Genomic DNA, 232,500 nt, shown 5'->3' on the forward strand with positions numbered 1-232,500 from the left:
ACTAGATGGCACACATCGCTTACCTGCACCTCCAAACCCAAGACTGCACTTGTATGCCAGAGGAGAGGACATGTCATGTGATAAATTGGGCAAAAATCGAATTAAATTAAAAAAAAATATATATATATTTTTTTAAGTCTTTCAGGCAGATTACATGCACACATATTTTCCACAAATATATTTACATTATTGTTATTTAACCATTACATCTTCACCTCGATAGCTTTAAGATGCTATCAGCCGTAAAAGATTTCAACCTAACTTGCCACTACAACACCGATTTGTACACAAACAACATCCCACAAGAACCGTTGACAGTTCGTTTGAATTTGCCAAATAGTGTTATGCGGATGACGGTTTGAACAAGTGGCTGCACGGATGGTGCACCTACAACAAGAGTGATCTTTACTACACGGTGTCGTATGAGTCAGAGAACTTATTTGGAGATTTGGAATAACATGCAGGATGAACACAGAGTTATTTTTGTTGAAAACATGCACAAAATGAGTTCATGCACTTCACGTTTGTTTGCTGTTTAGCAGGTTTTTGTGCCATCTTCGAATGTTTATGCACCAGCCAACAATAGCAAAGACCTAAAAGACATGTTACAGACATGAGGTAAAAATCACATCGTAACTTACTAGGAAGATTGGCTTCAAGTTCGGCAACTTCTGCAGAAGAGACGACAAGTCACAATGAGTACAAACAGGATTTTGGGGGTTGACCACCGCAGCCTTTCACTACTCATGTGAATATGTTTGGATTCCAAAATGCAAACCTTTGGTAAGGAGACGGTCCCGGATGGAGACCCTGTGAGTGGCGTCGGAGACTGCGCCGGCTCGGGTCGTCTGTGCGCCGTCATTCCGCTTGAGTTTACTGGCCAGCGTAAGCATGGCTACTGCGACGCTGCTGTGCTCTGCCCCGCCCCCACGCGCTGCCTGCCCCGTGAGTGACTCAAACGCCTGTCACAGTGTGAATGACACAAAAAACATCATCGGTTTGAATCCTTTGAATCAAGGTGTCTAACCCGAGGTCACGTGTTGTGGCCCTCAGAGCAGTGTGGTGTAACCTTCTTATTATATTATTACTTTTTTTTGTGACTGTGTATGATTACTATATTGGTGACGTTAACAACAAGTTAATTGATAAAAACTGGATTTGCATTGTTGTTTATAGCGTTATAATTAATACACTTATTTTAGGGTTGCAGACAAATGTTCAAATAAACTACCCTATGTGAGGTGATTTTGAAGTTCTGATGATTATAATTTGTTTTTTCATTTTGTGTTTTTCGGCGAGGAACATTTGCCTTTACTCTTGATTTGAATGTTATATATTCGAGGCCTGGAAATGTTTTTCATACAAAACATTGACTACAATTATGACTTCACTACTGCGTCAGGATAGGAAAGTCATCTGTTTCGGTTTACGTCTGCGTCGGATGAACGAAACCCAGTCGTAAAACGAGGACCCCCTTATAGAATTTCCAGATACATTAGCTCAGTTCTGCTGTTCAATATTCTAAGTCTAAAGTCTTTCTATTGACGCCTGTATTTGAACTAGGCTTATGTTATGACATTGAATAAATAATCAATGTGTCTTACTGTTTTGCCACTACATAAAATAGAACTAATAGCTATGTCGTTACCACAACCAGCGAAGACCATTTCCTCAGCTCCTTACTGTGTCTCACTTTATAATCGTTCCCCATATAAAAGCAGCACAAATACACGTACTTTAATTTGTTCACGGCCAAGTTTTGAAGTTGTTCTCTAGCTCGTTGAGTTAGCTTGTGTGTTACCCGGACATTGTTTACCTGTAATCTGTGAGCTAGCAGTCCGTGCTACACCATAATTGGACGCCAAGGTCGCCAAAACTCCGCTCGGTGATTAATTGGGGCACTCGCGACTGTAAATGGTGATAAAAAAAATGTGTTTTTGGAAGGGTTAGGGGAGGGAATCAACTCAGTGAAGCCTCAGCTGTCAGAACTTCTCTCCGGTATCACGGGGAGCGGAAGTGTGAGGACATCCGCTCAACATGAATGTCCGTGTAGAAAAGGCAGTGGAAGTAACGTTCCTACGTGTAGATCGTAGAAGGGGTTTAGGTAGCATATTGGTATTTTTCCGATCAATAGCAGACTTTGTAGAAAGGGTTGACTATTGGATTTTACATCTGTAAATAATTTCAATCTATAGTAGACTTTGTAGAAAGGGTTGACTATCGGATTTTACATCTGTAAATAATTCCAATCTAATTTAAAGACAACTTTTGTCAGTTGGCGTCTGTGCACATTTTGACTTGGGAGTGGAACTAGCAAAAATATAGTGCATGCATGACTCATGAGTTGTTTGCTCTAGTGTATACATTTAGTTTTTGTCAAACACATTTAATCCACTACTTGTTCGCTTTAACATTCTCTACTTAGCTTGAATGAAATACTCATGTTTACATTAGCTTTCGCAAAATACACGAGCAAAATATGCAACAGGTGCATTAGTCTGCATTCGCTTTTAACTAATTTGAGGGAATAAAACTGTGAATTTGTGTGACCTTATTTTTGTTGAAGTGTGCTAAATTAGTTTTGTGAAATACTCAGATTACTCTACATCATTCACGCTAAGGCACTCTGCTTGCTTGTGTTTTTTGCCGCCATAGGAAATTGTTTGACTTTTTTCATTTTACACTTGTTTAGTAAAAAAAAAATATATATATGAAATGAAGGACCAACTGCAAGAAATGTAACTGCAGTTGCCACATTTGTACAACTCATGACATATGTTTTACTTCCTTTTAACATTGATCTAAATTTAAACACTTAGAGTTTTTTTTTTTTTCATGTGAGGTGGTGGCGAATCATGTCACTAAAAAAAAACCCCATAATGCATTCTGCCAGAGTTGTGTTGTGATTGGATGTTGCTGTTTTGAACGACTACATAGTTTTCAGCATAATTTTTTATTTCAAGTCCATCCCAACCTTACACACATTATAGAGCAGTACATAATAGCAGAAACTGCATTTAGGATAGTATTCATAAGAAATGGGGGACAGAAAATGATTTATGGGGGGGCGGGGGGAGGGGACGGGGGTTCTATTTCTGGTTGGGCATAAGATCATCAATGGACTCCTCCTTCTCTAAATTCTTCTCCATGTCCACCAGCAGCTTGACACCATCCACCACCATCTGCACAAGCTCCACCTCGGAGAATCCCAGCCTGTCCGCGTTGGAGATGTCGAACACTCCATCCACAGCGTCCGTGTCCACGCCACCTGATTGTACAAACCGCATTGAGTACTCATCAAAAGTGCAGCAATTGGACCAAAAGTTAGGTTTTGGCGGTACCAGTTCCGCGTTTTTGCAGACGCAGCCTCTTGAGAACTTCCTCGAAATCGGCGTGCTTGCCCAGGTTGGGCAGCTTTACGTGTACGCCGGCGCGCAGGCCGGTGCCCAGGTTGGAGGGGCAGGTCAGGATGTAGCCCAAGTGCTCGCTCCACATGAAGACGCGGCCTTTCTCCTTGAACCTGGCTTCGATCTGTCGCCGGCGGGGAGAACATTTCAACAATAGTTTCGCCGAGCTTTAATCCGCAAGTGGCGTAGAGATTTCTAACACTTTTCTATCAACAGGCATTCTCAATTTTTTTCGTTTTCAGTTTGGGAAGCACGAATTGCGAAAACTTTCCACACCTCTGCCAGTCCAGTGCAGAAGCGGGTGAACACTTCCTTTATGTTGCCTCCTTTCTGCATGGAAATGACGCGCAGATGGTCCTCCTCGTTCACCCACACCAGAAAGGTCTTGCTTTCGTTGTGCCTTTAGAATAAATGTGAAAAACGGTTGTAGTATTCAAAAATCTACATGATTGAAAAAAACGTTCCTCACTAGTGTTAATTTTAAACACCGTTTTTAAATTTAGTCTCAGTTTTAGTCCAGTTTCAATCAGTTCGTTTTTATCATAGTTAAATCAAACTCTTTTTTTTTATTTAGTCGTTTTTTTAATCGACTAGCATTTTAGACTTTATTTTAGTCCACTAAAACAATTTTATTCATCACGTTTTAGTCTCGTTTTAGTCAGGACAATCATGATTGTATTTTATTTATTTATTTTTTGTTAAGATTATGTTGAACATTTCAGATCTAAAACTTTCACATAGGCTCCATGCTATGAAGTTAGCAGTCGGATTAACATTATTTTTGGACAAGATTTAAAAAAAAAAAAAAAAAATTGTCTCGTTTTTTTTGTTTATGAACTAAAATGTCCATACATTTTACTCCAGTTTTTATCAACTCATTCACTCCCAGCCATTTTCACTGAAGCAATCCCCTTCGCTCCCAGTTTTACTGGATTTTGGTTGATTTTGCAAGGCCCACAGAATATTGTTCTATTGCTATAAAAACATGGAACCTACCAAATTGCAGATTAGAGTCACTTCTTTCATCAGGAAAAAACAAGTGTATTTATATCTGTTTCCGTTGTGCAGCAATTAGCATTAGAATATAGCTAAATTTCATCATTATTCTCAAATCTGTTTAAAACACTGGGGCAAAATCTGGGGTTGATCTTGTATACTCTCCTGCCACCTGCTGGCCGTTTTTGTAATAACTAACATTGCTTTAAGCTTTCTCTTCAGTTCAGATGCTGCATCAAAGACTTCTGTATGCTCCAGCATAAACAAAAAACAAATGTTTTGGGACCATGGCAATATTTCAAATAGAACGTATTTATCCGTTTTTGGGAGAAAATTAGTTAAATGAAGCACATTTTCGTCTCGTCTTCATTATTCGACGAAAAGCATGATTTGCATGCATGATTTAGTCCGTTATTGTTTTTTTATTAATGAGGGTTTCAGTCTAGTCTAGTTTTATCCAGTGAACAATGTGTTAACGAAATTATTTTTTGTTTAGTTTTCAGACGAAATGAACATGATTCCGTACCAGATGCCTCTGCCGTCGGGCCAGTCGCGGGCCATCCTGGAGGCCAGCAGCAGAGGGGACACGGGCTTGTCAAACAGGAAGTGGTCATCGATCAGCTGCTGCTGCTCCTCCTCCGACATGTTCTTCAGGGCGTAGTACTTGCCGCTCAGGTCTCCAGTCAGAGAGCCCAACGCTAAAGACGGAGAAACAAGTTTGTGGACAACTCAAAATTGTGACTTAACAAGCAGGCACACTGATAATTAGGCCAGCTTTGAACCCGATGCTGCTGTCGAGATCTGCTTGGTTACAGTCCATACATTTTACTCCAGTTTTTATCAACTCATTCACTCCCAGCCATTTTCACTGAAGCAAACCCCTTCGCTCCCAGTTTTACTGGATTTTGGTTGATTTTGCAAGGCCCACAGAATATTGTTCTATTGCTATAAAAACATGAAACCTACCAAATTGAAGATTCACTTCTTTCATCAGGAAAAAAAAGTGTATTTATATCTGTTTCCGTTGTGTAGCAATTAGCATTAGAATATAGCTAAATTTCATCATTATTCTCAAATCTGTTTAAAACACTGGGGCAAAAACATTGCCCTGGTTGATCTCATATACTCTCCTGCCACCTGCTGGCCGTTTTTGTAATAACTACATGGAACCTACCAAATTGAAGATTAGAGTCACTTCTTTCATCAGGAAAAAAAAAGTGTATTTATATCTGTTTTTTATATTACATGTTCGATCGTAAAAGTCAATGTGAGCCATCAAGACCAAACCGCGGGATCCAATTAAGAGTGTGGCACCATGCTACCTCTTACGTGTCAAGTCTTCAGACTGCTACAAGACATCTGGTTCAGTTGAAGAGGCTTTTATGCTCTAAAAATCTGTAAAAACTTTAAAAAGCGGGAAGTTTGCCCCGCCACCCCTCCCCTTGCTTAGGGCATTTACTTACCTTCAATGGACAGCTTCTCCAAAGCACGCCTCTCCCCTCTGGTGCAGTGTGGTGGCAGGCAGAAGCCGCGGATGCTGCGGCCTGTTCGGACGCGGGAGCTAAGAACGTAGTTGGCGTCCAGGTCGTCACCGCCCTAAACATTACGTAGCCTACATTAGATTCTCTGCGGTATCATTTGTTCTTTTCCTTTTTTATACACATCTCGAGACAGACAACTATTCACGCTTCCGTTCATACCATCACTGAGTGGGAACTAAAGCCACTCTGCCACAACTGGAAAACCACAAAGTCGGTTTTGCGTGCCAGAAAATGGAAAGAAAAAAATAGCGCCAAAAAACACATATCCAGATAAACGATGACCCACCACGAGGTTCCCTGGGTTGAGATCGGTCTTGTGCGTGTCTGTGGGCTTGTATCCGCCATGCCTATCCTCAATCACGAGGTCGAAAAGCTCTTTGTACACATCGTAGGACTCCTCGTCTCCAGCCACGCAGCCCACGGTCATGATGTAGGGGTGACCTGCCCACGGAACGACACGGCACCAAATATGTCTTCAAAGAACCGTGCACAGTTGTAAATTACATCCTAAAAACAGTTGGGTCAAACGTAACCCAAATTGGGTCAAGAATGGATCATCCCAACTTTAACCCAAAAAGTTGGGTCAAATTATAAGCCCGCAAAACAACCCCAATAGTGGATGTTTTGTGGGTTATTCATATGACCAAACATTCTGGGGTATTTATCCCGTAAAGTTGAATTGGGTCAAAAATGAACCAAACCAACTTTTTGAGGTATTTAGCCCATAAAGTTTGGTCAATAACCCACAAACCAACCCTTTGGGTTGGGTTATTCATTTGATCCAACTTTTTGGGTTACTTGAATAACCCAATTGAATTGGGTAAAAAATGAACCAACCAAATTAAATTGATAACCCAGAAATAAACCCAATTTTGAGGTTGTTTTGAGTCTTATTTAACCATGGATTGGTTTGTGGATTATTAATTTGACCCAACTCTTTGGGTTAGTTGAATAACCCAATTGAATTGGGTAAAGAATGAAACAACCCAACTTTTTATGTATTTAGCCCGAAATGTTGGGTCAAATTAAATTAATAACCCAGAAATCAACCCAATTTTGGGGTTGTTTTGCGGGTTATTCATTTACTTGGATTGGTTTGTGGATTATTCGTTTGATCCAACTTTTTGGGTTGGTTGAATAACCCATTTGAATTGGGTAAAATATAAAACAACTCCGCCTTTGGATGGATTTAGCACCAAATGCTGGGTCAAATTAAATTAATAACCCAAAAATTGATTGGTTTGTGGATTATTCATTTGACACAACTTTTTGGGTTAGTTAAATAACCCAAAAAAGTTGGGTGGGTCCCCTTTGTGACCCAATTTGGGTTAATTTTGACCCAACGTTTTTTAGAGTGTAGAACCGCTGTTACTGTACCGGGATTGTCCACTCCGGTCTGAATGACGCCGTCGATGGTAAAGCCACTGCGAGTGGACCTCTCCTTAAACGTGGCGTACATGTCCTGAGTCAGGAACTTGGCCATGTGGTTCTTGTGCTGACTGAGGTCTGGGAACTCGTCCGTGGCCGTCAGCCCCCTCTGTTTGCGGTTGGCCATTCCTTCAGAGCTAAAACAAGATTGTCAGCGAAACGTGACCATCAAAGATGAGATACTAATTGGGAGTTTGGCTAACCTTCCCGCGCAACAGCACTTCTTGCCATCAACTCTCGAGTCACATGAAAATGTCAATGAAGTGATCACATTCATCTTTCCCTTTCTTAAAGGGGGCAAAGCCCTCTTAACGATACGAGGGAAAAACAACATCAACATGATAACGGAGCTGAACAAAACTGGACGTAATGGTGGTTGGCAGTTTAGCCAGCAATTAAATTAAGTCAATTATAGAACCAATCTGCCTTAAGAGTTCATTTTAGTGTTACATAATAAGACATGCACGTTTTAACATCAGATATTTAATTTTCTCAACAAATCTTAACAAATGCATTTACTGAAGAATCTTGACCACTAAACACAAATGCATCCAATGAATTAGCAAAAAATTAATCAAAGCAACCACAAATCTGTATTAGAAGCAATTCCTAACAAAACCACAAATGCAAATCCACTAGAAACCCTTTTAGCAACAAATCAGATCACAAGTGGCAGGTTTTGGACAACATTCAACTCTCGATCAAGCAATACCACAAAAGGTTCTTCCTTGGACAAAAACTAAACAGTCACTACAGGGCCGCCAAACTTACTAATGGGATGTACCTAATATTAAGAATTTCTGGTTAGCTTATGATATTAAGCTTGGCTTCAAGGCCAAACTGACATTGATATTCAAGTAGTCACGCCCATAAAATGCATCAAGGCCTTTTGGAACCAATATGATGAAGTCACAAAGCATTCATGTTTTGATGATGTCATCACCTTTCCCCCACAAAATACAAAATGTCTATACAGGCCAAATTATTATTATTAGCATTTGCTTTAAAACTACTGATTTGTGCTCCAAACAACGTCGTTTTTAAATGAAAAAAAAAACATTTTGAACATATATTACTTCAAAAACATTTTGTTTTGGTTTTTCATTTACATGTTTTGAACGAGCACAACAATCTCGTATGAAGAATCACATATAAAATATATATACAAAAGTCTTAATTCTATTTCAGCAGTTCCAATAAAAAAAAAAGGAGCCTACAAACGTGGGATGTCTATAACATTATTCACACAAATCTTTTGTTGAGTTTTTCATGAGCTGTAAGCTTTTGATGCCCATGAAAGTAGTGACATTTATCTATCCATTTTCTTAACCGCTTATTTATTATAATAAGACAGCTTTCCCTTTTTTGAACTATTGGAAGATTGATCACGTAATTATGCCTATTAGGGCTTTTTATCACACTTAATACTGATTATGGTGCGTCGTCGTTGTGTACGTGCTCACCTGATTCAGCAACACTTCAGAAGATCGAACAAACTGCGAAGATGGTCGGGCAAACAAGCTTTTCGCTGGAGAACAACTCTAGTTTTATATTATTCGACCCGACTTGACGCCGTCAGATCTTCTTTTTGCGTCACAGGGACGCGCGTTGTGCGACTGACGCGACAAAGACGTTTAAAGGTGACGCGCGCAACGCGTGGAGTTTGTGCGGCGCTTTTTCTCCAAACTCGCTTGCGTGACGTTCACTTGTATTTTTTTTTTGTGTTGACTTCCTTCCTCTGCTGCGTGGCGTATAGCGCTTGTAACGCAAGCGAGCGCACACTTTTATTAATGTTTGGTTTAAAAAGAAGCATGTTCATGTCCTCTTTATGTTGTGAGTCATTTTAACCTATTCTTTAAAATTCAATAAATAATAAGTTTAAAAAAAAAAAGGATACAAATGTGGATTACTTTTCTCTTTTTATTTGACAAGTTAGATGTACAATACAATACATTAAAATATAATATATGTAAACATATAGGCTATGTAAGAAAACAATACAGTAGTTGAAATGTCTGCTGACCCTTATGCCTTATATATCATTTATTATAGTAGAATTAATCATGCCTTATTGGCCTGTCATGCTTGACTTGAACAGGAAAAATGGCTATTTCTCCAAAAACAAGAGCCATATATAGAGTTGGGCCAACTCTGTTTTCGGCAGGGTAACAAGATGGCGTCCGTATGTCATGTGACCAGCAGTTTCATTACTTGAACAGGAAAATGGCTATTTCTCCAAAAAACAAGAGCCATATGTAGAGTTCGGCCAACTCTGTTTTCAGCAGGGTAACAAGATGGCGTCCGTATGTCATGTGACCAGCAGTTTCATTACTTGAACAGGAAAATGGCTATTTCTCCAAAAACAAGAGCCATATATAGAGTTCGGCCAACTCTGTTTTCGGCAGGGTAACAATATGGCGTCCGTATGTCATGTGACCAGCAGTTTCATTACTTGAACAGGAAAATGGCTATTTCTCCAAAAACAAGAGCCATATGTAGAGTTCGGCCAACAACTGTTTTCGGCAGGGTAACAAGATGGCGTCCGTATGTCATGTGACCAGCAGTTTCATTACTTGAACAGGAAAATGGCTATTTCTCCAAAAACAAGAGCCATATATAGAGTTCGGCCAACTCTGTTTTCGGCAGGGTAACAAGATGGCGTCCGTATGTCATGTGACCAGCAGTTTCATTACTTGAACAGGAAAATGGCTATTTCTCCAAACACAAGAGCCATATATAGAGTTGGGCCAACTCTGTTTTCGGCAGGGTAACAAGACGGCGTCCGTATGTCATGTGACCAGCAGTTGCACCAATCACCCCTCTACATACGGCTCTGCCAAAGACAATATAATGTCGCCCTCTAGCGGCAGTTTGAAAACAGTGAGACATTCATTCACAGTCTTGTGCTGGAACTTGATTTTTATTCCAGAGCTCATTTCTGAATCTGATTGTTTGTCATATACAGGTGCACCTCGATGAATTGGAATATAAAAGATATTCAGGTTGATATCAGTGGTTCACTTCAAAAAGGAAAACTCGTGTCATAAAAGATTCATTAAACACATAAATATATCCAAGAATGTCAATCCCTGTTGATTTTTTTTATTATTAAAAATCATTTATGATGGTTTCTTATGCGGTATAGGAAATAAATCACTGTGCAGTGAGTAATTAGATATATCAGTTTCACTTTTTTGCATTGAACTACTCAAATAAAGGATTTTTTCCCCATGACATTCTAATTAATTGCGATAGGCTACACATAAACGGTGTTGATAACATGTTCACTCTACTATAGAACTCAAATGGGGATGTATGAATTAACAAACAATTCCTCAAATGAAAACATTTTTGTGTAGTCACAGGCAGCAGTGCACATCACATGTCACCTGGGCCATTTTTGCTAGCCATCAGGTAGAAATACTTGACACCCACGACCACTTCTGTCTCCGCAGAGGTCACCTTCATGATGGTCATCAACCTGCAATGCCGGGACAAAAACAAAAACAAAATCACCCAGTCTGACTGCCGTCATGTCTCGTCAACATCCAGTCCGACATCATGTATAAGGTCAGTGGTCAGCGTCTGTCACTTCACAGGACATTTAACCCTGTAAAGCCTGAACCATGAAATATATGAGAGACAATTCAGAATTCTTTGTAAATAGAGTATTTACTAGTCCGTTTGAAATAAATAAATAAATAAACTTCCACATATGACTTTTGTCATATTTGATACATCCGGTCACAGTGCTTTAAATTTGTACATTTATAACTGTCAAAAATATAATAATAAACAGACATATCAAACATATGAGTATTTCCAAAACTCAAAAAGAAAATTTCCTACTATTATTAAGTATAGGTGTCTCATGTCTCTCCTTTCTCAATTGCGGCGATCTTGCAAGGTCACTGGAAAAGCCATCAAATGGGTGATACTGCCCTCTAATGGATTATCTGTGCAGCGCACGTGTCAGATCATATGCGCCGAGGTTTGTCTTGCATTTAATATATGTTCATTAAAAATTGACCTTTACTTTTTGGAATTAGGTGGGAAACTTAACAAGTAAATCTTTTGTCAGCTGCCTATTTCGGAAAACGTGTCTGTGATGTCACAATTAGATTATGAGCTGGGGCAAGGTCCGCCAATTTCAACACTGAATTGAAAAAAAAAGGTATACAGGGTGGGGGGGGGGGGGGGGGGTTAGCCATCAAAATCAAGACACACGATACCTTTGACAAATGTCCTGAGAGAGCCTGGCGGCCTTCTCCGGGTCTTCCCTCAACAGAACCTGATAGCTGGAGAAAGATTCCACCAAGCCCATGTAGCTGCGCAGGGGCATCGGCATCCTCACCCACACACACTCTTGCCTGCGAGCGGCAAACAGCAAAACATAGACGATGTTTCTACGCCGCCTATTCTGCTCATGATCGCGGGGAGCCGAAGCCTATGCTAGCTTGTAGCGCACTTACCACTCTTTGTTAGCATAAGGGATGGAATTGTAGGACTCCCGGTACAACTCAATAGAATTCGGACCTAGGTGAGGACTGCGGTAAGATTGCAAAGCTGCGTACAACTGAAGACGACAAAAAAAAAAAAAAAGAACAATTAGGATTCACATAGTTAGTCTAAGGGGACTTTTTATTGGAAAATGGATGGATAGATGGATTAATTTTTTTTACTGTAATGAAAGTACCATTAATGGATAAACAATTTATATTCTGAGCTTGCCTTGTGCAAATACAGGTAGTTGGGTCTTCGGCCATCTGCGCAATCGTCAAGTGTAAAATTAAACAACCAAGGAAATCTTATGCCTCTGTCTGAAAATGTGTCTTAAGCCTTTTTCACACTGCACTTAGTAACACTGTGCGACAGGGCGCAATTGCCCGGCGCACTGCCCCGTGGAAAAGGCTTTAACTCATTCACTCCCATCCATTTTCACTGAAGCAACCCCCTTCGCTCCCGGCTGGTTTACTGGATTTTGACTGATTTCGCAAGGTCCACCGAATATTGTTTTCTACTGCTATAAAAACATGGAACCTACCAAAAGAAAGTTTAGAGTCTCTTCTTTAATCATGAAAAAAAAAAAGCGTATTTGTATCTCGTTTCTGTTGAAAACACTGACAAAAAGAGCAACATCGAACCCACTCTACCACTAGCCCACTGAGCTCCGCCTCTTGAGGGCATCTAAGATTCTCCATAAAATAAAATAAATAAATTAACACCCTCAAAAAAATCCTTTGATCACGACACCTTGGAATTGTTCTTAATTATAAAAATTGTTCCTAATGTTTCTCCTTTCCGAATCGGTGAGCACCTCTTTGCACACTTGGTTGAGTGACTGCAGGCAGCAGCCCGGGTAGTCCAGTTCCATATCGATGGTGTAGTTGAGCAGAGCCAAGCAAGCGCCAGGCTTCAGGACCCTGTGGACTTCCTGAAGAAAGCGCCGCCTGTCGAACCAGTGGAAGGCGGACATGGCTGTTATCAGGTCGACTGAGCTGTCAGCAAACGGCAGCTCCTCAGCCACGCTCTGCCTAAGGTGGAACCATACACAAAAGAGAACAGCGTTTTTAACATTCAGGATAGCGCATAGTGGTGCGAGGTCTGGAGAGCCTCATCAGGGTTGCAGGTAGAAATGGGAGGCGTAAACCAGTTCTATTGTAGAACCGGTTCCCACTAAGTTGATTCAGGTATAATTTGTTTTTCTTATCGATTGTTCTTAGAAAAAAAAAACGTAAAGTGGCTTGTTTAGGTGTTTAATGTAAAATTAGCAGTGCAAATGTTCTCGAATGTTAGTAGCCAAAAAGTCATTATTGAGAAACGTATCCAATGAAAACGATCTATACTTGGTGGATTAAAACAGATCTGATGTCCTGATTAGGGAAAGACCCATTAAGACTTTTTGCAAACCTGCAAAGTTGTTCAATAAACATATGCTTAAAGACATTTAAACAATAATAATTGTTAATAGAGGGAGTTTGCATTTTAACTCATTCACTGCCATTGACGGTTATAAACGTCAAAAAATCGTTTGAACTATTTCTGTTAGTTGAAATTTTTTTCTACTTTTGTTAACAAGAGTATGAAAACCTAGATTTTTTAAAATTTTACATTTGGAACAGATATCAAATTTATGATAAATCGTTGATTAATCGACTATTGAAGTCATGCGATTAATAACGATAAAAAAATAATAATCGGCTGACGACCCTAATTTTTAATAATCATCTCGTCAGGCGATTAAAAATGTTAATTGTAATGAATCGCATGACTTCACTAGTTAACTCACGATTAATCACAAATTTGATATCTGTTCTAAATGTACAATATTTTTTTTCTAGGCTTTCATACTCTTGAAAAGTGGAAAAAATGTTAAAAAAATAGAAATAGTTCAAATTAATTTTTGACGTTTATAGCCATCAATAGCAGTGAATAAGTTAATGTATTTTTTATTCAGACGCCAATATTTTCCCTTTTCCGTCATCGGCCTCTAATAATCGGTATTGATATCAGCCCTAAAAAACAAAAAAACATATCGGTCTATCACTAATCCTGATGAAAGTTTTCCTTTGACAAGTTTGATTTTTCTCATTCTCAATGTTTAAAGTTGTTGTAATCAGTTCCTCTTTTTGTTTCGAATGAAACAAACCTATTTGTATTGCATCATTTCCTCACCCACTGAGAATCAATTTAATAAGCAGAATCGATTACTGAATCGCAATTGCAAAATTCTTATCAATTCCCATTGTTAGAGTTGAAGTCCAACCCAGCTGACTTTGGGTGAGAGAATAATGGTAAAACCTAAAACTCCATGAAAACGCACATTTGAAATGTCCAGTGCAAAATCCAGACTCGTGCATGTGCATGTGCATACGTACCTATAGGTGACGTTCGTCTCTCGAGTGTGCTGCAAGGCCACCTCCAGCTGGGCAGGGCTCACATCCGTGCCCACTACGGATTCAAAGTGTTTGGCCAGCTGCACCGTGCTTTGACCCGAGCCACAGCCCACGTCCACGGCCAGCAATAAGGGCCCACCTTTCTGACAAAATATTTTCCATTGTCACCGCGTCCTATACACGACATCATTGCATATCAAAAGTGTGCTCCAAACACCTCTCCTGAGAAGAAGCGGTGCAGTATAAAATATAGGAAAATAGAAAACGATCAGATGAATATCTCTTTGACGGCACGTTTGTATGCAGACCTGTTTTTCCACAAATGTAAGCACACGCTGGATCAGGTCCTCCGATGGAGAAATCCGAAACTTCCAATATGACGCGGCATGCTCTTTGCCTTCAAACAGACGGTGAGCCATAACAAAGTAGAGAAAGAGTCAATTTTATCAACCGAGCGCCTTAAAAAATGCTTAACATTCCGAGTATCCGTGTAGATCACATGACCACGATCACGCAGGTCACGTGCACGCACGGTGAACGCCCACATTCACATAACAAAATCGGAAAACTTGCCGTTCACTTGTTTTGTTTTTTTTGGAACTATGTCCACAGAAGTCATTGTTTATTGTGTGTGTGTTTAAAATAAATAAATAATAATTTTTGTTTTGTTTTAAAAACGAATGAACTAGATACACGGATTGGGGACGGACCACACGCAACATTCAGGTCACATGCACACACACACACACACACACACAGTCACTCACAAAAGGGGGTAACAGTGGGCCGATTGTAAGATGGGAGGCCCCATGATGTCCGTTGGTACATGGAATGTTTGACAATGAGCACCTTTAAAGCCAAAGTGTGTGGTTTTTGTGTGTGTGTGTCATCTTAGAATGACAAACAACACGTTATGGAAAATGGACTCTCTCGCGCTTCTTTTGCAGATTATTATTGTTTATATACAATTAATTGGGTTTCTGAATTACTAGTTGAAGATCTGAAATTGATTTGGGGTTCATGTGAGGCACTTAAAATGGTGACAGGTGTGTGCTGACTCTCACTTAAGATGAGTTTGAATGTTAATTCTGAACATCACTGTTATAAGACAGCGCAAACTTGTGAAATCAGATTCTTTTAGTTGATTATTTTTACTTTCCCTCTCGAAAATATGTTTATATATATATATGTATACAGGGGTGTGTAGACTTTATATATCCGCTGCTTACATATATGCTGTACTGTATCTCAAATATTCAATGGAGTAGGCTACGGAACAAGGAACCAGTTGAGAACTCTGGTAAGGATACAAAGTAGTATATAAATAAATAAATAAAAAAGATACGAAATAAGGTTTCACAGTCATCAGTATTACTAACGTCAGGTAAATGTCAGGCATCAATGTCCTCCCAAGGCACTGGCTAAATGTTGTTTATTATCCTCAGGGTTTGTTGATGAGTCGTCTCAACAATTTGTCGGACAGAATAACATGTTTGTTATTGTAGAGTGCCCCCCCCCCAACACCCCCCCCCCCCCCGCCCCCATGAGAGCACTGTGCTACTAATTGTTCTCAGGAGACAGCAACAAGGGACGGATAATGACCTGTTGACCATCCAAATTGCAAAACATCTATGAATCCAGTACATGCAATGTTTTTTTTTTCTCATATGTTGACAGTCGTCCAAAGGGAGACCTTCGTAGTAACAAAATATACGGTAGAACCACAACCATATTCTTCTTTTATTGACATTCAATACATTTAATTATACGATACGCTTTTGTCTCAGTGTATACTCCTTGATACATGGAATGTAAATATCCAGCTCCAATAAAATTGAATAGCCAGGAGATGCAAACTACTTATTGACAAAAAAGAAAAGACCAGGTTGTAATGTAAAAAAAAAAAAAAAAAACGGGCCCAAAAAACGGGCCCAAAAAAATTCTGGAAGAAAAGTTTTATGGACAGATGAGACAAAGATGATGGATGAGCCTCATGGAAATGTGAACGTTTTGAGAAAGGCGAGATCTGCTCATGATCCCAAACAGATAATAATGACCTGTTGAGACATCCAGCTCATCTGTCGAGTTACTTTATGTCCGCGGGAACATTTTCTGTTCCCATTTTAAAGAAAGACGTAACAAAAAGTGAATGTTAGATCCTTCATTTTTGCAGCAAGATATTTTCCCATAAGGGCAAGAATTGCAAGCTCCAAACTGAAAAAATGAGAACTGAAGAAGCCTTTTTGGATTAAAGATGAAACATCTTCGACAATCAAGGAAAAATCCGGTAGCTCAAATTCAACCTTGACCATCCAGATAAGGATTCTTTTGCAAATACTGAACATTTATTCACGTTAGTTGCCATCGTTTTCAAAGCAAATAGGATGGGGGGGGGGGGGGTCTTAACCCTTCCCAACACACCAGAATAATCACTCAGGATAATCTTTTATAGCCATTCCAGAAACGGGCCCCCCGCTGACTCTAATCGTAAGGAAGGAAAAGTGCTTATAGTTGGTCTGGTTATCAATATACGCTTTCGTGTGCACTAATCGTGGTGTGTAATCATCATCCTGATACGGCACACCTGCAAGGTGGGATGGATTATCTCGGCAAAGGAGAAGTGCTCACTATCACAAATTTAGACTGGTTTGTGAACAATATTGGAGAGAAATGGTGGTAGCGTGTATGTGGAAGACGTTTTCGATCTTTGAGTAACCTCATGTCATAAAAAATGGGTGTTGTTGAGTATATATATATACCAAATGGTGATCTGAAACAAAAAACATGCGTTTTTTTTTTGTTTTGTTTGATTGGCACTGCCGAAGTCAGCTCGTCCAGGTCTTGACGAAAGGCCAACATCTGTCGAGTCTTTGGGGCGTCGAAAGGCAGCCATTGGTCCACGTCGGTCCCAAAGGTCACGTTGTTTCCTTTCAAAAGCCTTTAACTGGAGTCGTCACTGCTGCAAGGTGGTTCGGAGGCGCGTCTCCCTGCAACAGTTGCATCGTGTGGTAATTTGATGTGCTTGTGTTGAAGCTCTCTCTATGATGGAAAATGTTTCTGTCGTCACAATGTTCACTCTCTCTGGCTTGAATTTTCCATTTGAGCAAAGAATAACCATTTTTGTGCTTGTGCTGCTTTGTTACCTGATAATCCTGCTGAGTAATTTTACCGTTATTTATGTCATTGTTATTGACAGAAAGCTCCATAAGCCGATGTATATTTTCCTGTGTAACTTGTGCGTCAATGCCGTGTACGGGTCGGTCGGCTTTTTCCCCAAATTCCTGGTGGACCTGCTGTCGTCTCACGTGATTTCTTACGCCGGCTGCATGCTGCAGGGTTATGTCGTACACTCGTCAAGTTGCTGCGATTTTTCCATTTTGGCGCTGATGGCGTACGACAGGTACGTGGCTCTGTGTCGACCTCTGGTTTATCAATCTTTCATGACAAAGCAGAGAGTGTCCCTCTTTGTGTTTTTGTCCTGGTTCATCCCTCTGTTTTGTATGTTTATGAACACGGCGTCGCTCTTGGGGAAAAAGCTTTGTGGCTCTCACATCAACAAGCTCTACTGCGTCAACCTGATGGTGGTCAACCTCGCTTGCTCCCCACCCAAAGCCAACAGCATCATCGCAACTTTCAACATCGGGCTTTATTTCTTGCATTTCTTGTTTATCTGTTGGTCTTACATGTATCTGGTGAAAATGTGCATTTCATCTGCACAGACGTGGAAGAAGTTCAGGCACACGTGCACGCCGCATATGATCTGCCTGCTCACTTACTCCACGACCGTGCTGCTGGATTTGCTGTACATGAGATTCGGTTCAGCCAAGTTGTCGCAACACTTGCACAACTTCATGGCCATCGAGTTTCTACTCATTCCTCCAATTTTGAATCCGCTCATCTACGGGCTGCAGCTGACACACATCCGAAACAGGATATTGAGTTTCTTTCACACTACAAAGAAGATAGACAGTCGGATGTGACATTTCTGAATAATTATTATTATATTGTTGGTCAATGCAGAATATCATTTTACTTTGCTTATCGTACGTAATTCATTTTTATATAATGAAATATACATACTCATCTAATTTGATTTATTTTTGTTGTTAAATTATATGAATTGCAGGAAAATACTTTTCACAATACTAAAACTGTTACAGAATTTCTACATTCAAAATTATTATTATTATTTTTTTTCTATTAATGTAATATGCTCATTTCTTGACTTGGTCATTTTTTTGTGTTAGTTTTAATAATAGCAATGATTTAAAAAATGTAATCGTGAGCTATTTCACTCTGTGTGTGTGTTAGTGAATCCAATATTATGCATATTCTCCCTTTGAAAAAATAAAAATAAACTACTGAACTGGATGAAGTTTTCATTGATGTCCTACATCATGGAGGAGGTTCTGTATCTGTTTGAGTTTGATTGCACTGTGTTTATCTTTCAAATGATTTCATATTGCAATTAGTATGTGTTGTTAATAATTCAATAGAGAATAGCTGTGATGAAATGTGTCATATCTTATTTTCATTGCGAGCCTTTTTGAATAAGAACTTCCTTTCCTCCAAATGACACGTTCACATTTGTTCATAGAACAATGCTGACCACATACGCCACGCTTTAAAGAAACTTTATTTGGACCCTTTACATGTATTGCGATATTGATCAGCATGACTTGTTAATATTCCTTGTACATCTTTATATATTGAATTTAATGGCTTCATGGTTTAACTCTTCAACATTTTATCCATTTGATGACTGTCACCTTGAATGTTATCTTAAATAAAGTATTTTTATGATTTGTATTTTTTTTTTATTACTGTACATCTACAACAAAAACATACAATTCTCAATATGAATAATTAATGCCATTTGGACTCTAAATCATTCCTTCCCTGTCAGACAAAGTTGCATCACCTCATCAGTCCAATACCTAATATCAAGGACTTTATGAACATGTAGACAATTTCTTCGACCTGAATTAATCCAATGTTGGGATTTCATATAAGTCATCATTTGTTATAACTTTATGATGACGATAAGCTTGTCAACCTCTGAACAAACTAGCGTTTCTGCTGCTTATCTTTGCAAAGTTAGCTCTATTCAATATCTGATCACAAGCTAACAAATCACTGTTGATTAATGACATCATTAGGACCTACAAACCATGACTGATAGACGGTTACTGAGGTAGTATTCTGAATGCGGTCGCACCAACAAATGTTAGTTTCATGTACAAATGTTGAGCTGGCAAAAAAGGTGGGGGATTTGCTGACATTTTTTTTGTAACACACCAACTCAGAATTCATCCTAAATGACAATACGTGCCTACTGCGTGTGCATAAACTGCGCCGTATATGTAGATATTGTTGAATTATTAACATTGTTTTTCAGTTTCAATTTATATTTTAGCCGTTTTGGATTTAGTTATAGCTGTGTAGCTCAATGAATAGAATAGTCTATTGTATTCTTATCTGTCTCTCTCGCCTGAGAAGAGAAGGGAGTGTAGCCTGGTACCGGTCTCAGTCCAAGGACAGGCTGATTTATTATTGTTTAGGTCTAATCTGATTTGTATTCCTGAGAACTTTTGCCTTTTTGTGAAGGGGAGGAGGCTTTTCGTATTCACCCACTTTTCAAAAAATAATGATGTGCAGGAGAAGGAGGGGCACACTTTTGAACAGAACACTGCTTGGGTGACTTCAATTGTGTGATCAGAAGCTTCTGTTATAATGATACCTTTGCAAAGGGACTTCTTCACCAGAATCTCCCCATTCAGTTAATTGAACACGTAAAGAGTACAATACAAATATTGTCAACTCTAACAAATGGTGATCCCCGACGCTGAATTATAACAAATGGTGATCCCCGACGCTGAATTATAACGAATGGTGACCTCTGACGCTGAATTCTAACGGATGGTGGTATTTTGACGGCTTGCGAGCTGCGGCGTTCACGGACGGGCGGAACTTCTAGGCCTAAATAAATAAAGTACGGTAAGAGGAGACTTTTATCCACGTAGGGAGGTTCTGTCTGTTTGGGACCGCTGCAACTGGTTTTTCGTCTTCCAAATTGTCTAAATTTTTACATGAGGTCTGTGTGAACAAGTTGTAGTTTGATGTCGTTCTATTGAGAGTTGGGATAATTCCTACGATATTGAACTGGACACGTCGTGGGGTGGTGCATTTTTAAAAAAGTGACGTAAGTGCACACCTAGAGAAAGCTTTTTTGTGCAGGATGAAGTAGTGATTTTTGTTGTTGTTTTGTTTTGTTTTCGTCTCGCTACGAAGAATCCTTAGACCATAATATATATTGAATAAAAGGGTTGCCGGATGACGTGAGAAGTCTTTCTTCCACTAAGGATCGCGAAGATTACGGTAAGCGCTCTGCTTTTTTAGCAGTTTGGCCGATTGGGGACTAATATCGATATTTGCTCATGACTCTTATTGAGAACGTCCATTTACACGTAATATGTTTTTTGGAAAAGCGCCTGTTTGAAATTGAACAGTATTGAGGGGTCCAGGTTGATTACAGCGATAATTGGATTTTGTGTCACTGTATTTGCAATCGAGAGATTTCGTGGATTATTTTTATTTTTTGGCGCTCCTACTTTTGTAGTTTTGAGGTCAGGATTACCGTATGAATTCCTTTTGTTCTACGGTTTAATTCGATAGCGCGTGACGAGTTATTTTGAAAATGAGCGACGCGGTTCGGGGCCTGTGGGCCGCCGGGGTGCCCGGTGGTTCCCTCTCCCCTCCCCCTTCCTCCCCCTTGCTGCCTCTCCCTCCTCGCCTCTCCCCGCCCGTCCTCCGCCTCCCTGTCCCCTCTCCCTCGTCGCCCTTCCTCCTCCTCTCCCCCTCTCCTTGCGTCCCTGCCGCTGCCCCCTGCCCTTCTTGTCGTCCCCTTCCCTCCTCCCTTCCCCTTCCCCGGTACGCCTTCCTTCCCCTCCCCTGGGCCGGGGGCTCCATCCATGGCCCGGGTCTCGGTGCTATGGGGGCCGGCGGGGGTGGCTGGGGTTTGGTGTCGTGCCCGCCCCGCTCCGGTGGGCGTCCTGACACCTCGGGCGGGACCCAGTATCCGGGGGGCGAGTATTGTATATCTTTTCAATTTTAACTCAATTTTTAAAAAATTATTATAAAATTACTCTATCGATGACTGAAAGATGCAGTCGTATTTCTATTAGTTAACATTTTTCCTACTTTTATGTTAACAGAAGTATGAAAACATAGAAAAAATATTTTATTGTACATTTAGAACAGATATAAAAATGTTGATTAATTAATCGTGAGTTAACTATTGAAGTCATGCAATTAATTAATATTACAAATTTTCGCCTGAAAAATGTGATAGGAAGTGTCCTTTAGAGTTTTTTTTAGGATATTAGTCAACTCATTATCAAACTCTGTGAAATAAATTACTACTAAAATTATGCAAAGTACTGTTTTTATATAAATTACTGTATTTTCAGTACATCGTGCACCTTGGTCGCAACTTGCAAGATGCGTTTATGCTTCTTTTCAGAAGCTGATGCTAATTCGAATTCCAATGACGAGTGATCTCAAATGAAAAGCATGCAATTTGTATTTATTTTTTGATTGAACCTCATGTCATAAACAATGGGTGTATTTGAGTATATATATATACCAAATGGTGATCTGAAACAAAAAACATGTTTTTTTTTTTTTTGATTGGCACTGCCGTGTCCCTCTTGGACTGTGAGCGGAGTAGCTGAAGTCAGCTCGTCCAGGTCTTGACGAAAGGCCAACATCTGTCGAGTCTTTGGGGCGTCAAAGGCAGCCATTGGTCCACGTCGGTCCCAAAGGTCACGCTGTTTCCTTTCAAAATCCTTTAACTCGCCGTCACTGCTGCAAGGTGGTTCGGAGGCGCGTCTCCCTGGAACAGTTGCATCGTGTGGTAATTTGATGTGCTTGTGTTGAAGCTCTCTATGATGGAAAATGTTTCTGTCGTCACAATGTTCACGCTCTCTGGTTTGAATTTTCCATTTGAGCAAAGAATAACCATTTTTGTGCTTGTGCTGCTTTGTTGCCTGATAATCCTGCTGAGTAATTTTACCGTTATTTTTGTCATTGTTATTGACAGAAAGCTCCATAAGCCGATGTATATTTTTCTGTGTAACTTGTGCATCAATGCCGTGTACGGGTCGGTCGGCGTTTTCCCCAAACTCCTGGTGGACCTGCTGTCGTCTCATGTGATTTCTTACGCCGGCTGCATGCTGCAGGGTTATGTCGTACACTCGTCAAGTTGCTGCGATTTTTCCATTTTGGCGCTGATGGCGTACGACAGGTACGTGGCTCTGTGTCGACCTCTGGTTTATCAATCTTTCATGACAAAGCACAGAGTGTCCCTCTTTGTGTTTTTGTCCTGGTTCATCCCTCTGTTTTGTATGTTTATGAACACGGCGTCGCTCTTGGGGAAAAAGCTTTGTGGCTCTCACATCAACAGGCTCTACTGTGTCAACCTGATGGTGGTCAACCTCGCTTGCTCCCCACCCAAAGCCAACAGCATCATCGCAACTTTCAACATCGGGCTTTATTTCTTGCATTTTTTGTTTATCTGTTGGTCTTACATGTATCTGGTGAAAATGTGCATGTCATCTGCACAGACGTGGAAGAAGTTCAGGCACACGTGCACGCCGCATATGATCTGCCTGCTCACTTACTCCACGACCGTGCTGCTGGATTTGCTGTACATGAGATTCGGTTCAGACAAGTTGTCGCAACACTTGCACAACTTCATGGCCATCGAGTTTCTACTCATTCCTCCAATTTTGAATCCGCTCATCTACGGGCTGCAGCTGACACACATCCGAAACAGGATATTGAATTTCTTTCACACTACAAAGAAGATAGACAGTCGGATGTGACATTTCTGAATAATTATTATTATATTGTTGGTCAATGCAGAATATCATTTTACTATGCTTATTGTACGTAATTCATTTTTATATAATGAAATATACGTACTCATCTAATTTGATTTATTTTTGTTGTTAAATTATATGAATTGCAGGAAAATACTTTTCACAATACTAAAACTGTTACAGAATTTCTACATTCAAAATTATTATTATTATTTTTTTTCTATTAATGTAATATGCTCATTTCTTGACTTGGTCATTTTTTGTGTTAGTTTTAATAATAGCAATGATTTAAAAAATGTAATCGTGAGCTATTTCACTCTGTGTGTGTGTTAGTGAATCCAATATTATGCATATTCTCCCTTTGAAAAAATAAAAATAAACTACTGAACTGGATGAAGTTTTCATTGATGTCCTACATCATGGAGGAGGTTCTGTATCTGTTTGAGTTTGATTGCACTGTGTTTATCTTTCAAATGATTTCATATTGCAATTAGTATGTGTTGTTAATAATTCAATAGAGAATAGCTGTCATATCTTATTTTCATTGCGAGCCTTTTTGAATAAGAACTTCCTTTCCTACAAATGACACGTTCACATTTGTTCATAGAACAATGCTGACCACATACGCCACGCTTTAAAGAAACTTTATTTGGACCCTTTACATGTATTCCGATATTGATCAGCATGACTTGTTAATATTCCTTGTACATCTTTATATATTGAATTTAATGGCTTCATGGTTTAACTCTTCAACATTTTATCCATTTGATGACTGTCGCCTTGAATGTTATCTTAAATAAAGTATTTTTATGATTTGTATTTTTTTTTTATTACTGTACATCTACAACAAAAACATACAATTCTCAATATGAATAATTAATGCCATTTGGACTCTAAATCATTCCTTCCCTGTCAGACAAAGTTGCATCACCTCATCAGTCCAATACCTAATATCAAGGACTTTATGAACATGTAGACAATTTCTTCGACCTGAATTAATCCAATGTTGGGATTTCATATAAGTCATCATTTGTTATAACTTTATGATGACGGTAAGCTTGTCAACCTCTGAACAAACTAGCGTTTCTGCTGCTTATCTTTGCAAAGTTAGCTCTATTCAATATCTGATCACAAGCTAACAAATCACTGTTGATTAATGACATCATTAGGACCTACAAACCATGACTGATAGACGGTTACTGAGGTAGTATTCTGAATGCGGTCGCACCAACAAATGTTAGTTTCATGTACAAATGTTGAGCTGGCAAAAAAGGTGGGGGATTTGCTGACATTTTTTTTGTAACACACCAACTCAGAATTCATCCTAAATGACAATACGTGCCTGCTGCGTGTGCATAAACTGCGCCGTATATGTAGATATTGTTGAATTATTAACATTGTTTTTCAGTTTCAATTTATATTTTAGCCCTTTTGGATTTAGTTATAGCTGTGTAGCTCAATGAATAGAATAGTCTATTGTATTCTTATCTGTCTCTCTCGCCTGAGAAGAGAAGGGAGTGCAGCCTGGTACCGGTCTCAGTCCAAGGACAGGCTGATTTATTATTGTTTAGGTCTAATCTGATTTGTATTCCTGAGAACTTTTGCCTTTTTGTGAAGGGGAGGAGACTTTTCGTATTCACCCACTTTTCAATAAATAATGATGTGCAGGAGAAGGAGGGGCACACTTTTGAACAGAACACTGCTTGGGTGACTTCAATTGTGTGATCAGAAGCTTCTGTTATAATGATACCTTTGCAAAGGGACTTCTTCACCAGAATCTCAGCATTCAGTTAATTGAACACGTAAAGAGTACAATACAAATATTGTCAACTCTAACAAATGGTGATCCCCGACGCTGAATTATAACAAATGGTGATCCCCGACGCTGAATTATAACGAATGGTGACCTCCGACGCTGAATTCTAACGGATGGTGGTATTTTGACGGCTTGCGAGCTGCGGCGTTCACGGACGGGCGGAACTTCTAGGCCTAAATAAATAAAGTACGGTAAGTGGAGACTTTTATCCACGTAGGGAGGTTCTGTCTGTTTGGGACCGCTGCAACTGGTTTTTCGTCTTCCAAATTGTCTAAATTTTTACATGAGGTCTGTGTGAACAAGTTGTAGTTTGATGTCGTTCTATTGAGAGTTGGGATAATTCCTACGATATTGAACTGGACACGTCGTGGGATGGTGCATTTTTAAAAAAGTGACGTAAGTGCACACCTAGAGAAAGCTTTTTTGTGCAGGATGAAGTAGTGATTTTTGTTGTTGTTTTGTTTTGTTTTCGTCTCGCTACGAAGAATCCTTAGACCATAATATATATTGAATAAAAGGGTTGCCGGATGACGTGAGAAGTCTTTCTTCCACTAAGGATCGCGAAGATTACGATAAGCGCTCTGCTTTTTTAGCAGTTTGGCCGATTGGGGACTAATATCGATATTTGCTCATGACTCTTATTGAGAACGTCCATTTACACGTAATATGTTTTTTGGAAAAGCGCCTGTTTGAAATTGAACAGTATTGAGGGGTCTAGGTTGATTACAGCGATAATTGGATTTTGTGTCACTGTATTTGCAATCGAGAGATTACGTGGATTATTTTTATTTTTTGGCGCTCCTACTTTTGTAGTTTTGAGGTCAGGATTACCGTATGAATTCCTTTTGTTCTACGGTTTAATTCGATAGCGCGTGACGAGTTATTTTGAAAATGAGCGCCTTGCAAAATTTTTGCAATATATGGAGAACAGTTTAGCTCAGCGGGATTGGGTAACCGCTGTGTATAAACGAGAGGTCACGTGATTCTTATGTTTGTCTGTTGTGTGGCCATTTGTGTTAACCTATTGAACTATTATACTAAAAGTGAGACGTCACTGTATTGATAAATATTAATACTACTTGCGTAGAATATAAACCGAAAGTAAAAAATAGAACTACAAAAATGGAGGGCGATACAAAATGGTACGACCTGAATGCGCTTCCGGTTCATAGTCGGAATTTGTGCCTGGAGTCGCAGGCATGCGGAAATAAAAGAACGTCGATGAAAAATGAAAAAACAAACTATGGATCGATTGTATGAAAAGCTTTCGCTGGACAAAATGGTACGTCAGACTTTTGTATTTTTTTTTGCTGGTAATGATGTAGTGGCTGAATTTGATGCTAAAATGACTCCAGCATCTGTGGAGCAGTTTACGGGTGATTTGTTCGAAGTTAACCCGTTTATTGAAATTACCGTACAAGACTGCGGTTTAAATGCCATAAGATTTGTAGACAACGAATTGATAGAATAAAACCGTTTATTATTTTCTAATGACTAAAGAGTGTGTGCGTATGTATTTGAGTGTGTGACCTAGCTTCTAAAAGGTGGGGGCTATTATTGTGATTGTGAGTGAGAAATGTGCATATGGTGATTTTGTTTGTTTTTCTTCAATATCTTTAACTAAGTTTGGTGTTGTTTTTGTGTGAGATGAGACTGGTGTGATAGTGGCATTTGTTTTTCGAAAGGGAATGTGGTAAAATAGGTTTTGCGATGTATAATGTTAAGATTCCCCCCCCCTCCCCTGTTTCTAGGTTAGAAGAAAAGGAGGGGGCTGTGGGTTAGAGCATAATGTGTCCTCGTAATGGGACTTTTTCTCTTTTCTAGGTAAGAGAGGAATGATAAACAATAAAAAAATAAGTAATAGTATTTGAAAGTTATTGTTGAGTTTTTGTAGAAGAATATTAAATTAGTGTTTTATTTATTTTTTATTTTTTAGTGACTGAATTGATAGTCTTTTACACTATAATAATTGATGAAGATGGTTAATTTGTTAACTTTCCCTTTTTGGGACAAATGAATAAAGAATAATGATAAAATAATAGTATTTTGTGTTGAGCTGTATTGAGTTGGCATAATTATGCCTACATCTGTAAAGCTGTGGCTAGAAGTAAGATAGTTGAATAAGAAGTTATAAATGTTTTTGAAATTGACATAATGATAATGATTTTTAATATTTGTTTTTTCTCTGAGTGTGTCATTTCAGAAACTGATGTTTAAGTTCCAAGGCAGATGAGGGTTTGATGGCCTTCACTGATTACAAACTGCGAACGGGATGCGCCCCAGCTGCTGATACGTTGTATTTGCAAGTATTGCTAGTAGCTGTTTTGAAGGGTATTTAAAAAAAGAAAAAAAAAGAGGCTGTTTTTTACGAAACATTTTTGAGAAAGCAGGAAGTGAACTATCTTGCTATGATTCCATTTCCTCAGTCTGGCATTGTAGTGCATTGGATCAGCCGGGTGCATTCGTTGGTCGAGGTGAGCGCCTGGAAGGACCGAAAATGTGTCATCGGGTCCACATTGCAGACAGCGTCTGAATGGATGTAGCAGAGATCAAAGGTCAAAAGCCGCAGAGCACAGTCTTCTCCTCCTGTGCCTACAAAAGACATGGTGCTCAACTTCCACATTGCCCAGTGACTGTGTACAAGCCTCATTACAGAGATGTCTCCTCTCATCGCTGATACCTGCTGAACTTTGTCTGACACAGCCCCGCCCTGAACATTGACTTTTGAAAGCTGGTGGTCTGACTAGGATGCGACCCTTCAATCGGTGAAATGCTGCACGGTATATGCAAGGCATTTTTAATGTGTTGAATGGGGAACTGTGATCTATAGCAAGGTATTTCAGGAAATTGAAAACGACATATGTGAATTTGAAATGAGGGATTGAGAAAATTTATTTCAATCTATAAGCCTACTAAATTTTTGCCTATATTTTTGGGAGAATCAGTTTCTGAATTGTTACAATGGGAATTTTATTAATATGATATGATACGATATACTTTTATTTTCCCCGTGAGGAACTTTTTTGGACTTCGTCCAGCTGCAGCTACAGTATAGAAAAATAATAGAATAAAATGAGTAGTAATAAGTAAAAGGCTAACTAAGAAGTTTTCACAGTGGTATATATTATTAATATATATATTATCTAAGTATATGTTTTATATACATAATATTGAACCATGCATCTTATCGTACTGAGTTGATGCTATTTAATAAATAATAGCGAGTTTGATGGTTAATTTTAGATTTTTTATTTTTTTTCACAGCACTGTGATTTATGAATCCCAGAAATATTTTGTGTGCTGTGTTTTTTATGAGCCCCACTAATATGTAAAAGAGGTGAAGTTGATTAGCAGTTTGAAGATAATTTTTAGTTTGATTAAATCTAGGAAATGGTAGATATTTGTAAGTTTTGTGTAATTCGTATCCTGAATTAGATTAATATGGTTACCTCTATTTTTTATGGCCCCAAAGTCATCATATATTAGTGTCTTAAATTGTATCTGCTTGTGCTCATTTTTATTGTTGAGTTTTGTAGCTCTTTCGTTTACCTCATAGCCTGATTTAGAGGGTTGTGTTATTTACGACGTCTTTTGAGTTATGAGGTCTCTATTTTATCCTCCCTTTATCTTGACGTGTTTGAAAAAATCAGTGGATCTTTGTCAAAATGAGGGAGTTTATGTTTAAGAAATTAACCAATGTAGACGAATTAGTAGATTAAAAAAATGAAAAGGTTTTGAAGTAATAATCCACAGTTTGAATATGAAGAAATCTACCAGAGGAAATCGAGCGGAGCAAAGTAAGTCTGAAGCAAGCAAGGACAATAATGCATATTCGCCGGATGAAGGTAATTATATTATATTATATATTTTATTTTAGAAAAATGTAATGTTTGGAGCCCAGTGTTTGCAAACGAGTATAGATAATATGAATATATGTGAGTTTTTTCCAGCATGTCACGATTCGGCCGGTCGTGGGATTCTGGGAAGAGAATATATGATATGCTAGTAAAATGATTCCTTTCAGGATGGTGAAAGGCACAGTTATGCAAATTTAGAACAAATTTAGTAGTGGTAAAAAATTACCTATTATTGAACAAAACCTATTTGAAAAATAAATATTTACAAGCTCTGTCTTATATTAATGAATGAGCGAATGTCATTCAACTCAATCAAAGGCTGGGCTCTATTTTAATGTCACAAGAATAGATCTTTTCCTGTTCCAACAGCACAGGACCTACGGATCTTAACCAAATAACATTTATTAATCCCAACTAACAAAAACTATGAGGGTTTTTCCTCCAAATAAAATTTACGTGGGTTTATGAGAAGACTAAACATATTCCGCTCTCAGGTTGATGACGGAAAGGAGAGACGAAATTCCACAACTGGTCTACAAGGCTGCCGGCTATCTCATCAACTGATGATCATCAATCTTATCACCTCCGACCTGGGAGCCACGACAGCTGACCCAGTGTTCGGTTCTGGAGCGGCCGTTTGGACATCGTTTTGACATCATTCAACGGATCAAGTCAAGTGCCTTTTCCTGGGCAATCATCACGAGAATCACATTTGCAGGCTATCTATTCTGGGGTTCTGCAAAAAGCTGACAACGTCATCTTCTCATTCAACAAAAAACTTCATCACGAGATGGCTTCAAAGAACACATATTCGTCTGCCGATACATTGCGACACTTTTTAATGAACAACATTTTATGTTAAGCCTCACATATGTTATGCTTATTCCACTAAAAATCTTTTAAATGTATCAAATTGTTTTTTAATGTCATATGATTGCTAAACTATCTCCTCTCCTGCTAAAGGGATGTTTTAATGATAATTATTTCCACCACACAACCATTGAGAAAAAAAAAGTTTTAATGTGTTGAGCTCTCATGAGCTCAAATGAGGGAATGTTGAATTATTAACTTTGTTTTTCAGTTTCAATTTATATTTTAGCCGTTTTGGATTTAGTTATAGCTGTGTAGCTCAATGAATAGAATTGTCTATTGTATTCTTATCTGTCTCTCTCGCCTGAGAAGAGAAGGGAGTGTAGCCTGGTACCGGTCTCAGTCCAAGGACAGGCTGATTTATTATTGTTTAGGTCTAATCTGATTTGTATTCCTGAGAACTTTTGCCTTTTTGTGAAGGGGAGGAGGCTTTTCGTATTCACCCACTTTTCAAAAAATAATGATGTGCAGGAGAAGGAGGGGCACACTTTTGAACAGAACACTGCTTGGGTGACTTCAATTGTGTGATCAGAAGCTTCTGTTATAATGGTACCTTTGCAAAGGGACTTCTTCACCAGAATCTCACCATTCAGTGTAATTGAACACGTAAAGAGTACAATACAAATATTGTCAACTCTAACAATATACATATAAACTGCACCCGTATTTGACCAAAAAAAAGGTATCGACAAATACAGATACGTATCCTGTGGAAACGCAGACAGCAGCGGATTAGTTCATACTAGTGGTGTAAAAATGAGTGTGTTAATTTTTTGTTACTTTAAAGTTCCTTTAACATCACAATTTTTTTTAAATGCACGATTAATGACCGGCCCTCACTTGGAAAGCCTGTTCTGAGACTATTCCAGTCGCATCGCAGCAGACACATCCATGTCAAAATGCAGCAGTAATTCATTTAATAATAATGCATATATTTGTGGAGACTGAGGTCAAGTTACATTTTACAATTTTAAAAATGTGCAAAATTTCACAAACTACTTCATGTTAAAGATTGGATAGCTCTTAATATGGAAAGAAAAATGCTGTCACCAACATCTTACAAATGCAATTATGCCATCTAGTGGCAGAAAAATGACCTCAACAAAAATCAATATCACCCTTGTTTTTTTGTTTTGTTTACAGTATTGTATATCTTTTCAATTTTCACTAAATTTTTAAAAATTATGATAAAATTACTCTATCGATGACTGAAAGATGCAGTCATATTTCTATTAGTTCCTACTTTTATGTTAACAGAAGTATGAAAACATAGAAAAAAATATTTGATTTTACATTTAGAACAGATATAAAAATGTTGATTAATTAATCGTGAGTTAACTATTGAAGTCATGCAATTAATTAAAATTACAAATTTTCGCCTGAAAAATGTGATAGGAAGTGTCCTTTAGAGTTTTTTTTAGGATATTAGTCCACTCATTAGCAAACGCTGTGAAATAAATTACTGTTAAAATTATGCAAATTTCTGTTTTTATATAAATGACTGTATTTTCAGTACGTCGTGCACCTTGGTCGCAACTTGCAAGATGCGTTTATGCTTCTTTTCAGAAGCTGATGCTGATTCGAATTCCAATGACGAGTGATCTCATGTGAAAAGCATGCAATTTGTATTTATTTTTTGATTGGCACTGCCGTGTCCCTCTTGGACTGTGAGCGGAGTAGCTGAAGTCAGCTCGTCCAGGTCTTGACGAAAGGCCAACATCTGTCGAGTCTTTGGGGCGTCAAAGGCAGCCATTGGTCCACGTCGGTCCCAAAGGTCACGCTGTTTCCTTTCAAAATCCTTTAACTCGCCGTCACTGCGGCAAGGTCGTTCGGAGGGGCGGATGCGCGTCTCCCCGCAACATTTGTGTCATGGGGTAATTTGATGTGCTTGTGTTGAAGCTCTCTATGATGGAAAATATTTCTGTCATCACAATGTTCACTCTCTCTGGTTTGAATTTTCCATTTGTGCAAAGAATAACCATTTTTGTGCTTGTGCTGCTTTGTTGCCTTATAATCCTGCTGAGCAATTTTACCGTTATTTTTGTCATTATTATTGACAGAAAGCTCCATAAGCCGATGTATATTTTTCTGTGTAACTTGTGCATCAATGCCGTGTACGGGTCGGTCGGCTTTTTCCCCAAATTCCTGGTGGACCTGCTGTCGTCTCACGTGATTTCTTACGCCGGCTGCATGCTGCAGGGTTTTGTCATACACTCGTCAAATAGTTTTGATTTTTCCATTTTGGCGCTGATGGCATACGACAGGTACGTGGCTCTGTGTCGACCTCTGGTTTATCAATCTTTCATGACAAAGCAGAGAGTGTCCCTCTTTGTGCTTTTGTCCTGGTTCATCCCTCTGTTTTGTATGTTTATGAACACGGCGTCGCTCTTGGGGAAAAAGCTTTGTGGCTCTCACATCAACAGGCTCTACTGCGTCAACCTGATGGTGGTCAACCTCGCTTGCTCCCCACCCAAAGCCAACAGCATCATCGCTGCGTTAAACATTGTGTTTTACTTCTTCCTTTTTTTGTTTATTTGTTGGTCTTACGTGAATCTGATCAAAATGTGCCTTTCATCCGCACAGATGTGGAAGAAGTTCAGGCACACGTGCACGCCGCATATCATCTGCCTGCTCACTTTCACCAGCACGCTGCTCTTGGATTTGATGTACATGCGATTCGGTTCAGCCAAGTTGTCGCAACACTTGCACAACTTCATGACCATCGAGTTTCTACTCATTCCTCCAATTTTGAATCCGCTCATCTACGGGCTGCAGCTGACACACATCCGCAAAAGGATATTGAATTTCTATCACACTAAAAAGAAAATAGACAGTCGGATGTGACATTTCTGAATAATAAGGCTTTTGTCAAAGGACAAAAAGAATGGAGATTATTTCATTTGGTACATGTTGGTCAATGCAGAATATCATTTTACTTTGCTTATCGTACGTAATTCATTTTTATATAATGAAATATAAATACTCATCTAATTTGATTTATTTTTGTTGTTAAATTATATGAATTGCAGGAAAATACTTTTCACAATACTAAAACTGTTACAGAATTTCTACATTCAAAATTATTTTGTCTTTTTTTTTCTATTAATGTAATATGCTCATTTCTTGACGGTCATTTTTTTGTGTTAGTTTTAATAATAGCAATGATTTAAAAAATGTAATCGTGAGCTATTTCACTCTGTGTGTGTGTTCGTGAATCCAATATTATGCATATTCTCCCTTTGAAAAAATAAAAATAAACTACTGAACTGGATGAAGTTTTCATTGATGTCCTACATCATGGAGGAGGTTCTGTATCTGTTTGAGTTTGATTGCACTGTGTTTATCTTTCAAATGATTTCATATTGCAATTAGTATGTGTTGTTAATAATTCAATAGAGAATAGCTGTGATGAAATGTGTCATATCTTATTTTCATTGCGAGCCTTTTTGAATAAGAACTTCCTTTCCTACAAATGACACGTTCACATTTGTTCATAGAACAATGCTGACCACATACGCCACGCTTTAAAGAAACTTTATTTGGACCCTTTACATGTATTGCGATATTGATCAGCATGACTTGTTAATATTCCTTGTACATCTTTATATATTGAATTTAATGGCTTCATGGTTTAACTATTCAACATTTTATCCATTTGATGACTGTCGCCTTGAATGTTATCTTAAATAAAGTATTTTTATGATTTGTATTTTTTTTTTATTACTGTACATCTACGACAAAAACATACAATTCTCAATATGAATAATTAATGCAATTTGGACTCTAAATCATTCCTTCCCTGTCAGACAAAGTTGCATCACCTCATCAGTCCAATACCTAATATCAAGGACTTTATGAACATGTAGACAATTTCTTCGACCTGAATTAATCCAATGTTGGGATTTCATATAAGTCATCATTTGTTATAACTTTATGATGACGGTAAGCTTGTCAACCTCTGAACAAACTAGCGTCTCTGCCGCTTATCTTTGCAAAGTTAGCTCTATTCAATATCTGATCACAAGCTAACAAATCACTGTTGATTAATGACATCATTAGGACCTACAAACCATGACTGATAGACGGTTACTGAGGTAGTATTCTGAATGCGGTCGCACCAACAAATGTTAGTTTCATGTACAAATGTTGAGCTGGCAAAAAAGGTGGGGGAATTGCTGAATTTTTTTTTGTAACACCCCAACTCAGAATTCATCCTAAATGACAATACGTGCCTGCTGCGTGTGCATAAACTGCGCCGTATATGTAGATATTGTTGAATTATTAACATTGTTTTTCAGTTTCAATTTATATTTTAGCCGTTTTGGATTTAGTTATAGCTGTGTAGCTCAATGAATAGAATTGTCTATTGTATTCTTATCTGTCTCTCTCGCCTGAGAAGAGAAGGGAGTGTAGCCTGGTACCGGTCTCAGTCCAAGGACAGGCTGATTTATTATTGTTTAGGTCTAATCTGATTTGTATTCCTGAGAACTTTTGCCTTTTTGTGAAGGGGAGGAGGCTTTTCGTATTCACCCACTTTTCAAAAAATAATGATGTGCAGGAGAAGGAGGGGCACACTTTTGAACAGAACACTGCTTGGGTGACTTCAATTGTGTGATCAGAAGCTTCTGTTATAATGATACCTTTGCAAAGGGACTTCTTCACCAGAATCTCCCCATTCAGTTAATTGAACACGTAAAGAGTACAATACAAATATTGTCAACTCTAACAAATGGTGATCCCCGACGCTGAATTATAACAAATGGTGATCCCCGACGCTGAATTATAACGAATGGTGACCTCCGACGCTGAATTCTAACGGATGGTGGTATTTTGACGGCTTGCGAGCTGCGGCGTTCACGGACGGGCGGAACTTCTAGGCTTAAATAAATAAAGTACGGTAAGTGGAGACTTTTATCCACGTAGGGAGGTTCTGTCTGTTTGGGACCGCTGCAACTGGTTTTTCGTCTTCCAAATTGTCTAAATTTTTACATGAGGTCTGTGTGAACAAGTTGTAGTTTGATGTCGTTCTATTGAGAGTTGGGATAATTCCTACGATATTGAACTGGACACGTCGTGGGGTGGTGCATTTTTAAAAAAGTGACGTAAGTGCACACCTAGAGAAAGCTTTTTTGTGCAGGATGAAGTAGTGATTTTTGTTGTTGTTTTGTTTTGTTTTCGTCTCGCTACGAAGAATCCTTAGACCATAATATATATTGAATAAAAGGGTTGCCGGATGACGTGAGAAGTCTTTCTTCCACTAAGGATCGCGAAGATTACGGTAAGCGCTCTGCTTTTTTAGCAGTTTGGCCGATTGGGGACTAATATCGATATTTGCTCATGACTCTTATTGAGAACGTCCATTTACACGTAATATGTTTTTTGGAAAAGCGCCTGTTTGAAATTGAACAGTATTGAGGGGTCCAGGTTGATTACAGCGATAATTGGATTTTGTGTCACTGTATTTGCAATCGAGAGATTTCGTGGATTATTTTTATTTTTTGGCGCTCCTACTTTTGTAGTTTTGAGGTCAGGATTACCGTATGAATTCCTTTTGTTCTACGGTTTAATTCGATAGCGCGTGACGAGTTATTTTGAAAATGAGCGACGCGGTTCGGGGCCTGTGGGCCGCCGGGGTGCCCGGTGGTTCCCTCTCCCCTCCCCCTTCCTCCCCCTTGCTGCCTCTCCCTCCTCGCCTCTCCCCGCCCGTCCTCCGCCTCCCTGTCCCCTCTCCCTCGTCGCCCTTCCTCCTCCTCTCCCCCTCTCCTTGCGTCCCTGCCGCTGCCCCCTGCCCTTCTTGTCGTCCCCTTCCCTCCTCCCTTCCCCTTCCCCGGTACGCCTTCCTTCCCCTCCCCTGGGCCGGGGGCTCCATCCATGGCCCGGGTCTCGGTGCTATGGGGGCCGGCGGGGGTGGCTGGGGTTTGGTGTCGTGCCCGCCCCGCTCCGGTGGGCGTCCTGACACCTCGGGCGGGACCCAGTATCCGGGGGGCGAGTATTGTATATCTTTTCAATTTTAACTCAATTTTTAAAAAATTATTATAAAATTACTCTATCGATGACTGAAAGATGCAGTCGTATTTCTATTAGTTAACATTTTTCCTACTTTTATGTTAACAGAAGTATGAAAACATAGAAAAAATATTTTATTGTACATTTAGAACAGATATAAAAATGTTGATTAATTAATCGTGAGTTAACTATTGAAGTCATGCAATTAATTAATATTACAAATTTTCGCCTGAAAAATGTGATAGGAAGTGTCCTTTAGAGTTTTTTTTAGGATATTAGTCAACTCATTATCAAACTCTGTGAAATAAATTACTACTAAAATTATGCAAAGTACTGTTTTTATATAAATTACTGTATTTTCAGTACGTCGTGCACCTTGGTCGCAACTTGCAAGATGCGTTTATGCTTCCTTTCAGAAGCTGATGCTAATTCGAATTCCAATGACGAGTGATCTCAAATGAAAAGCATGCAATTTGTATTTATTTTTTGATTGAACCTCATGTCATAAACAATGGGTGTATTTGAGTATATATATATACCAAATGGTGATCTGAAACAAAAAACATGTTTTTTTTTTTTTTGATTGGCACTGCCGTGTCCCTCTTGGACTGTGAGCGGAGTAGCTGAAGTCAGCTCGTCCAGGTCTTGACGAAAGGCCAACATCTGTCGAGTCTTTGGGGCGTCAAAGGCAGCCATTGGTCCACGTCGGTCCCAAAGGTCACGCTGTTTCCTTTCAAAATCCTTTAACTCGCCGTCACTGCTGCAAGGTGGTTCGGAGGCGCGTCTCCCTGGAACAGTTGCATCGTGTGGTAATTTGATGTGCTTGTGTTGAAGCTCTCTATGATGGAAAATGTTTCTGTCGTCACAATGTTCACGCTCTCTGGTTTGAATTTTCCATTTGAGCAAAGAATAACCATGTTTGTGCTTGTGCTGCTTTGTTGCCTGATAATCCTGCTGAGTAATTTTACCGTTATTTTTGTCATTGTTATTGACAGAAAGCTCCATAAGCCGATGTATATTTTTCTGTGTAACTTGTGCATCAATGCCGTGTACGGGTCGGTCGGCGTTTTCCCCAAACTCCTGGTGGACCTGCTGTCGTCTCACGTGATTTCTTACGCCGGCTGCATGCTGCAGGGTTATGTCGTACACTCGTCAAGTTGCTGCGATTTTTCCATTTTGGCGCTGATGGCGTACGACAGGTACGTGGCTCTGTGTCGACCTCTGGTTTATCAATCTTTCATGACAAAGCAGAGAGTGTCCCTCTTTGTGTTTTTGTCCTGGTTCATCCCTCTGTTTTGTATGTTTATGAACACGGCGTCGCTCTTGGGGAAAAAGCTTTGTGGCTCTCACATCAACAGGCTCTACTGCGTCAACCTGATGGTGGTCAACCTCGCTTGCTCCCCACCCAAAGCCAACAGCATCATCGCAACTTTCAACATCGGGCTTTATTTCTTGCATTTTTTGTTTATCTGTTGGTCTTACATGTATCTGGTGAAAAAGTGCATTTCATCCGCACACATGTGGAAGAAGTTCAGGCACACGTGCATGCCGCATGTGATCTGCCTAATCACTTACACCGGCACCCAGCTCTGGGATTTGCTGTACATGCGATTCGGTTCAGCCAAGATGTCGCAACACTTGCACAACTTCATGGCCATCGAGTTTCTACTCATTCCTCCAATTTTTAATCCGCTCATCTACGGGCTGCAGCTGACACACATCCGCAAAAGGATATTGAGTTTCTTTCACACTACAAAGAAGATAGACAGTCGGATGTGACATTTCTGAATAATTATTATTATTAATGTCATATGCTCATTTCTTGACTTGGTCATATTTTGTGTTAGTTTTAATAATAGCAATGATTTAAAAAATGTAATCGTGAGCTATTTCACTCTGTGTGTGTGTTCGTGAATCCAATATTATGCATATTCTCCCTTTGAAAAAATAAAAATAAACTACTGAACTGGATGAAGTTTTCATTGATGTCCTACATCATGGAGGAGGTTCTGTATCTGTTTGAGTTTGATTGCACTGTGTTTATCTTTCAAATGATTTCATATTGCAATTAGTATGTGTTGTTAATAATTCAATAGAGAATAGCTGTGATGAAATGTGTCATATCTTATTTTCATTGCGAGCCTTTTTGGATAAGAACTTCCTTTCCTACAAATGACACGTTCACATTTGTTCATAGAACAATGCTGACCACATACGCCACGCTTTAAAGAAACTTTATTTGGACCCTTTACATGTATTGCGATATTGATCAGCATGACTTGTTAATATTCCTTGTACATCTTTATATATTGAATTTAATGGCTTCATGGTTTAACTATTCAACATTTTATCCATTTGATGACTGTCGCCTTGAATGTTATCTTAAATAAAGTATTTTTATGATTTGTATTTTTTTTTTATTACTGTACATCTACAACAAAAACATACAATTCTCAATATGAATAATTAATGCCATTTGGACTCTAAATCATTCCTTCCCTGTCAGACAAAGTTGCATCACCTCATCAGTCCAATACCTAATACCAAGGACTTTATGAACATGTAGACAATTTCTTCGACCTGAATTAATCCAATGTTGGGATTTCATATAAGTCATCATTTGTTATAACTTTATGATGACGGTAAGCTTGTCAACCTCTGAACAAACTAGCGTCTCTGCCGCTTATCTTTGCAAAGTTAGCTCTATTCAATATCTGATCACAAGCTAACAAATCACTGTTGATTAATGACATCATTAGGACCTACAAACCATGACTGATAGAAGGTTACTGAGGTAGTATTCTGAATGCGGTCGCACCAACAAATGTTAGTTTCATGTACAAATGTTGAGCTGGCAAAAAAGGTGGGGGATTTGCTGAATTTTTTTTTGTAACACCCCAACTCAGAATTCATCCTAAATGAAAATACGTGCCTGCTGCGTGTGCATAAACTGCGCCGTATATGTAGATATACATATAAACTGCACCCGTATTTGACCAAAAAAAAGGTATCGACAAATACAGATACGTATCCTGTGGAAACGCAGACAGCAGCGGATTAGTTCATACGAGTGGTGTAAAAATGAGTGTGTTAATTTTTTGTTAATTTATAGTTCCTTTAACATCACAATTTTTTTTAAATGCACGATTAATGACCGGCCCTCACTTGGAAAGCCTGTACTGGGACTATTCCAGTCGCATCGCAGCAGACACATCCATGTCAAAATGCAGCAGTAATTCATTTAATAATAATGCATATATTTGTGTAGACTGGGGTCAAGTTACATTTTACAATTTTAAAAATGTGCAGAATTTCACAAACTACTTCATGTTAAAGATTGAATAGCTCTTAATATGGAAATAAAAATGCTGTCACCAACGTCTTACAAATGCAATTATGCCATCTCGGGGCAGAAAAATGACCTCAACACAAATCAATATCACCCTTGTTTTTTTTTGTTTTTTTTACAGTATTGTATATCTTTTTAATTTTAACTCAATTTTTAAAAAATTATTATAAAATTACTCTATCGATGACTGAAAGATGCAGTCGTATTTCTATTAGTTAACATTTTTCCTACTTTTATGTTAACAGAAGTATGAAAACATAGAAAAAAATATTTGATTGTACATTTAGAACAGATATAAAAATGTTGATTAATTAATCGTGAGTTAACTATTGAAGTCATGCAATTAATTAAAATTACAAATTTTCGCCTGAAAAATGTGATAGGAAGTGTCCTTTAGAGTTTTTGTTTAGGATATTAGTCAACTCATTAGCAAACTCTGTGAAATAAATTACTGCTGAAATTATGCAAATTTCTGTCTTTATATAAATTACTGTATTTTCAGTACGTCGTGCACCTTGGTCGCAACTTGCAAGATGCGTTCATGCTTCTTTTCAGAAGCTGATGCTGATTCGAATTCCAATGACGAGCGATCTCAAATGAAAAGCATGCAATTTGTATTTATTTTTTGATTGGCACTGCCGTGTCCCTCTTGGACTGTGAGCGGAGTAGCTGAAGTCAGCTCGTCCAGGTCTTGACGAAAGGCCAACATCTGTCGAGTCTTTGGGGCGTCAACACGCAGCCATTGGTCCACGTCGGTCCCAAAGGTCACGCTGTTTCCTTTCAAAATCCTTTAACTCGCCGTCACTGCGGCAAGGTCGTTCGGAGGGGCGGATGCGCGTCTCCCCGCAACATTTGTGTCATGGGGTAATTTGATGTGCTTGTGTTGAAGCTCTCTCTATGATGGAAAATATTTCTGTCATCACAATGTTCACTCTCTCTGGTTTGAATTTTCCATTTGTGCAAAGAATAACCATTTTTGTGCTTGTGCTGCTTTGTTGCCTGATAATCCTGCTGAGCAATTTTACCGTTATTTTTGTCATTATTATTGACAGAAAGCTCCATAAGCCGATGTATATTTTTCTGTGTAACTTGTGCATCAATGCCGTGTACGGGTCGGTCGGCTTTTTCCCCAAATTCCTGGTGGACCTGTTGTCGTCTCATGTGATTTCTTACGCCGGCTGCATGCTGCAGGGTTTTGTCATACACTCGTCAAATAGTTTTGATTTTTCCATTTTGGCGCTGATGGCATACGACAGGTACGTGGCTCTGTGTCGACCTCTGGTTTATCAATCTTTCATGACAAAGCAGAGAGTGTCCCTCTTTGTGCTTTTGTCCTGGTTCATCCCTATGTTTTGTATGTTTATGAACACGGCGTCGCTCTTGGGGAAAAAGCTTTGTGGCTCTCACATCAACAGGCTCTACTGCGTCAACCTGATGGTGGTCAACCTCGCTTGCTCCCCACCCAAAGCCAACAGCATCATCGCTGCGTTAAACATTGTGTTTTACTTCTTCCTTTTTTTGTTTATTTGTTGGTCTTACGTGAATCTGATCAAAATGTGCCTTTCATCCGCACAGATGTGGAAGAAGTTCAGGCACACGTGCACGCCGCATATCATCTGCCTGCTCACTTTCACCAGCACGCTGCTCTTGGATTTGATGTACATGCGATTCGGTTCAGCCAAGTTGTCGCAACACTTGCACAACTTCATGACCATCGAGTTTCTACTCATTCCTCCAATTTTGAATCCGCTCATCTACGGGCTGCAGCTGACACACATCCGCAAAAGGATATTGAATTTCTATCACACTAAAAAGAAAATAGACAGTCGGATGTGACATTTCTGAATAATAAGGCTTTTGTCAAAGGACAAAAAGAATGGAGATTATTTCATTTGGTACATGTTGGTCAATGCAGAATATCATTTTACTTTGCTTATCGTACGTAATTCATTTTTATATAATGAAATATAAATACTCATCTAATTTGATTTGTTTTTGTTGTTAAATTATATGAATTGCAGGAAAATACTTTTCACAATACTAAAACTGTTACAGAATTTCTACATTCAAAATTATTTTGTCTTTTTTTTTCTATTAATGTAATATGCTCATTTCTTGACTTGGTCATTTTTTGTGTTAGTTTTAATAATAGCAATGATTTAAAAAATGTAATCGTGAGCTATTTCACTCTGTGTGTGTGTTAGTGAATCCAATATTATGCATATTCTCCCTTTGAAAAAATAAAAATAAACTACTGAACTGGATGAAGTTTTCATTGATGTCCTACATCATGGAGGAGGTTCTGTATCTGTTTGAGTTTGATTGCACTGTGTTTATCTTTCAAATGATTTCATATTGCAATTAGTATGTGTTGTTAATAATTCAATAGAGAATAGCTGTGATGAAATGTGTCATATCTTATTTTCATTGCGAGCCTTTTTGAATAAGAACTTCCTTTCCTACAAATGACACGTTCACATTTGTTCATAGAACAATGCTGACCACATACGCCACGCTTTAAAGAAACTTTATTTGGACCCTTTACATGTATTGCGATATTGATCAGCATGACTTGTTAATATTCCTTGTACATCTTTATATATTGAATTTAATGGCTTCATGGTTTAACTATTCAACATTTTATCCATTTGATGACTGTCGCCTTGAATGTTATCTTAAATAAAGTATTTTTATGATTTGTATTTTTTTTTTATTACTGTACATCTACAACAAAAACATACAATTCTCAATATGAATAATTAATGCCATTTGGACTCTAAATCATTCCTTCCCTGTCAGACAAAGTTGCATCACCTCATCAGTCCAATACCTAATACCAAGGACTTTATGAACATGTAGACAATTTCTTCGACCTGAATTAATCCAATGTTGGGATTTCATATAAGTCATCATTTGTTATAACTTTATGATGACGGTAAGCTTGTCAACCTCTGAACAAACTAGCGTCTCTGCCGCTTATCTTTGCAAAGTTAGCTCTATTCAATATCTGATCACAAGCTAACAAATCACTGTTGATTAATGACATCATTAGGACCTACAAACCATGACTGATAGACGGTTACTGAGGTAGTATTCTGAATGCGGTCGCACCAACAAATGTTAGTTTCATGTACAAATGTTGAGCTGGCAAAAAAGGTGGGGGATTTGCTGAATTTTTTTTTGTAACACCCCAACTCAGAATTCATCCTAAATGAAAATACGTGCCTGCTGCGTGTGCATAAACTGCGCCGTATATGTAGATATACATATAAACTGCACCCGTATTTGACCAAAAAAAAGGTATCTACAAATACAGATACGTATCCTGTGGAAACGCAGACAGCAGCGGATTAGTTCATACGAGTGGTGTAAAAATTTGTGTGTTAAATTTTTGTTAATTTAAAGTTCCTTTAACATCACAATTTTTTTTAAATGCACGATTAATGACCGGCCCTCACTTGGAAAGCCTGTACTGGGACTATTCCAGTCGCATCGCAGCAGACACATCCATGTCAAAATGCAGCAGTAATTCATTAAATAATAATGCATATATTTGTGTAGACTGGGGTCAAGTTACATTTTACAATTTTAAAAATGTGCAGAATTTCACAAATGACTTCATGTTAAAGATTGGATAGCTCTTAATATGGAAAGAAAAATGCTGTCACCAACGTCTTACAAATGCAATTATGCCATCTAGGGGCAGAAAAATGACCTCAAAACAAATCAATATCACCCTTGTTTTTTTTTGTTTTCTTTTTAACAGTATTGTATATCTTTTCAATTTTAACTCAATTTTTAAAAAATTATTATAAAATTACTCTATCGATGACTGAAAGATGCAGTCGTATTTCTATTAGTTAACATATTTCCTACTTTTATGTTAACAGAAATATGAAAACATAGAAAAAAATATTTTATTGTACATTTAGAACAGATATAAAAATGTTGATTAATTAATCGTGAGTTAACTATTAAAGTCATGCAATTAATTAAAATTACAAATTTTTGCCTGAAAAATGTGATAGGAAGTATCCTTTAGAGTTTTTGTTTAGGATATTAGTCAACTCATTAGCAAACTCTGTGAAATAAATTACTGCTGAAATTATGCAAATTTCTGTCTTTATATAAATGACTGTATTTTCAGTACGTCGTGCACCTTGGTCGCAACTTGCAAGATGCGTTCATGCTTCTTTTCAGAAGCTGATGCTGATTCGAATTCCAATGACGAGCGATCTCAAATGAAAAGCATGCAATTTGTATTTATTTTTTGATTGGCACTGCCGTGTCCCTCTTGGACTGTGAGCGGAGTAGCTGAAGTCAGCTCGTCCAGGTCTTGACGAAAGGCCAACATCTGTCGAGTCTTTGGGGCGTCAACACGCAGCCATTGGTCCACGTCGGTCCCAAAGGTCACGCTGTTTCCTTTCAAAATCCTTTAACTCGCCGTCACTGCGGCAAGGTCGTTCGGAGGGGCGGAGGCGCGTCTCCCCGCAACATTTGTGTCATGGGGTAATTTGATGTGCTTGTGTTGAAGCTCTCTATGATGGAAAATGTTTCTGTCGTCACAATGTTCACGCTCTCTGGTTTGAATTTTTCATTTGTGCAAAGAATAACCATTTTTGTGCTTGTGCTGCTTTGTTACCTGATAATCCTGCTGAGCAATTTTACCGTTATTTTTGTCATTGTTATTGACAGAAAGCTCCATAAGCCGATGTATATTTTCCTGTGTAACTTGTGCGTCAATGCCGTGTACGGGTCGGTCGGCTTTTTCCCCAAATTCCTGGTGGACCTGCTGTCGTCTCACGTGATTTCTTACGCCGGCTGCATGCTGCAGGGTTTTGTCATACACTCGTCAAATAGTTTTGATTTTTCCATTTTGGCGCTGATGGCATACGACAGGTACGTGGCTCTGTGTCGACCTCTGGTTTATCAATCTTTCATGACAAAGCAGAGAGTGTCCCTCTTTGTGCTTTTGTCCTGGTTCATCCCTCTGTTTTGTATGTTTATGAACACGGCGTCGCTCTTGGGGAAAAAGCTTTGTGGCTCTCACATCAACAGGCTCTACTGCGTCAACCTGATGGTGGTCAACCTCGCTTGCTCCCCACCCAAAGCCAACAGCATCATCGCTGCGTTAAACATTGTGTTTTATTTCTTCCATGTTTTGTTTATTTGTTGGTCTTACGTGAATCTGATCAAAATGTGCATTTCGTCCGCACACATGTGGAAGAAGTTCAGGCACACGTGCATGCCGCATATCATCTGCCTGCTCACTTACACCGGCACCCAGCTCTGGGATTTGATGTACATGAGATTCGGTTCAGACAAGTTGTCGCAACACTTGCACAACTTCATGACCATCGAGTTTCTACTCATTCCTCCAATTTTGAATCCGCTCATCTACGGGCTGCAGCTGACACACATCCGAAACAGGATATTGAGTTGTTTTCACACAAAAAAGAAGATACACAGCTTTTAGACCAAGATGAGCCTGTGAATGTGGAATATGTCGGATGTGATATTTCTGAATAATAAGGCTTTTGTCAAAGAATAAGAAGAATGGGGATTATTTCACTTGGTACATGTTAGTCAATGCAGAATATCATTTTAATATGCCTTTAATTCATTTCCACATAATGAAATATACAGTTGTATGATATCTAAATGTATAAGAATACGCTAGAAAAATTGTTAGACTATAAAGATTTTTAAAACACATGAAAATGCCTTTCACAATGTCATCTTCTACCTAATTTCTTTATTCCAAATCATTTTTGATTTTCATTCTACAGTAGATGCTAATTTCTTGACATGGTGAAGCTGGGGTTTGTTACCTTTATAATAATAATAACAATGATTAAAAAAATAAACCATGAAATATGTCACTGTGTGGTACTGAATTATTTGAATTGAACTACTGAAATGAATTAAGTGTTCAGTGATGTCCTAATTCATTGAGACAGCGGACATCTGTTTATCTTTCAAAAATGTCATATTGCAATTTGAATGTTATATAGCCTATAGATAATTTCATTTATCTAATAAATAAATATTTCAACATTTTGTAATATTAATCAAATGCTAATTATAGATCATTTTTACAACATTATATCTGTTCATGTAAATACAATAAGACAATTAATTATCCATTATAGATGTGAATTCCGACCGTAGATCTTCCTGAAAAAAAGAAATGACATAAGTAGAAACAAAACAAAATGAGAGTCTAAAATAAAAATGTACAGTTAAACAGTAACTATCTCTCGACAATAATCCACGACGAACAAAACGTCTTTATTTACACGTCATTGAAAGGGGCAGCGAAACGCACTCCGCGTCACTTGGGGGCGCTCGTGCACCGTGGCGTCCTGCGATCCCGCCGACACACGGACCCACGGCGTCGGAGAAGAAGGCCGCCCGTCTGCCGCTCATCCAGTCAGGCAGCCAGACGTGCGACCACTACCGCAGCACATACAATCAAACAGAAAAGCCCAGCACACATGCCATAACCCGCTTACAACAACCACTTCGCTTCCTTTTAGCTCCTTCCGTGCTCTATTCCACCGTCGGACGACACGCAGACGGCCAGACATCTCGTTTTTTTTTTTTTTGGGGTGGCATTTTATTTTTAAGGGGAGCCACGGTGAAGATTTCAAGACGTGAGTACGGCTGTTATTTATTTATTTTTGATCCATAGAAACCCGTTTCGCTAACAGCGTCTCATTTGTAATGTCCTCCCGTGTGTGTCTTTGTGCAAATACCACACGGTCGTTATTAAGACAACACATCTTCCTGTTCCGAAACGTTACACTGGCTCGTGGACCGCTCCTGAGTGTCCCAAAACGTGACACGGTTGTATTTGAAGGCGGTCGTGTCACCTCGGCTCTACGCTGACGCCGCCGCCTGCCGCCGCCTGCCTGCCGCCTGCCTTGCGAAGGGTCCGCCCGGGATAAACCGCATCGTGCTCGGTCAACCGCGAGGGAGCCTCTCGCGCAGTTGTTGTTGCAACACATCGGGGGTGTTGATGCAGGTGCTCGCCGCAGTGTGCCGTCTGATGATGTCTCGGTGCGGTGGCAAGATTGGATTGAATTGGATTGAAGAGAGACAGGCCGGGGGTGGGGGGGGGGGGGGTAGGGGGGTGTCGGGGTGCGGCTGGGGTTTTGGGGGGGTCCCATGGAGGATTAAACACCCCATGACGTTGTGCACTGTTACTTACTGTAACCATGCAGTTTTTTTTTTTTTTTTGCACACTGAACTGTTGTAAACGTGTTTTTTTTTTGTTTGTTTATATAGAAAAGCGCGTGGTTGTATGCAAACTGTCACATGATTTAGAGACAACGAATGTGACTTTTATTTATTTATATATGTATTTATTTGGATCCCATTTGGGAATTCTATCTGACCTAAACTGGATTTGACTACATGGTGCAGGTGGCAGGCAACACACTGAACACAGATCTGAGGTTGAGGTCTTGAATCCGGCCGGGCTCCAGCATGGAGTTTGCGTGTTCTCCAGGTAATCTGGCTTTCTCCCACATTCCAAAAACACAAGTTAATTGAAGACTCTAAATTCAGTTTGTCCCTATCCGATAACGTAATAAACTGATCGGTATCGGGTGAAAACAGGTCAAGTATTTCTGAGGTATCAGATCGGGACTCATTATCAGCAGGTACTCGAATCAAGTGACTTGAAGTCCGTTGAAAAAAAATGTGATTGGGACGTCCCTACTCGAAATTTATTTGACGAAAACCGATACCGAGAGGCAGTAGAGCTCGGACTTGCTCCAAAAATCCCGGGTAAAATTTGAGATATAAGCAGTACATTGGTGGCAGTTAACCTGTTTCACAACAAGCAGCAGTTTTGCAGATAGTAAACAAATCTTCAAAAAAAATACTTTTATCGCCTTTTCCTGTTGAAGTGTTTTTGTCAAACTAAAGATAAAGAGAGTTACATGTTTACGTATTGAGAATAACCACATCATTTTGCCTTAAAAAGTCCAGTTAGCATTTATTTACAAATGCCATGGACGGAATAACAATTAGCATCTGTTTTGCATCATTATAAGCCTTTAAATAAGAGATATTTGAAAATAAATGATGTAGAAATGCATGTAACATCACTCACCGATATATGCACTTTATTTACTTACTGAGGAGTTTTGAGCAGCTCCATTTTTATTCACGTCTATATTACACCGCCCCCATGTGGCCAAGGCGGGCACACCAGAAGGAGCAGCATACTGTCCATTAAATTGAAGCAAACAAATGTAGCAAAACCGGCCTAATTATTTGCATAGTATTTCATGATGTCATTACTGTGTATTTTTATTAAGTAGGAGTGCGGTCATGGAACAAATACATTTTTTAAAATTAATTAATTAAATATATTGACCGGCCATGACACAAGGAAGGGAGGGGCAGAAATGCTGTTGTTAGCCCACAGCAATATTTTTTCAATTTGATACAATAAAATGTCCTTTTTGGTTCGTGGTATGTTATTAAATATTTGTGTTTAATTTAAATTATTATGTAACAAAAGGCCATATTCTTAATAAAAGATGCTGCTACCTTGCTGACCTTGCTGATGTGACACGCTTTAAGTGGTAGTGGTGGTGGTGGGTGGGTGGGTGGGGGGCCGCTGAGTGAGAGTGTGTGCGCGTGTGTTTTCCCACTTTCCCTGTCAAGAAGACTGCACGCGGCCGCGAGGGTCCCTCAGCTGTATATTGGTGAAGCCATGCAGTGGCAGTAAAGAGGCCGAGGCAAGAGCCGCAAATGCATGTGTCTCATCTCATGTCATCTTACTGTTGTACAGAACCGGAGGCAACGGCAATAGTCGGCCCCACGTGGACAGAGCGGCGTCGTTCATCAATCCATACGGCCACTGCCTTGAAGACATGCTTGTTTTAGCCCCGATGGACGCTGCATTGCTAAGTCAACCTCAATAGAAACCAAATCTTTCCCCACAACATTTGCAGGCCGATGAGTGTGGATGAGAATATTGTACGTGCATGAAGGAAACCTCAGGGAATTGGTGTCAGTGTTTTATTGGGGTACGTATCCATCCGAAGAATCCAGATTAAGGTGCTTGACGGTTCAGGGAATGTTGATGGAAGCGTTTCCCTCGCCTGGCGCGGGGGGGGGGGGGGTGGGGGGGGGGGGAGGAAGGATTTCCTCAGTATGTCACTGACAGCAGCTTGTAACCGAAGCTGCTTCTCAGCCTGGAGATGGTTCTGCGCAGTAGATGCGGTGGCTTGTCCGTGATGGACAGAAGCTTGCTCGGCCAACTCGACTATCACTGGCTCGCTGGCACAGCAATCCTTCTTACTGTTTACATTCTTGTGACCGATACGAAGGAGAGATCCATGTCATGTCATGTGATATCTTGCATGTCTGAAAAAAATCATTTTGGTTGCTGCCTTTTACAATTTCCGACGTGTGTAAAGTTCAAGAAATTGTCCTCTCATTTTTTCTTTTGCTCACAGTCCAGACCTACGACGGAGTATTAGGGCCAGGTATAAATATAAATTTTTTAGACAGCGGGAGTAATATTCTGAGGAGAAAAAAAAACTATTTGCAAATTTATAAAGCGGCAAATTTGCGAGAAAAAAAACTTGTAAATTTGCGAGTTTATAAAGCGGCAGATTTGCGAGAAAAAAACCTCACAAATTTACGAGAAATGCACGTAGCGTACTACTCGCCTGTTTGTGCCAATACTTTTCGGTCGGGTTTCCAAATAAGGAGATAGTAATTGCTTTAGCAGAGATGAACTATGACGTTAAGCATTCGCTCTTTGAAGCGTTGTGTATGGCCACTGGCCGGCGACAAAGACAAGGACGCATCTGTCGAGGAAGGACGCATCTGCTCCTGCACTCGCTCGTGATTTCTAACAATTTTGTTAACATTGGGATTTTTAACTACATTGTTGCACTATGCCTGGCGGGAAAAGACCTGACGGGACTGAGGAAATAAAATCTTCTCTTGCAAAACTCAAAGAAATGGTCACCGAAATACTTGATGCCACTTCTGTAGGAAATTCAGCATTTGAAGAAAGAGACACACAAGAAAAAGATCGACACATTGTCGCCATGGAACAAAAAGTGAATGATTTGGAACAGAATCTTCGTATCAACGATGTGATAGTTACAGGCATCGCCCCCGCCCTCTAAATTTTTTTTAATGAAATTATACGGGGCTCTATTACGCCGTCGTAAGACCAGATTCTTATGAATTGTTTATTAAATAACTGAGCAGCAGTGGAAGAGTTGTAAATTAACCAACAGCTCCCCTAGCTTGGTAACAAAATATAAAAATAATCAGGAGCAAAACCTCTTCGTAATGGATTTGTCAGTGCAAAAAGGATTGGCTGTGGATTGGGACCATTGTCACCGATACCTGATCAAAGTAATTTTCCAATATCAGGGCCGATGCACGATACAAGTATCGGATTGGAGCGTTCCTAGTCCTATGATCATGATGTAACAAAGTTGTCCAAGTCAAGGGTTGCTATAGTTGGTGGGCCATCAAAAAAAAAGAAAAGTACTGGTAAGTAACCCCCCCCCCACCACCCAAAAGGCCACAAATGCATTTGCCCATTCCATCTCACAGTTTCATGCACTCTCAGCATTTGCGTTGCACATGGGAATAAGACCTCTTTTTCATGCCATTTGCTGCCGAAACTGCTGAGAGCGCTTCATCAGACTAACAAACTAGGCCAAGCAAGCAAGCAAGCAAGAACCTTGTGCTAAAACACTTTTTATTTTTTAAGTTGTGGAAGTATTTTTGGTCCCGACTTGTCCCTCCTGTGTGATGAGAGTTGTTTGGACATCTGGCTATAAATTTGGACAAAAGCAAAGGTTCGAGGGGTTAGTGCAAATAACGCTGCGTGACCCCAGCTTGCGTGACTTCTTCATTTCCCTTCGGCGCCCACATCATCGCTGCTCCATCAGCCGTGCCACCAAATTATGGTGAGGAGTGAGCCGCAGGTTGTGGCCATTATTCATGCGCTATACTTATTTGTGACACACTTGCTTATGCATAATGCAGCACTCTTACTTTGAGGGGAAACCTATAAATACAAATAGCCAAAGTACAGTAACTAGTAATCCGAGTGTCCGCGTCCGGCTCACCCTATTCTAAAGAAGGGCCAATCCGTACCGACTTTTAAGTCATCTGGAGTTCTCGGTGAATGTACAAAAAAGGGTGACTGCACATGTCAGAAGATCTCATAGAGTAGATGTGACATTAGAGTCAGTGTTGTACACTCACACTCAAATTACTTAGCGTAAAAGGCAGGGCAAACCCTGCACAGTATCAATTATATTGCATGGCTGCAACGATTAATTGAGTAACTGAAATGATTTTATTACAATAAAAGGTCGAAGCAAAAGCTCTAAGCTAAACGGGCTTTGTTTTTCGACCAAAAAAATTTAATAGTTGGTGCAATGTCGGCGAGAAGGAAATTGTGTCTAAAAGACAGATTGTGTCCCACTTCCAATCTCCAATTTGCTGACACCCATGTCACTCACCAGTGCTAGCCCTGCCTTTTAAAGCTATACACTCTTATAGCGACAGATGCTACTGTAGAATGTGATGATTGTGAAAATATTACCTGCAAATAGAATAATGCCATAACAAAAAAGCCAATTAATTGTTGGGTTAATCGGTAAAACATTGGATTTTAAAAACACTTGATACATGCAGTGCTAATATATTTGATGTCTAAACTAGAAAGAAACCCATCAATCTTTCCCTGTCGTCTAGAGCCAATGTGAAAGTTTTGAGCTCGCCGATTGCTCTTTATTCTTCTTCTCTGGCAAATGAATTGACTTTTTAGGGGCCTCAACATGCCCCACCCCAAAACGTATTCATCTTTACAAGTGGGCATATCCTGGTTTAAAAAAACAAAACAAAACAAAAATGACACCGTGGTTAATACAAAATTAGCTTGGACGTGTCTAACAGGACACCTGAAAATGTATAAAGGAGCCTTGCCTGAAATTGAACAGGAAGTCAATGACCAAATGAGCCCCAATAGGAAGCCGTTTTTCCAGATAAATAGCCCATACTGAATTGCAAATGTTTTTTTTCCCTCCATAATTTAATGTGGGTCGAGTATGTTGTCACCGTTAGATGATCATTTAACGGCTTTGCCTTGAAAAAGGCAGCGTGAGGGCCCGTTCGTAATTTCTGTTGTCGCTCCAATTTCTATTTAGGATTACACAATGTTCTTTGAACCACGTTTTTAAAGAGCAAAAATGCATCAGTGGTGGTGTGGGCGTGAATATTATTTTTAGTTGTTCAGCATAATGTTAAATTGAGATAGAAATGGTTGTGTTGTGCACACGTTTTTAGTATCAGACAGTAACATAATTATCCTGTCAGTCTCATGCTCCTGATCCAGATTAAAATGACTCTGAAAATCTTGTGTAATAGCAGTTTTTGGCACGTAAGTGGAGACCAGCTCCACCGCAGCCTTGCTTGTGGCTACATGGTGTAAACTACTGCCACTCAAAGTGTAACCTTGCTTCTTTTATTAAATGGTGCCTCGGCGCGTGGATGATCTCTTCAGTCTGTCGTATGCCAACCCCCGTCACCTGCCGCAACAGCCTATGTCCTGTATGCTGCCTGTGACTGGGTTGGCGCTAATGTAAAGTGAGTCATGATGAAAGTCTGCGCACAGCCCCACCCAGTTGCATTCGTCGTTGCCGAGGGGGATTTCAGGTCTGTGATATCAGGGTCCCGCTGGTTTTATCACATCAGGTGAATGATGGGTGAGGTTAATATAATATCCATCCATCCATTTTCTGTACCGCTTGTCCTCACAAGGGTCGCGGGGGTTGCTGGAGCCTATCCCAGCTGGCTTCGGGCAGTAGGCGGGGTACACCCTGAACTGGTTGCCAGCCAATCGCAGGGCACGCAGAGACGAACAACCATACTCACAATCGCACCTATGGACAATTTGGAGTGTCCAATTCACCTGCCATGCATGTTTTTGGAATGTGGGAGGAAACCGGAGTACCCGGAGAAAACCCACGCAAGCACGGGGGAGAACATGCAAACTCCACCCAGGAAGGCCGAAGCCCGGACTTGATCTCACAACCTTTGCACTGGGAGGCGGACGTGCTAACCAGTCAGCCACCGTGCCGCAATATAATAATGCATTTAAAAAAAAAGCCAGTAAAGTTCTGATTTGAGTCAGCACTTCTCACGACAGTTCATTGACATTCACTGAAAATGGTGTCCTCAACGCATGTGTGTTGTTGGTCATAAATCTCATATGGCGTTCAGAGTCTGGACTTGTGGCGTTATGGAGAAAACATTTGTAGTCACCGTGATTATCACATTTGGCCATTCCTGAGTTAGAAGATGGGATAAAGCCGCTTTTTCGGACCTAAATGTTTGTTTCTACAGTTTGGGCTCCTCTTGACTCCTAAAATTGTGATTACAGTTTGTCTTACACCTTGCCTTTTCTGCATCGCTGTGCAGTGGAATTTTTAATATATGGTAATTTCTACGATGAAATGAGGACGATCAACAACCCTAAATACATTATTAGAAAACAATTTCCATCTGTGATGTTTTTTTTTAGTTTTTATTGCAGTACTGTAGTAATGACGTACCTTGCAGTTGTGTTGTCGATTGATGATAGATTTCTACAATTTCTGACTCTCTGCGAGATTGTGAAAGTGTCTGAATGTAATTGGAGTTAACGACTGAAAAATACATGGGAATACAACCTTGAAAAAATATTTGCCTAATAAATTGAAATATTGATGGAAAAAAAAAATCACAATCCAAATTATTTTTCAAAACAATTCAATTCTATTTAAAACTCGAGTTAGGGAAATGTCAAATTCCAAAAGTAGTAGTGGACGTCATGAGACACAACTAGATTGACCTCTGTAATGGCTCTTAGATCTATTTGTATAAACATTGTACTTAGCCAATTGCCTCACTGAAGCTTTCTAAGTAAATAAGCACAGAGGCTGAGCTCCACGTTGTAGCAGCTCGTGTGTATAAATCACCCCGATAACATGTTATTTGTCATGATGTGGCTGCACATGTATTCACTGTGGATTAGGCTAAAGCCATCAATAATGCAGGCCACATGGAGTAGCTGTGAAAACACTCTCATTTAATAAGCCCAACTCAGTTTCCTGAATTTGTGCCGGTACTGACGGTGTAGCCAGACAGAGAATGGATAATAAATTGAACTTTTGAAGTGGCCCGTTCTGAAGCTGAATGAATAAAGTACCGCCGCTTGCACGTCCTCTTTATATTTATCCACCCTATCCTTTTCAATTTTATCCACCACACTGCATATTTAACAAAGGCATATTACGCATTTATTGTTCAAAATTTAAATCCCTTCCCGGGTGTCAGACATTCTTCAACAAGAAAAAAAGAAAGAAATGAGCTTGTTTGAGAGTGCAAGTGAGCTATTGGACACAACACCGTCCCATATACTTTTGTATTACTGCTCCCCCAAAAAATTTTAATGAGAAAAATAGTACTCTTTAAAATCATACTTTCTAAAAACATACTATAATGAAATAATTACATTGAATTAAAAGGAATTAAACAGTGTTTGTCACATTTGGGGACCGTTATTATGACAAAAAGGGATATGCGGGTCAAAACTCTACGGCAGTAATATTAGTTGTTCTTCACAGAGAATAAAGATTACGACCGCTACATATCATGCGGCACTGTTTATGTTTATAAATATTAATTGCTTAAAGGGTTATACAGTCATCACATAGATGCTAATAGTTAAGCCGAGCCTACGGCTTGTTCCTTTATGTGTTAGCATTAGCATTAAGCTAGTGGACTAAATTATAAGATACTTTATGTAGTTGTTTTAACTTAAGTGCAATTATTTGTTTGATGTTTGTTTTACAGTAAATCTCAAGTGAAAGTGGCAGTAAATAGCTTGAAGCCTATTTTTTTTGAAGAATATTTACAATTCGGACAAATTGCTGCTTGTTGTGAAATGAGTTGAGTCACTGCTACCAAACATTGCGCAAAGTTGAAGCAAAAAATCGTCCGAAAGACGGATATTACCATGCGAGGCGGGTCACTAGTACTTTTCTATATAAACAACCAAAGTCCAATTTACCAAAATATGTCCCCGGTCTCTCTACACCGGGTCCTTTTGGTAATACAGCTATGGATTATATGTCGAAAGAAAAAATGGATAAGGAGTAAGAAAAATAGTGTCCCTTTCATTCTGTTTTGGAATGATATCTACTTCCAGTTACTCGTATTTGAAAGCTTTAATGGAGCTCCCCATTTAGCCAATGGCATGTTTTGTCTGTGCTGGAGTGACTAAGGTCAAAGAGGTCAAACCTCAGCATTCTCAAATAGCCTCATAGAAATCAATTAAGCGCAATGCCTTCTGGCTAAATGTCCTCCATGATGGAAAAGCATTTGCAGTTAGTTACACAGCCCCCAATGTTATTTTAGGGTTCAATTGCTTCACAGCCTATATTTGTTACTCGAAATGTGTTTTTCTATCTCTGTTATGGCTATGTCATTTATTCCAGAATGTACAGCCGTTCCTCCTGTTCCATATTCTTTAACCGACCCCCGATATTTTAGCAAAGACAAGTTCCTTCAAATGTGGCACAAACCCTTTTGCACTTTGTGTTAGGGAAGAATTAGATTAGAAATTTTGACGATCAAACACCAAGGTCAAACTGCCCTCACATCTATCCCTTTCTCACGAAAGCAATTACTTGGGAGTTCTTGAAGAGCGCTCCAACAAATCTGGCTAAAGCTGGTTTCCGCAGTGCACTGTGGTGGTCAAAGGTAAAAGGTCAGGGTGAAGAAACGTCAATATCATGAATATTATGCAAATTTTCAGTCCTAAAAAAAACAACCTTTTTGTAATCACAAATGATCGTATATGCAATAGACCAGCGGTTCTTAAAGTGTATATAACAACTTTAAAATTGAGTACCCAAGTGTGGAAGAAGCCAAGTAGAAGAAGAAACAAGCTTAAGAAATAATAGTAGTAGTAGTAGTAGTAGTCATGGCAAGTAATATATGACATGTTGTTATTTTGCTGCCGCTTCTCACGTGATTAAACGAAGGGACCGTCTCCCCAGATGGCTTGCTAGTTTAGCATACGACATCCACCACCACAAGGATTTGCTACTTGCAGCACCAAAAAGCACAATATCCGACTAGGATTCTACCTTTGGCGACATGTGCTTCTAGTTAAGATCGGATTTAGTTAAAAACTTTTCTGTAGATTGAAGCAAAATCATTCGCTGCCACCAAAATGATTACAAACGGGGATTTTGTGCAGGTTTAAGCACTGCTTTTATTATTTACAAGTCACACGTGACTTTAAGTAGCAACACCAGCAAAACTACGGGAAAAAAAGTGACTTTGGCCCAATAAATGCGGTGCTCACGTTGACATTTCGTTTGATCTATATTAATGTGAGGAAGGCCTGTCACAGAAGTTGCTCTCTGCTATCATTTCGCAGCTCCTGCTTTTTGTTCCTCTTAATAGCACAATGAATACATGCTTAACCCTCACAATCACATCAGGTGATGCAAAACCCAGAACGGATCAATGAGTATATCCTCGTCGAATGCATACAGTGTTGCTTTGATATGTGTTTTCATACCTCTGCTGGCACTGTTAGATTTTTTTTTCCAAATATGTCACAATTTGCATTTCCGCTTGGTCGGGTGTTTGCAGAGCTTGATCGGAAGGCTGTTCAGGGTCTTTGGGAGCAGAGTGCGGGGCAGATGCTGCGGGTCTACGGGGCCATATTTGTGTACTATGCTCACTCACTGGGAACATTTTAATTTAAACCCTCTGTTTCTATAAAACAGGTCCAGATTTGTTCTACCTCCAGGCAATTTGCGTCAGTGCGCGTACAGAAGCCGCCGCGGTGGTTCAGGAGTCCAGAAAGTGCACAAATGTTTTAGCAACAAATGTCAGAATGTGCTTTGAGTCTTACATTTAAATTTTTCATTATGATTATTTTTTTAATTGAATAGGTTACCTTTTTTTTTTGGCAGTTTTAATATAAACACTGACAATTACTTACTAATGTAGGACAAATGATGATGTGTATCTTGTTTGGTTTGTATGTCGCTGTTAATCCAAACCGTAGCGAGAGATTCCCAGCTTTAAATTTTGAAACATGCTAAGAATTTTCACATATTCAAGAAGATAAAATAAGACGTTGTATAGTTATTGCGTAAAACTCCCAGTGTGGCCTTGATAGTGGGTCGTTTTGGGTGAGTGCCTGCTGTGTTCAGCTCTGGCTTTAAGCTTTGACTGCTCTTTGAACATTTGTGTCAGTGGTAGAATCAAGTTCTGTAATTGGAGTTAGATACAACTCTTTATCCTCAGTCGAACTCTTTTATTTTTAGTTGTATACTCCCTTTGGAAAGACTCATCCAACCTTGAGGGTAATGCCTGTGAGCCCATGCTTTGTTTCAATTTTGTAAATGTAGAGCAAAGTTTGGATACTACATGGCAAAACAAAGAAAATTACACACTGTGTATTTAACCAAACACACCTTAGTCCACTAGCTTTATGCTAACTTGACCATACATACATACATATGTTTTATACTGCCTCCTGGTGACCAAGGCATGGTCAGGGAATGCATAAATCATCCAAGGATTTTGTTGTATTCTGTTGCAAACCCAAATAATTATTTAGCCATTGAGGCTGCCCACCTGAGCCTGTTGCTAGCCAACTGAAAAGTCGGCAAAGACGACAAATTTTCAAAAGTGATTTAAAAAAAGTACTAGTAAACACTAAAGACATTCTCCGATGAATCTATTGTAAGTTAAGAAATCTGTTGGCCGGGTTAACTGAGGACGCTAAATTGATCATCAGTCTAAATGGGGGTTTTGTTTGTATGTGCTCTGCAATTGGCTTGCGACTGTTCCAGGTAGTGCTGTCACTAACGACTTTTTTAAAAATGGAGTCGTCTATCGATTATTCCATCGATTAATCCACTAACCCCCCCCACAATTTTTATTTTTTATTTTTCTTACAATTTAATTTTATTTATTTATCTATATATTTTTAAGTCCATTAAAGTTAAACGTGAGTTGAAATTAGTATATATAAATATTCATTGATCCTTATTTGCTGCACACATGCGCATTTTACACAAACTAGCCTATGCTAAACGATTGACAATGGCGATTAGCATGAGCCCTGAATAAACTCGAATTACTTATTTGTACTTTTCCTGAAAATCACTTCATTGTCCAACATATGAAAAATCCAATTTGATCATAACATTAATGCACTTAAATAGTGCTTTATCTTCATCGTATGTTTACTAAGACTGACTTATTCGCTTGTCTCGTTCCAACATATTGAGTTGTCGAAGCCGACAATGGCAATTGATGCAGCATACTAACGGTACCGCACATGCGCACAGAAAGGTTTTTATGCTCCAGGATCCCGCGCCGTCACCCTTTTTTCCCCAGCCCTCGTGCCAGGGAGTATTCAGCTCACCGGAGACCCTAATGATGGTGCAAAAAAATGGATGACTGGAAGGTTGATGTGTTTTGCCCTAGTATCTTTCCAACAAATGTAATGATGGATGGATGATTTAAACACAATTGGTTACAGCATCTGCAGTGAATGACTGTCGTCAATTTATTTTATTTTTTTTTGCCGTTTTCAAGGCACTTTCAAATTAAGTGCTCCCTGGTGTCTTTTATTTACACCCTATTATGTAACTTTTTTTTTTTTTTACAATCTGCACCTGTAAAAAAAAAAAAAAGACCCGTCATCACCAATGATCAGTGACTTAGTAAAGTACCTTGTGCCAGCAGTTGAAATAAAATTATTCATCAAAGGCATGACAAATGAAGTCTGGCTTCACTCTGCAGTCACTACGAAGGAGTGATCATGCCTCTCCGAGGATTCCCGCATGCTGGCGCTTTACGAGCTGCAGCCGGGCAGTGTTGCAGACTCCAGTGAAATGCGGCAGCAGTGCTAGCCTTGCATTGTCGTTGTTTTTGGGGGTGGGGGGGGGGGGGGGGAGGTCGATAAAGCCGCCCTATTACTCACCTCTTTTTGAGGGGATAGTGTCCTGTTTTGCCTCCTGGGGGTTCTGCTCACTCATTTTATGACCTTGTTGCATGGACGTGTGTGCGCACACTTGCTGGAGAGCCCTTTGCTCTTAACTTATGCGCGGCATGGAGATTTCTTCCCGCAGCTATTCGTGCTGTAGGTGTGTTTGTGTGTTTGTCAACTTTGAAAATTGCAGCTGTTTTTAAAATAAATAGTTGCTTGCCAGGGGGGGGTCATTTATTCCTATCTGGCTCAGTACTCCTACTACTGCTGTGATGCCACGCTGCAGCTCTCCTGCGACAACAAACACACATTTTACGGCCAAAACAGGTTTTCGACCCTCCCACAATTATTTCAGCAACATCTGGGCACAAGGAGAAAGAGAGGTGGAAGAGGACGAGCGTCCTGCAGGGCGGTCGGCTGTAATCGAACCGTAAATAAGACACGGCTCATGCGGGATGCTTGTGCAAGCAGGCGTGGGTTTGTGTGTGTGTGTGTGTGTGGGTGAGAGAGAGAGAGAGAGAGAGAGAGAGAGAGAGAGAGAGAGAGAGAGAGAGAGAGAGAGAGAGAGAGAGAGAGAGAGAGAGAGAGAGAGAGAGAGAGAGAGAGAGAGAGAGAGAGAGAGAGAGAGAGAGAGAGAGAGAGAGAGAGAGAGAGAGAGAGAGAGAGAGAGAGAGAGAGAGAGAGAGAGAGAGAGAGAGAGAGAGAGAGAGAGAGAGGCCATTTCAATGGAGTGTGCAGCAGGGCAAGGGGGGAGGGGACGAGGGTGGAATCTGCCATATGGATGAGAAAGACAAAAGGAGAAATGGAAGAGATGAGAGGGCAAACTAGAGAAGGAGGGAAGGCGGGACTCGGCGACCCACGTCAACTCACTTAACGCTCCCTGCTGGCCCCGGGGATGCTGACGGCACACTTTTGTTGATTCATATCCCCTCTTCAACTAGTTGCCCCCCCCCCCACCCCACCCCAACGTCTTTTGCAGTCTGCTTCTGTTCTGGTTGACCTTGTGCTGGTTGATTTCTTTCATTTTATGCTTCTTAAAACAGCCATCATGTCCTCCAGTTGACCTTGCAGACTCGGACGCTGCCTTTCATGTTGGCGGGCCCGCTGATGCATTCAACTAATCCGCAATATTATATGTGTGCAGCGTTCAAACCCCGTGCCGTTCTTACAGGCGATTATACAAGGGTGTGCCATCAATATTCACTACCTTCGAAAACATTGCTCAGGGGATTACAGACTTTAGAGTATTGAGATTTTTTTTGGTTTTAATTCTGTATCATTACAACCCGAGCGTCGCTATGGTGCAGCGAGTTGAGTAGCACATCTTGCCTCGTAGTTCTGATATTTGGTGCTCGAATCTCCTGTGTTCTCCCTGCGATTGTGTGCTTTTCTCGGCATACTCGTTACTCGCATTGCAAAACCATGCAAGGTTTTAGTTAGTTGATTAAAGACGCTGAATTGTCCATGGGCGTAAATGTGAGGTATAATAATTGGCTGTTTGTCTATAGGTGCCCTGCAGTTGGCTGGCAACTTTCGGAGCCAAAGTGAGGGGAAGGCATAGAAAAGGATGATTAATTGACACTTGCATTTCACCTTGCTAATGATCCAAGAGTATCCTTACTTTAGGGCCCGGGAGGTCGTCATTGAATTTCCAATGCGTTGTTGCCTGCTGCAGCATCTCCCGGGACACTAAGATTTGCAAATGATGACTCTGACGTGGCAAGTCATAAATCAGTGCTGGCTGCTGAATTTCGAAAACTACATGAGGCAAAAAGCATGTGAGATTATAAAACACTGGTTTGGATAAAGCGATAAAGAGGAACACAAAGATCACTCGATGATTTGGAGTAAAGACGGCGAATTACGCTCTCTCACTACCGTTTCGCTCTCTGAGCGTAATGGAGGACGCAGTCCTATTGTCAGTTATGGTTTGACACATTTGAGAAGAGAGTATTAAAAAATATATATTGCATGTCGGGCAAATCAATGGCAGGCTCGTGTGGTTTGTTCAGCGAGGGCTCCTCTTTGCAGAGGATGCACACGACTTCTCTAAAGAGTCTGAAATTGCCTGCTTGGGCGATTCTTCTACTTTGCGTCCCTGAGGCTAAGGAATCCCACCAGAAATTCAAAACCATCCACTCTTCACAAATCCCTTCTAAAAAAATCTTCCAGGAAACTATTCAAGCTGCACTTACACTATGTGTATAATTTGAAATAATATTTTCTGTCTTTCTATCCATCATGACGTAAGTTTGTATAACCAACTATTCTTGACGTTGCTGATTAACACGTCATCCCCGTTAACACGATGTGACACTGCATAGAAAATAAGATCATGTAAGGATGAAATTAATTCCGCTTCATCAAAATCTCTGGGATGGCTATCATGCGGAAGTGAAATGAAGACGTGCTCTGCTCTCCCACATGCAGGATGCCGAGTGCTCATGGACACCTCTAATGACATACCCCTAATCTGATCGTATTTCCTTGAAAAGCAATTAGAAGAAATCTGATAAGTTCTTAGGCAGCCTCTGATTTTCTTTTGTCTCACTGTACAATCGGTTTCATAAATATTGGGACTTGGACACAATTGTCTTTTTGGCTCTCACCACCACCACGAAGGATTTCATGTGCTTCAACTGCAGAATTTCATCTTTGATTTCGGATTATTTACATCCAAATCAGGTGACCGGTGTAGCAATTCAAACAGTTTGTATCCATTAAGTGACTTTAAGGAACCGAAAGTAATGGAGGCAAATTAACAACCAAATCAAACTTTCACTTTCAAACACTCGGTTGCAGTCATTATAGCCTGAAGTCTTGAACGCGTGGGCAAACAGCAGACGCTGGATTTCATCCCTGCTGATGCTCTTCCAGGCCTTTGCTGCAACCGTCTTCACTTCCTGCTTCTTCTTGGGCATGTTTCCCTCAGTTTGGTCTTCAGCAAGTGAAATGCATGCTCAATCCGATTCAGGTGAGGTCAGGTGATTGACTTGGCCGTATGCACAGCATTCCACTTATTTGCCTTGAAAAGCTCTCTGGTTGTTTTTGCAGTTTTGTCCATCTGCACTGTGAAGCGCCGAAGCCAATGTGTTCTGAAGCATTTGGCTGAATATGAGCAGATAGTATTGCCCAAAACACTTTGGATTGGAATCAGAATTCATCCTGCACGTTTTGTCACAAGTCAATTCATCAAATAAATACAAGAGAATTCGTCCCATTATTAATCATACAGCTTAGCTCCAGTTTAGCGGCTGGCTGTTAACCGGTTTAACCGTTAACCAGTCTGCATATGAGTGTGCTAATTACGTGTTTATTTTGTTACCATAGTGATTGAAAGTGCACTGCTGGGCTATGTCTATTCTTGACCACTTGTTGTGGCATTACGATACATTCTAATTAGCATTAGCGTTAGCGTTAAGATTTTGCTTCGACCTTTTTTTTTGTAATTGAATTATTCGTGTTGTTCGATGGCCAACATTTTCCAACTATGGTGTTTCAATTGAGTGTCGTAAAAGGATTGTTAGAAACATCACAACAGCCCTAGCAATTAAGCTCGAGCACAGTTTTATTACACGCAAATCAATTCACACATCACATTCATAACCAAGGGCACAAACTCAATCTCATGTGTCCACGTTCATTTAGCATAAATACATTTTCTAGCTTGACTGCAACCCCAAAGATACCCAACAAAAAAAAAACACGACGATCCTTAATGACAAGCAAGTTGTGTAAGTCCTCCGATTCATCGTGTAATAAGAGCTCAGGCACAGATAAAGTCAGCCTTCCTGCAACCTGTCATGTTTAGTCAGCTTTGGAATTTCTTCTCTATTAGGAAACCTCCTCTGACTTAAAGGTCCTCCAACGCGGTGTTATTTAGCAAAGAGCATTGCTGTGACATTCACGTCTCCCAGTGGAAATACTGCCTGTGCCTTCCCCCCTCTCCTCTTCAGTCTATTTGTTTATTGTTGCCTAGCAAGTCCATACAAAAACTTTTCACACCTTGTAAATTTGACTTTTACAAGATTTCTTGGCTGACTTCAGCTTTTTGGTGTTGACTCATGACATATTCACTTTAAAGTGGCATCTTTGCTGTCTGGACTAACGTGGCACTTTTTAATTCAAATACTTGTGCCCAAACGTCATTTTCAGTTGTCAGCGTTTTGTTGTACAGTTTGATCTCGTCATTACTTGAATGGAACCATCTCAGGAGTTGGAGCGTTTTGAACTAGTATTTATGTAGTGAGTTAGGAATCCATCCATCCATCCATCCATCCATCCATCCATAATCAAGATCGGCTAAATGCAATGCAGTACAATTCTGTGCTTCAGTAGAAAATACCACAGCAGATAAATAATTGAATTGTTTAATCACATTGCCCGAGGCTTTGTGTCTGTTGCTCTTACAATCTTAATTTTCTCTCCTCTCGTTCGCAGCCCGCTTGCAGAACAACGGACAGGCCTTCATGATTTATGAGGCCAGCGTTTGATTGTGCAATGTCAGAGATGAATGTTATTATTGTTATTTAGCTAATGAGCTCTCCTGCATAGCACGTGTGTGCTTGTCATCCTTTGCTATAAATGCATGGCCCCGATCTGATCCTTACTTGTACACAACATTTTAAAGGGAAGCTGTCTCCTCTTGAAGGATACTGAACCCTTTTCCACCTTGCAATCAGGGAATGATTAAAATGCAGTTCTCACGATGATGTATTGAGCATTATGCAGCAGGACATGCTGAGATTTTATCATACGGTGAAGCAATAACTTCAAATCAAGTGAAAAGTGGCTGATAAAATGGATGTTTATGGTGGTATGTTTTTATGCTGACATTTCATTAGCATTTATTTGCATGTAGTTGGTCATTTTGTTGGGTGTGTGGTAGGGATAGACCGATTATTTTTACAAATCTGAAGGCCGATAAAGTTTGTTATCTATCTGAGTGGCGAATGTTTGCGAACTTAGTGAATTTTGTGTTTTCTTCAGGGTTCGTAAAGTGTTGCAAAAGGTGGCTAAGATGTTCACAGACACATTTTACATGGCACAAAAACAAGTTTTTTTTGTCACAGACATTTGGAACATGTTTTGACGAATTTTCACAGTTTGCAAACTCTGACGAGAACCCAAAATTTGCTATGTTCACAAGCACGGAGCGATACCAGCTTCAGAGATCAATTTAAAACTGGGTTCATTTCATGGAGCGTTTTATGTATTTATTTACTTCATAAGACATGCTGCTTTTTGCTTTTGTTAAAATTAAAATGGAAATAAGTGAAAGTGTAAGATTTCGGTTATGTTACAATTTTGGAAAACTAGAAAAAGTATGTACTTTTTTTTTATGAGAAAACAAAGCTGTCTACTGTAGGTTTAAATTAAAAGAAAACATTAAACATGTAGAAAATTTGCAAAAAAATTTTTTTTTTAATGCTAATATTTTTTTATTTTACTGCAAAAGAATATCAGCTCCAAATATCGGTTATTGGCCCCCTTGCCCGCTAATAATCTATCGGTATCGGCTCTGGAAAAAACATATCGGTCACTAGTGTGTGGAATTGAATCATTCTAAAACAGAACTGCTCTTCAGAATCTCCTCTGAGGCTTCGCCACTTGTCAAATCTTATGGCAGAACCCCGCTTACTGCGAGTGTGCAGCATAGGCTTGCACAGTTCAGTTGATCCCGCCCCAATTGATTGGCACCTGTTTTCATGGAAAAGCAACGTCGGCCAGGCCAAGCGAAGGCCGCAGCGGTGCTGAGCCAGGTTGTTCTGGAACCTGTCATGGAAAAGCGTCTCATATGTATTTAAGAAAACCAACTGCGCCCCACGAGCAAGCACCAAGGATGATAGCTTGAACAGAAGCTAGCTCTGTTGGGGGGGGTGACCTGTTTGTCTGAGGCAGATAGGTGGAGATGGAGAGCAAACACAGGATGGGAGGGGTCGAGCGACCAACAACAGACAACAGTTGTCGTCCCATGGTGATGGCAACAATAGCAATACTTATCCACTCCACAATACAACTAGTGAAGGTTCCATTCTTTGTTAAAGGTAGCACACAGAGGTAAATCCTGGTTGTCACTTGGCTGCTTTCACATGTTTGCAAACTCATGTACTATTCATTTCATTCCAGCCAGTTTGCATACTTGAATGTGAGAAGGCATAGCATAGCCTTGCTTTCCGTCCCACCATTTAATTGTTGGAATAGAGCCCAAAGGCTGAATTTAAACAACGGATCTACTTCGTGCCTGTCAAGGAGTTCTTGCTGGCTTGTGGCCTAACAGCAGCAAATGAGGCCCTGCGCTTGTGTCTGGAGAAAGTTTTGACAAATAACGGAACCTGACACCAATGAATTGCACTGCTGTATTTGTTCTATGTTATGGTTGCTTTCCTACTTTCTCTAGCAGACGTATTACCTTTCACTTGCAAGGCGATCTTAAGCTCTATCACAATTAAGAAAATACTGCGACGCACTACACAAACAGAAACAAAATCGACACTAATTTGATATGCCACAGCCATGCTCATTGTGAAATTTGTTTTATGGACACTCTTGGTTAATTTGACCTGTGAATTGTTTGTACGTGCCACAAGACAAGGCAGATAATGAAATACCTTTACAGATGAAGTGACTAAAGTGAACTGAAAGATTACTACGGACATTAGGTTTAGATAAGAGTTATCTGAATCAATTAGGTTGACTGCTTTTTTTTTTTTTTTTTGCATTGCTTCAACCAGCTGTGCACCATAGGTCGGACAAACAATTGGAAGGAAGCTAACAGTTTGAGATTCAGTGAGGGAAACAATGCCGAACATCATGCTGCAGCTTTGTGACTTCCCAAACTTGACATTTGAAGTAACTTGACTGACGCGATGGAAAATTCTGAAATCTTGCTGCCGTTTTCTCTCTCTTTCTTGTTAGGCGGCACAATCAAATTCACACCTGCCTCCCCTCAAAATGTGGAATTAGAGGACACAAAGGGCACTATTGATGACAGTAGGACAGCTGTGAATACACTCGTGATGCATTAATAAACTGAGAGTTTATTACTCAAACTGCATTTAGAATCTTGACTATACACGGAAGCCTTTTTTTTTTCTTCTTGTCGGCGGAGAATAAATGACACGTCAGGCTGACAGGAAAACCACTCAATCAAAGGATGTCCACTGAGTTCTTTAGCCATTTAGTGGTTCTATTTGCAGACATGCCCAGTGGAACTTGGTTGTTTGTGAAGTCATTTTCTAATATACCAAATAGGGAAGAAATGGTCGACAGTTTTCAATCGTTGATGATTTGAGAGTGTTTTGAGTTACAAACATGGCCACAAATGAATTACACTTGTATCTGAAGGCACCACGGTGCTTGCTAATATTTCTTTGTTTATATGATATTTTGCTTTATAGTCGCATTTAACAGACCTTGGTTATTATTTATGGATGCACATGTTCCATTATTGCCATTATTTAAAAAAAAAAAAAAAAAAGACGTTCCTTTTTAATCCGATAGATCCTGTTTCAATTGAATTTACACTGGATATGGTGTCACTCTGTCCTGCCATTTTTGCAGTTACTCCAATTGCCTCAAGGACATACTTCATTGTTTGTCCATGTGTCACAAGTGATATCTCATACATGCCTCAGTGGACTCTGAAAGCACTTGAACGAATGATGCATTTAGCATCGCATGGTAGAATTTTCAGCCATAATAATGTGACGGCTTTAAACATTTATACATTGTATACATTGTGTGCGCTCTTTCTCACTCATTTGCTATAGCTGTGGAAAAGTAGATTCTCCTTAGTTGTCAGGCATCAAGGATTTCCGACACTGGGGGATGCAAAATTTGGGGATAGCGAATCTAAGAATAAATGTTGCTGGTGATGGTTGAGCCTTTCTGATTTTTGGGGTAATTTTTGGGATTGCTGCAATACAGTAATTCTTTCTCACCAGACTATTAACTGCCGTGTTTGTTGGTCAATTGGAATCCAACCGTTTACTGCTACTGACTAATATCTTTGTCAAGTATGTTTTTTAACGTGCGGGTGTAGAAGGCGTCCTGCCCTGCTTGTCTGTGAAATACAAGCTTCTGCATAGTAATAATGACAAACGGATGTGAATAGATGGCACAATTGAACAGGGTATTAGTAGAGGAGTTTTTGGTCAGAAGCAGTAGTTTTGGATAGAACTACCCCATGTTGTCTTGCTGATCCCTGAAGAATGGAAAAAGCTCGAAACAACTTTGTGATGGAAGGAAGAGTCTAGTCTTTGTTTTGGTGGGTTTGATTCATATATCGTGACAGAACACAATATATTGTGGCTCTTGGAAGATCAGTCAAGACTCAAAATGCTCAGAAATGGCTGGCAAGATGGGGAACTCCCCTTTGAAAGTGGCTTGCAGTGAATGAGTTAAAAGGCCCGAGGTCAAATGTAATTGCGTGACCTCGTCTCAATGGACATGGCTCTATATCGAGGGGTTCGCGTAGACATATTTCGTATGAACTATGGGTAACATTTTCCCTTTAAACTACAGAATAATCCACACTGTTTTCTGAATGACCTGGTCTCCCATTCATTGTGAAGAGATGTCTGAGTGGAGCACAGCACTTTACAATAATCTTCTCTTAGCAGCTGGCAACTCTAATATCATGCTGCAAATTAAACGCAAACACGAATACACGCACACTTATGTTGAGTGAACAAGGGACGCTTTCTCTGCTTTGTGAATGAATATCTCCGGCTGAATGGTTAAGTGTGTCTCTGTCTCTGTGAGGTCGACAGCCCAGGGAGGATTAGGCGGAACAACATCAAGGGAAGAAAGAGGAAGAAAAAGGCTGTTGGCTCAGGAAAACCCGTTGTGCAGCGGTTGCTGTAAGGAAATGACTTGTAAAGATAATTCAGCCAATGGCCGTGCGAAATATCTTCAGGCGTGAATCACTCAATTAAATCGAAATAATTCAGATTTGCACATCCGTTGTGAATGTATAATTATTTTTTTTTGCTGTTAGATCATTTTTCCACTGCTCCCATCTTGATCCCCTCTGACAGTGCACATCTATTTTAGTAGACGTGTTTCTACATTATTCATTACAAGGCAGTGCCGTTGGCGCACCCAGTGGGTGACCAACATGCACAGGTTATAATCTTACCTACTCGCGTTTTCCCTTTATCTGTCAGTTTACCGAAAGCAAATGGATCTGTTGTTGGCCGTTGTAGCCCCTGTGAAACACAAACAGAAGAACAATAGCACTCTGCAGTATTGTACTACACAAAAACATACAGTAAGAAATACAGCCCGATCGATTCATCGGCTGGGGGCATATCTGAGCTCCTTTAGAATCAGCAAACAAATCAGAGGATTTTTGACACTTTTTCTCTCTGTTGTTAAGTTAAACTTACACTAAAAGACAAAAGTATTCTGAAACAGCAGAGGTGTGCCAAAAAAATCGATTCTCATAAGAATCGCGATTCTCATTTAGTACGATCCAGAATCGACTTTAAATGTCCCAAAATTGATTTTATTTAAATTATTTTATACTGCCTTGCACCTGTTTGTGTGTGCCTTTATTGGGAGCGCTGTTCATGTTGTACACAATTTGGCCACTTAAGGGTAGTGTGGTTTCGCACGTTTTGATAAACTGTTAAGTTGTAGCCACATTAGAAAGTAGAAGGAAAAAGTCACTATCAAGTTATGCCAATACAAGTTCTTAAGATGCTTCTCTGTATACATTCCTGAAGCGTTTTGTATGAATAGCTGGTGTTTTGAGTGATATATGTGCCGCGAGTAGCACGCTAATCAGCATTAGCGAGTCAGATTGGAGTAGCAGAAATCATTGTCAATCAAATCATTTTGAATAAAAAATCGTTCTGAATCGAAAACCAATTCTGAATCGAATCGCAGACAAAAATGGGAATAGAATTCATTATATACTATAAACTAACTGGCTTTAATTGGTTATCAGAATTTTATTCTGCCAAATACTGGAATTGTTTCGGGCTTTAAGAAAATCCATATTGGTTATTTCCTAGTCACCACAGCCTTTGGTCAACTCGGCTCCATGCCCATTTACTCCATTACTCAATTCCATATGGTGCTTTGGCATAATGCACCGTATTCTGAAAGAGCACATAAGGAGGATGTGTGGTTTACCCTCATTGCGTCATCTATCAAGACATATGCTTCTTAATTGGAATAACTAGCCACTGCATCACTCAGTTGTACACTCAGAAAAGAGACTAGGGATTACTAATGCATAATTAGTTTATTCTAACAAGAGGTAAAGGATTTGAACCTGACAACTAATGGAATTAACTAACCTAGTACAAGGCAACATTGAGATGGATAAAAACAGATGGATTTTCTGCCTAATTCATATTCCACATATGCAATATTGATCAGAATACTGTGTTTCTAATTAAACAAGAAAAAGAAAAAAGAGAGCAATGATGATGACATTACCGAATGAACAATACTGAGCTCTTCAAAAAAGAAAAAAAAAAGAGAGAGAAAAAAAAAGAATACTGTGTTTAGTCTAGTGGGGCCACAAAGAACATTATTGTGAAGACATTTTTTGACTTGACTTCCCCTGTGAACAGTGAATCAGCAACTCCTTCTGGCACAGTTGGGTTAAGCTACAGTATGTTGTTTTCTCCAAATTTAGCTGAAAAGTAGGCCGTATTTGACAATACCAAATGAGGCGGGCTCGCGCATGCCGCGGTGATGCAATCAGCTCTCAAATGTAGCTTTCCAAGGATGAACCTCCATCAACCCGCCGTTTGTTCATTGATCTTTCTACTCATTGTTCAAATGAATTAATTCATTGATTTATTCATTCATTCAATAATGATGCGTAAAAGACTGATAACATCCTTATGCTGCAATTGAGTTCATTGTGCGTCGTTTGTAACATTGAAACTCTGATACGGGGGCCGTCATAAACCGTGGACCCCCTGTAGTCGTATTAGTTCGACATTGTTTTAAAGCATTATGCAAGCGTTATTAGTTACACGCTACTGCACAGCGCTCACTAACTGTCCCCTCATGGCTTACACTTCTGTTGTCTTCCTCTGCCCTGTCTGTAATACAAAAAATAATAAAATGATAATAAGAAAACTTTCAATATTAATTATTTTTAACCTGTGATTTTCAAAAGAGAATTTTTGGTCTTTCCATACATGTTCTATGTCTTCAAATTTTAAGTTTCTGGTGTAAAAATGTCAGTTCCCAAGCTGCTTACTGTATCGAAATTTCCCTCCTGGCCATAAACAACTCCCGCGGCGGTCTGAGGACAGCGAGATCCGCTAAATGTTTGACTGACTGTTGTGCCAGTAATGTTGTGGCTGAAATAGCATGGGTTGGGTTATGAACACGGTTTTTATTGTGATTTATTTCCGTCGCCGTTGTACAAATCATCAGACCATCTGCCTGTGGCAGCAGAGGCCAAGACCAACCACTTAGTGCTTGGCAGTTTAAACAGGGTGCCATGATTCAAACGTGTGTGAACAGGAAATCGTCTTTGTTCCTGGTTAACAGGAAGGTTAGAACTCTTGGAATGCAAATTGAAATGCGGTCGATCTGTTTTGTATTGAATTCAACCCTATTGTTTATATCTTGGTACCAGTGCAGGAAGAGCGAGTGCTAAGTAAACCCTCCAGGTTACAAAGGATGTTGGCTAATTGAAGCCAACTGCTGTGTTTTATAAAATGTTAAACCTGAACACATTTTGGTTTCTAACCTATAAAATGTAATAGTTAAATTGAAGCTCTGTTTACATGAACACATTCACCGCCGTGCTCCTTTATATCCGTCAACTGGAATCCAACCGGTTCGCGCCACGGCTTATTCATCAAATACATTATTCGAAGGGTAGGCACGGGAGAGCACCTTGGCCAAGCTCATTTGTAAGCCACTTGACAAACAGACCCCTGTCGTTTGCACAGTTGTATGATTTGTATTTGACCATTATTGTCATAATCCTGTCCGATTATCCTGTGGCGCGCCAATTTATTATTATTATTTACAGGTCTTGTGTTGGACCTCCCGAGATTGTTAAATGGTACCATATGTTGTTTATTTGCTTATTTTGTTGTTGTCTATGCCCTTTCATAAATGCATACAGTGTGTAGCCCAAGGTGACCGAGCTGATTCGCAATTTATGTGATGGGAGCAATCAAATGCCAATGACCTCTTAATGTAGCCGCTCTGTTTCCTTCTCTGAGTGCTTGTGACTCATAATCTATACTGTGTACTAAAGCCGGAGGGTTAATCAAGGCTCAACATCAATGTTGGTTTTCCGCATGTCCTGCTGTGCACAAATGGGTCAGAAATCAACTTGCGTCGACAATTATGCTTCAGAAAGTCAGATTGCTGATTTTGAAGTACACACAAAGATTTAGAACAATTAATTTTCTAAGTGAGACACTTCACTCATGGGGGGTGCGATGTCTTAAGTGACTCGATTGACTAGCCTGATATGACATTTGACTTGCAGGCAAGCCTATCGTTGAACCCCACTGGATGGCATGTCTCTATGTATATATGTACATTCTTTACAGCTACACTCCTGTCACATTCAATTATATTATTTAGCCATGAACATGTGATGAAGGGAATTATTTATGTCATTGCTTCCCCTTTGGCAACTAACAATTAACCATTGGGTTATCTTTTAAATTACCATGCACCTCTAGGGGTTATTCTATGTGCTTTTCAAGAACCAATGAGGTGTTATTACTATTGTGACAGTTGTTTGATTGGTTTCGTCTTAGTGGCCTCGGTTAGTGATAGAATGCAGCGTGTTCAGACTAATGTACACATTCAGGTTAGGTCGCCGACATAGGAACAGAAATCAGTCGTAAAAGTACTTCTTCTATGCTGTGCGTCGATTTTCACCAGTAAATGACCCCGTCTTTATGTTGTAGTTATTTCATTTCAACTTCATTGCTGCTGCATTTTCTTTCGTGCTTACAGCCCAACTGAAACTGAATCCTGTGCGGCTCTCACCGGAGGATTGGCTGACATGCTTCTTTTTGCTACGAGGTGCTGCGCAAAGCTGTCAACAGAGGCATAACCCATTTACTTGGTCTGGAATTTTGTTTTTTTTGAAGCCGGATTTCAATTTCACTCTGCCGTGGCAGAGCAAGTTTTGATTGTGTTGCCTTCATTTCACAATTTGACTTGAGCGTGGTTTTGATCAACTGTCTTGTTAATTCTATTCAAAAGATTGAAGGCTGTTATATTTCCAAGTCAAATTTACAAGCTTCAACTATCGTTAGGTGCCTAGCTGCGTTCATGTTGGCAAGGGTGCTAATTCCTTAAAGATACCTTGGGAGTGAGAGTGAGTCATTTCCTTCCCCTTCTGCTGCTTCCCCACTATGTGACTCTCATTCTAATCCCTGACTTCTTTTCCTTTTTCTTTTTTTTCCCCAGAAGCAAACGCTTTTTGGAAGCAAACAACTCCCATAGCCATCAGCTGTGGTGCCATCTGCCTAATTTCTCCGTCTTATGCTGGAATCTATCACAAGAGCATCATTTGACCTATTGGCCGCACCTGCTTCTGCTTCATAGTTGTTCATTCAACATTCTTGTCTTGAGACATTATCGGCGATTGCTGATGAAGTGCACAATTAGCTGTACGGGTTAAAATGCTGCGGTACGTTTGACAAATCGAAGAAGATGAATGAATGAAACGACCCTTGTTTGTCTGCTAACACTGTCATTAATCGGCTGCTTTTTGCTCTCCCTGGACAACACACCTGATATCTCAATATCATTTATTGTTTCAAGAAGGTCACAGGAGACAGGGGCGGGTGTTCGATATCTGCTGTAGCCAGCGTGCAATGAGATACCATAAACACCGCAGACAATATTGATCTATTTGAAATACCTCGGAAAAACCTGGATGCTTATCCAACGCATCTGCATGTTATTCGTCTTACTAAATGTTGCTTATCTTGGACACTCATCTTGCAGTAATCTGTCAGTGACACATCCTGACTGTGGAGGTCTTGGAATACTTTTGTGCACAGGCCTGTGTTGGTTTAACTTTTTATTTCAATGTAAATCCTGTCGTAACCAAGGGGGCCTCTGTTGCGATTGCTGCTATTGTCACGGTCATTGTTGATTGGAATTTCAATTCAAAGATATCAAGGCGCACAACCATTTACACGAAGAACCTTCATTGAGTTATGTAAATCAGACAGAGGGGAGACACACCAGTATTTAATAAATCAACGTTTCTGCATTTGATGTATGAAACACATTTTTGCTGTGGCGTTGCGTGCTGGCAAGTAGATCTTAGACCTTTCTTTGTCTGGTCTTTGATGGACCTGAACCAGAGTGAACCCTGGTCATCTTATGAATATGATCAACTGCGGAGACAAATAACGAGCTAAAGAGCACGTCGTAGCCCTGGCGTTACTTCACAGAGCAGAGAAGTAGCCACATATTTTCTGTGAAATAAGTGCTTTCACTGTGGTACTTCGTTGGATAGAAACATTCAATTGTTTATTTCCTTTTATGTTTACTAATGTGCTTATTGAACACGCTCAGTGGATGAAAGTTTTGTTATAAATACCGCGAAACGTCATATTTTTGCTCACGGTTTTCATAACGTCAGAATGTGAATCCTCTTTAGCGTGCCATTACCGCATCTCACTCCAGGAATGAGTAATCAATTTACTCTCAATCGAACGTTACAGCAAAGTAACGATTAGATGAGGCATGGGTTGTTGATTAGTCATGCCGGGAGAGTAAGGCACAAGGATGATGTCATAGAAATGGGATGGCTCCCCCACACCTCAAAATACAGTAACAATTGATAGAGGGTTATATTGCACATTAGATGTTTTGACACTGTATCACATGACGATTTATATCATGATATCATTCAGCTTTACACTGAAACAAGCCCTGATCATTAATTAGCTATCTCGTGCTGGTACAGGTAGGATGTGGTGCGCCACTACTTTTCTTCTTATCCTGATGCACCCATCAATCTGGAACTGGGCAAATCTCGACTTGTCAGAACACATGGCCTTTTCCCATCGCTCCAAACTCCCAATCTCTGCTCCCTAACAATTGGCGCTCTCTCCGTCCCAGTTAGCCTCAAATAACAAGTGTTTTTCCTCAAGGCTACACAGCTGCCACCGATTGTGCTGTGCCTCTTGCTTTCACTATTAAACACAGCAATGAGTTTACAGCTAATCTGTTATTGTTTAATTCAATGTCCTTGAGACTCTTTTTATAGGAAGATACTAGTTCACTGCCATCCTAACGGGCTTTTGTTTAATAATAATATTTTAAAAAAAGTTCCAACCTCGAGTATCCCCTCTAGTTGAATGTCAGATGTCCAAGTGAACTTTTCTGACTCTCTGACAACATTAATTGCCTAATATTGAAGACTTAAATTAGCTCTGGGTACTACTTTCCATTAACATAAGGTGGCCCTTATAAGCTGTTCTTTCTTCACTGTTTCGGTCTACAGTTTCAGAAGCTGTCTAAGCTCATTAAGGAATCGGCAACCTTTGCCACCTCACTGAACATCACTCACCGTTTGTCATGATTGACACCTGTTTTAGTTTGGTTTTCGAGAGCGCAACTGCAATATTATTTTCTAAAGCTGCGGCCTTTGTCCCAAAAAACAACCGAATCGGTCAGACATGTTCGGTAATAATAATTGCAGTTGCTGGAACATTTGCAACAGACTTACCATTTCAGTAATAATGACTGTCAAGATAAATCACATAATGCAAATTCCTTGCTACCGCTCAGAGGCGTTTCAGGGCTAGGTCAGGTCATCACACTCCATTTCTGCAAATTTGTGCTCTCTAATGCAATATTATAATGTGATTCCACTTCTGTGGCAAGGCAGGAGCAGACGTCGCACAATCCCCAAAGCAAATCGCGGAGGTTGTTGAAAGTTGTTAGACTCAAATTGACTAATCCGCCACTGCTAAAAAAGCTGCAGTATTCATTCACCAGTGTATCCTTCTCGGTTATATTGCATCCTCCTCACTAAACACTTGCTAAATTCCCTTGCAGACGACTCTCTCATCTAAGCTTGGGTTTCAGTGTTGCGGTGATCTACTTTTAGCTCATAGCCAGCTACAAACTGAAATTAAAAGAATATTAACAAGGCAGATGCGTAGTGTGTCAAGGACATTCCTTTAAGGCTTTAAACTGCAGCAGCTTCACTTTAGCAATGCACCAAGTAGGCCTTTTCACACTTGTGAGTGAACTGTATAGCCAATTACAGATTATTGGAAAATGTTTCGCGACAGTCGCGTTTATAATTTAGTGAAGTAGAAATTGTAACTGCCTGATTAATTAAGTTTGACTGCAGTGTAATGCCCTCAAAGTAATAAAAGTAGGAATTTAATTCAGGGCTAAAGCAGTGGCTGACATGCCGAGTGTTGGGGAAAGTTCTTCCAAAATGTAATAAGTCAAGTATTAACTAATTCGTTGCCGTATACGTTTATATTCGTCAGATGGAGTGCAGCCATTTACTGCCACAGATGTATTTTTTCGTCAAGTCTATTTTTTAACAGGTCTCGCCCAGCTTGTCTGGGAAATTCAAGCTTGTAAACTACTGTCATGACTAATCTACCCCTGTAGATGGCAGTGTTATATCACACTGGATTTGAGATGCGCACTACTTCAAGATGTTATGAGTGCAACTTCCCGATCAGTCATACGTGTTCCTTTTGTCTTTTTCTGTCTCGTCACTGATGTGAAACTGAGCGCAAATTGTAGTTTTTATCTGATAGTTGAGTGCTTTTTCCTTGCAATATCCTCTATTTTGACCCGTACTTCCGGAAAGAAACACTCTGGGACTACTTGGACTACTTTGTTTAGAATTTAAAATTGAGTAGTCTGTGTATGCGTTATCATGTTGCATGGGAAATAATATGTAAACTGGAGGTGAACTTTAAGAGAGACTCCATATACTGGCCTAGAGTGGTGTACAGCACCTCTGTGGATATCATGAATACACATGAAGACACTGGCGACAGGTAGCGAGGAAGACAGAATGTCTTTTTTCCACCGACTTGCACATATGGCCGGGTTGATGGTGTTAGACTCTGACATCTTTTTTTTGTACAAGTCACCCAACCGCTAGACATCCGTCAAAAATGTAAATTGCATCATTAAATATGTTTTATGATGTTGTGAATACAGGTGGCTCTCAAGCTGGGGTCCCTGGAGCCTCGCGGTTCCGCGAGCCAAAACTTGGGGGTCCGCAAAAATAATTTGCAATTAATTATACTGCTCCCGATTTTAGTTTTGGGCCAATTAAGGCTTTAACACGAATGTGCCGTATCATAACATCAATGTGACTTCCCTGCCTGAAGGTTTTTTTTTTTTCATCAAGAAAGTTTAGTTTTTTTTTCTTTCTCGAGGCTCTAGTATGTCCTACTGTTTTACAGAATGAGGGCATCTTTTATGAAAAAATAGAGTAATCAAAATAATAAACATATTCAAATTGATTTGCTAAAATGTGATTTCCGTCACAAGGACCATTTGGTTTCAGAGCAAAACAAAACTACTCAGTCTCTCAGATGTGATTGGACGGTGGACTCGTCGTTTACTGCACATCTGTCTGTACTATAAAGCTGCGCTGTTGGGCGCTGCTGCAGTTGATGCTAGCATACTGTAGGAAGAAGCTACCCGTGGCAGGGGCAGCAGGTTGGTCAGCACTTATGCGATGGAGATCCAAGGAGACTTGATGACAGCCCGTGCTGGTTCTAGGCTTTGTTCTGCTTTGGTCATTTTTGCAAACTCTCTAAAAATGTCAACCCCTGTTAAGCCGCTTTATGGTAAATCCATGTTTCAGCATTGCAAACAGTCCAGTGTACTGAACTGGCTGTGAATAATGAGCTAGATTTGAGCTATTTTAAGCAATACGTTAAAATGGAGTTAATTTATTGAATGAATCCTTATTTTAGTCACTGTTCTTTGTACAATGATCTTCTCTTTTTTCTTTTTTTTACAGATTGATTTCAAGGCATTGGAAAATCAAACTGCCATCTCATTGGAAAGGTGAGTTAAGAGTGGCCATGTCGCTGATTTCATTTTTATTCCGCGCTTACACAATATGACTTACAAATGAAGCACAGGGATGATAATGAGCAGTTGAAATAATTTACGCGACGACTTGAGATATCTTTGGGACTGTTGCCATGTATGAGAGGACAGAAAAGACTAATGAGTAGCAAAACAAAATCTGTAAAACTGGGGCACGCAGCAGGGTTTGTTTGTAGTTTTGTTGCAGATATATTATACATCTTTATCTCCCCGTGGAGGCAGAACACCACGTTGCTGGATGTCGTTAATCACCAGAATCTAGCCGAAAAGCAGTCAGTATTGCTTTTAGCAGAGAATTTATTCTCCTTAGTTAAGTGGTCTTACACTCACCAAGGGTTAGTGATATTATCCAGGTGAGAATGGGTTACATACATAAACACAAATAATTGGGGCAAATTTGAGCATTTTTCCTATCGTATGGTCAGAGTCAACAAAGGCCTGACTATTGGATGCCGCTAAAAGATTCTGACTCGTGGGTTCCACAGGTGTTCTGACTCACAGAATTTACACTAGAAAGATTCCACTACCGACATATAAGACCTGTTCTCCTTGTCTGTCACGTTTTAAAAATCAGTGAAGATGTTGTAAATCACAAAACGCTGATGCATGGTCTTCTGATAGCCAAGCATCAATGACATTTTTATTCAATATGCCCTTTATTTTGTCCACTTCAAGGGGTATGCTTCATGTCTCTGCTTTATCATGGTTATTTTTAGGAAGGCTCAGATATCAGGGGAGCCCGGCCGGGTTCCTTTTATTCCTCCATGCTTTCTTGTCACTCTTTGCTTTGTTGCTCCCCAAACTCCCAAACGCGTCACTCATGGATAATTATGCACCGTGGGAATCCATTTATCCACTTAAGAGCATGTCGCCACGTCACCAGTCTTTTCTCACTCTTGTGACTCATTTACTTAATTATTTGAGAAAGCCATTCGAGGACTATTTAAGTGGCCACCCACCACATATGTTTTACACACGAGGACCGAAAAAACCCCACTTTTACAATGTGCTGCTCGGCAACGGCTTTCAACGAGTGTGGATAAAATAATGCCGACGTCGTAATAATGTCATCAAGAGGCTTTCAACGTTGGGTTAAGATGCAAAGTGCATATGTCAAGTCGGAACCAGAATGTCTCTGTGTGGCTAGCTGTAGCATAGCGCAGCACCCCCAAGGCGACTGATGCTGAAGTCCATCTGACTGTTTTGATTACTGTTCCCCTCCAATCCTAGCTGTGGCAGTAATGCGCATCGCAAAGTTGCTGGCCAGCTGCCCACTGCAGTGCCATCTGCGTCATGCATTCTGTATGAGAGGTAACCCAAACCAGATTATAGTTCACGCCTGAGCAGCCGGCAGTGTGAGGGCCCTCGAGGAAGCAATCGCTGTGTTTATTGTTTTGAATTGCCTTTGGTGGGCTTGAACATTCCAGACAACACACCATTTCCCGGTAACCTGGTGAAATGCATGCATGTGATGGGTTGTAAACGTGAACCCCATAAACTCACTCAGAAGAAATTTTAGGACCAGACACCAGTTCGAGTAGTCAAAACAAAATTGGACGGTTCTTTTTGAGGAATATATGGTACACCCCACTTATTATGGTTCAACGTGTTAAGTGTTTGCTTTTGATTGTTATGGAAAAAAACAGGATCCTTGTTAATCTGGCTTTGTTGGAGTGGTGAATACCTGTTTATGTAATTGAGATAATTGTGACGTGCAACATTAAGTGGAAGGTATACTCATTGTTTGATTTCGGATCTGTGAAGCCAAATAAAAAGAGAATTAAAGAAAAAAAAAACGGACATATCTATAATAACAGTTCCACATTCCATTCACATTATCAACATGCAGTGTTTATATTTACAGAATTTGTATGTTGTTTCTCACTCTGCACCCACACGCCGGTTCCCTTGGCGGCCTTCTTATCTGCGCTATCTGCACGGCAAGTTCCTCAGTTCCATCCACTCGTCCAGCCCCATCCGTCCCTGTGGCCAGACAGGACGCAGATGGGATCCAGTATCAAAGCCCGCGTTTGTTTTGGAAACCTGGCTGTGGGAGTGGTGGCCAGATGCAAAAACAATGTCGTCATTCAGGCGAAGCCACGTTCGAACCTGCTGTCACTGGCGCTGAAGATTCATTCCCAGCAGAGTTATTCTGCTGACTGTTTCCATGACATCTGTGTTAGACTGCGCAAACTGCAGATAGAACCTGGAGGGGCGATTAGAGGACGCATCGCTACAATAGCAAAGCTGCATTAAGCACTAGATCTCTTTTAATCACCGTTTGTAATGCTTCTTGAATAAACAACCTAGGGTTGTGTTCACCATCGTAATAAAAATAATTGCATGGCAGAGTGATTTTGGAATGTGCAAGTCACAGTGTACATGGTGGTAAGATTTTACCACCCAGAGAGCACAAAGATTTGGATGGTCGTGAAAAATGGTGCTTTTAAAATTTCCGATACTGTGATTGGGCCAAATTTGAGCATGTTTCCTCCGTTGCAATCAGTCAGCAAAGGCCGGGATTGTCAAATGTGCTCGGAAAATGACCAGGGTCAGCGATCATAAATTTTCAGTGCCTAGTTTATTGCATTTCTTCTTCCAACTATTACACTTTCTTCTTTTTTGTATTCTCCATCATTTTGGATGCTCTGTGACACCATGCTGCTCCTCACAGGTCTGTTTTGGTACTACTTGCTTGGTGAGTTGCGTGTGAGAGTGCCGAGTTGGCTCAGGTGCGTGAGTCTGTCGTATTAATTAGTCTTTGTGGAAAAACGAACAGGGAAGCTTCAAGGCAGAGCTTTTGCTTTGAATTTGCAAGTATTACAGTTATTTGACTAATAGTTTTGCTCCTATACCACATATAGTAAGAACAATGCAACACAATTGTGTTCACATTTAAAATAATAATAAATTGTTACGATATTAAAAACTGGTATTTGTGTACTCCAGTCCACAGCATGTTTAGTTCAAGTAACTGATTTTTTCTCACAACATCCACTAGGTGAGGAAAAGAGTCAACTGAATTGCAAATGTTGGCAGAAAAGACACAATGCAGTTCCTTTAAAATACTGTTTTTGTTTTTTACAGCCATTATTCTTGTAAGCAAATGCAACTGCACTGTTTTTAAGGGACAGCTAACAAGCATTCATAAGATGTTTAGGGGCTCGTGGACATCTTTTTTTCTTGCCCATACATGCATTTTGTCCTACTAATGAAATAACAGACTGAATTAAATTAGATTGTTACGGTCTAAATGAATTTTCACCACCGTCGCCACCATTACTGAACCCCCACCCCTTCCAACCCAGATCAACAGAAAGGTTGTGATTTGATCTCTTTCACCTTGATCAGATTACACATTGGAATTAGTATAATTACAACCATTGGTGATTAATGGGCAGGCTATAATTAGGCCTCTGGAGGTTGAGTATGTGTTCGTGTGTGCGTGCATGATAGAGAGGGTTTAAAAAACAAAAAATTCAGAATCAAGATGTGGTTGCTTTAGTGGATGAAGGCATGATTTTTCACAGAAAAAGATGAAATATAGTTGAGTCAACCCAACACACATTTAACACTTGCCTTTGCCCTAAACTTCACAATCGAAGATTTGAATCAAACATTCTACAGATCATCCCACAGATTAATCGTGTAATTGGACAATAATTTTGGGTCACCATCCTCACATTCTACACTGTAGTATATGTGACTTTGAGTGTTTGTGGCTTTAAAAAGGCGGGGCATAGTCTGGTAAGTGACGTGTGCGTCAGTGATTGAGACTGTAGTTGATTAGCCAGTCTGCACCCTGAGTGTCTGGTAGCCATAGCGGTCCATGTATAAATTATTATTATTGTTATTATTATTATTGTTATTATTAGGTGTTTCTTTCATTATTTTCTGATCTCTGCAAAGGTTTGAGGCAGAGATTTTGCTTTGACTTTGCAGTGGTACAGTTGTTTATTTATATATTAATTTTCCACCACATAGTTTCACTTTTGGCATCTGGTTTGTTTGTTTAATGTTTGTTAATTGTGACACAACATCCTTGTTTTCATTCCTGCATGGCAACTTCCCTGTGGAAATCATACAAACACACGCATACATTTTAGAGACCCTCGACAATTACGGCAAACATGATTTTTGCCAATTGCATTTTCATGAGAACTCTATCCCATTTGTATAATTGTTGCGTCTCTGACCTGGTGTGAAATGTAAGCATGCTCTCATTTTATGCGACGCTCCATAACCTAATCCGAATTGTTGAGTGAAACCAGGCTAATCATGTGCCACTTGTGCACTCCTGGAAAGCATATCCACATCCCACATGATGTTACATTCAAATATTGTGGTTAGTAGTGAGTACGCCCAAGAGTCGGAGGACCAGGGTGATAAGACACTGAACTGTAGGCGTTTCAAATATTAATAGCAATTCACTGTATGTTAGTCATTGTGTATGCATGAGCTCTTTTTGTGTCTTTGACAAACATTGCGCCCCTGCATACTCTCTTGCCAACGTCTCAGTCAGTGAGCAAGCGTAGCCGAGCAGAATAGAAGAGCAAGCGAATTGACACAATGGAGATTATGCATCCTCTCTGACCACGAGCGCAAACTGTTATGTTTAAGCTTGGATAATCCCTATGTGAGCTATAATATTGCTGCTGTCTTAAGATGTGGGCGTTTGTGTTTCTTTTTCTGCTTCCAACCCCCCCATATTGTACGCCTACATAAAGCAACGATGTGAAGTATTTTTTTTCCGATCTGAAGAATTTTTAGTACATTTTGATGCTAATTATGCTTTAGTTTAAAGATACCTACATGATGCAAAAAATAGAATTTCAAATCGCTACTGCTACCTCTGGCCAAAAAATTCAACTGCGTTTTCCCTGCTTCACAACGCGCACATAATTTTACATCCGCAGACAGAGGGCGGGAAATTCGAACCCGAATTCTGTGAAAACTATTGGCCAGAGGCTTGCAAGAGTACCCATTGTGAACAGCTAAGGTGCTAATCTAATAATTAGAAGATGTTTCAGTCATAAATAGTCAAATAAAAAGGCTATTGTAAAGATATTTTGGGCCAAATTGCTTTAAGGCTGGATTTGCAATGCAGGTCAAAGTGCACAATACTGATTGAATGCCTGAATTAGAATTTTTATTTTTTTTACTACACTGTAAATTCTGTAGAATAAATGTGACTCTATTTAGAGTGGGACCAAATAGACTCAGTTTTAGAGTAATATTTACACTTGGAAGAGAGTAAAATAACGAATTGGAATAAATAAAAATGACTCAACGTAGGAGCAAACTCACAACCTCAAGCTTGGGAGACAGCCGTCTTAGTCCCTGAGCCACGCAGCTGCTGCTTCCTCCGAGTATATCGCTCATGTCAACTGCAGCAGATTCCATGATTGCATGGAATCTTCCTAACTCCAAGAGACCAAAAACAATGTCTTTGGTCTCTTGGAGAAAAGCAAACAGTAGGAGGGGCATAGCTCAGGTGGTAGTGTGGCAGTCTCCCAAGCTGAAGGTCGTGAATTTGAACCTTAACCCTTGAGTGAGTTTTATTTTTTTAATTTTATTATTTATTTATTTTTTACTCTCTTTCTAGTGTAAATTTTAGTTTTCTTAATTAAGTCCCATCACTGACCAAAAGTTACCTCCAAAAACGACAATATCTGGAAGCGAACCTTGACTTTGAATCCAATCCAAGCCGATCTGCTCAAAACTCCAAGGCTTTTTCAAGCATTAAAAACCATCAGATATGTGGAAAAGGAGCCTTTAAAAAATGTGATATGCAAATGTTCTCGGGACAGGCTGTCGTGAAAAGAATCTTAAGAATCACGGATCACAGTGCACATAATCTTTTCCTGTTAAAAATTTTGGAGTGCATTTCTGTCTCAAGGATGCGAGCCAATTCTGACCCAACCTTCACTTCATGATAACGGTTTACATTAGCATGACAGCTACAGCTGCTTCTCTCATCACTGGTACGCATCTACAAAACAGACAACTCCAGCAAATAATTTTCTTCAAAAACAAACAATTACAAAATATTAACAGAATCATAATATTACACTGAAATGTTGGGTATTATGACTTTTGTGAATTCAAATCATTATAAAGGTGAATGTACCTGAACTAGTCTCTTGAAAGAAACCTTAACTTGTCTAAATGGTGCTTTTTGACTTTTAACACTTCAAAATCACATTTCAACAGACGCTGTATTGTATTTATTTTTCTTTCTTTTTTTCTTTCTTTTTTTTTTTCATGCCATAATGGCTAGTTTAATTCGCTCAAAAACACTATTACTAATTCATCATGCAGTCACTGAAAGTCAAGACAGGCTGCCGCCGCCATTCGTGCTCGTCAAAGTTTGTGTTCACGTCGAGCTCCCCAACAAGAGAAAAAGCTTTCATGGTCAACCAAAGCTAATGGCTGTGGTTAGATCCTCTTCCGAAATGTCTTAGAGGTGTGTGTGTGATGCAATAAATAAAACGCTTCACTGACAAAGCTTGTGAAATCTGCACGGTCTTACCTTTGTGTCTGACCACTTACGTCTTCAACTGTCAACACAGAATTACAGCGCTCTGTTTTTCACTCATTTGCTCCCAAGAATGTTATTTTAAATGTCTTAAGTGCCCCAAAGACATATTTATACGTTTTTTAATAGTTTTTTTTTTTTTAGTTTTTATGCTAGAGCATACAGAAGGCTTTGATGCAGCCTTTGAACTGCAGAGAACAGGTGAAGAAATGTTAGTAATTACAAAAACGGCCAGCAGGTGGCAGCAGAGTATAAAAGATCAACCAGGGCCATGTTGCAACAAGCAAGCAAGCAAATTCTAATGCTAATTGCTGCAAAACGGAAACGGATAGAAACATACTTTTTTTCCTGATGAAAATCTTTTTTTTTGGTAAGTTCTATGTTTTTATAGCAGTAGAACAGAATATTCTGTGGGCCTTGCAAATTCAGTCAAAATCCAGTAAAAAAAGCCGGGAGTGAAGGGGGTTGCTTCAGTGTAAATGGCTGCGAGTGAATGAGTTAATTGGAGAACAGGCTTACTCAAATGTATGTAACCTAACTATTTTCACTCTTTTTTTTTTCTCCTCGAAAAAAAAAGACTTTCAATCTTGAGGTGACATAATGCCATCCTAAGACACATCAAGTATGTGAGGGTTAATTAAATGGCTCTCAAGGTGATTTCAACACTTGTTCAAATGTGAGAAAAATCAAAGACAATCCTGGGGACAGAAAAATAGTATCGATTTGTGGAAAAATGTGAACATGACCATATTTGGACATACAAGGGTTCCGCTGAACAGCGCCAATGTCGGCTTTACAGTCCCCACTCAGTATAAATAAAGCGTGCTACTCGAATGGTTGTGCTGACAGATTTCAACACGTCTGACATATGGATTATTGTGCGAACGAGTGGAATCCATCATGTTCATCACCATTATCAGATCACGCATAATCAGCTTGTCACCACTACGGGCCATACGCGCTTAAGAATCTACTGTTGTTTTAGCAGTCTGTGTTGGAACCGCTGCAAGTATAGGCATGCGTGTTTTTTTTTTTGTTTTTTTTACTTTATTCACTGGGTGAGTAGCATTCGTGATCTGGAGTGATGTTTTCTCCCTGCGGCAGTGGGAACTTTCAACATGACTGCATCATGGCATACGTTTGGTGTCACATTATTCTGAAATGATGCCCATTGCGCACTGAATTCATGGGAATAGCTACTGCAGCACACACACCTACCAAATTCTTTATATTTATACAGTATTGTTTTTTATTTGAATAGCCATCATCTAAGCTTGAGGTATTTCATGGCAAAAAACGTCCCTTTTGCCAATTTACTTCATGACATATTAAAGGTACAGTAACCCGTAAGAATTCATCATATAAAGCTGATAGTTTTCCCAAAGACAAAAATACACCCCGGTCCCTTCGTTAAAGGATTTTGACATTTTCCTGCACACACAACATGGCAGGCCTTCGAAAGCGTCACCATATTTGGCGCCAATCTTCACACTACTTCGCCATACTGCCTTTGCAAGGTTTCCTCAAGCTTGCACGGTTAAAATTAGCACGACAAATTAGCACTGAATGACTCATTCATTAGCAGCTTTGTGTGTGTTGGCAGGCCGAGGTCTGTTGAGGACTGCTATTTTGCTATTTATTAAAGTCCTTGTAAAGTGAAAATAAATATGTCTTGTAAATTTGACACACAACAAAGAACAGTGTCGTTAGCAACCCTGCTACGTTAGAATGATTTGAAAAAAATTGCGTGGAAAATGAGGCAGCGAAATTGTGAAAAATCGAGCTGCTCTTTCTGTTATGGAACGCTGTGGGCGGGTCCACTGAATTTCGATGAAAGTGCAAGTCGCAATTGTGGCACATAACTGGTGATATGAACGAAGTTGCTCAAGGTATTCTATAGTGCGGGATGTGTCACTCCTGCTTGATGCCGGAGTGCGTCATCGGCACCCAAATAAAATCACAAAAGTTGAACTGGTAAAAAGTTGTTTAATGCTACCACATAGTTCTCAGCCGTTCCACATTTTCAGTATTTATTTTCAAGCATGTGTCATGTATTGAGAAACATCTCTGAATTCATTTCACAAGGTCTTAAAATAAACAAATGTTGAAGAAACAACAAAAGTCTATGAAAAGCAGAATGTTGGAGGTCATTTAAAAAAACTTTTTTTTTTTTTTACATCATTCAATATTTACTCAATCATGCACATGTTTTATTCATGAGGCATCATCAGCTTACTGAAGGTCCTGTCCCTTTATGACCTTTGGTTAAAGAAACTTTGTCCATGGCTTTACTTTACACAAATTTGGGGTAATTTAAACAAATTTGATATAGTAAAAATGGAAGTTGCGTATACATACAGAAATATTTTTTTTTATAAATGACCCCAACTTAAACAGAACTGCAAAAACGAACCACTCCCACCCTTGACCTACGGTGTATCCTTAACACTAACTGGCACATATTGGGTTGAGTACTTGAGTTACGGGAGTAATATGCTGCTCACAGTATTTATAAATCTTGCTGGAATAGTGTTATCTTGAGCAGCACACACAACAACCGTTTGGATGGGAAGTATAATGCTGCCGTTTTCAAAAGCCCCCATTGCGTGACTCATTTTTACACCTTTATGTCTTTCGGAATCGGAAATGCTATTGGTTGTGGAGCCAAAATGGCTATTTTAATCCAATTTAAACTTTTATAAAATGTATTTTTCTACTTCAATTGTTATTTTTGATGTATTTATTTTGTTAGTGTAATTATCTGGCTGTACGTCTAAATAATCAACATGCCAAAACACAACTAGGGATTTGGTTACATGCCATGTAGTCCTTCATTATGATTGTAAATGGCGTTGGAGGGTGAGCTCCACTGAACACTCGGAAGTGGGCCGGTGAGAGAGTGAGGATGCAGACCACGAGACCCCGGCTTTGCTCTGCCTGCTCTTATCAATGTTTTTTCAAGCTGTGTCTCAGCTATTTTGAGCAAAATGCTCTGAGAGCCCATTAAATGTGATTGTCTAGCACCAACGGCAGACAAAGCGGCAGGACACCACTTGTATTTCGCCTCATTTTTGCTCCTAATTAGACAGAATTTTCCCACACAAGTTTAGAAACAACAAAGAGTAAGACGTGATACATAAACTTGTTTTACACTGCAGGTGTGTGTGTATGTCAGTGATCTATGTGTTTTAATGACAGCTAAACATGTCAGTTTAGGTTGTTGGCGTACCACTTGGTCAGCAGGGTTGCTATAGTTTTGGCGTTTTCATTTTAGTTTTTATTTCGTTTTTTTAGTTTCGTTTTTTAAATGTAGTTAGTTTTAATTTGTTTTCAGGGTGGTTCTGTTTTTAATTAGTTTCAGCTATTTAATAAATGCTTGGTTTAGTTTGGTTTTAGTTTCATTACTAGTTTCCGTTTTTTTTTTTTAAGTGTATTACTTGTGTGGAATATTTAATAAACACCATGGTAAAATGAAGAAAATAACTAATTTCTTACCTAGCATTGCGTTTTGGCTGAATTTAATGAAAAAGCAGGTGAGCCGAGCCACTGGAACCAAATGTCCAGCACGTAAAATATTGTTGCCTAGGAGTGACATCAGCTGAAGGTCCTTTGGCTGCTGTTAGATGACGTCACTTCTGTGTGAAACACTTTCAAATGTCTTTATTCTGGTTAAATAAATATACTTAAAATGACATTTAACTCATTCACTCCTAGTCATTTTTTACAGAAGCAATCCCCTTCACTCCCGGCTATTTTATTGGATTTTGACTGATTTTGCAAGGCCCACAGACTGTTGTGTTCTATTGCTATAAAAACATGGAACTTAACAAAAGAAAGATTAGAGTTTCTTCTTTCATGAGGGAAAATTTTATTTTTCTATCCGTTTCTGTTTTGCAGCAATTAGGATTAGAATATAGCTAAGTTTCATCATTATTCACAAATCTGTTTAAAACTATGGGTGAAATAACTTTTTGCAACATGGTCCTGATTGATCTCTTATACTCCGCTGCCACCTGCTGGCTGTTTTTGTAATAACTACCATTGCTTCAAGCATTCTCTTCAGTTATGAGGCTGCATCAAAACCTTCTTTATGTTTTAGCATTCAAAATTATTATTTTTTTTATTAATGTTGGGACACTTAAAACATTTAAATTAGAACATATTTATACGTTTTGGGGATCAAATGAGTTAAAAATCGTCCCCAAAGGCTCATGCAAATCAATTAATTACCGAAGACTAAAATGAAGGACATTTTCACTAAAATGTTAGTTTTAGTTAGTTTTGTAAACATAAAATTTAGTTTCAGTTAGTTTTCGTTTTTTTAAATCAGATGAATCACATTTTAGAATTTTGATTAATCCCGATTAATCTCTTAATTAAAAAGGCTTTTTTATCAACACTTTTTGCCCGTCAAATTTGAAGAGCACCTTTTCTTTCGACATTTTATGCTAAGAGGACATTTTCAAAAAATTTTGATCCACTGCACACGCTGATCCTCCTCTTTTTCTAATCAGTTAATTACTTGCATAATTTAAAATGGGGAAAAAATGACCCCGATATTTTGACATGGACAAATATTCAGAATGTCAAGTAGGCATGTCAGTATTGCAACTTGGCAGCACTCTATATAAGACTCGATACATCTGCTCCCGGTTCACAGCAAAGTACAACCAGATGCCGTCATGTACGTTTGCCGGTTCACCTTTTTTAGAGGAAACATCTAAAATATTGAAGAGTATTTTCCCCAGAGCGTTCCCCTTCTCTCTCTCTCTCTTGAGCCATTATAGGTTTTGCTTTTTAAAACGTATGCACCGTACCGTGTGCCGTGAGGAAGTTGAGTCCATTTATAACGGCGAAGTCAATATCTGAAAAATTGATGGGGTACAGCGACAAATGGCCTCTCCTTGAATGCCGCATGCAGAAAATGACATCAATTTGATGGCATCTTTTAGTGCACTTTTGTGCAGTCAGATGGCATTATGTCCAGTTGGTTGACCGTTGACATGATTATACATACCATATAGAACCGGTGATGGATTTTTCTTGCTTACCACACAACAAAAGTCTCTTTTGTTCCAGATGGAGCTATTTTTCAGCATCTCAAAACATCTTGTTTTTGTATGTGCTATGCTGGGCTAGACGTGTTTATCGCCGTGCGGAACATGAAGTGGCTGTCGACGCAAGGAAGGAAGGAAGGAAAAGAGGTCGTTGGTTGACCAGAGAACCAACAAACATCCCGGAGGAAGCTTTTTCGCAATAAGGCCGAAGCTGCGTTTTATTATTTTTTTGTTACTGCCATGTGTTCGCAGTAACGAGAACCTTAAGAGCAAAATCGGCCCTGGCAGCTCGTGACCTCACTGTCTGCTCACGTCAAACATTTTGCCGTTGTTTCTTTCTGCTGCTCATCTTTTTACATGCTTGTTTGTCGCATTATTACTCTACGTGCAACTCGGTTATATCCATCCCTCTGCTCTCGTATTCACTCTTTCCAAACACACTTTTTGTGTATGTTTGCATTGTGATGGTAATTGTGCATCGGCACTGTTGTTGTTTTACACTTTAATTTAGTTTTGTAATGCCTCTCTGCCTCTGTCTCTTTTGCTATTATGTCATCATTAGTGTAAGTGTGACCCAGTCTCATGTTAGGAAACCGGTTATATAAACATGCCTTGAGCAATTTGTAACACACCAGTGTCGTAGAGCACAGCGTGTGTATGCACAATGTAGCCTCTGTCCTGCCTTTTGGTTTCTATTCAGAATTTACAGTGTACAGTTTATTACACAAAAACATGCATCATCTGTCAAAAGGTTATGACTTCAAAATGAAATCAATCGGGTTGTAAGCAGTCGTTTTGTGGAATAACTGTATACCTAGGGGCAATGTACGTAACGGCACTGACCTTCCAGAAAAGTTTTTTTTTTTTTTTTCCTCTTCTCAGTTTATACTTTTCCTACCTAACCCAAATTGTCTTTACCCTTGTTTATGGGTTTTTCGGGTGTCGCGTGGGTTTTTACTAATGTGACTATTGGGCGCAGTAGAAATACACTTAAGTGTGGTCCACCACCATTTTGGTTTTGGTTAACAGCCATGTCATTTTTTGTTTTCACAGATGACCAACAGTATTGGTTAACTTTCAAAAACATTCCCTGAAAAAGCACAGCTACTGCAGAAGGTGACCTTTTTAGAATTGCTTAATAGTATCATGTTCTGTAGTAGTGTTAATAGACAAGCAGTTTATTTCAAACTTGTAGAAATCAAATTAGCCCAATAATAATAGTTCTAGACAGGCAAACATTAATTGCACCGTCGATATGAATATATTTTAGGAAATAAAAAAACTGATTTTTATTTATTTATTTATTTGGCCAAATGAGTCTTTGGTTTTCGCCTTACTGTGCCAATCTATTACTTAGCAGTAACCTTTTCTTATGTCATGACTAAAGAAACAAACAAACCAAAAAGTTTATTTTCAATGCTGCAAAAACTCACTGTGAGCTAATTTTATTTCTTCTTAACACTGCAGCCGTTTTCGGAGCCAGGCTACATTTTTATTGATGTCCAGTGCTCCACCTGTCCCCTGCGTTCAGACATTTGCCATATGTCCGCTCAAGTCTAATCACCACAAATCTCCCCATCAGTGCCACGCGGGACCCCAAATGATCGTCTCTCGAGCATTTTCCGCTGTTCTCCGCTGCTCTCGCGTGACACCACACACACACACACACTGACAGTTGGTCACACTTGAGTACCACAGGCTAAGACAGGCCTGTTTGAATTGATTAGACTGTCATAAATGAAGTGATGATGCACTTAAAGAGCGATGATGGAGAAAGTCTTGCTAATTGATTGTTCCGTCACTTCGGCAAGCGTGCTTTGAATACATAATCAGTGCAACTGCTGGTCAGTGACCATGTTGAAAATATAGTGTGTCCTTGGTCACCTTTGTTTTTAAGTCCCTCTATAGATAAAGTAAATGTCTCCTAAATTTGACACAGAAGAGTGATGCTAACAACTGTGCCAAATTTGAATGATTTAAAAAAATTGTCACATGTATAAAATGTTGCTGTGGGTGTGTCCATTGAATGTGATGAAACAACGCCCTGCTCAGTTGTCAATCAGATACCTCGAGTACAACCTGGAAAAATGGATGCCTCTTCTTCTTGCATCTTTGTTATGCCTGCTTGGTTTTAAATATCCGCTTAAAGCTGGCAGTGACTGGAATATATCCCAACGGGTCATCAATGAGCTTTTCTAGGCCGCAACAACAAGGCGCTCTAAAGCGGCCACACCAGCGCATGTCAAGTTGGAATACCCCCCCCCCCCCCTTCTCTCTCTCCCTTCCGCTTTCTCTCCATGATGTGCGCACACTCATAGACAAACTCAAAAGCGACCACGCCAGCAGATTTTTGAATGGGAAGATGCAATTGGTTAAGCCGTTGTTTGCAAGCTCTCAGTCTTTACATGTTTTCAGCAATTATCTTCAAATGTATTTGAAAACAAATCTCTGAATTTACTTACACTGGTCTTTAAGCAAAGGTGAGGGAAAAAGTCAGATCAGACCATAATATATAGATTAGCCATATGTGGAAACATGCCAAATTAGGTGAAAATCCTAAAATAATGAGGGAAAACCTCGAGGTCAGTGATTGTGTAAAAGTAAGCAGCACAGACTCAAATCAGTTTGGCTCACCCCATCAGATGCATGTTCTCTGGCTAACTAAAATAGGAACCCTTATGTAACCACAGCCGGGCGAAGGGAGATGTGAAATACAGTGGTGTAGCATAATGGCTGTGAATCTTCTACGGAGAGCAACAGCTAAATATACAGAATGCATAATGTGAGCAGAATGACTTCTTTCTGCCTGCAGTCATTTTTATTTGTTTTATTTTTTGGATTTGTATTTGTATATTTCTGTTTTCCTACTATGAGCCAGAAACAGTTATGGTCTGTGAAACTACTTTAATATTCACAATTTAATCCCAGTTGTCATAATTTGAATAATTAAATGGATGGATGGGACAGCACTGATGGTCCATTGTGTTGCAGTGTGTATTATTCCCTGTTAAATTTGAACATACTTTGGCCGTCATGTATTTTGTTAGGAAGTTTGACAGTCTACTCCTACTGATGTTCTTATAAATCAATAATTAGAACTTGAATGATAAAATATATATAAAACATTCCGGTTATGTAATGAAACCACGGTTTCTGAAACATTCGGGATAATCCGTATACATGGTCGTTGTGCTCAATTGGAATACCCCGTTCGAAAGCGCGACGCACGGACGTCGTGACGCAAATAGGAGTCACTTCCACTTTTTAACTCGCTACAGTCAAAAAAACACATATTTATCTCACTCACCAAGCTAAATAAAGCAGTCGGTTTCTTCCTTGCTCCAAAAACAGATTCCTTGCGATCATATCCCATTCAATCAAAGTATTCCAACTGTGTTTATATGAACAAATATTCCGGTTACAAAAGGGGTATCCCGGGAATTTCCAAATAAAAACATATTTGGGTTTACATGGCCTTTAAAACCCCGAATACTGCAATGTTGTGTTTTGAAAGGGTCATTGGCTGCATGTAAACAGACTCAATGGAATACTTTAAATACAAGTACAAAGTACCAGGCTTCCTCAGTCTATTATGTACACTACAGTATTTGCTTCTTTTTTTTTTTGCCAGATTGAACTTCCAATGTACCATCACAAGCTTTTGCTTCAGATTTGTAGTAAAAAAAAAAGAAAAAAAAAAGAGGTCCCGCTGACTTTTTCCAATAGTCCTTGAGGGAAAGGGATGACGGTGTGCTAGTGTGCTCCTCTCCCTTCTGTGCCTGATTTCTATCGCGCTGTGGTTTCGATAAGGGAGTAACCGCATGATTGAAGTGCTTCTCTGATGTGTTTGTGATCCCTCTTCTTCCCCGTCCGTCCTTGTGTGCACATTGTGATCCTAACGATGCCGGCTTCTGATAACTTCCCAGGTTGTGTAACAAAGGGAATATTGATCTGTGTGCTGTGTTTTTTCACTATTCTTCATTGTTGATGCCCCTATCATCTTTAGCGGGCACCGCAAAGTCCAAGAAGGTCAAACCAATTCCTCTGATATCCTCCCTGGTGTAGATGTATCTGTCCACTATTTCAGTGTGTCTTTTGATAGCCTCCGATTTATGTTGTGATGTGCACCCAAGTTAAATCCACATAGTTCAATCAATGGCTGGCAACCGTCCCCAGCAATAGGACCGCGGCTCTGGTTTCTTCTGGCTTCTATGGAGAGATGCTGGTATGGCAGGAAGATAATGTAATGACAGTTTCTGCACACACAAGCGCAGCTGAACTATAGTTACACCAAAAAAAAAAAGAAGCAATTCAGTTAAATTATAGTTGGACATTTCTGTCTCAACTCATTGGCTTTCGCTAATTTTGTTTTTCAACTGGGCTATTTTTCATCGTTTTATTATCCCTGTGTCTTATTTGATCCTCATAAATCAAAAGCAGACTGAACTTGGAACGCTTAAGGTATAATTACACACACGCACACTCAAACTTAAGAGCTATTGGTTGCAACCGCAAACTTCTGCTGTCGGCCACCAAGTGCAAAATATTTCACCATTAATGGTTACACAGCGAAGCCCAAAAGGAAACGGCCATGTTTCCAGAACTGGAAAAAGAAAGCAGAGAAAATGTGAAGGATGCAGAGCTCGGAGTGCAGATGGAGGCCAGGATGCCACAGGCACATCTGCATCATGCATGCCTCACTTCCCCGTCTGTGGTTTCTGGCCTGGCACGCTGAAATCAACACCAGCTAACAGCGAAGATGTCACTTCTTGTTTACACTTTGCGTTCCCAGAGTCCTGGGTTAAAGGTTCTAGGATGATTCCTTCTTTACAGTTAAATTGTTGTTAACATACGAATGCGGGATAATGTACTTGCATACCAGTTATTAAAATGGTTGATCAATGGCCTCTTTTTTTTGTAAAAATTAATGGTTATTGTCTCCAAAGAAAACATCCAACTTGTGTTTCTCTTAACCGTCAAACTTCATCCCGCAGTCTGATTTTTTAAAACTCTTGCCGCAGACCGTGCAGTTGTGTTACGTGAATTGGTGTCAAGAGTTTGACCATTTCTGACAGTCAGCGAGGCACGGAAGGTGTCCTAATATGATTGGATGAATGACTTTGGGGGGGCTTTGCGGCCGAGGACAGCGGGAAGGAACACTGAGCAAGCTTGTGTTTGGACTGAAAAAAATATCACTGAAGTCGATGATTCTGAAGCCACTACAGACCTAATGATTTCTGCCGTAGCACCAAGATCGATCTGTGAGAGGCAGCCTGGTGTCACGGGGTATCCAGATTGATGAAAATTACAGATAGTAGATTAGTTGGATTATAGCTAGTAGAACAAAAACAGCAAAAAGATAGCCTAACTGTAAACTTCTCTAGTAATAGGATTTAGTTTTAAGTTTCTTGCATCTTTTCAGGTCAGTACCAAAATTATTCCACAAATTGACACCTCTTACTGTTGTGCACTCATGTTGTTTTTGTGCTTTTTATTGCGGCGAGTAACTTTGGAGCCCTGATATATTGTATACTTGACAGTTTCGGGCCGCTTCTTAATAGTCTTATCGTTCCGTTTCACATAATAATGAAGTCGGTGACTGTCTGACCTTAGCACTGACCACACGCGTAAGGTTTGAACAGGTTGAATGATTTTTGGCCTTGACTGTCTCAATCCACCACATGAATCACACAGGATAGTTTTTTTTCGAGACATCTGACAATCTGCCCTTTCATGACTTTGATCACAAGGGAAGAAAATGTGCACCAATTGGCCTCAAATGTCAGTATGTGTGCGCCCCACTTAAGACCGTCTCAAAGGAGCACTTAAATCCTTAAATGTAGTAGTTGGGTGTTAAACTGGAAGACAACTCGTTTACTCCGTTGTTTGGAATACCTTCACAATGGCGTCAAATTCCAAGATAAGTCATGTTTTAGGTAAATAGAGCAAGACCATTGTTGCAAAAAAGGAATTTGCAGTCCTTGCAGAGGTCCTTTGTGACCTTAATCTGTTTTGTATCGAGCATGCTGGTAGAAATTTCACTACAAATTGCAAAACAGTGCCCCATGTGAATCTGAATTTCATCTCAGTGATTGAAATGGCCAACGATTTACACTCTGTTCGGCTGGCCAACTGCTCCCCCTCCCCACGATGACCCACTTGAGCAGAATCTCCTGAAATTTGGTTGGATTGGAGTACAGCCAGACTTAACGTGCCTCTTTCAGCTTGTAGTATCGTGTTTGTCCCACTTTCAAATTGGGAATAGTAATGGCAGAACCGATATCAATAAGCCACAGCGGCAGCGCCGGTCCGTTACGTCTGCACGGGTACACTGAGAAACAATGGTGAGTCACAGCGGCGTGACTGTGCCGTGTTTGTCCTGCAGTCTTCCCTTGGATGTCTGCGGTTTTCACCCAGTGACAGCGAGTCAAGAAAACTTCCTTTGAAGATGGCAAATGTTCACGCAGAGATGCACACGTCCTTGCTAAAAGAAGTCTGGAAGTGTCAGTCAAGCTTCTGCCAAAGCTTTCTCAGGTGTGAGCTTCGTGGCCTACTTTTTCAAGATACTTTTTATTTGGGTTCCGCTTGTACACAGAGTATGACAAACACAAACAGGGGAATGTGAACACAGTATGTCGTGGCCTACTTCTGAGTACCTCTGTTGTAATCCTATCTTTGGTCTCTGTGAATAGAAGCGGTGTGGGAAAGCCTGAACTTCTATTATGACAGCGATAGGACAAGTGTTTTGTCTACCCAATGATTGATTAACATCAACAGTCCTATCAAAAGAGAACCAACAAGTAGAAGTACCTTTTTAAACATCGTTCCATAATGCAGGCAAGTGCTGCTTTCATTATGCCGGCATAGACGAAGCCTTTCGCCCCCCTGAGAGCCTGTTGAGGGCTCAGGTGGCAGGCCCGGATGCCCGTTCTGAGGGCGGTGGCAGTGTTACCTGGTGTCGCAGTGTTCCTTTGTGAACGGTCATCTGCTCATTCTACCGGCGCTTTTGCAACTCCGCAGATGGTTCGCACGCATACACAGTCATTTTCACACATGCATGGGCACACGTGATGGCAATGTTAGTGATGGGAAAATGAAGCTTCATGAAGCACTTGTAATATTTTTTGACTCCTCTAGATGCCACTCTTGGTTGAAAGATGCAGTGGAAATGTAATCAGTTTCCTTTGCACTAGCCTTTATATTTAAACCAAGAGCACCATCTAGGGGAGTCAATAAATATCACAAGTGCTTCATGAAGCTTCATTTTCCCATCACTAGGCAATGTGCTCTTGAAATTTCTGCCCTTGGTGTGTGACGGAAAGTAAAGAATATGTTCTTCCAAACTTTACTTGTGCTGGTTGTACCAATACAGCGATGCCTTGATATAAGTTTAGATAAGTCACTCATCCCATCCTTTGCATAGCAAATTAGCTCTTTTGTTGTTGTTTCTGTTTCTTCAAGCCTCTCCCTCCCCTAACATAAAAATCACCATTGCAAGACGTTATGGCATTATAAAGTATCTGTACTCTGTTTTGGCAATCCTACTCTTTACTCTGACTATCACAGTGTTGACAAGTACGGTACGAATCACTGTAACTCTGTAAATAAATTGGACATTTGAATTTACTGCAAATATCTTCATAGATGTCAAAAGTGAAGACATATTGGAACTATAATTGGAAAATATTTGTTTATGTTAAAAGATGAATATGAGACGAGATCTTTCATCTTTTATTTGCAATTCATGTTATGTTGCGCGTAAATATCGAGTATGATGAGGCCTATATTTGGTACTTGGTAGGCCCTCTGAGCGGTTTTATTAGGAGACATACATCAACATCTGCCACCCAGGCCATGTAAATGTCTGCCGTTTTTATATTTTTATTTATTTATATCCTTTATGGACATCGCCATCTGCTGTTAGTTTTGACTTTTACAATGACCTGCTTCACAGATTAACAACTTCTCAAGGTTGTTGAGATTGACTTTCCTATTTTCACTGCGATTGAAGCGACGTGGCTATTGTGCTGCCACATTTTTTTTTATTTAGCACCTTCTTTTTTTTTTATTCGCTTTAGGAAAACACTCGAATGTTTACAATGTAGTTGTCATTCTTCTACTGGTGTTGTGTGTTGAAAGAATTGCCAACCACACGGCGTTGTCAGAGGCAATGGAGATTGACGCAAACCCACAAGTTGACACAAGTTTTGATGCCTTAAAGAAGCATCAAAATGCCTCATGCGAGGGAAAAACAAGTAATTATAGGGTCTTGGCAACAATGACCTCTGCTTTTGTGTGGAAGAAACGGACTACCGGGTTGTTTTTGGCAAATCTCTCAACCAGAATAGAATGTTCACGGACGTCACTATGATAACGGAAAACAAACAGACGCAGTCAGACAGTGAACATGCTGACAGCTAAGCTACATTTGAGATGGAATGTTTAAACATAAGCACACTTGGAACTATTACCTAAAGGAGACGTATTGTGCACTTTGTTTTGACCAATTTAAGTCATCCCGGGTGTCTTTAAGCAAGCTCCCCGCCATTCTTTGCTCAAAATACACAAAGAAAAAAAAGAGTTGCAGCGCACTTATCATCCACTTGTCATACTGTGGTTCGATTCACTTGGTTTTCGGTGGGGGGGGGGCGGGTCTTTCTCAGATGCTGAATATGGCTTTCGTTACCATGACAACTGAGGTGGAGCTAAGTCATATGACAAGGTGTGATGCTATAGTTAGTTAATTTTCCAACTCGGACTGGCAGCAAATTTAGCAATTTTTTTTCTTTTTTTGGGGGGGGGGGGGTACTGTTGGGCATCCAGACTGCAAATGAATGACACTTGCAAAGAAGATGCCAAATTATAAAGCTAGCATCCATCAATATACTATTGCATTTTCACTCTTGGAGGCAACATTTATTTCATCACCAAGGCACTAAATTAATTCCATCTTGCCAGTCAGTAGCCCAGACACATGAAGACTCATGTACTTAACGGCCAGTATTTGCCATAAATTCCTGCAGCTCCTTTAATGTTGCTGTTGGACTCATGGCAGTCTCCCTGACCATTTGCGTCTCGTGTTTTCATAGGTTTTAGAAGGACGTGTGATTCTTGGTAAATGTCATGTTGGGTCAAATTTTCTGTACGTGAAGATGATGTCGTCCCTGGATTTTTATTTTATTTTTTTGGGGGAGCCTTCGCCTGACTGATCCTCTTGAACACCGAGATTGCTCTAATGCTTTGGAAGCTCTCTGCCAACCATGACTTGTGCTGGAAGATTTGACAAGAAAATTGTCAGGAAAGGCACACTTAAACAGATGAGCAGCTTTATTTGGGATTAGTCAGAGGTAAAATCAAATGGCAGGTGTGCGCCGAGTCCCATTTAACATGAGCTTGAATGTGATTGGTTAGTTTAGTTTCGAGATGATTCATCTTGGCCTCTTTTGTTTTATACCAAAACCTGGCATTTGAACAAGGGGCGTGTCCAATATTCATACCCACTTTAGGGTTGTTTAATTTCACACTTGCTTTGTTGACAGGCGCTTGAGAGACGCAGGTATCTGTATACAAGCAATTAAAAAGTCACTCTTGCAATAAATAAATAAATATATATATATATATATATATTGTAAAACATGATGACACAGGCATACAGAATGAGCACAGCAACAGAAGGTCAAATTCTGACCAAAACGTCATGCTGCATTGCAGTGCAGTTAAAAACCTGCAGTGGCTATGACACATAACCTACAAATTCCTAACTGCTTTGCACAGGTCGTAATTTCATTATCCAAGAAACGGAAGTGGAATTTAAAGTTTGTTGCGACTTGAGTTTGTCATCCTCGACTGTAGCCACATCAGTTTGTCTATTTTCTCCTACTTCATTATGCCGCAAAATGCATCTCGAATTTAGGGTTGATATAATGGAAGGTTGTGTCATCAGCAAGGTCACGCAGCAGCAGGGTATCAAGATGAAGTGTCGGGGGAAGGAACACGCAGGGGAGGGCTAATCACGTTAATTAAACCAGATGAAATGTATGCCGTTACGGTTCGGTGCGGTGGAAATGTTGTTGCTTGTCAGCGTGTTAATAATTTGATGGCAAATTATGCATGGGTGTGTACACCAGTATTTTATAATGCAAATGTTATTAAAGCCTCCTTGTGCATCATTTCACTGATAAACTGTGGTAAGTTTACCGGTACATTTTTGCCTGTTTTATGCAACTTTTTAGGGGTTGCTTAGTTTAAAGTGCAACTCCCGACTGCTCGAGTTGCAAGGTCACCCATCTAGCCTGTGTTGCTACGGCAACAAGAGTATAACCTTAAAGTAAATGTTGAACACAATTGTTAATGGGAACCCCCTGAAGTTTCCTCCCCTCCAAATCCTAAATAAAGCAGACATAAATGTTGCTGATAGTCTAAAACCTTTTGTGGGTACTCGGGCCATTCTTTTGCTTTTGTTGACATCCGCCTCTCCACAGGAATGACGTACGCGTTGACCCATAAAATGCGTAAAAATTCAAGTCTGGCACATCGTAAACGACTGTGACGCCTTGCGTGTGAGCATGTGACTGTTCTTATCCCGGCCCCTTCTTTAAGAGCCCTGGCGTTCGCCTTCAGGTATGCATCCTGCCAGAGGGACTTAACACAGAGTGGTCCATTGTTCGCAAGCATGCCGCCTGTACACAAAATCAAGATACAGCTGCTCAATTACCAACCAAACCCTCCGAAATGATGGCGAGGCGGGGGGACCACACCCAGCAATTGGACCCCATGGCCTTGGGAACTCCCATCGGAAGAAATAGGTCATTCCTATTTTGACACTCGTTCCCTTTAGAACAAAAACAGGCTTCTGTTTTTGGACAGTGCTGCTGTACTTTTGAGCAGCAATGTACAAACTATTTTATCCAAGGGCTTCATGCAGGAAAATCAATACATACCAGGGCCACACAGTAAATTATGTCGTGTAATTTCTATTTCTATCTATCTATTTAAAGTGGGACCAAATAGACTCAGTTTTAGAGTAAGATGTCCACTTGGAAGAGAATAAAATAAAGAATTAAAAAAAAATAATAATGAAATGAATAAGTCACTCTCGGCATGAGGAACGAACTCATGACCTTCAGCTTGGGAGACGGTCGATCTACTCCCTGAGCCACGCAGCTCTTGCTTTGTGTTAGTATATCGCTCGTGTCCTCAACCCTTGAGTGACTTGTATATATATTTTTCCATTATTTTACTATTTTCCTAGTGTGAATATTACTCTAAAACTAAATCTATTTTGTCCTTCTCTAGTCAAATTTACTCTACAGAATGCACTGTGCACTTTGGCATTCTTTGACTTTAATAAACACACTTAAACTAATCCATCAAGCATTTATTATATTTCATGTATATTAGACTTATTTGGAAAAACTGTTATGTCATAAATACTTAAGGGTTTTCAAGATTTGACTCTAAAACTGATAGCAGTACATATGCAAAAATATTTTTGCGCCCTAGACCGGAAATATGTCACAAAGCAAACAAAATGAACAAAAGTACTTTTACATTTATCTTGCACATTTAAAAATAGATATACATTATATTTCTATTTATTTATTTTTTTATTTTCATTACATTTTTTCCATTCCTCCTTGGTGAGTGGTGGGGTGGCTCCCTGGTGCCCTCTAATGGCCACTGGCCAAATCCAATGTTCACATTTAGAAGCAAAATGAGCAATCTGTGGTTAGCTGGCAATTTTGTACAGCAGTTACTTGTGGACCATGAATGTGATGTGATGTTCACAAATGGGACCGGCAGAAAGGGGAATCATTTATTTGCATATCTGGAAAAGCTCTTTGGGAAATTTGCTATGATACGTAGTCAAAGACTAAAATATGGACAGCGGGCTGCAAATGGCCTGATGAAAAGAATAAGACAGTTTTGTCTGTCGTCTCATTCCTTACACCCACGTTGAGGCGCTTCTAGAGAACCAATCCTTATTTGGCCTCCCCATAACTGATAATGGATGATGTTTACGTGGTATTATTTACTGTATGATCCAACTAATGTCCTCTCGTCCAATCGCATTTGATAAGTGGCTCCCCACTGCTGAGCTACGCCAGTAAACAACATGATAAATACGGACAAAAGTAGCACTGGCTTTGGCTCAAATACTCCCCACTGTCAAAGGCCCATGATTCATGTCTGTAATGAAGGAAAGTGCTCATGGATGGTAGTCGCAAGGGCAAAACTATTAATTAATTGAAATGAACCGTTGACAACAATGTGTTAACACGAGAGTGACATGTGGCACTGCACTAGCCTCTTTTCTTTCAAAGGAGACAGATGGTTTTTATTTCATTTTTTACAGGTAAAACAGTTGCCTTAAAAAGGTGTCTGACATCCCATGTCAAAATACACATTAAGTGTAAAAATTGCAGTCAACTTCTAGTTTTGACGATTGACGTTGTAGCTACGATGTTGTGACCAGTAGGGCTACTCAATGATGCCAACTTTTTTGACACGCTTAGCAACTTTTTTTTATTTTTTTTTTTAATAAGTGATTAGCAGCAAATAAAGCAAACTTTTCTGACGTTATTGGAGAACTTTTAAGTTTGACACGCGAGTTTTTCTGTGTACGCTGGCCGTGGCTTAAGAAAATGGTAGGTCTTAGGCAGAAAAACTCATGTGCACTCTAAAAAGATCATTGTTGAACCAATTTAAGATTACAAATTGAATTGTTGACCAACTAAAAAAATCACTTCAATTTTAACACGCAGTTGAATTAAGTTAGTCCAAAGTGAATATATTAAGTTTAATTAATTATGAGTTCATTCATTAAGTTTAATACTTTTGATTGGACTCACTTTGGATCAACTTAATTCAGGTGAATACATTTTGTTGAATGAACTCATAATATATATTCACTTTGGACAAACTTTTTTTTTTTTAATTGGTCAACAATTCAATTTGTAATCTTAAATTAACAATTCTCTTTTGAGAGTGTGTGGTGTGGGTTTTTGTCAGTTAGTCTAATTATTTATGTCACAAATGACAATTTGGCACATTTCAGAACTAATTTGACGCAACTGTTTGCATTTAAGACATAAAATTATCCACTCTTCATTGCATTGTGCAGTTTAAAAAGGTAATATTAAAACTGTTTGAGTCATAAATGGTCAAATAAAAAGGCGATTGTAAAGATATTTTGGGGCAAATTTCTGCATTGGGCCGGTTTAAGTGAACACTTTGGTGACTTGACTGAGAAACTATCTGTGATTCATTGTCTGCGTGTCCAGGATGTGACAGAGACCCTTTTTTTTTTTTTTTGCATTGTCAGCAGTGCACTTTCAGATTGTGTGTTTGTGCTCGCTTAGTTCCCTTGTGGCTTTAGTTTTTTGTGTGTGTGTGTGTTTGTTGTTTGCATATCCCTATGCGGACCTGCCCAGCACAAAGCTGTCAATTTCAAAGTAAAAATAAAACTTTGCAAGAATTTTTGGGGGGGATGTTGGTAAAAAAAAAAAAGTTGATTTCTTTTTGCAGGAAATAATCCAGAGCACACTATTTTAAAACTTCTATGAACGAGATTGCCTACTGTTTTAGTTTATAACATTAAATGTTTTATTAACCTGTTTTGAGGGGGTGGGCCAGTCAAAATTTGGCATTTATTTTCACAAAATGCTTGTTTTCTCTGCTTTTTGGTGGGAAATCAACCCATGTTTTATTTGTGATCACTAAAGAATAGTAAAAGATGAGTCTCCTGTTTCTTTTGGTCGGTTGGGTGCTTGTATTGCGACAGAACACGATGTTCCATGGGTCTCGAAAGATCAGCCAACATGCTTGAAAACTGCTGGCAACGTGGGAAAATCTGTTTTGAAACCAACTGGCAGTAAATTAAGATTTCAAGTGTGCTAGACCCGTTCCGCTTGTGTAAACCACATCAGGTTAGAAAGCTTACCGGGATCCACCACACCAGCATCTACCGAAACTTAGACACAATCTGTTTCCTCCTCAGGTTATTGAATCGGTGGAGGCTGGCTGGTGTCTGCGGATCTCACGCGGCTTCGTCTGTCCTTCCTTCCTTTTCTCGGTCTCTCCTTTGGTCTCTTGAGGCCTCCCTGATTTTATGTTTTTTGGATTTGTTGGGGTCTGGATGTTTCTTGGGCTGGGGAGGAGTTCTGGTGGGGGGTGTCTGGTCGGTGCTGGATTTCGCCTTCCTTGGTTTTCTTCGGTCCCCTCGGGTCTCCTGGTGTTCGGTTTAGGTGAACGGTATGAGATTTTTTCTAATAGGTTTTCTGGTGAGCTAACAAATACACGCACACACGCACGCACGCACGCACATACACATACTCACCCACACACACACACAAAAAAAATAAAATAAATATATATATATATATATATATATGTATATATATATATATATGTGTATATATATATTTAAAAAAAAAAAAAAAAAAAAAGAGCAATGATGATGACATTTCCGAATGAACAATACTGAGCTCTTAAGAAAAAAAGAAGAAGAAGAAAAAAAAAAAAAAAAAGCTTACCGGGAAATATTGAAGCCTTCAATCTAAATTCAATTCACTTTGGACAAACGTGCCTGGTGCGACAGCAAAAATATTGGCCTCAATTGAAGGCAATGGAATATTGCAGCAGCGCTTCCCTCTGCTGGACAAATGCGAGTACAGCAAAAACACTGCTGGGCCTTTCATCTGGATTGTTATTGAATTGAGCTTAGCACGCAATCAATAACTAAAGCATGACAAGCACATTTAATAGAGCATGTTGGTAATTAAAATAGCGTCCCAGGGTGTGTCTTTGCTGGGAAATGTAGGTCAGCGTCAGAGGCATTGTTTTAATGGCTTATTGGGGGCCCTTGTTAGCGGGTTTGTGCGCAGCCAGTGGTTACCGAGTCATTGGCCTAATTTGTTACTGGAGCCCGCCAGTGGAGTTTTGTAGTCATGCATCTCTATCACGCACTGGCTCGCGCGCGCGCGCACACACACTGCGTCTCTCTCTCTTTCTGTCTCTCTATCACAACCTCACTTCATTTCCCCTCTTCAGGTTCAGTGTCTCCAATAGTGTGTTTAGTCCCTTTCCTGTTTCCTTATCACCGCTGTCAAATTAAATGCAGCTCTCGCTCCACCTGCCGCACTCGAGTCGGCCCCGGTCTCCGAAGAGGCTGGAGAAGGTCAGCGCAGACTCGACACCATTAAGAGCAACATAAATCAACACGTTATCGCTTGCCTTCTTCTCTCGCTATTCATGCTGTTAAGTCTTGAAAATGATCAAAATGTGGTATTGGGGGTTATTTTTTATCCAATATTGTTCCGTTTTGGTATAAGTTTCACTCAAATATACGACACTTGACTATTTGGACTTGTTGGTTTACGGTCTGCCTGTCTTTCATCATAATTTTTGACCGCGAGCTGTAAGATACCTAAATTTGCCCAACAGGATTAATTAGGCTGCTCGATTATGGAAAAAATAATAATCATTATTATTTAATTGAAATCACAATTTTTCAAACGACTACTTATTTATTGGTCCAAAACAAGAAACCGTTTGAACATTTAAAAATATTAAGAACAATTACAAAAAATAAATAAATAAATGGAAACACTATAATTATGTAAATTCCTTTTGGACCAAACTGAATTTATAATAATATATATTTAATAATATATATTTATTTATTTATGTTAGCAAAAACTTGAAGTTGGAGTGCAGAATGTGCTTTGTGCAGTAGGATGATCTTTATTTTTTTGGTACAAACCAAGAAAATGTTTAAATGTGGAAAAAAAAAAATTTTTTTTATTTAAGACAAATACAATTATTTGAAACACTATAATAATGCAAGTTCCTTTTGGATGAAACAATCTATTAAATTTGTTATTTTAACACTTTAAAAAAGGTGCAAATGTATACATTTAAACAAAACAAAAATTTGTGTTAATGATCTTTTTTATGATTATGCTGATTTTGTAATTGTGGAGTGTAATAATTGAAATTTAAATTTTGATTAATTGCACAGCCCTAGGAATAATAACGTATCCATCTAGCTATCCATTACAACACTAACAGAGTATGTCTCATGTTACAAAAGAAAACAATCAAAACAAATGGAATCATAATTAAAGCATCATCAGCAAATTGTATCAGCACAATAACCGTCCAATAGCGTTTGAGACAGCGTAGTCGGACTGTAGCTTGGAAACTCTGGAATCTTCTTTCTCGTTAAGATGTCAAATTGCGGGCAAAGAAAATCCGTGTGCGTCGGTTATTATGTCAATTCTGAACATTCAGACCCATTCGCTCACAGGCGCATTTTCAGAAGTAGGTTGATAACTAAAAGATTTACTGTACCAACTTGATTTCAAAAGTCACCCGATGAGGACAAATGCCAATTAAATATCTTGTCATTAATTTTTGCTTGCCCTTAACTACAGCACTAACATGTCAGTCCAATTATTTTGTTGTTGTTGGACATCCAACCGCCCCTGCAGCAATACCCCCCCCCCCCCCTCACTCCCTTTTGTTTTATTACTCTACTGTTGGATCACTACAGTGCATTTCTCAGTAAGACTGTTCGTTTTAACCGTGTCAGAGGTTGGTAAGATAATTACCATAGTTCAAAAAATTGCCCAAATGCCCTCCACAAGTATTAACTCATTTGCTCACAAAAAACGTTCTATTTTGAATATTGCCATGCTCCTAAAAACTTATTTATAATTTATATTTTTTATTTTTGTTATGCTAGAATACAGAAGATTTTGATGCAGCCTCTTACCTGAAGAGGTCGCTTTAATTTAATGGTAATTATTACAACAACAAAAAAAGGCCAGCAGGTGGCAGCAGAGTATAAGAGGTCAACCAGGGCCATGTTGCAACAAGCTCTTTTCTTTTATTTAATTTTTTTTCTGGGGCAGTGTTTTCAACAGGTCTGTAAATAATGATGAAACTTCGCTATATTCTAATGCTAAGTGCTGCAAAACGGAAACGGATACAAATGTACTTTATTATTAGCAATAGAACACAATATTCTGTGACCCGTCTTCATCCACCTCATCACGAACGTCACTCACTCACCTGCGTACTGGGGTTTGGGCGCGTGACATTCGCAATGCGAGCCCGCGGGCGCTCTGACGTCAGTTTCAATCGACAGCAGGGGGCGGTACAGGGTAAAAATGTCAGCCCACTGAGATGGATGAAAATGGTGGATTAATCTGTTAATTCTTATTCCGCATGCGCAAGATCGGTCTGAATGCTGTGTTTGGACGCGTGAGGGCACATTGAATGAACATAATATTACAAAGACATTTTTTTCTCCCGAGTTTCTCTCTTATGAGAACATTTGCTATCAAAAATAGGTTGATGGAACTGACGAGGAAATTGCCTGCCAACTTAAGCGGTGGACCGACAAACAAAACAAACAGTGTTCAATTATGACCCCCCCCCCCCCCCCCCCACCACCAGCACTTTTGATAACAGTTCCACCTTGGAGGAGGTCAGTACTCTTGAGTGCTTTGTATATTTTTTTTGTATATCTGTCAGTGACTTCTCCAACTCTCCAAGTGGAAGCGAAATGACCCCCAACCAGCAAGTCTATTTATAGTCTTTTGTGCTTTCCTGACGCAGTTGAGAGCGTACCAACAGATGGCCTCACCACCACCACAGCCTCTGGGTTCTCTGCCCGCAAAGTCTCTTTTAGGAGCTTGCGTTTGTCAATGGGTCGTTTTTTGTTTTTTTTGTTTCTTCATTTGAGTTTATTTGTTTTCCGTCAAGCCTAAGAATAGGACGTCTGGAGTTGAACCGTCTTTCACGTCAGCCGTTAAAAACCCTCGGCACGCTTCAGCAGCCAGCGAGCGCAACCGCTGTTGGCGAGGCGTCATCTCCGCCGCGTGCGCTGTGAAGTCCGAGACGTTTTTTTGCAAACGCAAACAGTCGGTCGGACGCAGGCGTGGACCCGCGCTCCTTTTCGGGGGGAAACGTCAGTCGACCGCTGAAGTTGCGGTGCTTGACTTGGCCAGCGCGAGTTATCTTTGGCTTTTACACAGCAACATGAATGGATTTATGTCTGTATTATAGAAATATGTATATTTCGCTTTTGCCTGGAAACTTCGACCTCTCACTTGCTGTTTTGCTTTTTTCCTCAATGAATGGATGGACCTTGCATGTTTAGTATTCAAATACTCACAAATCTCAGAAATTGTCGTCGACATTAAAAGAGAATTTTTTTTAAATCTTTCCACAATTTAAAGACATTTTGACATTTCTGTCAAAATACACAAAAGACGAACTGTTTAAGCCTGTAGCTCTACAATTGAAGTTTGGCTAAGCAGCTCCTTGTGCTCACATTTCCCAGATTAGGAAGATACATTTTCTAGCAACTTTTTCTGGTTGCGTTGCGATGACTGAGTCTCCCAAATCAGGAGATGTTCACCTCTCTCCCAAAAATATGTAGTACCTTCTTGAAACAACATTTTTTCTGAGGGTGTCTTGATTTTATTCTTTTTAGCCAACTTTGTCGGCCTCTTCTACGAGTTGCACGACTTCGGGTTTGTGTCTCAGTTGTCATACCTGCGCTCTGTTCTGATATCTGACTTTTGGCTTTGTCAACTACAGCACGTTTTCATCGGCGAGCATGTCTTGATTTTCAAAATCTGCAACATTATGTGTACCTTCTCCAGGTATTCTTGACCATACTTGGCCGTTGTTTTGTTTTGTTGTTGTTTTGCTTTGAGGGAAACAAAACGGCAGCAAATTAGCCTGTATAGTCTTGGCAGAAAGCATTTGGCAATTTTTCATGAGTAGCTCACGCTCTGCTGCTCCTCCCACAAATGCATGTTCCATACAAACGTGGCGCGCCACTTAAAAGGGTCGGAGACAGACTTTTCCAAGTATTGCCAAGAAGCATTGTTACAACAAACAAATAACCTTTCTCACCGTTTGCGCTATTTTGATTTGAAAACCACTGTTGTCAGATAATGATTTAGTATTTCACATAATGTAAAAAAAACAAACAACTACATAATTGACTCTGTTGATGACTAATGGCAAAATCTTGTGGTTAATCTCCGATCTGCCCTTAAACTCAAAACTGGATTGCGCCACACTTTAGTTGGTTACACTTTTGCTGTTGTAGGATTAATTATCTTCCTCCTTGATAACACCAAACATTAATATACAGCATTAAAATGCACATAATTGATGTCATTGAGGTCAAGGAACAGTACAAAAATTCTGACTCTTTTCCCCCCCATATGTTCTCTGTCCACCAGCGTTTCCTGCTTACTGATACCTGCACAAGAACCTGAACCTGAACTAAAGGTGAGTTGTTTTGATTATCAACTGAACTGACTGGGCTTAATTCAATTTTAATAATGACTTCCAGATTTAGCTGATTATTTGTAAAGTTTATAAAAAATGTATACTTCTAAAATATAATGCCATCACATAAAATATGACTTCAAGGGTGATGAAAATACAAAATTTGACTCTTGTCACTTTTCATTTTTTCATTTAAAAAAACAACAACTGTAACCTTGTCGCACGGCCACTAGAGGGAGCCAGATGTTCACTGTTCAAGATGAATTGCATTTGGGAAGAAACCAAAATGCGCACAATGGTGATGGTGACTGGGGGACATATTTTAACACTGCAAATATGAAACATTACACATAAACAGACAGTTGTTTTACGTTTAAGGAGACTTGCTTTTATTTTTATTTTTTTAACTAATATTTTTACTCATGTAGGCAGCAGTTCATACACTACGTCGGGTGTATGCATTGGCAAAATTAACACTAATGTCCCTCATCACGTCCACAGTGTTAACTTCACCAATCACAAGTTAGCTGTAATCTATGCATCCAACAAAACTATGTGCAGCTTTGCTTACCTTTTGGCTCTTGATAGCAAGGATGACGCATTCATGGTGGGTGTTTGTGCATTTTAGAACCTCTCTGCATGATAGTGCTTCAGAAGGTGTAGTCATTTGAAAGCCGGCGTGGGTCTTCTTAACCCAGCCTAGCAGATCAAGTCATGGGTAGAAAAACTGTATGGGGACGGCCATTATGCAAATTAGCCTCATTGTTACTTCACACTGCAGAATGGTTCGCTTGCAGACATGTTTTCCAAAACAACAAACTTGCTTAACGACTTGATTGTTTAATTCCACACTTGATTGGTGGCCAGGTACTCGAGACATCTATTTGCATACGTCTTTAGAACTCAATTCTTCTTTCTGCAGAACGAATGCCCCCTTTAAGTAATGCTTCGATTGGTGATGTATTAGCAACTGTCTGAATATGTGAGTCCTCACACTCTTACCGCCTCCCCACTCTCATTTCTGATTGGGCAGATGCAACCCGAATTTGAGGGTAGAAAACCAAGAGGAGGAAGGAGGGAAAGAGAGAGAGAGAGAGAGAGAGAGAGGAGAGTGAAGGAGGGAGGGGGAGCGAGCGAGCGAAGTAGATCCAAAGACATGCTTCAGGTGTGAGCAGTTGTCTGAATGTGATGTGGAGTGAGAACATTCAGCTTGCAAGACAGCGGGGGGATTCCACGTGCTGCAGCCGACGCCTGATTTAAGTGCAGGTTCGAGCGCTTCAGCACACTGTCGCGTACCAAACAAGCCATGACTCTCGGAAGCGACGGCGCGCAGAATCCGCCGGGCTCCTACTATTGCCTGATCCGACGTAGGTTCAAGAGGCGGCGCAAGAAACGCTCGGAACGCAAAGGTAACACTCCCGGCCCAGGGACGCCCTCCGCTGGACTGATGTTGCCGTTGTACTTTCATGGCGGGTTGCGCGCGTGTTGTCACTGTAGCCAAATTCGGAAGTACCTCAATGGCGGAACAATACGATGGCAAAAAGCCTTAACAATCGATGTGAGCAGTGAAGTCATAGATGACAAAACACGGATATTCAAATTCTCGGTCTTTTCTTATGAATTCAAAATAATATTCGACAGTCAATGATATTAAATGAAAGTCAGTAGTTTTTCTTAAATTGAACTGCTCAATTGATTTGATCAAAAATGATTTTTAAATGATCTGTTTGAATGTTATGTCACAAGGCTTTGTTATCTATGACATGTCAGGATAAAAGGACTAAAAAGTCCTTCTAAATACACTCACAACGTAAGTAATCAGTTACTAAATATGTGGACTACTGAAATTATTCGAGCTGAAGTGAGGAAGCTTAGAAGCACTGCTGGTAAGACACGACTGGTATTTGTTACGTTGACTCGGACTGCGTTGTTTAGTGTCAATACTCGTTATATGCTAAACAATGAACAATTTTAGGTTAGGTTAGAATTCCAGCACAAGGCTCTTGTAAATAAATAAAATAAATAATAAAAGTGTGAAATAAAGAAGTGGGTAGAAAACCTGAGAGGATAAAAAAACTACTCGAGTTCAGTTGACAAATTTCATTAAGCCCAATTCAGGCAAGCTCAAATCAGACAATAACTTATTTTTCTTAGATCATTTTCCATTTCTTCCACAGTTACTTTTACAATATAATACACTGTAATTTACAGCTATAAATGGAGGCTGCTCTGTTTGTTTTAAAGTCTCAGTTGTTTAAAAAAAAAAATTGGCTCAAACTATAGTAACATTAATGCTAATTTCCATTAGCCTCGTCTATGGCATTTAGCAATACTGTATGTTTGCAATAAATTAAATGATTTTCGTTTGACAAAATAATGTGTGTTGTTCCCCTGCGTTTGCCCTAATATTGTTGTGTGAATAAAGTGCACTTGAGTCTGCGCTTCAAAGTGCTAGACTTTGGTGTTCCCACTATACATGTGGACTGTACCACTCGTTTCCTTAAATGGGAATGTCATGATGAGAACGGGGTCAGTGTCTCCTTAGTTTGCTCCTCAAGGGATTAAGTCAAACAGCAGGGGTAGTAATGGCCAAATCTCACCTCCAATATTGGCCGGCCTCTCACTTTGATAGCTGCCACTCCACCCTCAGCACCTCTTCCTTTATCAAGCCTGCTCCATTGAGCCAAATAAGTCCGCTGCTGCTGATGTTGCATTTTTTTCCCGCCTCCCTGTCCCCGATCCTCCCTTGAGCTCCGTTTGCTGTGTGACTGACTCCATCTATCAGCATTACACGGCTCTGCTGCCACACCTTCTCGGCCTCCCTTATCACGGGGCACTGAAAGTGGCACTTTCTCAGCACTAAAAGAGAAGCGGCAACTAAGCAGGACTTTGGGCAAAGTCTTGTAGAGCCCCATCCCATTGGTCAATTTTGTCTGTATTTATACGGTAGGTTCCCAAGTATCAAGTATGTTAAAGTGAAACTATTAAAACAGTCAAAAGTCAAGCTTCGGCTTGGACCCTTTCCCACACAAATGGCCACATTCATTTTTTTTTTACTCATTCACTGCCATTGACGACTATAGACGTCAAAAGTTCAATTTAATAATTCCTATTAGTTTAACAATTTTTCATTTAATTTCATTTTTTATGAAAACCTTTTTTTTGTACATTAATAACATATACAATTATCATGTGATTAATTATGATTAAACACCCCTTTTTTAATATATATATTTTTTTAATTAGGCCCGTCAGGTGATAATTTTTTAAAATTGTAATTAATCACATGACTTCACTAGTTAACTAACGATTAATCACAAATTTGATATCTGTTCTAAATTTACAAAAAAAAAAAAAATTCTAGGTTTCCATACTCTTGTTAGCAAAAGTGGATTTATTTATTTTTAACTAATAGAAATTGTAGGCGGCACGGTGGCTGACTGGTTAGCACGTCCGCCTCCCAGTGCAAAGGTTGTGAGATCAAGTCCGGGCTTCGGCCTTCCTGGGTGGAGTTTGCATGTTCTCCCCGTGCTTGCGTGGCTTTTCTCCGGGTACTCCGGTTTCCTCCCACATTCCAAAAACATGCATGGCAGGTGAATTGGACACTCCAAATTGTCCATAGGTGCGATTGTGAGTATGGTTGTTCGTCTCTGTGTGCCCTGCGATTGGCTGGCAACCAGTTCAGGGTCTACCCCGCCTACTGCCCGAAGCCAGCTGGGATAGGCTCCAGCAACCCCCCGCGACCCTTGTGAGGACAAGCGGTACAGAAAATGGATGGATGGATGGATAATAGAAATTGTTCAAATGAATTTTTGACGTCTGTAACGTCAATGGCAGTGAATGAGTTAAAATGTAATTTAAGTCTACATTTAAGTTGGAGTTTGAGTTTATTTAAACATGACATAGAATAAAAACAAAGCAAAAACAATAACAGTAATAAGCATACAACAACAAAATAAAATAAAATAGCTACAAAACAAGCAAAATTCAACAAAGCGAACCTAACGTTTTTCCATGTTCAAAAGGGCTTATTAAAGACTTATTAAATCCCCTCCCTTCTCCATATTTTCTTAGTTTACATGAATGGTAAAAATATATTGCTGAGGATAACAAAAGTAACTAATAATGAACCACCAAACCGCATTTCAAGTGACAGATATAAGGCGGCTGTGTTTATGTTCATGCATGCAAACAATAGTACATAAATTAATTATAAATCAGTCAGGGCTGATTCTTCCCTGCTTTTTTTTTAAGTAACTGTAAACTCCACATTATTTTACTGGTCAATACATCTTATTAAAAAAAAACACACACACAATTCTGTCACTGTATAATGTGAATCCAGCTATTTGAAAAGCTTGTGAGAGCTGGAGGCCAATACTAATTGGGTGAACCAGGTCACATGACAAAAGTGAAGGCGAAAATCTCTTGCCTTCATCGCCAGGACAGCGAGGTCACAGTCAGGAGCATGACACGGCGGCGGATACTCCATCAAGTGGAGATGAATGTCTTTTTTTGCGGGTCCTTCAACACGTCAGCGCAGGCAGGACCAGGGTCAGCTCCATGATGAGCACTGTCTTTACCTTTAAACCAGTCCACTCTGCTGCCCCGAATAAAAAATATGTCCGCCCGATTTGTGTAATGAAATGTGTTGAGCTTTTGGCATAAATCGAATCATAACATTTAGATTTAGAAGTTTTTCCACAAATCTGATTCTGAACATTTGAGCATGGGCCGGGTAAATATTGTTGGGGGCAGTATTATGCAAATTTGACAAATTGTGGCATGACAAGATGACAAGAATTTTGAACGTCTCGCTCGCTTCGAGTAGGCAGCGAACAAAAGATTTACTTGGCTGTTTAAATTCACAGCACTCCAGAGACACAACTTTTTGTAGAAAAGCAATTACAAAGTAAATTTTCCATAATATATCCACTATAAATTGGAACACTGGTTAATCCCTGTGGATGAATGGCACACGTGGCATTTTGATTTTACACATAAAAAAGGTTTTTGGTCATTGTCATAATCTTTTCTTTTTTTTTTGCTGCTGGTGTATTTGAACTGTGCTCACATAGGAGGCTGCTTTTGCTTTTCTGAAAAGGTTTGGCGTGGACAATACTTTGATTGTCTTTTGGTTTGCTTTATTTCGTTTGAATCTAATCTTAATTTATCCTCTGGCAATATCCATTTTGCCATCCGTTTTGGAGCATTTTCCCTGATCATTCAATACCCACGGAATATTGTGTTTTCGACAATATTATTGTTTATATTATTATAAATATTATTATTATTATTTAAATATATTATTTAATATTATTATTATATTATTATTATTAATACATTTTTGAACAACCCAACCTACCTAGAAAGTTTTATTTTCTTTCACCAGAAAAAAAAATATTTCTAGCTTTTTCCATTCTTTGCTAATCAGGAGTGAAACATGAGTTTCACCAAAAGGCACTGTTGTCTGACCAAAAAGAGAAAACCCGCTTTTTGTGCAAAGATATGTGTCAAGCAGAACCGATTTTTTTTTCTTTTGTGAATCCTCAAAACTATAAAACAACAACCAAAAACAAAAGGACTTTTGATGGCAAAAATCATCATTTATTTACAGCTATACAAATAAGAGACACTGACACTAACATCGTGTTTTTTTTTTTTTTTAATACATGCTGTTCTCCATTCACTCTGCATCATCTTTTCTCTCAATCGTGACACTTTCAACCATGTATTGCAAGACACACTCTGATAGCTGAAGCTGGCGAATATAAACGCCCAGGGCACTAAATTATTTTAAGGAGCATTTTGCTAAAAGAGGCAAAGTTAGCATACATATCCAAGGAAAAAGGTTCATAATCTGGAAAATAAACTGCTTTGTGGTGATGGCATGACCATCGACTGTGATTTATTATTTGGCCGTCAAATGAAATAACTGCCAATGCAAGACACTTCCAGAATGCTCAACTTCAGCATATCTTCCAAATGATAAGTTCCTCGATGCGTCTCTCATAAATGTGCCCAGCCATGACGCTTGTAGGCGTTGCTTTCCAATGGGCCGTATATGAAATATGGAGAATGGGGGGTGGAGGGGGGGCGGTAGTGAGGCAGTGTGATTTTCTGCAATGCCAGCAGAATCTCAAAAATGAGCTTTGCAACTTGAAAAGAGGAGGGGGCGGTAAGACGGCTTTGGGGAGGAGGGGGGGGGGGGGGCGTGCACTACCTGATGCCAGCTTGTTTCAGTGTCATTAGTCACTCGTGTACTACATAAAATGAAGTGAGTTATTGATCTGCTTGTACTCTTTTGAGAATAATCCCACCGTTGACGTGCAATTAAAATAGACGCACAACCTCAATATCATGAAAAGGCACAGGTTAATTGGCATTCTATTATTTGAACCCAAAAAACCCCAGCACTGAGTCCGTTTGGACTGCTGGGGGGGAAAGAGGGGTTGGGGGGGGGGGTATTAAACAGAAGTGCGCAAATCACTTGAGTGGGTTTTAGCCTAATGGAGTGACACTTCACAGCCCAAGAGATACACGCAGTCAGTTTATCACCACATAAATAAATTCTGATCATGTGACTCGAGGTGTCACAGTGCAGATTCAAAGGAGCCTGAAATTTAGTCTGTAGTCGTTCATTCATAAGGGCCTGTAGAGAAAATGTGTTTTTGCATAAATGCAGTCAAAGTAAGGCGGATCGATTCCCAAAAGGCAAATGTACAGTTAAATAAATAAATATACTTAACATGTGTAGCGAATGAGGTTTAAACACAAGTGAGCGTTCCACATGGATGTCACGATAATCGGGCCTTATTAAAACATTTTTCCAAAGTCAGCCAAGACCCGATGATCAGATATTGGAAAAACGCTCAAGGCGGACAATCGTTAGTATTACAGCTGTTCAATATTTACAATGCCAAATGTATGTTGCCCGCACTGTAATTAATGTAAAATGGATCAGTAGCCAATTTGGAAGTGTCTCCCAAGTCACACGATGATTTTGCAATACAATCGTAGAGAAGGTAAGAGTTAACCTTGCATCTTCCATTTCTGTGTCTACTCCTATTTCTCATCGCGTACCGAGTCTCTCGTGTTTTAAGAATCAGTTATGATGTTCTTACCTTTTTCTCCCTTGTGGTTGATCTTGATCTCCATTTTGAGACAAGGCACATAAAGGGACTGTTTTCTCCACCAGAAAACTTTGACATATGTTTAGTTTTTTTGGGGATTTCTGTTGTTGTATTTGAAGAGTGAATATTTGCACACAGGTGTCAGTTTTCCAAAGTACCCCGGGGGTGCTCCGTTGGGTGCCTGAGCACTGAGCACAGCGGCGTTCGTCAGTGTGCCGCACGCGGCTCGTACCGACGCACACATTCGCACGCCATTGAACACACTCGGCCATACACTCGGATTCCCAGAGGGGCTTTGTGTTTAGCTGTGTCATAAATCAGAGCTGTCACGTCGATTTTTACGGCGAAAAGAAAAGTGGCAGGCGCCCAGCGACCTTGAAAAGAAAAAGAAACGAGTGAAAAGAGCAACAGATTTTTAAAATAAATAAATAAATGTTTTATTATAAGAGAGCAGTGGCCACAATCTGGAGGCATAATGTTTCACACAGTAAGATGATGTTGTCTTTTTATTGACTGCCATGTATTTCATTGTCAAATCCTCCGTGGCATTACGATTTGATTGGGTGCCTCACTCATGTAATTGTGATGCGATCAACAACTTTGATCACCACTGTTTTCTCAATTTAATGATTTCACGACTGTAGTTTTTTGTAGTTGCGTGTAACTCCAAATTGTTGAATGTGAAGCAGGACGGAGCCCAAAAAATACTCAACAAACCTTGATTTTGCCAAGAAATACAAAAAAATATTCAATGGCGCCAGTTCAAAAAGCTGACAATTCAGGATAATCTTTTTCGAGACATCCAAAAGGTCAGTTCTTTACTGACTTTGTCAAATTCAGCCCATTTGTCAAAATTGCCTTGTGTGCTCTTAATTTCTGCCTGGTTTCTTTCTTTTACTTGATTTCATTCAACGCTGTTTAGTTTCAAAGTGCTGAGTGCATTTATTGTGTCGGAACCTTTCCCTAATGAAGACTTAAATTTATTGCAAGCCCATCCGGCAGGCTGACGGTATTCCACTTAAAAAGGCTTCTTCTTAAAAGGGATACAGTTTAGGTGAAAGTATTCTACACGGAGCGGTAAGGCTCCCAAGGCAAATCTTTTCTGGCAGCCTAATTCGCTTGCGATTAGAAGGGCCAAATTGAATAATAGACTTTGAGGCAAGTGCGCACGTGTGACAGAGTGGGCTGCTGGTGGGTGGCGGAACTCGGTGGCCCACTCTACCTCGGCCCATCAGTTTCCATCAGATGGCGAGACAGGTCCCTTTGGGCCACAACCCCTTTCTGTTAGGGCACAGGGGCCCACACATGTACTCCATTATGTTGTATTACCTGCTCGCCACCTGGAGACGCCACCTGAGGAAGCATTACACCCGAAGAGAGGGTTTGGTTTTTTTTTCTGACCATCCTTCTAAAAAAAAATGCTCCAATTTCTATTAAAATGACGCTTTCGTTCATGAAGTAATCACTGGGCTGTCAAAGCTTTATTGAAGAAAGTAATGGGATTCGAGGATGGTGGAAGTAGTGCTCGGTGAATATCATAATATAGATGCTTAACAAGGATCTGCAAAATGTCTCCGTTATTCTTTTTTTGCATCCTGGTTTCACACTGTCAGACTTGACCTTTCTCTTCACTGCCTTGGCATTGTAAAGACACGACAGAGATGTGCTAACGTATTTTTGGGGGGTTCGCCATAGTCCCGCGCAGCAGTTTAAGCGGTGATTGTGAAATCAATGTAGAAGTTGATCACTTCCCACATTTTTTAACGAGAAATTATTAACTCATTCACTCCCAGCCATTTTCACCGAAGCAACCCCCCTCACTCCCGGCCGGCTGTTTTAATGGATTTTGACTGATTTTGCAAGGCCCACAGAATAATGTATTCTATTGCTATAAAAACATGGAACCTACCAAATTAAAGATTAGAGTATCTTCTTTCATCAGGAAAAAAAGTTTATTTATATGTGTTTCTGTTTAGAATATAGCTAAGTTTTATCATTATTCACAAACCTGTTGAAAACACTGGGAAAAGGAGCATGTAGCAACATGGCCCCGTCTGATCTCTTATACTCTGCTGCCACCTTTTTGTAATTACTAGAATTATTTTTAGGGACCTTTTCATGTCAGAAGCTGCACCAAAGTCTTCTGTATGCTCTAGCATTAAAAAAAAATATATTAATACATTGCTGGGAGTGCAGGACAAAGTGTTAAAAAACATACTTTGAATGAGTTAAGTGATGTAAATTCTTCATTTATTATTATTATTATTTTTATTTATTTGTTTTTGTTTTTTGCTTTTTAATGGCACTGTTGGCTTAGTGTCAACGTCCCATGGATGTCTCCAGATTGGACTCAGAATCATGTAAATGATGATAAAAGGGATGCCTAAAACGAATCAATCGTAATCGGACGCTTGGCCCTGCAGTGTAAATTCAGCCCATTGGAACATTAGTGCCCAACTTGTGTCAAGTCATTGAATTGGAAAGAGCAGCTAGCTACATCAATGAGTTTTTTTCCTGCCTGTTATGTTAGGATGTGAAGAGAACTGCTGACTTGATTCCCTATTGGGGTATTTTTCCGACACAGCATAAACCTCGCGGGTTCCGCATATATCACGTGCATCTCGACGGTTGACAGAAGTCGTTACCCAATTATCATGCAACGTGGCTCAACAGCAACATCCAACCTTGACGCCAGGGTGGAACATGAACGTGACCTTGTCCCTCTTTAACACGCGGTACCTTATGCCGAATGTTTTTGAATATGCGAGGCATGGCCTGGTGGGCCGATCAGTCTGCGTTAAGACTGCTTGAGAGGGACTGTCTCATAGGCCGCCTCTCCTGCACAGACCATTTCCCTTTGGTCATTTGTCTCTGTCCACTTTCTTTCTCCTTCCTTCTCTCCCCTCATATTTGTGCCCTCATTCTGGACTCTGCTCAACTTTGATCCGTTCCCCGTCTCGGTTTTTCTTCCTCCTTTCCTCGCGCAGTTTTAACATTTTAGTAGCACGATGGGCAATTTCTACTTACTTGTCATTCACCCTCTGTTGACTCTCACTATACAACGTGCTTGCTAACTTTCATTTGCAGCTTGAGGTAGACTACCAAAATATTAGAAAGCTTGATAATTATATAGCCTGATAATAATAACTTTACAGGAGCGCACTAGGCGGCACGGTGGCTGACTGGTTAGCACGTCCGCCTCCCAGTGCAAAGGTTTTGAGATCAAGTCCGGGCTTCGGCCTTCCTGGGTGGAGTTTGCATGTTCTCCCCGTGCTTGCGTGGCTTTTCTCCGGGTACTCCGGTTTCCTCCCACATTCCAAAAACATGCATGGCAGGTGAATTGGACACCCCAAATTGTCCATAGGTGCGATTGTGAGTATGGTTGTTCGTCTCTGTGTGCCCTGCGATTGGCTGGCAACCAGTTCAGGGTGTACCCCGCCTACTGCCCGAAGCCAGCTGGGATAGGCTCCAGCAACCCCCGCGACCCTTGTGAGGACAAGCGGTACAGAAAATGGATGGATGGATGGAGCGCACTAGTTTACTTCACTGAAGTGTGTGCTACCAGAAGACATTAAAATGCAACATCCGAAAGAAGGTAAGATACCGAGGATCATGTCTCTGGCAAAAAATAAATACTGTAAATTAAAAAAAAAAAATACATCACAGTGTCATAGCTTCAGAGCAAGAGAGCATATCGGTGGGTCAAATTTGTTGTGAATTATACGTTCCCTTTAGTCGCTCTTTCATGTGATACGCTTATTGCAGACGCTGCTGCCTAATCTGTCTGGCCTCCGTTATTATTTGTCAAGCTCCACATAATTTGTGACTTGCACGATATAAACCAGACCTTATAAAGTCACCCGGAGCAGATGTTTACCGTAGGGAGGTAGAAGCTGTTGACGCCGACTTGTCCCCATCATTGCTGCTTGAATTGGAATTAACAAAGTCAATAAATATGCAGACATCTGGATATATGATTTTGGAACAGAAGCAGCAAATGTGGTCTGGAATCTGTTGCAAACATTTATATTTCGTTTTAAATGTTTGGATTTCGGGAGTGTGTGTCTACATGTGCTGTGAGGGCAACCGCCGTTCGTCTACGGTGACCTCGCAAGCCACCACTCGCCAGAGTCACCAAAAATCCCGCTTGGTCCTCTGCTACTGAGCACTCACTGGTGATTTATGACCACTCCTGAAAAACCAGTCCAGGTGGTTGGTGGGTCTCTGTGTGAGAAATGTAGGTGAAAAACATAATAATATAAATATACAACAGAAACAGTAAATAACTGTGTGTATCTGTTTTTTGTGTGTGTATGGAGTTAAGAGACGGTTTAGTTTCTTAACTGATGAATGATTAAACATTGTGACTATTGACTTAATGATTAGCACAAAGACTGGTGCATAGTGTGAATGTATTTCTGGAGCAAAAGTGTTCTTTTAGCGTTGCGGCGCAGACGCGCCATTACGGCTCACCTGCCCTTTGTCTCGGTCTATCACTATCTCCTTGTCATGCTTCAGTGAACCTTGACTTTCTCCAGCCCCCTGAAATGCAATCTCCCGCAAAAGCCATCAAATAAAAATTCATATTGATACTCCGGCTCAGCTTTTCTCCACCTTTTCCCTTCTCTCACAATCAGCGGTCCACGATGATAAATGACCAACTGTCAGATATTAAAGTCTGGAACACAGAACAACACGTTCCCTCTTTTTTTTCCTCGCACGGCGTCACCCCCGCGGTTCGAGCCCATTCTCGGATTTTACAGACTTACGTGGCCGCTGCTTTGCCGTTAGAAACACTCTGGTCTCTTGAGGCCTCCCTGATTTTATGTTTTTTGGATTTGTTGGGGTCTGGATGTTTCTTGGGCTGGGGAGGAGTTCTGGTGGGGGGTGTCTGGTCGGTGCTGGATTTCACCTTCCTTGGTTTTCTTCGGTCCCCTCGGGTCTCCTGGTGTTCGGTTTAGGTGAACGGTATGAGATTTTTTCTAATAGGTTTTCTGGTGAGCTAACAAATACACGCACGCACGCACGCACGCACGCACGCACGCATACTCACCCACACACACACACACACACAAAAAATATATATATATATATTAAAAAAAAAAAAAAAAGAGCAATGATGATGACATTTCCGAATGAACTGAGCTCTTAAAAAAAAAAAATAATAATAAAAAAAATAAGAAACACTCTGCAGACTTCTTTGTATCGTGCAAAAACGGCAAATAAACTCGTCCTCAAGTTACAATTCATCGTTTCACGAAGCTGTGTATGTTGTAGCTGTGAATCTGCACTGACCCTACAATTCAATTCAAGCCTACCTAAATTATAATCAATGTATGATTTTTAGGTCTAATACAAACTTGTTATAAATATGAGGCAAGGAGTTTACAATTTTAAATGTCCACATTGTTTAACCACATCTAAGAGTTGTTTTCAAAACCACTGAAATGTGGAAAAAGTTGCAAAACGCATCTTCTCCAGTATAACCACATGAAAAGAAAGTGGAAACCTGTTATCTGAGAAATTTGTATTTTGCAGTCAGAAAGACTATCATCATTTCTTGTGTGCAATTAGAAGTCCTCATCCCATCAGCGGCTAGTTCACCATCCATAATGACTGTTGCCATTTTTGTTGATTATAGCTCCAATAGCAATGGTATGATGGAATGCAAACCGTAAATCTGTGGTCGGAAAGAGCGCACCTTAAAAAATGAGATCACAAGCCAAACATGTTTTGAGCAGGACATCTCTATATTGAACCATAATAGGGCAAAACATGGTTTTGTAATGCACTTTAATAAAAAAAATTAAAAAAAATTATTAGATTATATGGAATAGTCGTTCTAAAAATATTCCATACTGACAGCCCTTGATTGTATACGATCGATCATGTTTACATTTGGCTTTTGTGTCGTTTTGGTAAAGAGCTCCTCTCCTAATATTTATTTACTCCTGCTTTTGTATGTTTTTTTCACAAGGTGTAGATTGACTTTGACAGCAGTTGCGATTATCCGTCTGTGGCAACCATTGGCAGTTATTTTGAGCCGGATTGAACCTTGCAAGACGCCAAGGGCAGACCTTTTCATCGTCTTGTGTTTTCCCAGAGATAATGATATTCTTTTACTCGGAATAGGATTTTCACTCTTTCTCATTTTCTATCCTTTGTTCACCTTCACCTCTCCGTCCCGCTCAGCACCTCCCCCCCCCCCCCCCCCCCCCCCCCCGCCGCTCGGCCTGGGCCGGCGTTGGCGCCATGGTGGTGCGGTTCGCCCGCCACAAGCGAGGATGAGAGGCAAATCAAAAACCCTTGCATTTCCCCACAGTCCCTATGACTGTGCCAGATTAAATTAGAGCTTTTTCATCTTCTTTCTCATCTTCCTCTTTTTCCCGGCCTCCTGTGGCTCAACTCAGAATTACCTGGAAGCAAGCCGTCTAGCAAGCTGATGACGCGGTATCACCAGTTCATTTGGAAGGGAGCGCTCAGCATGGATTCTCTTGCTTTGCTTTAAATCTTCTTGTTTATGAAAGGATAAGAAAAATTGAAAACCTTTCTCATGTCCGCCACCTTAAACTCTTATTTTTCAATCATACAAATGTCTTCGGTTTTGGTTAGGTCTCATAGCTTTGTGTCATGGAAAAAGAAACCTTGCGATACAATTGACTTTCAGATATTAGCCGTCGTTTGTTTTGTTTTGGGGCGGGTTTGCTTTGACATTTGGGGTTGTGGGTTCGATCGCATGCCATTGTGACCATGTCGGAAGTATCCTTGAGCAAGATACTTGAACCCCCAGTTGTTCCTTAATCTGCGTCATCAGTAGGTGGCTCAACTCTAGTTTTAAAACCCGCGTCGTCACCACATCGTGCAACTCACGTTATGAATCTTTTTGTGAGGCTCTCCCCAATGACTCTCCGCATTTCCAACGCCAGCGGTCTCATCTGAAAATCGAACCTGACGGCCACATTTGCATTGCATGCTGACGACGACGCAGCAGCGTGTGGATGAGCATGCAGATCAAAGACCAATCCCAAGCACAAGCCAGACTTCAGCCGAAATAGCCCATTTGACCAAATTTGCGGGCTATATGTTCCAGAACCACTCGCTATATGTCAAAAATACTGTACGTATTCTAGTGTGTGTGTTGTTTCTGTATGCATTGAACATTGAACTCACTTCCACCGATGTTTATGTTCGTCAAGTAAATTTTTCGCCGAGTAGTCTCACCCAGCTTGTCTGTGAAATTCCATTTTGGAAACCACTGTAATGACTAACACATCCCTGTAGATGGCAGTGTTGCACAGAAAGTGCACAGTTTTTCGTCGTTTGTGAATAGAAAAAGGGAGACATTTTTATTATTTATTTTCTAGTGGGAGAAAAAAATTTTTTTCTCTTTTTGTTAGGTTGAATGCTTTTATTGAATGGATACAAAATTGTATACGCAAGTGAATACTTTTCAAGTCAAGTTTCTGACTTTTCCAGGTCACTTCCATGTCAAAACAACAGATTGCCTGTACTATGCATGGTTGTGCTAACGAGCGAGTGTGCTACGTGTTTGAGTGTCGCTGGGGGACGTTCACAGGACGCCTGAAATGAATCTTGCGTTACACTCGACTGGACCTTCTCCCTCCCGTCCATCCCCCCTCACCCCACCTTTTCATTTTCAATTAGGCCTCGGAATATGAATCTTTAATAGGGTGATAATTGTGCTAGCATATTTACTGTCACCCACCATTAGGCCAGATTAATTAGCCCATTTAGTTTAGCTTAGGCAAGTGTCTGACTGAGGAATGGAGGCAGTGATGGAAGGCGAGGAGAGCGAGCGCCAGTGGAATCAGCACAATCTGCTGGGTATCATAATGCCATCTTTCTCGCTCTTTTGTGCCATTCGCCGCCTTCCCTGTCTTTTCATTTTTCTGCCGCCTTAACTTTCCGTTAGTCTGCTCCATCAATCCGCACTCAGCACTTTTTTTTTTTTTTTTTTTTTTTGGTCGTGACCTTTCAAGTTGTTCAGATGGAAGTCGAAAGCATTCTCATACAGCGTCTTCAAAGTTTCTGTAATTCGTAGCGCATGCTATGTCGTCAGATGACTTTGACATGCTGATGGATTCAGCTCAGAGCAAAGCATCAAAGTCGGCTTTCTGCGCTATTTCAGTCTTGTGCTTTGGTTTTGTGGGGTTTCTATGGACTTCTGGGGTATGGCTTGACTTTTGTGGCTCCTGCTGGTCGACTGCCTGAAGAAGGGGGGGCTGTTATCAAATAAATATCTATCAAATTGTTGCTGTTGGATGGAAGCCTCTGCCCAAATTTGGTCAATTAAAAAAAATAATAATCACAAATCAATACTATTTGTTCATCCCCACTCCAGTTGGTCTGATATTTTTGCAAATTATCATCAAATCTAGAGTGTTGAAAATAGCTGGACTTGACTACTTGAAGTGTTGTAAACTTTGCCTCTTCCTCGCTCTGCGGCGGCCTTGTGACAATTGTGTCTCCTCAATATTGAAAATCACAATGAGTAAGAAATTCAGTTTACGAGTGACAATATTTAGGTCAGATGCATTTGTTGTTGTTTTGTTAAAAATCGAGAGCTGTAGTACAAAAAAAATACATCAGCAACGAAGATAGTTTGTGCATGAATTAGCAACAGGCATGATTATATGGTGTTGTTGTGCTGATGTTGCTGCAGTGTTTTGTGTTGAGTTTTTGTTTTTTCTGGAAAGTGGTGGTTTTGGAGATGAGAGGAATCTGGCAGACAGACAAAATAACATTTATTGTGCCATTAACATAGAAAAGTAACCTTTTTGTCATACTTTTCAGTGAACACACAAGCAATTTCCAGAATTTTGATGATTGGCTTAATTCTCAGCAATTACATTTCCTCCCCTATAATTTTTGTTTGCGAGGAAAACCCCTTTTTATGTTCACTTTTTGTCAAATTTCATTTCATTAGTCTGATGGTACAACTGTGTCTTTTTTTTTTTTTTTTTTTTTTATGTTTTCAGAAAATGGAGGGTAAAAACCCCCAACAAATTGAACATACAAGAGAGTCTAGTTGCCTTGATTTAACCTTTGTGGATTACTGTGACTTGGATGACTGCGAACCCACACAGACATAAAGAAGAAACAAAAGTTTTGAACAAGTTCATTGACATTGTGACAATAAAGGAAAAAGGACCTGGACAATTATGTAATTAGGATAGCAATTATCAATCGATGGGCCATATGTGCGAGAGTATTTTGTAATATTGTTTGTCATTGAATATATTGTTTATGAAATAAACTCAAGGTATTAGATAAATTGTTTGCAAAGTACAATTCCTTTAGAGAAAATGTTTTCTCATTTTTGGCTTGCTTGAAAAATATTGTTCATAGACACGAATTTCACCTGAACTAACCTTTTTCATTGTTGTGAACTGTAACAACATCCCCGGCGATTCGATTTACGTCTTCCAGGCAGCAGTGTGAAACGATGTCTCGTGAACGTGTCAAGCCCAGTGTTCTCCGTCCTCTTTGACTGTGTACATATTTCCGCGAGGGCTCGTGTCGTCGCACCGCAAATCAACACGGCTGCAGCTACTCAATGCAAATGACTACTTTGAATCAATGCAAGTGCGAAGCATAGCACTCAAGCCGTCCTCTTGTCCTGTCCTCTGATTTGCAGGTGCTGTGGCGCTAAGGCTGCTCTCGGGTCAGGACAAACCCGTCGCCATGGATATGGATGAGGAGGAGAATATGAGTGAGTCGGCCGAGCTTTTGTGTCATTTGACTCTTCCCTTCGTTTTTTTTTTTTTCTTACTTAACGATATATTTGCTTGCATATGTCCTCCATGGTTTGTCCTCATGTTCTTCCGATGTGTAATCAGTACAAACTAAAGTAGTACACGTTTCTACTGCTTAGTGATAATCTTAACAAAAGAAGAAAGTTATACACATTCTCAAAAGTCTGCTAATTGGTTCATATGATTGCCGCTGAAACTCTCTTAGCATCGTCTGTCCTGACATAAACCGAGAGATATTACTGACAACATAAAAAGGAAAAGTTAATCAGTACATCTGAGAGGCTTCAGGTTGTATCACAGATTTCAACTTCTTAAAATTTCCTCCTCAGAAAATCTTCTGTTCCGGAGCTTATTGAACTTTAATTAGACATTTGGGCCCAAATTCTCTGAGAAAGCCCCAGAAAGGAATTTGTGATCAAATGTGTTTGCCCCGTTATGTCTTCATGAAGAATCAGTCATGTAATCATGTCACACAATTGGAGCATTGCAAATAAGGCCCAACTCGACGTCTGTGTTATCGCTGAGGGTTGTTTCAGCTATCCAGTAAATGTGATCACTTGAAAATCCATGCAAATGCAAATATCTGAATTGTGCACTCAGACCTGAAGTGTAAATCCATTCTAAAATCGAGTCAGTGCTTTATTGATGATGTCATTGATTAATCGCAGTGGTGGTAAAGTCAAACTGCCGCACAAATTATGATCCATCCATCGACAATGGCAATTTTCAGATGTTTGTAGTAGTACCAAGATCGGCCTGTGAGAGGCAGTATGGTGCCACAGGACATCCAGCCTGCTAACGAATGCAAAGAAGAAAGAGAGAACAGAAATCAAAGAAGCTAGGCTAACTGTTAGCTTATGATTTTGTTTCACATTACAGGCAGTTCAGGCTTGCTTGAACTCCACAAGCCTCAGGATTTGCAGTCATAAATATTGAGCAGGTTTAACGTTTACAATCGGCAGTCTTGCCCAATTTTGTGAGCAGATCATAGAGGTAAAATCACTCTGAACACACCCCACACCACAGTACAATCACTTGGGGTAATCGATCAGAGACACGGAGAATCGGGCCTTTACCAACTTCAAGCGGGAGATCGAGGCCCGTATGTGTTTGTACTGCACATTTGATGACGCAATGACAGATAGCGACTGCTGATTACACAAACGCTGGCATGAATGTTTTGAAGTGCATGTTTCTGCCATAATTTAGTGCATGCGATCATGGTTGATGCTCTCCAACGTTAATCTTTTGCTGTCCCCTCACGCTTTTAGCCCAACTATAAAAGCTGTTTATACATTTTGAGTGTGTAGAGAAGGTTTTACATGCTTTATGTGAAACCATTTTTTTCCTATTTGCATGCAAGTTATTCATTATTATTGATTGCAAGTGATCAGATATATCTGTTGTAGTATTGATCACTGGATAAATCTGTGTTAAACATGTTACACGCTGAATTAAATTTTCGGTTCAGTCGTATGTTTTGTGTCTTAATTTTTTTTTTCAACATGCACCTGTTATTGCTAATTTCTTTTTTTTAATTAATCAAGCTCAGAAATATTTCCGTGATTAGGGTTTAAAGTTTAGTTTTTGGGTTTTGTCCTTTTGTAACATTTCTCCTTCTCTTCCTTTATATCCATTTTAACTGCAAAACTAATGCAACCACGAGGAATGCATGACGTGCGCCACGCCAATGCATGTTTTCAGAGCTCAGAAACTGATGAATGTGCAGTTTGAATGATGACTGATCTTTTGGAGTACCTTTTTGTTTGGCTTGTCTTAAGACATGACCGTGATTTTTTTGGATTCAGATGGTAACGGCATGTCAATGCAACACAACACTGATGAGCTTCACGGGGGGGCGGCGGGTGAGGCGGGATTTTCGGAGCCACGGTCACACGAATGGCCCCCTAATTTGAAACGTTCTTTCCTCTTTATGGACTACGACATGTCATTATTGTCAAATTTTCCCGCAAAGGGGGGTTGATGTCACATTTTGAACTGGCACTCTTGTCACCAGCCGAGCTTTTTTAGGATCCAGCAGTAGGCAGAGTCTTCTCATTCTGCCTCTTTTTGATGTGTTCTCCCGTTTTGCCTGGTCCTCAGCTCCTCCTACCCTTGCACTCCCCCCCTGCACTCCCTCAACCCAACCTACAGTCCCACTCATGCACACTGCGGCCTCTCTTTCTCCTGAGTACCGCAAGGAGTAACCTATCAAGCCTTTGCTGAAGGATGTTATAAATGAAAATTTTTGCCAATATTCCATCCACTTTGCTTACTGGGCTCAGTGATATGTGTTCCCCAGCATATCTAAGAACATTAGCGTCAACTTGTTGCTTTATTGATGGTCCTTGAGGGTCTCGGAAGGTCCCTCCAAATAAAATGTAGTATCATTATTAAAATCAGCACTTAAATACTTGCTGGTTTGTAACAAAGAGATTGCATAAATGAAAACTGTGTGTGTAGATATATTTGTGTTGAATATTCATAAATACATTGACAGCAGGACTTGAGAAGTTGTGTTTCACTCTGAACACCCAATGTTCACGAGATTCATAAGATAGGACAATCTCAAATGTGAAAAATGAAGTTGTAGTACAGTAAGAATTTCTAAACAAATTAAAAATGAAATTTGACCATTTTGTTTAGCTAACACAACGGTTAGTGAATATGACTGACGGACTAGATGTGAGGCGCTTAAAATGCTGTGGATCTCATTGAGATCATCATTAAAAGATATCTGCCTTTATACAGGAACACAAATCATTGATTCAGTTCCAAAGAGTGATAAAGGAATCTATAAATTTTGCATTTACAAGATCCTGCAACGAAGGCGTTGTAAGTTACTCTTTCTGGGCACCGCAGGTTCGAGCAGCACTGACGTTAAGGAAAACCGAAACCTGGACAACGTGTCCTGCAAAGAAGGGGTGGGTGTGGCCGAGCAGCTCCCCAATGGAAGCGGCCCGGGCAGTCGAAAGCGGCCCTTGGAGGAAGGAAACAATGGTCACACTCACTCCAAGTTCCGAGCCAAGAAGCGCAAGAAAACGCCCGGACCCATCCTGCCCAAGAATGCCCTGATGCAGCTCAATGAAATCAAACCGGGTCTTCAGTACAAACTGCTGTCCCAAACAGGACCGGTCCACGCGCCAGTTTTTGTCATGACCGTAGAGGTCAACGGACAGACGTTTGAGGGCATGGGTCCGACCAAGAAGAAGGCTAAATTAAATGCGGCGGAGAAAGCGCTGCGATCCTTTGTCCAGTTCCCCAACGCCTCCGAGGCGCACCTGGCCATGGGCCGAACACTGACCGTCAACACGGACTTTACTTCCGACCAAGCTGATTTCCCAGACATGCTCTTCAACGGCTTTGAGACACCGGCCACACCCGAAGAGTCCTTCTATGTCGGTTCCAACGGTAGCAGCGCTTTAAACTCGCTCGGGGAGTACCCGCTGCCCGCGCCACCTGGCGGCAACCTTGTCCAGGCGCCGCTGCCGCCTCCGTCGGCATTCAGCTCACCCTCTAGTGGCAAAAACCCTGTCATGATTCTCAATGAACTCAGACCAGGCCTCAAATACGACTTTGTGTCAGAGAGCGGGGAGAGTCACGCCAAGAATTTTGTGATGTCTGTGACGGTGGATGCGCAGACATTTGAAGGCTCAGGGCGCAACAAGAAGCTAGCGAAGGCCCGGGCAGCGCAGGCCGCTCTCTCGGCTCTCTTCAACATGCAACTCGACCAGACGCCGTCCAGGCAGCCCATCCCCAGAGAGGGACTACAGCTTCACCTCCCGCAGGTAAGAGGGCCTTTCGTCTTCCTTTGTCACACTCGATAACTTGCATTATGATGACTGTCGTCAGCAATGCTGAATGGTACTTGGTAAATTGTACTGCATTTAAATAGCGCTTTTCCACCTTACAAACCAATTGCCGGTTCAGTATCTTGCTCAAAGATACTTCGGCGTAGTCACAATGGCATGTGATCGAACCCACAACCTCTGGGCCACTCTACTACTGAGCCACGCCGCCCCAATGAAAACAGGCCGTCTTTGGTTTACCAGACGTTCAATTACTATGGTGGCATGAGATCGAACCCACAACCTCTGGGTTGCGGGACGACCACCCTCCCACTGCGCCATGCCGCCCCAATGAAAACAGGCAGCCCTCGGTTTATGAGGCGTTCAGTTACTATGATGGCAACGTAACCCAAATTTATAGTTGCAGCATGGCGTATAGTCTATCACTGACTTACTCGAACACTGTAGTCATTTTTATTATTTGAAATATGTGTCTGAAAAACACCTAAGGCATCGGTACTAAACAACGAAACAAAGATTGGGTGCTAATTGAGCATGCCTTCTTGTCCCATGTGACATTTTCTTATAGTAAACGTGTTAATCGCGTGTCTTTTGTAACCTTGGAACGTCGCGTGCCGCCTTACACCAAGCATCCCCATTAATTAGCAACTTTACAATTTCCGCTGATGACGTGGCCGCAGATCGGAATCCTTGTGATTAGAAAGATTCAAATCTGATATCAATCAATTAACTGCCGTTGTGACAGCCGGAAATTAAAATTACAATCATAGCTTTGGTGTGTATTGAGCGATCAATAGAAGTAAAATAGCTTTTAGTGGTTTTTCAATATAAATATATTTTGTTTTGCAAGCCTTTGTTAAGTCAAGGCACTTATTTTTCATGATTAAAATCTCTGCCAAACGAAAAAAATGTCGCGATCTGTTCTCAGGTTATTCGCAAATGTATTTACTCAGTGGTTGCACATATTCAGTGCTCAGCAAGCACAGTAAGGGTCACTTCACACACAAAAAAAAAAAAAGTAGAAGTGGGAAGCACTAAATGGGTATTGGGTATCAAGACCTACTGTGTAAATCCAACACAGGAAATTTGAAGTGAGACAGCAGTCGACAGAAGGCAAGTTTGATTGCCTGGGCATGAGAAAGGCTCGCCCATAAAACATAATACAATATTAGAGAGTGTTTATTTGTATGTTGACTTGACTGGGAAACCAGCCTTCCAAGGAAAATGACATGACCCACTTAGCTCTTTTTCTTCTTTTCTTTTTTTTAACACTTTGGATGTATCAATAATATGTTCTAAACTGTTCCTTTGAATCCATTAAAAATGCATTGGCCTTTCTGTCCAAGAACAAAAGATCTGTCACATCAATAACCTTGTCACGTCAAAAGTGAAAGGAACCTCTGCTACGAGTGGGTAAGTCCAAAGAAGCGGCAAAGCAATATTATAATAATCTCATTAGTTTATGTCCATCCAGCTGTAGTCTTCACTCGTCTTGGTTATCGTCATTTTCGATTACACATTAGCCACCGGGTAAAGCGCTTAGCCAGGGAAAAGTGGCTGTCAAAGAGCACGAGATGTATGTTCACTTGAGCTTGAACTGCATGGACCTTGCACTCTTTAAACCTGACTTACAGGACACCTTGAAAGATATTCAGGCGTCCATTTTAGAGGCTTAGCGACTCCTCGTATCATTCCAGATCCGCCGACCGTTTTGCTGAAAATCTGCTGTATAGAGGAACGTACGTCGAGAGGGTTCCAGAAATTCAAGTGTCGTCAATACATCGGCCGTATAACTTCCTTGCTGAATTATTTTTTAGATGTCTTCTCCTGATTGTTGAATATTTCCCTCTGGTGCTAAAAGGCAGAAAAGTTGCAGGATAATGTCACAAAATCCAAACGACAAGTTTTCCCTCTTGAAAGGAATCCCTGAGCAGTTTGGATGTTATCTTCAGTCGACAGCAAGTGGCAAAATGGCTGCCCCCCTGAGATGGAAAAAAAAATGGCTGGATTTTGCTTCATAACTCTTATTCGGCAAATGTAATATTAATCAGAGTCACATGTTCTTGTCAAGCGATGTTTAATTTAGTGTGGTCGGTGAATCATTTTGTTGCCAACTTTCTGGCTGTTGTTCGGCTAAGACTTACACTGTGACAGGTAGCGTTGTCTGTTGGGTGGGGGGGGGTGGGGGGGGCGTTTAACATCAGACATGTTTCGTAGGCTGTCGGATTTGACACTGGGTGGTGTGTGTGTGTGTGTCGGCGTACGCACGCACGTGATTACAGGTTCTCGCTGACGCCGTCTCCCGACTGGTGGTGGATAAGTTCAGCGAGCTGACGGACAACTTCACCTCGCCCCATGCGCGGCGGAAAGTCTTGGCCGGCGTTGTCATGACAACAGGTAGGTAGATGAGGGGGGGGGAAGACTTTTGACGGCAACTAACAGTTTGTAATGGAACCTGTTGCCAATTCTAATAAGTCTATGTGCCCCTTTATTTGATTTTGGACCATCTCTGACAGCGTCAATACAAAGTGAGATTAATTTTTCTTAAAAAGGAAGACATTTTAGAATGACTGTTTTGGCAGGTGAGTGTCCATGTGCCATCTCATGGACTTTGTAATATCTTATTGTTTTATATGCTAAAGACTCCCAAGTCTAATCTAATTTGTCCGTCCAATATCTGTCCATTATCTGTCGTGCTTGTGAGAGTCACAGTTTGGAGTTGGCGCTTACGCCAGCTAAAAGTCCAGGATGTAGTAAATGAAAATGGCTGGATTTCAGAAGAGAAATGGTGGGAAACATCTTTGGCCTTGCTCTCCCTAACAGGGACGGACGTAAAAGAGGCGCAGGTCATTTGTGTTTCCACGGGAACCAAATGCATCAACGGTGAGTACATGAGCGACCGCGGCCTGGCCCTCAACGACTGCCACGCCGAGATCATCGCCCGGCGCTCGCTCATGCGATACCTCTACATCCAGCTGGAGTTCTTCCTCAGGTCAGCCTTACATTTTTTTCTCACCTTACGTCGTCTCGTCCGAGCTTTTCAAATCGCCTTCAATGGCATGACGGCGCCTTCGACTTGTGAATGGATGTTTGTCTGTTGCCATAGCAGCAGCAAAGAAGAGCATCCGAAGTCGATATTCATGCCGTGTGACAAAGGAGGCTACAAGTTAAAGGACAACATTCAGTTCCATCTCTACATCAGCACCTCGCCCTGTGGAGACGCCAGGATTTTCTCCCCGCACGAGGCCGGCGTAGAAGGTAGGGCGCCGGTGCTGCTGAACAGGCCGAGAGGGTGCTTGACTTTGAGAACAACCCATATGGGCCAGTTGAGATGGAAAATGAAAATGAAAAATACAATAAGAATTTGTTGTATTTTTATATCATTATTTCTAATGACTTGAATCTTGGTGAATCCATTTTTTTTTTTTTTAGAAAATGAAAAAAAAATGGTGCTAGCAGACAGACAGGGCTGTTCTAAAGATAGCTTGTCAGTGATGAGACACTGTGACTTACTAGGAATTAAAACCGCAAAACAAAAACATGTCAACGCCTTCTTAAAATAATCACCCAAGTCATTTTTCTGATTTTTCAAGTAACACCTAAAAATTTAATTAATGAGGCGATGATTTAGGCAAAAAATAATAGTTTTTCCCCAAAAAATGACTTGGGCAGTTATTTTACGAGGGTGATGATGTATTTATTTATTCAAATTTAACATGGTACACGTTTCTTCTGTACCAAATATTCTATGTTTTGTTTGAAAATAAAACATAATTGTTTTCAGTGAGAAAAAAAATGCTGTTTTTATTTTTTTAAAGGTAATTTTAGAGTTGTAATTTTAATTCCGTGACACCGCAACGTTTTTGCTCACGGTTATCATACTGCCGGAATCTACCGGTAATATTGGCCTATTTTTTTAATTGCTTAACCAAATTTAGAGGTGTAACAATTGACAATCAATTATCATTGAAATTAGTATTTTAGGGGGGGAAAAGTACCACAAGGAAACATTTTAAAGGCAAACCTCTGCGCTGTTGCATCAGACGTGCCGCACTTTGCCCACCCCTGTTCCCAACTGACACGTTTATGATGCGTTCCTGAGCAACAGTTTGCTCAATTAAATCCTTGAGATTCCGTCTTCCGCTTGGTTCAATTTAATTAGAAATTTGCCACAATGTCCTAATAGGCATCCGGCACGTTGAAAACGAGGCTTCGTTAATTACAGCTTTTGTTAGTCGCCGTCTGCGCCTATCAGTCTTTTCGGCCCACCCTCACTGTCTGACTGATTAACCTCCCTCGTGTTTGGGCCAAGTGTTTTCCCGTCGCACGCGGCAGCCCAAACGGGAGAACGGCCACATTCAATTAGGCGATGAATAGACGCCATCGGAAACATTGATAACGAAATATTGTTGTGGCTTTTTTTTTTTCTTTCTAGCGGCCTATTTTTGCTTTCTCTTCACAACATCATTTGTTGCTAAATGTCCTTCAATGCCAAACTCAACAAGGTGGTGGTGGTGGTGTGTGTGTGTGGGGGGGGGGGGGGGTTGTCAATCATGACTGTATGATAGTTCCGGGCGGAGAGCCGGCCAAACACGAGTCAGTGGAAGATATCATTTTTACGTGCAAGCAGATGCCTTCTAATTGGTTGTCAGTTTTGCACCTTTTGCACGCTCGCTGCTGCTATCACAAGCCAATTGGTTCCATTTCATGTCAGCTCATTTAATTGGACACTTCAAAGCTGTCGAGGAGAAACTTTTCGTCTTTCTTTGCAAAAAAAAAAAAAAAAAAAAACGCTTTCTCGAAGATATATATTTTGCACGAAATTAGACTTGATTGAAAATGTGAAGAGCCGGTCGTCCAGTGATCAGAAGGTCGGCTGTCATGTGCCGTTGTGTCCTTGGGCAAGGCACTTCACACACATTGCCTCCAGTGCTACTCGATGTTTGGTGGTGGTCGGAGGGGCCGTAGGCGCACACTGGCAGCCATGCTTCCGTCAGCCGTGGCTACTTTAGCTTACCGCCACCACAGTGTGAACGTGAGAGCGCACGAATAATGCAACCGCTGTGAAGCGTCTTTGAGTGTCCAAAAAAAAGTGCCGTATAAATCGAATGCATTATTCTAATGAATTATAGTGACCATATGCAACCTTTTCCTTTCTTGTGGCTTGATATGTGGCCTCAGACCAAGGAGACCGACACCCCAATCGAAAAGCAAGAGGTCAGCTTCGGACCAAGATCGAGTCCGGCGAGGGCACCATACCCGTCAGGACCAGCAACACCATCCAAACGTGGGACGGGGTCCTCCAGGGAGAGCGGCTACTCACCATGTCCTGCAGCGACAAGATTGCCAGGTCATTTTCATTCAACTCCAAATGACCCTCTCGGACCGACGTCGGCAAAATTTAATCATGGCGAGTCTGTGATTGACGTTGTCGTGGTTCACCTTACTTCCTGTTAATCATTTGATTGTTTATATTAATGGCGTTTCAGTTGTTTGTTTTTGCTTTCCCTCTGCGTTAACGTAGCGTAGTGATTATAGATGTATTCCAACTTGTGTTACAAATTGGGGTTATATTGTAAACTGAAGATTCTTTGGAAGGCCACATCTTGATATTAAAATGATCAATCCCATATTAACGGCAACGGGGGAAGCCACGTCACGTGAGCATGCTATGGCTTGCCATAACAATCAGACACCTGAGTACATGGTCTTGAGGATAGAACACAGGATATTTGTAGATTTTTATTTGGGGGGTGGGGGGGGGGGGTGCTTTGTTTGTTTGTGTTGTCCCGGCTGTTTTACTGGATTTTGACTGATTTTTCAAGGACCACAGAATATTGTGTTCTGTGCTGTAAAAACATGGAACATACCAAAAGAAAGATGAGAGTATTTTCTTTCATCAGGAAAAAAAAAATTCTATCTGTTTTTGTTTTGCAGCAATTAACATTAGAATATAGCTAAGTTTCACCATTATTCACAAATCAGTTTAAACTGCGAGGAAAGAGCTTTTTGGAACAGCCCTGGTTGATCTCTTATACTCTGCTGCCACCTGCTGGCCGTTTTTGTAATGACTACCATTGCTTCATGCATTCTTTTCAGTTCTGAGGCTGCTTCAAAGCCTTCTTTCTGTATGCGCTAGCATAAAAAAAAACATAAACGTATAAATACGTCTTAGGGAGCATGGTTATACGTAAAATAGAACGTATTTATATGTTTTGGGGAGCAAATGAGTTAAAATAACTGTTTAAGTCACTTTTTCAGATATTTCATGAAACACAATTTTTTTTTACTTTCATCAGAAAACAAGGTATATTTGTATCTGTTTCCGTTTTGCAGCAATTAGCATTAGACTATAGCTAAGTTTCATCACGGTTCACAAACCAGTTTAGAACTGTAGGTAAATGAGCTTGTTGCAACATGGCACTGGTTGATCTCTTATACTCTGCTGCCACCCGCTGGCCGTTTTTATAATAACTACCAATGCATTAAGCGTTCACTTCAGTTCAGAGGCTGCATCAAAGCCTTCTGTATGCGCTAGCATTAAAAAACAAAACATTAAAAAAAAAACGTTTTGGGGACCATGGCTATATTTATAATAGAAAGTTTTTGTATGTTTTTGGGAGCAAATGAGTTAAGAATTGGTAATAATGCACAAGTTATGACATTGGCATGTTCTTTATTCTACAACTTTGAGGCTTTATGTGTCTTTCTTTCTTTTTGATGCAATATCGTCAAAGACGTCAATCGTTATCGAAGACAGCCTTCTTTTTGCCAATCACGTTTCATGTGAAAATCAAACAAAATTTCTGAAAATTAGGCAATATTAGCAGTAAACAAATGCAAAAACTGGTGATGTCAAAGCACAAACACTACATTAAGTAACGGTCAAAGTATAAGTTTAACTGTCAAAGCGCATTAATTATCAATCCAGGAATTTGTTTCTCAAAAACTACAGCCACGGTAAAGAAAAGGATGTCATTTTCAAAATATATTTCGCACAAAAAATTTAAATTGTCAGCCAGTGTAATCATTTTGATAAAAAAATCAATTGTCAAATTGATGAATCGTTTATGTTTATATACTGAAGTGTTAAATAATGCATATATTTGTGGAGACTGGGGTCAAGCTGCATTTTAAAATGTTAAAAGTTAATGTTAAAGTTCAATAGCTCCTAATATAAAAAGAAAAATGCACTCAGCTGTCACCAATGTCTTACAAATGCAATTATGCCATCTAGTGGCAGAAAATGACCAAAACAAATCAATGTCACACTATAGTACATCTTTTAATTTGACTAAATTTTATGAATTATTATGAAATTACTGTATCAATAACTAAAAGATGCAGCCATATTTCTATTAGTTTAACATGTTCTTCCACTTTTATGTCGAGTATGAAAACTTAAGAGAGAAAAATTGTGCATTTTATTTTACATTAGAACAGATATAACATTTGCGATTAATCGTGAGTTAACTATTGAAGTCATGCGATTAATTACGACTAAGGTGTGTTGGTTGTGATTTCCGGCGCAATTCAGGTTACGTCAGGTCACCACTGTGGGAACGCAACTCCCTACTGAAACACAACCGTCATAGTTCTCTCCCTCTAAGCTCTATTTACTCCTCCCATCAACTTGAGCATTCCGGCGGGTCCCACCCGCCCGCCGCCGCCTGGCCAGGCCTGTAAATTCTGTCATTTTCTTCATGTGGTGTCAGGGACGAGCGCACTGATGGACTGACCTGTCCTTCCAGTATATGCGCAGGCCCCATCATGGCGTCTTTAGTCTCCGTCGGCGTTCAAGGCGACAGCGCGCCAACCTGCTGATGAAGGGCGGCTGCCCGTTGCCAAGCAAACAATCCCAAGTTCTCCATAACTCTTCTGCAGCGGCCGCCCTCCTCGTCGTTCTCGGCCCGTCCAGGACGCTAATACCTTGCCTCGGTGCACCGAATGATTGGACGCCAAGCGTGCGCCTGATGAAGGACACGACGGCTCGTTCTTGTTCTTTTTTGCACAGTGTGACTGCGTAGTTCGGCTACTTGTCGTACTTGTGCTATCGATTTCACTTATAATTTTTTTCCTTTCATGGCGCCCGTGTCAAAAAGTGGAGGGATCTAAGTCAGTAGAGGGCAAAATAGCTTTGCAACGAGAAAAGGCGTTAATAAGGAGCGATGGATTGCTTCCTCACATGATGTGCTGCCATTTGCGGTTGGGAGAAAGCGGGAACGTGTTTTTCCGACTATATAAGCTGCTTCAGTCAAAAAAAATGCATCGTATGGCTTTGTAGGTCGGATTCCGAGAGTCATTTTGGCCCACTGTCAGTTTTACATGCGCCATCTTAAAGCCGCGCACGCTTCAACATTGGGAATATTGCCTTTTGTATCGTCTGTCGCCTCAGGTTGCGCGTTCCACATCATGTTCATTTCACACAGCCTCAGCCAGCCCGGAGTGAAAGATGTCGAACGAAGATGATGCTGACAACTTTGTTTGCGCTGCTTGTCATCTGGTTTCCAGCCAGTGGCACAGATGACAAAATGACGTATGATACAAATGTGTGTCTTCATATCGCCACCCTCTTAAAATAATTGCTAATAGTTTTCTTTTTTTTGAAAAAAATTATGTTTTGCCTAAATCATCTCCTCATGATGCAAATTGTAAAAAAAATTGTGTTTCATGAAATATCTGAAAAAATGAAAAAACGGATAAATACGTTCTATTTTACGTATAACCATGCTCCCTAAGACGTATTTATACGTTTATGTTTTTTTATGCTAGCGCATACAGAAGGCTTTGATGCAGCCTCTGAACTGAAAATAATGCATGAAGCAATGGTAGTCATTACAAAAACGGCCAGCAGGTGGCAGCAGAGTATAAGAGATCAACCAGGGCTGTTCCAAAAAGCTCTTTCCCCGCAGTTGTAAACTGATTTGTGAATAATGGTGAAACTTAGCTATATTCTAATGTTAATTGCTGCAAAACAAAAACAGATAGAATTTTTTTTTTCCTGATGAAAGAAAATACTCTCATCTTTCAGTTGGTAGGTTCCATGTTTTTATAGCAATAGAACACAATATTCTGTGGGCCTTGCAAAATCTGTCCAAATCCAGTAAAACAGTCGGGAGCGAAGGGGGTTGCTTCAGTGAAAATGGCTGCTGGGTGGGAATGAATTAAGAAGGTGTGTGTCTATGAATCATTTGAAGGGTTGCAGTACGTACAGTGGGGAACTCAGTTCTTTAATATCCTGCTGAATGTGAAGATTTTCTCACTTGGAAATAAAGTCTCCTATATTTATGGTTGTTGTTATTGATAATGGCAATAGACAGAATATCAGTCAAAAATGTGTTTTATTGGTGTCTCAGGTCCCAATTGCCGTGCCTTCAGTTAAATCAGTTCCTGCCTTGTACTTTGAAGCTTGTAGCACCCTATAATATAATCATTTCCTGGAAATGTAATAAAAATTGCACTTAACTTGATCAAAAATGTAATAAAACCCAATAATGTCATCATTTCAACAACAAAAACGTACTGACGAGATACCATATTACATAATATTATATCATATGGGCGGAGCTCACTTTGATCAACTCTCTGCAGAGTTGGTTTAACACGAAATGAATCAACTCTTGTCAAACAACTCCAACACTGACCTCCATTTAAATCCAGTTTTGAAAATGTAATAAATCCCAAATAATGTAATAAGGTACACGCATGGCGAAAATGTTAGTCGGGATTTTTTTTTTGCTCCATTATTTTGTGATTATTATTTTTATTTTTGATTGAGTAATACGTAAATAGTTAGTAACTTCCACTAAATAGAGGACAGAGCTTGTTCTCTCTTTTTTTTCTTTTTTTCTTTTTCTGCTTCTCGCTCCACTTTTTAGTCCACATCCACGCGCGCGACTGAGGTGGGAGTGTGATGCTTGGCAGAGCATGTCAATGGGAAAATGACGAGGGAGCGATGGCTAATCATACAGCACAGAAATAAAAGGAGAGAGAAACATACGAAATTGGATCCCTCAGTAGGATTGTGTGTGTGGTCCATTGTGTTGGCCTGTGGCATTATATACTCATTTATCTTACATGCGTTGCCATTTGTGTCTTCTCCACACTTTATAACCTCAAACTTGACAACAGGAATGGAGTTAGACTCAACAGAAATGTTCTCTTCGTGAGTAAGGGTAGGTTCAAGTTGGGCTCTGTCGTTGGTAGGAAACTGATGTCGAGCTGATATTGAGCATTTTGGCCGATATCGGTTTTGTTTTTGTTTTTAAAAATCTGACGGCCGATATAAAGTCAATCTGAAACCATTTTAATCTCAGCGAGCTTTTTATTTAAATTTTCAGTTAACTTTATAAGAGATGCTGCTGACCCTATGAACCTTCTGAACCATTTGTTTTTGTTTGACATTAAAACAAAGAAATGTGAAAGTTTATGATTTCAAGTATTTTTTAATTTGGGGGGAAAAAACATTTACTTTACAAAACTATTAAGAGCTATGGTATTTACTTGCTTAAGTTTCCATTTAACTTTTTAAGACATACTGATAACCTCGGGAACTCCCTGAATGTTTTGTCACAAATGTAACTCATTTGCTCCCAATAACGTATAAATGTGTTTTATTTTATATACTACCAGTGTCCCAAAGACGTATTTATACGTTTTATGGGGTTTTATGCTAGAGCATACAGAAGGCTTTCGATTTTCAAAATGACGATTAATCGAATTCATTTGATTTATTGCCCAGCCCTACTCTGATGTCCTTTTCTCTCACGTCGGCGCCACAAATAATCCCAAGTGTGCGATTTTGCTGTTGCCATATTGCAGGTGGAACGTGGTGGGCATCCAGGGCTCTCTGATGAGCTACTTCACGGAGCCCATCTACTTCTCCAGCATCATCCTGGGGAGCCTCTACCACGCCGACCACCTCTCCAGAGCCATGTACCAGCGCATCGCCGATATCGAGGACCTCCCCCAGCAGTTCACGCTCAACAGGCCTCTGCTCAGCGGTGAGGAACGCCAGCAACCTCGCGCTCCTTGCTCAATTATTTGAGTCTTGAGCAATACGTCGACCTTCGCGGCGCTTCCGCCGGCCGAGAATGACGCTTCACATTTTGATTTGGATGCTTTGTAGGAATAAGCAACGCCGAGGCCAGGCAGCCGGGCAAAGCGCCCAACTTCAGCGTCAACTGGACGGTGGGCGACCAAGTCCTGGAGGTGATCAACGCCACCACCGGCAAGGACGACATGGGCCGAGCCTCGCGCCTCTGCAAGCACGCCCTCTACAGCCGATGGATGCGACTGCACTCCAAGGTAGCAAGAAATCGGCCCCAAATTGACGCCATCAAACGCTTTGCCGACACACCTCGATCAAAAGTTGAAATCATTCCACAAAGATCGCATCCGATTTGTTTTCCCGGTTAAAATGAATTGAAATGTTTACATCTGTCCATCAAATCCATCGCAGGCGGCGGCCATTTTGCCAATGGCTGTCGACTGAAAATGACATCACAGACCAATCATGGCTCACCTGTTTTGGGAGATTGCTCATGTGACGTTTGCAAGCTGAGCTGTGATTGGTCGTTACCTGAGCCCTGAGCGACTATGACGTCACTTTCAATCAACAGTAAGTGGCAAAATGGCCGCCCCCTGCGATGGATAAAAATGGCTGGATTTTGCTGCTTCATTCATATTCCACAAACGTCTGAATGAGTGGGCAGCATACAACATATTATAGGAAAATAACATTTTTGGGTTGGCTTCATTTCTATAAAAAAAAAATTAAATAAAATTTATAAATGAAAATTTGACATTTTGGAGATGCTGCTTGATTATGAAGAAAATATTCATCCCTATTATTTTGGTAATAATTGAAATCACGATAAGGACGATCATTTATTTTTTGGTACAAAACAAGAACATGTTTAAACGTAAAAATTATTAATACAAATCAAATTCTTTGAAATACTATAATTATGAATGAAACTAAATTTATTACATTAGTTATTTTAAAATTTAAATAAGGTGTAAATTTATAAATTTAAAATTAGCAACTTTTTTGGGACGATTATGCAGATTTTGTAATTGTGTCGTGTAATAATTGAAATTGTAATTGAAATCGCATTCATTGCACAGCCCTACCCGACGGCGGCCATATTACAAATTGTGACGTGAAAATACAGTACGACTGTTGTTGAACTTGAGGCCATCTTTCTCCCGTTGTTGACTATCTGTTGTGGTCTCGCCCGCGCCTGCCGCCCTCCCAGCTGTCTTCCGTGTTGCGGATCAAGATGCTGAAGCCGGCCTCGTACCACGACGCCAAGCAGGCGGCCGCCGAGTACCACTCGGCCAAGCAGGCGCTCATCAAGGCCTTCCACAAGGCCGGCCTGGGGGCTTGGGTCAAAAAGCCCAGCGAGCAAGACCAGTTCACTCTGTGCTCCTGAGGGGCCCGACCCGCTGGACCGAGGGATTCTCAAGTCCCCCAGAACCTCTCAGAAGATTAGCAGCCCACCCTCATAGACCCCCTGCGTCCCTCCCGTATATTTGCACGCACTTGCAGCTGTTAACTCGTGGAAATCAATGTGCATAGTTCCCAAAAATGTAACACAAAAAAAAAAACTTTCATCAGGGTTACTCCTTACCGGACTCACCTCATGAAATCGTGTGCTTTTTATTTTTGCTCTTAACAAATGGTGGGCTTCCCCATGGACTAAAACTGGAATACATGTTGTTATGTTTCATTCTTCTCTTTTTTTAATGTGGTAGACGGAGAACGTGTTTGTTTGTGTTTTGTTTTAGAAGGTGTATTATTTTGAGTCGGGGCGACGCAGAGCCGTTGATAAGAGTTTGACCGACTCGGTTTCAGCAGGGTAACAAGATGGCGTCCATAGGTCATGTGACCAGCAGTACGCTGTGATTGGTAAACTGCTGGTCGCATGACCTATGGACGCCATCTTGTTACCCTGCTGAAACCGAGTTACAAGATGGCATCCATATGTCATGTGACGCCACATGAAATATGGACGCCATCTTGTTACCCTGCTGAAGCCGAGTTACAAAATGGCGTCCATATACTGTGATTGGTAAACTGCTGGTCACATGACATATGGACGCCATCTTGTTACCCTGCTGAAACCGAGTTACAAAATGGCGTCCATACACTGTGATTGGTAAACTGCTGGTCACATGACCTATGGACGCCATCTTGTTACCCTGCTGAAACCGAGCTACAAGATGGCATCCATATGTCATGTGACGCCACATGAAATATGGACGCCATCTTGTTACCCTGCTGAAACCGAGTTACAAGATGGCATCCATATGTCATGTGACGCTACATGAAATATGGACGCCATCTTGTTACCCTGCTGAAACCGAGTTACAAAATGGCGTCCATACACTGTGATTGGTAAACTGCTGGTCACATGACCTATGGACGCCATCTTGTTACCCTGCTGAAACCCCGAGTTGGCCAAACTCTATCAACGGCTCTGGGGCGACGCATGTCGCCCACATTAGGTTAGCCTCGGGATGCACAAGCCGACGGGAAAATCCAGACAAATGTTACGGAAATGAAATCGAGTAGGAATTAGTCCAAAAAGTGTCTTTTGGATGGTAGACATTAGATAAGACACGCTCACTACGTTTTGTTTTGATTAGATTTTTGTTTGGGTTTTGTGAGGTTTTGCCATTCACGTGTCCGTACTTGTACATTCCTTCTTGTCGTGCTTGTGAACGGACGTGCGGATGTTGACTTTGGGGTCGTCCGGGTTTTGCCCGCTGCTTTTGGGAAAGTTGATTTCTTTCATCTTGAGCGAGTGTTTGCATGGCGGACCCGCAACGCATGCCAACGACAAAGAAAAGAAAAGTTTAGTGTGCGTGCGTGCGCACGTGCGTGCGTGCGTGCGCGCGTGAATGCCAGCATATTCCTCCTCCACGGGCAGCTTTCGATCTGTGTCGATTTTCTACATTTCTGCTGTTGGTCGTTTACGGGGGAGAACTCGCTTATGTTTTCTTAACGTGGGCGTTTTTGTAGATTCTCAATGATACTAACAAAACAAAAAAAAGCCCAAGTGATACTGGATTGTTTATTTTTGGGGAGGGGTGGGCAGAGTATTGATGCAGATATTTGTTTAAGAAACAAAAAAACAGCACTATTCAGCTACCGGCTGATATTTTTCTGTACAAGTATAAAGTCAGTCAAATGTATTTAAAACGTACTCACTATGCAAAATGGCCGATCTAGTGTTGTCGTATTTATCGTATGCTAGTTGTTGACGTGAGCGTCGTTTTCAATGTTGTCACTTTGGAGTTGACGTGAGACAATTGAGTCCGATTTGAATGAAAAGGTGAAAAACGGACACATTTGGGGCTCACCTGTAGACCCCCGCCCAAAAGTCCAAGACTCCTCAAGTGTCTGTACAGTGGAGAGCTGAGTTTCACTTCCTACTAAGTCATTTGCAGGAAGTTGCAACTTTGGAAAACGGGCAGAGCCACAACCGTCTTGTTGTTCCTATCAGACTTCTTCTTTTTTCCTCTTTGGACAAACTGTCATCAAAATTTGCACATTGTGTCCAGCTTTAATTAGTGATGGCAAAATGAAGCTTCGTGAAGCATTTGCGATACTTTTTGACTCCTCTAGATGGTGCTCCTGGTTTAAAGATAAAGGCAAGTGCAATGAAAATGGATTACGTTTGCGTTGCATCTTTGAATCATGAGTGCCATCTTGAGGAGTCAAAAAGTATCGCAAGTGCTTCATGGAGCTTCATTTTCCCATCACTAGCTTTAATTAATATCAGCTGGATATTATTTGTTGTAACACCTCCGCATGTGTTCCAACTCGGGGGGGGGGGGGGAAACGACGGTGACAATAATGACGGATTCACACATGACGACAATCGGGACGGATTTTGAGTCGACCCCCCTGATTACAACGTGAGCAAAGGCCTGACTGTCAGATGTGTCTAAAAGATTATTTGGAACCATTATCCTGCGGTATGGGGTGCGTTACGAGTGATTTGAAAAATAATAATAATAAAAAATTCCAGTGATCATTTTGTTGACGAAAACTTTTTGTCATATCGTCATTGGGGGAAAAAAATTCAAACAAAACCTAAAATAGAAGCTATTCATTGTTTACATTCAATGTGCAGCTGCAAGATTGATCTCAAGCAATTATGCACTTTTTTTTTTATTTAGGTGAAAACTCAGTTATAAGACGGCATATTGTCAGTTTCACTCATTCACTGCCATTGACGGCTATATATGTCAAAAATTCATTTGAAATATTAAAATTTGTTTTAACATTTTTTCCACTTTTGTTAACAAGAGTATGCATCGCCTGACGTGATAAAAAAAGAAAAAGAAAAAAAGATTACTAAATATTAGGGGCGTCAGGCGATTACATTTTTTAATTGTAATTAATCACACGAATTCCCTTGTTAACTCACGATTAATGACACATCTGTTCTAAATGTACAATAAAATAAATTAAGGTTTCATACATAAATGTTAAACTAATAGAAATAGTTCAAATGAATTTTTGACGTCTATAGCCGTCAATGGCAGTGAATGAGTTAATAGACACCGTTGTATAAAATATGTCTACTTTACGGTTACAAATAGGTGTGTTATAATTTTCTGTATAAAAGTTGAAATGTATGCTGAAGGGAAATATCGACTACATTAAATAGCTTTTTATTTTCGTCGACTAACTGGATTAAAACTCAAATACAATCAGATGACTAAAATTTCTCGTCAAAATGAACACTGATTTATTCATTTTTAAAAAATGACAATATTAAACATGTTTGATGTTAACAATTGTAACGCCATGAGTTGGACCAAACCATGAACTCTGCCACCACTTGATCATCACTCCGGATAATCGTTTACACACATCCAATAATCTGACCGTTGCTTGTTTGGAGGGCAAATTGGGCTCCAAATCATCCCAATGATTGCTTGTGTGCAATTGAACCGGATCAAGTCCCCATGATGATGTCATCATAGCGCGACCAGAACATCTCGTGACTCGTAGCGATGTTCTTGCAACCTCTTTGTGATCTCCACGTGAATGAGGGAATGCTCCCTAACAAACGAGGTCATTCCGCATTCCCGCTTGGTGGGGGCGTGTGTGCGTGTGCGTGCGTGTGTGTGTGTGTGTGTGTTGGGGGGGGGTTGCTCAGGCTGCTTGAAGCATACTCTGGAATCTTCACCAAAGATGATGTCATCGAGAAGCTCTTTATTATTCTCACGGGGCGGGGATCGGAACCGGGCCGGTCTACAAATAGTGGAAATCCACATATGGGTGGGGGGAAAAAATATATGTTTTGAACCCCCAACCCCAAATTCTTTAAGAAATGCTGATTAACATTTACTTCTACGAAAAATAATGTGAAACAAATATATAAAAATGTCAAAATACTGACTAACATGTACCCGAAAAACAAAAATCCTTCCCCATTCTCTCGGTGACGTCAACAATGAGGCACTCTAACGCAGCCATGCCAGCACAAAACCTGCTCCGCACGTTGGCAGTCAAGTCAGACTTGATATTCTTCCGTCATCTTCGCTCTTCCGCCTTTCTCTGGGTGACGCGCGTGCACTCACGTCACGGCTGACAACCAGGCACTCTAAAGAGGCCGCGCCTCCTAACTGCATGTCGTAATTAGCTCCTCCCCTTGCATACAAAGTTGTATCATGCTTCCATGACACCAATGATTTAATATTAACCAGGGGGTTGGCGCCATCTTGTGGCGCATCGCTTTGTTTCTGTAAATACAAAACAACAAACTTTGTGGTTATCAGATCTTGCCGCCCTTTTTTTTTATTTTTATTAATGTTGTTCTTTCCGGGATTGTACTGTTCATATTTCAACTCTGATCCAAGTGGCCGCGGCGCCGCACTGCAGTGACAATTTCAGGCCTCGCACCCCCACTTGTCGTAGTAGCCGACCGACCAAAGGTGACGCCTCAGCATCAAGCGGCTGACACGTGTGATGTCATAAGTAGCGTAGGTCTGTTTTCCTTCCAGTGTCTGTCTGCGGTTGTTTGTGACGTCTTGTGGACAGTCGAGAATCGCGTGTTGACGTTTCGTCGAGAAATGAGAATCTTCCAGAAGTGAATGTAAAGAGGACGAAAATGGGATGTTTTTCATAGACGGCAGAAGATCCTGCACCAAAGTGACATGCAATACCCCCCCACCCCCTCCCCCACTTGTTTGTGCTGTGAGTCACTTTAATGCCCCGCCCCCAAACACACGCACACTTTGTTCTTCTGAGCTCTTTTGTATATAAGGACTGCCTGCTTGTAAGATTTTTTTTTTTTCTTCTTCTTTCGACTGCACTGAAGATGTCAACCGATGATGTCATAAGAAACCGTTCCCGTTTGGGGTTCGGCTGGGAGACGAAGGCAGCAAGAACTGAACTGAATTCTCCTCGCACCTCCACTTGTAAATGCTCAATGATGCTCAGTGCCCCCCTCCCACATGTGTGAAATCCCCCCCCCCCCCCGACCCCACCTCCTTCAACAAATTCTACAGTACAACCTTGCATGTATTTACAAACGCTGCACCTCGCATGATGATTAACTTTTAAAAGGACTTGTGTAGAGAAAAAAAGAATATATATGAAGATAGATACAAAATGAATAAAATAATTCTTAGTTTACTTTTGCATGTGTTGGAAGAGTGTTTTGTTTTTTATGTGCTGTGATTGTATTGTATGGCCACACACATTCCAAAAACATCAAATCAGGTACACGCACGCACGCGCATCCTGAAGGACCACACATTTTTCAACATGTCAAAGGTCAATCAATATTGTTCAGGTCACATGCAATAGATAAAACTCAACTTTATTGATATAGCACTTTTACAAAACACATGCAGTCAAGCATGAACAAAAATACCAACATAATACCGTAGTACTCTCAACAAAATGTCCTTTTCATTCAAAGCAACAAAAATAAAAAATGCTATGAACCTTTTTAACAGAATTTAATACTATATAACTTCATTTAAAGAAAATAAATAGGCGTCGTGTTTTATTCAACTATCATGATTCTAAAACAAAATGATCAAATGAGACCAAGAAAGCTTTTAAAATGGCAGCATTTGCACAGTTAACAGTACTTCCTGTGAATCAGTCTTATTTTGAAAGAGGAAATTGTACCACTTCCGGTAGTAGAATTACCTTACGCTAATAACGGGACTTGAGCCCTTCTTCTTTTTTTTTATCACACAAGGTAAATTTCTTACATTTCAATCTTGGTATTTGTCATGGCGGGAAAATGGCATGTATTTCAATGCTGCTTTTAATCTTCAACTTGATATTCTAACATGCTTATGATCAGTTTTAAGGCTGAAACGATTCAATTTCATCTTAATTTGAGAGCCTCGCAGTAAGAAATTGGCACCGATTGAGTGGAATGGCCCATACAAGTCATTCAAAAGTCAAGTTTGCATTAAATATCCCCTTTTAAGAGAACTTCTTCCTCCAATGATCGTAATTCATTTTTTGAGTTGGCTGTTGATCATTTATACAACTTCAACATTTTAATGAAATGAAATTTTACAGAAGTGGAAGCCTCCACAGGAAATGAAGGCATCGCGGAGTGTCAATGTCCCAGAGCGGATGCCGTGAAATAAATAATAGATCACAAAGTGTGCCTTTTGCCTCCAGCTCTTCATGAAGTCGTGATGAGAGCTCAAGGAAAGGATTAGAAACCACTAAGGTGCAAGAACAAAAAGCAGGATGTAAACATGTGAAAGAAAGTCGGGAGAAAACTTCAACTAAGTCATTTGGATGTTTGCGTAACAATTTGTTCTTTTAGAGGAATATTATATTCATTGTTTATATACCAATAGTTGGTCTCTGGAATGCCGAGGAAGTTCTTCACAATCAGACCCGTTCGGGAAAGGCGGGACTTGCTGTACACTACTTCGAGCTGATTGGACGATGCGGCATCGTTTACGCATTTGTTTTGACCAATCAAGGCAACGGATGAGAATCTCGTCTTCCGTCTCGTTTTAACAGGGAGGGATAAAAATGCACGAAACGCCTCTCGCTGTTCAAATTCAACAAGGAAACGGTGAGTAATCCTGCGAGAACATAATTAATTGCAGCATCATCCATTCGTCTGTTAGGTTTGTTTGCTTTATTGAACAACTGTTGTAATCTGACTACAAACGTCATCATAGTAATCAAAACATTGCAACCACACACACACACACAATAAACAAAACCCAGGGGGATACAACACTCATAAAACAAATCCAAAATATAATAATGAAAATAAAATGTCACTTCTTACCCATATAACTTAAACCTCCGTGGCATATACGTGAATACCGTCACAGGGAACAGGTGCATAAGATGTGACGTCAATGTCAGTTGCCAGCAGGTGTCAGCACTGGACAAAATGGCCGCCGCCTGAGATACATCAAAACAAGTGGCTCGGACGAAAAACATAGATAGTTTTTTAAGACGATTTTAAAATGGACTCTAAATTTCACGGGCTGCTAGATCCCTGCGTTTGGTCACGCAAGCCATTCATTTATGAATAAATATTTGAAACAAAACGCTTCCTTGCCGCAAGAAATCGTGGAAAAGGAGGGAAGCAGAGAAGTTAGAGGAAAGGAGGAGAAAAAAAAAAAAGCACCACAGCAGGTGACGCACCCGCACCTTTAGGCTTGTGGGGCGAGTGCACTATCCACTAAACCGTGCATTCGTTCATATTATAAAATGCAAATGTTTTACCTGTGGTTCAAACCAGTGTCAGACAATAGATTTTAAGACAGCCTATTGTCATTTCATTGCACTTTGGCACTGCAAATGTGAAGAATAATGGATTGCTTTGAATTCATTTGGACAGAATGTTTGACTTCCGGGTAAGAAAAATAGCAACCTTAAAATATCATGTTGTAGTCCCTTTAACAAATGTTGAAACACAACAACATTTTGCTAACGGATGTAATGTTTACGTGGGGGGAGGACAGGGGGGGGGGGGGGATTTGAGGAATGTGATTGGACGAAAGTACCGCCTACTAACAGCACAGTTAAGCATAGTTGACATGTGCTTAAAATCAGAAGATGGTATAGCTTTTATAGGGTGAAGCAAAATGGTGTGTGTTTTTTTTTTTAGGTTTGTGGTTTTTGTTTTGTTTTTTGTTTCATTTGTGTAGTTTTTTGTTTAGTTTTTTTTTTTTTAGGTTTGTGGTTTTTGTTTGGAGGGTTTTGTTTTGTTTTTTGTTTCATTTGTGTTTTTGTTTTGTTTATTGGGTTTGTGTAGTTTTTGTTTAGTTTTTTTTTTTTAGGTTTGTGGTTTTTGTTTGGAGGGTTTTGTTTTGTTTTTTGTTTCATTTGTGTTTTTTAGATTGTGTTTTTGTTTTGTTTAGTTTGTTTTAGTTTTTTTGGTTTGTTTTAGTGGTTTTTGTGTCAGTTTTGGTTTTTCATTTGGTTTGTAGGTATTTGTGTGTTTTATTTGGTTGGGGCACCAAATCTGCCCCTTCTTGACCCATTTTTATTCTGTCATTGACAGAACAGTAGATAGGAAATGAGAGGGACTAACCTGCATGAAAGGACCGCACGGTTCGGGAATCGAACCGAGGTCGGCTGCTCCGGGGTCGGCTGCTCCGAGGACAAGCCTCTGTACGTGGTGCGGGTGCTCAACGCAGTGAGCTAACCACCGCCCAACAGATTTGTTTTGGTTTTCGCCCAACAGATTTGTTTTGGTTTTCGCCCCAACATTTTTTAAGTACACTCGCTCACAGTCTCCTGCATGGGCGGGTTGGCAACTTGACACATTTTAGTCACTCTTAATATTTGCATGTCCACAAAACATATCATCTGTTGCACTTGAGTTTTGCTGCAGCTGAAATGTGAATTGGGAGCGTGTGCGGTGGTCCGTGGGTGTTTAAAGGAGGGGCTTAATTCAGCCACCCGTGCCCCTGAAAGGAATGACAAATCATTAGCGTTGGTCCTCCACTAAATGGAAGCCGTCCTCTCTTCCAAGGCCCGCCCGCATTTCCATTTCAATTTTCTGCTCAACGGATTTGATGTATGTGAAGACTCGCACGGCGACATCGGTCTCCACCTCGGCCGCCCGTTACTCACCGCCAGTGTGACCTCAAATGTGTTTCAGTGTCGTGGCGCCGCTGCGTTCAAGGCAAATGGATAGTCAAGGGAAGTGGATCTCAAGGGAAAACGATGGTAAGGAGATTGAAGAGCACCCGTGTGGGGATTAGACATTCGTCTTCAGATCATCTTCACGTTGACCCTCGGTAAAGCAAAAAAAAAAAAAAGACAAAAATGCTTTGCATGTTAGTGTCAGACTGTCAGCCATCTGTCAAGGGTACCGGCAACATTAGCACATTGACCCGGTTCCACTAGACACCACGTGCTGGTCTATGGAGGACCAAAACTGCCAAAATAAAAAATAAAGAAATGACTAAAAGTGAAAATAAAAAAATGTCATTCGAAAATTAAATAAAATAAAAAAATATATATATATAAATAAATACACTTGGATTAAATTTTTGAATTATGTTTTATTTTCTCTTTCAGTCATTAATTTATTTTTAATTTTTTGGCAGTTTTGGTCCATACTGCCAGGACGAAATTTTATTCAAATGAGGAGGCGGTCCTAAGCGTGTCTTGGGTTGGAGTCCGTCGTTGCAAACTGCCTTTCAATGATTGAGTGAGCGGGTCGGCGCTGTGTGTGTGTGTGTGTGTGTATATAAATATATATATATATATATACATACAGTAATTTTTGGACTATAAGCCGCTACTTTTTTCAAGTGCATTCGACCCTACGGCTAATATAAAGGTGCGGTTTATCCAACAGATCACAAGGGCGCACTATTAAAAAGAGCGTCAGGCAGAACAAAACAATATATATATATATATATATATATATATATATATATATATATATATATATATATATATATATATATATATATATATATATATATATATATATATATATATATATATATATATATATAGGAGGTTGGCTTCCTTTTGAAGGACGAGACGAGCGTAATGAGCTGCAGTGGGACCGCAAGATTAAGATAGAAGACAGCAGGGGGTTATGTTAACTGCTACATGAAATATAGATGACAACAATTCTCTGACAAAAAATCTCATTCCTCTCAGCACATCTGGGAAGACTTCAGCCTAATGATCAACTCCACAAGCGTTTTTTTGCGTAGTCGTTTTTAGTTCCTGCCACAGAGGGGGGGAGCCATAAAGACACAGGGGGAAAAGTGTGACGTGAAATCATCACCCAAAGGAATGAGACGAGCCCCAAACACATGAAAAAGTTCCCAAAGTGGAAACCATTTTTGTCAAATTTCAGAGATTACACTGCCCAAATGAGCCCCAATCACAAGCAAGTATCCTTGACAAATGTGCCATGCCGGTTTAGATTGCCAAGATTTTTAACATTTAATGTGGGCGTTTTTCCCCCCAAAAAACTTTGAAAAAATAAAAATTAAAAAACTCCCTGCCGCTATTTTCACCAGTCAACAGTAAATTTGGTGGACATCTCCATCATAACACGACCCATAAAAGTCCGCCATTTTGTTTTGAAACAGCCATTTTGGGCACATTTCTGGACTTGTTTTGACAAAATTCTGCTTTGGAATTTGTCCAAATGAGTCCCAATCAGAAGAAGGTGTCCTTAACAATTGGGACACGACTAAATTATCAAACTTCTTGGCCTCCTTGTACCATCGGACCTGGTGGCAGAGTGGCATCAAATGGCGAACATTTCGAAAAAGATGCAAAGGCCCGGTATAACAGGACAGATTAATCCTGGGTGAGATTATAACGTCCCCAACCCTAACTCTATCTTTATTTATAAACATCTGTAGAATGTCTAGGAGGGGTGTACAAAAAAGTATATTTTTGAAAAATAAATTTGTTGAGCACCGTAAGTGTGTCCGTTTCCGGGAGCTTTCTTTTTTTTGGGGGGGGGTGGGGTGCGACGGCCGGCGGCTCGTTTCAGACGAACACACGGCCGACCTGACAGCGTCATTAGAATGGAAGGAGGCAACGCTGACATTTGCATTCTGACCTTTCTGACAACCGTGGCCAAATTGCTCGTCCTCCAGACGCGCGTTATAATATCTTCGCACCCGCTGACGAGGGCATCTCATACCTGGATATGTATTCCGTGCGTGTGTTAAGGGGGTTTGGGTGGGTGGGTGGGTGGGGGGTCTACGAATAATAAAAAAAAAAGATTTATGGCATATTACCCGGAGCTCTTGCTTGCTTAATGAGCTGTTTTGCAGCAAGCCGCCTCTGTTTGAATTGCTAAATTGTCAAAACAGCGCGCAAAGCGCCGCTAATAGCTCCGTGCCCTTGCCAGTGACAGGCCTCGGACAAAGTCAATTTCAACATCCTTTCGCAAACAGAGATGACGCTTTACATGTCGATTTTATTCTCGCCAGTTGGTTTACAGAACGAGAGTTTCTCCGCCCACGTCGTGATCTACTGGGCCGGTTGAAGTTCCAGTGCCACTTTCAAGCCACGAGGCCGCACTCTGAAACACTGTCACGGAGAAACACTCACATCCCCCAAAGGTGCCACGCCCCTGCTATGGCAAAGCTAAGAGGTAAGCAGAGCTGCATGCACAGATTTGACCAGATTTTAACTTGCAAGCAAATGCTTGGTGGCTTAAACTGCTTTTACTGTCTTTACAGGCATACATGTTGGGACCTATTTTCATAGACAAGGACCAGAGCGCTTGCATAAAAATGGGAAATGGCCAGGGTCCGACCGATTTTTGCCCTTCAAACGTCTGCCAAAACAATCGGACAATTGGGCCGAATGGGCGATTATTTTCCCCTTAAAACGTTACAATGGAAGAAAACTCTCATTTGCGTCGTGCATACTTTAGTTTTGAAAACACATTAGATGGCATTTTATCCGGAGAATTTGCATTTTAAGGGCGGCGCTAAAGTGTCACAATGTCCTTCACAATTTGCGTGTGTTGAAAGTGAAAGTTGCTTCATTTTATTTGTTTGTTGATTTTTTTTTTTTGTCATTCCCCCGAAACCAGATTTTGTCAGCACCGTCTTCAATCACGCAGCCTCGAAATCAGCTTCATGTCTTTTCAAATGGATCGTCATCACTAAAATGATCAGCATTAACCAAAATGTTGATTTTTTTTTCCCATCAAGCTTCTTCAAACATAAAAACAATGGCAGCATTTTGATCAAAGTGCAATTGCAGGAATATGATTTTGCCCGTTTTCGCAAGGCTTCAAGTTGTCTGTGTTAAGACTAACGAGCGAACTTTGTGTTTTTTTTTTTCCTCCTCGCTGACCTTCTGGCTGCGAGGCAGCATCGCTAACCGCTTCCCCACCGTGCCGCCGAGAAAGTCATGCATGTGAAATTTGATGACGGCGTCCCGCTGCAGTCCCCTTGGAGAAAGCAAACGCTCTTCCAAGGTTAGCAATCAAAATAGCAAATATGGCCGAGGGAGACTTTTATGGAAGTGTGTGGAACACAATTGTGCTTTTAGGGGAATAAAAAAAAATTTAATGTGTGTATGCTACTGTTGGCGTCAAAGATATTTTATTAAAGATGGCTGACTTGTCATCAATATTGTCAGAAAAATATTTATTTATATATATTTTTAGTTATGATGTAAAACTGCACTGCGAGATGTTTCTTCTCCAGTGAATATAAGTCTACACACCCCTGCTACGTTTCTAGTGCCTCTGATTAACCCCCAATACATTTGATTTTCGAGTTTTTTTTTTTCCCTTCCTGTCCAAAATTGGTCACCGCCTCTTAATGAGCGGACTTTGTGCGAGTTTGAGGTGGAGCACCCTGGACTGGTCGCCAAATAAATCCTTTGCGAAAACCCATGAAATCCAAATTTATCGCTATCGGAATGTGACAGGCAACGTTAGACAATGAAAACGGATTTTGAATGCAGGATCTCAAGTCACAAAGTCTAACAAAAAACTTTGGATATTTGTTAGGAGAGTCTGCGGCTTAAAACAGGGTGAAGGTTTTTTTAAAAAATCCAGATGGAATATTTGAAAAGTTGTGAAAAGCAGGCTCACGCTTGCTTCAAATGAAAAACATGCAGCAAAGTTTGAATAATTAAGAGCGAGATGAATCAAACTTTCTGACCTACATAAGATGTTTTCTCCCTGCTTTCTGCTCTTGCAAGTGCAACATAACAAGAACCTTCAAGTACAACTTATTATTTACAATGAGCTTCCTTGCTATTAACGACAGATTGCTCGGCTTCCTTCTGGCACAAATCAAAGGCACCAGAATGTTCACCACGCGACAGCAGAGCGACACCCATTTAAGTCTTTCAAACCCCAAAACGTGTAAATATGTTTTTAAATACTTTGTTCTTCACTCCCAAAAACGTATTTATACGTTGTTGTAGTTTTTTTTTTTTTTTTTTTTTTTTTTATGCAAGCGCAAACAGAAGGCTTTCATGCAGCTTCTGATATGTAGAGGTGGCTTAAAGCAATGGTAGTTATATAAAACGGCCAGCAGGTGACAGCAGAGTATAAGAGATCAGCCAGAGCCATGTTGCAACAAGCTCTTTTTGACATGTTTTTCAACAAGAATGTGAATATTGATGAAACTTAGCTCTATTCTATTGTTGCAACAACAAAACATCCTCTTAATCTTTTTTTTTGGGGTAGCTTTCATGTTTTGATAGCAATTGGCCTTGTAAAATCTGTCAAAATCCAGTAAAACAGCCGGGAGCGAAGGGGGTTGCTTCAGTGCATGAGTTAATTATGGGAAGAAAAAAAAAACAAGATCCGGATGAGGCCACAGTCGAGTTTGACGGATGTAGAACGGATCCACAGAGCGTAGCAGACGTTGTGACGCTTGTTTTGTCAATTTCTCCTTTCAAGATCTGGAGGAGATGATGGCCGTCAACTTCTTCTGGATGTTCTCCTCATTCATCAGGATGTTGGACCTCATGGCGCAAATTTTGTCCTGGCAATCTTTCATCTGCTGCTCCAGCTCGCCCAGTTCGGCTTTGAGAGGTTCCACCGCCTGCTCGGTCACTCTGGACAAGCAGTAACACAACACAGAAGTAGATGTTGACTTTCTGGAATGGACGGACGGACGGATGGACGGACGGACGGACGGACGGACGGACGGATGGACGTTTTTGACCAATTTGGACCGCAAGCAAATCGTTACTCACTTCTGCTCCTGCAGCAAAGCCTGCGCGTGCTCCTTGTTCTCCCTCCGCCAGCCCTGCAGCTCGGCCTGCATGGCGTCGATGTCCTCCTGCACGTAGTCCATGATCTTCCCCAAAGGCAGCGCGCTCTGACACACCGACTGGATGGACGCGCGCAGACGCTCGATCTCCCGCGTCACCAAATCCTGCTCCTTCTTCCGGGCTTCTTCCGACATCAGCTTCTGCACACGCAAGAGGATCAAACAGGTGAAGTCGATCACAATAACTTTTGTTCTGATAATTGTTCCTGTTTGGGGGGGGGGGTATTTAAATACGTGGTATTTAAATACGTGGTATTTAAATCACATCGTCTCTATCTAAATGTCCATTTTGGAATAAGGATTTAACGAAGCAAAATGTGGAAAACGTGAAGTGCTACAATTATTGTACAATTTTGTACCACTGTATTATATCTAAATACAAAGAAGAAATTAATTAATTTATTGTTGACAGAGACTCTCCACACTTCACTTTTTAGCCACTGACACATTAAAATTACAGGTGATTTGATTTGTATTTATCTCAAACAAGCACAACAATAAATAAATAAAAATACAAAATAAATATATATATAAACATACGAAAAATGAAGAAAATGCACGGAACATTTCAAAGTGTCTCAAGCAATCAAACCGTTGCCATTCAAAACCATTCGAGTGTTATCGGAGAGAGAAAAATACCTCTTTGGATTTATTGGAAGATGGTGAATGTTCGTAGTCTTTCTTCGTCTCAAGGATCTTTTTCACGAGTCCGCCTGCATGAATTGCAACATTCATTAAGACAAGTGAGAGATTGTAAAAGTCATTTGAAAGTATCAAACATCCTACTTTAATAGACAGAAACAAAAAGGGGACGACAATGTGAGCGACGTACCGTGTTTTTCTTCACGACTGAGTTCTTGTGCAGGTTCCTGCAACAGAAGAGACACACGATGATGCTAAAAAAAGAGCTTCACTTTCACTCATGCCAGACCCCCTGCGCCACAACTCGGACCTGCTATTAGCTGGTCTAAAGTCTACTTTGTCACCTCATTGTCAGGTGCACCAGGGGGGGGCGTAATCGGAAGCACCCTCGGTCTACCGAAACACATGGTTGTAGCATAGTCTGCAAATTCATAAACATGGCCGACTAGAATGATCTCGGCACTGAAACGGAGACAAAAATGGAGGCCTGTATGTGCCCATGATTGACCGGCGACCAGTCCAGGGTGCACCCAAAATCCGCTGAAGTCGATTCCAGTCGGCCCGTGGCCCTAATGAGCCGGAGAAAATGGGAGAGATGATGCTAATGTTTCTGCTCGCCTTCTCCTGAGCGCCTGCGGGTTCCGGGGCCGCCTCTGCCACAAGAAACTGCTCGTCTTCCTCATCTTCATCGTCGGACCGCTTCTTCCCGTCTCTGATGACTGACAACTTGGCACTGGAAAGCCTGGAAAGGAGAAGAAAGGAAGACAAAACATGCCTTCTGTTTGGAGGCAAAATGTCAAAGGTCACCTCTCGGGTGGGAGCACTTCAGTGAAGCTCTCCTGTTTCTTGACCGGAGGAGGAGCCCGGCGAGCGCTGGTGGGCCGCGCCGTTCGGCTGTTGCCGGGGGCAACCAAAGATGCATCAATCGCACTGGATTGCTTCAGAACGTGAACTTGGGTGCGGCGGACACACACCTGGAGGCCGCGTCAGATGAAAGCGAGGGGCCTGCAGCATCTCCGCTTTCCTTGGTCGGAGGACTCGGACCCTGCTGAGGGCCTGCGGGGACAGAAGACAAAAGCGACTCAAGGTTCCGTATGCACTTGAGGGACATTTCATTAGATACACCTGCGCAAACAAAAAAACTATTTTTCATTGACAATCGTCACATTGCGGTGCCAAAAATGTACAAATTTAGAAAAGAACAAAAAAAATATGTTTTAAAAAGCACAACTTTATATCATCTTTGTTTCTTTTCTCTTGACTCTTCTTGTTAGTTGAATTTGATGGTGGGTTTTCCAAAAATGTTCACATAAATGACAATTTAATTTTTTTTTCTTTTTGGCCACGCCCATGGAACCCGGCCGGCTCCTCCGCCACCCTCAAAAGCCTCCGAAAAAGAGGACTTAGAAAACAAGTCGTGCTTTAGCTTGGTTGTCTGTGTGTCCACATGCTAGTACAGGCTCATGCTATTTAGCATCTTTAAAAAAAAATATTCATATTAGGGATGGCCAATAAATCGAATTCATTCAATTAATTGTCATTTTGAAAATGGAATTGTTGAAAATGTGTTAAATCGTGAAATTGAATTTTGTCTTCTGGATTATGAAAATCGTATCATTTGTTACATGTCGAAGTTATTTTTCACAAGTGGCAGAATGAACGACTTCATTGTGGCATTTAAGCACAAATTAGGAATGTTAAGTTTTTTTATAACTGATTTAAAATCAGTATACATTATTGCTGTCTGAACATTTTGCACAAGAATTATTTGTGAATAAATGGAACCTTGAAATATTATTAATCGATTAAAATTGGCCTTGAATGACTGAAAAGAAATGAATTTAATTGTTGGGGCCATATTGCCCAGCCCTAATTGATATTTATTAAACGAATGCTTGGACTTGGAGGATTTATTTATTTATTTTCTCCTAATCCTAGTTTTTTTTTCTCTTCTTTCATACAACCTTGACGATTTTGCCCCAGGATCTAACCAATAAAACTGAATTATGATTGCAGGACTTGAGTCGTGGATACAAGTCCAAGAAAAGTGATCCAAGTCCAAAATGATTGTATTTGTCAAAAACATACAAATCTGAGGAAAACCAGAAGAAGAAAATGGTCAATTGCAGGTTTAAAACTAACACACAAAAAAACTCTACTGCAAAATGATGAAAAAACAAACCAAACATTGAGCCAAGTTGCGTTTGAGAGCATCTGATCTCATTCCTACTTACCGCCGGCTTCGCTGTCCGATTCATCTGTTGGCAAAAGAGAAAGCACAGTTGGTTCGCGCAAACATCATGAAGCAAAACAATCATGGCGTCAAATTCCTAAATCCCTTCCTCCCATTCTCAGCCGAGAAAATGAGGTTAACATTAGCATACATTTGCATCTATTTGAGGGGAATGCAAAATGTACCTCCAAAGGTGTTTTTCCGTCTTTGCCCTTTGGCAGAAGATGGCTGACTCGTTCTTGCCGGACTGTCGGCGCGTGACAAAGAAGGCTTGTGTCTCTCGCCCTCTGCGCTTTTTGATTTTTCCCTCTCTTTCTCTCTTATCTTGTTGCTCTCCTTCGCTTGAACTTTCTCCCTTTCATTGCTTTGCGCCTTGTCTTTATCCTTGTCTCGCTCTCTCTCGCCACTTTTGTCCTCTTGCTCGCCATCTTTCGCGGGGTCGGCTTCTCGCCGCTGGTTCTTGGAAGAACTCTCCTTGTCGTGGCGCTGTTCCCTCTCGACGTCTCGACGGTGCCTCTCCTGCGCTCTGGCCTGCTCCGGCTCCTTCTCGAGCCTGCTCTCGCTCGGCTCCGTCGTCTTCTTCTCCTGGAATCGTTCAAAATACGCACAGGAAAAAAGGATTGATTGCTCGGGTTGCGTATTTCGGACCACCTCGGATCAAACGGGGTGAGCGTGAGATAATGCAGCGGGACATGATGGGCAAACGGGTGATTGCCGTGGGTGCCTAGTGAGATTTTTTTAACTGTCAAAAAAAAAAAAAAAGGCGCGGATGCCATAAACCGTGTCAGCTGTAGTAAAAAAACGGGGGAGAGCAGCTAAACCTGACGGTACGTAATGGTGGCTAATAGCTATCCTTTGACAGCTAAACCATGTGCTTCATTTACCAACATTATGTTTCTAGAAAATATCCATCCATCTATTTTCTTAACCGCTTTTCCTCACAAGGGTCGCGTGGGGGGTGCTGGAGCCTATCCCAGCTGGCTTCGGGCAGTAGGCGGGGTAGACCCTGAACTGGTTGCCAGCCAATCACAGGGGCACATAGAGACGAACAACCATCCACACTCACAGTCGCACCTATGGACAACTTGGAGAGTTCAATTAACCTGCCATGCATGTCTTTGGAATGTGGGAGGAAACCAGAGTACCCGGAGAAAACCCACGCGAGCACGGGGAGAACATGCAAACTCCACCCAGGAAGGCCGAAGCCCGGACTCGATCTTTCTAGAAAACACTACTCTGATAGTAAAAATTCACAGTGTGTCCAATTTAGGTCCTCCTCGCAACCTATGCTATTCTGTAAGCTCCCGGAACGAGAGGGAGAACGAGCAGGGGGGAGGGAGAAAGGGAGGGGGTGAGAGAGAGAGAGAGAGAGAGAGAGAGAGAGAGTGATGGAAAGAAGGAAGAGAGTGCAGGGTAAAGCAAAAGAGAGAGAGAAGGGGCAGGAAAGAGGGAGCAAAAGAGAGAGAGTGAGTTGAATTGTGAGAAAGAAAAGGAGAGAGAGATGGAAAGAAGGAAGAGAGTAAGAGCAAGAGAAGTAGAGAACGTGTGGGAGAAAAGAGAGAGGGAAAGAGGGAGAGAGAGAGTTGGAGTGAGAGAGAAAAAGAGAGATGGACAGAAGGAAGAGAGTAAGAGCAAGAGAGGTAGAGAACGTGTGGGAGAAAAGAGAGAGTTGGAGTGAGAGAGAAAAAGAGAGATGGACAGAAGGAAGAGACTGCTAAAACGCAAGAGAGGAGAGAAAGTGTGGGAGAAGAGAGGGAAGGAAAAGGGGCGGGAGAAAGAGAGAGGGGGGCAGAGAGAGAGAGTTGGATTGTGAGAGAGAAAAAGAGAGAGAGAGATGGAAAGAAGGAAGAGAGTAAGAGCAACAGAGGGAGAGAAAGTGGGGGAGAGAGGGAGTGAGAGAAAGAGAGAGAGAGTTGGAATGTGAGAGAGAAAAAGAGGGAGAAAGATGGAAAGAAGGAAGAGAGTTCGGGATAAGGAGCAATAGAAGGACAGAAAGTGTGGGAGAAGAGAGGGAGCAAAAGAGAGAGAGTTGAATTGTGAGAAAGAAAAAGGGAGAGAGATGGAAAGAAGGAAGCGAGGTAGAGAAGGTGTGGGAGAAAAGAGGGAGAGAGAGTTGGAGTGTGAGAGAGAAAAAGAGAGAGAGATGGACAGAAGGAAGAGACTGCTAAAAAGCAAGAGAGGAGAGAAAGTGGGAGAAGAGAGGGAAGGAAACGGGGTGGGAGAAAGAGAGAGAGGGGGGCAGAGAGAGAGAGTTGGATTGTGAGTAAGAAAAAGAGGGGGAGAGATGGAAAGAAGGGAGAAAGTGTGGGATAAAGAGAGAGAGAGCGCCTGACCTCTCTGTCGGGATAGAGTTGGCGTCCTTCCGCGGCGTCCTTGCCGTGAGATTTGAGCGCGCTGTCCTTGGCCTTCACTTCCAGCCTTTCTCCAGCAAGAATTCTCTTCACCGCCTCCTTACTGGACATCTGCGCCGCAAGGGAAGACACGTCAACATCGCCATGTCCAGTCCGGGATCCATGACGGTCTCACGCTGGGACATTTTCAGGAAAATGGAGATTTTGAAGCGCCAGTGGAGAGCAACCTTGGCGAGGCAGCACTTGGCAATTGCTTGCAGGAGCTCGTTGGTCTTCTCGGGTTCGTGACCGGCGACGATATGCGCCGGTCTGACCGCAAGGGGCTCGCCAGTAACCAGCGACACGACATCGATTGCTTTCTGGAAGAACGCCATCTTCATCTCTTTGTCCTACAAGTGTAAAAAAAAATGCTCATTTACCATCCGCCAGGAAGTTTTGTTGATTTTGCTCCAACTTACTTTTATGCACTCTGACTTCAATTCGTTCTCTTTGTACAAGCCTTTCATGAAGCCAGTGGTTCTGATGATCTGGTGAAGTTGGGAGGGAAAGTGTCAAAATGGGTGCCATACATTGCTGATCATCATGGAAATAGTTTTTATTTATTTGACTTTTCAACAACTTCATGAATAAAACGCTGCCATTTTGCTGTTGGGGGAAAAAAAATCATGGCTGCCATTACAAGATAGTGGCCAAACATTTCATACAGAAATGGCCTATTGTGTACAACCGATTTAAATGTCTGCACTCCTTCCAAGTCTTATACAAAGTAGCAGCACCACCTATTGGTTATTTCGTGTTGAAACAACATACTGTGCTGCATTTAATAAAGAAAAACAAAGTAAATACGTTTTCCAACAGGAATTAATAAGCACAAACACGGAAGGCCTTTATAGTTTGCGATGATATCATAAACAAATGGACATTTGACTTATATTTTGGCTGCCTGTTAGTTTCCTAATGGCTTTCAACATTACTTACGCTGCATTTAGGTCTCACCTCAGTAAAGATGTCGTGCAGGTATCGAAATGGCGGTTTGCTGAGCAGTTTCTCAGTGAGAGCCGGTTTCTTTATCACTTTGCCCAACGTGCTTTGTGTCTTTTTGATAATTACAACGTTCACGGCCGCCATTTTTCGACTAAGAAGTACTCGATCTTTTTTGGGGTCAGATACTTATGCAGATGTCATTTTAGCAACGCACAAACTGCCGAAGAGCCAGCGAAAATAATTATTGCGACTTGTTTTCGTCACGTTGCTGTCTTGGTGACGTCACACTGCACACGGCGAACACGTCATAATCCTCATTGGATAATGCCAATTTGTCCATGTATAACATATAATTTTTCATTAGGGGAAGAAAGGAATTACTGTAATCATTAATCACTTATGGGCTCAATTGCCCGAACACGGCCTCGTGGAAGTCAGGTGAATATGCTTAAAAGAACTGCAAAGTACGTACACGTACTGCATTTATTTATTATTACCTACGTTTTATATTATTTGTTTCCAATTTTAATTTATATTTTTACATTTTGATTTGAAAATATTTCAATAAATTATTTATTTCGTATGTAGAACATTTGGAAATAATGTATTATCATATATTATTACGAAATGAAACCACAAAATCGAATGACCGTCACTGTACTGCATTTGCCATTGGTAGCGGCAGGTGGCAGTGTGGGCAGCCATATAAGATCCAAATGACTGAAAAGTTAGTTAGAAGAAGAAAAGGAACGCGAACGCTTCTTCCTCCCAAATACGCAAGCGCGAACTTTTAGCCTGCTTGGTATTAAACAGAAGCGACTCGGTTTGATTTCTGTCTGCGCTACTTTTATTTTCCTTTTTTTCTCCTTAAAAAAACTGCTGCAATGAATGCGGCAGTTGTTAAAAAGACACAAGACGCGCTCGGAAAGGTGATAAAGAAACCACCGCTGACTGAAAAACTGCTCAGCAAACCACCGTTTCGATACCTGCACGACATCTTCAGTGAGGTGAGACGGATGCTGTCATGATCATTTTTGCGAAATGTGGCATTTGTGCTCAATTTATTTGCATATCTGATAATGGCGAGCATAAACCAAACTGAGCTCGTCTGCTCGCGAGCTTAGCGAAAAGTATTAGCTCGCTAGCTGTTTCCGCTTAGCCGCTTTTAATTCGCTAGCAATGGCGAAACTACACGTCAAGATGCAGCGTTTTATTGTTGGGGAAAATCTCCGTGGGATGGGTCGATACTTCTGCGGCAAACAAAGCGACAATTAGTCCCGAGTATTTGGGCGTTGGGTTTTGTCGCCCTGTTGCCATTGACACAACGCAAACAGCGCAGTCGTCAAGCGTTACGAGATGCGCTTCCGAGTCGATCTCTGCCAAATGCTTTAAAATTCTGCATCAAGAGGATGGAAGGGTGGTGGTCGTCCAAAATGTAATCTTTGCTGTTTATTAGAAACACCTTTGCCATACAGTTCACCGGCAAACCATCGGCAATAGAAGAATAAAGTAGGATAATTGGCCGTGACCGGCAACTGCCTGCGCGCGCAATTTTGCCGTGAATCGGGCGAGAAGTACAAATTCTGCGCCATTGAATGTGTACCAGCTCGTGGCATAGTCACGACTAAATGTCCACTGCCATAAAAGAAGCAAAAACATACAAAAAAACCACGCTTTGAAACTCCCCCCCCCCCCCGCAGCAAGTTGTTTTATTATTATTATTATTATTATTATTATTCTTTTTATCAACTTCCACAAAGTAATGGAAGTACTTGTTTGCAAGTAATGTGAAAATATGTGCTTCCTCCTGTGGAAAAAAACTTTTGTCAAAGCAGTTAGAGACATTCTAGGTGTAAACAATTCAAATGTAAAGCAACCAAAACTATTTGCAGTTTGGAAGCATTTTCAAAATTCCATCAATCCATGTTCAGAATGCTTAAGGTGCTGGAGTGTATCGGGAAAGGTGGACTACACCTTTGAACTGGTTGCAACTCCTTTGCAGACTGCCTACCTGAAGTCAGGCGAATGTGCCACGATACCATCAGTGACGTATATCAGCAACGCTGGCGTCCCTCAAGGCTCTATTTTGGGACCCCTTTTGTTCATAAACGACCTGCATGTGTGTATAATGTGCACTGATTATACTGTTATTTTCACCCATGCAAAAAAGTAATGAACGAACTGCAGCCAAACTGGCCACTTCAAAACGGATTTTTTAATATATATTTTTTTATGGTGTTTACTTTTGCGTTCCTTGTCTTGAATTTTGAGAGTGTACCTCGTCAATTCATGTAGAGCAGAGCTATTAGTGTTAGCACGCATATTCAGCATCTCCATTTTCCAAATGCGGACCAGCAGATGCAAAGATTTCCCAAGCTGTAATGAATGGCACGTAACAACGGTGTCAAGTTAAGGACAGTAATTGAAGTTTCCAGTCCTAAATGGAGACACCAACACTCTTCTTCAGGTAGTTAGTGTGTTGCATTTCACCTTGCGTGCGTGCATATTTGATGAAGCACAATGTGTCAGCCTTTGCAGGTCTTTGAAAGGAGTCATATAATTAGGCCCGACCGATATGTTATTTTTGGGCAGACTAAAATTCAGATAACCAATTAATCAGCCGATTTATTTAAAAAAATGTATGATGATTAAAATAACGGTTTTATGGTTTCTTAATGCTTGCAAAAAAACATGAATTGCAGGCATTAAATGTGACTGTTTTTAAGAGTACTTTGGCCTACTGTATTTGTTTAACGACAACAAAGAGGAAAATCGGCAAAAATGGGCTGGTTTTGTTTATTTTTGGAGGAGGTTGAATTTCATTATCCACACCGATTTTTATTTGATAAAAGAGCTAATTTTGCGCGTTTGATCGGCTGAGACGTCGTCTTAATAAAAGTTCTCTGCCAAAATACTCAAATGGCGACTGCGACTCAAGGCTGCTTTTTATCGATCCTCTTCACTTTCAGATCATCAGAGCAACTGGTTTCATGAAAGGACTGTACAAAGACAGCGAATTGAAGTCGGATAACGTAAAGGTAAGGTTGCCTTCCTTACTTTGTGTATCCCCAAACGTCCCATTTTTTTCTTCTGTTCTTTGAGTCCCGTTGCTGATGGTCTGTCACATATTCCATAAAGTGTCACCCTGATTTTGTTTGTGGGCAAGCAAGCTTGAAGCCTTCTGGCTGAACATTTGACCCACTCGAAGATAAAGTGAACCACTGAACAAAAGCAATTCTCGTGTTGCATGTAAACCGTGTCTCTTCAGCGTTTATGTGGTTGACACAGTCGGCCGAGTTCGCCGATGTTACACGCAGTTGAAACTCAATATCTTGACCGTGACTCATTCAACAGCAAACCCGAAGCAGTCGACCTCACTCGACCTCTCGCTCTCTTGTGTTTACCGCTGATTTTGTGTTTCATTTTCACGCCTTCTAGGACAAAGAGGCCAAGATAGCCTTCCTTCAGAAAGCCATCGATGTCGTGACACTCGTCGGCGGGGAGCCCCTTGCTGCGAAGCCGGCGCGGATCGTGGCTGGCCACGAGCCCGAGAAAACCAATGAGCTGCTGCAGGCCATTGCCAAGTGCTGCCTCAATAAGGTTCGCTCGTTCAAATGATTCAGCGTATATGAATGTTTTGGACCAAGTCACCTGCGGAGAGAGAGCGATAAAGTCGTTTAATTGTACCCAGGGAATAACGACAGGAAGTTGTTTGTAATGTATGTCTGTTATGGAGAAGAGTCCCCGTCGATCGGGTTTCTCGTATGGAATTTGAGTCCTGTTCCATATTGAAAGAATGACAAATATTTGATCCAAAGCTGTCCAGCGAGGAGGCAGTGAAACGAGTACTTTCCGGAGAGAAGGTGGACTTGAAAACCAAGGCCACGTCCAAGTCCCAGGACAAAGAAAATCGAGAAGGACGAGAGCACCAGCAGTCGGAAAGAGAAGTAAAAAAAAAAAAAAAAAATGAAAATGGACGTCCAGTAAATCAAATTGTCATTCATTCGTTCATATTAACGTTTGTTTTGTACTAATTCAGGAGAAGAAGAAGATCGAGCGCAGCGGGAGCAGAGAAGACAAGGACCCGCACCAGCCCAGAGATCGGGAAAGACGGCGACGGGATGGCGAGCGAGATCAGCGCCACGATCGGGAACGCTCCGGCAAGAACCAGAGCCGGGAACAGGAACAGGAACACGCCAAGGACGGGGACCGCGACAAGAGCCGCGAGCGAACGCGGGACAAGGACAAAGACAAAGGGAGAGGGAAAGACAGAGACAAGGAGAAGGACAAAGACCTCGGAAGAGATCAAGACAAGAGTCGAGACCGAGACCGAGTGAGAGAAAGAGATTCGCACAGGGACCCGCAAAGAAGCAAAGACAAACGGCGAGAACGAGACAAAGAGGCAGAAAGGCGCAAGGAGAGCGAAGACAAGAACAGAAGTCAGGAGAGAGACAGTAATAGCAAGGTATGTCAAGGAGACACGGTTTTTCGAAGCGGTGTCAATGTTTTTTTTTTAATAGGAAAATAAATGTCTTCGTACCCAGGATAGATTATCGCAAGTACAGCAAAAATCCACCGAGGACGAGCCCAGAAAAACGGACAAACCTGAACCAGCTGTAAGTTCTGTCATTTGCATTTATATTTATATTTAAATTTATAATTATATAAAAATTTATATTTGATGTTGTTAGTAAAATGTTTTCTTTTTATTGCTCCTCGTCATGTTCTTGGAAGGAACCCGAGCCAGCCGACGAGGTATTCAATCGTGTTTCGTGATTTGTAGGCCTGCGTTGGCGTTTCTATTTGGGCCTCGAGCCGATCTGCCGCTGACGTGATCGCAGCAATTGCAGCGTCGGACGCAATTGCTACTGTTCGTTTGGAAACTTGAGCGCTATTTGTCTTAACTTTGTGCTCTTTGTATGTATAGCCTGCAGAGGAAGTTGAAAAGCGGGTAACTTAAGATGTCACTCGATGAAGTAACACGTTATTTTTAACCCGCCTGTTATGATGAGGGTCAAAATGACCGATCCTGAAAAAAAAAATAATAATAAAAAAAGAGTTGCTGCTGTGTAATTAAAAAAATGACATACATGTAAAATAAAAACAAATCCATCCGGGTTTTACTTTTTTACTTTTTTTTTTATACATATTAGTTTTTCTTTTTACTTCCTGATTTTTTTTAAATACGATTTGCATAATTGGCAAATCCCTTACCCCTCTCTCTCTCTAAAAAAATAAATAAATATGAAACACAAGCGGCGTTCCACATGCTGTAAAGATATTTCTTTGTGTTTTCTGTAGACCTCGTCCCAGTCGGACAGTCCGGCAAGAATACCTCGGCCGTCGTCTGCCAAAGGGCAAAGGAGGAAACCTCGAATTGCAGGACAGGGTAAGCGACGTCCCCTCACAAGACACAAGATTTGACTTTTATTTAAAAAAAAATATATTATTATTATTTTTTTTGTTGGTGTAAGCAATCTTTCTCTCTTTGTCTGTCTACAGATGAATCTGACAGCGAGGCTGGTAAGCGGTTCTATTTTAAGAGCAGACTCAAATGGGGGTGATCGGCAATTAAGACGACACTTGTCTTATGGTCAATGAGATAAGTTATCGTTTGATCATTAATTAACATGAGCCAAATATTGGAAAACTAGATTAGGTCCAGTCTCACAAGAAAGTTGACACCAAATGGTTAAAGATGAAGGTTGTTAAATCAATCATGTGGTTGTCATGTTGATTTATTTGTGACCCCCCCAGCAAGCAATGTCTCAAAAGTCCAACTCCAAAAATGTCACTTCCCCAAAAAATCAGAATATGTCTCGAGGGACATTTGTGCATATTGCCAATATTGATGACGTGGTGAACTAAACACCAGAACATTCACTTTTCACAGATGCTGACCCTCCCAAGGAAGGTGGCGATGCTGCAGGTGCCTCGTTTCCATCGGAAATTAACTCCAGGTCTGTAGCAACAGCACTTAATTGGTACTTTTGTAACACTCGGTTGAGATTTTTTTTTTTTTTAAACGAGGTACCAAAATGTAGCAGTTGTATTCATTAGATTTTTTTTTTTTTAAACAACTCAAAAGTTTTTGCAATTTATTGTATACAACAATCAAAAACTTAACAAATGAATTCTTCTATATTAACATTTTGCATGTATTCTTTTTTTGCCCATCTACAAAAGATCTGTCCTTTTTTTAAAAATCCAATGTGAAATCTATTTGTGACTTTGTTCCAAATGCAATCGTTCATCTTTGGCCTCCTCGTCGCTGTCACAAAGTTCATATTTCGGGAAATAATCGACGTCGTGAATTCATGCTCATTTCGTTGTGCAGCAACAAGCGAACGGCGCGGCCCAGCAGCGCTCGTCCGGCTCCGCCTCCAGTCAAGAAACAGGAGAGCTTCGCCGAAGGGGTCCCAGCTGAGAGGTGACCCCTCCACATAATTCATTTGGGGCTCGTTCATGGACAACACTTGCACGCCGCCGGCGACGTTGCGGCAACAATATGGAACCCGCTTGATGTCCCTTGCAGGCTTTCGAGCGCCAAGTCGTCGGTCATCAGAGAAGGGAAGAAGCCGTCTGACGATGAAGATGAGGAAGACGAGCAGTTCCTCGTGGCCGAGGCGGTCCCGGAACCTGCGGATGCTCATGAGAAGGTCGGCCATGATCATAACAATTGATTGACCAAAGCAGAAGCAAAATGGACAATTTAGTCTTCACTGAGCCTGAAGTCAAAGATATGATTTGAGCGATGAGATGTAAACAGCCAATCAAAAATGCCACGTTGTCTCACGCCCGCCCCACAATCGAAATGGCATTTCACCAGGGTGATTGTAGTTTTGGAATTTTCATTTTAGTTAGTTTTTATTTCGATTTTAATTTTGTTTTTTAAATTTAGTTAGTTTTAATTCGTTTTCAGGGTGTTTGTTTATTAGTTAAAAAAAAAAAAAAGCTTAGTTTTAGTTTCAGCATTATTTTTTTTCTTTAAAAAAAAAGTGTATTACTTGTGCGCAATATTTAATAAACACCATAAAAAAAATAGTAGCATGTCTTACCTCGTTTTGCATTTTAGCTGAGTTAAATGAAAAAGCAGGCGAGCCAAAAGTCAAGCAGGCAAAGTTGCCGCCGAGGAGCGACGCAATCGGAAGATGCTTTTCTATTGGCTGCTGCTCGATGACGTCACTTCTGCGTGACACACTTTCAAACGTCCTTATTCCAGTTAATATCGAAATAAACATATTTAAGATCACATTTAACATCATCCACAATGGCTCATGTATTAAATTAATTACCAAAGACTAAAAACGAAGGACATTTTTGCTATAATTAAATAATCATAGTTAGTTTTGTAAACATGAAATGTAGTTTCAGTTAGTTTTCTTTCTTCTTTTTTTAAGTTTTTTCATTTTTTCTTGGACTAAATTGTTTTTGAATTTTAGTTTCATTTTTTCCTTTAAAATAACCTTGGTTAGCACTTGAATTAATGTTGTTCTTTTCTGTTCCAGGAATCTGCACAAGACCTCACCGGTGATGAAGAACATGGTACGCTCATCTTTTCCTCTTTGTGCTATAAAAAAAAATATATATTTGTCATGAAGGAATGTTGTCTAATGCTGCATGAACGTTTCCATGAATGCAGGTGGCCTTGTCAAAAAGATCCTTGAGACCAAAAAAGACTACGAACCGTCACTGTCCTCCATCAAAACTAAAGAGGTACCCTATTCTTACGTTTCCTTTCTTGCCCACTAGAGGGCCCCCTTGAACCCATAAATGTGTGTGACAGGGGCACCGTTGGGCCTACCAATGACTTCAATCAGACATTTGTGAAATGTCTCCGAATGGTAATTGCTTGGGCCGCTTTGAAATGTGCCGTGCAACCCTGGTTATTATCAGCGAGGAGATGTAAACAAAAGTCAGTGCGGAGGTGCAATTAAGCTGCCTTGGAACCGCAAAAATGTTCCCCTTCACCCGAGCCGAAGGTCCAATATCCTGACGAGCAAGTGCGGCTTTGCGCGGACCACACACACACACACACACACACAACCGATGCACACATCAAGATGTCTGGAGCGAAAGAAGCTCTGCGCTTGCTCAAGATCTTCGCAAATTTAAAGACTTGTGCTTCGCATGTGATCAAATATCTGACAACTCGGCCTCGAGTTTCGTAATCCATGTCGGTGATTTTATTCGTCCTTCGCGTGCAAGTGGAGACATTTTCTGCCGGTGTGTCTTGGCGCTCAAAATAAGGTGGGTGATTGCATATATAACTTAAAACTAACTGTTATGCAATAATAATAATAATAAAGTGTGAAATGTTGAAACGTACACGCCCACCAGGTGGTGCGACAAAAATATTATGGGTCTTGAAACCTCGTCCCACAAAAAGTGTGGAGGTTGAAAATTCACGTGTTTGGGTGTCGATGAGAGAGGTGTGTGTATGAGAGGTGTACGTGCGTGACGGAGGTGTGCGAGAGGGACTTCGCTACCCTGAAATTGACCTTTGGATCTCAGTCAAATAATTGCTAATTAGGGTTGGGCATCATTTGAATTTTCAGGTTCCTAACGATTCTCGATTCGGATTCTAAAAAAAAAAAAAAAGAGGGAGCTAATGACTTATTTTTGGACAAATCATATGTACTTCAGTTTTTTTTTTTTTTTTTTAATTTTTGAGAGCCTCAAGAAAAAATAATGCAGCAGTTACTTAACGATTGATGGGCTAACCGAGTGTTATTTGTCTTCAGAAAGAAAAAACGGGACAGTCCTCGGCTTGGCAGCTGGACGGTTCTCCTTCTTTGGGGCTTCCGCGTAGCTAACTAGCAATCAAAATTTCGCACTGACTTAAGCTCATTTGCTCCCAATAACTTATAAATACATTCCATTTTAAATATTACCATGGTCCCAAAAACGTATTTATACATTTTTAATGCTCGAGCATACAGAAGGCTTTGATGCAGCCTCTGAACTGAAGAGAATGCTTGAAACAATGGAAGTTCTGGTAAGCATTGGCAGTTATTACAAAAACGGCCAGCAGGTGGCAGCAGAGTATGAGATCAACCAGGCCATGTTGCAAAAAGCTCTTTTCCCCAGTGTTTTCAACAGATTTGTGAATAATAATGAAATTTAGCTATATTCTAATGCTAATTGCTGCAAAACCGAAATGGATATAAATATACTTTTTTTTTCCCTGATGAAAGAAGAGACTCTAATCTTTCTTTTGGTAGGTTCCATGTTTTTATAGCAATAGAACACAACATTCTGTGGGCCTTGCAAAATCAGTCAAAATCCTTTAAAACAGCCGGGAGTGAAGGGGGTTGCTTCAGTGAAAATGGCTACCAGTGAATGAGTTAAAAGGAGAACCGGAATGCTCGTCCCGGTCCTACTCGATGAATGGTTCCCGTTGCCCAACCTGATCACTAATCCATTTTTTGGCATCTTGTCTGTCAGTTGGCCGATTGATCAGAAAAAACGTAAGCTAATCTTTCAGACTATGATGCTCTGGAGAGCCGCCAAATGCGTCAGTTTTCATATTGGCGCTGGTCCAGGTTGTGGAGTAGCATAGCGGCTACACTAGGGTGACTTTTTGGGAGGACAGACCATTTTCTTACGTCCTGTTTTGGCGCCCGGGTTTTTTTTTTATAAATTAGTGAAACTGTCCGGTTGGCATTGCGTGACTAATAAGAGGTGAAGTAAACTGTGTAACTGCGACTGGTATCACAATTTCAAGGCCGGGGCAAGTGTCCTCTTTTTTTTTTTTTTTTTATTGAAATATGGTCCCCATACTAAACTCATGTTGCTAGCTTTGGGTAATCCATCACCGCGAGTCTTGAAAGATTTGCCACTGCCGAGTCAAGGTCACATTAAAATGTTTGTCCCATAACAACCACCGTAATGAAAAGTTGTGTTTCTGTCAGCATAGTTGTAAGTCATGCTGGTGTGTTTAAAAAAAAAAGAAAAAAAAAAGTGTACATTTCTGCATGATTGTCTGGACTAACGCCTCCGTCAGCGTTATTTCAGTTGTTGTTGTACACGTGCGAGTTTTGTCTGCGTTTGGTCCTGTTCCGTGGGTGGTCCTCTCCACTGAAGCGCACTTTCCCCTCGTCCCCGTCTAGCCCACCCCTAACGCCGGTGGCTCGACTGTTTTGGACTGCCGTTCATGTAGAGAGGACCCCGACCACCGTCTCTGACATCATCCGTCGTAAAACACGCCACCAAGGAGCATCGAGTCAATTTAATATGAAATAAATTCCAACCAGCCCATTTTTTTTTTTTTCATACCCGAAATAGAAAAGGCCTTTGTTAAATGTGAAATAACCTTGTAGGGTTTATACTAATTGTCCTAATTCAAGCTTCTCAAAACACACATCGCAGACTATCCTGTGCGGTTTTCCGAAGATAGCTGCGGCGCAGGTGTGTGCGCGCGCACGCACGTCAGCTGCGTAAAGAACTTAAATGACTTCCTTCCTGACATGAAAGTGCAGCCAGGTCAGTTGGGAGGGAGTCATTTTTCCTCGCGTAATCACGGCCTGAAAAACGTAAATATTGAACTTGCTCATTCCATGTTGTAAGTCAGGTTTGAAATTTCAGCTGTCACGAGTCATGAAACGGACTCCCGGCGACCGCTCAACAAGAAACGCCGACGTTTGCGTCTTTCGTTAAAAACGCAGTCGGCGCTCGACGGGACCGTACCCTTTTGGCACTAATTCGATTACGCTGGCGTAAAAAAAAAAAAAATATATATATATATATATATATATATATTTAAAAAAAAATATAATAATAATAAAAGAGCAATGATGATGACATTTCCGAATGAACAATACTGAGCTCTTAAGAAAAAAAAAAAAAAAATTACGCTGGCGCAAGTAAAGTCACAAGACTCATCGAGGCGTTGGCCGAGCCTCGACCCCCGTTTGGCAGCATTGCGTATTTATTCAAGACACTTCTCCTTTTTATTTACACAGAATTTGCCCCTCGCGGCAGCTGCGTTTTCATAAGAATTTTGTGTACTCGCTCCCCCCCCCCCCCCCCCCCCCGCTTTCAAATTTGGCTTGATGAAGGTTTGTAACATATAAATAAACGCCGTGGCACACAAATGGGGGGGGGGGGGGGGCTGTTGAGTGAGCGAGCGAGCGAGCGGAGAGGGGCTGGAATACTCTGCAGACTTGTCAAGAAAATAAATATTCTGCTCTGCAGCGCCTCGTAAACATGGAGGGTGCTGACCTTTTTCTATTGGTGGAACACAAAAGGAAATGGAGTTGAATTAATCATCTTATTTCTATTTGACACTAAAGACGGGATTTGGTCACATGCTCGTTGCCAGTTTTTTTGTTGTTGTCCTTTTATCGTTCATGGTGGAGGGGAAAAGCGAGTTGTAAGAATTAGTGGTGGTTCTGACCGGATTTTGATGGCACAGCCGAGCGTACGCTACATCAGGGAAAAGTCACTTACCTTTTGTTGCGACACTTGCTTGGATTTGCCACGTGACGAGTTGACGTCTGATTTCAAAAGTGTGGTTGATTTGTGTGCCAAAAAAACGCTTGAAATGAAGGCCAGACATGCCAACAGCAACCCACTTTTCCATGTCCATAATCATGTGTGACACTTTCAAATATTGTCCTGTGAAATGGGGGAAATTAGACGACATGTGTCCAGTTCTCCATTATTTTAGCACCACTAAAAGCCCCCAACGCTGTTAAGAAAGAAAACGTTTGGAGGCGTGACACCACTGGCAGTGATGATGATGATGATGAAAATAAACAAAATAAAAATGAATACTAATACTGTAATAAATAAATGATAATATAATAATGATAAAGTAAATAATATAATAATAAAATACAAAAAAAAGTTTTTTTTTATTATTATTATTTTTTTTATATTAGTTAGTGTGAGGGTGGCAGATCTAGTCTATTGTAATACCGGGTCGTGACTTGTTGGCCAACCCAAAATAAATCCAAATTATTATCCTTATTACTTAAAAAGCTGTGGCATTGCAATTTTTCCCAAAAATTATAATATTGGGTCTATTTCACAACTGCTCCGTCTCCATTTTGTGTCCATTATTATTATGCAATATGATTGAAAGGAAGGAAAGTCAACCCAACAAAACTTTTCTTCCAATAATATATCGTATGCCGCCCTACTCATGTCGACGGCATTCTGATTAATTTCGTGTTCGTTGAATATGAATTAAGCTACAAAATCAATCCGTTTTGATCCATCTCGGGGGGCAGATGGATCAAAATGGCTGGATTTTGCTGCTTTCCTCGTGTTACGCAAACGCGATATTCTGAATGCCGTGTTTAGACTAGTGTGGGGGGGGGGGGGGCTTACAAAATACGAATGTAAAGAAAATGCGTGGGTTGACTTCCCATTTGGCCAGTGTGACGTGCTGTGAATAGCTTGACACCAAACCGAAAAACTTTTAATGCTTGAACTGTCTGATAAAGTGTTGTCAAACTCCGCCTCTCCCCTCACTCTGCTGTGCAGCATTATGTCCCCTCAAGATTGGAAGTCTGGATATATATATATATATTTAAACAATATCAAATGAAGAATTTCAAAAGTAAACACGCCTGATGTCGACCCTGAGTGACCTTTTGTGAAGTTGATGCTTTCACGCTGTGCTGCTGGCAAAAGAAGTCAGCGCGCGGTTGCAAAAAAAAAAAAAAAAAAAAAATGAAGACCTGAGTATCGTCTGCGCTACGCAGACCAAACCAAAAGCCTGGCCGAACCACAATGTTTGCGTAGCTGCAGGGTTCTCATCACCCGGTCCAAAGCCACCCACCTCGATGGCGGGCCGCGGGGGTGAGGCTTTTCCACCCTCGCACTCAACCGCCCTTAAAAAAAAAAAAAAAAAAAAACATATCACAATCTTGATGTCCGTTCTGCAAGCTCGGCAGCTCAATAAAGCAAACATGAGCAGCCCGCCCTCTTCCTGAGTGGGCGGGTCTTTTTTTTTTTTTTTTTCATTTTCATTTTCTGCAGTTGAAGAAAAGGCCTTTCGCTGTCTGTCCCGAGCACAATGTCCGCCGCCAGGTCATGGCGGCGGGTGTCAGCGCCGCCACGAACACGAGCCACAAGTCCAACTTGAAAGGAGGACCAAGTGTGGCAGTTGTTACTCAATGCTGTCGTCAAATAAGCTTGTTACCAAACCAAACAAGAACTACGAGTGCAGGTGTGTGTGTGCGTGTGCGCGCAAATGAGTGTTTATGTCTGCATGGATGTGTGTGTGTCTGGCTTCTCATGACACACGCGCACACTCGGACCGTGTGAAGGCTTCGGGACGAGCCCAGCTGAGCAAACATCCTCGCGTATGCTGCGTGTTTAGCGAGGTGCCTCGACTTTTTGCCATCAGTGTAAACCTCCGCCTCGCACCATCAATCAATCATGTTCAAGTGGAAGTCAACCTGAAACCTTTCTTGACAATAATATGTTGCATGTGACCTCACTAGTCTTAACATAATATTATATTTGCGGAATATGAGATATGAAGCAAAATCCAGCCCTTTTTTTTTTTTTATCCATCTCAGGGGGCGGCCATTTTGCGACTTGCTGTCGACTGAAGATGACATCACGGTTGCTCGGCTCAGGCGGCGACCAATCACAGCTCACCTGTTTTCTGAAGCTGAGCTGTGATTGGTTGTCACCTGAGCAACATTGATGTCATCTTCAGTCGACAGCAAGTGGCAAAATGGCCGCCCCCTGAGATGGATGCAAATGGCTGGATTTTGCTACTTTACTCATATTCCACTAACACAATATTAACCAGAATGCCATATTGAGACCAGTGGGGCTGCATAAAACATATTATTATCAAAAAAATAAAATAAAACTGGGTTCCCTTTTAAATAATATTATTGACTTAGAGGACACATAGTTGCTGTTGTTGGGTTCCTCGCATCTCCAAAATGATTTCAAGCTTGAGTGCGTAGCTTGTATCGCCCCCTAGTCTCTGGGACTGTGCATTACATCAGCAGAGCTGTCGCTTTGATATGACGTCGGCTAGCCCGCCTCCTCACCGTGTGATTCTCAAACATTTTAATCCTGTGTTGAAGGACAGCCGGTGGGGTGAAAAAAAAGATGGACTCTTCGGAAGAGGTAATTTATTGTCCTCCATGAGTGGCATTGATCAAAATGACAAAAAAAAAAGGCTGGCGCTGAAGCTTTAAAGAAGCTAAAAAAAAGTATTTCGTTACCAAACATCACCACGCACAAAATTGTTGCACAGACGTTTCTTTCTGACGCAAGATGATGATTAGTCGATGTGTGAAAAATGTCGCAGTATATGCTTGATGTCCTATTTTTTTTTCCCGGTCTTGCGTACCTGCAACCTCCGGCGGCGGGTATCGGGACTCGCCGTCCGCATCAAAGTGCGCTTACGCCAACCAATGGACCAGACAAAGAGTCTTTAATATCTCAATAAAGCAAACGACTGGTTACATCACCTTCCCAAACTCTCTTTCGCGGGTCACAAAGCCACGAATAATTTTCCCGATCAAGCCGTGCAATAAGCGCAAATGACACCTTTTTTTCCATTTTTCCGTGCGCTGAAGCTGGCGTCCGAGGAGGCCCGGAAGAAGGAGCAGGATTTGGTGACGCGGGAGGTGCAGCGTCTGCGCGCGTCCATCCAGTCGGTGTGTCAGAGCGCGCTGCCTTTGGGGAAGATCATGGACTACGTGCAGGAGGACATCGACGCCATGCAGGCCGAGCTGCAGGGCTGGCGGAGGGAGAACAAGGAGCACGCGCAGGCTTTGCTGCAGGAGCAGAAGTGAGTATGCGCGCCGATTGACGCCAAAAAGATCTTTTGCGGATTGGATGCCAAAGTGCGCCGTGAAGATGTTTTCTCATGATGAAATGTCTCGCTGAATTGCTTTTTGTGTTGATGCTTGTGCAGAGCCACAGACTGGGCATTAGAACCTCTAAAGGCGGAACTTTACGAACTCGACCAAATGATCAAGGATTACCAGGACAAAATTTGTGCGATGAGGTCCAACATACTGAGAAATGAAGAAAAGATTCAAAAGAAGTTGACTGGTATCATCTCGTCCTCGCCTTGAAGTGGGAAATCTTAAAGCGTCTTTAAAAAAATAATAATTTTTTTTTTAATTCCCATTGTGGTTGGGAGGTTAAGCTCCATGTTCTTGTTAATAGTCTCAACGAGTTCAGTGCAATATTTAGCATTTTGTCAAAAGTTGAGCTCCTTTCACACCGCACAAGCTGTGTACTGTATACGCAGACATCTGTTGTAGTACCATAGCTGACCTGTGAGAGGCAGCATGGCGCTACAGGGCTTTCATGCTGCTGGAAAATATCAAGTAGAAAAAAATTGCAGCTAGGCTAACACTTAGCTCATCGAGGAACAACGTTTTTTGAACTCTTCTCTTTGTCTTTACCACAATGTGGCACCCTACCCTTGACATTCCAACCACTAGAGTGCGCTAACAAAATTTGTGGAGTCAAACACACACGCGTTGTATTGGTTGAAATTCTTCTGTTGGTACAGTAACTGTGTTAGCACTAGCATGATCAGCGCTAACATGTCTGGTATTTGTACACACTTTGCCAAACTCTAAAAAAAATTCAAAACTATTTAAATAAAGAATGCAGAAAACTAAATGTGGCTGCTAATTTCTAAACATGATCATTATAGTAATGGTGCTTACATTTTATTCTTTACGTCTAGTAGAGACTCTAAAAATTCCGAAATACGAATATTGACAAATATGGTAACATTGTATCCTCATTTACGATGCCTCTTCTATTACAGTGCCTTTGAGTGATAAATCTGTAATTATCTTCGGTTTTGAAAGTTAGATTTACGGCATGCGCGCGTCATCAGAAGGCAAGCGTCGTCAGAGATGAACAATATTAAGAAAAAAAGTGGATTTTTGCCATTCATGCAACCTTTCTGAATGTGTACACGTGGATTTTGGTAGCAAATGAACAACTCTTTGACTCTTGGATGTCGACTCTTTTCTCTTCATCCAAGTAGCTTCGCTGGCAGGGAGGATGTTAAGCTAAATGTCGTCTCAATATATATTTATGTGTAAAAAGCTATCACACATATCGATTACATCTAATGTTAATTTTATCAGCCATTTTTACATTTAGTCTCGTTTCAAACATGCTTCTTTGTTTTTATAATAGTTATTCAACCTCATCCCTTTTTTATGTATTCCATTGTTAGTTAAATTTAAATGTAACATTTTAGTCCAAGGAAACATCATTTTATTCGTCTGGTTTTAGTCAACATTTGAGTCTAGGTTTAGTTCGGACAATCATTTTAACCTGTATATTTTTTTGTCAGCACATTATGTTGAACATTTCGGATCTCAAACGGTTTCACATGAAATTTTCTCTCATCTTTTTGATGAAAAACAACTTGACACACAATTGCAGTATATCAACAAGTGGTTACTATGGCTACGAGCTAGTAAATTAGCCAGCATTAATTAGCGGTCGGATTAACATTATTGTTGGAACAATATCGCCCTTAGATTAATGTTACATTATAACTATAATTAACTCTTTATTTAATTTTATTTTTTTACGTTAACCGTGAATCCACCTGCTGTCTGTCTCATGTGTTTGTGTTTCATGTTGCACTCGCTCGCTGCAGATTTGAAAGGGGGCGTGTCACTGTGTCACATGACAGTATCACAGTGACAAATTAACAGACACAATTTTACAAAATTATGTAATTTTCATCTCATTTTTGTTCCTGAACTAAAATGTCCAGTTTTTATGAAGTACATTTTCGACAAAAGCGCATATTGATTTAGTCCCAGTTATTGTTTATTAATGAGGATTTTAATCTAGTCTAGTTTCAGTCCGTTGAAAAACGTGAAATTATTTTAGTTTTGTTTTCCTTGGCGAAATGAACACTAATTACTACATCTTCTCTTCCAATCGTCACCCTTCCTTTTCCCTCAGCAATATTTACCATCGCCTTCATGTCGCGTTCATTTGCGGGTCCACTTTTCAGGCACGGCGTCACTTTGATGTGTAAATAGTGAAAGTAGCATTTTGAAAACATGTTCATTTTATTTTAATTCACAGTCTTTTGAGTCTTTTAACACATGAGTAAAATGGAGGGAAAGCCCCCCCCCCCCCATCTGAGTAATGAGAATGTTCAATGTAAATACAAATCCACTCATCTTTGTGATGCTTCTGGTTTCACATTTAAGGAATGACAAATTGCTCAAATATTGGCGGGTTCATGTACGGGTCTCGGTTTTTACGGCAAATGCTTGCCTGACTTTGTTCCGAGTACGGCAGCTTCCTCTCATATTCCGATTTCCAAAAAGAGGAATACACTTGCAAGTTGTTGGTCTCACTTTTGCGAGATCATAAGTAAGATGGACATGCGGTCGAAACGGTCGCAAAAGTGTATCGTGAACTATTTACTCTGTATATTATGTACATGTGGAGATTGTATTATAGCTCATATCATGTTTTTTGTAGTGAAATACAATAATAAATGGCTCCGATAAATCCCTCCCGACTCGTTTTCCATCTTTGGAAGCGCTTGAGCAAAAACGCCGTTTCCTCAACTTTGCATCCGAGCGAGACGTAAAGCAGCTGCCGCCGCCGCGCGGTGAAACGCCACTTGAACGGCTTTTTCAAGCCGATCCTGACCCGCGGGTCAAAGATTGAAGTGCCGGCCCACCTGCTCGCACCCTGGCGCGCAACAGGTGGACTGCAAAACAGAAGTGAGCTGCCTCCTCAGTGGAAGCCTGAAAAGGTTGAAGTCATTCCGAACATCCCCCAAAAAAGCTGATCCGGCCTTTTGGTTATCCACAATGCTTCAGCTCGCTAATGAGCGATTAGCGGCGACCTTTCAACGCATTTGCTTGCCAGTAAAGCAGTTCCGCTTATCCCTTTTTTTTTAAGCTTTTAACTTGACCTCGACTTGGGTCTCCAACAGGACCCCCCCCCCCCCCCCCCCCTGGCAGTCTAAAAGTAAACCGGGGCGGAGTGTGTAAAACTGCCAAGCCAACCTTTTGTGGGTTGTGTTGTGCCGCAGAATGAAATACTGCTGCGGCCGCAATGGCCGCTGAAATAGCATGATACTAAATAATTATAAATAAATAAATAAAAATTTTAAAAACAATACTAAACGATTTTTTATCTTTAATTACTGAAAAATTCTTGTATTGATTACTGATTAGTAGCAAAGCAGCCCCAGAATATAACAGTCTCCCTTTGCCATGTTTAACATTTTATTTAATTTTGAACTTTTGAACATGATTGCCATTGCATTTTGGATATGCTAATATCTCTTGTGACCAGGAAATTAAAATGACATACGAGATGTATTAAATATAAAATGCGTGTTTTTGATTGTAGTAGATCAATTTAATTGTGGTTTACTATACGTTTCAGTTTTTTGTCTGTATACAAGTAATTATTTTAGCATTAAAAAAATATTCTTGGACTTGAATAACTTTCTACTTGTAAGCATATTATGAGTTTGGTGATGATTGTTAACGGATAATTCGGTACATTCTATAATTCAGTCTTCATGTTGGACTACTTTACGAGCTCTTTTGCTCACCGTCAAGTGATACAATGTGAACATTGAACGATACAAATAAGCCAAAATGAGCGACGAGCTTTTGTGGCGGCTTCTCCGAAGTCTCTCGATGGCACCGCTGTCCTCCTTTCAACTTTTCACTTGACAGGCTTCCTTGACCCCCCCCCCCCCCCTTTTTGTTTTCTTCCCGTCGCCTTCTCTCCAACCGTCATCACTCGTGTTTAGAGGACTTCGGCATGTGTCTTCAAGAGGCACAAAAAGTGACTTATTCAGGACGGCCGAGACACAAAACAGGATCAGCAACTCCGCAGCAGTGCCGAGAGTGCGCGGTTGAGCGACCGCCATCTTCCTGTGGGAAGGCTTCGCTTTCAAACACATTTTATGAGCCCGCTTGATGTGGATGCCTTCATTACCGTTAAATTAGAGGGCAGTGAAGAGAATTGCAGCCGATGTCAAAGGAAGTTTTTGTGCCCCGTTGTGAAAAAAATCAAATCCTGTTGTGGAAGACAAACTTTTGAATGTTGATGCCTTTTGAGTGGAAGTTTGTATGTGCCAAAGAAGAAGCCACAGGCTGCGATTAATCAATAACAAGACGCTTTGTTCTTCGCAAAGCTGCGCCAGAACAAAACACAGACACATTTTGCGTCACAATTGTCTTGATAGTCTTGAGATTTTACTCTTCCCTGCACAGATGTTAACCCTAATCCGTGCTGGATGTAGCAAAGCAGCCCCAAATTATAATCAAGACAAGCTTTTTTTTCTTCTTTTTTTTTATCAGAGCTCAGTATTATTCATTCGACGGCCTTCCCGGGTCAAGATGTCGTCATCATCTTTTTGTGTGCGCGCGTGCGAGTCTGTGCTCTATAATTCACCTGAAACCTGTTACAAATCCAAGACCCTTCACCTTATCTGGATACTTTTCAGAGTCCCGCCAGAATCGTGAAGTTGTCAGGAGACCAGAGGAAGGACCAAAGGAAGGAATGATGAAGCAAACTGAGATCCAACACAACCCCCACCAACAGTTACAAATCTGAAAATTTTCACGAACCCCAGATACATCTGAATTCCAACCAGATTAGGGAGACATCAAGAGACCAGTGGAAAGACTAAAGGAAGGAAGGAAGGACAGATGAAGCAGAGTGAGATCCACAAACATCAAGACAAGCTTGCTGAATTTGGTCAGTACCTTTTCACTCCAGAATTCCTCGATTAATCCCGAGATTTCACACCCTGTGCCAGATGTAGCAAAACAGCCTCAGAACATCAGTCACCCAATATTTTCGCACCCATAGACAGAACTCGCTCTGCTTTTTGACAATTTTCTAATCTAACCACATAATCTCCGATTCTATGGGAAATCACAAACTTGATTGTAATGCACAATGCTGCCAGCTACAGGGTTGGAGTGGAACAGCACATGCTTCCAAAATTTAAAATGGTACAGGTGGTGGCGTATGTAAGAGCGTAACAAGTTCTCAGGGCACTGAATCGACCGCAACTGGACATTTGATTGTCTTCGAAGACACCACAAGACTAGAAAGTGTGTTCTAGGGCTCAATCCCAATACCGCCCCTTACCGCTCGTCTCGTCTTTCAGCCCGCGTTCAGTTTTGCAATTCTCCGAGTCTTTCATGAGTTTTGGTCAAGCAAGCCCGCGTTTGACGCTGACGTCCAAAAGTATTTGTGTCCTGCTTAAGATGTCATCATGGCAACAGGCTTTAAATTCCGTTTCCAACGTTGAGCAATTTTCATTTGTGCTGCTCTCATCAAGTCGCCCTTTTGAGCTTACGCTAACTTGTTACCATTTGGTAATTGCCGCGCGCTTTAATTTGCATGATCTCATTCCGAAGGCATTCCGGAACTCTTCGTTTCCCCGCAATTACGCCATCACTAGAACACACACGCATACGCATGCACGCAGATATTCTCCTGCAATTATGTCTTGAAGCCCCCCCCCTTTTTTCTTTTTTTTCCTTGCCACACAGCGAGGTCGGTGGACTTTGTCCAAACAAATAACAGAGGTCCCATTTGCGAAAAAATCAGGATGACATCAAAGTGAATTTGTCGTTAAACGTTCCAAGTCAAAGACCCGCTTTCCGTTTGCGCTCGCGTCGCATCACTCAATTTCAAGCAGCACGAAGGAACTTTTCAACCTTCATAAAATATTTTCATAACTCTTCTGATGAAACATTGACTTAAAACTAGTCGAATGGTACCTTCGCCATATCATTTTTACTGGCACTAAGCAACTTTGAGGAGGATGGTCGGAACACCGCCGCACAAAAAAATTCAAATATGATGACGTCACTTCCCCCTTTTCCCATTCGCACTAAGACGGAAGTCAATTTGAATGTTGACGCACGAGTACTGCTTTCCTGACAGAAGCTGCAAAACGACAAAAAAAGTTTTCTCTGAGGAGACAAAAAAGAATGAAAAGTGAAGCTATACGGATAAAAGGACAGTCGGGGATCGACATTTTCACTCGCGGGCGTGAGCTCAAAAACGACGCAATGCGCTTGTCCTCGTGGGAAATGTGGTCTTCCTTCAGGCATAACAGTGCCGCTTTTGTCCATATGGCGCCGCCATAATTAAGGTAAACTGAAAATTCCTTAGTGTTGCTTTAACGGGCGTTTTTCATTCTGTAAAGGTCTTGATGCGGCGCGTCAAATTCCTTCAACTTTATTGATCTAATTTGGACGAATTTAGCCGTCTTCTGAAACTTGTGCTTTTAATGAACAACCTCAAAGCGGCTTAATGAGACTTAATTTGACTGTTTTCCAAAGAAGCCAGTAATAGTGAAATGTGGCAGGAAGGATGTGAAGTGATTGCCTCTGTAATTACTCTCGCCGTCTGTAACGCGGCCCTTTTCACGTAATTGGTTCCCTCTCATTTGACTGATGTTTTCGTTATTGTGTACGTAATAAAGTCTCTGCGGTCCCTTGGCACGAGCAATGACGCTTTATAAACAAAGAGGAAAGTGTTGGAAAACAGCTGCGGACGGGGTTAAGCCTCTTTAACAAGTGCCGTATCAAGTGGTGTCAATGTTAACTACGGTACATTAGAAGTAATGATCAGACATGATGAATGGGTCGGGCTCGGTCCCGAGGTCGGAAAACAAAACCCGCAGCGCGTGATTGTGCCCTTCGGCTTCTCTGTCGTGAAACGTCGCGGCAAACAGGTGAAAGGACTCACATTCCGTACACGGGTGGACTTGTTTAAAAAAAAAAAAAAAAAAAAAAGACGGATTCATTCAACGTTATTATTCTTGATTTGTCTTCTTTACAAACGGAGCGAGCAAGGTTTGAGTGGAGCCCCACTTCACTGCAAATCCTCGCCCGTCACTGACGCGTGAGCGCGATTCTTCCGTTCATAATTGCATGTGATTATGAACGCGCTTCGCCGTGATAAAATACATACAGAGAACACGTGCGATTCCGTCCATCTCAATCCTAAGCTAACGGTAAGCTAGCATTTGCATTTGTAAATAAGCCGGCGTTAGCCACGGCTGCTACGTTGGTAGCGTGACTTAAATGTAACAGGTTTGACGTTTTTAGATTTTGGAATGTACAATCAATTGAAATTCATAAAGAGATGAGCAGATGTTGAGCAGATGTTGCTACTTTGGCATCATTTATGAATCCTCAACTCGCTGCGGTATCTTCACTTTGCTAGCATTTTGCTAGCATTTTGCTAGCATTTTGCCCAGTCGCTAGTAAACGAGGGAAGGGAATTTTATGCATGTATTAGTTTGTTTTTTAAAATTGTTGAAGCAAAGAAACTTAAATGGGAGACCGGGACGTCTCGTTTCTGTCGCCATTTTGAACCTTGGGTCCCGCATCGCAGCAAAATTTCGCCAACCTCATTGCTTTGTCCCGATGTTACGCAGGTCCCGCCCCGGCGTCGAGTTTTTTTGGGAACGATTGCCGCTCATTCGTGCATTCGCGTACACCGGAGAGGAGGAGGCGTGTCCCTCGGTGAACGACGACTTTAGCGAGTCAACGAAAAGAGAGCGCCGCCCACGACTTCCACGTCTTTCCTGGGACTTTCCAGCCCGGGCGCTATTTTCTCAAGCAGCGAGAGGATATTGAGGTACGTGACAGCACTTCCGCTTTTTTTAGTGGCAATCCGGCGGCCGGCAGTTGCGCTAAATAACTTCGGCATGGATGAGAAACACTGCCGCGACCTCGGCGCAGTTCAACAGCAAGTAAATACGCTTACCGGCGCTTGCGCGCTACTTCCTTGCTCACCGTTCGGTCCCGGATGGCCGCGCCGTTGCGCTCGGGGGCGACAACCGACGGGTCGCTGCGTGTGACGTAGCCGCCACTCGAAGCCGATTGGCTCCCGCCAGGCGAAATGCGAATGTGCGGATTTCGCTGCGTTCCGAACGCGTCCTCCGCGCCGCCCCGCGTGCACTTTGGTTCCGCTCCGCGCAAAGTACATCGACTGCAATGCAAACGCCTCATCCCGGTTTTGGTGCGAATGGAGCATTCTGAAGGCAAGCTTGATAAAAAAATGGATGCTTCCTATTGACTATCATTTGAAAACACCTCCATTTTGTCCCATTTAAGATCCTGTCCACCTGCATCGGAGATCTCATTACCTCCATTCCACGGTAGCCTTCAACTAATTGAGCCGACGCCACCTGCTAAGTTGCGCAACGTGTCCCTCCGCGTACTTCATATGAAGTGTGCTGCTTCCTGTGATCATCAACTGTTATTTTCATTTATTTTATTTTTTTCCGGAGAGCTCAGTTCATTCGGTAATTTTACTGATTTGACATGTCATCATCATTGCTCTTTTTTTTTTATTATTATTTATATATATATATTTTTTATACATTTTTATTTTGTATGTGGGTGCGTGTGAGTGTGTATGTATTAGTTCACCTAAAACCTATTAAAAAATCCCATACCGTTCACCTAAACCGAATCCAGTCAGTCGTGAGGCCGTCAGGAGACCCGAGGAAGGACCAAAGAAGAGAAAGGAAAGTGAAATCCATCACCGACCAGATCAAGTGTTATTTTCAAACATTGGCTCTCGTGGGTGGGTTTGAGGGGGGAGGGGGGGGGAGACCGGCCCCCGTTTTTCCATGCCCGCAGGTTGGGTCTCTGGTGTGGGATTCCCAAGCCCTCAGGAAAGCAGTTTACAACATTCCCACAGTGGCGGCCACCGGATGACTTTCTTCCTCTTCTTCTCTGGGATTTTGGCTCGGCCGTCTCGTTGTCAGCGGTTTGGGAAGCTGCCCAACACTTCCCGGCTCTTTTTTTTTTTTTTTTTTTTTTTTTTTTGGGAGAAGGGGGCAACGTTGAGAAAGAGGAAGAGGAGTCCCACCCCTCAATTCCACCCTGAGATCTTCTCGTTTCGGGTGCGTGGCAGCGCCGCAGCTTTGTTCCACGTCCAAGTTTGCCCTGCCCAACCCGGCCCACCCCCCCCCGTTTTCTTTCCGCGGGATCTTCTTGGTGGCGGAAAACGCTTCCCATGAGCAACTCGGGTCTACGGAAGTCATTTAACGTGGCTCGTTTACTGCAATGGACACCGTCATGAATTAATCCCGAGATTGCAGCCAACGAAGAACTGAATTTCGCTTGTCATTCATTTCAAGTGCAAGTCTTATAAAAACGTGTCCACCATGTTCCGCTCCCTCACATTCACACCTTTAAAAAAAAATTATGTGGGTGCGTTAGAGTCTTCAAGGAACCGAAGCAGCGCGTTTTTAGGATACAGGAGGCGGCGGGCGTATCTGGAGAAAAATCAAACAACGTGTCTGAGTTGAGATACGAACCCAGAACTTGACTTGCGTGATCAGATTTCTGTCCATGGCTTGAAAGTGGCCGATCTTTGCACGGGCGAGCTAGCAAGTCACGGGTGACGAAACTCTTCTATTCCAGTGCACGATTGCAGGCGAGTCAGCAAAGATTGACTCGCTTGTTTCATTTCACGCCGGCTGGGGGAAAATCCAGAAAGCCAGTTACAGTCGCGCCTTGAGATACGAGACGTCTTTCGGCCAATTTATTTGTATTTTTTTGCTTTAACTAGCGAGCAGTCAAGTTACTTCAGCAAGCAAGTACGTAGGTGTAGCAACGCATTTAGACAGACGGTACTCGCGGGCATATATTCTTTATCCTCAGCGACAAATGAAAGTCACTCACAGTAGTTGTGAAACTCTTCTTATGTCTGGATGAATATAAAGTATAGCGTACTATTTCCCTTACAAAAAAAAAAAAATCACCATTTTTTTTGGGGGGGTAGGGATTTTTGATGCTACCTTATTTCAGACTGATACCAGTACTCACCAATACCGATACTTCTTGTACATTTGATATATGAAATTTTGACAAAATATTCTGCCCAATACTTGTTCCGATGATTTGCTGAACTTCCGCAGTATAGCTCCTACTACTGCCGAGGCGGACTTACCCGATGTCAGATTTGCGTTGCCGTGAGTATCGGCGGGTGGTATCGGCAACGTTCCCAGATTACTCGATACCTACAAAACAAGGCTGGCAGTGGCCCGATACCGATACATGGTATCCGTTCTATTATGGGGGATGTTGGAAGGAATAAATGACATTTCCATTTGTTTTAATGGGAAAAAGATGATTTGTGATACGAGCGTTTTCAATAACACTCTAAAAACAGTTGGGTCAAAAGTAACCCAATTATGGATCAAAAATGGACCGATCCACTTCATGGGTCAAATTGACTTTCTGGGTTGCTTTATACAAAAATGACCCAAGTAAAGGATCTGACCAATATTTATGAGTTGTTTTTAGAGTGTATACAAACGTGGCTCGGAAACGGATTCAAGTGGAATCTCAAGGCAATTCAAAAAGTCTATTTTCCGTAATATGTCTCTTGTCAACAAAATCACTTTCACATGAGACGTCATAGCATAACATCAAGAGTGTAAAACTTGGATGAAGTCAACTTCCTGCTCTTCAATTCCATACAGCAAGATGCAGTTCCTTGTGTGTGTGTGCGTGTGTGTTTACTGGGAGTGCACGCGTGTGTGCGCGCGCGCAATGAATTTTTTTACGAGCTCTCCGAGAGCATCTCATGCATTCAATTTGTGCCTGGGCAGTTATGTTTAGTACATGTGAGCGACGCCCACTCAGGATTTAGCTCACCTCATGTGCAGCGAAAGCAGGAAATGACAGAGGACGCAATCTGCAGCCGACCGCTAATAGGAGATGCGTTTAGTGGCGTTCCTAACGCGCATAAATCAACGTCGACGACATCCACCGCCGTGCGCTCCTGCTGCCAGGTAGCAATTAGCCCAGCGCGTCTCTTTAATCGGCCGCCTGGAAGGGATGCCGCGCTATGCCTCCTCTCTTATTTTCTCACCCGTCGCCGCCACACCCACTGACGGGGTGGGAGGGGAGGGGAGGGTCTGAGGTTCGCTAAATGCAGCAGGTGGGGACAGGTGGTGCACTGTGAGGAGTTGACATTCATTTTTTTGTAACAAAAAAAAAAAAACATAAATACCTCACGCATCAAGAATTACGACACACTTTTGCTTAAATGAGTCGGTTTTGGGGGGGCGGGACTGTCTCATACAAGTGAGCCACTCATCATCCCGCCCCTCAAACTGCTAATAGCTCGTGCTTATGAAGCTAAAACAGAAAACCTAGTAGTGCACACGAGCTCCCACAAAGAAGCATAGATTGTATTTTCCCTTGTGATTGCAGCACTTCATCACCAATCAGCCAAATTTACATTCGTCAATTAGTGTGTGGCTCCATGTATGCGGTCAGTCAAATCATTTAGCCCCTGGGTGGTATTGTGAGCCGTTTCGCGCTTTTTGATGGTTCTGGCCAGGCTATTTCAAAATAAAAGCACATAATAATAAAATACAAAAATTTGGTCAACGATTCAATTTTTATTCAATGAATAGCTTGAAATTCTGCAAATGTGAGTGGTGAACAGCTGGAGGTAAAAAAAAAGAAAGAATAATAATAATAATAATAAAGTAAAAAAAAAAAAACATGCTGGGAAATAATGTACATTTCATAATTACAGTATACAAAAAGTCACAATCTCTAGATAAACTGCCAGAAGAGTAAACACAAAACAATGCAGCTCTGCTTACCTCTTGGCTTCTGTGTTCTGTTCAAACCCTTTTTGCGTCCACACATATGCATAAAGCCACCATGAGCTATTTTATGTCTCGCCACCCGGAGGGGAATATGGGGGCGCTTGATATGTAAATGATCCGCACTGTTGCGTAACCATGTGACAAAAGTTTAGAGCGTCTCACATTTCGGGAAACGGGCAGATAACAAAGGATCGACTCGGTCGTTAAATGTCGCCCTCCAGAGACCCGACGATTTGTACACATGCACTCAGAAAGTCACTTTTTCATCAAATTGGCGCCTTTGAAGCACAAACCTCATGTTTTGCCCAAAAACAAATTCAACAACTTTTCCCAAGAAACATGTTTTGGATTAGCAATTTCGTCAACGTTTCCCGGGGAACATCGGGGCGTAACTAATCATTGAAATATGCCGAGATGAAAAAGGAATATGTGGCTTACTGCGCGGCAGAAAATCGGACGGAAACAAAAGGCCTGCCTTTTTAACAAGGCTGTTTATTTGCCCGCGATATTGAGCAGATGGCGAACGATGAGTCAGTCGGCCGAAATACAAAAAAACATGCCACTTTGGGCGTCGATCCTATTAAACGGGGTTCAGTGAAGGCACCGTCCTCCGCACGCTTCGCACTCAATCACAATAAAAGCCGGCAAGCCCGTCGCAACATGCCGCTCGCTTTGCATTGCAGCAGGTTCGTATTTGCGCGTATTTGCTTCCGTCGAGGCCAAAGGACCAATCGAAGTACATACTCTTAATATGAAATAAATGGAAAACAAAATGGTGCTCAATTGCACTTCATACAGTACCGCCCACCTAAATTCTGACCAATGGGAGTTTGTTACAATGTTAGCCAAAAGGCTACTTGTGGCCAAACAGCCCAGAGTCTGAGAAAGACAAGCATTTTCACTCATGGAGGCAGCACTTCCTCACCAAGCCAAATTCAACTCGTGTGAGGCTCCCTCGAGTCTGGTACACAAAACAAACTCGCTGCCTAAACACAGTTCACTTGTATTTAACGTTGAAGTTCATACATTTGCATTTCATCTTTTAAACATTTCGTTATGTATATTAAAGGGAGACGTTTTCAGCAGTAAAAAGTTTGTTTCGTCCAGAATGAATTTGATAACCTCATTATTTTTCATATACAATTAATACCTTTAAAAAAATAAAATAAAATTCTCCCACTTGCTGTCGACTGAAGATGACATCACCTGTGCTGAGTAAATAGGTAACGACCAATCATAGCTCAATTTGCTGACCAAACCCAGAAAACAGGTCAGCCATGATTGGTCGTTACCTATTTACTCAGCACAGGTGATGTCATCTTCAGTCGACAGCAAGTGGGGAAAAAAAATAATTTTTAAAGGTATTAATTGTATATGAAAAATAATGAAGTTATCAAATTCATTCTGGAGGAAACTCAATGAGTCTTAATGAAAGTATCCCTTCAAATATACATCAACAAATGTTTTAAAAAATGAACAGTACTTAAAGTTGAAATGCAAATGTATGAACTTAAACGTCTAATGCACGTGAACTGTGCTTAGGCAAGTGAGTTTATCGCTTTATCCTTTAATTGGTAATCATTAGAATACAGTGTTCCCTCGTTTTCCGCTGGGGTTCGGTTCCCAAAAAAATACCCACAATTAATGAAATCCGCAAAGTAGCAAGCTTTATGATTGTCATTTTTAAGGCTCTAAAACCCTTACACTTTTCTCATTTTCTCACATTTCTCTATTGTTTAAACATTGTCAAACCTTCATAAATCTTATAAAATAGGTACATTACTGAAAAAAAAAATGAACCGCGTTATAGCGAGCGAGCACCGTACCCTAAATAAGAATTTCTAGGTTTAATCTGAATGCCAGAAATAATAATTAAAAAAAAAAATGTAGATGCTGCTTTTGCCTTTGACCTCTTTAATTATATCTCGACTGTATATGTGGCGCGCCACACACACACACACACACACACACACACACACAGAAAATAGCGCGGCCCGGACGATAATGAACCTTCACGCTTCGGATTGCTGCTAAGTGCGTTTGTGTATTTCTTTTGGAGTGTGGAAGATCGCGCGGGAAATGGGCCCGTTGTTTATTTGCCTGCAACGCGTAAACATGTCGGATCTTGATACTGTTTTATTTATCACATCCACTTGACATGTGCTAATGGAGAACACATTTTGGGATGAAAGCACGCATGTGTGACTGAATGTGTGTGTGTGCGTGTGCGTGTGCGTGTGTGTGTGTGTGTGTGTGTGTGTGTGTGGAGGGGGGGGGGGGGGGGTGCATACAGGAATAAAGCAGGGACTTTTTTTTTTTTTTAATAGGCAGTCTTGCTGGCTGTGCAATATTTCCCAACAATTCACAGCTCTTACACAATCCTAAAAATGTTGCATGTATTGTATGTACAACTTTTTGAATTAATAGACCTACCTCAATTACCCCCCCCCCCCCCCCCCGACACCCACCCACCCCCCACTCCCAAAAATAAACCAAAACATGAAATCAATTGCAAATAAATAACTCCTCTCTCATTAAGTAAAAAAATAAATAATTAAATTACTATTAAAAATCTATTAATAACTGTAATTGCTCATTTGATTAGAATTTGGGATGTCTTGTTTTATTTCTCATTAATTATTATAATTATTAACATCATTATTATTGTTAATTGACACACAAAAAAACTACATCTTCAAGACTGCAAATCAAACTCCAGAATGAATAATCCAAATGGATCATAATAGTCGCGTGTCGCATTCGATTCATATTTTGTATATTTGAGTCCACAACATGAATTCAATTCAGAGCAAAAATCCCCCAACACCTTACCTGAACATGGTACAAAAATGTTTTGGTTTAGTCCACGACAATTTTGCCAGTTGGACTTGGAAACTTGCAAGCTCAGCATCTCCGAGACAACGTTTGTAAATGCCAAAATCCGATATTGATTCATTCATTGAACTCGTTTCCCAGAGCCAAATTGTTACTAGCAAAGACTTTGAAGAAACAACAGTGAGCTCTGCCTTGGCCGAGTGCATGCTTTAGCTTAGCTTAGCATAGCATATGTTTTAGCTGCTTAGTACAGTATACGTGTTTGTTTTAGCTTAGCACATGCTAGCTTAGCAAATGCTAAAGAGAAATGGGTTAACTGGTCGGCTTAAAAAAATGTTAAAAAGCAACCTTTTTTTTTTTTAACCTCCCGAATGTTTCATTTATTTTGAATTAATTGACTCTGCGTCTTAAAGACCCTAAATGTGAAGCGGACTCAGATTTCTTTCTAAATACATAATGTGAAGATAATTGCTGAAAGTGTGCAACTTTTTTGCCAAAGCCGTATTTGAGGCTTTGTTTTAGATACTTGGCCATATTTTTTGTGTGTAATCAACACGTGAACGTGATATTTAAAAATTTAAATGAAAGTCTGCGTTCCACATATTTGCCTGATGTGGCTGCGTCTGCGACGGTGCACACGATACGCGCCCGCAGTAAAGAAGATGAAGAGGCAAAAAACATGTAAAAACATACCCGAGAAACAAACATGGATTTGAGTGCGTGTCGAACCAGCGACAGACGGACACGTCAGAGCTGCGCAACCACATTGAGGGGCAAATTCATCATCGTTCATCATCGTAGCCGAAAAAACCTCATCCAGCTGTGGTCGCTTCTTTTAGATTTACTGCCACATCTGCACCCAAACAAGACGGCGTTTAAGATCGACGCACGCCAACGGTCACTTTCGACAGGACGTTTTCTTCGTTCCTGCGCGTGATTTCATACTGCGAGAAATTCTTTCAGGTATGATATCATTGGGACGGGAAATCAAATCGTGCGTTTCATTGGAAGCTGTAAACATGTTGTCACATCTCTGATTTAAAGGAGATGCTTTCTTGACCATTTAAAACAGTTCCCGGTTGTTTTTAACGTGCCGCTCTCGAGCATGGAGCTGAATGTCAACATTTACAAACAGGTGTTTGATCCATGAATGGGCAACACCATTCCTGGTTCAATTAGTGTTGGTCAATTTAGACTCTTAAATGTGTTTTTTTACGGAAGAGGATCACGGCCAGTGAAGAGGGAAAAAATGGTTGGCAGGATTCTCACTTTAATCTCAGAATGTTGACTTTAAAGTGAGAATTCTGACTTTAATCTCAGAATCTTTCATCTTTAATCTATGAATTCTGGGGCAAATCAGAAAGTCAGAATTTTCACTTTAAAGTCAGAATTCTGACTTTAAAATCAGAATGCTGAGAATAAAGTGACAATTCTCACTGAAAAGTCAGAATTCTGAGATTAAAGTCGGAATTTTGAGATTAATGTCAGAATTCTGAGATTAAAGTCGGAATTTTGAGATTAATGTCAGAATTCTGAGATTAAAGTCGGAATTTTGAGATTAATGTCAGAATTCTGAGATTAAAATCGGAATTTTGAGATTAATGTCAGAATTCTGATTTTGCGACGTAGAGCTATGAATTCTGGGGGGAAGTCAGAAAGTCAGAATTCTGACTTTAAAATCAGAATGCTGAGAATAAAGTGACAATTCTCAGTTTAAATTCTGACCTTAATCTCAGAATTCTCAGTTAATTAAAGTCTGAGTCCTGCCAACCTTATTCTTCTCTCGTCACTGGCCCTAATCCTCTTCCGTAGTTTTTGGAAATGAGGTAGAAGCCGTAGTAAACCCACACAAACATGGCGACATGCCCTGATCCCACATTCAAACCCCTTGAACCACACAATTGTGAGACAGACGTGGTAAGCACTACTTTGCCATGAAAATCAATTCCTGCGAATGCGGCGGTTGATGGAAGACCAAGATGTTCCTCTCACCTGCGTCTCACCTCAGTCACGCTCGCAGCGAAGGACCGAGCACGTCTCGCCGCTCTCCGTGTCGCCGGCCTAATTCGAAGCATCTTGCGGGGGATGAGCGTCGGATGTGAGCGCAGAAAATAAAAGAATCATCACAGGAGGATCAAAGAAGTCCCGCAAATCTGTTCCTTCTGGACACGCCGGCTCTGGCATAAAACAAAAGGCAGTCGAAAGTCGAGACGCGGCGAGCGGCGAACTGCGACGGAAGGATAAAAGGAGAGAGAAGAAAGTCCTGAGCTCGGCAGCTCGTGAAGCGGCTCATCGGCAGCACGTGCGCGGCCGCTTGATTTGCACGCCGCTTCCAAAAGTAGTTCGCCGCCACCTGCTTCCCGCAAGTATGATCACACACCGCAGCTGCGTCAGGTCCATAATTCTTCACACTTTGTGTTGTCATTTGCCGGAACGCTTCTCGTCCGTGTCTTCTTTCTTTCAATACAAGACGACACGCAGACGGCCTCGATGCATTTCCATTTGTGTGCTGCGCATAGAATCCAGCTTTGTGATCATTCTTGCGAGAGAAATAAGAAACACGTGCATAATATTGCTCTCAGAAATAGGCACCAATATGACTGTAAGGCTTGAAATAAGTAATTTCATCGTGAGTTTTAAAAAAAAAATAAAAAAATTATAACTTCAACCTCCCCACATATCGTAATATTTATAGCATCATGATGACTGGATATCGTTACATTCCTCCTCATCAACAGGCATTGAATAGCAAAGCTGCGAATCAACCGCCAAGATAAGCGGCAAAATAAAGCAGAAAATGAAGAAGAAGAAGAAAAACCTCATTTCCAAAAACCACGGAAGAGGATTAGGGCCAGAGACGAGAGAAGAATAAGGTTGGCAGGACTCCGACTTTAATCTCAGAATTCTGACTTTAAACTGAGAATTCTGAGATTAAGGTCAGAATTTAAACTGAGAATTCTGAGATTAAGTTCAGAATTTAAACTGAGAATTGTCACTTTATTCTCAGCATTCTGATTTTAAAGTCAGAATTCTGACTTTCTGACTTCCCCCCCAGAATTCATAGCTCTACGTCGCAAAATCAAAATTCGGAGATTAAAGTCAGAATTAAGTCAGAATTCTGACATTAATCTCAAAATTCCGACTTTAATCTCAGAATTCTGACTTTAAACTGAGAATTTTGACTTTAAAAGTGAGAATTGTCACTTTATTCTCAGCATTCGGATTTTCTCAAAATTCCGCTCTCGTCACCGACCGCGGGTCGTCGAAGGTCGAGGGAAGCTTTGCGCCACTTGTGCTAGCAGCAACTAGCATTGGCTAAGTGCGCCTAATTACGTTGAGGCGTTTCTGCTAAATCACTATTTATCGTCTCCGTTGAGACGAATAAGCTCCATTTCTAAAAGTAGCGTTCTCGCCAAGGGATGATGAAAAGAGAAGCCATGCTAAATGCTAAGCTAACTTAAGATTTACACGGCGAGTGTGGAGTTAAAGTGCTTGGGTGACGGGAGACCACTTTTCACTGCCATCTGGCGGTTAAAGCGGAGAACATACGACTTTGAACATCAGAACTAATAAGTGTCTTGGACTCGGTGAGAAAATCGTTCTCGCGAAACGGAACGGGAACCAGAAATTAATACGCCAGTCGGGAGGCGTGACCTAAAAAATTCTGCAAGCTTGTGCGTATATTCCCCAAAGCTGCATGTTGGCCACTTTCTTCTTTATAGACGCATATCCAACATTGTATAGATTTTTGACATTTAAGATTTTGCAAATATGTTGCCGGAGTGATCCAATTACATAAAACAAAGACCAAAGCCAAGCGGCAAGATCCAAAGCGTGCGTTGGGCCACACTTGAGCAATGCCGAATGTTTCGAAACACTTCAAAGAAGAATAGCAGGATTGAACACAAAACACCATAAGAGGAGAAATGTCCGCTGCCTCGGAGGAAGAACAATTTCAATTCCCAAAAGTCATTTAAAAGCCGCTGCGATGAGAAAACGCAAAAATCCCAGATCTCGGCGACGCTCACGTTTGGAGGCGGAGCTTTTAGCGTTCGGTGAAGTTGCCGCGAGGTTTTCGAGATTGAAGGAAAAGCCAGGTGTTTACCTCGTAAATCACGACCCCCTGCAAGTTTCTCTGAAACAAAAGAAGCTGTCGTGCGACAGTTTAAAGGAAGTCGCTCCAGTCGGACCGCGAGAACTTTGACATCGCCAACAAAAGAACAGAGCAGCCGAGTTGGTCCATAACTCATCCTCGAAAACAAACTCCCACGTCTGTAAATGAGAGCCGACCCGAAGCCCCCGAGGGTGGCGCTTCGTTTTTGTGGTTCGGCTTTAGAAAGGCGAGCAAAACTGCAGGCGGGAAAGGAGAGGACGCGTTGCAGTCAAATATGACACGAGCGGCTTAAAAACGCGACGATGAGCCAGCGCCAAAAGTGGCGGTTGAAGATTTTGTCAATATCAGCCGCGATGCATGTTCCGAGCTAGAATATGATATTTTCACACACCGCGTCATTTACTTGCCACTTTCCTGCTGCTGGTCGTAAAACCATAATTCAATAATTTTTAAAAAAAAATGTCAGAGAAGCCGCACGTGACTTAAATTAGGATGCAATTCAAATATAGTGCGCTTAAAAAAGTTAAATAAAATAATGTAGCAACAATAAAAAAACAGTTCTAAAAGATGAAACACCAATGGGTTGTGCTGGTTTTTATTTATTTATATATATATATATATAACTTAACTGTACTGACCGTGGAGCAATGAGCCAGTTTTCCAAACTTCCTGGATTTATGAATTCACACTCTTAAAAAACAACCAATTATGGATGTTTCATTACAAAATGACCCAATTTATGACCCAAGTAAATCATCTGACCAAAATTTATGAGCGGTTGTACACTAAACGGCCCATTTCATGACTCAAAGTTGGGACAAATTGAGTAAACTGTGCGCTATAGCGAAGGTTAGCGTTTAGCATTAGCCACATTTGCGAGTTCGTTCACCTTTTGTGGGGAACATAAACCAAGAAGCTCTGCCAATGAAATAACGTCAATATCTGACAATTCCGTATTTAGATAAATGCCATCATCCGTGTTCGCGCCGTGAAATTGTTTCCTTCACCTGCACAAGCGCGTGCGCTTCACATCCCGGGTGGCCGCAAGCTGCGATTTGAAAAGCCCACGACGGCGTTTTCGCCGCTGTTTTTCCCCATCTCAAGTTATCGGCACATTGCTCGAAGGCCGCGCCGGACCTCACAGACGGCACTTATAACGAGCGAGAAACGCGCCGAGGCCTTAGGAAAACCTCGGTTAAGGTCATCCGTGGCAGCTGGCGCGCAAGGCGGCCTACAAAAATACACAGTTCGTCCCTCTTGACGGCCATCAGTACACACTTGTGCGCTCGCGGCGCGGCAAAGGCGCGCACGCTTGCGCTGACGTCTCCAGACAGTGAAAAATAAACGGAAAGAAGGCGGCGGATGAATTCCAGTGTTGTGAGCGAAAGGAAAGGAAAGCCGGGCCGAGCCCAGCCGAGCCGAGCCGAGCCGTCGTCCGCGGCGACGTCCAAGTCGAGACCCAAGTGTTGAAATACTTTTTTTTTTTTTTTACTTTTTTTGACGCGATGCTTATCAAATCATATGAACCACGTTGCGCAACTCCTGGATTTGCAGTCGGGCTGGTGGAGATGGCGTTCCCTTTTCAAGTGCGCTTTGATGTCCGCACCGTCAAACGCGGTTCTGGGAAAACTTTAGGTCAGTGGAGAATCTGCCTTCTCTGTATAGCGTAGCCTCCAAATAGCGGCGACCTGGCTTTCAAGTTTTACGAGCTACGAGCGGTGGTTTTCGGACCATTTTTGCTTTGACTTGTGAGCAAAAAAAAATGGAGATATGAGAACCGCACGGCAACGGGGAACTTTACTCGATTCACTTCACAGAACAACACTTTATAAAACAAAAAAATAAAACTGACAATTACACGTTTGTGTATTTAGCTTTGGTTGAGTAAATTAGCTTATGTTATGCTAACAAACAATACAATAAGGCACAGACAGGCTAATAATAGCAACTCTTTAATCAGCTGATATTTGAACACAAACGGTTATCGTAACCTTCTGCAAACTAAATGACTGCATCTTATCTGAGTGAGCGTCTCCATGTATCGTATATTCATATATACATATTCATCGTTTTATGTTGCACAAACCAGAAGGAGCAGGACAGTGTCCATTGAATCGGAAAAAAAAAAATGTTATTCTTGACATTCCATTTAAAGTGGAAGTCAACCTTAAACATTTCTTAACAATAATATGTTATATGTGACCTCAGTGGTCTAAATATGACATTCTGATTAATATTCCATTTGTGGAATATGAGTTATAAAGCAAAATCCAGCCGTTTTTATCCATTTTAGCGGACGGCCATTTTGCCACCGGCTGCCGACTGAAGATGACATCACAGTTGCTCAGGCAACGACCAATCACAGCTCACTTTTTTTTCTGAAGCTGACCTGTGACTGGTTGTTACCTGAGATCTGTTGATGTCATCTTCAGTCGACAGCACGTGGCAAAATGGCCGCCCCCCCCCCCCTGAGATGGATAAAAACGGCTGGATTTTGCTTCATAACTCATATTAACAAGAATGCCATATTTAGACTGGCGGGGCTGCATAGAACATATAATTGTCAAAGAAAAATTTGGGGGCTTGACTTCCTAATTTAATGATGTCATGTGTGTAGTTCATAACCTCCCGTCAGACGGCATGAAAAACAGCCGTGTTGAGCTGGTGGATTTGCATAACAAAACTTCCCCGGCTGTTGTTGCCAGGCCTGATTAGACCTCAAGACGACGGCGGCGCTCTGTAAAAACACCAATCAACATTTCCTCATAATAAACTTCGAGAGACGGATGGTCAGGAGGGGAAATATTTTCCATGATGGTCTTTTAAAATTTCCACCCCAAGCTGTCTTAACAAAAGAAGACCAGGGGCATCGATTTACAAGACGGAAGCCAAGCTCGCTCGGACCGGTTGAATTCTTCCCGCTGCTGTCGCGAAAACATTTTCAGTTTGTTACTTTGACTTTGATTGGAACGTTTGGTTTGATTGGAAACATCAGAGAGCGAGTGAAGTTAAACAGGCTCTTTTTTTCTTTCCCCCTTTCAGAAAGTTCACGCACTGTAATTAGTCAAATGACGTAACATTTTTCGACTTTCTGATCGCACTGGAATTGTGACTTAACACTTTGGATCAGAGGCGGGCAAGCTGGTGTCCTGGAGGGCCGGAGTCCCGCAGGTTTTGGATTTTTCTCACTTCCAACCACAAGCTGATTCCAATCAACAGGATCGTTATCAGTAGTGGTGGCAAAATGAAGCTTCGTGAAGCACTTGCGATACTTTTTGACTCCTCTAGATGGTGCTCCTGGTTTAAAGATAAAGGCAAGTGCAATGAAAATGGATTACGTTTGCATTGCATCTTTGAATCATGAGTGCCATCTTGAGGAGTCAAAAAGTATCGCAAGGGCTTCATGAAGCTTCATTTTCCCATCACTAGTTATTAGGCTTCTGCCGACGAGCTGATCGCATATCAGCTGTGTTGGAGAAGGGCAACATTCAAAACCTGCAGGACTCCGGCCCTCCATGCCCACCTCCGCTTTAGATACTGTTTGATATGATGTGACTTTTCCTTGTGGAAGAATGAAGTATCGAGCTAGCTTAGTAGCCACCTAGCTCGAGAGTTAACAAGTATCTCTCTCTCTCTCTCTCTCTCTCTCTCTCTCTCTCTCTCTCTCTCTCTCTCTCTCTCTCTCTCTCTCTCTCTCTCTCTCTCTCTCTCGTTTCTTATCTACAATGCCAACTTGGGAGCAATGTTGGGGTTCAGCATCTTGCCCAAAGGAGAGTCAAAAGCAGACCCTTCGGTCACTGGATGACCCGCCCGACCAACTGAGCGAGCCGCAGATCCTGTTTTTGAGAAAACTTGCCGCGGATAGCGTAAATGGCACGACAAGATGGAGCGGTGCGGCGGCCGTAAAAAAACATCTAAAACTGCCGCTGAACTGCAGTTGGTGACAAAAACGCCAAATGGCGAGTGACGGGCAAGGGATTGACGAGTCGTAAGTCAGAAGTCAGTCAGTTGAAATGGAAAGTGTGCACTTTTGGCACACGCGGGATCAAAGCTGGATTCTCTGAGTTCAAACTGAATTGAAGAAACTAATCAAAACAATTGGCACTTGTTTTTGTTACGTTTAACAATATGTGTCGCTATTGCGCTTACGGTGTGTGATTTACTCAAAATGACCAACACTTGTATCAAAATGAACATTATCTTTTTTTTATTATTTTTTTTATTAAAAAATAAATAATAAAAATTAAAAAAAATTAAATTAAATAAAATGAACATTATCTTTTTTTTTCTTTTTCTTTTTTAATAAAAATAAATTAAAAAAATAGAATGAACATTATCTTTTTTTTTTTTTAATGAAAAAATAAATAAAATAAAAATAGAATGAACATTATCTTTTTTTTTCTTTTTCTTTTTTAATAAAATAAAAATAAAAAAAATAGAATGAACATTATCTTTTTTTTTTTTAATAAAAAAATAAATAAAATAAAAATAGAATGAACATTATCTTTTTTTTTCTTTTTCTTTTTTAATAAAATAAAAATAAAAAAAATAGAATGAACATTATCTTTTTTTTTTTTAATAAAAAAATAAATAAAATAAAAATTGAATGAACATTATCTTTTTTTTTCTTTTTTTATTAAAAAAATAAATAATAAAAATTAAATAAAATGAACATGATCTTTTTTTTTCTTTTTTTTTTTTAATAAAAAAAAATAGAATGAACATTATCTTTTTTTTCTTTTTTTTATAAAAAAATAAATAAAATAAAATTAGAATGAAGATTATCTTTTTTTTTCTTTTTCTTTTTTAATAAAAAAAAATAAAATGAACATTATCGAAACAATTTCCAAGAAGATGAGCGAGGAAAAATGACTCCTCCGAGTCACACCACAGGACAATCGGTCAGGATCATCTTTTATTTTCCAAAAGCTACCCCAGATACGCGTTTGCCGTCTTTCTATCTTTAATGACGGATCGCATAAACAGGTCCAGAGCGCGTCTGTCTGTCTTTGCCATTTCCCTCTGATGTTCTCAGCCGCCCCGCCCTTCAAATTCCTCCGGCATGCCTCATTCCTTTCTGCTGCGGGCCGGGCCGGCTCCCCGGGGGCTCATCTTCAGGAGGAAATTATTTTTCATTGCCACCAAAACACTGCGACTTTGGCCGACTTTGGCCGACTTTGGCCCTCGTTGACGCTCGTCCAGGTTGGAAGGTCGCACTTCCTCCTGCCCGTGAGGTTAGCGGTTGGAAGGTCGGGTCAGGCATCACGTGAGCCGGTGTTGACTCCACTCGGCAACATGTGGTCGTAGATCACGGCAAAGCTCCTAAATGGACTTCTTTAAAGTCACGGGGCGTCCAATCCGTCTTCACTCCAGCAACTCTTGTCAGGCGTTGTGGACGTTTTGGACCATAATGGGCCTCAAAACGTGTTTTGAGGAGGAATAGCCGTCGTTTTGGGATTCTCGGAGACATCCGTTCATTTCCAATATGGCTTATCCTGTCCGGGGTCCCGGTTGACTTGGGGGCGAGAGGGCGGGGGAACACCCTGGGACGGTTTTAAGGCACATCAACTATTTGTTTTGAACCCGCTGTTCTCATTGTGTCCCAATTCAGGAGAAGGAGATGCATGACTTTTGCTTTGAGAATGTGGCGACTCATCAAATTGGTTACACGCTTCTCGTCGTTCAGGTGACTCAGCACTTTGTTCGTCGGCTTCATTGGTCGCCGTCGCCACGCAACGCGAGACCAAAACAATGAGCTCACCTCTATTGTAAAAACACAGATGTCGTTTTCCCCAGAAAGGCCGAAAGTCGGGAGGATTTCACCGCGGGAGGAAATCCCAAGAGAGTTCGAGGAAACTGCCCCCAAAAGCTGCCCTGCTTATGTCGATGAATTCGTTTTTGAAACAGGAGTCAGTCTGGCCTGCGATTTGATGGCGACCAATCGTGGGTGCCAAAAAGTCAGCTGGGATCGGAACCAGCTCGCCGACGAACCAAATGAGGGCAAGCACAATTGAAAATGGACGGACGGACGGACGGCTGGAGTCACTCTGGCTGAAATGATGAGCCAGCAAATCTCATCTGTAAACAAACACAGTGCAGCTCAACCATCGATATGCAAGAAGTCACGTCTGACTTGGATAACTTTCAAAAGTGGCTCACACTTGAAGGAGCTGCAATGAATTCATCTTGATGCATACTGATATTTTTTTTTATAAAGAATAATAGAATAGGGATAGACCCATTTTCAGCCGAGCCGATTATCGGTGCCGATATTTGTCAAAATGCCAAATATGGGCATCGGCCTTCTTACGAATCTAAAAGCCGATATTGCTGGCGTCTCAATGAGCGGTGAATGCTTGCGAACGTCGCGAATTTCAAATCATCAGGATTTGTAAGATGTTCACAGACAGTTTTGACTTCACACCATTTTTGGCAGTTTGCAAAGATCTTTTGAAACCTTTTAAAAACTTTGACGAAAACTCCAAATGAGCAACATTCACATGAGATACGCAAAACTTTCCAGTTATGGATTTGTTTAATTTTATACTTTAACTTTATAAAAATGATGCGGACACGGGGAACTCGCTACATATTTTAAAAATGTAAAGAATAATCATAAAATTAAGAAATGATGTTGAAAATTTTGAAAACTTTATTGACAGTTTCAAACAAAGCTGTCAATTCTTTATATGTTTAAAATTAAATCATTTTTTGGGGCGCTAATATTTTCTCTTTTACTGCATATGAATATCAACTTGAAATGCCGGCTTTCGGTCTCCTTGACGACCAATAATTGGTATCGTATCGGCCTTGAGAAATAAAACATATCGGTCTGTGACATTTTTGTTTTCGGTGCGAGGCTTGAACGAATTATTGTAACGGACATTTCAAGGTTACCGACGGCGCGTCTTGAACTCCAGGAAGTCCTCAAGTCACGCCGTACGCGACCGACAACGTTTCGACTTGACGACGCCCGTGCCTCGTCCGTCGCACCTTCTTTCTCATTACTTTCCCACAGCAATCGCGCCATTTTAAAGTTATTTAAAGTTGTGACGTCCATCGAGCGCGTCCGCTCGCCATCAGGCGCGTCACATTTGCGTCCGTCAGCAATGAATGTCCGTGCGCAAAAACGAGAAATATCCGTCCCGGCATCTTCCGGGTGGCACAAATATGTTTTTCGGAGTATTTTGATGAAAACATCGACTTTGAAATCCGACTTAAGTGCAAATTGGAGTTACATCGCCAGCGTCAGAACGGAACTAATTCGTAACTCGAGTGCTCGCCGTCGTTTCCGGTTTCTCGTACAAATATTGACAGTAATCGTGACCCAACAACTTCCTGCGTCACGCCATCCAATGTATGTACAAATGCAGGTTACGGAACGCCGAGCTGATGGATTCCGTTAATCAGATGTTGGGCAGCTCGCGATCTTCTGGACTCAGCAGGCCCTGGACCCGATACAGTTTTGGATTTCTTCATATTACTTGTTTTTGAATTCCTTTCCACTTTGTGTCTTTTTGTGTCCTTCTCAGTTACCGTGCTCGCGCCCCCCCCCCCCCCCCCAACCTCGCCCCCCTCCCTCCACCGTTGTCGACTAAATGTTGAATCACAATGAATCATTGATTCTCGTTTTTCGCTCGTGGATGTTTAGTTTTTCCTCGCAGCTCCTGGGAATCTAATTTCCTGTTTCTGCTCCCGTCAACTGATTGATGTTTATGTTTAACAATCTGTTTCTGTTTTCCACTCTTTACTCCTTCTTTCCTCCAAACCTGAGTCTTTGTCACCCCCCCCCCCCCCCCCACCCTCCAGATTTGCTCACTATTGTCTACACGCAACGTTCCGGCGTTGCGGAGGATAAAAAGAAGGTTTGGCATTTGGCGGCAGTTGAAGCCGTTTGAGAGCGGCAACACCTCCGACATACGTCTCCGAATCCGACATGAACATCCGACCGGGGACTTAAACGCCTGCCGCTCGCTGATGAACGTTGTTAAAGCGCTCGCAAATTTTATCCTAAGACATCAACTCGTGCTAATCTTGTGGCACAAAGTTCACGCTGAGGGTGAGAATGTAAAGGTTAGCAACATTTGCATGGACGCAACAGGAACCTCAAGGCAAGGTGCGATCAGGTCACACTTTGAGGCAGCGTGATGCAATTACTCCTCCGGAGTAAATACTCATTTATGGAGAATTATTATTATTTTTTTAAGTTTAGTCATTTAGAATGGAGAAGACTCCGTATTTGAGGTCGGGACCAGGACGGCCTGTAAAAACTAAATAATAAAATAAATGTTTACAAAAATTCTTGAATATGCAAATTCACAAGCGCTGAACTGCGAGTATGTGGAGGTCTGCTCTAATTGAATGAGCTTCTTTTTTTACCTGAATCATAGTATGTGCAGGGGGTTCTCGGAATTAGCGCATTCGTTGTAAGCAAAGTCTGTAATCTTGTGTTTTAGTCTGAGGTTAAGAAAGTAGACCTTGTTATTGTATTCTTTTATTTCTTTTTTTTTCTTTTTTTTTTCTCTAAAGAGCTCAGTATTGTTCATTCGGAAATGTCATCATCATTGCTCTTTATTTATTTTTTATATATATTTTTTTTTAATATATATATATATCATACAAATATCTGATTGCCGGTAAAAGGTAAAGCTAAAACCATTTTAATCTAAGGGAAGTATTTATTTGAATTTTGTGTGAACTTTATAAGAGATGATGCTGACCCTGGGAACCGTTTGTTTTTGTTTGACATTCGATCAAAGAAATGTGAAAGTTTAAGATTTCAGGATTTTTTAAATTTTGGAAATAACAGCTATGGTATTTCTTAAAGTTTCCATTTTTTTGGGGGGGGGGAGAATTTTTTTTTTTAAGTTTTATTTAACTTTTTAAGATGTACTGATAACCTTGGGAGCTCCCTGAAAAATTGTTTTTCTCGAAATTTAAAATAAAGTATATTGTCTAAAAAAAAATATTTAAAAACTTCTACATTTTGAAAAGTCTGAAAATTGTTCAATAAGCATTAATACTTTAAGCCATTACAGCAAAGTCAAGATTGGTATTTGTATTTAAAAAAAATTAACGCCACTTTTTTTTTTCTTTTTTTTTTTACTGAAAATGAATATCGGCTTCAAATATCGGTTATCGGCCTGCTTTGACTACTAATAATTGACAACTCTATCTGCCCTGAAAAACCATATCGGTCTAGCTCTAAAAACTAAATAACACCTCTTACTTCTCAGCATTCATTTTCCTTTCATGATTTAAAAAAAATATATATTGGTTCTGTTCCCATCTCGATTTTTACATAGACAAGATCGTCTATCAGTACCACAAAGATCCATGAGTCCGAACGCCCCCTGATGCCGTCACCATATTGTGTGGGAGGTTTTGAATTTTGGTTGTTGTGTAATTCAGATTTCAACATTTGTTTTCTTGGCTTATTCTGCTTTCTAAACACTCGGCCTGTTTAGGAGCATGCGGAGGGTGCAATTGGCGGGGGGTGGGTGGGCGGCGCCCCCCCCCCCCCCTCCCACACACACACTGCAACTGTCAGCCGCTCATGGAAACCAGACGTTTAATTGCTCTCAGATGGCGAAGCGTTCGGTGCGAGACGAAGGGTGTGATGGCGCTCTCCGGTCGGATTCGTCCATTGCGCCAACGAGTTCATCTAAACGGGTGTGGCGGCACGTCGGGCCCGGCCGGGCCAAATACTTGCAACATTGATAACAAAATACTTCTGGAGAACGTTTCCGTGACAAACTTCCTTCCAGTTTGGCTGTCGATCAGACGATGAGAAGCAAAGTTCACGCATCTGCTGTCATTGACACGTAAAACGGACATTTTGACTTGAGAAAACACATTACATTACAAAATGGATCCGTTGTTTGCCCAATTACTTGACTGCATAAACGAGTGCTATCCGATGTTTGGGGTGTACCGTCTTGGACGAGAGGTGAAATATTTTTTTTAGGGCGAGCAGAACGAATCCCGTTGCCATCGGGTCGATATGCTGAGAACTAACCAAAGCTTGTTACAGGAAGTCGTTGAAATGGTGTCGCCCGATGCTAACAGCGATAATCTGCCAGAAGACAACGAAAGGCTGAAGATTGTTGGATCAAGTGGAATTCTTCAAATTGGACAAAAGCCGGCAAAAAAAAGAATGACAAGGGTTCCGGCCACGCTAACTTGGAATCTTATCAAACTTGGATGGAGATTCTCATATGCTTCCGAAATGCAGCAAATGTGCTAATATTAGCAGTAAACTTAAGCAAATTAATTATCAATCAATGAATTGTCAAAAATATTCATATCTGTAAAACGAGAGACAATTTAAAAAAAATGGATGCCATTTTTGGAAATGGCAGTCCAAAAATGACCCAGAAATGTTCAAATATATTTGGCACTCCCAAAAAAAAAAAAAAAAAGTTGACCAACGTAATTAAGGAGGCCAATAAATACAACATCAAGTACAAAAGAAAGAAACTCCTTTTCAAAGGTGACTTGTGGGGACGTATTATACACAGGTGCGTATTATTGGACGTTACGGTACTTATTGGTTGTGTAAAAACATTCCGCTGATGTGAAGGCGGTTCTTCTGCGACCCGCATGATCAGAATCGACCGTTTGCTCAGCTAAGACTTTACAGTTCCATCACAGATTTGGAGCAAAGCGTTTCTCGTCCTATTCTGGAAACATGCTGTGTACAGCTAGCTAGCTTACTAGCTAGTGTTAAGTTATTAACATTGTTTTTCAGTTTCAATTTATATTTTAGCCGTTTTGGATTTAGTTATAGCAGTATGGCTCAATGAATAGAATTATATTATCTGTCTCACTCTCAGAAGAAGGGCAACGGGTTTGTACATTTGCTATCTTTAAGGGAGTTTTGTCTGTGGCCGGTCTCTGCCGGTCGGAAGAGGGGAGTCACAGGCTGATTATTATTGTTTTTCTCTAATCTGATTTATACCCATGGGAACAGATTCTCTTGTATTCACTGAGTGGTAAACAAATGTACTGTGGGCTGATGGGAGGAGACTTTTCGTATTTACCGACTTTTCAATAAATAATGAGGTGACGGAGAGCCGGACACACAATCTGATGGAACACGGCTTCAGTGTCGTCAATTGTTGTCATCAGAAGCTTCTGTTATAATGACACCTTTGCAAAGGGACTTCTTCACCAGGATCTCACCATTCAGTTAATTGAACACTAAAGAGTACAATACTTAATATTGTCTACTCTAACACTAGCTAGCTTACTAGCTAGCTAGCCTGATTGTAAGTTCAAGTCATTGTGAGTTTACTGTAGCGAATTAGCTATATTTTCTGTGCTGAATGTTACGGTACGTAAAATAGAGCAAAAGAGAAAAGTCCAAATCTATTCTAACTCTTGAGATTGAAATGTAACAAATTGATGTATAAAGAAATGAACATTGATCGAAGCTAGAAGAACCGTATTAGTCGTCACGGCAGTATTTACCTGACAGCGCTGTGATTGCTCCTCGATAGAAAGGTTGTGAAAATCTCCAATTTTAAATGGACTTGAATTCATTTGTATCGTTTTGCTGTAATGCGACCCAAGCGTTTGTTTCCTTGTGTCTTTGATCACGGCCTAATACGAAACATATCCTTGGCCCGGTTGAGAAACAATCACGCAGTCCACGCTGATGTCGATATTTCATGAAACAGGAAGTTCATAAATCATTTTAAGATGAAAAAAAAAAAAAAAAGGCTCACAGCAACGAGATACTTGATATTTTACTGACGGACAGCTTATTGTCTAATTGAGTACTTTGCAAACCTCGATATTTACCTTCAATGGCCGCCTCATATTTTTTTTTAGATCCAATGCAAAAGTGAAAGAAATGTTTTTAACAAATAATGCTAAGTGTTAAAAGTCGCTTTTTGGTATGGTCATTAGGAATAGAGTTTCTGTTTAGTAGGAATGTATTTGACACTTTTGGGTAATGAAACGTGCCCGGGTCAAATTGACCCAGTACCAAAACTGCTGTTCCTGAGAAATGAAAAAAAAAAAGACCAAAATAAAGAAGAAAAACTCCCATCGGAAATTAAATAAAATTAAAACAAAATTACAATATATCAATATTTTAAATGAATCAATTTCACAAAGCTTCACTGTTCAACGTGCCTGTGACATTTTCCTTTTCACATTTTTCGTACCATATCTCAATTAGATTTTTGATGACTATGATTTTATTGAATTTTCTCAAATGCACGTTGTGAACTTTTGTTTGACTGTTCAAATCTTCTTTTTTGTCAGTACATTTCCTTCTGCATAACGCGGCAGCTGAAAGAAGAAAAGAATGAGCCCATCCCGCTGCTGCCTTGGTACGTTTTGCCAGCACATAATACAAGTAATAATGACACAAATAAAGCACACATCGTGTTTATTATACAAGATAAAGCAAATAAAATACGTCAAAAAGTGAGGTTAAGTTATGCCATCAGCAAATGTGCGTGCCTTCAATTAAGACAAAATGAAGGGGAGGGAATCTTTGAATGCCTCACGATTCAATTCTATTCCGATTTTTGGGTGTGCGATTCGATTCAGAATCAATTTTCGATTAAGAACGACTTTTGATTCAAAATGACTTTTGCTTCAATTTATAAATGTTCAAGGAATCGTAATGATCTACTCCAGTCTGACCCGCTAATGCTAACTCGTGCGCTACTCGCGGCACTTTTATCACTCAAAAGAACGGCTCCACGCTGCAAAAAAAAACAACTTTTATTGGAATAACTCGATTGTGACTTTTTCCTTCTATTCTCTAATGTGGCTCCAACTCAACAGTGTATCGGAACGCGCGGAACCACACTGCCCCTAAGTGGCCAAATCGGGTACAACATGAACAGCGCTCCTGATAAAGGCACGCACAAACAAAGGGAAGACAATATAAAATAATTGAAACAAAATCCCGTCGTTCAACATCTGTCATCAGAATGGACGCATTCATCCGAGGAGGAGAAAAGAGCCGATTGGATTATCAGCTCATCCTCGAGTTAAGCATCGAGGACGTTGATGATGCTCCGCGTTTGCATTCCGTGTTTTGTATCGACGGTTCCTCCGCTCTCGACAAAGCGTTTGCTGCCTCTATCTGCGTGTGCTCAAACCTCACTTCAACCTGATGGAAAACTTCAATTCGGACATTTGCCGTCCATGATCCCGTCCCGTGTGAAAGCAGAAGGTCATCGAGAGTGTCCTAAATAAAAGCGGTCTACCTTAAAAAAAAAAAAAAAAAAGAAGAAGAAGAAGAAAGGATGAACAGGCTGTCGTTGTTTTTTCCGCTATTCAACTGTCTCCTCTGAAGCACCTTGATGACCGAGACGAGCGGGTCAGCGGACAAAGAGAGATGAGACGATGATAAAGATAGCAGCTGGTCTTGAGGAGTCTCGGCAGTGACCTGAGACGCGTTTTGTGAAAGAAAGATTCCGTCCGGCCCGCGCGTGTCGAGTGTTTTCTTCTGAGGAATCGGAGTCTCACTTTGAGGACATTTCCATCTGCTTTCAGCGTCCTCATAAAAGATACCAGCAAGGCTTGACGGCAAAATCCATCAAATCGTCAACGTTGCAGTCGGGACCGCATCACTGAAATGAATCAACTTGAAGGTAAATGCTATCCGTTCTCATTTCCTCAATTGGTTTGATTTTAATTCACAAGAGTCCAGTTCGATTCTATTTCGATTTTTTTTTCTCCGATTCGATTCACCTCATTGATTGATGAATTCTTCTTAAATATTGAGGAAATTATTTTTTTTAAATCCACAAAAATTTAATTTTGCAAAGGCAATAACTGGTTAAATCATTTAGTTTATTAAAGAAAATAACATTGTCATAGGTGAAAAAATTTCAATATTCTAATTCAATAATTGTAAATATAAATTAAAAAGATTTTGGATTGTCTTAAAGCGCAATAATTCAGGTCTTTCATATACTGTATGTACGAAAATACTTTTAAATTCATGTGAACAAATAAATTTCAAGAAAACAGTAAAACACAAAAAAAGTGGCATTTAAAATTGGATTTTCTTATGAATTTAAAGGAATAGTACCGATCCAGTCAAAAATGCGATTTTTTATTTACTTTTTTCAAAACTCAAAAGTAGAACAATCTCAACTGGGGAAGCTAAAACAACATTTGGATGTCCAGCGACTCCATGAGTTAACCCGAACTTGAGCTGCTCAATGACATGTTTGGGTGTCGTGCCGGCAGCCAGAAAGCTCAGCTTGCGTTAGCTCTGACCACCCGCCAACACAACAGTAGGACTGCATTTCCCATGATTCTTAGACACGAAAGCAGGAAGTGGCGCTACTTCCGGGATAACGAAAATGCGACTTCTTCCGATTGGATGCGAATGAGGCAAAAAAGTGGAATTCTTCCACCGTGAGGTCGTGTACCGCCGCTGTTGGTACTGTGTCAAAAAGTGCTCCGGCCCAAATCGGTTATCTCGTTGACGGCGCCAGAACTTTGCTTCCCTTTCATACTTTCTGCGACCTGCTTTGATGACTACAAGTGTGGAGTTAAAAGGACTCAGTCGAAGTCACATGATCTGCCTTCCACCTGTTCTACAAGCTCTCAATGTCCTTTTATCAAAGCGGAGCGAGAGCCGGCGCCCCCTGGAGGTCCGCTTTGCGTTGGGCCCGCTTGACCTTCTTGATGCCTTCAACAGACGCGACGCTGCCTGAAAGAATGAAAACGCCGCTGCTTCATTTTTTAACCATCGTCAAGCAAAAGCTGCGGCAGCGCCGCCGTTGATTGTTTGCGCGGCGAACCGGTTCCGGCTCGGCTCAGACGCCGCCGCCGCGTACGCGCGGCGCAAGGCTAATGACGGAGGTGAACGCCGGGCCTATCCGAAGCCCAATCTGCCGCGTCGTCAAGGCTAGCTTGCGCTCTGAGCTATCGCTTCAACGTGCCGTGACGCTCTAACGTCCCGAGTGCGGATCAAAAGCGGCCAAAGGATTGCGCTCGGCCGCCAAGACGGATCCCGGGGGCCTCTGGGAGCGCGATGCTTATCGACCTCGGACACAAACAAACACGACTCCGGGTTTGCGCCGCAAGAATTTGCTGAGACTTCTTCGTCACTCAAGCAAACGAGGACGAATGTCAGCAATTTGCAAATGATATATAAAGACGTGCAATGCAGTTGAATGGCCGCGAAGGTCGAGTTCGGAATTTGATGAAAATCTCGTCACAGAACGAACACTGCTGGGTGTGTTTTTGCTTTTGCTTTGACGTTTTGTGACATTCATTAGAATTCAACGTCGATCTCATCCTCGTGGTCGAAGTTCTTCAAAGGCAAACGAGAGGGTTTGGATATTTCAAAGTTCAGAGACATTAGGTGGCTTTACTTTCCATCCACTCATTTTTATCCCAAATTTCCAGAAATACTATTAGGATTTTTTCTAATAGGTTTTTGGTGAGCTAACGAACACACACACACTCGCACGCACGCACGCACGCACACGCGCACATACACATACAAAAAAAAAAAAGAGCAATGATGATGACATTACCGAATGAACAATACTGAGCTCTTTTTGAGAAAAAAATAGAAAAATTCCAGAAATACAAAAACAAAGCGGAATGGAAATGCTAGAAATTCGGAAAAAAAAACGGCCTAAAATTTGCACACAAAAAATTACGCTTCGATGGGGTGAATTTTGAAGATGCAAAATTTTGGCTATGGAAAAAAGTTTTGCGAATAAACGCTGACAAGACCGGATACACGTCGCACATTTTGACTGGATATTACGTCACACGTACGTTTGTCAAACGATAAAATAAGGTATGTTTGGGGGGACGACGAAACAGAAATCTTTTTGAATTAATTAAAGAAGCGAATATTAATGCAATTTTAGATGGAAAACAGCAAAGAAACGTTACGGTTGATCAAGAATTACAAAAGCAAACTCATACGACGTCGTCGCACGGCGCAGTCGCTTCCTGTTCTTCCTCTTCTTTTAAATGACTGGTGGATCACATCTCTGTGGTGTATAGCGCCACCTACAGCGGCGGAGTCGCCTCTCAATGTTCGCAAAAGAAGAACAGATGGAAACGGGCACAAGTCGCATGTCTGCTTAAAAAAATCAAAACTATTGAATGGAAACCTGACGAATGTCTACTTCGGAGCGCTTCAGCCTTGACGCCATGTAGAAAAAAATCTGAAACCAAATCTACTTTTTGCGTGTGATGTCATCAATCAATCAATTGGTTATCCCGGAGTGAGAATGTGTGACAGTTTGCTCGTCCGCACTCCACCGTCGAGTGCTGATTAGAATTTTCGCACCATGACAGCCCCCAATCTTTTTTTCTTTTTTTTCTTTTTTCTTTTTTTTTCTCGACAAGCATGCGACGCCGTTGATTGCACAACAACGAGCCTCCCGAGCGGATGAATCGTGAGACTTGAAACAATGAGGCCAGGCTGCCTGTGACAGGACCCGACGCATTGAGCGTCAGCTGGGGGTGAGCCGTCTTTGGCAGAGAGCAGCCAGAAGGTGCTGACAAGGGGGGGGCTTTGGTGGGGGTCCGGGGCAGAGTCGTCAGGTCTGGCTGCGTCTGTCGTCATCTCTTGTTTAATTAACGAAGTACCGAAACTGAACCGCAGTTCGAATTGATGGAGTTAATTGAGTTCTTAGGATGGATTTGTTAAACTTCCATCCATCCATTTTCTTAACCGCTTGTCTTCACAATGTTTTTGTTTTTTGGGTGTGGGGGGGGGGGGGGGGGGGCTGGAGCCTATCCCAGCTGGCTTCGGGCAGTCGGCGGGGTTGCCAGCCCTGAACTGGTTGCCAACCAAATCTCAGATTTGTTCAATTTAATGACCAAAAATATTCAACTCGTTGCACCTATTTTTATTTTTTTCAAATCTATGAAGGTTTGAACATTAAGAGTACTTAGACAAGAAAGAAATGTGACAAAATGGCCACGCCTGTTTAGAAAAGTGTATAAAGTGTCTGGTGAGAGGTTTTACAGTAAGAAAAAATATATAGCTGACGACTTCGCAAATTTCGCCGACTGCGGGTATTTTTGCGGAAACGTCGCCAGCGATAAACAAAAAGGCCATTGTGTTTGTATTATACTGCCCCCAGGTGGCCAAGGCGTGCACATCAGAAGGCAGAGCCCAATGGCCATTAAAATGAGGCAAAAAAAGGATTTCAGGCTTTACATTCTATTAATTGTCATTCCGTATGTTTTTATGAAGCATGACTTCTATGAGTCCAATTTTGTTTTTCTTCTGATGTTGTTATATGCTTTGTGCCGGCAGTTCACCTCTCAAATGACCGTAAAGTTGGTCTAATTGACTGAAAACGCAGCCGCCTTGCAGCTCCTTCATTAGGCACATTCAAATCCAATTGACCTCATGTTGCATTCCTGCGTAATGCTGTTGACGTTCGAGGTAAAGCACGAGGTTTGTTGTAAATTCCCATCGCTTAATTGTCGGGAACGACTTCAGAACAAACACGTGCGTGTTTTTGTTCGGCACGCCTTGTAGGCTACATTATTTCCCTGCAGGAGGAAAAAAAAAAAAGACAAGAATGCTGATAATAAGGATTGGTTCATGTTTAGATTGTCCCGTCGTCAAACCATCGCATGCGTTGCATTGATTGCACTCACGTGCTTTTATCCCCTTTTTTTATTTTTATTTAAATTGCAGCACTTTTTCCACATCTATGACGTAAATGAACTGAAAAAAATGTGTAAATAGTTTAAAATGACAAACGCCTGCTCTCAACTTTTCTTTTTTTTTGTCACAAGCGTCACCTGTCTTTGTTTTAGAATCAGCTGCTTCCGAGGGAAAAGCTCCTTCTGTCCTGCTTTTGTTTTTTGTTTTTTTTAAAAGGATTTGCCTCAAATGAGCATTGTGGAGGATTTGGGGAAATAGAAAGAAACGTGTTTGCAAACACGCATGCTGGATTACTTTTTAATCCACATTTCTTAATTTTTTTTTTTTTTTTACATTTTTACAAATTGTGGACAAATCACCATCATTGTGGAATTCGCGTGGAACGAGTTCTAAAACTAGAATCCATTTCGGGGGTGTTTGTGCGTAAATACGCAACAGGGTGCTTTTATTAGGTACACCTGCAGCCTGCTATAAAATAAAATTAGCAGCGAAAATGCAATTAACAAAAGCTTCATTTGATCTAGCTCAATGTATCTTAAATTAGTGAAGCTTTTTTTTGTTAGTGCCACCTATGTAGTATATTTTGATTATGTATGTGTTTAATTATTTATTTGTCTTTGTTCAAACTCATTTTCATTCGGAATGGCGCGTGCTCAAATGAATGCAAACACGCCCCCTTTTGTCATGAAATGAGATTTGAAACACATTTTTTTTTTTTTTTTTTAAGGGCTTTGGTGTGTTTTTGACAGTAGTCCGCTGAGTTTAAATAGATCCAAACGTCCCCCATTCATGCAGCGGGCCCAGCTTGGGCCTGCTGCGCCGCATAATGAGCGTCGCAAGTCCTCCACTATAACTAAATGGTGAGTGTTTTGTCAATATTAGCGGGACGACTTGGAAGGAGGGCTTCGGGGCGGTTGGGGGTGGGGGTCTTATAATTGGACACGTGTTTTCCCCCCCTTCTTTTTTTTTTGTCGTTTGGAGATCAACCGATCCCTTTGTAATTGTTATTTAGTGAGAGTTCTCAAGAGGGCTCCTTTCAGAAAACATGGAGGCCCTGCAAGTATTTAACGTGCGCAATCTTGCACGCACGGCGTCACTCGCGTCACTCGGTCCCCCCACCACCAGCGCGGCGGCCTTCCTGCGTGCTCTTCCACCGGCTCCGAAAAACCAAAAACCTTGAGTGATGGACGACGTTCTGTTCGACTTGGACCAAGATGGCTCGCCAGATTTCGCCTTCTGGGGTCAGATGGAGCACAACTTGCAGTTCCAGACGCAGCTGGACACTTTGTTGCTGGATTGCAGCAACGCGGCGGCGGCGGCGGCGGGCGGCCAATTGTCGCCTTGGTCCTCTCTGGGCTGCCAGTCGGTTTTCCCGGAGGCCCAGCTCACCTTCGCCGACTTTGAGGCGCAGTCCCCCGGGGACGGGGACGAGGAAGAGGAGGAGGAGGAGGAAGAGGAGGCGGACGGCTTCCCCGCGGACGAGTCGTCGTCCAAGCGGCTGCGCGCGCGCCGGCTGCAGGGGTGCCAGCTGCAGGGGTGCCAGCAGCCGTACAAGGTGCAGAGGCACGCCGCCAACATCCGCGAGCGGAAACGGATGCTGAGCATCAACTCGGCCTTCGAGGAGCTGCGCTGTCACGTGCCCACCTTCCCGTACGAGAAGCGGCTGTCCAAGATCGACACGCTGCGGCTGGCCATCGCCTACATCGCCCTGCTCAGGGAGATCCTCGTGTCCGGGTGCGACCCCAAGTCCTACGTGGACGAGTGCATGAAGAGCGGATACAAGAATCACACCAACGCCATTTGGAACACGAGCGGTAAGCAAACCTGCAAATCTGCCTTCAAAGTGACAACGATGCCGTTTGGACGGCAGAGGAGAAGGTCCTCGCTTTACGACGGCCCTGACATCTCCACTTAAGTACATTTGATCTATTCATTTATTAGGACTTTTTACTGTCTTTTTTGAAAACATATCCTGTATGTAGGCCACTCCTCTTTGTCAAAATGGGCTCGTTGCCATATTTTCAAACCAATGCCGATGACTCAAAACGACATAAAAAGACGAAGAAAATCAGGAGGAAGGACTTCGATGATGACGCAATAGATTTAGTGTAGCAACATTTTCCCCATCCATGTCCGTCTCATCTAAAAATCAACACATTACAATGTTGTTTTCAATTGTTAGTTTAGCATTTTCTGTTATTCATTTGACAAAAGCAATCACAATTGGTAGACTATCGTGTGTCCAATGTTTTTTTTTTAATTTTTTATTCTCACGATGTAATTTAATATGAGGGAAACTATAGTTTTCCCCCCCAGTGAGTTTTGCCAAGTTATCAAAACAGCTCATATACATTATACATTCATTTTTGTACTTAAGTGCATTTCTGAGTCTTCCGTTTTTCACGTTTTTTTTAGGCAGAGGTAGCAAATGTACTCAAACTGTGCTACTTGAGTTTAAAAAGACTTGAAAATAGAAATAGACGACTCATTTATGCAATGGCGCCTTTCGGTTTACTGGACCTAATCGACCTATTAAAGTCACAAGTAGAATATTTATGTCCCAAAATATATGGGTAGAAGTGGAAAAACGGATTCAACTCGTTTAAAGTACAGACTGAAATGTACTCAATTGCAAAAGTACACATTTTCATAACTTTTTTTAAAACACAAAATAGTTTCCCTCTTCTTATGTCGCAGTGAATAATTGTTGATATTGTGAACTGATCAACAAATAGTGCTAATGATAACTTCCAAAGCACGCCTGATAAGTCTTCAAGATGCCGACCAATCAATATCTTCATCACGTGTATTTTGACGAAGAAACTGGTGACATGTTTTCAAAAGTCGCCAGGAAAATATGCACTCAAGTTAAGTGCCGATCGTAATTCAGTAGAGTAACAAAGTAGTGGTCATGACGTAGTTTGAGTTAGGACTAGTTATCTTGGTGTTTACAAAACAAAACATGTCCAACATGAATTAAAAGATTGAATGGAAATAAAAGTTATTATTATTAAATGGAAATGTCATTTTCAAGTAGTGTGAGCTGCACACTTCCAATCCCAGGTGTGTTCCTTTTGGCTATTAGTACTCCGGATTATATCCAACCTTTTCCTTTTTTTTTTTTTTTTAAACCCTACTTTAAAAATTCTGCTCTCAAGTCTCTTTATGTGGCCATCGAGTCGTAAGTGTGCCTCCATATAGAACTCGTTAAACAGTCATTGAAACGTATCAAAACTGCCGCGTTTGTCCCGCTTTTGTGTCCCCAGATCTGACAGCTCGTCTCTCGTGGATAAAGTGGGATTAGTTGAGGGCCCTGGGGCACCCCCGAATGTGGAGATCTCCGTCTTGCTCTACTCCTCGACATCTGCGGACTTCCCACTGGCTCGCACGCACCTCGGCCTTTTAAGATTGTAATTTATTGTTGACTGGTCATTGAGAGGCTTTGCCAGCGAGGCCTCGGAGGGACGGAAGGGCGCGCGTGGGCATTGTTTGCCCCAATGGATGCCACTTGTCACATCGCAGAGAGCGCCGGAGATGAGAGGGGGGGGGGGGGCACACTGGCATGAGACTGAACGACTTTCAGGGCCTTCGCATCCAGCGCTTGAGTGTTTTTTTTTATTTATTTATTTATTCCACGAGTCTTCGTGTGTGAGAGAAGAGTCTTGATCATGTAAATGAGACGACGGCGAGATCCAGATGACGCCACTGCGGAAGCTTGTTGACACTTTTGTTTGTTGCGCGCCTTATTTATTTCTTTATTTATTTATTTATTTATTGGACTCTTTAATTATTGCTAATTAACGCTCAAAATAACTCGCGCTCGTGCGAGCAATTGATTATCGCTGGGAAGTGCGAAGGCCCTTTTGGAAATTGCTGTTTTTTTTAAATGGTGACTCATCAACCAGGAATGGCGCTACGCTGGGGCTGAGGGGCTCGGGTGCCATAACCCTGTCAGAAAAATCCGTCGAGCCCCAGGTTAACCCGTCCAACATTTTATTTGATATTCTAAATGATATTTATAGATGATAAATCCTGCTGCCAACATGCCCGAAAACTCTTTGGGGGGGAAAAATGATCCCTGATATCAGTTTCATTAATAAACACAATAATTGGTTGGGCATGTCCATCATAACAGGACACACGAAAAGACGTCAAGAAGCAAAGACTGAAATGTAACTGTTTGTCACTTTAGTCTGGAGCAGCCATTTTGGCCAAATTCCAGGGCTCGTTCTTTAACAAGCTCCAGTGAGGAAATTGTCCCCATGAAAAAAAAAAATAATTAATAAATAATTCAGTAGTGACCCTGGAAAGTTAGGAGCAAAAATGCCCCCCCCCCCCCAACTCAAGTTGGACCTATCAGAACAAAACTTGGTGGACATGTCAGTCAGAACACGATACGTGAAAAAGACAACAGGAAGTCAGCCATTTTGTTTGGAAGTAGTTGGGATTTTGGGAAACGCTAAATTGTTGAACTTCATTTTATTAAATTTTTTAACTTTTGATGTCGTTTGTCGTACGTTTGACAAAAGTTAACAAACAGGGAGCATGTGAAGACCTTGCAAAGCAAAGAATCTCTCTCGGTGGAAAACTCCAAATTACTCATTTGACTGCAACGGTGCACTTTGTCATATTTTGGATGAAACTTCTTCAATTAAAGCTTAAAGTTCACATATGGCATTTTGATTGGTTTATTTCAAATCCACTGTCAGGAAGAATATTTTGGAGACAACAATTGAGTCAAATTCTCTTTTCTGTGAAGAACTGACGTCTCTACTTTGCATCGGGCTTGTTTATTGATTAACACTTTGCACCGACAAACATGCGAGGCAGGTGTGTTTATCGTGTCTGGCTCTCGCATTTGTAAATACAATTAGATGCATCACATCCTGCTGGAACAATTGACGTCTGCTTCGAAAAATGTGTTCAACAGACCTGCTGTAAGGTCACATGGCTACAGTCGATCTCAAAAGAAAAGATCTTTCGCTAATGCGCCAATGTTGCTCACTTGATTTATACTAGGCAAGATTAGCCAAAATCAATATGTCTTCAAAACAGATGGAGCAGAAAATAGCCAATTTTGAGGTCTCGTGCAAGCTACAGCTACGCTAATAGTGTAAGAGCCAGGTGAAATACAATCCTATCAATCAGACATTTTGGCGGCCAGTCTGACTCTGAAGTTGTTCTTCCCTTTCTATCAGCTGGCTGACAAACTATTAACTGTGTTGTTTCACTCAACCGTTGATGGCTGATTCCAACGCTGTTGAGCTAGCTAGCTAGCCGGCTAGCTAGCTACTTCCGACTCGACAACATATTGTTCTCGGTATTTTCATTAATATCTACCGTTTTTTCCATCTTCATGCTTGTTCACAAAATATCAACACTGTGTGCTGTTCTAACATTACGTGTAGTCGTATGTCTGGTTGTTCGCGTTTATTCCTCACTTGAGAGGTTTAGAAAGAAATCGCTTGACATAAAGACAGTGGAAACGAGCAGTGCCAACTGTCTAAAGCTAGCTAGATAGTGTTAGAGTAGACAATATTTGTATTCTACTCTTTGCGTGTTCAATTAACTGAATGGTGAGATTCTGGTGAAGAAGTCCCTTTGCAAAGGTAATTAGTCAGAAGCTTCTGATCACACAATTGAAGTCACCCAAGCAGTGTTCTGTTCAAAAGTGTGCCCCTCCTTCTCCTGCACATCATTATTTATTGAAAAGTGGGTGAATACGAGAAGTCTCCTCCCCTTCACAAAAAGGCAGAAGTTCTCAGGAATACAAATCAGATTAGACCTAAACAATAATAAATCAGCCTGTCTCACTTCGACCGGCTGAGACCGGTACTAGACTACACTCCCTTCTAGATAACATGGAAAATAACTTGTTGCCCTTTTCTTCTCAGGCGAAAGAGACAAATAAGAATACAATAGACAATTCTATTCATTGAGCTACACAGCTATAACTAAATCCAAAACGGCTAAAATATAAATTGAAACTGAAAAACAATGTTAATAATTCAACAATAGCTAGCTAGCTAGCTAGCCTACCCTCCAAGTTTCCCATCGTCTACGCCGTCGAAGAAGATGACCAAAAGCAATTGTTTTTCACATTCTGGCTGAATACAAATCTAGAAACTGTCAGGTGTGTTGAAAGGAAGCTCAGATGAGCTGTTTTCATTGCGGACATCCGCTATTAGGAATTCATGCTGATACAATCGTTTGGCGTAACCCACGCACATAACGCACTGTTGATGCTGGCCAAATAAACAGTTTCGAACACCTGTGAGGCAGACTGATATGTGAAATTTAAAGTCATTAAAAAAAACATGAATGGAATGACTTGTCCAATGAAATTGCTCGGTTGGAAGGAACTGTTGTAAAAATAAATCATAACGTCAAGTACGAAAATCCTCCAAAAGAAGAAAAACGCTGACTCGCCATAAGCGGCCGACTCTCGTCACCGTGGCAACCGAGTGTGTTGGTACTTTAAGAGCTGTGAAAGCCTTGTTAAAAAGCTCACCTGCTTTTCTCATTACAAGTTTTCACAAGGGCTCGCATTGAGCCTCAGCGAGCGCGGGAAGGCAAAAATGCGGTGTCGTCTTTAAAATGTCTCCCCGGGGGCCCGTATTCAAGGCCCCCCCCGAGCAGTGGGGGGGCCGCACATTTGAAGCCTTTTGGGATGAGCCCCGGAACATTGAATAATTCCTCGGGTGATGTAACAACGCGGGTGAGCAAACGACACGGAGAGAAGTAAACACCAGCCGCTTCTCTCGGATTGGATGAGGTGTTAGAAATGTGAGCTGGCCTGATGGCTCCGTCTTAAAAAGCCGGCCAAGGCAGTTCAAGCAAGAAAGCTCTGCTTTTTATTATTATTATGGTATTTGTTTTACATCGGGTTACCTCATACACACGTCATGGTCATTCTAAAATGAGTGGGAGTGCCATGACAGCGCTCTCAAACCGTTTTTAATCGCACTTTCTGCTTCAATTTGATGGACATCGTGCTGCTCCTTTCGGTGCAAACATGCAAATATTCATTCTTCAGTAAATTGCAGGAATATTCGATGTTTGTTGCAGGTGATAAAGCATTGGCTTTATTTCATTCAAATTTCATATTTATTCACAAATAGAATTAGTTAGTCCCCAACTCCTCACAGGGCAATGTTATTATTATTATTATTATTATTATTATTATTATTATTATTATTTTAAATTACTGACCAGTATCAAGTATGGAAAATGCCTTTCTTTCTTTGAATGTGCAGTTTTAACGGCTCAACGACCTTTTCAGAGGTTTCCTGAGACGCGATGGCTATGGAAATATCAGGGTTCGACGCCAGCGATATGCCCGTGTGTGTTGTTCTATTTTCTGTCGTCGTGTCCCTAATTGATGACGTCATGACTGAAAAGAGTGAAAAAAAAATACTAATTTTTGATCCAAACCTTAAGTTTTATCTTACAAACTGTATCCTGACTGTAACTGTCAAAAATAATTGTTGGAGGCATTGTCCCTGAAGGGAGTTGTATTTTTATATGAATAACTTATATATATTTTAATATAATTTAAATACATGACTATAGAAATTGTACCTTTGTTGTAGTTCAGTTCTGTTTTTGAAGTCTTGACCATAGTGTGGTCATTTTTGTTGACTGTGCCCCCCACTGGCCACATATGGGTACTGCATTTAGAGGTGTGCACTTCTTACCCGCCGAGTCAAAGGTTAACAGAAAGATGGCTGCTTTAAGTGTGTCTTTGTCTTTGCTACGTTGTGGGGCCCATACATTCCAGGTTTAACTACCATTGTGGGGACCGACTTGAAATTGTGGGGACATTTTGGTGGTCCCGGCAAGTTCGGATCTCTTCTTGAGGGTCAAGACTTGGTTTTAGAGTTTAGGTTTAAATTGACTTATGGTTGAGGTTTGGGTAAGGAATGGGGGTAGGGGGAGGGGCTAGGAAATGCATCATGTCAATGAGATGTCCCCACAATGATACACAGACAAGTGTGTGTGTTTGGACAATGAGCTCGGCATGCAAGCCGTCTCCTAAAGACCTCCGAGCCATACTGTTGAAATAAACATCGCAATCTTAAATATTTTTGGTGACACAGGTGACATTGAGTGGGTGACAGTGGACTGCAAAGGCCTCCTCTTTGTTGACACCCGCCGATCTTCACCCCGCGTGTCCTCGGCTCAATCAGCAGAATCAACACGGCTGCTGTTTGCTCACTCGTTGTCTTCCGGTCTGCCCGAACTCGGGTCGACTACGCATGAGGGGCAGCTCCTCTCCTCTCAGGGACGGTGGGAGGGGGGAGGGGGAGGGGCACCTGGCCGTGGTCCACATGGCGCTGCGAAAACGGGCCCGACCGTAGTGCTAACCTTGGCACCCGGGTCACAAGTGCAGCGCTAATTAAGGCAGGTTATTTGTGCAGGAGGCCGCACCAACGGCACCCAAGTGCACAATCCCGCTCTCATTTGTTTGACAAATTCACTCTCACCCGATCAACCATCCCCCGCTCTTCACGCCTGCTTAAAGTTCAGACCCCGGAAGTAGTGCATCATAATGGATATAATGACATCGCAAGCAGCGTAATTGCGCCGCCGACGCTGTTTTTTGTAACTGTCAAGGCAATGAAGTGCATTTGAGTCGACCGACGGGGCTGACGTTGCTGCTCTCAAAGCGAGAAGAAATTCAGGCCGCGAACGCCGACGACCCCGATTTCGTGGCAAATCTTCGGAAATTTGGGACGCTCTGCTCACATTAGATGACGTCGGCTATTGACGCGTCGAAATTTAGCCCAGCTGTTAAGGTTGCACGCCAGTTGGGGTTTGTTGGACACATTTCCAAGCAGGAGTTCACCAAAGGACACAACTTAGAATTCAGCACAAATGGTGGCTTCAAACCAAAATGGAGGACAATTTCAGTTTTTTTTAATTTTATTTTTTTAAACAGACACGTGTCTAACAGTGAAACTTTTGTTGGGGGCAAGTTAGTTAGTTAGTTAGTTTGAGCTTTCTTGGCAGCGCTGGTGAATGTGATTTGGGGACTTGTGTTCAGAACTGCAATGATACAAAACATTTTACCAGTATTTTAGAAAATTTTAGATTTTTCAGTTAAAGTGTGAGGACCCTCAAAAGGCAAATAAGAATAACATTCCCCCCTCAATTTTTTTTTCTTTTTGCCTGTGTTGGAAACACCAGTTTTTGCCGCATTTGTATGTTTTTACTCTGCTGCTATGAAAAAGCAAAATCAAATCATGTGTATCAATTTATTTAAAAGGGTAATGTGAGATGAAATTCATTTTTTTGTGCGTGGTGTATTTATAATTTGAACTATCAAGCATACATTTTAAACATTTTGATGATAATTTATCTCCCATTAAAACCCTGATGTATATGATCTGACACATGCACTTTCACAGATAACCCATTAGAGGGCAGTGTCACCCATCTGGTGGCTTTTCTAGCGACCTTGCAAGATCGCCCCAATGCTCTCTTTGCACAAATCCGCCACTTCCTGAACTCATTAACACTCCTTCATTTCCTGTCTTTCAGGATTGGACAAACTGATTAATCCAATGCGTGTACAGTATTTGAGGACGGGGGTGCGTGTTTATATGTGTTCATGCGAAGGGGGGGTTACTCTGACCCCGCCCCCCTCCATCTTCACGTATCAAAGCAAAACGCTGACAGTGGGGGTCCCTGGTATCCCGGGCCCCCTTCCACGGCTGGAGACAAAGCAGCGAGTCTGCCCGGCATTAAAGAAAGCTTAAATGCTTCAAGCTGCCACACACTCCCAATTAGAGCTTTATGAAAGGGCCCCTAATGCGATTTCAGAAACACCTTGTCATCGGCCCCGAGCGCAATGTGGATGGGAGTAAATGAATGAATGAATAAATGAATGAATGAATGGGCGCGAGTGTTGTCTTATTGGCCAGTGCGTACCTGCCTGCCTGCCTGCTGTTTCGTTGGCGACACACGAGAGCTGGCCTCAATGCAGACTTTTTCCTTTCGATAACGTTGCCCTCGCGTGAACTGCCGGCTTTCGCCGTATCAAAGGATCGTGCGTTTATGAGAGCGCAATTAAAAGCCAGGAAATTCTTTCTTTTTTTTGTTTTTTAATCAGCCCGTTATTCCTTCGACGTGATGTAATCCTCCCGCGTCAGCCGATCTCCAAATTATCGTCGCAATCAAGACTGACGTGCGAGTTGTTATTCCGGAATGACTCGGGTGGGTGAGTCACACTTTACTGGAAAAGCAACACGCAGTAAAACACACGCGGCTCTTTTTTTTATTTATTTTTTTGCCTCACAAATAATTCGGACAGCAAAGACCAAAGTGCAGAAGAGGATTCCTGATTGAGTTTTGAGCGTTCATTTGGATCACAATGGTGAAGAATGTTCACGTTATAAACATTGATCAGCAGACTGTACCAGTCAATAGGTTGACTTTTCCACAAAACAATAACAGTGAGAGCTTGAAGTCAACTAACTAACTAACTAACCACTCGTCTTTTGGTATTAACAACATGGACGCCTCATGGAAAGCAACAGGTGTTCATTCTAAAAACAGTTGGGTCAAAAATAGCCCAAATTGGGTCAGAAAAGGACCCAATGATTAACCCAAATGCTTGGTTAATAATTTAAACCAAAATGTTGAGTCAAATGATTAACGCCCAAAATAACCCAAAAAATTGGGTTTTGTTTATTCTTTTGACCCAACTTTTTAAATACAAGTACTGATGTCCATAAATGCTGTATTTTGCTCGCTAGTTAATATTTTGAAATGCGCGCCACATCATACATTATGGTACAGTACAGTATTGTAGTTCCCCTCTCTGCCACTACCGCGCCCAGCAGCACCGCGCCATTTGCGCAATTCATCGACCTCTTTGTCCTGTGATGCACGGCAATGCGCGCACATTATAATAATATAACATATTAATAGAGTTTATTTTTTATTTTAATTTATGCACTATATAGATAGTATGTTTTGCATATAATTTGTTAAAAAAAAAATTTTTAGCATATTTTTATTATTTTATTTGAATAAAAATATTTTCATAAAATGTAACTTTAAATTTGAATCTGATGTGATTTGACTTACAAACAACTTCTCGGAACCCATTGTGTTCGTAAGTTAAGGACCACCTGTAAATCAAAGCCCTTTGGATCCATTTTGGGTTATTTTTTTACCCCAATTTTTGTTTTTCATGCACAACCCAAAACGAGGGGTCAGTCCCCCGCAAAATCGGTTGTTTTGTCACGAAAAAAGAAAAGAAAAAGAAATGGGTTGTTTGGTGGGTTATTCATTTGAACCAACTTTTTGGTTGAAATGAATAAACCAAAACGTTGGGTTGGTCCCTTTTTGACCCAATTTTGCTTACTTTTGTAACCTTCACAAACTCCGGAGAATACATCTGATACGTTGGCAACCGACTTATTTTTTTAAGTCGGACCAATCAGGCGTTGTTTAGGGCAGGACGGGAACCAAGTAGCATGGGAGGGGTAAAATGGCCGCCCTGTCGCTTCAACGGCTCGCATTGGCGTGTACGGGCTATCGGCTATCCAATCATATTTACAGATCAGTGGTCTACCTTACTGTCACCCTGCACAGGATAAACAAAATGGATGAATGAATAAATGCCTGAATATTTTGGATGATCTTATCAAGTCGAGGATTTTTTTGTTTTGGATGTTTTTGATATGGATCCAAACTAGCTTCTCTAATAGCATCTTGCGGGGGTCACAAGTAGCTTGAAAAGCGATGGCTGGTAATGCTATTGTGAGCAATGAGAAGCAGCTGGAGGCTCCCGCGCCCAACATCTCGGCCGACATCTTGAAACACTTAAACGCACACGCAGCAGAGCATGAAGAGACAGGTGTAGATAATCAGGTGGTAATGCATACAGAGCGGCGGTCGGGCCAAGATCATTCGGGGTGAGCGTCGCCAGCGCTCAAGTCCAAAGAGACGCGATTGATCCTGGCGAGGCGCGCGGACGCTCAAATTCCGCCGGTGGCCGCCGACAACAAATCATCTCTTCCATGACGTCACTCACAGATGCGAGGAGCGCCTCGGTCAACTTCAAAGTCTTTTTTTCCACGATTGGCCTTTTTGCCCTTTTTGGAGCTTCCTCGCCTACGTGTCGTCCGCTTTCAGTCGCTCTCGTGTGACTTGTTTGTGTTTCGAAGGCGGCGCGAGACAAAAGGGAGGCTCGTCCAAGTGCGAGTCGCTTTCAGCGGCGCAAGACGGAAGCGCCGTCGTCGTAACTCTCGCCGAAATGGCTTTTTCATCTGACGGATCATTTCTCCTGCTCGCCCACCTGCGTCTTCAGCTTCCGACTGCTTTCCGGAGGCTTTTAGTCTCGTTTTCAAAAGATTTTTTTTTTTTTTTTTTACAAATACCTGACGGCCTATAACATTTTATAAAGTGGTACAGTCGACTGAGATCCAGTACTAGAACTATTTTTTTGAGAAAAATTCAACTTTTGAAAATTAGAAAAACATTAATGCAAATGATTTAACAATGTTTTATTATTTTTGTAGGTGTCCATTATCCATTTTTCTGTCATTCCATCCATCCATCCATCCAGCATCCATCCATTTTTCTGTCATTCCATCCACCCATCAATCCATTTTTCTGTCATTCCATCCATCCATCCATCTTTCATCCATTTTCTGTCATTCCATCCACCCACCCACCCATCCATCATCCATCCATCATTCATCCATCCATTTTTCTGTCATTCCATCCATCCATCCATCCATTTTTCTGTCATTCCATCCATCCATCCATCTTTCATCCATTTTTCTGTCATTCCATCCACCCATCATTCATCCATCCATTTTTCGGTCATTCCATCCATCCATCAATCCATTTTTCTGTCATTCCATCCATCCATCCATCTTTCATCCATTTTCTGTCATTCCATACACCCACCCACCCACCCATCCATCATCCATCCATCCATCCATCCATCATTCATCCATCCATTTTTCTGTCATTCCATCCATTTTTCTGTCATTCCATCCATCCATCTTTCATCCATTTTTCTGTCATTCCATCCACCCATCATTCATCCATCCATTTTTCGGTCATTCCATCCATCCATCAATCCATTTTTCTGTCATTCCATCCATCCATCCATCTTTCATCCATTTTCTGTCATTCCATACACCCACCCACCCATCCATCATCCATCCATCCGTCCATCATTCATCCATCCATTTTTCTGTCATTCCATCCATCCATCTTTCATCCATTTTCTGTCATTCCATCCACCCATCCATCCTTCATCCATCCATCCATCCATTTTTCTGTCATTCCATCCATCCCTCCATCCATCCATCCATCCATCCATCCATCATCCATCCATCATCCATTGATACATTCATCATCTATTTTTCTGTCATTCTATCCATTGTTTCACCCGGTCAGCCATCTTTCTATGCATCCATCCATCCTTCAATCTGCCCTTCATCCTCCCTTACATCTTTTTATTTCATCCTTCCATCCATCCATCCATCCATTGTTCCATCAACCCTCCATCGATCTGTCCGTTTACCATCGATTCTATCATTTCATTCCCTTCAATCAAAGCATTGGGCCCGTTTCGCCGGAATGCAATCTTTCATCGCCGCGAAATGCGAGTCCCGCCATCGTTGTCGCTCGCCGTCTGCTTCTTGTCGTCACACTTTTTGCTTCTGGTCATGGCCTGCAGCGGCGCAAATGGAAACGTGAAGGCGGGCGGGCCTTCTTTCGCCGCTTGAGAATCCCGCAGCTCGTCCGCACTGTGCGGAATGCGTCTCGCCTCACCTGTGTGAAGAATTCACATTCTGACTAAAAAGAGCTTCAGCAAAACGTGAAGCAGAGACGGCTCCTCCCTATTCTGTAGGCCGACCGACGGCAGAAAAAGTAGTTTTTTTCAACACACTATAATGTTCCGCTTCATTTCCAGCCGCCAGTCTTCTTGTACAACGTAAATTTCCACCCAGGACACTGAAGACATTCTTGTCTGCAAAAAAAGTCTAAATGAGCCAAATTGCTTCTTAATGTGATGCGGATCCACGCATGACCGATTGGATGAAAGACATAATGAGTGTAATTAAGTGGCAATAAGAAAGCTCTTCTTTACATTGTGTCAAGTCAGCTGTTTGATTTTTTTTTGCTCTCAAAGTAAAACAAGCAGCATTTTCATTTCGCCACAAACCAAAGAAAGACAATCATTTTTTTCTTTTTCCCTTTTGTCAGCTCCTTCGAAGTGTCACACGGCCGAGTCCAGTCAGCTGATTTGGTCAAAGTGTGCATTCTGGCAGCGGACGAAGCCGACGCTGTAAAGTCAGCCTCGTGTGCACAAGAAACGCGACATGTCCGACGACCAGGCGGACTTCCGACAAACAACATGGACGCCATTTGCTCCAGGTCAGTCGACGCTCTCGCTTTGTTTACAAACCTTTGGATTTAAGATTTATCGAACCGTCTGTCTGTTTGTCAGGGTTTGAGCCGCAATTTTTTTATTTTTTTTTGCAGTCGACTGTAATGTGATAAAAGTCAACTCGAAGTCGCTAATTGATGACGTCACTGATCGTTTCCCAACATAGGACGGCGGTCCCCAACCTTTTTTGTGCTACGGACACGTTTCACAAAAAGACATATTTCGATGGGACTGGCATAGAGGGACTAAAAATTGCAGACGTCTTATTTGCATACTCTCAAACCCACATAGACATTATAAATTGGTCTCGTTAGCGTCCAAACTTTTTGCTGCTCCGCCGGCAACAGCAGCATTTGATGAGTCGGATAAATTGATAATTAAACATTAGAGGGGGCGGTCCTAATTTCCGAGGGAACTCCAGAGTATACTCGAGCTATAAAGGCAATGTTCAAGAACCTTAAACGTATGTTTCCGACATCAGAACAAACCTTTGTTCTCTCCTCAGCTTACCATGTTTACATTCAAAATGAGCTGAAGCTGCTTTTATGATCCAATATGGAACTCTTTGCCTTTTACAACTGCATTCCTCTCCTTTTCAATGTTATCATATCTCTTTGGCGCTAGCTTTTAATGAATAGGTTTGTTGGTGTCACTTTGTCAAGGTGAAGTTCTCACCAAATCCCTGCAAGCAATGGCGCAAATTTCCAGCCACGAATCCAGAGCGCAGTTGCAGTGTCAATAAGTGACATAAGAATTTGCAGGAGGGCGTATTGCAGGCTCCCCCTCCAGCTGCAAAAAAAAAAAAAAAAAAAGCCCTCCCCCTTCCAGCCTTCAAAGTATTTAGCATCCCAACCCGGGATGAGGTTTCCCCAAAAAATTAGGAAAAACTTCCTGCGCGAGGAGAAGACATGCCAAGCTCCACTCGGACGCCAGCAGTCGCCTTTTAAGCGAGCCAGGGCGCGTGGAGGGTTCGACGTCTTTTCCCTCATCTGTCGGATACTTTTTTTTTTCTTCTTCTTCTTCTTCTTTGGCTTTTCCATTCGTCGCCACGGCTTCGAAGGTGGACGCCGCGTTCCCCTCGCTACCCTTGCATTTCTTCAAGCGAGAAATGGAAGAGGGCTCGGGTTCGGGCTCGGGTTCGGGCTCCCCGGTGTCCCCCGCGGACAGCCTGGCCACCAGCGAGGAGGAATTAGCCGAGCGCCGGCCGGGCAAGCGCTCGTGCGCCGGCAAGCGGAGAACCAGCAAGAAGTCGGCCGGCGACGACAGCTGCGGCAGCGGCGGCGGCGGCGGAAGCAGCCCGGCGCCCCTCAAGCGCAGCAAGAAGCCCAGTCCCGGCGGCGGAACCGGCGGCGGGCCCGGGCCCGGGGCCGGGGCCGTGGCCCAGTCGTACGAGGAGCTGCAGAACCAGCGCGTGCTGGCCAACGTGCGCGAGCGCCAGCGGACGCAATCGCTCAACGAGGCCTTCGCGTCCTTGCGCAAAATCATCCCCACGCTGCCGTCGGACAAGCTGAGCAAGATCCAAACGCTCAAGCTGGCCTCGCGCTACATCGACTTCCTGTGTCAGGTGCTGCAGAGCGACGAGATGGACAACAAGATGTCCAGCTGCAGCTACGTGGCCCACGAGAGACTCAGCTACGCCTTCTCCGTCTGGAGGATGGAGGGCGCCTGGTCCATGTCCGCCTCGCACTGAAGGCGCGGAGGACGCCCGGTGGGATGCCAAAGAGGTGCGTACACCACACCAGGTCCCAGATCCCAGATCAGATAATACCCCCCCCCCCTCTTTTTATTTTCTATTTTGTATAATGCCTGCTTTATAGTCAAATAGGGCTTAACTTTAGTCAATTGATTATATAAAAAAGGTCCGGTGTGTGTTTTTTTTTTTTTTAAATCATTGGACTTTTTGGTATTTTTTTTACCATTTTCAGTTAATACATGATCCAAATGACAATATTTCCAATATGGGAGTTTAGCCTATAGAATTTTTAAAGTTACACCTTTAAATATCAATTTGAATCATTGAATCGCTGATCATTTTAAATCTCTCTCTTAAATTATAGGCTAATGTATTTTTTTTTAATTACTTTTATTATATTTTTCAAATCCTTCAGGGAACGCCCCTGGGTGTAATAATCTTTTTTTTCCTTTTCTTTTTCTTTTTTTTTAACCCTGTAACCCTTTCATTACACATGAGCCACTTCAGCTCATTTCATTTCAACATTATCATCTTATAAAGAAAACAAATGGCAAAATATTTAAAAGAATGTTAAAAAAAAAAATGTTTAAAATAAAGGGGAAAATCGGTTGTTTTGTTTTTGAATGATGTAGGCCTGTTCAAGCAGATGGGCAGCGTCAAGTTTCTTCATATTAACTTATGTCCGGGAAAATGGCATTGGTGTCTGATTATACAAGAGAAACGTGAAGAAAAAAAAAACCCCATTGAAAATACTAACAAAAAAATCGAGCAACTTATTAACTTAAATGATTTATTCGATCCGACGCCATTAAATTAAGGCTAATATACTAATAATAATTAAAAGGCAATTTCCCCATAGCAGCAGCCATTTGCTTTTTGAGCCCAACTGCTCTTTTTTCGCGCATGAATGGCAGCAAAATGCAGCTGCAGCAGGCATTGCAGGCCTCTCAGCTTCATGCTTCTGATGCGTGCGCACCGCAGGAATGAGTGTGAAAACTGGTGGGCATGCAAGACAAAATATCCTTTTCAAAAAAGCACAGGCTCGGATTAAAAAAAACGGGGTGAGACATTTGTGCAGGTTTGCAAGAAGAACCAAATGATGAAATGATGTTAACGTTCAACTCTTGTATGGTTGGATTCCAGCAAAAAAAACAAAAAACAACAACATAAAAATATTCAACAAAGTGATTCTAAAACATTATTTCGTCCCAAGAAATTCAAATAAATAGACCTTCAATACTTTTATTTTGCTTTCTGAACGGTGCCAGTAGTGTTTTTGTTTTGAAAAACTCTTTCAAAGTCAATTTTCTCCTTAAAAAAAAATCAATTATGTCCCACTTAATGGGAAAAAAAAACAAACAAGCAACGTTATCCTGCATTGAATACAATACAGTATCTCGTTTAATGACGTCATAAGTCCTAACCCTCAACATTAGAGGTTCTTCAAAAGAAAAACGAAAATTCCCACATCCTCATTTGTCGTTGCTTTTTTCTCTTGCAGACTGTCACCAAAACCCAAATGGACTAATGAAGAGCCCATGGACGTAATGTGACGCATTGAGGAGTGCGCATGCGTGTGCACGTGCACGTGGCGGCGCACTGCCGCTGACAGGACGTTGTTGAGCTGCTGTTTGGGACGACGTGACAGCAAAAGTCGAACAGAAGGATATAAATATATTTTCTTTTTATTTTCTTTTGTCATTTTTTTTTTTATTGTTCCTCAAAGACGTTCCCAGCAAAGTTTAGATGTGGAAATGAATGCATCGTGTACATAAATGTGTCCAAGTGCGCCTATAGCCTGCAAAAGGACCAAAACAATCCCGCACGTGGTCGCCCTAAACTTTTTTTTTTTGTACATTTTTGCTTATTTATTAAAACATATTTTTGAAGGAAATGTTGTGCATCTTTTTTTTTTTTTTTTTACGTTTTTTATGTTTGTAAGCAGAGAACCAATTTCTAGTCTGCACTTCTGCTGAATACATTTCCATATGCAGCATTCATAATGAGGGCCTTGGATAATGTACCCCCCCCCCCCACACACACCCTCCTCTTTTTTTTCCCTCTCTCCGCCCTTCTCTTGTTATGGTAAGAAAAAAAAAAGATCATAAAAGTCACCTCCATCACAGCAGCAGGCACTTTTTGAAAAGCCGAGCACATCAAATGCGTGCTAATGCTTCCAAATGAGCCGCAAGGCCCTAAAACCGAAGCGCGATAAGAACGACAACATCTCGAAGGACTCTTGAGGCGCTTCATTCAAAAACAAACTTGAAATTGTTGCCTTCTTGTTTTCCCAGACGTGCTTTGATGCAATCGCAACTATGAAAGGACTTCATTGTTGAGGTGAGCCCGCCCGGCCAAGGAAGGGAAGGCTGCAAAAAAAGTGGTGCGCTTGCATTTCAAAAACAAAAAAACAATCAATCTGGCTGGCTGAAGGTTACGCAAAAGCGATCATCAAAAATCCGATTTATTTTCCTGTGGTGAGTTCAGAGTGATTTCACCTCATTGATACGCTCGGACGCCAGACATCCTCCAAGCAAAAAAATGTCAAATTTGTTCCGTGTTTCAATAATCACAATCGGGCCGATTCCTCTCTCATCAAAGTCAGCAAAGGTCCGATTATCAAATGTCTGATGCTTTTTTTTTTTTTTTTGATGCCCTGCGATTGGCTGGCAACCAGTTCAGGGTGTACCCCGCCTACTGCCCGAAGCCAGCTGGGATAGGCTCCAGCAACCCCGCGACCCTTGTGAGGACAAGTGGTACAGAAAATGGATGGATGGATGGATGATGCTGATCCATTATCCCCGTCACACACGCGTCGATCAGCTCCCGCGATAAAATGATCATAAGTTTGAAACGTGTTGAATATTTAAAGTGGCGTGCACAAACGATAATAGGGCTCATCTCGTTTCTCTTCAAAGTCAGCAGAGGATTGATTGTCGAATGTCTCTGAAAGATGATCATGAGTGATTGATTATCTTACGTTATTAAGATCAACAATTGTAAATCATCAAAAGTGTTTTGTCAACACCAGTTGGGAAAAGTTACAGACTCCGGGATTGTGGCATGAAATTGATCGATTGATGGCAATATCGTTTTGTTTGCGGTGCTCATCTGGAGTACGCGATCGCGATCGCGACGTCACATGACACGGTTTGATTTGAATTGTCCCGGTTGTGCAACGCAGAATTCGAATGATTGTTTTCAACCAAAACAAAAGACTTTTTTGATTTAAAAAATAATAACAATCTGAATATGATGCAGAAATGCGCCACGCATGCTTTTTTTTTTTTCTGGCCAGAGTTTGTAACTTGAGTGCAGCCTTTTTTTTTGTTCTTTTTGGCTTGTGATGCGTCACTTTTGCATCATTGGTGTAAAAAGAAAAACAAGGGGAAAGAATGCGTGTGGTTGCTTTTGCTTTGTTGTTGAAACTTGATGCACTCAAATGACTCCAAATATGGACGTCTCGTGTTTTTCACAGCAACTTTGGCCGTCATCACATTTGATTTTGGTCATGATTGATTATTGATCACATGATCAATGGAATGATCAAAAGCCCCACAGGAAAACGTACGTTGAATTAAGTTTACACTGAGGGGCTCACAAGCAAGTGAATGTTTTGTCATTTGTCTATTTCTAAAAATGTGTTGGTGAGCGAGCGTTTCTCAACCTTGCCAAATTGCCACGTCAGAATTTGGCAAATTGACATAACACATGGAGTTTCTCTACCATGACTTGGAAGACAGGCTGGGTGATGCTCCTGAGCAACTTTCAAGCAGCAGCTAGACTGCACTGTGACTTGTGGCTAGGCTGGATGAAGCTCCAGAGCCACTTTCAAGCCACAAAGCATGCGTTTGAGGTAAGCAGAGCTGCATTTCGTTTTCTTAAACGCACACATTAGCTTTAGCTAACAGTGCTAGCTTCTGATAAGCGGCATTTACTTAATTGTGTAGTGACTGTTGGATGTGCCACATTCACTGACTCGCACACTGATTGACAAGTGTATGAAGTTCTGCCTTCATGAGTGAAAATTCTTGTATTGTCGGAACACCCTAGCGTCGCCCCTCCCCCCAAAAAAGCTGATTGACAAGTATATGGAATCTATTCACAGGCAATCATGTTTTTCAACATTCTGGGCGCCACTTTAACAATTGAAGCCACTCTCCTATTCACAGCGCCCCGGCAATACTCCTGCATATTGATTGGCACGTGTATGAAGTGCTGCCTCCATGAGTGAAAATGCTTTCATTTTATTCAAATGACTTTTTTCAGCATTCTGGTTCCTGCTTCGACAAGCAGAAGCAGCTCGCCTAGTCGCAACACCCTAAAGGTTTTCCCCCACACTGATGGACAAGTGTAGGAAGTACTGCCTTCACAACAGAAAATTCTTTGATTGTCTTTACGGGCAACCTTTTCAACATTCTGGGCTCTGCTTCAGAAAGCAGTAGCCTTGTTGCAACGCCCTAGCATGATCTTGAAAGTGGGGCTTGCTATTGGCTCAGCAGCAGCGAACACCTGGGAACTGCTTTACTGCTGAAAAGCAAAAAAAAAGAAAAGAAAAGAAAAGTCTCTTTTAGATGCTTAAAATATTCACCCGAGATGGTATTGTGTGTGGACGTTTGGCGCGGTGGTCTAGGTTGGCCCCCCCGCCTCACTTCTCCGTGGGAGCCCGTTTGATACCCGCTCATTATTCCGGGCCCTCGCAGCTGAGTGGCGCACAAGCACCCGGGGCCACGCTGCTCTCATGCTGGGGCGAGCGATCCAGATGTTTCCTGTAAAATCCGAGGGAAAAAAGCTACAAAAGTTTCATTTGCTGTAAAAGAAAATGGAAGGGGTGTTGGTGGGGGGGGGCGCTTACGT

At 41.1% G+C, this 232,500-nt stretch overlaps 14 protein-coding genes and 1 long non-coding RNA gene across 22 annotated transcripts in view; 11 read left to right on the plus strand and 4 right to left on the minus strand.

Annotated features, from left to right (window-relative positions):
• ube2f (ubiquitin-conjugating enzyme E2F (putative)) overlaps positions 1-2,028 on the minus strand; it is a 14,280-nt gene extending 12,252 nt beyond the window's left edge. The window contains exons 1-3 of the mRNA XM_086092069.1: positions 1,817-2,028; positions 779-962; positions 642-671 (exon numbers count right to left, since the gene is read on the minus strand). Coding sequence (XP_085948195.1) covers positions 642-671; positions 779-893 — 145 coding nt within the window. The 5' untranslated portion in view covers positions 894-962; positions 1,817-2,028. The remainder of the gene's footprint in view (positions 1-641; positions 672-778; positions 963-1,816) is intronic.
• A 909-nt stretch (positions 2,029-2,937) lies between these two features.
• On the minus strand, positions 2,938-9,002 carry LOC147164984 (creatine kinase, testis isozyme-like). Its single transcript, XM_086090916.1, has 8 exons — positions 8,836-9,002; positions 7,322-7,509; positions 6,231-6,385; positions 5,867-5,999; positions 4,930-5,101; positions 3,684-3,807; positions 3,342-3,531; positions 2,938-3,268 (listed from the first exon to the last, which is right to left on the minus strand). The coding sequence occupies exons 2-8, from the start codon at positions 7,497-7,499 to the stop codon at positions 3,090-3,092; spliced, it is 1,131 nt and encodes a 376-aa protein (XP_085947042.1). The 5' UTR covers positions 7,500-7,509; positions 8,836-9,002; the 3' UTR covers positions 2,938-3,089.
• A 1,271-nt stretch (positions 9,003-10,273) lies between these two features.
• Positions 10,274-14,788, minus strand: LOC147164985 (putative methyltransferase DDB_G0268948). Its single transcript, XM_086092094.1, has 6 exons — positions 14,577-14,788; positions 14,251-14,411; positions 12,690-12,906; positions 11,845-11,948; positions 11,605-11,742; positions 10,274-10,853 (listed from the first exon to the last, which is right to left on the minus strand). Exons 1-6 carry the CDS (start codon positions 14,685-14,687, stop codon positions 10,751-10,753), a joined length of 834 nt encoding a protein of 277 aa, XP_085948220.1. The 5' UTR covers positions 14,688-14,788; the 3' UTR covers positions 10,274-10,750.
• A 2,521-nt stretch (positions 14,789-17,309) lies between these two features.
• LOC147164986 (olfactory receptor 6E1-like) lies at positions 17,310-18,282 on the plus strand. Its single transcript, XM_086091627.1, has one exon. The coding sequence runs from the start codon at positions 17,310-17,312 to the stop codon at positions 18,246-18,248; it is 939 nt and encodes a 312-aa protein (XP_085947753.1). The 3' UTR covers positions 18,249-18,282.
• Positions 18,283-22,385: 4,103 nt separating this feature from the next.
• On the plus strand, positions 22,386-23,153 carry LOC147164987 (olfactory receptor 52D1-like). The gene is made up of 3 exons (XM_086091295.1): positions 22,386-22,573; positions 22,733-22,799; positions 22,893-23,153. The coding sequence occupies exons 1-3, from the start codon at positions 22,386-22,388 to the stop codon at positions 23,151-23,153; spliced, it is 516 nt and encodes a 171-aa protein (XP_085947421.1).
• Positions 23,154-31,598: 8,445 nt separating this feature from the next.
• Positions 31,599-32,537, plus strand: LOC147164988 (olfactory receptor 6E1-like). Its single transcript, XM_086091296.1, has one exon. The coding sequence runs from the start codon at positions 31,599-31,601 to the stop codon at positions 32,535-32,537; it is 939 nt and encodes a 312-aa protein (XP_085947422.1).
• Positions 32,538-36,539: 4,002 nt separating this feature from the next.
• Positions 36,540-37,478, plus strand: LOC147164989 (olfactory receptor 6E1-like). The gene has a single exon (XM_086091297.1). It carries the CDS (start codon positions 36,540-36,542, stop codon positions 37,476-37,478), a length of 939 nt encoding a protein of 312 aa, XP_085947423.1.
• A 2,464-nt stretch (positions 37,479-39,942) lies between these two features.
• LOC147164990 (olfactory receptor 6E1-like) lies at positions 39,943-40,884 on the plus strand. The gene has a single exon (XM_086091304.1). The coding sequence runs from the start codon at positions 39,946-39,948 to the stop codon at positions 40,882-40,884; it is 939 nt and encodes a 312-aa protein (XP_085947430.1). The 5' UTR covers positions 39,943-39,945.
• Positions 40,885-43,588: 2,704 nt separating this feature from the next.
• LOC147164991 (olfactory receptor 6E1-like) lies at positions 43,589-44,524 on the plus strand. The gene has a single exon (XM_086091697.1). It carries the CDS (start codon positions 43,589-43,591, stop codon positions 44,522-44,524), a length of 936 nt encoding a protein of 311 aa, XP_085947823.1.
• Positions 44,525-45,444: 920 nt separating this feature from the next.
• Positions 45,445-145,487, plus strand: adarb1b (adenosine deaminase RNA specific B1b). Of its 4 annotated transcripts, XM_086090986.1 has the most exons (12): positions 45,445-45,704; positions 76,104-76,150; positions 107,059-107,107; positions 123,899-123,973; positions 126,879-127,804; positions 130,108-130,222; positions 130,649-130,817; positions 130,932-131,083; positions 133,007-133,175; positions 138,647-138,828; positions 138,954-139,132; positions 140,086-145,487. In XM_086090986.1, exons 4-12 carry the CDS (start codon positions 123,946-123,948, stop codon positions 140,260-140,262), a joined length of 2,097 nt encoding a protein of 698 aa, XP_085947112.1. In that variant the 5' UTR covers positions 45,445-45,704; positions 76,104-76,150; positions 107,059-107,107; positions 123,899-123,945; the 3' UTR covers positions 140,263-145,487. The 4 variants fall into 4 exon arrangements, with proteins under 4 accessions (XP_085947112.1, XP_085947109.1, XP_085947110.1 ...); XM_086090983.1 differs by lacking the exons at positions 45,445-45,704; positions 76,104-76,150; positions 107,059-107,107 and adding an exon at positions 108,280-108,516; XM_086090984.1 differs by lacking the exons at positions 45,445-45,704; positions 76,104-76,150; positions 107,059-107,107 and adding an exon at positions 108,280-108,516 and having other exon boundaries at positions 130,935-131,083.
• Positions 145,488-146,692: 1,205 nt separating this feature from the next.
• LOC147164993 (uncharacterized) lies at positions 146,693-156,602 on the plus strand. Of its 4 annotated transcripts, XR_015096750.1 has the most exons (6): positions 146,696-146,910; positions 148,963-149,101; positions 151,280-151,443; positions 152,175-152,280; positions 153,724-154,265; positions 154,965-156,602. It is a non-coding gene; the product is annotated as an uncharacterized LOC147164993 (long non-coding RNA). The 4 variants fall into 4 exon arrangements; XR_015096751.1 differs by having other exon boundaries at positions 146,693-146,910; positions 151,532-152,280; positions 153,724-156,602; XR_015096748.1 differs by having other exon boundaries at positions 146,698-146,910; positions 153,724-156,602.
• Positions 151,297-160,568, minus strand: LOC147164994 (TRAF3-interacting protein 1-like). The gene is made up of 13 exons (XM_086091985.1): positions 160,322-160,568; positions 159,784-159,852; positions 159,553-159,714; positions 159,308-159,436; positions 157,160-157,559; positions 156,976-156,999; positions 155,716-155,797; positions 155,549-155,635; positions 155,360-155,483; positions 154,932-154,968; positions 154,739-154,812; positions 154,023-154,240; positions 151,297-153,881 (listed from the first exon to the last, which is right to left on the minus strand). Exons 1-13 carry the CDS (start codon positions 160,451-160,453, stop codon positions 153,719-153,721), a joined length of 1,701 nt encoding a protein of 566 aa, XP_085948111.1. The 5' UTR covers positions 160,454-160,568; the 3' UTR covers positions 151,297-153,718.
• Positions 160,569-161,061: 493 nt separating this feature from the next.
• Positions 161,062-177,811, plus strand: ift54 (intraflagellar transport 54). 2 transcript variants are annotated; one of them, XM_086091989.1, is made up of 16 exons: positions 161,062-161,316; positions 163,279-163,347; positions 163,748-163,909; positions 164,128-164,256; positions 164,349-164,774; positions 164,854-164,925; positions 165,044-165,064; positions 165,611-165,698; positions 165,812-165,832; positions 166,203-166,269; positions 166,647-166,739; positions 166,845-166,968; positions 167,818-167,854; positions 167,952-168,025; positions 174,868-175,082; positions 175,209-177,811. In XM_086091989.1, the coding sequence occupies exons 1-16, from the start codon at positions 161,194-161,196 to the stop codon at positions 175,369-175,371; spliced, it is 1,884 nt and encodes a 627-aa protein (XP_085948115.1). In that variant the 5' UTR covers positions 161,062-161,193; the 3' UTR covers positions 175,372-177,811. The 2 variants fall into 2 exon arrangements, with proteins under 2 accessions (XP_085948115.1, XP_085948116.1); XM_086091990.1 differs by lacking the exon at positions 165,044-165,064.
• Positions 177,812-212,496: 34,685 nt separating this feature from the next.
• LOC147164996 (uncharacterized) lies at positions 212,497-216,196 on the plus strand. The gene is made up of 2 exons (XM_086091612.1): positions 212,497-213,342; positions 214,795-216,196. The coding sequence occupies exons 1-2, from the start codon at positions 212,712-212,714 to the stop codon at positions 214,830-214,832; spliced, it is 669 nt and encodes a 222-aa protein (XP_085947738.1). The 5' UTR covers positions 212,497-212,711; the 3' UTR covers positions 214,833-216,196.
• Positions 216,197-226,809: 10,613 nt separating this feature from the next.
• On the plus strand, positions 226,810-229,511 carry LOC147164997 (twist-related protein 2-like). The gene is made up of 2 exons (XM_086091144.1): positions 226,810-227,674; positions 229,145-229,511. The coding sequence occupies exon 1, from the start codon at positions 227,059-227,061 to the stop codon at positions 227,638-227,640; it is 582 nt and encodes a 193-aa protein (XP_085947270.1). The 5' UTR covers positions 226,810-227,058; the 3' UTR covers positions 227,641-227,674; positions 229,145-229,511.
• The last annotated feature ends 2,989 nt before the right edge of the window (positions 229,512-232,500 follow it).

The sequence above is a fragment of the Leptonotus elevatus genome, chromosome 12, assembly GCF_054856555.1.
Source record: "Leptonotus elevatus isolate MCC_2025b chromosome 12, RoL_Lele_1.0, whole genome shotgun sequence".
NCBI classification, from domain to species: Eukaryota; Metazoa; Chordata; class Actinopteri; order Syngnathiformes; family Syngnathidae; genus Leptonotus; species Leptonotus elevatus.

Bases quoted from the DNA above. Each gene is read 5' to 3' on its own strand.
- LOC147164986 (XM_086091627.1), top strand. From the start codon at position 17,310: ATGATGGAAAATGTTTCTGTCGTCACAATGTTCACTCTCTCTGGCTTG.
- LOC147164988 (XM_086091296.1), top strand. From the start codon at position 31,599: ATGATGGAAAATATTTCTGTCATCACAATGTTCACTCTCTCTGGTTTG.
- LOC147164996 (XM_086091612.1), top strand. From the start codon at position 212,712: ATGGACGACGTTCTGTTCGACTTGGACCAAGATGGCTCGCCAGATTTC. The intron at 213,343-214,794 runs GTAAGCAAACCT...TTGTGTCCCCAG, and splicing joins CGCCATTTGGAACACGAGCG to ATCTGACAGCTCGTCTCTCG.
- LOC147164990 (XM_086091304.1), top strand. From the start codon at position 39,946: ATGATGGAAAATATTTCTGTCATCACAATGTTCACTCTCTCTGGTTTG.
- LOC147164984 (XM_086090916.1), bottom strand. From the start codon at position 7,499: ATGGCCAACCGCAAACAGAGGGGGCTGACGGCCACGGACGAGTTCCCA. The intron at 6,000-6,230 runs GTGGGTCATCGT...CGTAATGTTTAG, and splicing joins TCAACCCAGGGAACCTCGTG to GGCGGTGACGACCTGGACGC. The intron at 3,269-3,341 runs GTACCGCCAAAA...TTGTACAATCAG, and splicing joins TCTGCAAAAACGCGGAACTG to GTGGCGTGGACACGGACGCT.
- LOC147164991 (XM_086091697.1), top strand. From the start codon at position 43,589: ATGATGGAAAATGTTTCTGTCGTCACAATGTTCACGCTCTCTGGTTTG.
- ift54 (XM_086091989.1), top strand. From the start codon at position 161,194: ATGAATGCGGCAGTTGTTAAAAAGACACAAGACGCGCTCGGAAAGGTG. The intron at 163,348-163,747 runs GTAAGGTTGCCT...CACGCCTTCTAG, and splicing joins TGAAGTCGGATAACGTAAAG to GACAAAGAGGCCAAGATAGC. The intron at 164,257-164,348 runs GTAAAAAAAAAA...GTACTAATTCAG, and splicing joins ACCAGCAGTCGGAAAGAGAA to GAGAAGAAGAAGATCGAGCG.
- LOC147164989 (XM_086091297.1), top strand. From the start codon at position 36,540: ATGATGGAAAATGTTTCTGTCGTCACAATGTTCACGCTCTCTGGTTTG.
- LOC147164987 (XM_086091295.1), top strand. From the start codon at position 22,386: ATGTATATTTTTCTGTGTAACTTGTGCATCAATGCCGTGTACGGGTCG. The intron at 22,574-22,732 runs GTACGTGGCTCT...TCACATCAACAG, and splicing joins GCGCTGATGGCGTACGACAG to GCTCTACTGTGTCAACCTGA. The intron at 22,800-22,892 runs GCAACTTTCAAC...TCATCTGCACAG, and splicing joins CCAAAGCCAACAGCATCATC to ACGTGGAAGAAGTTCAGGCA.
- LOC147164997 (XM_086091144.1), top strand. From the start codon at position 227,059: ATGGAAGAGGGCTCGGGTTCGGGCTCGGGTTCGGGCTCCCCGGTGTCC.
- LOC147164994 (XM_086091985.1), bottom strand. From the start codon at position 160,453: ATGGCGGCCGTGAACGTTGTAATTATCAAAAAGACACAAAGCACGTTG. The intron at 159,715-159,783 runs GTAAGTTGGAGC...TTACACTTGTAG, and splicing joins TGAAGTCAGAGTGCATAAAA to GACAAAGAGATGAAGATGGC. The intron at 155,484-155,548 runs GTGACCTTTGAC...TCTCCTTTCCAG, and splicing joins GAAGTGCTCCCACCCGAGAG to GCTTTCCAGTGCCAAGTTGT.
- adarb1b (XM_086090983.1), top strand. From the start codon at position 108,414: ATGACTCTCGGAAGCGACGGCGCGCAGAATCCGCCGGGCTCCTACTAT. The intron at 108,517-123,898 runs GTAACACTCCCG...TCTGATTTGCAG, and splicing joins GAAACGCTCGGAACGCAAAG to GTGCTGTGGCGCTAAGGCTG. The intron at 130,818-130,931 runs GTCAGCCTTACA...CTGTTGCCATAG, and splicing joins CAGCTGGAGTTCTTCCTCAG to CAGCAGCAAAGAAGAGCATC.
- LOC147164985 (XM_086092094.1), bottom strand. From the start codon at position 14,687: ATGGCTCACCGTCTGTTTGAAGGCAAAGAGCATGCCGCGTCATATTGG. The intron at 11,743-11,844 runs GTAAGTGCGCTA...TGCCGCTCGCAG, and splicing joins CCTTATGCTAACAAAGAGTG to GCAAGAGTGTGTGTGGGTGA. The intron at 10,854-11,604 runs GTATCGTGTGTC...CCGGCATTGCAG, and splicing joins TCTCAGGACATTTGTCAAAG to GTTGATGACCATCATGAAGG.